Source organism: Rhamphochromis longiceps, linkage group LG18 (genome assembly GCF_057381845.1).
Source record: "Rhamphochromis longiceps isolate RC_006_pf linkage group LG18, R_longiceps_female_GT1.1, whole genome shotgun sequence".
In the NCBI taxonomy this organism is placed as follows: domain Eukaryota; kingdom Metazoa; phylum Chordata; class Actinopteri; order Cichliformes; family Cichlidae; genus Rhamphochromis; species Rhamphochromis longiceps.
In genome coordinates, this window is record NC_140574.1 from 3231165 (window position 1) to 3514948 (window position 283784).

Genomic DNA, 283784 nt, shown 5'->3' on the forward strand with positions numbered 1-283784 from the left:
CACAGAGCCCAGCAGCCAGCGTAACAAATTCTGGATCCTTTGCTTTTAGTTAGCAGTTAGCATTAGCAGCACATCCTGCGTCCGATGTGAAAGGACTTTTATGCTGCGCACTGTGACTCACAGCAATGGTCCCGGGTCAGCCCTGACTTTGTGTTAAACTAATCCTAAAGTAATAATGGTATTTCTAACCACTGATATACCACAACTTTTTCCTTTCAACAGCTACTGAAAGTTAGGGGACCTAGCTGCTATCGGATATTTATATAGCGATCCTCCAGCTTCAAACTGTATCACCCTTCAAGGACCTGCAGTTCAAAAAAGCGCCCCTCCGACAGCTAAACCCATCTGTTCTCTGATTGGATTGTTACATTTGTGATTGACATGACATTGACCAATCAGATGAAAGGAAGAAAAATAGGGTCAAAATCCGTACTTGTAACTTGGGGTTTTTTTTTTCTAAGTCCACACACAAATCTTTTTTACGCACACACAAATTCTTTTTACACATACAAATCTTTTTTACACATACAAATCTTTTTTACAAGTACAAAATATTTATGACCACATTTTGAGCCCATACACTTCTCCGGCTCTTCCTTGTTTGTATTCATGTGAAAGCTTGAGATATTTTTCTTTAATTAAAAACTTAAACTCAATTCAGAACTCCATTAACTCATCAGGTTAATGCAGGACAGCTCAGATCGATAAAATCACTGCTGAGCTCCATCGGTCCCTGTGGGCAGATTACAATTCATATTGCTGTAATTAGATTTCTGACTTTCATCAGGTTTCACTCTTTGACGCTCATATTTTTACAGATGTATGATTTTGTCAGTAACATCTGTTTAACAGAAGCTCTGATCATCCCTCCTCTCTGATCGCAACTGTCTGTGGCTCAAATTAAATTACTGCCGGGACGTCAGCACCGGTAAAACAAGATTGCTCAACCGAGTCAGCAGAGTCCCGCCGAGTCACCCCTCGGCTGCCGCCGCCGGCCTCCAAATGAAACGCCAATCACCACGCTTCGCTCCAGAGGGGATTTACAGTACGACTCGTCTCTGCATGGCCAGAGACCGCTGCAGTTTGTCAAGTATGAATTTATTACATTTATTACAAACCCCGGGGCTCTTATTTCCTAAAAGAGTCCAATCAAACTGACCGGCTGCAACACAAACCCTGTAAAGATGAAGGACGATCAAAGAGGCCCTGGATAATACAATTATCTGTAGAGTGCATCCCGGTCAGAGCTTTATTTTGAACGGAAAACATTGTTATTTCATCTGTCACACGCCGACTGAAATATGTTTTGTTCAGCTGAGGAACTTCGAGGCTCTTGGAACAAACCAATTTGTGAACAAAGACAAAATTAGAGGCCGAGGCAAACGGTGAGCCTGCAGGCAGCAGCTGATACCTGAAAACTCCAGGATCAGGGAGAACGTTTGCAAAGCCGGTCAGTCCCCACAGTCCGACAGCACGAAGAAAAACGTTTACAACCTGATACAAAAAAGTTTTGCTGATTTAAATCTTCATAACAAAAAAGTCTGATATAAGTGGTGAAGTTTTAGAAGTTACACAGAGACCCTCGCCGGCAGTCACAAATGCAAACAGACGAAAGGAGTCTTCTCCTCAGCTCCGCCTCAGAGAGAGCGATGAGCTCGGACATCCGGAGGGAGCACGGAGGCAAATCCCCGAGTCAGCTGAGGCAGTTCGGGCACATTATTGGGATTTCTCCTGTGCGCCTCCTACCTACGTCCAACTACCTGCTGGAGAGATTATCCGGTCGTTAAGTGATGACGTGAGTGAATCCTACTTCCGGGCCTAAAGTAGTCTGCGTTTAATATGGCTTTTGTGTTGTTAACATGTTTAATGTTTTGTATTTTCTTCTATTTAATCTCAAAAAGCTCCTAAAACAGTCAGTGATCCCTGTTGACCTCCCTCGGCTTTTATTACCGCTAATCATTTATTTAAGCTCAGTTTTTAAAACCTTAGGATGTAACTACAGCCCAGCCCATGCAGCAGTATATGAATGACTAACCTCGTATTGTGGATGGATTATCTCAGTTGTTCTCCTGGCTGAAGTTTGGTCCGTTTACAGCATCCTGCCATGCGATTACATTTGTTCCTGACCACCGAGAACACTCACGTTAACTTTTATCGAGTGGAAAAAAAGTTAGCTTGTTTATATTATGCTAACATAGCTGTGTCGCTAGCACATCATTATATACCAGGTAGTCCAACTTCAGTAGCCCTACAAACGTCACTGCTGTTTAGTTTTCTGTCTTCATTTATGCTGGAAGTGATAACAGAGCTGTACGTTTGAATTTGTTTCCAAAACCCCGCAGTCAGGACATGCTATATTGTATTTAGATAGAAGCTAGCGAGCTAACTCCCTGCTAACTTCTAACTCCGTTAAATGTCATAAATTCCGTTTTCATGGATGCCTGGATGTTAAACTCAATTGTTACACCTGGTAGAGCAGAACGCTGATCATTTTATTAAAGATGAAAGACTTTAGACAGTTTTTCAACTCTCAGTAATGCCATAGTGATCGTTTGATATATGGACCTGCAGCGGAGTTTAGGCCCAGACACGGCTAGTGACGTCAGACTTAACGACCGGATACTGAGGTTTCTCACGTGACGTCATGCACACATGCTCGCAAGTTGAAACAACCGCTGGTTGCTATGGAAACACATGTATTCTCCCGCTGGTTGGCAGTAGTTCCTGGAGGCTTCTCTCATTGGGTGAAATCCGATTTTAAGATTAACTGCTTTGGTTGTCACGGTTACTTTTGGTTTCTCATGTTTGTCTGCTAATACTTGCTAACTATTAGCCGACCAGTCTGCAGGCCTAAGTTCAGCAGTGACTCACAGCTGGTTGGGGAATCCTGGTTTCCATCATCACCAGTGGCTGCTGAGTGGTCTGTGTGGGGCCTTTTTCACCATATCCTGCACCAGTATTGTCACACGTCCAAGTTAATGTAACACAGTTAGTGGTTACGTTTCTGCAAAGCCTCAGCCTCTCGTCTGAACTTGGAGCTCCTATAAATGCCCGAGGAAGAACTGGAAGAATGCATCTGGGAAGAAGGACATCAGGAACACCCCGTATATCCTGCATCCATCAAAAAGCTGGCTCGATGAAATTTCACTCATCATAAATGCTCTGTTACTGTCATTAACCACAATTAAGTCCCATTGTTTATCATCACTTTGTTAGCCAAGTCACCCTTTCACAACCTTTCCGTTTATATTTGTTGCGTTTGTTCCTTTTCTATGATCACATCTGTCGTCAAGGAAACGACACAGAGGTCACCAAAACACTGTAAATCTAACCTGTGATGGTTTGGAGTTGTAACAGCTGGTGGAGCTTTGATTAGCTGCCAGTGCTGCGTTACAGTGTTGAGTGGGTGAGTCTCAGTGTAAATGAGCTGCAGCGGCTCTGTCTAATTTCAGCGCTGCTGCTTTTCATAACCTTGGCAAACTTGGCAAGCGATGACTCCTCCACGTAGAAATCAGCCCACACCTGCGGAAACCCGCGCTTCGGCCACGCTTCACCTGCTACCAGGTTGTCACAGCAACCGTACCCATCAAAGTTTTGAGAGAAGTGGAGCAAAAACGGCGGTAATTAAAACGCTCGTCATCCGAGTGATGTGTGACTGTGTGTTTCTCTGCACCGTCTCTCCTCCCGCGCAGCTTCACTGATGCCAAAAACCATAATTTTGATTTATTTCAGCGCTTCGGAGAGAAAGAGACGGAGACGCCACTCTGGAGCGATTGCGCTCGGCTCCATCTGTTTGTTATGCATTAGCTGAGCACAATTGAGCTCTTCAAGCAATCTGTTGAAGAGAAACGGCCTCGGGTGGAGTGCGGGGAAGGAAAAGAGGAGTTCCATTAACACGTTTTCATTTTCTCCTTCAGAGTGCGAACACTTCTTCTTCCTCCTCTGAGCCAGAAACTCTTGAATAGGCTGCACTGGTTTTTCCTGAGGACTCTCTGAGATTGACTTGTCAAATGTGTTCTTTTGGCGCCGTAACATGCGTTCACAGGTAGGATTTACATTTTGTACGACGGGGGTGAAGTTGAAGAGCTGCGCCGGATTTAAGGCTCCCTTCTCTCTTTTATTTCGCTTCATGTTTCAGGTGAAAAGCTCTCAGGCTACGATGTAAAGTCTTACTTGAAATGTTCAGTCGCTAACGTTTCCCCTTTGTTCGCCGTGACAGCTACAAGGCCACAGACGAAGAGCAACCGACTGACGAAGGCAGTGAAGAAAGGAAACTTTCTGCACCTTCAGCAAACACCAGCGCCAGAAAAAAACAGTTGTCTTTAATAAATTACGAGTATACACTGAAAGTCTGCAACAGAAAGCTCGTATAGAGACAGAACAGGAGGAAGAGAGAAGTATTTAAGCCTCAGAGTGATGATAAAACCACATTAACTGCTCTGTTTTCACAGCATCGATTTGGCCTCGTCGCAGAAGCAGCAGGTGTTTAATCTGTCTGGATCCATATCTGAGAAATTATAAAGTGTCGCATTATGACTGCAGAGTGCTTATGTCCACACCGGCGGCTTTTCCACACTGTTTAAATACATTTACGGTGTGAAGGTGAGCATCCGAAATGTCACTGACGATCCCTCAGTGCACAAGAAAATCTAAAACAACTTCAGTAAATTAAAGTAAATGTCAGAGCTGACGTTTACTTTTTCACTTTGACTGTTTGGAGTTAACGGAGCTCCGAGTTCCCTCAGAGAACCGGTGTTATTAATGAAGCCTGTGGTTGTTTAAGCCGCAGTCACATCGGCCTGAGAGCGCTCGATGTCACGCTGCACCCCAGTTATTACAGTTTTGTATTTTCTAATTAGGTTTGATTTTTTTTTTGTTTGACTTTTTGTTTTTGATTCGGTTTAGTTTCAGTTTGTCTCCAGAGCGTCTCACTTTAGTTTTTACCTCTCGGCTGTGAAAGGCTGACAGGATGGCAACCGCCAAGTTTGTGAACGCGCTAACTCGTGAACTAGGTGACGTACGATTTTAAAATTCGTACCACAGCTGCATCTAGTAAAGTTTGAATCAGGTCAGTCTTTGAAAAGTCCCCTTGCATTATTAGATTTATACTAGGAGCCTGAGGGTGGTTAGTTTGACTTTTTCTTAGTTCCAATATTAGTTTTAGTCTTTTTAACTAGTTTTAAATGGAGAGCAAACATCAAAGGCAAGATTTGGGAAACAAGTAACTTTTTGGAAACAGCTGAGTCACAGTTTTGTCAACATCAGAGTGATTCTTATTAAGCTAACAGATAATAAAACTACATTCATTTCCTTTATATTTTTAATGTTATTTTAGTTTGTTTTCCAGATTATTTCAGGCAGTTTTCATTGTTTTTAAAAGTCTATTTTTTATTTTCATTTTATTTAACTAAAAGGTTTTTTTTCACATTTAGGTTTTAGGTTTTAGTTTTGTATTATTTATAGTTATAGTTCTATTATTATATTCTTTACCTTACAATATAAAGCACTTTGAGACAACTGTAGTATTGATTTGAGACATTACAAATAAAGTTGCTATAATAAAGGTGGCTATAATAACCTTGCTAGCGACTGACACGATCCTCCTGAACCCATTTCCCAGATTTCAGTGAAGGTGTCTGTGCCTCTGTGCCTGAGTGTTCGAGTTAGCGTTGGCCAAGACAGTGATGAGACATGAAGTTTGAACTTATTTTGGATTTTCTCTAATCCACACGAGGTCACATACAGGATCAAATATGCATAAACACACTAATATTTAGTTAAATGCTCCTAAGCATTCTTAAAAAAGCAAACAGTAAGATAACCTCCTGGGTGTCATTTTTCAAGTTAAGTTATAAAAGCATTAAAAAGTGTTTAATACATAAAACAAAATCAAATATTACTTTTTTAAAACCAGTTTAAATATCAGTAAAAATAATCAATTGGAAAAACCTTACATTTAATAAAATATTAAAAATAGAAAACGTAAAAAAACAGGGGGGACATGCTTTTTGTTGACATACTTAAAATAATATATATACATACAGATTTTTTTTATCATTATTATAACCAGACTATTTCTGTTGTTCAGTTTTATATTTATGTTACATTCAGTAATGTATCAGATTTGTAGCTTTCTCAGGTTAATATTGGCATCACTTGGCTTCCATACAGGGAGTGCAGAATTATTAGGCAAGTTGTATTTTTGAGGAATAATTTTATTATTGAACAACAACCATGTTCTCAATGAACCCAAAAAACTCATTAATATCAAAGCTGAATGTTTTTGGAAGTAGTTTTTAGTTTGTTTTTAGTTTTAGCTATTTTAGGGGGATATCTGTGTGTGCAGGTGACTATTACTGTGCATAATTATTAGGCAACTTAACAAAAAACAAATATATACCCATTTCAATTATTTATTTTTACCAGTGAAACCAATATAACATCTCCACATTCACAAATATACATTTCTGACATTCAAAAACAAAACAAAAACAAATCAGCGACCAATATAGCCACCTTTCTTTGCAAGGACACTCAAAAGCCTGCCATCCATGGATTCTGTCAGTGTTTTGATCTGTGTGTGTGTGTGTGTGTGTGTGTGTGTGTGTGTGTGTGTGTGTGTGTGTGTGTGTGTGTGTGTGTGCTAACAGCTCTACCTGTCAGTCAACATGATGGCTCATCAGCTGTGAGAAAGACGGCGTTTTCTTTATGAATCTGTCGTTTTTCAGATGTGACACCTTCCGTTAGGCAAATGAGCGGCGCCTCGATGGCGGATAGCTGTGAGTCAGCCTCACATCTGCTCACACAGCAGAGGCAATTACCAGCATCACACCGCCTCCTGCTGCTTCCCCGTTATCGCTGACCTTTGCTGACCTCTGTCAGCCAGCAGTCTGAACTACAGCTCATAACCACCAATCAGTTTTACAGCATGCAGCAGCTCCTCCAGCTGTTTCATGTTAATAAAAACTATACATCTGTGCTTATTCTTTATCTTATAAATCACTCATATTTAGCAGGTCATATACACTTATTATAAATGTATTAGTTTACCTTCACTTTATTCTTTAAACTGCATTTATAGATGATTTTTATTTAATTTTAAGTGTTAAACACACTGTATTTGATCCTGTTCTATTTTATTTTAAGTCTACATTTTTTTAAACTATGTGAACTTATTCATTTTTAATATTCTTAATATTTTGACATTCTTTACATTTATTTTGTTTGCATTTTATTGTGTGTTTTTTTTTACTTTTGAAAGGTCCGATAAAAGCTTTACTATTATTTATTATTACTTATCTGTTGAATTCTGACACGTTCTGCTTGACGAGATAGTTGAGATGGCACTTTTAGGTGAAAGTTAAAATATTAAAATGTTGGTACAATGGCACAATCATTCACTTGTTTACCTTCACATTTAATCAAGATTCATTTTCAGTTCTTTTAGGATTATTTCCGCTTTTTGGACAAAAATCATGTGACCTTTATGTCTTTTAGTCACAAGAACTAGTAACACATAAAGTCATGTTTTTATTGATCAAAATCAGTCATGTTATCCTCAGCTGAACTCTGTAGTGTTAAAGATAGTTAATTGATTGCCTCCTTTAAAATAACTTTACCACCACCAGGGGGCAGATGTTTTCAGACTTTTGTTTCTGCTCCTTTTTTTTTTTTTTTGCATTCTTCTTCTTGGCCCAACCACATTTATATCCTCATAAGACCTTTTATTTTTATATTTGTTTGGGTTTTTCCTTTTGCAGCCTTTCATTGTCAGTCAGAGCGTGTTCTTAACGAATCTCCTAAATGTTACATTTGCTCACTGCGCCATCTTGTGGTATAAATTGGTATCACATGAACGTGCAGCCTGGTGCTTGTTTGATTTAAGTCAGTACCTAAGCTTGTAAAACGCTAAAGTACTGACTTCCAGTTCAAGTATATAACAATGTTTTTGTCTTTTTAATGTGCTACAGTGACACAAAAACTATTCAGCCTCTCCGGCTTTTTATCAGCACTGTTAACGTGTATCATGTCTTTAGGTTTTAAACACTGACAGTGTGAATACAGCCCACCGTCTCCCAGACACCAAATATCCAAACACTTCCACAGGACATCTAAGCCCTCAGATCAGGATTTTACATAGTGAGTGATCCTAAGCCACCCAGCAGCATACTGCAACATGCTCTGATGAGTCTCGATTTCTGCTGCTGCATTCAGATGGTGGAGTCAGAATTTGGTGCGAACAGCATGAAAGCATGGATCCATCCTGCCTTGTATCGATGGTTCCAGCTGCTGGTGGTATGAAGGTGAGGAGCACACGGTTAAACACCACAGGCTGGTTCCAGCTGCTCAAACTGATGAGTGTCTCATCATAGGTGTGCAGCAGCTGTGTGACGCTGTCATGTCAACATGGTTATAGAGTGGTGGATTCTCTATTTTTAGTTACTTCCTGTTTTATTTTGGTAGTTCTTTGTCCCCATGATTCCATTATTCCTACCAAACAGCAGTTTGGTCCAGCAGGAGCGCAGCGTGGAAGTCAACCAGACAACTCGGAGGCTAGTCGGGTAGGTAGGACAGCAGGCCTTTATTTGGCATCACCAGTAACAAGACCACACAATCCAGGTCTCCACGGCTCTACACAATCTGCCCACATATGTGTCGGGGGCAGGTAGATGCCCACGCCAGCCTGTTACAAGGGTAAGGTCTCTCTGATAAGCAGGTGAGAAGAGAGCAGCATGCTCATCTGTAATGGCTATGCGCATGCTCACTCCCACAATAGTGGAACGACACTCCCCTACTGTGCCATGATAACAGTTGTTACAGCACGCAGGTGGCTCCACTCCCTCTGATTAGTCTCACTGTGTATAAATGTCTAGTTTTCCCTTTGTTGTGTGTGTCGTTACCGTTTGTCTCTGTGTGTTCGTTATTTCTGTTGCTGTTTTGAACGTTCAGATTTCTTGCACTTTATATTTTTGGACAAAGCTTCCTCCAGCGTCCTGCACTTTGGGTGCTCTCGCCCTCCACACGAGCTGCTGTTTGTGACACTTCTTCTTCAGACAGCAGAGATTTGTGTTGTTCACAAAGGCATCGGTCACACTGCGTGCTGTGTTGTTGGTGTTGACTTTCCCTGGGTGCATGCAGCCCCAAGAACATCGTTAGATTCAAAGTCCTTCTACAAGCAGCACATTTCTTCCTTCAGTTGTTCAGCAGCAACCCTGAAACACACTGGCTGTTATTTTTAATCCTTATCTAAATTAACTTTCATTTCATTGGTCAACGGGCATAAAAACGACACGTCCAGACGATCCAGTCAGCTCTGATAAAAATCTCTTGACTCTTTGCCCACAAATAAACTTTTAAAAGCTTTTTTCTCTGGAGGTTTGACTCCCACCACCTTTGCTGCTGTAAAATCCTCCGTTTAGATTTATTTCAGTATCTCTGTCTGTAATAATGTCTCTGCTGCCCTGCACAGGTCCATCACTGTGAGCTGCTCAGTTTAACCCGCTCTAACTGTCCACTGTTACCTTGAATGACACGAAGGTATTTTATTTTAATTTGGTATCAAAGACATTTCTTAATAGGAAATGAGCATTAGGACATTACATGTAATCTTCAAGCTTCCAGTTTATCATAGGCCGCTCGCAGATCAGTGCTTATCTCTGAAAGAAATCTCCCGTCGTCCTCGCCTGTCCTCTCATTTCTTTATCTCTTGCTGTGAGCTTATCACACACAAACTTTTCTCTCTCTGTTAAACAGCAGCTGTAGCTCCAGTTAGCAGACTGATTGTGTGCAAAGTTACTTCATTTATGCTCTCAGCAGAGTTAGCTAGACGCTGAAGTACCACAACCAAAACTTTATTGTTGTCCTCCCACGTGAACGCACGTCAGGGATGAGGAGGGGAAGGATGTGCAGGTGTGCTCTGAGCTGGAAGGACAGGCGAACTTTCACATTTAATTTCTCTTTAAGTGAAAGAGCCAAAACATCATTCAGAGCCACTTTAACCCTTTACTCATTTATCACCTGACCGTTTTCAGAGGAATGTTTCATTTGAGCATTAAAACGGCTCCAAACTCAAAGATGAACTGGTGTTGTTTCGCTTATAACAGACAAACTGGCAAAGAACCAATTTTAAGTTGTATCTTTAGACACTTTGTTACTAGCAGCCTGTCATAAAAACACATTTGTTCCCATTTCTTTAGTTGAATCAATGACAAATTTTATGGAATACACCGTTTGACAGACATAAAATAGTATTTCCTACCGACAAAGCGATACTCAAAGAGCTTTTAGCTGAAAACCTGCATATCTCAGCGAGGTGTGCAGTGTGTCTTCAACTGACGGGCCTACAAAGCACCTACAGCAGGTGACAACTATTTGAAAGTCATGTTGTGAAGAAACCGGTGATAAATCCAGCAAAGACCCTTCAGCTGATCCATCTACTGTTCACTGAAGCCTCATCAGAAACACTCTCAGGGTCCATTCTTCAGGAAGGGAAACAGGAAAAACAGTCTGAGTGATGCCAAATTACACAAGAATCGGACTGAAAATCTGCAGCAATAGAATAATAAAAACAAATTTGACATTTTTGGTTGAAATCACTGTGAGTACAGTAGGAGAGCCACAACAGTCATGATGTGGGGCTGCATTTGAGTCAGTGGTGTTGGAGATCGTGTCAGAAATGATGGAATTATCCATCGTTGCATCAATGATCCAGGTTTGGGTTGTGGGGGCACCAGTCTCAGCGGAGAAGTCTGGGGGGCCACCAAGATGTGGAGGAGATGCGAGCTCTTCGCCCTCTCTTCGAAGGAAACTCATTTCTGCCCCTTGTAGCTAAGATCTCTTTCTTTTGGTCAATTATGAACACAGAAAAGTACCATCAGCGTTTGACCACCATCTAGATCCATCCGGAAAATGTTTGACTGGCAGTGGCTTCATTTTCCAGCAGGTCAGTGACCGCAAACACACGGCCAATGCAGTAAAAGCATAGCTGCAGACAAAACCACATCAGTTATTGTTCTCTCCAGAACCTCAACGTTACCGAAGCAGTGTGGGATCATCCTGACAGAGAACGGAACAAATCACAGAAGCATCCACCTCCGTTTGAACATGTTTCCATGAATCTCTGAACCTGTTTCACATCTTCATAGAAAAATATAAAGAAATGAGAGACTTTTGTGTGGGACTGTTCGCAGGATCTGAGGATGTTTTCAGGTTGGAGCGTCATTCTTCGGATTCTCGCTGGCTTTGAGTTCAGTTTTAGGATCAGAAGCTTTTACTAAACCTTCCTTTTTTTCTTGTTTGTGTTGTTTCATAACATTAAGCAGATTGCTGATACTGAGGTACGTGTTTCAGTGTCCATCGATGTTGTGATAAAGAAGTCACGTCCGTCCTCCAGCAGGCACGGGAAGCTTACGAAGCGAGCAGCGTTTGCACAGCACTCGTGAGGTGACCTCTGAGCAGGATGGCTGCAGCCGCTCAGCTCTGCTTCCCCCTGCTCTTCGCTCTGATCTGCGACATTTGTGCAGGAGAAATCATCGCCATACGAGAGGAAGGAGAATCTTTCGAATTTTGGCTGCCAAGGCAGAAGAGCTCCTGCGTGACCTCCAGACGTGCCGGTGAAGAAATTCTGGTCCTGTGGAACATCTCTCACTTTGAGAACATAAACATCACAGAGTGTGAGGATCTGATGGGACGACTCTCGGTCTCAGAAACATCCGAGGCTTTTTCATTTACTCTCCACAACCTGACCCACTCGGACTCTGGCCTGTACCAACATGTGTGCCGTAGCGAGGGCGAAGTCATGTATGAGGAAACCGTCAGCCTGACTGTTTGTGCTGCAGTTAGTATGAAAGTAGTAAAAGGTCGACAAACATCAGACATCCATTGTGAAGGAGCAGGCGGCAGTGTGGCGGTTGAGTGGATCAGATATGAGTTCAGGTTTGGAAAAGACAAACAGTCGAGGGTTTTAAGCAACAGAACGACTCTGGAGGTGGACAGTATAAGAGACAGCTTCATGGACGTGAAGAACACATCAGTTCTTCACGTGTCCGACGTCACATTTTACACGTTATACATCTGCCTGGTGATGAACCAACAGCAGTGTGTGAGCAGCCACTCTGCACATCTGTTCAAGCTACCAACGCTAATCTACCGCCCAGTGGGAGAGCCGGCTGTGCTGCATTGCGCCTTCGCTGGTTCAGTCCCGGTTTGGTGGAAGCTGGAAAATTATTCCAACACTGACCTCGAAGTCGGGCGAAACCACTCGCTGGTGTTTCCATTGCTGACGTTAAACGATTCAGGCTGGTACGGCTGTGGCGGGCCCAACATAAACGAGCGGTACTTGCTTGTAGTGTGCCCAAAGTTTGGCCCGCCTGCCCTGGAGGTCTTCTCGGAGGGTGATAACGTCACTCTCGGATGTGCTCAGTGGACGTCACAGGCGTGGTTTGAGTGGTTCAGGAAGTCGATCCAAACAGGAGAGAAAGTCGTTCACATCAATGAAACACAGGAGGGCACAACAAACCAACCCAATAACAGCCTGGTGCTCATCAACACCTCAGCGCAGGACGCAGGAGAGTATATGTGTGCAGTGTTGGACTCACATCAGCGCTGCCTGTCATCATCGACGACTCTGCTGGTCTACAGAGAGCCCTTTGGAGTTTACTCCACCTTCTACAGAGTCAGGTGGATGCTGCTCAGCGGCCTGCAGCTGATGCTTTGTGCTGTTGTCGTCTGCGTGATGCAGAAAACCAGGAGAGGAGAGCAGCTTCACGCTGCAGCACACACTTAATGTGGTTATCACTGCCCATCATTATTATTGCTATTATTGTCATCTTTTTTTTTACTTTTTTTTTGTTTCTTGATACTCAGACGTGTTTTTCTTCACATATATGTGATGTGAATTTGATTTCATCCATATATTATTTTTTTCTCTGTCGGAGTTGTTAAAGTCTAATTTTAAATAATCTTCTGTTTGTGCCAGTTTTCAAATCTGAATCCTTCTGAGGTGTTGGAGGAAACATCGTGGCCTCATTCAGCAGACGCTTCATATTACGGATGTGGTTTTTGTTTGGGATCAGTATATCAGGCTTGACGACTGTAATAGTGTATATGTTGGTGTGAGCCAGGCTCTGCTCTCTCATATTCAGCTTGTTCAGCGTGCTGCAGCCGACTCTTCACAGTCACTCATAAACACCACCACATTTCCCCAGTTTTGGCTCGTTTACGCTTCCTGTACGTTATAGAACTGATTTTAAGATTTTATTGCTTGTTTAAATGGATTAGCTCTGCCTCTCTGATCTTCTAACTAAAAATACTCCAACTAGAACTATGAGGTCAGCCGATAAGTTGCTTCTGACTGAAGCAGACTAAACGTTGGAGGAGGCCAGGCCTTTGGGATTGCTGCGCCCAAACTTTGGAATAGTCTGCCTCTCCAACACTTGATTTCTTTAAAACCCGTCTGAAAACTCATATTTACTCACCTGCTTTTAATTGTGACTGAGTTTTTCTTTTGTTCTCTATGTGTGTTAGTTCTACGTTTTACTTTGTACAGCACTTTGGTCAACCTGTGTTGTTTTTAAATGTGCTTATCAATAAATTCATTGATTAAAAAAATTGGTTTATTTCATAACAGGATTCTGGACAGAGGGTATCACTAAACTAGGTTTGTACTAAGCTTTCATTTCTATAATAATGTTTATTTTGACCTTCAAATGCAGGAAAAAATACGTCTGTCATGCAGAACATGTAACAAAGCTGTCACATAGTTTAATAATATGGTTTATGATTCATTTCACCTTAACTTACGATAGATAGATGACCTGATAGAAACTATTTTAAGGCCCGGTGTTCAGCTTCTATTTACTGCGCACGGGTGTGTAAATCATGCAGGTAAATATCCGAGCAGTTTCCTGAACATGTAAAGTGACGGGGATGAAAGACGGAGCGAGGACACAGAGCTGAACTACACTGCAGCACATTTCAACACCAAGTGTTCTCAACATAGAGCTCCTGGTCTGTACTCACATGACAGCATCACTTCACGTCCATGATGGAAATCTCTGTTCCACCACATCCTGAAGGAGCTAACGGAGGCCTGGTGCCTGTGGAGGCTGAACTCCCTGGAAACCGGTCTGAGATGATTTGAACAGGCATCGTGTCATCCTGCACGGTAAAATTATTACAGATGAAATCATTAGAAACCATCTCCAGCTGCAACATTAACGTGATATACTCATGAATAATTATGTAACAGTAAAATATGACAAAGTTTTGGATACTTTAAGTTCATTTTATGCTGCTTATTGAGCAGAATTTCGAGCGTACAGGCTGCACATTTCTCCTCTGCAGTTATTTCAGAACAAATTTGTGTCTGACTGGCTGAAACCCAAACGAGCTGCTAAGAAATCTCTGTTTACTAAAATAAGTCTTCATTAGAGCAGCTGTTTAATGTCAGGGAGGTGCAGCTCAAGGTAAACAGACAGCATTCGCATGAGAGGGAAGAAAAACTTGCAGCCCAACGTGATGTGACAGGTAGAGATGCCTTACAAGGTCAGACAAATCACCCTCAGGACCCTGACAACCGCATCAGCCCCCACACAGTCATTTACTGCAGTCACCTATCACCCTTTTACATAATATGCAGTGAAGTAATGACGCTCGGATAGCGGTTATTTCTGACCAGAAAGGCATAAATAGGCTTTCTGAATGACGTCTAGTAGGCTGATAAGCTTCATGCTGGCCCTCAGGCGAGGCCTCCCGGCAGCCGCTGCTCATTACCGCCTCGCTCGGGTTAAGCCACGGATCCACCTCTGCCTCTCCTCCCAATTACTCCTCCATCCAGTGCTGGCAAACCCAGAGGAGGAGGCCAGGCTGACATGCCGCCTGGCTGCAGAGGGCCTCTAATCACACCAGAGCAGAGGTGAAGCCTGTGCAAACACTCCTGTTCTGGAGGAGATTCATTATAACTGCAGCTCAGAGGCTCCGGACAATTAAGTGCTGAGGTTAATTTTCCATATGATTCTGAATTTAGCAGCAGTTAATTAATCAGAAATTGCTGAATTAATCATTTGATCATTTACAGGCGTGATTCTTATACAGAAACTCTTTAAAGTGACTAAAACCTGCAGCCATTCAAATAAGACTGTATAAAAAAGATGAACCACTGTGGGTTGTATTCCTGGAGCCAGAGCCGACCATATTTACACTGTACGGCACACAGAACTGCTCATTAGTGTTAATTAACAGACTAATGAAACTCAAGGCAGTGGTAGTGAAGCCTTGCACATAGAGCCACCTGTCAATCAAAGTGACCATGAGGCCTATTACAAAGGTTAGCACTTGACAAAATCCCCACTGTGCTGTTGTTAGGCAGGAAGTTATCCACAGAGACACAACCTGTTCTTGTATCAGCTGTGAACATCGGTGTTTATGGGGACCGACTCACTGCTGGAGCCTCAAGTGGATGTTAGAGGAACTGCAGCTTTTTCCTTAGAGTCATTTAATTATGTTAAACTTTTTACATGCTTTTAACTATAATTTGTTTAGATTGTTTTTTACTAAAAATGTATTTTATTTTTGATTTTTGGGAGGATTTAAATTTTCATTTCTTTGTATTTCATGTACATTTTTGCCTTTTCAGACTTTGTATTACCAGCTGATTTTTTATTTACATTACTTTTATTTTTTTATTCATGTTACTTTTTTATTCTTTTATTGCATTTTTATTTATTTACCATCAGCTCAGTCATATATTGCTTTTTTATTATTTGTTTTGTCATATTGAATAAATTTTATTGTTAAAGGTTGTGTTTAATGTTTAATGGCCTGGTGCTCATCAATGAGAGCATGAGGGTGGGAATGGATGTTTGTGTCTGTGTGTGCCTGTATGTCTGTGTCTATATGTCAGGCTGGGTATCAGACGCCACCTCTCTGGGGACATCTCAGGCCCTCCAAGGTTTGGAGGTCTATCTCCCCCCACCACCACTTCCCCTGCCAGTGGCGGACCCCCTCAGACATCGGTGCGTTGGTGGTTCTTTGTGTCTGGGGATGGGCGTCCAGGTACACACCGGCTCACTCCTTGGTGGCCGCTTATCGGGGCCTGGAGCCTGGGGCTCGCTCGGGCCACTTCGGAGGTGGGGTGCCCCCGGCCTCTCGGCCTGGGGCTCGGTCACTCAGGCGCGGCTGGCTGCCGGCGGAGCTCACGGGCGCGTCACTGCAACTCCCCCTGGCTTCTGCTCCGCGGCTGCTGAGTGAGCCCTCATCTGGGTCTCTCCTCAGCTCTTTCCGGGACAGTGGCGCGGCTGCCCCTCTGTTGGTCTTCCTTGGTCTCTTGTGTTCTGGGGGCCTCTGGATGTCTGGAGTTTTGATCTCCTCCATACCTGCTTCATGCCCTGGAGGACGGGGCTGTGGCCCCCCCACACCCTCTAGCAGATCATTACATGAAGGAACCTTTTAAAAAAACAAAAAACAAGCGCGTCCATGCTCACAGGTGTACACACAGGTGATCACACCCACAAACTACACCCTTTTTGGCTCCTACCTCAAAGCACACTGTGTTCTGTTGATCTTATGTGCTGCACAATAATGTTTAACATTTAGTATTTACTGTCATATTCCCATATATCATTGTGATGTTGTTTATTCTATTACTCTTGTTCTCTTCTGCTTGTTTTCTTTTTTCTTTCTCAGCAGGTGATCCAGGTGATTGATATATGCATTTTTTTCTTCTTTTTTTTCCTGCCCATTCTGTTGGTTTTTGTCTTTTGCCCTTCTCCCCCGTCCCTCTTCTCAGCTGTTTCTCTTTCCCTCTTTCTTTCTCCCCTTCTTTCCCCCAGTCAAGTCTGTCCCGTATTCAGCAAGTGAAAATAAAATAAACAATAAAAGGTGAATCAAATGGACCATTATGGCAAGGCTGGGATGGTCAATTTGGTAAAGTAAATCCGTTGGGCATCTTTCTTTGCCTTTAGACAACAATTCTGATGGCAAAAGAGCCAAACGGGACAGGCAAAAAAAAAAATGTTTAATGGCTTTTTTTCTGATCTCATTCTTTAAACCCAAACAGAAATAAGCTGCAGATGTTTGCGTGGATAAGTCAGGATGCAGGAATGTTTTTACCCGAAATTTGTTGTAGGAGAAATTTTGAGAGTTTATTCAATCATGCTTTTAAAATGTAAAATGCTGGATTTTAATGAAAGGATAAAGGAGCTACATAAATCTGCCTGATTTTACTTTCCTCTGATTTCCACAGAAATGTAAGAACCTCACACTTTGTCTTCAGCACTGAACACATCTGTGGGACGTGGGTATTGTTTGTACACTCGTATTGTATCCCATCAGAATAAACACCGGCCCCTCTGTGTTGCAGGGTTTTATTCCTCAGGTCGATGGCGTGAAGCTGCGGCTCGCTGAGCGTCATCAGCGATGCAGCAGGCAGTCAGCACGCCTGTCCATCAAACCCGGTCACCGGGGAGCTCCACCTGTGTGCTGCTGACAGACAGGGAGCAGCATGCAGATGAAACAAACACCCCCTCTCTCTCCACGCTCTGCCTGCTGCCTCACAGGGAGCAAGGCGGTATGAATTATTCACACACAAACACACACATAAGGTGCTCCACTGCAGAAGGTCACAAGGTTTTTAGAGTTTAATATTTATAACGTAGGAAAGAAATTTTAAAACAGACTGAGAATGATATAAGAACAGCAGCTTCTGACCCTTTTTTCAACAGATTTTATAAACTAATAATAAAGTAATAATAAAATATTTTAACATTCATATTCACTATATAATAATAAAGAACAGAAAATTTATTACAGCATATTATTACATCATAGATAAACTGTAAAATAACAGAAACTTTTTTTTTTTTTTAACTATGCATTGATTTTCCTGCGCTCCCAGCCCTCACTGAGCAAGAGGTGAGGTTCATCCTGGACAGGTGACAGAGACAGACAGACATTCATGCATGGCTAACTTACACTCACCAGTTAACCCATGCACAGCTTACAAGTGTGGGAGGAAGCCAGAGTACCCAGAGAGAACATATTAGAACCAGGAACCTGGTCCCAACCACCAGTCACAACCAGAATAAAGAGGGTGTTCTCAGCAACAACAGGCCATACTTCCTTAAGACGGCACAATGATACAGCTCATCTAATGAGACTTGCTGTCCACCTGTGATTGTTTTACAGCTGTTCAGTTTGCCACAGTAAGGCTGAGACGTTGAAAACAAGGATCTTTTTAATCAAGATGACTTAAACTCTCTCCAAAACTCCAAAGCCTCCTAACATCCTAGTAAGAAATGATCTCTGACTGGAGAAACACTATGACCTGTTAATGAAAGTTTGTTTTCGCCTGGAACTAAAACCGGCCGGTAGGGGGCGATAACGAACGTTTATGTCAGTTTTTCTGACAGCAGGGAGCAACCCCTCCACCCCCCCACCCCCAAAAAATAAAATAAATAAAAATCCAAATCCAGAAGAAGAAGAACCTCCATTGAGTAGTTTTACTGGTAGAGCCAGCGCAGTGTCTTACTGTAGGTGGAAATTTCACCTGTTGAAGCAGCAATGGCTTCAATTCAACATCTGAGAGAGTTTATCAGGGACAGACTGACGGCTGCTGCTGAAGATATCTTCTCAGAGTTTGAAAAAACCATCGTCCAGTACGAGCGTCAGCGCGAACTGCAGGACATCACCTGGAACCCCGTGTTAAAGCTCCAGCGGACAGGTGAGTCAGACTGTGCGACTGGAGTGTGTTTGAACCCAGAGAGAGAGAGAGAGAGGGGTGGAGAGCTAACAGCCAGCAGCGGACGGGCAGAGAGGCTAACGGACGAAGACCTGAGAGCGCGAAGAACAAACTAGAAGCTCGTGTCAGGCACATATGTACAGCAGCATCACCAGAACACGTTACTGTACGAAAAAAGGCTCGTTATTGATTTTTATTCTTTCAAAATTTTCCCGCCGTTTGTTGAAAAATCCGTTAAAGTGAACGGGAAGGCCAGAGTAACCAGACACACAAGTTTAATGAAAAACATCAGCTTCCACCTGCCCACGCGCGCACACTTTTCACTCTACAGCCACCATTTAACAATCAAATCGTAGGAAAATGTGTTTTCTTTCAAACAACGTCTCCATCAAAGCCAACAGGTGTATGCTTTCTTAGACTGGAGGCGTTTGAACAAGAGGAGTGCTTTCCCAATGCCCAGTTAACGACTAATAATTTCATGAAGGTTTTTAGAGAAAACGCAGAACACCCTGTTTTTCTCTCGCTCCCCCGGCCACACTTTTAACACCAGGCCTACTAGAATGTACATCAGTGTAGAAGAGCTTCTTGGGATTCTCACACTTTTTAAATCAGCCTGACATGATTTATTGTTTGGATTTTATGAGTCGTTTTGTGATAGCAGTACCAATCCCATTTCACAGGCAGTTGGCCTATGCCATCACCATGGCAACACAACTGCTCTCCTCTGACACAGGTGCATGTCATTATCTGATTGGCTGATTTGGATCTGCTGCCTATCTTTCGGTGATTGGCTGAAATATTTATCCTGTTTCACCTCAAATCACTGGGCAGCTGATGAAGCACATCATGTGTGCCACTTTTATAGGTACACCTGCTTCCTCGGTCACTTTATTAAGTACACCAGTGCACAGGGTCACTCCTGGCAACTTTACTAGGAACATCCATTGCCACTTTATTAGGTATAGTACTGTGATAGCCAACCACTTTTTAGGGCCCATCTTCTTTCGACTTTTGTACCCAACCTGCTTATCTCCAATCTTTCAGCAGCAAGCCACAGACCATGTCCAGCACCAGCAACAATCCTACTGCAGATTCTGCAGAAATCTCCAGAAATTCTTGTATTTACATTTAGAGCTCTAAATGAACAAGCTTCCGACTGTTTATCTCACTTTCTTATGAAACACGATGCTGCTCACAGTCTTTGTTCCTCCTTTGAGTCGGAGCCTTTCTCCAGCCTCTGGGACCACTGCTCTGGAAGAATCTCCCACTGTATGGACTCAGTTAAAAGTCTTTTTGCTTCGCGAGGTTTTCTGTTGTGCTTCTCATTGATATAATGGTTATCTGTTTTCTTGGTTTTGCATTCCTGTTAACTGTATTTCTCGTTGTTTTTAATTATTGTGTTGTGCAGCATTAGTGACTCCGTGTCTGTGAAAACACTTTATTAATAACCGTTACTTACTGTTTCATAACTAAATATTGGTAATTAGTGTATCTGCAGTTAATACTGTGGATCCGTTGGGGTGAGCCATATGTCTAAATGTCCAAGTCATGATCCAAACATGCTCATCATAAACCGAAGAACAGTTTTTACATCTATTCTGGAAAAATAATGTGTGTGCTGGCTTTGACTGCTTGGTAACACAACTATCTAGACAGTGCACTTAGGCATGGAAGAAATGACCTGCTGAAGTTCAAACAGAGATACTATTAGCATGAGGAAGAGACCTGGATGGTCTGACTGTTTCACAACTCCAGATCTGCATCTCTAAATACACAAAAGCTTGACCTTAATTGAGATGAACTACAGCAGCAGAAAAGCACACCAGGTGGTGTTGTGATGATATAGGAGATATTTTCTTGGCACACTTTAGGCCTTTTAAGACCAAGAGGGCATTTTTAGGCACCATCACTTATGTAATGTACAGTAGATGTTTTTCTGCCCTTACATGAGTAACCTGTGTTTCTGTTCTTTGTCCCAGCAGATCTTGCACAGGAGCACGTCGGCGTTCAGACGGAGATTTTCACAGACCAGCATGTCTGTGACCAGGAGAGGAATTCCAGTCGGGGCCAGGAGGACCTGAAGGCTCCACAGATTAAAGTGGAAGAAAAGGAAGTCTGCATCAATCAGGAAGGAGGGCAGTTTGCACTGAAGCAGGAGAATGATGCTATTATGATGACACCAACTTGTGAAGAAAGTGAACCACAACCAGAAAGTGACCAGCCCCTCTCTAACAGTTCTGATATTTTCATGTTTGTTAATTCCACATCCAAAGAAACATTAGAAGTTATTAATAAGAGCGCTGACAATGAGGTAGAACTCAACCATCAGCACAGACGTCTGGACAGCACCTGGAACCCTGTGGTGAAGCTCTACAGGATAGGTGCGTCTTTTTAACACCACAAAAAAACATACACATAGATGTAAATCAGATAGGCTAACGGGGCTAACACAGCTAACTCTGAGTGCTAATAGCATCAGACTGTTTCAATCAATCTGTCAGTCAATCAAGGCTTTATTCGCCACGTGCAGGTTGCCCTGCAGTGAAATAGGACCCCCCCCCCCGACCTTACACACACAACACAGACATCATATGGGGATGCAGGTCGCAGATCGGTAGCGTTACAGAAAAAAACACTGAAATGTACACTACAATGGGAAAGTACAAGAGGAAAAAAAGAGACCTCTACTGATGCTGGGCTCCTGGGAGGACAGCATGAGAACAGGAAACAAAAAAACTCCTCTGCACAAAAAAGCACATAAATGTCCACAACACAACATTATGGAACACGTGACCAGCCACAGGGTCGAGTGGGGGGTGAGGAGTCATCCGAAGCAAACACAGCAGCCATCCTGCCCAGCGCTACCATCCAGCGCGGGCTCAGACCCACCGTGTTCCCAGGAGGGAACAAGCATCGAAGGCGTTTGGAAAGAGAGGGGGGGATGCATGGAATGGGAAGGAACAGACTAAACACAGTCGTTATCAGGGTGTTTTTGTCGCCTCCAGCCTTGCGACCGCAGCTGGTGCCGAAGGGGTATCCGTTTTAGAGAACAGACTGTGAGAGAGTGTTCCAGGGAAAAGTAATACAAAAAAACACGAGACTAGACAAGGACATAAGAGGCTAAGCAGGGAAGCTGAGGGGGAGGAGGAGAGGAGAAAAGTGCGACCGCCTTCGTCAAGAGCAAGAGCAGGAAAAAAAAAGTTTGAAGGGGTTAAGTTTGAAATAAAATCTATCTGATTATTAGGACACCAACCGACCTCTTTACCATCAGGAAAGCCAACAACGAGCTAGACTCTGTAATTTGTACTTCTGCATCCACACAAATACTTGTTTGTTTCTACTAATTCTAAAAAAAAAAAAACCTGTTATTTTTAGTCATAATAGTGAGAGTTAAACACCATGTCTTATTCTGAGTCAGAGTTTGGCGTAATCAACATGAAAGCATGGATCCATCCTGCCTTTTATCGGTGGGTCAGGCTGTTGGTGGTGTGAAAGTGTGGGGGATAGTTTCTTGGCACACTTTGGGCTTCTCAGTACCAGCTGAGCATCGGTTAAACACCGCAGCCTACCTGAGGACTGACGCTGACCCAGTCTGTCCCTTTATCAGCTCAGTGTGCTGATGTGATGTAAAAATGGACCAAAATCTAATAAAGAATTAAAGTAGTTCTGAAGGCAAAATGGGGTTAGCAGGGTGTAACTAATGAAGTGGCAGGTAAGTATATTTGCAGACGTGCTCCTAAATAGTCGCATGCGTCCAGTTTTAATCTCAGATATGAGTGAAACACTTGCGCTGTTGAGTTCTGCATGACTGACTTTTTCCTCTTCAGCCTGTTTGCTTCATGTGTTGAATCATAAACATGATTGGTGGAAACACGTTAACAGCCCAGCAGCTACCTAACAAGTTACCTGACATATTTACTTAGTGGCCTCGGGGCCATCATCGTGTCATACCTGTAACAGTTTACCTGCTCGTGAGAAGTTTTCCGTCATCTCATTAGTAACCTGTGGTTTGTTCCTGCAGATTTGCCACAGCAGCATGTCTGTGATGACAAGGAGATTCTCACAGACCAGCAGGTCTTTAACCAGGAATGGAACTTCAGCCCAGACCAGAAGGACCCGGAGCCTCCACAGATTACAGAGGAGCAGGCAGCAGTCGCTCTCAGTCACCAGGGAGAGCAGCTCGTACAGAATGAGGAGACTGACGCTGTTACGGTTCAGCCATGTTTGGGTCCTCCTGCCCATGAGCAGCCAAACACGGCCCCTGTTAAAGTCATTGATCTCAGCACAGATTCTGATTTGGCTCTGAAAACCAAAACCTTCACAGGTGAGAAGCTGTATCGCTGCAACACCTGTGGAAAAACACTGAAAACCGTGTCCTCATTTAAAAGGCATAACGCCAGACACACAGGGGAGAGACCGTACACTCGCAACAGCTGTGGGAGAAAATCTAAAGGCCTGAGAGCTTTAAAAGGGCACGTGAAAACACAGCTGATCAGAAGCTCGTGTGTAACACCTGTGGGAAAAGGTACAAAAAGGAAATAACATTAAAACTTCACATGCAATGTCACACAGGTAAGAAGACAAAGGCCTGAAACATCTGCTGGAAAAACTGTGCCCGTGAAATGAGGCTTGATGGGAAAAAGTACGAATTTGTACAGGTTCACATGTGAGATGGTTCAATAAAATCTTGTTTTTGTTCTGTGTGAGGCTGCATGGTCATTTCTAGGCTGTGAAATTTCACATCCATGTCATGAATAATGCATATTATTAATTTAACGAGGTAAATTAATGATATGCCCAAGAACCGCACAGGTGCCCAGTACCTGGGTGGAGCCCTGGGACCCTGTTCTCGGCTCATGGCCGGACTGTAGTGGGGGCTCTCTCGCCCTTTGGCACCCCATTAGGGGCCTTCCTCCCTCCGCCTCCTGCTGGGATGGGCGGATGTCGCTGAGATGTGTGGCCTTTGGTACGCTTGGGGGCTCGGATCGATCTCTGTCTGCCTCTGGCTCCTGGGATGTTATTGCAGTTTCCCACCCTCATTATCAAGTACATTTGTGACAAAGACACACACACTCTCACTCACACTCTGTCTCTCAAAAACCACGAGAAGATTGATAGTTTATGTAGCTGCGTATTTTCTCCTTTTTGTGTTCCAGGTGCAGCAGTTGGCGATATATTGTGCATTTCTATCCTTTTATTACATATCCTATCCTTCCCCCACCCTGCCTTAGATGCTGTCATACTGTACACCAGTACAGTACCGGGTGACCGTGGCTCAGGGGGTTGGGAATCGCATCTGTAACCGGAAGGTCGCCGGTTCGATCCCTGGGCTCTCTGTCCTGGTCGTTGTGTCCTTGGGCAAGACACTTTACCCTACTTTCCTACTGGTGTTGGCCAGAGGGGCCGATGGCGCGATATGGCAGCCTGGCTTCTGTCAGTCTGCCCCAGGGCAGCTGTGGCTACAACTGTAGCTGCCTCCACCAGTGTGTGAATGTGAGAGTGAATGAATAGTGGTATTGTAAAGCGCTTTGGGTGCCTATAAAGCGCTATATAAATCCAATCCATTATAAACAATATAATAACTGAAATAACACAAATAGAAATTAACAAAGAAACAGATGAAAGATATATATGAACAAGAGGAGCCTATAGAGAATTTATAGAGGTGGTTTTGAAAAAGCAAAATGTGTTTGACACCAGGTTGTGTGTGTATTCAGTTTAGGGGGAGCTTTTAATCTTTGGATATTGGAAATTCCGTTTTTAAGCTCACACTCCAGCCTGCGGAGGTCGCTGTTGCGATGTTTTCTAGCCGACACAAAGAAGGGAGCTAATCTAACGGCAGCATCTAACGCGGCACTGAGAGGATTCAGACTCATTTTGTACACCTTTTCTCCAAACTGTGGATATTGATACAGCTTATAAAAGAAATGTGACCAATGACTGAGTTTAAACCAGTGTTTAAAATGTTATGACGAAGTCGCTATCTGCTAACGTCAGCTAGCCGCTTAGCTGGTTAGCTTTCGGTTGCCTAACAACAGAAGCCAAACAAACACCGCTAGCAGGTTAGCAGTGCCAATCTGTTAAAGGTGCTAGGTTTTTACATTTTCCACGCAAACGTGAAACTTGCAGGATGGCTGAGGACGGCAGACGCGGCGACGAGGAGGACCGAGGGCCCGGAGCGGCTTACCGGGGGGTCGCAGTGATGGAGAGCCTGCTGGAGAAGCTGAATGCACTCAACTATGAGGAGGAGGTTCTGGGCAAACACAACATGAAGAACCTGTCAAGGTAAGAAGCGCATAGTTCGGATGTAAGTACGGTGTCCTTTTTAGGATTTAGAAGCAGAAAAAAACAATCGAAGTGTGTAACTAGTAGTAACTAGTCATACGTTTACAAAAATATAATGAGATAAAAACAGACACGTCCTAAAGATACGTGATTGTGTTGTTCATTCATCCCTCTGGTTGGAGGAGAGTGATGGAGTTCAAGTATGATGTTGAGGGTTTGTGTGGCCTTGGCATTGTACTGGACCGTTGTGGTGGAGAGAGAGCCGCCTACAACCCTCACTTCTGAGCGACTGAAGCAAGAAGATGGAGGATACGAGTGCTCTTCTGCTATTAATTCATTTGTTGGGACAATGCAGCGTTTCAGTTCTTGATCTTTATTCTGTTATTTTCTGTTGATTGATCGATCAACCCAGACAAAGTATTGCATAAAAATAAAATGAAATCCAGGCTTGTTTCCAGTGTTTGTGCTGATTTGATGTTTTTGAGTGTGCACAGTGAAGGAAAACCCTTCAGTCCCCTCTGCTTTCTCCGTGCAGGCATTACTTCGTCTCCAGTCCATACCTGGCGTCTAACCCTGGCGAGCAGTTCTACATGTTCACCATCATCGCAGCGTGGCTCATCAATGTGGCGGGGAGGCCGTTTACCGAGCCGCAGGAGTACGACGAACCCAACGCCACCGTGTCCAACATCCTGGCAGAACTGCGGGCCTTTGTGAGTCACACAGAAAGAGTTTAGAAGCTGGAAATGAGCTTTGGTATGTCTGGAGTTCGTTTGTTTGTGCTTTGATAAATCTGACCGATTGTGCGAAGGCGGGAGCTTCCGTTAAACAAGAAGAGTTTGACGCTTTTTTAATTCCTCCTCTGTTTTTCAGGGTGTTAAGGTGGACTTCCCGCCCTCCAAACTGAAGTCTGGCTCAGGCGAGTACGTCTGCTTCGTGCTGGACCGACTGGCTGAGGAGGCGCTCAGGAAGAGAGGCTTCACCTTCAGGAAGTATGCCGTCTGTTTTCTTCTTTTCGTCAGGCTGCTTTTGTTGCTTCTGTGTTTATAGAAGTTTTTTTAACTTCTTTCTGTCTCTGTTTCAGGACAAACTACCCATCAGAAAACACAGAAGAAGAGTCTGTGGTGGAGGACGACGCCGAGCTCACGCTCAGGAAAGTGGAGGAGGAGCTGATCGTAGGTGTTCTGCATTCGTCTAACTTCCTCTTCTTTTCCGTTCGGCACACTTACAGGATGAATCTGTTTTTACTGCGGTGGTTTCCTGCACCTCTGTCAGAGATCACCAAACACTGAGAGGAAATCAGGGAACAGATTTCAAAATAAAACATCCTCACACTTTTATTTTAAAAACATAATTTCATGTATTTTATTACAAAATATTTCCCTCGTTTTATAAAGTCCATCACACTTTAGAGCAGAAATCATAATCGAATATATTGTCATGACCGTATTTTGGGTGTTTTTAATGCTCAGCGCTGCGCGGGTCGAGCCATGAATCGTCTTCACATCTCATGATTGTTTTGTGTGTGACCAGGACGAAGGGGACGAGGAGGAGGAGAACGTGATGGACCTGGAGGCTCTGAAGTTACGAAGCACTCACACTGTGAGATCACCTCAGAATAAGATTACATCATAATTTCCACTTTCACGTTCGCTCCGAGCTTTGAACTCGCCGCGGCGTCTGTTTTCTGGCAGGAAGCTGAGACGTCCTCCAAACCCGACGAGATCCTGGAGTCGACGGTCGACGCGACAGAGTGGAACCTGGAGGTGGAGCGAGTCCTGCCGCAACTCAAAGTCACCATCAGGACCGACAACAAGGTAGGCGCTCACCTGAGGTGTCGGAGCTTCCGCCAGATGTGAGATGAAGTGAAAGACGCTTCACTCTGCCGGAGCTTCACACTCGTCCAGTGTGATCGTAACAAGCTTTTGTTTCTGTATGAGTGACTGAAGGCTTTGAAGGTTACCTGCAGTTTCCCAGCATGCTCTCTGGTTGGCTGTCAGTGTTAGTGGCTCTCACTCTCTGGTCTGTGTTGGTCCTGCAGGACTGGAGGGTCCACGTGGACCAGATGCACCAGCACAGAGACGGGATCCAGTCCTCACTCAAGGAGGCCAAGGTGCGTTCACTGACCCGCTTCATCATCATGTTATGTCCTCCCTGCAGCCTCTCACTGTCATCGGATGGGACAAACAAGAAGTATTATTTTATTTCAGTCACATGTAAAGAATATTATCAATCAGCCAGCTTTAATTAAATAAACTAAATCACACAAGAAGAAGGAACAGATGTTTCCATGTTCAGCGAATCTCCCATTAACCACAGAGACAAACGTCCTGAGGACTGTTTCAGTTCTGGAGAAAGATGAAAACAAAATAAGTTCATGGAGTGAAACTAAACGTGACATCATTCTTCGTCGTCTCTGCAGAGTCACCTGGACAAGCTGCAGGAGGACATCGGGAAGACGCTGGAGAAGGTGAGCAGCAGAGAGAAGTACATCAACAACCAGCTGGAGCATCTGATCCAGGAGTACCGCAGCGCCCAGGCCAAACTCAGCAAGGTAAACCCGGAGCTGAACGTTCCTGATTCGTTCACGTCATCGCGACACGTTTGAGTTCACGTTAATTCCAGTTTGAAACTGTCTCAATGTCAGAATGTGTGGAAACAGTCAGTTCAGTAACTCTTGTCATCCTTCAGGCCAGAGAGCGCTACCAGCAGGCCAGCGGAGGAGTGACGGAGAGAACCAGAGTGCTGGCCGAGGTCAGTGAACGCACCACGTTTAATTCATCAATAAAATCATTTTAACAGCAGCAGGTGAAAAAAGCAAGCTGATAATAATAAAACATTAGATTTCACTGTCCTCAGTTTATTTAATAATAATAACTATTGCTTATTATTAGAGATTATTTGAACCTTTATATGTGAGAATTGTTCTTGTGTTTTAATTTGAAATTCTTCTGTTTGTTTCAGATCAGCGAGGAGCTGGAGAAGGTGAAACAGGAGATGGAGGAGAAAGGCAGCAGCATGTCTGACGGAGGTGAGGTGAATCTGGTCACAGTGCTCGGTTTTGACTCCGGCCCTGCCGCAGTGCTGACCTCTCCGCTTCTTCTTCTGCTTTTGCTTTTGCAGCTCCGGTGGTGAAAATCAAGCAGAGCCTGACGAAGCTGAAGCAGGAGATCATTCAGATGGACGTGCGGATCGGCGTGGTGGAGCACACGCTGCTTCAGGCCAAACTCAAGGAGAAGTCCAACATGACGCGAGACATGCACGCCACCAACATCCCCGAGCCCGCCGCTGGGCTGTTCGCCTAGCGCAGCAGCCTAGACCCGAAAAACCCGGCGAGGTCCGACTCCTCTAAAAGGACCTGAGAGGCTCAGGAAACCGAAAAATGTCGTCACATCTATTTATAACCAACATATTTTTCCATTTCCTGTAATGGATGTTTTTATGTCTTTGAGGGATTTTTATAAACTTAAAGAATTTCTCTGTTAAGCTCAATGATTCAAATCCATTAATCAGATTGACCACCAGATGGCGCCAGAGTTGCAGATAAAGACTTGTTATTGAACTTTTAAAAGTATAATAATCGAAGCATAATTGAATCTTTGGTTATTATAGTTTTTATTTTTCTACTAAATGTTGTAAACACAAAATAAAACCTTAAAAAACAGAAAATCAACCATTTTGACTCCAGGGAATTTTATTTCATCAGCAGCGGCTGATTAAGGATAAACAGGAAGTTGTGTTTTGGACCTTCAACATAAAACACCTTCACGTTAGAATACTTTAAATGTTTCCTGATGAAAGCTGGAACATTTACTGAATAATAAATGTAAGTTCAGGAAACCTTTTATTTATATTGAACTAAACTCTGCGATTATCTCTTCACATGTGTTTGTCTCTAAATGAGGCTGAAGATTAGAAACCAACTGCACACTGTCCCGGATCTCCTGTTTGTGGATGTTTTATCAAACATGACCGATGTGTCAAATAATGAGCCCAAAGCTCAGACTGCAAACTCAAACACACAAACCTTTTTTTAACTTGTAGACCTGCGTAATTTCAGGGAGAGGGAAGAATCCTCGTATGGTCATGTCAGGCACACAGAAGCCCCACCGACTGTTTTTGTGAGGGTAGCCAATCAGAAGAAAGTTGTCTGAAAGGTTAGACGCTAAAGCAGCTGGCTTCTACACAGAGATCTGCGTGGACATAAAGAAAAAAACCTGCACGAATATATGTTTTATTCAGTAATTATCAGTTTTGCGTAGTTTAAATATTTTTGTCTCGCTTGGTGCTTTTACTTTGAAAACCATACGTGTTTTAATTTGACAGCAGCGGCTGCTTCCTGCATGTGGGCGAGGCAGAGTGACAGCTGCGAGCTGGAGACTTGTTTTTATCCTCCTGGAGACGAAATGTGAAGATTTCAAAGCGAAAGTCTAGAAGAAAAAATACGAAAAGGAAAAACGAAAAAGGTTCAGCGTCCGGAAGAAGATTTTTCTGCACTTCCGGACAAAAAAAAGAGGAAAAGTGATCGGTGAGTTGAGCTGCAGTCTCGTTAGTTTCTCTTTGTCTGTTTTTCTGCTGCTGATCCAACTTAAAACACACAAACAAACTCAAACAGCCGTTTTTTAACGGGCTGGATATTTATGCAAACTTTAACTTCATCCTAAAAGAAAAATAAATAAAAATAAACTTGTTTATGTTTATAAAGCTTCTTTTATTATTTCTGTTTATTTACACGATAATAAAAACTGTAATTCCGGGTTGTTTCAGTATTATGTGTATCAGAGTAAAATTACACCACAGATATTTTATAGTGGGGATATTTCAGGAACGATCAGAGGTGCATCACGTGGGAAAAACGCGGAGATCAAAGTGTTTACAGGATATTCTGAAGAATTCGGATCATTTTAAACCAGCAAAGCGTGAAAAAATAATAACCGAACAGCTCAAAGTTAGTGTGTTACAGGAAAATGACACAGAAATACTCAACAATGAAGCTCGAGCTCATTATTGTTCCTCATTATTAACGAAACTAAACAAAAATCCTCAGATTTACATGAAAAGTGATTTTAGAGCTGAAACAGCAAATTGAAGAAGTCTGAGTGTCTGAAGGTGGAAAATGGTTTCCTCCGTTTTTGACGCGTTTTCCTCCAACATCAGCAGCTCCAGCACAGACCAGCCTGCTGCTGCAAGGCATGCTGGGAAACACGGGATGGGAAGAATCCATAAAGGGGGCACAGAGGGGGGATTCAGTTATTATTAAATAATTTAGATTATCTTTAGTCTCAATACAGAAACAGGAAGCTATACGAACATCCACATAACAGCCGAAGCCTTTTTTTGTATACTTTGTTGATCCCCGTGGGGAAATTCCTCTCTGCATTTAACCCACTCACTTAGTGAAGCAGTGGGCACTTGCTCAGGGGTACCTCAGGGGAATCGAAACCCCGCCCTCCGATCATGGGGACACCACTCTACTTACTGAGTTATTCCTGCCTCTAATGTTAATATTTACTTTTATTAGATCACCATGAAGTAAATATTATATATTATTATTTTAAATGATGCATCAGAAGCACTTTTACAGGAGAGACCAACCTGCTGCTGCAGCGACAGGAAAATATCAGAAACACAAAATACGACGTCAAATCAAACAAAAGAAGGAAAAACGTTCACAGAAGTCAGATGTAGAGATTCAAATCATCTTTTTTAGTGAATGTACTCATAACTGTCCTGGTTGAAAACAGTTGAAACTCCAAAGTGAAAAAGAAGAAAAGAAACAAACAGTCACATCTGAAAAGCTGCGACCATCAAATGTTCTTTCATTAAAAATCTCTCTGGTTCTTAAAAAACGATGAAAGCAGTTCAATAAACATCTGCGTTTTCAGCGAAAAGTTGCCAGCAGGCAGTTTTCTGATCACACAGAAATCCCAGAAAGAGTTCAGAGGTGCATGAGTTCAGACTGTAGTCCAAACCTCTCCTCCTCTGCTGTTTTCAGTCAACATAAACTGAAATAAACATAATTATTTCTTTTCGACTTGTTCTGTTTAAACAAACTTGCATCCATGTTTGTTTTCTCCGTCTAAACTCAGCAGAGCAGGAAGGACGACGTGAAAATCAAAGATGCTCCTTTACTCACGCGGCTCGCCACAGCAGCATGTTTGATCTGGCAGCGTTTTGTCCTTCCTGACACAAACCCAGAGGGATCGATCGTAACACAAATCATTATTCCCAGATATTTCCAGATCGGATCGTGTAGTTTGACATAAACAGTCTGTCTTTATCTCGGTTTGTACTGAAGCCTCATGGGGAAAAAGTCCTTTTTACTTTTTCCCAGAACAGGAAAAATCTTTTATTTGACTGTTTTTGTTCCTCTCAGGCGGAAGTCGTAAACAGCAGAAATAATAAAATGTAAACGCTGCTGTCCAGAGGATAAACATAGAGTCCAAGGCCCACGGCAGGCCCACTAGAGCCTGCAGCCCGGCCCACTCGCAGCTTTGCAGCTGTGCAAGAGCTGCGCAGGAGGAACGTTTAAAATCCTTCAGAGGCTGAACCAGCATCAGGTTATTGTTTTACTCAATGTGCACTGCTTAAAGCGCCACGAAGGCGCCACAGATGAAAAATCTCTTTGTGACATCACACTGACCGAACCCAGAAAAAAAAAAGAGTAAAATTTTTAAAAAACATATTTTTCCTCCTCAGTTTCAGGGATGGACGGACGCATTTTAAATCCGTTTAAACAGTTCAGAGGGGCCTGTTTTTATTGGCTTACAGGTGCTCAGCTGTGCTGTATGTGGTTGCTAGCATCATGGACTGAGAAGAGTTTGACACCCCTGTGATAAACTCTTCAGATTATAATCTGCAGGTTTACAGAAAAAAGATTAAAAACTTCAGAAATCTTTCGGATGTTTGCGCTGACGTGTAGCAGATGAGGAGTGTTTCTTCGTCCCTCCGAGCTCACGCCGCTTCCTTCTCTTGTTTTGTTTTTGGAGGGCTGAACCTTCATCATTGAGTCTCGCTGCTGAGTGGACGTTAACCGGACGCCAGACTGGTTTTCTTTTGAATCTTGAGGAGGAGCAGAGAAAGGCGAGCCCCAGGCTCCTCCTCCTCCTCCTCATCTATTCGCTGTGACACAGGCGCCTCTGTTCACTGCCCTCTAACAGTCTGTGTGTTCAAATCACTCAGCCTGCTGATGACTCCTCTTCATCAGATCCCCCGGGCCTTCGTCCTCGGCCTCTTGTTGTGTTCTTTTCTCATCCTGCCACGAAGGCTCGTTATCCATGAAACACGATGTGGGATCCAAATGTGATGATGTGCTTCAGTTTGTGCAGAAGCCTTCGTCCCTCAGAGCTTCCTGTTAACAAACCATCACACTCACCGGCTCTTTGTCTAACGTCTGTGTCTCTCGTACAGAGACGATAGTTTATACAAAGTCGTTTCCTGTTTGTGTGTGTGCACGTGTGCGTGTGTGTCGGTCAGCTGATGAAGGGTTAACAGGAAGCGTGAGCTCAGAGTCACAGCATCTGTTTTTCTTTCTACAGTCTGCTCTCAGGCTGCGTCTCTGCAGGATGTGAGAGAAGCGCAGCAGAGAACAAAGAGCAACTTTAAAGGTAAGACCCAAAAACAGAGCCTGTTATAAATATCCTGATCAGTCTGGATTAGATGAGCTCAGATTAGCTCCAGTTAATCCCTCGAGTGCTCAGACTGCAGAGATTCAGCTGAACTGAGTGAAGCTTTGCTGAGGAGCAGATCAGACAGGAAGGAGGATTTTTAAAGAGCTGAAGTCACAGAAAGAAAAACAAGATTTCTTTTGGATTTTCTAGATTTTTCTTCTCGTTGGGAGTCAAACCAGCAAAAAATGAGTCGACTAATAAAAGCTGGGTGTAAAAGTCTGAGAAATGTCTGTGAGCTCCAGCTCAGATACACAACAACAACTTCCTTTATGAACACACACTCTGTGGTTTACTCAGACTCTCACACACGCACAAAATCCTGCTGCTAGAAATACTCACTACACCACCGAGTGCAGATTAATCCACCGCTGAAAATAGACCCCAACAACAGGAACTTTAAATAGAGACAGAGGAAAGATCAAATGTGCTTTTTTATCCCAAAAGTTTGGAAATTCCTGTAAAAACAATAGACACAAGCTAGAGTAGCTCAGACAAATACAGTAAAATAGAAGTTCAATAAAGATTACACGAAGAAAGGTGCAATAATTCAATTCAGTTTTATTTATAAAGCCCTGAATCACAACAGTTTCCTGTTAAATCTAATAAAGTGAATGAGCTCATTATGTTCAAATTTTAATACAAGTAAAATCCCTATATTTTTTTAAATCAATAAAAGTAAAAAAAAGTAAATAGTGAATAATATTGTAACATATATCATAAATAAGTATATATAAGTAAGTATATATATGTTTTGCATAAATACAAAAAAGGGAAAGTTAATGTAATAATATGAAGTTTAAAAAGAAAGTAAAAAATCTGATAAATGTTAAAATAAGTATAGTTTTTAATAAGATCCAATAAAACGTGACGTAAAAAGCTTAAATAACACAAAGTGTCTCCTTAGAGTAAAAACCAGAATAAATTCACTAAATCACAATAAAAATAATAAGAGTGTCTCGCTGAAAGAGCAGCTGTCAGCTGACGGCGTTCAGTGTGAGACCGGTCGTGTCTGAGGTCAGGAGGGTTGGAGAGGCGCTCTCTCTGCTGGTTTTGGCCTTTCATTGAAAAGATTTGTTAGAACAACATCTGCCTGTTTCTCACCGACAGCTGTTTGGTTTCTCATGCGCTTCACAGATCCTCGGACGCCGCTCTGCAGACAAACATGGCTCTGTTCTTCTCCGGCGCCGTCACAAGTACGTCACCGACATCACCGACCACGTTCACCAACACTTTACTTTTATTCTGGGACTTTATTACGACATTGTAGCAAATTTTGTTTTTGCCTATTCGAACTGTTCAAACTGTTATGGATGTGAAAAACGATCGGAAACCAAACTAAAGCTTTTAGCGGCTCCACAGATCTGATGTTAGCTCCTCAGACGAGCTCTGTGGAGCACTTTGCTGCCCGTCTGTCACATTCCTGCCCAGCTTTTATCTTCATCAAGTCCTCTGAGCAGATTTACCCAAGAATGCCCTGTGCCTCTTCATGCTGATAAAAGTCGTCTGTATTTAGAAACCACTGTGTGTGTGTGTGTGTGTGTGTGTGTGTGTGTGTGTGTGTGTGTGTGTGTGTGTGTGTGTGTGTGTGTGTGTGTGTGTGTGTGTGTGTGTGTGTGTGTGTGTGTATCTCTGATGGTCTTTTCTGCCGCTCAGGCTCTCCAGTCAAGCGAAGGTTGAGGAACAGTCACTGTCAGAGGTAAAAGCATCGTTTATTTCCTGTTTCTGATGAACGTGTGAAGTCTCAGCAGGAGGAGTTTGAAAAGCCTTTGCTGGTCTCTCTCCTGCAGCCTCGACGTGTCTCTGCTCTCTCCCGACTCCTCCTACATCTGCTACACCTCAGCGCACGGCAGCGAGCCCTGCTGCTGCCGCCGCTCGCCACGCCTCCTCACCAATGGATACTATGACGTGACCGAGGACAGCTTCTCCTGGGACGACGAGGGCAACGTGTCACTGACGCCCTGCAAAACCAGCGTCTCCTACAAGGAGAACCTGCACAGGTGAGAGCGGCAGGTAGACCCGGAGGCTCCCATTTATTTAGACTGTTTTTACCTGAGATCTGGATGCAGAAAAAACTTCGTTTCAGTGAGCTCGCTCGTTCCACGTTTATGGACAAGTAAAAGTTGTGACTTTTATTTTGAAAGCGAACTATCTCAATTTCCTGTTTGTGTCACACTTCTTGAAGTTTTGCCAACGCTCAGCTCGTAGTTGGAGAGCATTTACAGACAATGCAACACTACAGTCGGTCACTTTCATTCAAACTACAACCGCAGCAAGATGCTAGCAACCGAAGCCAGTAGGGGAATACACGTTTTCCCTAACAACAGTTGGTTGCCAGGTGGTCACTGACCAGTCTGTGTTACTGGGGCTTTAACAGTCATTTTCCCAGCCACTGTCATTAACCTTCAGCAACCACTCACAACCGGTTGGGGATTTTTTCTTTATGAATCGTGGTTGCCAAACGGTTGCAGACCAGTCTCTCTCTGCCTGTGTGACCAGGTTTTATTCACTGATCCGACTCTGCTACCACAACTGGCACACGGCCAAAATGGTGGATCAATTCGTCTAACTTTACGGACGCTACAAACATCGCTGTTGTTTGGTTTTCTGTTTTTATTTACCTCCAAAGTGAAATCAGAGCTGTGGCTTTACATGCAAACTAGCAAGCTCATTTCCTGCTATCTCGAACTTGGCTGAACTCGTAAATCTTCTTTTTCGTGAACACCTGGATGTTAAACTTCATTGAAACACATGGATGAACAGTCACAACAGTTTTTTGGGATTGTAAAAGTCTGGACTGTGTTTACCTCAAACTCTGCCTCAGAGTTAGTTTGATTTTATTAACCAAAGGAGAGTTTATACCAAGAAATGCAGCCAACAGCCTGCGTTTACTGCATTTTACAGCATCACAAGAAGTTTAATATTGCTTTTTTTTTAACCAAAGACTGAGAAAAAGTCTTTTTACATGTTTTTTTTGGAGAAAATGATCGATGACATCAGCTGCAATTACAGAGCTGAGAGAACCGAACGCCAAACGCTTTGTGACATTCACCAAACGCTTAACAAAGTTTGGAAAAACCTTCGTTCCATAACATTTTCCTCCCTTCAGTCCACACTCGGGATTATTTTACATCAGCAACAGGAACATAACGTCTCGTGGTCGTACAAATGTATGACAGCTGTTAAACACACACGCACCTCTTTAAAGCGGTGAGGTCACCTCCAACAGCCAATCAGAGTGAGCCGTTCGGCACATGTCGGGTAGGTTTGAAAGCTGTAAATACTTCAGACCTGACATCAGCTGCTCTCGGGGACCAGGGTGTGTGATGTCATTGATCACTGTTGCTAGGAGACCCCATGTTATTGAACACTTTGCCATCAACATGAGAAAAGCGTCTTTGTTCTGTTACATGAACTCTGTGTTCACAGGTGAAGCCTTGATGTGTTTGCAGAGTTCATCTTTTAATAACAACTAAAAGTCTTACTTTACTTTAAAATTCGATTAAACGTTGTTCCTGACGTTTATTTCTTGGTGTGCAGTCAGACAGAGCGGGCCGCTGCGCTCAGATTTGGTCACTTCCTGTTGTTTCAAATCACATTGTGGTTATTTTTGTCAGGCTGTGGTCATTCTCTGAGGAAGTGTTTTCACACTCGAGTTGCTTTTGGTCACTTTCTGCACTTTAACCCACTTTGTTGGGTTTGAGGTTTTTTGTTGGGGCTCTCGTTCTTTAGCTCTTTCTGGATTTCTTTGTTTCACTTTGATGTTGTTTTATGTCATTTTGTTCATCTTTTCTGTGCAAAGAGACACAAATTCCTCAAAATGACAAAAAACAAAGTTCAAAAAACCTCTGAACATGCCAAAGGACCTCAAACCCACACACGTGTCTGAACACTCATTTTTCCTTCAGGGTTTTCCGGCGCAGGCGGCGACCTCGCAGCTCGCTGGTTCGCCTGCTGAGCGATGTCACGGAGAGCTGCCAGTCGTGGCTCGATGAGAAAGTCTTCAGAGGTGTTTTCGGGACTGTGAACAACTGGAACCAGAAGCAGGAAGTTGACCAGGACCATGACCTGGACTGGTCCAGGAGCAGCCCTGATGGTCCGGCCTGTCTGGACGAGTCCTGGTCGCCGCTCAACAGCACTGAGCTGGAGGAGAGCCGCGCCTTCACGTACGGTGGGTAACCGACTGCTTAAAGGGCGAGTACGCTCAAATTAACATGGACAACAATGAACAATGATTTTGTTTTTTCTTTCAGACTTCACTGAGGTCCCGACTCCTCCCGACAAAGAAGCCCCGCCTCCAAATCTCCTGATCCACGAGGAGATTTGCTCTGAGATCTGTCAGTCAAAGGAGAGTTTCACCCAGTCGCTGGGCAGCCTCTCCGAAGTCCCGCCTCCTTCACCTTTCTACACCAACACCTGCTGCTGTCAGGCGTCACCTGAGCCCACAGGTGAGCCGCAGGGTCTCTGACGTCAGAGGCCTGCAGAGACTCGTAGCAGCCTGCTCAGATCCAGTCTGAATCTCTACGTTTTCATTCATCTCACTCGACTTTAATGCTGAATGAAAAACATTTGATGATTTTTATCTGCAGAAACCACCAAAGACACAAAACTGACACCCACGATCTCCACCACAAAGATCGACCTCTGTTCGCCTAACCCGAGTTATTCTTCTTTCTGTTTCAGGGTTCACGATGAAGGCCCTCCTCCTTCTCGTCTTCACCGTCTTCATCTTCACAGCTCTGTACTCGGGGTGAGACCTCAGTTCCTAATTTAGTTTTTTCAGAGCACTTTGATTGTTTGATCAGCATGAACCAAGAAAATCTCTTTAAGTCTCCCAGAAAATCTTCCTGAAGCCGATCGAGGATCTGAAAATGCCTCATCTGTCCGCTCAGTTTAGTTTAGAAAGCTGCAGCAGCTAAATGCATCATAGAGGCAGAAACACAATTTATTTATTAAGGGCTCTAAAAAGTGTATGAAAGTTAAAAACGTGTTTGTTTCTCTTATTTCTGAGTGAGGGGCGGGTCTCACTGAGAAACTGCACACTCATCAACCAATGAGAACATCCCATTTTACGTCCTTACTCACTCTGAAAATAAAAGTGTCAAAATAAGATGCATCTTTTTAAACTAGTGACTGAGCCTATAACATCGTCACAGAGATGCTTTCCCAGTTTTCTAAGTAAGTGTCGCCCCCTGGTGGCCTTTAGAAAGAATACGCTCTAAGACGCCTCAACACGGGCTTCATGTTTCAGACCTGAAGCTGCCTCCATGTTTTGTCCCGTCTACAGAAACGGCGTGATCTTTCTGTGTGGAAGTGCCGATGTGTTCAAAGACCGTTGTTTTGCAGGTGTCTGTGGTGGAGCGCGACTGTCACGTCGACCGTCTTCATGATGATCACAACATGTATGCGTGAGTATCAAAGACATTTCTGTTCAGTGATTAAAGATCTTTTGTCTTCGGGTAACAGAAACTCAGTCAGAGGTCCAGCTGTGACCCGTGAATTATTCAGTTTGCAGAAGTTTATTTGGCCCTCAGTGCAAATCCCTGTTTTACAATCACACTGGTGTGAATGGAGCCGCTCTTCATCACTACAGGCTGCCTTTAAACAGAAATAAGACGTTTGTCTCCCCCTGCTGGCAGGGAGAGTCATTACTTTACTTGGATGTTTCCACTGTACTTCCAGCTCCCTGCTTGGGCTGTTTTTTGTAATTAATGAGAAAGTTGTTTTTTAAATGCTGCTTTAAAACTGCAGTCACCTGCAGCTCACTATTTGTTTCAACCACTGCTGTTGGAGCACGAGTGATACCAGTTTGGCCCAGTTTGGCCTTTTAACTTAAACTGGTTATAAAGACTCTTAAAGTCTTCAAATATTCACATTTAACTTGTTTATGACAAGCTGGTAATTTCAGCTTCAGACCTTCGTTCGTTTCCCAAATACCAGCTTTAAGTGTTTAAAATCAAAACCACAGACTGAAGCAAAGGACAGATGACTACATTTCTCTACAACTGTATTTTTTTTTTATTACATAAAATGATCAGTTTGTCTTCCAAAAAAAGCCGAAACGACTGCAACTTGTTTAAAATCCAGAGAGATGAATGCAGTTTGTTAGCAATATTAATACTAGCGGTTATAAACACCAGCTTATGGTAAATCATTACAGTTTGGTTTACATTTATTACTTTTGGGGTCTTGAAAACACCATTGTCCTGTAATAAACCCAATGAATCCTGTTGATTATAATATGAACTAATAAAAGTAAATCTGGTGCAGTTTTGCTCTGCAGCTCCTGACTGCTTTTAATCTGCCAGCAGAGCACGAATCTGATTTTGTTTTGGTGATTTTAACACGTCACTGCTCTCGTTTCTTTCAGTCCTGACAAAGTCGGGCCCGCTGGGCGAGTGGAGGAGGGCGAAGACGGAGGTGAGTCTGAAATCAGAAACTTGGTTTCTCACATTTGAGCTGCAGAGGAGACAAACGAGTTTTAACAGCTGCCACTGATTCGGTTTCAGGACATCACGTCGAGAAACGAGTGAGGAAACGCGTCTGGAGAACCTGAAGGAGGAGAAGGCGAAAAGGTCGGACGGGACTCATCAGAAACGTTAGATTCTGACTTTTATTTCACTTTATGTTTGCATGTGAGGTGCACAAAATAATCTGAGCTCCAGAAAACATTTTAGAGCAAACATTTCTCCTTTTAAAACAAAAATCACTCCTTAAAAGAGGTTTTTGTATTCACATTTTTAAAAATGTGTCATCTTTACGTTGAAATGTACACGCAGAGCAGGAGGCTGCTTCGTGCTTTTAGTCAGATTTAAGCCATGAAATGTCTTCTAGCTGAAAAAAGTTGTTATTAAAGTGTTGGAGCTCAGTGGCACATGTTAGTAGTTTAGCAGCTTAGAAAGCTAAAAACATTCATATCAACTCAAAATGTAGCCGATGTATTTTAGGAGTGTCTTCTTTCTTTGGTTTGTAGTTGATCTTGGCTTTTTTGAGCGTTCCAAAGTGACCAAACGTCAGATGTTTAATGTCTGCAAAACATTTTCAGGGTTAAAGGGCAAAAAATAAATAAAAATAAGAGCTGTGACTTTTTATAAAAACCAAATGCACAAAAATCCCCTGGAGGCTATAAAAGTGCCATTTTTCCCTCCAGAATAAACAGAACGAAGAGTTTTACTACAAAATAAAATACCCACAAACACAGTATTTTCACATTAAAGTTCAGCTCAGATTTTATTGTGAAAGCTGGATTCCTGAATTCCTGGTAATTTTACTGGTACAAAATACTTTCTTACATCTATAAAATCAGGTTTAATTTGCTGACATCGATTGATGACAGGTCAGTGGGCGGGGCCATAGTGTTCAGTAAATCATCCTGATTGATCACAGTCAGTTAAATGGGAGTTTATGAAACCAGCAGAGGCCGTTAAAGCAAACAGACCTCCAGAAGGTCCTCTCAATTCTCCACCGGACTTTCAAACAGCTAACAATCATCTACTTTAAGAATCTTCTCAGGACTGTTTTGAGCAGGGGTGTCCAACTCCAGGCCTCAAGGGCCGGTGTCCTGCAGGTTTCAGATCTCACCCTGGGTCAACAAACCTGAATCAAATGATTAGTTCATTAGCAGGCCTCTGGAGAACTTCAAGACATGTTGAGGAGGTCATTTAGCCAATTACATCAGCTGTGTTGGATCAAGGACACATCTAAATCCTGCAGGATTCCGGCCCGTGATGCCTGGAGATCCCCACCCCGGGTTTAGAACTTCTTTAGCTGGATGAAGAATGTCGAGAACAATATTGAGGCTTCTGGGCTTTTTATAAACCAATAAGGTGCTTGGATGCCTGCTCAGACCTCCACAAGAACTCCTGAATCCTCCTGAAGCACTTTGAATCTGCTGCCTTCCAAACCTTCCTTGGACAAGAACCACCTCATAGCATAGAGGCTCATTTCCAGGATCTGGCTTACATCATTAAAATGCATCCATACCGGTATTCGGCCATTGTGCTAAAAGACACCAGCTCAGGTCCGTTGCACGGATCCGGTCCAGAACTTAAGATGGATCTAGCCTGAATCCGGGCCAAATATATTTTATCTGGGTTATTTCCCAGTTTTAAAGAAAATAGGTAACAGTAGTGTCCATTATGCATTTGCTCATCTCTTGGCCACTAGAAACCATGTGAGGTTGTTACAGAAGGAAAATTCTCACATTTAATTTGCAGTAAACGCTTGAAAATTGTGTATATTTAATGTTAAAGAGCTATTTTCAGATAGTTATTCTCTGCAGCATTTTGTGGTAAAACTCTTCAGCTGTTAGGTGCCTTCAATCAGCCAGCAGTGCTCACATGGTGATAATAATAAAGGGAACCCTGAGATGCTGTTGAAACGCACTGACAGATATGTTGAATAGAGACAAAAAGGTAAGAAAAGCAGATCAAGTTCAAACATTCTGCCTTTGAGTGGTTTCTTTCACTCCGTTTGTTTTTGTCTGATTCTTGGGAGACTTTAATGTGGTACAAACGTAATCCGTACAGGTCGAAGGTTCAAATATGTTATTTATGACCTGGTTACACAAACACATATAAAGCTCTTATTTTTAAAAGCAAATTTGCCTTTATAAGGAGCAATAATTCCAGAAAATGGAAGAAACTCAATAAGCTGGGAGAACGTTTGTGGATTTGGGAGAGATCTCTTAAAGTCAAAATACTCGCTGTAGAAGCTTTGTAAGAAAACCAAGTACTGTAGCGCTTTACGAGATGTTTTGTCTTATAAAGTTTTTAAAAATTGAATCATGTTTGGGCCTCAAACTACGCCAAGAGTGAAGAAGGAGGAGATGATCTCTGCTTTGGGTCCTCCGGCAGCACAGATCAGCTCCTCTGGTGTGAAGCTGAAATGTTTGAGTGATAAAGTTTGTGGAAACTGACTAGCGGAGCAGAGAAATGTTTAACTCTTCATGTTCAGATCATTTGAAGCCTTTAGGATAAAAAAAGAAAACAAAAAACCTCATCATGCTGGGTTAGGTCACATGGGAGCTGCATTAATTAACAGAAATGTGATTCTAACGTGTACGTGAACATCTGGGTTTTAGTTATAACTGGAAAACTGAGACCTAATCCTGAAAACTATCGAGATCAGACTATTATCTAGTCTGTTGGTTAAAGTAGTTAAACACCAATTTAAGGTGTAGATCTACACCTAGAATGCTATAATAAGACTCCGGCTGTGAATTTTTCACTAATGCTAGCAAGCCATAAAGACTGGAATCTTTTCCACTGACAACGTTCCTCTCATGTGACGTGAACGCGGCATCGCATCTGTAGCATGAAGGGTTAAAACGGTCACACCAGATGAGGCACAGAAACCCCAACAAAAACAGCCCCCAAAATGCCCACGTTGTTTTACTTTTGTCTAAAATCTGGATAAAGAGTAAAAGCAAAGTTGGCATCAAATTTTTAGTTAGTATCTTTTCATGTTTCACTTTTCAACAAAATCTCAAGGTTTTTTAGATGCCTGAAATAACGTTTACAACAGTTATTTTCGACTTGGTGGGACGTTAACATCATAACTGCGGTGAATCCTAAAAGACGTTTAGCTAACAGCTAGTATTCCTATCAGCCAGGAAATGCTAAAGCTAACAGCACTCTTTTACAATTTACATTATATAATTGATAAAGGTAAATAAAACTATAACTAGATACAGACAAACTAGCTAGTTTCGAGAAAAGACAGTTGTAATGTTTATAAAGTTAATAAGCTATTCTACCATAGCTTATTAACTTTAGCTAATTAGCCATTTTAGCTAATCACGCACTTAACGTTCATCGCTAATTACTACCAGCACAACTAAGGGAGCCAAAGTTTCAAGGTGTTCAGCTCTGGTGTGACTGAATCTTTGTGGTTAACTCTCTCCCTGTCTTCATAAATCAGGAATTATTGTTAATTAATCCAAGTGCCAAATTTGTTTAAAGATAACATTACAGGTGATGTATTACCACATGTAATCAATGAACAGCAATCAATGTGTTGTACTGATGTTTTTAATACTGCTCTGCTCAACTTTGAATTTAAAGCTGTGCTTAATACTTTTTGTATAAGAACAGATCATGAATCAAATGATCAATGAAATCTTTGTAATGTTAAAGGTTTTGCTTTTAATGTTGTAACTTCCAGCTGTGTGAAGTTTTTTTTTTAGCTTCTTCTAAATCCTAGTTTTGGCTTTGTGGTCAAAAATCTATATTTTCCAGGTGGTGGAGGAGACCAAAACAGAGCTAAAAATGCAACTCCAGAGATGGTTTCTCTGGGTCTGCCCCCTGTTGGCCAAATATCAGTCAGTGCAGCTTTAAATAAACAAAGTTCAAAGTGGATCAAGTTTTTAATGGTGTTCTTCTAAATATAAAATTTAGAGTAAAAGACAGAAAAATCCTGAGGAGGAAAATAATTTTAATAGATTTAAAGACAAATTTTACATTCTGTGTGGAGGAACTACTAAATATGGAGTTACTGTTAATGTAAATAGTTTTGTAATTTCTATAGACTGCACTTATTTTCACATGTGGAATTCTTGCTTGTAACAGCACTTATTGTATCTTTTTTTTATTGTATTTTATCGTACTTTGAGTCTCTGGAAGTTAAACTGTAAAATTTCACCTTAAACAAGACGCAAATTTAATTTGAACTTCAAGCAAAGGAACAAATTCTGAATGTATACATGTGAATCAGTGTGAAATCAGCCTCTGAAATGACTGTTTAAAGGATGAAGTAATCCTTATTTCTTACAGTGTGGATCGCTGTGTTTCAGTCTGCAAATCAGCCTTTGGCCTGTTGATGGCGCTGTGCTTTGAGAATGAACTTTTACAGTATTTGGGATTTTGTCAGCTATATTTAGTCTCGGCTAAGGTGAATGTTTATGATCCATTAAACTATATTACAAAGACAAACTGTATCTGTATTTTGTTTTAAATGGATTTAAATTGATGGTCATGGATTTCAGTTTCATAAAATGTCAGCTGTCAGGTGTGAGTAGTCAGTTAACACCTGTTCAACAGCTGAAACTAGTCACTCGGGTGATTCCTTTTGCACATAAAGAGTTGCAAGTGTTGAGTCTTGACCGTTGTGTGCTTTAATGTGTTTAGACTGAACCTGAAGCTGCAAGCAAAGCCTGAATACCTGAGAACTGTCAGAGAAACAGCCCAGGAAATAAAACCCACAAGCAGGAATCCATCATCTTCCACAGATTTCAGAAGTTCCAACTTTACAGATCTCATCAAATCTACTCGTGCCCATCCATGCTGTCCGTTTAGATTTGGCTGATGTGTGAGTTTAAATCAATTTGAGAACTTTCGTGGGTTCTCAAGTTAACTTAAATCAGTCTAACCTTTTCTTTTCTTTTTAACGGCTCCAACAGGAAGTGGCCATAAGCTGCAGCTTCTCAGCAAAACATGCAAAACTTGGGGATCATGTGATGGTCCCATTGGCAGCTTCTGAAAGTGATTCAGGCTTTTTAGTTTTTGTTAATGATTTTTGTTTTTGTTAATAAAAAAAAAAAAAAAAAAAAAAAAAGATTACATCGATGGTGAATGAACTCAAATTTCTTCAGTATCACTGGCTGGACCTTCACCATGCAGCGAGCCTGAAATCCTAATCAAACAAGCTGCTACCTTAAGGTGAAGGTAGTGTTAATATAGTCAAAACTTTGTGCTTTATCTTTTTTGGCTCTCAATGGGACCAAAATGTATTAAAAAAACTAATAATATTGTGCTGAATTCAGTACAAGTTTAAACTAGTTAAGAAAACCAAAACCTGGTCAGGAAAGCGTTTGAGGGCACAGAACGTGGAAGCAACCAGCCACACGAATCGCACCCAGTCGGCCATTAGAAGGAACACCAGACTGAAGCGCTCCTTCTACGGCTTCACTTTTCAGACCTACATCTTATCACCTGGAAGTAGAGGAAGGAAAAAGAAAATAAACCTGACTCAGTCTCTCCACTTTTGTCATGTTAAAACTGAGACGCCTAAAGGATCAAATTTCAAGTGATCAGAATAGTTTAAAACAAAAACAAAGCACTCTGATTTTAGCAGCTGCTTTTATTAAAAATGATAAAAAAGAAAAAGGAAGTTCGTTCACGTTTCTTCAGTTACACGTCAGTCACAATGAAACTCGATGTACAGTCATAAACATTTGTTACCTTCACACAACCACAGGCTAGTTTCACACATGAACGTTGTATAAAACACCTGCTACTGAAAAACCACAAGACTTGTGAAGGATTATTTTCGGTCCCTGCCCGGTGACACCATGACCAGTGAAATTTGAAACAGGAAGTAGAGGTTCTCTTCCACTTATTCTTATCAGAGGGTGGAGCCTATCCCACCTGCCACAGAAAGCTCACCAACCTGACACGTAGCTAACACAGAGAACCATTGACATTCACAGCTATGGGCTCTTTAGATTCCCCCAATAACTGAACGTCTTTGGATTGTTGGGGGAAGCCACACAGAAAGCTCAGGTGTTGGAGCTGATCTCAGGATCTGTAGTCTCTTTAATCGCTCACATACAAGTTCAGGGAAAGACTATTGTTTACTTGGCCTGTTGTATCTAAACTTCACACAACAGTCGGCGACCTCTGGTCGTCACATCGGCCCACATGGGCGGCAGTTTAGAGATGGAGGTGAGGAGCTCCACCTAGATCTACTGTTCCTACATCTGAGGAGGTTCAGGACACAATCGGCATGCCTCCTCGGCACCTCCCCTTGGAGGATTTCCAATCCCATATTGGTGACGATAGATCCAGAGGAAATCAGAAATGCACTTGATATTTATCCTGGGAGCGTCTCAGGAAGAGCTGGAAACCATTGCTGGAGAAACAGAAGTCTAGAAAAGTCTCAGGTGCCCTCCTGAGCTTGCTACCACTTCAACTTCAAATGAGACAGTGGGATGGATGTTTTCTTCAATGTAAATGTTTAATGGAAATTTTAAGATTTAGTTTAAACGAGTTCCCAGCCCAGACAGGAGGCTGTGGCGCCCACTTTGAATTCACTTGTTAAAACAGTTTTGAGTTTAAATCAAACACCACCATCCACTAAAAACGTTTCCCCTACACTTCAAAAGTCTTTTTCCCCTCATGGAAGTTTCATTGGCTGTTACCTTTTTCCATAGAGTTCAGTTCAGGATCTTTTGAGGAGTTCTTTCTCTGCAGATGTGACCACACTTCAGTATCCATCCTCTTTATCCAAACAGAGCTGTTAGCTTTGGATTTTGTGGATTTGCTTTGTTTTTACTGGCAAAGTGCAACAGCTCCTCGGGCTTTATTTGGGTTCAGCAACTTTACAAAGACTGAAACTACTGAAAGTACGATTACATTTTGGTTTTAGGTTAGTAAGCATGGACACAGTTAACTGAAGCCGAGTTTTAATTGAACATGACAACCTTGACGCCCAAGACAAATACCTGATGGACACAAAGCCCTTTCTTGCCTTCCTTCTGTTACCTGGGTCAAAGGTCAAAGTTTAGACAGAGAACCAGATGCCTCCAGCTCTTCTGGGGGGACACTGAGGATGTCCCCAGCCAACCTGCTGCTGCAAGGCTCTTAACAAAAAGACAGCACATTACACCAGTTTAATTCTCAGTATACTGGCTTCCAGTTCAAACTCGTAGTGCTGACTTCTAACGTCGTGACGCTGCTGCCGACATCTCCGGTCTTTTAGAACACCACGCTCCCTCTCGCAGCCTGAGATCATCTAATCAAAGGATGTTGGTAGTCCCACCAACACATTTAAAGACCACGGGAGTCAGATCTCAGAGCGGTGGCCCCCAGGATGTGGAGCGCTTTGCCTCCATCTTTACGTTGCCTTGATTGTATTTATTCTTTTAAACAGCAGCTAAAGACTCATTTATTTAGACTGGCTTTTAACTAGATTTGTGCTGTATGATCGATTGTGTTGTTTTATGTACATAGTTCTTACCTGGTGAAGAGTGCTATATAAAGTTATTATTAATATTAAGACCTAATCTGTCCAGGTGTCTCCTCACCTGGGAAGAAGACCAGACTAAGAGCGACTCCGAAGTCTGATTAAAACTGGAAGCAGTGGCTTGAAATCGAGCCGATCCCCGGCGGCCACACTGTCTGCTGCCATATGTTCCAATGAAACACGTGAAAACGTTTGCAGGTGATCCAAGAACATCTGTTTTGTGTTCAAACATACACGATACACATTTTTACAGTAGGTCACGTGTTTGTGAGACTACCTCACTGCAGATATCTGCAATGCCGCTTCTCCCAGTGGTCACTGCACGGCGCCAAACCGTTTCTCTCCTGCATGGAGAGTGATGTGGCGCCGCAGGTGGCTGCCTGATATGAATGTCTTGTTGCAGTACGAACACCTGAACTGTTTGCAGTCTGTGTGGACGGTCATGTGGACCTTCAGCGATCCCGACTGGGCAAAACGTTTGCCGCAGTGGACGCAGCCGTAGCGTTTCTCGCCCGTGTGGACGCTCTGGTGGCGTTTGAGGTTGCTGGAGTCTGAGAAGCGTTTACCGCAGAGCGCACAGACGAACGGTTTCTCGCCGGTGTGGACCCTCATGTGGGTTTTGAGGTTCTTGAGGCAGGCGAGCTTTTTCCCGCAGCAGTTACAGACGAACGACTTTCCCCCGCCATCCTCGCCTCTGTGGCTTGCCGCTCTGCTGATGGCATCCTGTCTCCACCCGCCCCTCCGGATGAAGGAGCGATGTTCTCCTGGCGTCTCCTTCCTAACAGGAAGCTCGTCTGCAGGCACCGCCCTCTGCTGGCTGCTCTGGAAACCTGCAGGTCGCTCTGCTGCAGACAGACTCACCTTGCTGTGCGGGAATGTGAAGCTGCCACCTGAATTGGACGCCGATGAGCAGCCGGCCTCCGCTCCCAGAGGATTTTGGGTGGTGTGGGAGCCATGCTGAAGCTGTGGCTCAAATATCAAACAGTCGTAACTGCTGGTTTCTGACCTCTGGGTGTTCTGGACAGAGGTGGAGGTAGAGCTGACTTCCCCGCTCGTCCACGAGATGCCACCATCGTTTGCTACTTCCTGTTTGATTGCAGCTTCTGCCTCTACCTGTCCCTCTTCATTATGACAGAAGCCTTCTGGAGATAAAAGGAAAGCAGAAAGAGTTTTAGCCTCTTACACAGCTTAAACTGGACACCATCGGGTTTAGATCTGTCCTGTATGAGCCAGCTACAAACTAAAAAGACTACACTGAGTCAAACAGGAAGAAAAAGGCTCTCTTCAGGTTCTTATACTTACTGTCCGGCTCAGACTGGGACCAGGATACGCAGTCATCGTCCTCCACTTTGATCACAGCAGCTGTGGTAGCATCTGCAGGCTGCTGGAATTGGAGGAGAGAGGTTAAAAAATGAAGAGTGAGGGAGGAAATCCTGCTAATGCTCCTCCCACCTTTTCTACTCACCGTACTCTGTGTGGTTTCCTGTCTCGGCTCTGCAGGTGAGTTGTGGTCTCTGCACTGAGGCATCGCCTGATTGGACACTCTGGACAAGACTACCTCACCTGCAGGAGGGGAGTGAGGACGGCGTTTAAAGTTCTGAATCATGTACAGCTGTAAATGTTATTTTTTTTCTGTGCATTGCTGCGATTTTATTGTCCTTTATGTCCTTTTTCTTCTGCAAATTGATCTACATCAGTTCTTTAAAAACCCTGGACAGTCTGAGGTGTTGGATGGATTAAAACAATGCGCCAGATGTGTTCGACTGGGTTTTGGGTCCAGCGAGCGTGGGGACCAGTCGATGGTATCAATTCCTTCATCTTCCAGGAAGCGCCTGCATACTCATCACATGAGGCCGGGGATTGTCGTGCACCAGGAGGAACCCAGGACCCGCTACTTCAGTACAGGTTGTGACAGCGGGTCCAAGGACTGCATCCCGTTACCTAGCAGCAGTCAGGGTGCCGTTGGCTAGCCAGTAGACATCTGTGCATCCCTCAATGCCTCCCATCACTGACCTACCACCAAATTTTGGCACGATGTCTCCACACCTTTTCACGTCTATCACGTGTGCTCAGGGTGAGCCTGCCCTCGTTTGTGGAAAGCACAGGGCGCCAGCGGGGGATCTGCCAAATCAGGTATTCTATGGCTGATGCCAATCAAGCTTCACAGTGCTGGGGAATAAACACAGAAGAGGAACTCAGGCCCTCAGGCTACCCACGTAAGGTCTGCTTCGGATTGCTTGGTAAGAGACATTCACACTAGTGGCCTGCTGGCAGTTCTCATTCTGTTCCTCCTTACACAAAGGAGAAGATACTGGTTCTGCTGATGGTTTAAGGTTCCTACTGCCCTGTCCAGCTCTCCTAGAGTCTCCTTCATGCTCTTGAGACAGGGCTGGGAGACACACCAAAACTGCTGGCAATGGCACGTATTAATGTGCCAGTCTGGAGGTGTTTTACTTCCTGTGCAAACTCTGCAGGTAGGGCACGGGAATCGCCTCATACTATCAGAAGTGCTACTGACCTCTAAAACTAATGGAAAGAGTCAGAAAAATTAATAAACATAAAACATTTCTTTTTGTACTCTGTTGTTTATTTCATTGACACCAAAGCAGCTGGAAATGATTAACAACTGTTACCAAACTGACCGCATCAATTAATCGAGTTCATGCTGCACTCTGGTCAAAAAGTTTTCCTTTCGTTTTTACAGTGTAGTTGCTGTGAATTTAGAAGTTAACGGTCGGTTACCTGTCGCGGTCGCGTTCCTCTTCAGTTCGGCTCGTGCGCGGCCGCTCGCGTGGAGCACCGCGCTGCCGCTGGCGGTAACCGCGGCTCGCAGTGCGGTCGCTCGGGCGGCCCGCAGCTCCATGAGGCGCAGTTTCCTCCGCAGCACCTCATTTTCTTTGCGACTCCGCGAGATCTCCAGCTGCAACACCGAGTAGCCGCTGTCCACGAGCTCGCAGATCTCCGCCACGGCCGTGTTGGCCAGCACCTCCATGATGGAGGCGAGCTGCGCGTGGAAGGTGGCCGCGGGGGACATTGTCCAATCCAGCGCGTGCGTGTATCTGAAGCAGAACAATCCACACCGCGGGCTCGAGGCAGGACCTTAGACTCCACCGTTAGCTTACCTGAATGTAGCCGCTCACCTGATGTGCGCTCTCCGATACAGACCAGGAAGTGATGGCGGGGGCTGGAATTAATCCACAGTGCGCATGTGCAAAGTATCCTTTTACTGTTTCAAGCAAATTTCAGGTATGAAAACGTCCCAATAACTCCTCGTTTGATTGTCCTTCTTAGGGAGATGAAACCTGTATCAACTCACGTTTATATTTCATTTTAACATTTATTTTATTTGTTGTTTTTGTGAGTCTCTTGTTCGTTATAAAAAGAAGAAAAAAAAAAGAAATATATGATGTTTTTCTACCAGAGCCTTTTTGCTCCGGTACCCCCGTCCCCATTTTAATAAGCGTGTCTAACCATCAAATGCAAATGAATATAGTAATTATTTAAGAGTAAAAGCTATATTAAACAAATACATGTGTGAAAATGTGATTTTAAAAACAAGCTTTTCCGTATAAAATCACAAAATCAAACCAAATCAACCAGTAGTCTAATTTCCTGCTCACTGATAAAGCCATAAATATTGCCAATATTTAGTCCTACAAATTGTTTTTCCAAAGAAGAAGGAAAAAACAAAACAAGCGATAACGAGGTTCTCAAGCCAGAAATGGTTAGTACTGAGAAGTTCTCTGGATTTAAAAACCTAAATATACTTTGTTTAAAAATTAGTTTTAATGTGAGAAAATTAAGTCAGACTTTGAAGAAATGACACGTTGTGTATTGTGTTGCAGAGATATCGACTCAAACTGAACTGTACTTTCATGTGGCATCACTTTGTACCTCAACATTGTGCCTGAAGCCAGTGAACTTTTATTTAACCAGGTAATGAAACCATATTCTTATTTACAATGACAGTCTGGAAAAACCACACAAACATTGCACCTGGTTGTGAAGGCTTTTGATAGTTTCTGCAAATCCTGATCTACATTGAACAAACGAATTATTATTTACACATGAAATAAGATGCAAAACACTTTTTAACCATTTTATTACCCAAACATTAGACAAACTGTCATTCAACATAAACCGTATCAACAATACTTTCTGTGAAACAACTTCCAATATGTGCAGTAGACTTTGTAACAGCACAGCTTTTAACTGATGAACATGATGCTCTTATTTTAGCTAAAAAGCCTAAAAATGTGTGTAACAGCTTCCTGGAACCTTTTTCTTTTGTCCAACAAACGCAGAAATGTTAACAAGAAAACAGAAAATTATGAACTTAGAAACCCTAAACATCATAAGTGTTTAAATTATTCAGAATGAGACGTTTTTTATCTGTTTGGGTGTTGCTGCACGTGCAGATGTAGCTACATGTCAACAGATTTGCTTGGTAATACTATTGATTCATGTAAACACATTAATCAATACAAACCTGGCTTATGGATGAGCACATGTAACGTGTCTTATGATTCTTGTTAGAAAGGTTTCTTTCTGTGTCGCTCACGTGTCCTGTTCATGTCTGTTAAAATAACTCAAATTGTCAGTATTTAAGGTAAAAGGAGCTGAACATAGTGATGTGGTAACAATTTAAGCAGCTTTTAGGGTTAACAAAAAAAAAAAAAAGTATTTCGGAGTAAATTTCAGAGTACAAGGAAAAATTGCAGTTCCTCTGATGTCCACCGGAGGCTACTTCAGGTGGACATCAGGCTGCAGTTACCGTAGCAGCTGTAAACATGTTTTGATGTTTACAGGCTGCTATGGTAACTGCTACAAATATGGTTCTAGTCTCTTTTGACAGTTTGAAGACTAAGAGCAGCATGGGGGGGTGAAATATTTCAAATCTGTTAAGGCTTTAAGTTAAGGACGAGGACAGTGTTACAAGATGGATGTAGCTGACGTGACTTCACCTGTTCATAGAGTCGTCTAGCAGACTCATGTCCTGGATAATTTTTAGAATGATCCAAATTTAGAAAACTAACTAGGGTTCATTGAAAATGAGCGACTGGGCCTATAAGTCATTAGGGATGTCTTTACAGAGGTCAGGTCACAGGGCAGTTTCCACACAGACTTCTACAGGACCAGGCAGCTACCGCCCCCTGGTGGCATCTTAAAAATGCAGGTTAAGGCACTTCTGCATTAGCTGATAACTTTGCACGCTACCCTATAATCTAAATATGGTCACTTCTAGTTTCAAAAAGCGGAGCCTGTAGTGATGGCACAGTGTCCATGGTCCATCTTTTATATACAGTCCCAGTACCATCACGGCCAATTCATGTCTGTAGCGACTGCCAGGCTTTTTCTTATGCACAAGAGACGTCACCCGAAATAAAGACAACAGGGCTGATATAAATAAAATATCTTAACTGGTTTTTACAGGCAGTTTTTAGAGATAAGATGCATCAGATTCAGTAGCTGAACGACATGTGGGCCAATCACAGAGTGACACAGACACGTGAAGCACGTTAGATAAACTATGGACAGATTTGATCTCTTATGTTTTGAGATGTTAGAGTGAAAGAATAAAAGATGATAAATTTAAGTAATAATTTAAGTTATAAAAATAGTCATATTAGCTGATGGATGCAGCTCGAGCACAAAATAAATGTTTTTTAAATGTTCGTAAAAACCAGCATTTAGGGGTCGCTCGGGACGTTTGGGTGACACTTCTTCATGTGCAACTTGAGGCTATATTTGACGATGAAGCTCCGGGAGCAGAGCCTGCACGCGTACGGCCGCTCGCCCGTGTGAACGCTCAGGTGCGACTTCAGGTGAGCCGACTGGGTGAACTTCTTGCCGCACTGCTCACAGCTGAACGGCCTCTCGCCCGTGTGGATGCGCATGTGGACCTCCAGGTTCTGTGACGTGGCGTACGTCTTGTTGCAGAGGGAGCACGCGAAACGCTTCCCTCTGCCTCCTGCGCTCGGCTGCCCGTTGCAGAGCTGCGGCCGCCCTGCCTGGTCCCTGTATAGGGCAAAGTTCATGACATCACCGCCGTCTTCGTACTCGAAGGCAGAGCTGCTGGCTTCGGACAGCTGGCAGTCTGTGGGGGTCGAGCCGGAGACGCTGAGCACCTTCAGTCCAAAGGCGTCGCCATCCGTGTTTCCGTCTTGGTGAAACGCAGTAAAAGTAATTTGACCCTTTGACTGTTTGGGCCACCCTGGGTCGACGGTCAGATCGAGGTCTGCTTGGTTTGACGGAGACTCGATCAGAGCGCCGCTGCTAAAATAAACCGGCCTGTTGGCGTTCGAAGGAACCAGCGAGCACTCCTGAACCAGATGAATGTCGGGGTCCATCTGTGACGAGTACGACCCAGCAGATTCGCCAGGTTCCATCTCGACCTCGTCGTCAAGCTGCTCGGAACCCCCCGGCTCACGATCGGGAGAGTCCAGAGTGTAGACGGACACGGTCTTCTGCGTCCCTGCTGTCAGGTCGGATGTTTTCTGTGCCAGCTGCTCAGACGATGACCTATTCTCGGACTCCAAGCTTTCACGCCAGCGCCGCTTTGTGCGCCGGCTGATGGGAGTCGACGTGATGCCCTCTCTGGCTGCAGGCGCCACCCCATCAGCTGTTAACTTAGTACCTAAGAAATTACATAAAAGAAAGAAAGAATCATTAAAGTTTTCATGATAAGATTCAATGCTGTGAAATGTTGAGCATCAGAACAACACGTTCTCATCCCAAAACCTAACATACAACAATATGTTACGCTTTCGGAAACATGAGAACTGTTTGGAATGAATCTACACATGTACACTTTTTTTTACTTTCTCATCATGAATCACTTTAGAAAACACCATCTAACAAGATTAAGGTTGTGGTTAGGTTTAGGGCTGGAATACACGGCTGGAACGTGTGTTACCACCGGGAGCTTCATTCTGTTGGATTGGATCCACAATCCGACACGTATCACAGGAACGCTCCTATGGGACACCTCGGGACAAATTGTCGGTATGCTACACGTTGGGAATGAGAACGATCTCATCAGGACAAATTAGATGAATATCAGCTGTGGATGATGAGCCCGGAGTATTCTTGATGTTGTTGATGATGTGCCGTTTTTCTTTTTTTTGTAAGTATTATTTATTTTTCTAATTTAATGATTTTTCTCCCTGAGAATGACATTTTTATTTTTAGAAAGTTAAGAAATCACTCATGCCTTAACTTACAAAGAAAGACTCCCATCCTCGTTCTCACAGTGCCAAATCCAGCTCATTAATCTAACACTGATATCAGAGCAGTGCATGGTGTAAACTGATACATGTCATACATTTTAAAGGAGACACAGGAAAATGAAAGGAGAGAAAGAAGTGAAGTGACCACATGTCACTCCTTAATTCTTTTTTTCCTAATAGAGCATTATAGAAACCCGTAGCCATGACGACTACACTCAGCTTTTATTTAGAATAGAGATGGTTGGTAATTTATTGATGTGTTTCTTTACTAATGATTGTTTGTTCCCTGTGGTGCGTTCAGAGTCGAGTGCAGCAGATTTTTTATTACTTTGGAATTCAATTTTGAAGTTTGGGTGTAAATAGCCGTAATGCTACAGCTCTGCAGAAAGTTATTTTACAGAGACGTTTCTGTTTTTTTCTCTCTGTTTTAAATCGTTCTGGAGCATGAACACAACCTTAATCATTGTTAATAAACACACAAAAGATTTGCTGCAGGTCGTTTACTCACCTTCCTCAAAGACGTCGTTACTGTCCGAGTCCTCATCTTTAATCAGCACCACTTCTGGAAGCTGCAGACGCCACAGAACACAAAAAACAACGTTAAAAGGAGACGATTAAAATACTGTTTTTATAGAAACACAAACTAAAGAAGAATAAATGTTTCTGGACTCCTGATTGGCTGACTTATCATTGAAATTAATTTAAACTTCAGTATCTCATATCTTCAGTTAACGATCATGCTCTCTCTCAAACTGCCCTCAGGTTTCTAAAACAAAACCAGCTTCAGGCCTGATGACAAAACAAACACATCAGGCTGCACTGAGCATGTGCAGAGATAAGACCATTTTCTCCTTTTGTTTGGAAAAGAAAATTTGATGGCATAAACCTGTTTGTAAAAGTGAAATTAAATCTGAGGAAAACGATTCTTTTTAAGTACTGAGTAACTGTAAGGATGAACTCGAGGTTTATACATTTTGGTTTTAATTCAAGTGAAATAAATGAAAACTTTTAAACTAGTTTTAACTTTAAATTATTTCCAAAACTATTCTGATTATTACTGCAGTAATTAATAACTATCAGATTTGATAAATTAGCCTCATTTCAGAGAATTTTCAGATCTTGGGCGATTTAAAAAGGCCACACGTTGTAAATATCTTCCATTTATTGTCAGATTAGATAAAACATTGAGTTAAATATTTAAGCATTGGCACACAATATCAATAAATTAAACGATCATCTGAATTGTTTTGAATACTGATTGCAGATTGATTCAGTTCATTTTATTAGTCATTATTGTTTATAACAAATACATATATTTGTGATTACATACACGTGTTTCTATTAGAAAGTTTCCGGGACATTTCTTAGGTAATTATGTCATTCAGACAAAATGTTATTTATTCCGTTTTGTGAGCTGACTGTATTACACTTCCGGCTCCAACCTGCGGTTGTTATCATTGTTATTGTTGCTCTCTGATGTCGGCCTGTTCCCGGGCTTCAGGTTGATTCAGACCGGCGGAGTGCTCACCTCCTCCCGCACCGCTCCAGCCGCGGCTCCTCGTCCGTCACCTTCCCGCTGCTGCTGCGTAGCCTCCGCCGCCGGTGAGACCTCCGGTCCCTCCGCATCCGCAGCCTCCCCTCCTCCTCCTCCCCGGACCACGATTGACTCGATGAGGTGTAGCTTCTTCTTCAGGTCCTCGTTCTCCTTGTGGCTCCGGGTGATCTCCAGTTGCAGCACCGCATAGCCTTCATCCACCACCTCGCAGATCTCCGCCACCGCCGCTTTGGTCAGCGCGGCCATGATGACGGAGAGCTGCTCGTGGAGAGCTTTGCTGCTTAAACCGGACATCCCGACGAACCAACGGAATCCGAACCCGAACCGGACCACACGGAGCCGCAAGGTGGGCGCAATGGAGCCGCGAGCGGAACCTGTTTGGACTTTCAACCGTCGGCAAGAGAAAAAAGAGAAAACGGTTCCTGCAACACTTCACTTCCGGAACAACACCGCTGCCTTCAGAATAAGAGCCTGTTGTTATCCACAGAACTACATTAAGAACACCGTCAGTGAGCGACTGCTAACGGCAAGAAAACAGAACAGAGCATGCGTAATTAAACAGCGCTAAGAGTTTAATGTAAAAATAGGAAAAAAGTGCGTTTTCAGGCGGTTAAAATAGTACAAGTGAAAAGGTTTAAATAAATAAGAAAAAACTGTCTATAATGGTAACTATGAAAAGTGCAGATTAAATAAAATAATAAAACCATTATTTGTAATAATAATAATAATGTAATTGTAATAATGTAAAGCTAAGTCGGTAGGAAAAGGAAAATATATAATAGACTTTTAAAAAAAATCAGATAGTAAATTGGACAAAATCATCATCAAAACATTAAAAAAATAGATAAAATTCTTTTGAAATAACAAAAATGTAAAATGACACTGACACAAACTCATAAAAATAGAATAACTAACTATAAATATAAAGATTCAAAGTAAAACTGGAAAATGTATGAACTCAAACTATAAGATCTAATAGAAGAGGCTGGATTTTAATAATCTTTCATTTATTGTACCATTCCTTTCTTTCTTATACTTTATTCAATTACCTTAGTTTGTTGTGCTTTTGTATTAATATTTTAGTCTTTAGACATGTTCATGAAGACTCTGCTTTTCATCCAAGAGGCCTCTTCAGTTCTAAGATAACTGGCTGTGTTTCCCGGGTGTTTAACCCCTCGTCGGTTCCCTGCCCTTCAAGGTTTCCCTGAGGGTGACCTGTTGAGCGTCCACCCTACCATCATGCTGAGGTCACATGAGGCAAGATGTGAGCGCGGGTTGATGATTCAGCTGTACAGCTGCATTTAAAGGAGGAAGCCAGCGTTCACATTTTGCAGTTTGAGAGAGGAGTGAAGGAGGTCAAGTGTCCACTGTGATCCACCATCACTGAACGGGATTGGTCGCTTAGGACATCGGCTCTCAGGACACGACAAGCATTTCCTCAGGTGACCTCAACAGCTCAGGACTCCGAGTGTATTTGGGCTGACCCTATCCTCAGTGGCTGAGAACCTACAGACGTATTTATATTGTTTATCATTTTGTTATTTTTCACTTGTGTAAATATGAGAAAGAATAGAAGCCAATTAAGATTCAAGTAAATGCAATATAAATAGAACAGGACTGTAAACATAAACAAACTGATATTCTGTTTGCTGTTCAGATCCTTGAAGCATTTTGAAAACTAATGATAATTATTAGTTTTATTATTATTCACTGTGTGAATAATTTAAAGACAGATTCTGGTTGTTTTTATTAGAAACTGCAGGCTGAGCTGTGGAGCTGTCAGTTTGAACGGAGAGCACGGTTCAGACTCCAAACACACAACAAAGACAAGACGCTGCCTGAGGAAACGCTGTCCTCTGATTGGCTGCCAGGTGTCGCATCAAAAAGCAGAACTCCAGGTGTGTTAACCTGCAGGTAAATCAAGGATCGTTTAGTTTTCCTAAAGTAATGAAGACAAAATTAAATCACAATGAAATGATTTATTTGACCTTTTACTTACATTTATCTCAATTTTGACTTTTTAATGTTTTTATTAAATGTTTGTAATATTCTTAACATTATTTACTGTTTCACTTCTCAGCTTCATTTTGGTTTTATCGTTTTTAATGGTGAAATTCTTCACTTTTAACATCTCATCATTTTCATCTAATGTAAATGTGTCATTATATTTTTTAAACTATCTTTTGATTTACTTTTTAATCTCATCATGCTTTTACGTAATACTCACATCTTATTTTGAAAAACAGAATTTTTATGTTTTCACTTTTAAAAAAAAGAATTTTCTCATTATTTTATCATCTTTAATTTATTCTCAATTTCAAAACAATCTTTTACAAAGTTTCATAATTTAGACATTTTAAGACAAATAATGATAACTTTGTAGTTTTTTATGTTAAACTGAACTTTTTTCTTGTCATAATTTTGACATTTTTCTCTAATATTTAATGTTCTCAGAATCTAGAATTGAAAGTTTTTCTCACATTTCAGATGCTTTTTGCATAATTTTGACATCTTATAATTGAACTTCTTTTCTGTGCTCACATTGACTTTTAATATTCTTATAATTTATACTTTATACATATTTTTATAACTGGAAATAATAAGTTTTTCTAGTCTCACTGACCCCTCAAAGCACTTGAAAATTGAATTATTTTCTAATTTTAACACATTATTATACATTATAAACTTATATTAAGTTATGAGATCAGACTGAGAATTCCTAATCGATCGACTGAACTAAACAGCAACTGTATTTTTGTGGTTCTTTCTCTGATGGATCTTTTTTATGTCCACCTTAAAACACAGTCGTTAACAGATGACCATCACGTCCAAAATATGAATTTTCTTGCTTCCCTCAGATTTTGCACCTGAAACACGAGCAAAGCAAAGAAAATGATCAATGTGAGAGCGCACACTTTTATTTCCAGATATACGCCAAACAAAAAATATTCACATGCTCCATCCAAACGCCGGTTTCTTCAGTTTTTGAGCTTGAAAACAATCAAAGGGAACCTGGAAACAGGGCCGTGTTTGTTTGTAAGAAATGAAGGATCGGGTCAGGTCAGAGGGCCTCATTTAATAGAGGCAGATGGTTACAAACAGGTAAGGCCTGAAAGACAACAGCAGTCAGAGCTACTGATCAGGTCTGTTCACCGAGCAGCCACGACATTAGAACCAGCTCGTGCTGCCACAGGTGCAGCGGGTGGAGGTCCTCAGTGTTTTGTTGGTTTTGTGGAACTTTAAGAAGAGTTTGCAGACAGAAGTGGACGACGACAGAGTGAAGAAGCAGGTATGAAGTGGATAAGTTAGATTTTGACGGTGACTGATCCACAGTGAACAGTTCCAGGGTTTCTCCAGTGTTTCCTTTGTTTTTACTCTTTTGCTTGGCTCCTCCCATGTTGTTCCTCCACCTTCAGGCTGGTCAGATGGCAACAATTATTCTCGTTTCTAGAAATGTGCTGCGAGCTGAACATCCACTGTAATCCGACCGCACACGATGTTATTTATTCAGGGAAGCCTGTTAGGAGTGTTTAATGTTTTGGCTGATCAGTGGATATAAAATCAGTTTCCAATCAAATGTCTTAGAACTGAGTAACAGCAGCGAGTTCTCTGGTAACCAGGTTAAAAGGCCGCGACCGCCTGCTCGCCTTGATGGTGCTTCTGCTGGTGGATCCTCAGGTTCTGCTTCCCGGCGAATCTCTTCCCGCAGTGCTCGCAGGCGAACGGCCGCTCCCCGGTGTGGACGCTCTGGTGCGTCTTTAGGTGACCCGACTGTGTGAAGCGCTTCCCGCACTGAGCGCAGCTGTACGGCCGCTCACCGGTGTGGACGCGCACGTGCGTCTCCAGACTCCGGGAGGACGTGAAGCACTTGCCGCAGTAGCTGCAGACGAAGCGGCGGTCCCTGCTGTAGCGGTTGAGCTCTAGAGCGTCCAGCCTGGAGCCACCAAGCGCCAGCGCCAAAGGGAAACCGCCGGCATTTAAGTCAGACTGTTTGTCCATGAGCGTGGGACGCTGGTCCGGTTTCAGGTACGGCCGGTGAGGGACGGGCACCATGCTCGGCAGGCCCTGATTGGTCCATGATGAGCACAGATCCAGCTCTGAGTCAAAGGGCAGTGAACTAATCAGGGAGACGCCACGCTTCAGCTCCGAGGTCCCGGGCAGCGAGGCCGGACTTCCTCCTGACTCAAGCAGGAACGACTTCCTGCTGTGAGCCACAGACACAACGCGGTCTTCCGACTCGGACGCCAAGTCAAACACGATGTCCGAGGAGCAGCTTTCGACGCCCCCTGCGGGCCGCGGGGAACCGGGCGTGCTGCGGGACTCGTGATGCGCGAGTTGCTCTGAGACCGCGTTATTATTCTGGTCCCACGGCCGAAGGTCGGCGCAGGTTGTGTTTGAGATCCTCAACCGAGACGCGCCCTGCTCACTGTCCTCCGTCTCTGACGTCGGCACCTCGGTCCCTGCAGACACACAGAGGAAAACTGAAGTTCAAACGGAGCAGGTCAGGAATCTCTTCTTCCTCTTTTATTGTGATTTTGTTTTTTAATGTGACAGAAACAAAAACAGCTGTTTTTCCTGCACGTGCTCTACCACATGCTTTTATTTTGAAATTATACTTTCTCATGTATTGTTACCACAGATAGTTTAAAGCCTGAGGGCTTCAGCTTGACTGCAAAAAAACAAGAGGTGATGAGGAGGGGCGGGTCTGACGGTGGAATCATGCTCATTGGCTAATAACTTGTGACTGACAGGTTACAGATCATTTTGAAACATGACCAAGATTTTTAAAACTTTTTTTTTTTTTTTATTCAGAATGAGCCAAAATGAGAGAGCACATAAACTCAGCTGCAAGATGCTTACAGAGGTCAGGGTTGTTTTCTTCAACAGCACCAGAAATCTTGTTGCAACCACATCTATCGCCACCTGGTGGCCTTCAGACAGAACGCAAGTTTAAGGCACTTCCATACTGACCTTATTTTTTATGTTCTATACCAGGGCTCGGCAACCTGCGGCTCTTTAGTCCTTACAGTGCGGCTGCGCGTGGTTTGGGAAAATAAATTAGAAGTATTTAGCTGAAGTGTGTTTTATTTATGTTAGTTCTTTGTTAACTTGTAGTTCTAAATTGGAAGATTATTGTGATATTGAAATATAAAAATAAAATTATATTCTATTATTTTTTTCATCACTCAAAATAAGCATCACACTCGCAGAAGCCGATATACCCACCGAAACGCCGTGCATTTATCGAGACTTTCAACCCCAGGCAGGCCAATTATGGATCTTGGATCCACATTATGTCAGCAGCTGTTCTCCACCGTGAACTATGTTAAAAACAAACACCGCTTACGCCTCACAGACGACAGCTTACAGTCCTGCGTAAAGATGAAAGTGACTTCGTACAGCCCCGATTTGCAGACGCTGTGCGCAGAGGTTCAGGAGCAGAAGTCCCGTTGTAAACATATCACGGCAGACCCGACGATGTTTGCATGAACACGCTTTTCAGCATTTCTTTATTGACCACTTTACACACACAGTTGCTGTACGCACACAGACGGCTGCAGCTTTGCAGCTCACAGCCCGACACACACCAACACAACAGCAGAGACGTTAAGGCGGCGAGGCGTGATTGCGGGTGCCGCTCAGGTGCGTCCGCCTCCCCTGCAGCGGCGCTGCAGACCACGCCCCGCCGCACACATTAACCAGGTAAAATACATATTTAGGCAGAATTTTGCAAATATCTATTTTTCCTTTTTTAGCAGCATAGTGCTTTTTTTTCCAATTATTTTTTAAAAGTCAGGCCAAGGTATGAGGATAGCGGCTCACAACAGTTTTTGTTTGCTGGATCATTTTAGTTCAGCTTTCCTTTTGTTATATTTCTTTAAGAGTTCAAAATGTGTTAATTACATAAATAACATGTAATTTTCTCTGTAGCACTTCATGGATTTCATAAGCAGCACACCTTAGTTGTTCACACAAAGCATAAAGGTAAAAAACAGTATATACAGTGTTATCTTCATTTTAGATGTCACAAAGTATTTGCGGCTCCCAGAGTTTCCGTTTGGGTGGAAATCGGGTCCACGTGGCTCTTTGGGTGTTAAAGGTTGCTGACCCCTGTTCTATACAGTCTGTGGCTGTTACTTAATACGCATATTTAAATTTCTAATTATTTAATTTATTTCATTTTCTGATCATTTTTAAATTTAGAATTTATTTAATCTACTTGTGTTTAATTTTTTTCAGCTGTAAAACAGGAATTCCCCAACTTTAGGATAAATAAAGTATATTTTATCCTTGAGGTAAAATAAATACATAAATGAAGTCTTGAAAAACAAATGAAAAAATAATTACAATTTTATTTTTCATTCATCAGAGGAAAAAAATCCCATCCATTTACTGCTGGCCTGTCCCCTCGCTCTTATTTTGAAAGTTTAAATTGACTGGACTGCAGTTGGTTTGATCTGATTTTGTTTCTGCTGCTTTTATTTGGTGGAACTTTGCTGCTAGTTTAAAATATTCACTTATTTTTTATTTTTTTTTTACTGTAAGGATTTAACACGTGAGTTTTAGCATTTTTAAAGAAGGAACTCTGTGATTGTTGCTCTTAAATAATAATGCAATTAAACTAAATCAATAGACACACTTAACATCCACACAGTGTTTCTGTGCCTCCACCTGGAATTAAATACATTTTGCTGGCTTGCTCACCGTCCTCACTGATAAGCAGCTCATCTGTTGTAGCGAGGTCAGATTCAGCTTCCTCTTTTGGTGTTTCCTCTTTTATCAGAACAACATCCTGTTCGTTTGTCTCCTCTGCAGCTGCTGTCGAACCGTCCTGACAGTTAGAAAAAGCAGAGCTGTAGTAAATGTTTGTGACAGTGACACATCTTCTGCTGTTTAGAGGAAAAAAGTCAGCGCTGTGCAGAAAACCGGCCTTCTGTCCGGAGATGTTCTTCCTGCTGTTTTGTCTTTGATGTCTCAGGGAGACGTTGTTTCCTCGTCCTCGGTCTGCTTCCTCTGATTCAGGGAGACCTGCTAAGTGTGGCCTGATTATGATGAAAGCTTTTTAGCGACTTTTCACATTCATGAAAAAAAGTTTTTTCTCTAAATATCCAAACTCATTCCATTTTCATCTTTTTATCAAAATCTGTGCAAACTCTATTACACTTTAGACCTTTTCATTATTTTTTGGATTATTTATTTTAGAGGAAAACTTTAGTGCAGCTGATCAAACGTGGAGCTGACGTCATTTAGTTCAGCCGTTTGTTTTCAAATCATTCAGAGGGAAACAGAAAGCTTCACTGAGCTTGCTGCTAAGATTTTAATTCTAATTTGATTAAAAAACGACACTACGAGGCAAAAACGTTTCTGAAAATTAAAAAGGAAGCCCCTCCTCGTGTTGCACATTAACATCACATCGTTATTTGACTGTGATCGGGTCTGCTCAGAGCTGATGTGGTGGGAAATCTCACCTCTGCGTTTGCAGGACTCGCCTCCGCTGTCACCTCCAGCACCGCGACACGTCCACATCGTCTGAGGTTTGACGCCTTCGGCTGTTTGGCGCTGACTCCAGCGGGCGAGGCATGATCTGAGAGAATTTTAAAAAACGCCACAAACACAAAAAAAGGTCTTTAAGTGAGTCAGGAGACCGAGAAACACAAAACACAGGATCCACTCCTGTCTCCGTTTTGTGCTGATTTTAAAACTGTGAGGAATTTAAAACTTTAAAGGTTTTAAAGTCACATGACTGTGATTGAATGCTGCATCTTTCAGACCAAATATTGCACATGCACAGAACTTAAACTTAATGAATCTTTTTAAGGGATTTGAATGAGACAGCGGCTCTGTAGTTATTTATTTAATATGATGAAATATTCTTTATTTATCCCAGGAGCTGGGAACTTCTTCTAACAAAGCAGCTAAAATGTTAAACAACAGTGGAAAAGATCAATAAATCACAAATATGACAAAACAATAACAAAAAGAAGCTCAATTAAATAAAAGATGAAATAAAAGAGGTCAATAACTGAAAAAAATACAGTAAAAAAGTGAACAAACATATTTCACACTGTTTTTATAACATCTTTTATACTGGTTTATAACTGGTTCTATACTGGTCTAATTGGTTTTATAAGGCTTTATAACTGTTTATACAGGTTTCATACTAGGTTTAACTGGTTTTATTCTGGGTTTATAATGGGTTTATAACTGGTCAGCTGCTGGTTGAATCGTCAAACAGCAGCTGCCAACTCCCACCTTAGCCCCCCAAATATCAAAGTCAGTAATTTTGGTAGCGTTAAAAATAAAGTCGTTTAATGAAATCCACCTTTAAATCTCAAGATCTTTTCTGTTTTTCTAGTTATGACTCGTATTTTCTGCGTCTTTATACCATCTCTTTATTTCGGCTGATTGAAGCAGCTGGAAAGTTTGGTTCATTCAAAGTGGGACTGGTAAACGCAATACCAGTGCTTGGTTTACAGTGAAAACACCCGAATAAAGTGTACACTGAGTGCAGTCCTGACTTTGATTCATAAGCCGAATTCATACATGACTATTGGAAAATATCATGCGGAGACAAAAGTGTCTGAATCTTTGACAGGGCAGTGAAAAAACGCCTTTTAAACTGTTTTTCAATGGAGCTTGGTTCACGTCGCTCTGAAACACACTGTGAGCCTAGACACAGGAAGTCTCGCGCTCGAAACATCACTGACCTGCAGATGACCGAAAGCCTGAAAACTCACCCGGGGTGAAATCCAGCAGCCTCTCGCAGCCCTCCTCCTCCTCCAGCACGGCGGCGCTGCCCCGGTGACCCCGGGCGATGATGGACTCAATGAGCTCCAGTTTCCTCCGCAGCGCCTCGTTCTCCTTGTGACTGCGGGTGATCTCCAGCCGCAGCACCGCGTAGCTGTCGTCCACCAGCTCGCAGATCTCCGCCACCGCTGCTTTGGTCAGCGCCTCCATGATGGACGTCAGCTGAGAGTGAAACCCCGTATAGCTCGTCATGTTCAGCCACCGAGAAACGACACCAGCCGCCGAACCGCGAATTAAATCGACATTAACAAACACTGTGGACTCAGCAGAGGAGCGACGGCCCGCCCGTTTTCACGCTAAGAAAGGGTTTGTTTGTTTTTTCAAACCCGGTGAAAAATAGAATGGATGCTGCGGAGCACCGACCGTTTTTGTTTGGAGTGGATCCGTAGTCTCTTTAGCAACTTCCGCCAGAACTTTCAAAATAAAAGATCAAGATCTAGCCTCGCTAGGTTCAAGTATACATTATAAATACCAATTTCCGCTTAAATATATTACCTTTGATACAATTGTTGGATTCCTTTTCGTATTTTTAGATAATCTTTTTATTTAAATATACTTAATGTATATTTGTGTCTTTAAATATTTTAAATGTTCCAGTTTTAACAATATACATATGTCTTTGTACTACGGTTAGATATCAACTGAAGTTGAACATAGTGCTGTAAATCATCACAGCCTTACTTTACCCAAGTAAGTAATTAACAACACGGTTTTTTTTTAGTTACAGTCGAAGAGCCTAGCAAAATGCCTCTTCAGATAATTAAAGTAACCACACTTCAAAGTTAAACAGCAGCACACATCTGAAAAGATCTCAGCATTCCTATTCGTGAATATCCGCGCCTCTGTCGTGACAGTCTTAAAGTCAGCATAGGGCAATTTCAAAAAGCACCGTCAACAATGTAACTTCATTTAGTCCGTGTGGAGTGGTGCATTTTACCACAGCACTCGAACGCAGCAGCTGCTGTTTGGTTTCCATGGCAACGGTTGGCCACAGATAGGACGATGGTTTACAGTAAGTGAAAGAAATAGAGGCAAAAAATACACCATTTGTTGTTTCAATGTTCATAACTGACAGTATAACCGATTTTGTGGCCTGTCCGTGAACTTTTGTTGTTTTAAAACCCGCTTTGAACCGGTTTGTGCCCGGTATGAACTCACGGGACGGTCATGGCGGTGAAATTCAAGTTAGCATGTTGTTAGAAAACGTATTTAGTATTTCCAGTGTTAGTCTGTGTTAGTAAAAACAGTTCAGTTCTCTGAATGATTCAAAATATATATTCATATGTCTGTCAGCAGTTCGAGTATTTGTATACCGTGATAGTTTGAAGACACTTAAAGGATACTAGAAATATATTTCAGAATGAAAGTGAGTTTTTTAATTATGTTCTGGGTTTCTCAAACATCACAGGTGTATGTTTACAGGGAACTAGAGCGGGTATCAAGATTGTAATACTGGGTTTAAAGTTGATTTGGTTGCAGCTTAAATGTGTTTTTTTAACCCTGAAAGTTTCTGATGAATCTAAAAAAAATTTAGATTTTTTTTTAAATGAAAAAGTCCCAAATTTCAGCCCACTCTTACGTACTCTAAGGGCCTGTCAATCGTTAAATATCCATAACTCGAAGTTAAATCTTTGAATAAATTTATTATACAAAAATCAGTGGATTTTTCTTTCCAGATTTTATATGAAAAGCCCCAAACTCCTCTTTACTTTGCCTACATTGCTAAATTAAATATAGTGTTATTTTATGGTGCTAAAAATAAGAAGTTTATTTATGTGGGACAGGATTGCTCTGAGTTTTCGTGTTTTAAAAAGTACTTTAAGTCACGTGACTTAACAGGCACGCTTTAACTCAACTTGAATTTATGAAAACAGAATTCTGTTTTTGTACATTTAAGCTTTGAACACTTTTTTGGCCATGAAAGTAAAGACATCCTAATTATTAAAAAAACGGACTATTTCAGGTCATCAGGATCCTGTTTTTAACTGACTTAAAACCATGTTTAACAACACACATGACTATTTAGTTTTATTTTTCTAATTAGCATCTACTATAAATTAGTATTGATTGAATAATTTGTGATTAGAGATTGAGTGAAGCAGGTTAAACCAGGCTGCAGCATTGATTCTCCCCAACTCCTGCTGACCTGCTGAGAAGACATTTTTATTAGAAACGGATTCAGATGAAGTTCAAAGGAAAATCTGTTTCAGTCACAGAGGATTTGATCCGCCGGCGCGCCGAGCACAATGAGTGTGAGATCTTCTCACTGGAGGAAGTTTCTCTGCATCAGCAGGACATCGAGAGGATCGAACACCTCGACAGGTGGTGCAAGGAGCTGAGGATCCTCTACCTGCAGAACAACCTCATCCCCAGGATCGGTGAGATGGGCCTCAGTGTGGGTAGAACCCTTTGAAGGAAGAAATGACTGCATTTTAGTGTTGGCTTGGTCTATTTACTGAAATATCACCAGTTATTATGAAAGTGAGGTCATGAGAACAGTTGTGGTATTTATGTTTGGGCCACTACTACTTGGGCTGAGTTTAGCTCTTACAGGTCCAGAGTGTGTCCTCACAACAGAGGACACACTCTGGACCTGGTCGTCACCCATGGGCTGTCCACCAGCGTGTCCTCTGTTGTTGACTTGGCTGTCTCTGACCACTACTGTGTGTTTTTTAACATCACCGGTTTTATTCAGCGGGAGACCTCGGTGCGAACTGTGAGGAGGCGCTATCTAACCTCTGAAGTGGCTGCAAATTTTACCAGGGTTTTAGACGAATGCCCCCTGTGATTTTACCTGCACCCTGCGATCTGATTTTTAATCATTTCAACAGCAAACTGAAGAAAAGCCTTGACTCCGTTGCTCCACTCACCACCAAAAAGATTAACGTAAAACATGCATCACCCTGGAGAAACGAAGAAGTCAAAAAACTCAAAAGAAATTGCAGGGCAGCAGAAAGGAGATGGAGGAAAAATAAAAATAATATCAACCATCAAATATTTTGCGAGCAACTTAAAATGTACAATAATACATTAAGGAACTCAAGAAATTCATACTTCGCCAAAATAATCAGTAATAACAAAAATAATCCCAAGGTCCTCTTTTCCACCATAGATCATTTATTTAACCCTGATTTTTAACAGCTCCCAAAGAAGCCCCACAGACTCGCTCTGTGAGCAGTTTGCAGACCACTTCAGGGGAAAGATCAGCGCCATCAGATCTGATATTTTATCTAATCGCCATATGATTGTAAACACATCTGAGGGCTCGATTGTACCTGAGGAGACACTGGACAGCTTTGTCCTGGTTAATGCTGAGAACCTTCAGAAGGTTTTCTCCACAGTGAGACCCACCACATGTCTTTTAGATCCAATCCCCTCTTTACTTTTTAAAACACTTTATGGATTTTTTGAGGCTGAGCTTTTATACATGATGAACTGCTCTCTTCAGTTGGGTGTCTTCCCTGCTGCCTTTAAAACGGCGGTGGTGAGGCCCCTTCTGAAGAAGAGCAATTTGGATTGTAATGATTTTAATAACTACAGACCTGTATCCAACTCACCATTTTTAAGTAAAATCTTAGAAAAACTTGTTTTTACTCAGATTACTGATTTTCTCAATGATAGACAGATCCTGGAGATATTCCAGTCTGGATTTAGGGTGAACCACAGCACAGAGACGGCTCTCCTAAAGGTTTTAAATGATCTTAGATGTAACTGGGACTCCCAAAAGCTCTCAGTCCTGGTGCTACTGGATCTAAGCGCAGCCTTTGATACAGTAGACCACGCTATTCTTTTAAACAGACTAAAACACATGGTGGGCCTCTCTGGTGCTGTACACAACTGGTTCACTTCCTATCTCTCTGACAGAACTTTTATGGTGAGTATGGATACATGCTCCTCTAAGATCCATAGAATGACATGTGGTGTGCCTCAAGGGTCGGTTTTAGGCCCTGTACTTTTTAATTTGTATATGCTCCCTCTCGGCAGTGTCATCAGGAGGCATGGAGTGAACTTCCACAGTTACGCTGATGACACGCAGCTGTACATCTCCGTGTCTCCTGATGACACCAGACCAATGGATGCCCTTTTTAACTGTATTCTAGATATAAAATCTTGGATGGCAGAAAACTTTTTACAGCTTAACCAGGACAAAACTGAAGTTTTAATTGTCGGTCCTGAGGCTCAGAGAGAGAAACTCTTGTCTAAATTAGAGGCATTTTCACTATGTCCTTCGCTACAAGTGAAAAACCTGGGTGTTATTTTTGACTCTGAGCTTGGTTTTATCCCACATATTAAACATGTAACCAAAATTGGATTTTATCATCTAAAAAATATAGCCAGAGTCCGCCCTATTCTCTCTCGGGCCAACACGGAGATGCTGATGCATGCTTTTATTACCAGTCGCATTGATTACTGTAATGCCCTGCTCTCTGGTCTTCCTAAGAAGAATATTTCAACTTTACAACTTTTGCAAAACTCGGCAGCTCGTGTGCTGACGAAGACCAGAGGGCGGGCCCACATTACACCGGTTTTAGAATCGCTGCACTGGCTCCCCGTGTGTTTCAGGATCGATTTTAAAGTTCTTTTATTGGTTTTTAAATGTCTTAATGGTCTTGGGCCTTCTTATCTCTCAGATCTGCTTTTACCATACGAACCCTCGCGGACCCTGAGGTCCTCTGGTACTGGCCTTTTGATTGTCCCTAAAGTCAGGACACATACTCACGGAGAGGCAGCTTTTCAGTGGTATGGTCCTCGTCTGTGGAACAGCCTGCCGGAGGAGCTCAGGGCCGCAGAGAACATACATGTTTTTAAGAACAGGCTCAAGACCACCTTTTTAATTTAGCTTTCACCTAACGTTTATTTATTTTATGCTTATTTATTCTATCCTGTTATTCTATTATTAATTTAGACTTTACCTAATATTTATTGATTTTATTCTTATTCATTTTTTAATCTTCTTACTCTATTTATATTTATATTTATATTGTATCCCGTTCTTATTTATTTTATCATTTTACCCTGTATATATCCTATTGTGTCATATCTCCAGTGTTTCCTCAGAGGGCGCTCTCTGCACCGGGGCTGTGATCGACTGTGGCTGCTGGGGCTCTGGGGGTCCTCTCAGCCTGGCTGGGGGGCTCCTTGGCCTCCCTCCTGCTGTGTGCCCAGCCTGGAGGCTGCGGTCTGTGACCGGCTCCCGGTGCAGACGGCTCCCTGTTATAGTGTTTCATCACTTGGCTCATGCGAGCCCAGCCCAATTTTTACTCTTTAAGTGTGTGTGTGTGTGTGGGGGGGGGGGGGGGATATGTGTGTATTCACATCATTTATGTTAATGAGAGTGTGGGGAGTGAGTTGGAGGGTGGGGTGGGCTGCTTTTAACTATGTAAAGCACTTTGTGCTACATTGTTTTTTGTATGAAAAGTGCTTTATAAATAAAGATTGATTGATTGATTGATAGCTGACATCAGTCAGATGTTAGATGTGTTGTCACATCATCTTACCAAGGAAAACATTCACACAGATGCTTTTGTTCTCAAAAGTCATCAGCTGCCTCTACAGGAACTTTGTGATTTTGTGTTTTTGTTCGTTTAGAAAATGTTGGCCGACTGAAGAAGCTGGAGTACTTGAATCTGGCCTTGAACAACATTGAAGTCATTGAAAACCTTGAAGGTCAGTGCATAGCGTATGTACGGGCTTTAATTCAGCGCTTGTTTTTCTGCCTGTAAACATGTAAACATGTCGCCTTTCTGTTTCCACTTCCCGCTCATCAGGCTGTGAGAGCCTGCAGAAACTGGACCTGACGGTGAACTTCGTGGGCCGCCTGAGCAGCGTGGAGTCCCTGAGACACAACATCCACCTCCGAGAGCTGTTTCTGGTGGGGAATCCCTGCACGCAGTTCGAGGGCTACAGGCAGTTTGTGGTGGCTGCACTGCCTCAGCTCAAGGTAACGTCTGAGGTGGATCCTCGTCTACATCCAGAGAGGTGGAGGCTGCTGTTATTTGTTTGGGTTTACTTATTTTTTACTTATGATTGAGGCAGCTGAGCTCCGTCTGGAAGATTCTGATGACAAAGTATTTGATGAAAAAGTGTCTGCAGGGATTCAGTTAGTCGGATGTTAAAAGGTCAGAGCTGAGAACACTTCAGTGAAAGCAACAGCCAGTGAAGCTCCAGGAGAAAAATGTGTGACAGTCGTTTAAAGACCACTGAAAGCAGTTTGGTCATCAGGCTGTGAGCTTAAACCCTGATGGAGGTTCAGAGTTTGAGTTCCAGCTCTCGCTCTGTGTCCTCAGAGTCTGGACGGGACAGAAATCAGCCGGTCAGAACGGATCCGAGCCTCGCAGGGTCTGGAGGAGGCGAGGAGGTGCGTCGCTGAGCAGGAGCAGGAATACCTGAGGAGGAGAGCTGAGGAGAAAGAGGAGGCGAGGAGGAAGGAAGCAGGAGTTGAGGAGGAAAAGAAGGAGAGGAAACCAGGCTTTGACGGCCGCTGGTACACCGACATCAACAACACAGCGTGAGTGAGAAGATAAATCGTTACTCTTGTACAGAAAGTTTCTGAGATGCTGCAATTCCAAACTGCAGTGAGACAAGATTTCACTTTTTATTAACGTCCTTGTTAATACGCATGATTATGTTGAACAAATCTGGTCTCAAACAGCAGAATATTCAAGTCAAGTAAGTGAAACTGCTAAAATCAGGAGGAAGAGGGAAAAAAGGGACAAATATGTTTGCTGTGTGGACTAGATTTGGCTTATGATGAGTCACTCTCATATCTGCTTTACACTTAGAGATTTGTTTTGGAAGTAAAATATGTGAAAGTGAAATCCAGAAAACGTGATTTCAAGGAAGCTGTTGCAGATTTTTGAGGCTCAGACTGCAAACACTGTGTCTCCTTTAGTTTCCTGGTCCCTGAGGCGGACTAAAGACCTCTGACGAGGATGTCATGTATGTAGAGGCGCTCTAGGCGGTCAGAGGTGTTGCTAACTGCGATAGAGGGCGTGAAAAGTAACAATAAGTGATGATAACATCTTAAATTTTTTCTAAAACTATAGGGAGTCAAGATCCAGGACCTTTACTGTCAGTGTGCAGCCACAGCAAAATTACTCTTATGGAATCTTCACGTGATTCATAGCAACACTTACAGGTCACCCTGATGAGTTCAGGTGATCGAAGAGTCTTTAAACTGTCTTTACAAACTCAGTGATGACCTAAGACCTTCTGGTTTCAGCAGTCCAGAGTCAGAGAAGAATAAGGAGAACCAGGAGTTGAACGAGAACCCAAAGAACCCGGAGGAGGATGAGGAGCAAAGGGAGCACGAGTTCTGGCACACACCGTGCAGCTTCACCCCCGAATCTCGTCTGGAGGCTCACCGGCACCTGGAGGAGAAGAGGCGGGCCAAGGAGAAGTAAGTGCCGTGAGATCTGAGCACCACACCGACTTATTTACTCAACTGTTGTAATGAACTCACTGGTTAATCAGGCTGTATGAAATAATGAGGTCAGTAAGGCCCAGACAACAAATATGTGCCTTGTACAGGAGACATAAAAGAAAGTCAACAGGCTGTTTCAAAGTGTCCGCTACAAACTTCTGGGGGGGGGGGTGCATGGAAGAAAAAAACACTCTAAATTTATCTTCATTAATTACTTGTGTGACGTAAAACACATGCTCATTTTCATATGGTGTTTTTTGGATGCAATTCACTAGTTCAGCCACCAGATGTCTCTATAATCACACCTGAAAACTCCACAGCAGCCGATCCCGAATGGTGGGATTTCTGTGCCGGTCAGAGATTACTATTTGTCTGACTGGCATAAATTAGAGGCGTGGCTTATATTTAGAGGTGTGGCCCCTGTGTTTGACAGGTATGCTGAGTGTAGCTGCTGGGTGTCTGGTAGGCCTCAGGTCTGCTTGTGTGCACTTTTTATAATTACCCTCATGCGCACATTTTAACTGAAACTTTCACCATTAGGGGGCAGCACTTTGCTTTGTGGTGTGTGCCACTGTTTTTAAACTCTTCTTTTTTAGCCGTTCCCATTTTCCTCAAGACATTTTCTTTTTCATGTTGCTCTGTTAGAAAAGAGTGTGCTATTAATGAGTTTCCTCTTTAAATAAAGGTTATACTGACTCGCTGCACCACCTTGTGGTACAAAGTAATACTATAAAACAAGTACAGCCTGGCCTTAGTTCAGCTTCAGGCAATCTCTCTTCAGCACAATACAGAAATGCTTTGAACAAAAGTCATAGCAGTTGTTTCTTCATATTCTTTTGAAGCTTTTAAATATTAAATTAATCACAGAAGTTTCACAATAAAGATATTTAATGTGATTATCGAGTTTCCTGTGCAGTTAATGGTGCTAACAGACCATCATCCATGTCGTGAATGAAATTCTAGTATTCTGTCAGGAGTGTGTGATGCACCTGTGCAGGCTGTAGACGCAGCTGGTTGTTCAAGCTGATAATTTAGCTGTTCCAACCTCGTGTCCAAATATCATCACTTCCAGCTAAAAAACGCTAATGTAGACGCTTCAAGATGGGTGATGCCACGATGGCTCCGCCCATCATTTATAAAGACTTACTAAAACCTTAAAACAGGTGGACGAGTACAGCTGTCTGAAATGCAGCTGCTGTCCACAAACTTTTGGCTGTATTGTCTTTTTTTCTGTGACGTTGACTTTGTTAGCCGATTCACCAGGACAACACTTAATGTATTTTGAGTCGAGGATGCGTGAAGCAGCATGAATCAGACATAAATACGTTGGCTGACGGGCAGGATGAGTCTGCGGTCTAGCTCAGACTGTCGGGTTAATGAGGAGCTCTCAGACGAACAAAGTGTTCTGTACCCGAGGTGAGGCGGTGGCGTCAGAGAGACGAGCGGGTTCAGGCGGTCAGGGAGGATTTTGTTCTGTTGTGTTTGTGACGAATGACTCGGCCAGTGAGCTCGAAGGTGCCAATAATCCTGAGTGATTTACATCCAGGTGTCAGAGTGGGACTGACTGATGAGACTCAGTGGCGACTGTTTACTGAAATATGTCTAAAAATACTGACCCTGAAGCCCCGAAGCCTAAATATACAACAAACAGGCGTTAGAGGAACAATATTCTAACTAAAGAAGAGTTTGTACAGTCTGCAGTGTCACAGCTTCTGATCTGTGCTGCTGCACATTTAAAACTGCAGCTGGAGGAAGAATGAACAAAGAAGAAAACATGAAGACGCTTTAACATCTTTAAAACACATAACAGCAAAGTGTGCAGTGGAGTTAATAAAGAGAAACAGGAGACGATGGAAGCTGCACTTTCACTGAACTGTTAGCATGTTAGCGAAATTAGCAGGTTTATATTACAGGTTATGTGTAATGTTGCTGACTTTAATGAACACTGATGGATTATATACTTTTTTTTAATTCAAGCTTTTGGGCCTCTGAACGTCTAGTTTAAATAAACTCTTTGAGTTAAAGCTGAAAGTCTGCACTTCAGTCTTATCCTGAAGAGGAAACAACATAAAAAACGCCTGTCCAGATATTTATGGACCTAACTGCATAAATGTAAATGTTTGATGTCATTTACAAACGATAAGGAGCATTTAGACTCTAAAATGTCCAGATTTTCCAGTAAATTATTAAGTTTTAGGGATTCATATGTTCTGTATGTAAAGCATGGACTGTGTGTTTACACTGTATACTCGGTCTGTGAAGGTCAAACTGCCCAGCTGCCGCACACTCTGCAGACTAATGACTCACACTAAAGACATAACTGGGGCATTTTGAGGTGTTTCAGGGCAGATTTGCTGACGTGTTCGTGGTTTTGATGTTGTGGATGTTGTTGATGTCAGACGGCTGTAGAGCGTGAGCCGGTGGTTCGTCACATCAGTCGTGTGGGTGAAATGACGGCGGTTTGAGTCCCGTCAGTTTCAGAGCTGACAGCACAGAAAAATTAACTGTGTGAATACTGAGCTTCCTTTTGGTCTGCTTTAAATTCCTGTTTATAGATTTTATTCTTTATATGATATAATATATTATATATATATATGTGTGAACATGGACCAGAGGTACGGTGGCCCCGAGAGGTCAAATGTACTGGAACTTAAGAAAACACCAGCAAACAGAAAAATACTTCAAAAGCAGACAAAACACAAACGAAATAGAAAAAAACAACGGAGATTAAAAACAAACAAACAAACAAACAAAATCCCAGCTGTGGAAGTGACGATGAAAAACATGAAGGATGGAGACACTGATGATTCATCAGTGTAAAGTAAGAAGAAGCTGCAAGGTTGTGTGTGTTTCAATCACATGATTCATATAATACTGTGTTTACTATTAGCTGTTTACTGTTAGCCTGTCGCTCCTGCAGCCGGTCCGACACGTTTTTGTTCTGCTGTGTTTTGTGTGATTTTGCAGCATTTTAGTATTTGATGGTGTTTTTTTAAGTTGCAATGGATTTGACCTCTCAGGGCCACCGTACAGAAGCCACACTTTTTAAACACACTCCGGACAAATTAAAGTTACAGCTCTCTCTCTTTGCTGTTAGGTGAAGGCTTCAGACTAACTGCTGATAAAATGGCAGAGGCGTGCTTGTAAAAGGACTTTGATTTCAGGCACCTGTGTTAATCTGATGAGCTGTGATTAGCTGATTATACACGAACTCTCTTTAAAATATAGCTGCTGACTGTTTCCTTTGCAGTGGCCCTACTCGTCCAAGCCACCCGTGTCTTCTGCTTGTACACCAATCAGATTACAGCGCTGGTCTGTCATGAGTCTAATTATTTTGCTGTAATTAGTGCTCACCTGTAAGGTGACCCTCTTACCAGGGTGTTAATTGAGTATGTGTAGTGTGTTAAACATCTGCTTCTCAAAGTGTTTCTGTCTTTCTCACACACACACACACACACACACACACACACACACACACACACACACAGTTTCCCTGTCAGTATGCTGATATCAGCCTGCAGCTGTGAGGTTTCCCTCACTGAGAGCAGCCCAGTCAGAGTGCAGAGGCTCAGAAATGCTGATTATTTCAGTTTACAGTGAACGCTCCTCTGTGGGAGAAAAATGGTGCAGATTAGCTGGAAAATCACAGATTTTTGTAACCATGTGTGTGGTTTGTGTTGCACTTTTTACGACTTCATTACAGCTTTGTGAGTTTTTTGCAGCCAGGTTGATGTCTTCCATGTGAGAGACCGGTGGCAGTGACAGTCTGCTAGCACCAAAGCAGTAGGACGGAGGTTTTCAGTGTAGCATCGCGTTCCACTTTGTGACTAATTTTACTCTCCGGACTGCCAGCAACCTTCAGCAACCACTCTCAGGTAGTCAGCAAATACACATCAGTTTGTAGACTGGAGGTTGCCAGCTGGTCTCCACGCCTGTCTCCCTGTGAAGACCCTGGACGGGACTAATATGTGCTGGAGAGCTTGTGTCTCAACTGGATTGGGAACAGGATTTTTGTCATCCTGGAAGAATCAGAGGAGGTGGCTGAGGAGAGTAAAATCTGTCCATGTCTGAATAGAGATAAGCAGAATAAAATGGATGAATTGATGGTAATAAACACTTGGATCTGTGTGATGTCACTGAGAGCGGATATCCCTAATATGGTAATCAGAGGCACACAGCTCCGCCTACTTTTAGTTTGTGTCTTCTTTTAAGGATATAGACACTTTAATGAGGTTTTCATTCAGTGCCTCTGTGTTTAAAAAGATTGTCCTGACTGTTGTTCTGATCCTGACTGTCTGTCCTCTGTGGAGCTTTTACCTTCCTCAGGTCCTTGCAGTGTCCTTGGGTGAAGGTTGAATTCCTCCCTTTTCCTTCCTGTTTGCAGTCATTTGAAGATCCTCGTGGTTTGAGGAATATCATTTTCATTCTCGCTCTTCTTTGTTTCCATGATTCGGTCTTGTGGAGGCAGAACTGTAGCTGTGATTAGAGACCATCCAGAGAAACTTGACATGTAATAGACGTGCAGAATAATAAACACACAAAGCCTGCTCCTCTGGGGTCGCTCCGAGCTTCCAGTTCACAGGGCGATGAACCCCGCTGCAGGCTCTGAATATTAAATCAGCACCTCTGGTCACCAGGAAAACATTCAGCGTCTCTTAGAGGACAGAAGGCCAAAAAGCTCCAGTGATTCTATTTGTCCACCTGTTCATTACAGTTAAAATGCATGTAAGCATGTTTGTCACATGGTCATTCCTCCAACTTTGTTCTCTTCGTTTACTTTAAAGTGACGATGTGAAAAAATGCAGATGTTACAATGACAGTGTGTCTTTTTTATTCTTTGGAGTGTTTCAGAGATATAAGTCAGGATTACTGCCAATAAAATAACTCTTCCAGCCAGCATCATCAGCAGGATTTAAATTCATAGTATGCTCGTTACCCCCGAGATCTTCAGCCTCGTAAAGAGATGAAGGAGCTCAGCGCTGGCCTTAGGTCTGTGCAGATGTCGCTATGACAGCCTCCATGGTTCAAGCTCCACATCACGATGTTAGCAGAGCCTTTAATCCTTACATCACTGTGCTTGTTTTTATAAAGCCTTAAAGATGAAAAGTACTTTTTGTTTTCTAATTTCTGAGCTATTTAATCACTAAATAAGATGCAAAATAAGCACTGATGCAGCACCTCATGTAATCTGAGAAACAGACAGGCTCTGTGGATTCTTGTCAACATAAATAAAAGCTTTTCTATCCAGTGAGAGAAACTGTGAGGTCTTACTGGATAACTAAGTTCCAGTTTTTTTTGAAAATCTTGTCAATAATTTCCTCTGTGATCTTAAACAAAGAGCTGGGTGTCGTTTCCAGGCAGCACAGAAACATCAGACTTTGTGTTTCAGTAAAACTTGTTGAGTTCTGCCGTCGTGGCTCCTGTGACGTAAACAGAGAATATATCTCAGGATAAAACGAGGTTTCACAGCACTGAGGCTGGTCCAGGATCAGTGGATGCTGTAATAAATTGGCTGTTTGCACAGCGAGGCCTGACACATCTGCTTTACTTAGTCATTTTTCCGCTTTAGGCAAAGGTTTAAAAAAACCCTTTCTATCCACCGTCCGCTCGTCTCGCTGACCTGTGGACGCTGACTCACAGCGTTTAGCTTTCATAACACCTCGAGCCACAGAGTCACAAACAGCTGAGCTGTGTATGACGAACACTGTGGAAGTGTCCCGCTGCTTAATCTCTGCCCACAGGAAACGCCTCACATCAGCCCAGAGGTGTTTCAGCGTGTCGGGCTTCTGTCACATCCTCTCCTCTTCATTTGTTATGTGAGATGTTAAATCTGCACAGTCTTGAAATGTATGCCGATAAATGTAATCCAGCCTCAGTCATTTGCTGAGGACGGTTGGATTTAGAAGATGTGAGGTTACACCTGTGGATAATCCTGGTGTGATACAGGTGATAGTCCACCTACTTATCCACATCACAGCAGCATCCCTGGCCAGCGCGCTGTCCAAGCAGAAAATCAGGTTGACACGGCGTTGCCGTTTTTACCGCCTCCTCACGCACGGCTGTCAGAGCGCGCTGACTTGATGCGTGCAGTTGGGCCGTCACCGGATTGTCAGGAAAGATGAATTTCCTGGTCCTGAGGTGGATTCTGCGATAAGGTCAGCCGGGAGACGGGCCCATGTTAAATGGCTGCTCTGTTCGTCTGAGAGGAGGGAAAACACCACACAGAGATGTTGCCTGGCTGGTGTTTATTCATGACAGTATAGACAGCCCTAAGTTTGTTATTGACCCTCTTTTAGCCTCTTTCATCTCCTCCAACTCTACAGGGAACTAACGAGACCACTAAATGCACCAGTGCGCCTGTTTTCTGCTACAAGCAGTTCACTGTCAGAGTCTTTTCTACCTGATGCAGGTAAAATGACGACTTCGGAGCAGTTAAAGTGAACCAAAACAGTGATGCTGAAACCAGATATCTAAGATCACTGTTGTCTTTTGTTTACAGAGTAAAGCAGTAGAGTAACGACACTGTGTCTGCGTTTAGTTTGCTCCAGATAAGAAAACACAAACACCTAAACGTCCATTTCACAGTTCAAACCTCAAACTGGAAAAGCTGCACAGAGCACATCCAAACATCCGTCCATCTTTTTCCACTTCCAATGAATTTGAATTCAATTCAGTTTTATTCATATGTTGATAAATGACAACAGTCACCTCAGGTGCTTTATATTCTAAGGAGCGACCCAACAATTTAAAGTTACCTTAAAATATTGATCTGTTTTAGTGCTGGTGTCTTCTTGGTGTCGAGCTGTATTTGAGCTGTTGTGTAATCGTGGTCTGTGGCTCTCACAGCTCCTCTATGATGGATGACTTTGCCCGTGTGCTGTGTGTCACTGTAACAGCAGCAAACAGATGTTGGGTTCAGAGGTGCTGCAGCACCTTACTGTCCTCCGCGTGGGGAATGCAGCTGTGAATCCGGCATGGATTTGGACTTCTCTGCGGGCCGCACGGCTAACTGAGCGCTGTCTGAACAGATCGCCCTCAGCTCTAGAACTGTCACCTCTGACGTCCCCATTACTCTGCTCTTTGACAGATGCACCCTTAAAAAGATAGAAGTTATGGGTTTACAGCTCAGGCAGCCACACTGGGACCTTGACGAGTCGACAGTATGTGGCATCGAGGGAAAAGCTGCTGTTTGAACGGAAAGTGATGGAGATGCTCATTCTGTTTGGATAATTTCTGTCAGCCTCACCTCAGACTAACACCACCACATCCAGGAAGTGACTGAAATAAGAAGGAAGCAGTCATAATTTTGGACTCCAGTGGAAGTCAGAGTCCCGCGTCATTAAACCCCGACTGATGCTGAAGGAAAGCCCAACATGAAGCTCTTAGAGTCTAAAATCATCACTTTCACGCTCACTTTGAACCATTTAGGGAGCCCTCGGATCCTGAGTGGAAGCAGTTTGTGCACCTGAAACAATCAGATGGGCCAAATCAGTAAAACTGTCTAATCAGCTATAAAAACAAACCGAGAAGATAAAGCGTCCATTTATAAACCTAACAGTTAGAGCACTGTCACAGAGGCAGCATTCACCCTCTCTCTGTATATTCACACATTTCAGAGACCTGCTAAGCACTTCCAGGAACTCTCTGAAGTCTGCGTGACCCATGTGACGACCTCGCCTTCTGAACCCCGCTGATTCGACTCTTACAATTCGAGGGCCGTCACACAGATGACCACGAGGCTTCTCCACAGTTTCACTTAGACTCATTATCGCTCGCTCCAGCCAACCACTCCAATAAAAACCACGACCTGACATCCTCCGGTTCAGCACATCGAAGCCTCCTCAAGCACGCCGTCGCCCCCTCTCCTGCCTCCCTCCCTCTCCTTGGCTGATGTACGGCTGCGGAGGTCGCGGCGGCCGACCCTCTGCAGAGCGCTAAACACTCACCCACCTGGACTGCTGACAGGTTCATCTGCTGCTCGGTGGGCCTAATAGACAGGCTGATATGAGGTGTGTGTTTCCCCGTCAGCGCTCGTGTCGCCGTCTGCTTCTCGCAGCTAATTGAGCGACCGGTTGTGCGGCAGATGGTGATGAGAGCACACCGAAGGGATGACTCTGGGACTTTTCTCAGTCTTTAGTTTTTCCACATCCATAATAATAATAATAATAATAATAATAATAATAATAATAATAATAAGCTAATAATTTTAGCTTGCAGCTACTGTTAAGCTACACTTAGCAAACGGTTTTACTGCTAGCAAAACATTTAGCTGATAATTTCCAGTTTTTTATGTTTCATTTGGTAATGGTTTTAGCTAGCTGTTTAAGTGTTTAGCTATTTCATTTCTTTATCCGTATTTTTAACTGGCAAATTCAACTTATGCGCTTTTTCACAATCTTATGTAGTTATTTAAAATTTTTATACTTCATGTTTAGCCGCTAATTTAATTTCTTTTTTCATATTTTTAACTTCCATAATAATTTCCACTTTTATTTATAATTTTGATGAGCTATTTCCAATGTTAATCTGATATTTCTGTATGAAGCTAAAAGTTTTGTTTCAGTTTTCAGGACAAGTGAAGAGAATAATTTGTTAGCAAGCACCTTTTTTTAAAATCACACTTTTAGAGCTTTTATATCATACCTGTTTGAACCGTTCATTCTTTTGCCCTTTTATATTGCAGCTACCACTTTTTGGCTCACGCCTCTTCAGGCTCACTCAGATTAATCGGTAGTTTCTTTTTTTGTTGTTGTTGTTTTTCAGATTATTCCACATAATCTTGCTTGGTGTTGAACCTGCAGGGGTTCTTCACCCTGTGTTAGGCAGGTTAAACTACGTTCATACTGACTTCATGACTTTCAGCCTTCGAGGTGCCTGCACTGCTGTGTTTCCAGGCTTCAGCCTACACAAACATACTCCATTACACATTATATTTCTTTTTCTAAGGATGCTCCTGGAGGGGAGGGCAATCTTTGATCTCCAAGGTACTATGACTCCAGGTGCTGTCACCTGTAAGTCCACTGTTTAAACACCCTGACTTCATTTGTGATCTGCTCACACTGCGCTGTTTCTCTGCAGGGGGAAAGAGAAGAAGCCGAAGGCCCCGAGGACGCTGATCACTGCTGACGGACGAGTCTTGAATATCAATGAGCCCAAGTACGAAACGAGAAACAGAAGCAGGTTTTCCATCCTCACTGTGATGGCATGTTTGTTGCAGCAATACATGACAACTTGCTGCATAGATGATTGGGATCAGATCTTTAAGTATAACATTTTAAAGCCCTGACTGATCAACAGGTTCAATTTGTATTTTGGAAACAATTATAAAGGAAAGCGCTGCAGGTCCACAGTTTCTATCACAGTTCTTCTTCATATCTGTCATGTTTTTACTTTGGCTCAGTGAGGCAGGTGAAAACTTATCAGGTGCTTTTTCTGGTCCACTTGCTGTCGTCCTGTTGGGGAAAAACATGAACGCTTGCAGGCAACCCCGCTCCTCCTCCATTATCCAAATGGTTTATATCATGAGCAAGGCCACAGGGGTCGAGGCCTTAAAGCGCGCCTGATTTCATTGGTAATCTGAGCTGAGGACACGCTCGGGTCAGGAATATATGCTTTATGTGATATATCACCTTACTGCAGCGGGGCGACAGCACGCCGTGCTTCACGGCAGCCTGTCTCGTAGCAGCCAGCTCAGTAAAGATGCAAACGAGTGGCCGGGAACGTCACATGCTGCAGAAACAAGTTTAAGCCATAAAATAATGTGGGTTTGACCAACCTCACCGTCAGGGTCGTCTCACAACATCCAACTTTAGAGCAAAAAGAAACACATTTACAGCCTCCTGCAAAAAAAAAACAACAGTTTGGGTCTCCACAGCTAATTTTCTCCTTTTTAAGCCTGCATGGTTTTAACTAAATACCCTGTTTGGATTTTAAGTTGATGTCTGTATCGCAGCTAGAATCACAGGACTGGAAGGCACCAACAGGAAGTCTACTGATCGGACTTTATCTTCAGTCATCTGTCACTTATGGCTCCAAAAATGAACATCGTGGTGACAAAAACTCTGTCTTTGAGCTTTCATAATAATTTGTCCATCTATTATATACAGTCTGTGGAGGCACGGTGTAGATAGCAGTGTTTACATTAAGAATCAGTGTCATGTGTCCTGGTTTGAACATCTGGGTTGTTGCTCTCTGTGTTGTTAACAGGCTGGATTTCTGTCTAACAGAAGATGAAGAAAACAACACGATTATCTTGGACCTGGAAGTTTACAGGTAGGAGCACAAACTCTCTGCAGCTTCATTTATCAAAGTTAAAAACTAATCATGTCTTAAATAGGGGTTCAAATGGACTGAGCGAACAGACCTGTTTTATCAATCCATATTTAATGGTGAGACACAGAGTTACTCTCAGTTTTGTCAAATAATATTGAACCTTAGATATCGATAAAGGAAAAAGCTGTACCTCGTTTTATTTTAAAATGTAACTTCTTGCTGTAAATGAGATCTGTGTCTAGTCATGGTTTGTCTTCGTGTGTGTTGTGTAGCTGGTTTCTGTCTAATGTGGTGGCTGTTTGCACCAAATCCGATTTACCGCAGCCACATCGAGTCAAATTGATTTAAACTGTGGTCGGAGCTCAGGTTGGAAAACCCATCACGGTGCTTCTTTCACAGAGACGGGCTTTTAGATGTCCGACCAAAACTCTCCACCCGATCAGCTGATCAGCGTCTGTACCTGTCTGTGTTTATAATGACTGACCTTCCTCTTTGCACAGACACATGGACACCTCTTTGATCGATGTGGACGTGCAGCCGTCGTACGCCAGAGTCAGCGTCAAGGGAAAGGTGCGCTGTAAAGCTTTTATTTTTATACTCAGATTAACTGGTGACCTTTCAGATTAGGTGATGCCTAATTTGAAGTTTAGCCTGTGCGTAGTTTTGGCTGCACACTCTGAACTTTACAACAAATCCATTAATTTGGGGCTTTTTCCATCATAAAGGGCAGCAGCAGCCACTTAGAGTCAGTCATTAAGTCTTTGTCAGCTTGTTAAGTTTGTTGTTCAGACCCTCACTCACCACCGTTTCCATCATGCAGATATTCACAGTCACAGTTACGCTCACCTTACTCGTACCTGATTGGACACTTTTTCCCGTCAGAGCTGTCTGAATACTTCGTGGCGTAGATTCGTCAAAGAGCTGGAAACATTCCTCAAACATTTTGGTTCATATTTTTATGACAGCAGCACAAAGTTTCTCCAGATTTGTCAGCTGCACATCCTTAAAGTGAATGTCTCGTTCCACCACAGCCCTACACTGCTCTGCTGGGCTGAGACGTGGTGACTGTGGAGGCCATGTGACTACTGTGAGACAGTCAAAGAGAGATGCTTTCAGCTTGAGCATAAAAATAGCCCCCACCTCATGACACCAGCAGCAGCCTGAGCCTTTCATACGAGGCAGGTTGGAGCTTTGCTTTCATGCTGTTGGCACCAAAAATCGAGATTCATCACATTCAGAAACGAATAAGAAAATGATTCAGTGCAGTGAAAACATGTCACAGCCAACTCAGTACAATGTGAAATTTTTACCTGGACGAGTGTAAGAGAATTTTAGCTGTCCAAACTCTGCTGTGCATCTTAAAACCAAAGAAAAGTGAATAATAATAGTAAATATTCAGAAGCAGCTCTTTGTGCACAGTTCTTGGTCGGTGCCTCTTAGATTGGTCGTTTTTCCCCATGTTTGTCATCATATTTAATGTTCATGTGTTTTTGTGTCTTAGTCACTTCCTGTTTGAAGGTTAGATTCTGACGTGACTTCCTGTCTTTGTCTTTGCTCCTACACCTGCTGCTGTTTTCACCTCGATCTTCAGTCAGACCTCTGAGTCTTTGTCTTTGCTTTCCTCTGGTTGTTCACTTTGTTTGTTACCGGTTCGTGTCCTCAGAGCTCCAGACTCCACTTTCATTCTCCTCTCATTCACACTGGAAGCAGGCCAGTTTAACCACAGACTGCTGCTGTCAGCCAGTGAAGGTCCTTGTGCTCAAGGGCACTGCGACAGTAGTTCTTGATGAAGATTTTCCTAAACGTATTTCCATGTTGCTCTGGGATTCAAACCTGTGAATTTTGAAGGCTCTAGGAGCACAAACACGAACAAATCAGCAAATCTTTTCCCGTGTTGCTGAGTTGAGGTAACTGTGCACATGTTACTTGCAGTTTGAGGTATTTGTACTTACTGCAGATATCTGTTGGCCTCTAAAGTTTACAGGAAGCACTTACCAAGCAGTATGTCCTGCATAGTGCAGCTCTGATTTCTCACAGTGAGGAGTTCAGAGACTGCAGGCAGCAGCAGACTCGCTGCAGGCCGACACCAAACTGGAGCAGCTCCCCTTTCAGCAGCACCACAAAGCCAGAGAAGGTCTGAGATGAATGCACATATTTCTGTCTGCAAACAGAAACTGAGAACTAAAGTTTTCAAATTCAATCGCTGATGAAAAATATGATTAATTTTGAGAAGTTGGTGCTTCTAAAATCTGTGTGTATGTTTACAGTAGCTTCATATTTTGACATTGAGGTGACTGGCAGAGGTAGCATAAGTGTAAGTGTGCAACATGTTTTTACTAAATCAGAGTAACACAGCTATTTACATTAAAAATCTGCAATGTTTTTAAGGTTAAGTGTTTTTAAGTGTCTTTGCAGAACGTGTGGGCCCAAGCACATAGTTTACATACAGAGCTTTAAGGTTGGTAATAAATCTCAGTGCTTCACGACAGACCCAGCATATGAAAGCATTGAAGATGCACATGTATAAATAACATGTTCATAATCCATCACTGCCATGAAAGTGCAAGAAAGAAGTTTCGTTTTCATCTCAAAGGACAGCCCGACTTTCATTTACCAGTTGAATGTGACCTGAAGAAGAGGGTCATCAGTATTAATTCCTAAATACAAAGAGAGTTCTGAAAAAGTTGGAATGTAAATAAAAACAAACTTCAATAATATCCAGGATTGTTTATATATGTAAAAATATATAACATACATCAAATATAGCAGTGGTCCTGGAACCGAACCCTGTGGCACACCTTTAGTTATATTAAGCATGCTAATGTAAAACAAACAAAGGAAGAAGAATAAAACCAGGAAGACAAATGTTAAATAAACAGGTAGCATGTAAGAACTGTAAAGGTGTGTGGCCCATATCATCATGTAACGCATGGAGCAGTGAGGAGCTCACCCAGCTGCTATAAAGTAGTAAAAGTGAGACTTCTGACCAAACCTCCTCGAGCTCTTCTCTTTTTCTCCTACAATCTCAGTTTTCCGCTGTGTTTTGAAACACTGCCTGTTAATGCAGAGATCTGTCTGCAGTGTGGAGGATGTACGGACGACTGACTGCTGTGATGTTGCTTGTTGGGAGCAGCGGGAACGTGTGATAGATGGAGGAGCAGATTTACAGAACATAACAGGCCTCCAGAATCTGCTGAATCATCAAACCTATGTGACGTCGGTATTTTTGGAAAGAGTTTTAATATGCCTACTATGAATTAATTTCCCAGATGGAAACTGTTTTTTTTCTCTGTAAAAATGGCAGCTGTCCAGAACAAATGCACCACAAATGTGCTCTGTTCAAGCACACACCTTCACGATCAGTAATCAGTCGAGTCTCCTGCAGCAGAAGTGGAGCCGCTGCAGCCCTGCTGGAGGTTTCCTGCAGTCTGACAGGTTTATTGTGACAGGAGCCTCCGTCCTGCGCATCCACTGCATTTTCTCCCACGTCTTTCAAAGCTGCTAATTTATTTATGTTTTTAGGAATTGATTTCTGAGGAAAACAGTTACTGCATATGTATTCAGTCATATGAACAACAGCACCTGACATATTTAGGTGTGTCATTTATTTAACAACTAAAAAATGCAGAAGCCATGTGTGAAAAACCGATTCCATCCCGTGAAACTTGTCGAACCACTTTCAGTGCAATAACCTGCAGTAATCATCACTTCATCAGTCTCTCACATCGTTGTGGAGAAATCTTAGCCCACCTTTTTTACAGCAGTTGTTCAGTTCATTGAGATTTGAGTGAATTCATTTATGCACAGCTCAGGTTGAGGTCTGGACTTTGACTGGGTCATTGCAACACTGATTCTTTTCTTTGTAGACTTGCTGCTGTGCTTGTGTTCATGGCGTGATGCATGACTCACTTTGAGCCAAGCTTCATATTTGACTCTTTAATACTTTGGCATACAGAGGAGTTCATGGTTAACGCTGTGACTGCGAGGTGCTCGAGTCATCAGCCTCCTCCACCATGCCGACAGTCTGTCCTGATAACTGTTTGGTTTCCAAACATCTCCACTTTGTCTCGTCTCTAATCTGTGCTGCCATGTTGTTTGTAAAGAGAAGAGGCTTTCTCCCTGTAACCCTCCAAACAAGCTAAACTTGTTCAGTCTTTTTCTAATTGTACTGCCATGAACTCTTAAGATGCTAACATGCAGAGTTCTCGGGTTTCTGCTTTTTCTCCGAGCACTGCACGCTCTAACCTTGATAGTAGTTTATTCCAGTTCTGTTTATTCCAGCAATCCTTTCCTGTGAAAGTAGTAAAGATGTACGTTAGTGAGCTGACCATGAACACCTCAATGACCTGAACCAACATTGTAAAAAAGGGCCAAGACTCCTCCACAGTGACGTGAGCACTGATCACATCACTGTCAGTACTGAAAAAGAGAAGTTAGTCATTCCTGCTGCAGATGCGGTGGACTCAGTTTTTCTCACGGCTGCAGAGAGTCCTGTGAAGACTTTTCTCACGTCTTCAGAGAAGACTGTATAAAACTGCAGCCGTCGTTTTCAGCCCCAGATGTTGCTGCTTTGCATTGACTTCTGCTGCTTTAAGCCTGGTTAAACAGCTGTTTCACCACACGATGAACTTTTTTCCCTCATGAATTCGGAGCCCTGCAGCTTCTGAGTTCTTCTTCTCGCTGCCAGACTCCTGAATGTCATGGCTGCACTTCAAGCTGTTACAGTGTTTATGGATGGCTGTTGTGTGCCAGAGGTCGTCCTGATTGGACGGGCGGGGTGATTTACGCAGTGATACATCAGTCCGGGCTTTCAAAATTCGTTTTTAATACGAACTCGTTGAGAAGAGCGGGGAGAATTGACTGGAGGAGCCATCTGTGAGGAGTGTATATCACATCAGACACGTCTCACACTCTGCAGCTGAAGAGTTTTCCTCCTTAGTGTGGCTTTCCTCACATTCCCCCTCATAATCAAATTGAATTAAATGAAAAAATGAAAAAGTCCAATTTTATGCCCGATTTGTCGTCCCACATGCTTGATTCTGGTTTCCATAGGCTTCCTCTCCTGTGATTGATCGCCACCGTTCTGTTTTGGAGCTATTCTGGTCACTCTCTCTCGAGTCCTTTCTGGAAAGCGTACCTATAAAAAGACCCGCTAATGATTAAAGTCATTTGACACACTGGGATGGCGTCGGTGCCAGATCAGCGCATTAATCTTACTAATTAAAGTTGTGAATAATTTACTCTGCAGATATTTCAGGTGGTTCTGCCGGCCGAAGTGAAGCCCGACAGCTCGACGGCTCAGAGGTCCCAAACCACCGGACACCTCCTCCTGACAATGCCCAGGGTACGTACAGGTACATGTCACACCTGAGCCAGGTACGGGACGCTGCAGCAGGAAGAGGTTAAAAGGCTGCTGCAAAACTTCACAGAGAACTTTTGCTTCTTTGGGATGTTTTCTGAAAGGTTGGGACGCTTTGTAAAAAGTCAGATTACAGTGATTTATCCTGTTACAGTTTGAGCGCTGATGATTGACTGTGTGTGGACCTACGACTGTTCCCTGTTCTTTTTTCACTTGTTCCTCTGAAGATCAGTCGTATTAAACTCAGAGTTTTAATAAAGAAACTCTTTACTGCATCTATAACAAGAAAAACAGGTGCTGATGCTGCAGCATCGCAGCAGCTGCTGCTATTAATCCTCCATATGGCTGTTAAATCCTGCAGCAGAGCGCCGGTAAAGAGTTCAGAAACCAAAGACTGAAAGCTGTTTGTGTCGTCTTTTTCTTCTTTTTCAGGCTGAAGGTGAAATCAAAGTGACGAAGACCGTCCCACGTCCACCCAGAGTGCGTCAGAACAGACGCAGCGGCGGCTTATCGGAGGATGATCAAAGGTAGCTTCAGTGCACAGAGCTCATGATCACACATCCACACACTGTTGGACAGGAAGGAAACAAATATTAACCTCCAGTTTCTTTTTAATAATCTTTATGATGATCTAAGAAAGCAAATGCAAGGATGGAATAAGACATTAGAGATAAAGAGACGTAACTTTAAGCACCGCGACAGATGAAAACAGAAATTCAACCTTTAATCTTTGGTGTAAAGTGCAGCGCACATCAGCGTTTCACAAACTGAGGCCACGCTGGGGTGAAGTACTTCTGTGAAGGTAAGTTAGTATTTTTAGAGCACGTTTGAAAAACACCTTTAAGAACCAAAGTACGTCAAACGGCTCAACATGAAGGGCAACAAGAGACGAATACAAGTACTGAACATCTGCACGGTGGTGTCTGCAGGCTCATGTTTACACGTGACTTTATTAAACATCAAGTAAAAGAAGAGATTTACCAAACAGCTCCTCCAAAATAAAACATGTTTATCATCGGTGAAAGGTCTGGACTGTGCTGTTATAATAACTGCAGGATGCCTTTTAGCTTCCTAATGGAAATAAAAACATTATTGCCTTAGTTTTGCTGTGTGACTGTCCAAAGATTTAGATCACCATTAAACCAGATGCTAAAGATTCTCAGCAGCCGACTCAGTTTGCGAGTGTCAGAGGGTCTAATAGGCAGGTTTATCTGTCTGTCATCAGCATAGAAATGAATCACAGCTGACAGAAAGGCAGAGGTCAGTCTGCACATACATCACATGTAACGTATGTGCAGACTGACCTCCTTTTGTCCTGTCTTTCTTCCTTCACCCCAAACGGTGGTCAGCCCTTCCAGAGCCTGGTTCTGCAGGTTGTTTCTTCCTGTTGAAAGGGAGTTTTTCCTTCCCACTGTCGCCAAGTGCTTGCTGATACACTGTATTGAGGTTTTCTCTTTAATATTGTAAGATCTTTACTTTGAGCACCTTGAAAAAACTGTTTGATTTGTGATTTGATGATTAAGTGAAATTTAACTGGGCATTAGTTTCTTAAACTGCAGGAATAATGTTATGTGATACATACAACTTTCTATTTGTGATGGTAATAGATGATAAACAGTCAGAAATACTAGGTTTATAATACTATTAGGGCATAAAGAGGTGCAGCCTGCAGGCTGGTCTGTGTTTGTGTGAAAGAAGTCGAGCATTGTTGGCTGTGGTGTTAGTCTGAGTTTGGCCTCGAGTTTAATACGCACATATTTAAACACCTCTGGCTCATCAGGCCCCCGTTGCCCTGATTACAGATGCCTGTTGTATTTTAAACACTGAGCGTGACTCATTTTATCAGCCGTGTTCATGATGGCGCTCTCCCTGCTCGATGACCGTGTGCTGGGCGGAGATAACCTTGACCCACGCGGCATCATTACACTTGGGAGGAAGTGAGGAAGAGGATTCTCCACAGTGAAACGTGTCTGTGCTGCTGGGCTCATATTTAGCTGCAGGCTGCTGAAAACAGCTGCTGCATACCACCAAACTGTGAATGTGACCCAAATCCCACTCTGAGAGAAAAGAACAATTACAATTATTTTTGGTTGAATTTAAACCATTTTTGTCCTTTGAAGCACTTGGAGCTGGTTTGGCTCACCATTCTGGTAACATACCGCTGTTACACTTTTTAATCATTTTATATAAAGTTAAAGGAACAAACCTGAGTCAGCAAACACCTTTTTCATATCTTGTCTCTATTTAAAAGCCTCCAGCTGCCCTCAGACAGCATCTGCATCCCCCTCCTGTGTTTCTGTCAGATAGTTGGAGACCCTGAACTGCAGGACTGTTTGTGCTGTTTTCATGCAGTTATCTATTAAATAATATGACTGTTGCAGACTATTTGAGAAGCTTGTGCTTCAGTAAAAATCACAATCATATACATCAGGAGGAGAGCAGGTGTATTTTTACTTTCAGTATATGAGAGAGGTGTGGTCACGGCTGAAATATACACACATGTATGTTTCAGTTCTTTAAGGTGATTAAAAATTCTGCCCTTCAGTGTTTGTGTGAGATTTAAAAATGAGGAGAGGGATCGGAGATGTGGCTCCAACAGAGCAAGATGGCCATAAAGGTCCAAAATGTGTGTAGATCATCTTTTATATACAGTCTATGTTCTGGTCAAAGTTGTGAATTTGTAAACGTGCAACTTTAAGAGTCAGGAGAGAAGATTTGGAGTCTTTGTGTTTGTCTCATCTTCACTGACTGAAACATGAACGATCAGCAGCTCCTCTTCCTCTGTGAGGTGATGAAGCTCTCACTGAGGTTGAGCTCAGCTTCACCTCTTAATGACCACATTAGTCTGCAGAGCCGTGTAACTGATCCCCCGCTCCCTCTGCATGCCTGGAGGTGTGCTCTTCACCACGCCACCATCATCATCATCATTACTGCTTTATGACAGAGTCGCTTCCTGTCCTTCATCTGTCCCCATCAAACTCCATAAAGAGTCCCAGTGCAGTCCTGGACTCTCGATATAAATGCTAAGGTGACAGGTGAGCTCCGCTGCTTCCTGCTGACTTATTGCATAGTTTCGATATGATAAGGCGTGACCTTTGACCCCTGGGCCTTTAGATTCTGTATTCTGCCTCGGGTGTGCGCGGAAATTGATCTGAAGGCCCTGATCGGGTTTGAAATGGATTTTCTTGATGGCACGAGGCAGCACTAAGTGTAAAATAGACTCAGACATAATCTCAGACCCTCGGCTCACAGCGCCATTGATAAGTGGATCTGAAAGGTTAAAGGTCAAGGTCACCTGGAAAGCCCAGTCTGGGTTGTTATAGTAAACTCCCTGAGGTTACATTAATTGCAGATAAACAGAATTAAAAAATTTTTTTATCTCCCCTCAAAAATGAAGTAATCAGTCTAACAGCTGCTAAATTACTGTTTATTTCCCAAAATCCAAAGTTCTGATTTCCGATCACGTAAAGCAGAAAAATTTAAACTCTTGATAATTCTCCACCTAATTTGGCAAATAAAATTCAAACATTTTAGGCACCCCAGTCAAGTTGGTGACCTTTGACCCTTCCACCTCACCACCTCTGACCTCGTGACCAAACTTGGCAGGAAACTTGTTAGATGATGTGTGTGGTGTTAGAACCCTGTTAGATGTTCCCAGGCGGGTAATATGGCGTGCTCTCTGCCTCAGTACCCACGAGGACCTCCACTATGAGTGACCAATGACAGGAAGCCATGTTGGACTTTCTAACCAGGCTGGGCAGAGGAGGCCCGGGACTAGCAGCTCCATTTTTATTTCTTATTGTTCTCTTTCTTTCATTACAGTTTTAAATGTATTTACTGTGTTCGCAGTTCAAGGAAAGAGAAGAATTTCCTTTCTATCCATCATTGAACCCATAAATGGTGAATCTGGACTGTTACCAACTGAACTGGGTCCCACAAAGCCCCCAAAATCAAAGTCTGGAAATTTCTAGATCAGTATTTGGGAGGGTTTTTTATTTTTTTTTTATTTTTTTTTTTTTTTTAAATACTTAGGGTTGTTTATTCTCTTTCACATCCAGGCTGAGCTAGTACCTGCACTGATGCAGAGGCTGACAGCTCTCTGATTTAATCTCATTTCTAATTTTCTATTCTTCTAAAAATTGCTTCTAATTGAAATCTGTCTGTTTTCCATATTTGAAAAGAGGACCGTCAGCTGTTCATAATTCACGTTAATCTTTTTATTAAAAAAACAAAATTAAAATAAAGGCTGTTTGTGCACAGCGGACTCCAGACTCTTCTAAATGTGACACTTACAGTTTTCATTTCAGTGAGGCAGATCTCTGTCGGAAAAAAGAGTTCTGGAGTAAAGGTTGTTCCTCTAAATCAACCTAATCTTTTAATGAAACCTCTCGGGGCACTATGCGCCCATATCTACATGACATGGACTTCCACAGCCGATAGGTGGGCATATTAAAGTAGATCGACCTTCACGTTCAGCTCTCTTTTCACCACAACAGACCGTCTGTCGCTCTCATCCTTCATTATTCCAGGACTCTAAGATATTTGAACCTCTCCACACGGAGCCGCTCAGAACATCATGGACACTTCTGCAGTACCACCTCCAGCCGAAACGTTTCTGTCCCACATTGAGTTTACCTTTGTAGTTCAGCACAAGGCTTTTAAAAACTGGCTGTAATGTGTGTTTGCAAGCGATCCATTAAAGCCTTTGAATCTGCACTCAGGTTTAAATCATATTTTTGTCTTATCAAAAAAGTCCACATCAGGAAGAAGCTCGGTATCTGCGCATTAACCTCGTCTCTCTGCGTCCACGTGACTCGTTTAGCCTGGTTCTTATCTTAACGTGAGCCGATGGGGTTCAGATCAGACCCGTGACATCACCTCACATCCACTCCAAAACCTAATCCTCTGTGGATCGGTGGCCGCAGACACTGAACAGAACCCGCTGATGTTGTTACTGTGGCTGAGTACAACTCAATTACATCCCCATTACCGAACTGAGAGTGATAACCCTGCAGGAACTCCGTCCGATAAAAGCTTAGTCATAGTTATTTTCCTGCAGACTTCATCAGCACTCAGGTTACTCTGAGAGCTCATGAACTTCCAAAGTTTCCTGCATTTCTACTCGGTTCTGCAGTATTCACATCTATAAACACTGTGCTGAGGCGTAACGAGGTCTAAGAAAGTTTATGAAAGAAAAGTTGATGGGAGAACACGAGCACACCTGTGCACAAGTCTGACCCATATGTACAAACATATTTGAGACACACGGTGAGGCGCTGACTGGAAGCCAAACTTGAAAAATACGAAACCTTGTTTACAGAATCAGACTGGAGATGAATTGGTTTGAGTCCCTCTGTGATCAGTTAAGATATCACAGTATCAGACGGTCCCCTATCGACGTGGCATTGGTGGGGAGGAAGAGCTCCCTTCTAACAGGAAGAATAATGTGGCAGAACCAAAGTGAGGTGCAGGAGGACTGGTTGGGGGCGGGGTGGGTCAAAAAAAGCAGAGTTAAAAAATGAGGGAATAAAGCCAAACTAAATGAAAACCAAAAATATTCCAACACGACACAAAACAGCCGACAGCTCTAAGTCCAAATGCAGATTCACTGGGCGTCTATAAGGGAGCTGTTATTTCCCAGCAGCTGCTGTGACTGGTACGTCACTGCTGCAGGATATTGTGCATGTGGAGCTAAGCAAAGGGGAACTGTGACAGAGTGGCATTAAGTTCTTCCACATTATGATCATATTTTTCCAGGTTTGGTTGTTGATGGACTCTGGAAACATCCTGTCTTACAAACCTGTTTGACCACAATATCAAATGTACTAAACGTTCATTTCTGAAATTCGACACGCTTGCTTTCTCTGTCCGAGGTTTTCCTGACGCGGTGTGTTTTCTCTACAGTCCTCTGGCAGCTTTATTCCCCTCTTAATAAACAGGCGGGAGAATGCAGAGAGTAATGAAGGGGCTCCTCGTCCTCCTCCTGCGTCCTTCTGATGTTTATTGTCAGCTGCTGTGCAGAAGATTAAATTATAGTAGCAACGCTCTTCCTGGAAAATTTTACTAAAAGGAAGCCTAATTATTGGAAGAGCATACGCTCCACACTGTGGACTGGATCAAGAGGAGACCAGAATTTGGGTCAGTTTGTGGTATTTTTCTTTAAGACATTGAGATTGTGTCTTTTAATCTTTCTCCTTTCAGTTTAACATTTATTTGTAGGTATTATAGCACGGTGGTTAGCACTGCTGCCTCACAGCCAGAAAGCCCTGAGTTCAATTCCACCATCAGGCCGGGCTCTTTCTGTGTGGAGTTTGAACGTTCTCCCCGTGTATACGTGGGTTCTCCAGCTTCCTCCCACAGTCCAAAGACATGCAGTTAGTGTGGATCGGTTAACTGGAAACTCTGACTTGCCCATAGGCGTGAATGTGAGAGCGAATGGTTGTCTGTGTGCTACAAAATACAGAACAGAACTAGTTATGAAAAACAGAATTCTTCAGACAGCAACATAAAGAAGGACTTTTGCTTTGCAACAGTCTCACAAATAATGCAATTCAATTTTATTTCATCCATATAGCACCAAATAACAGCAACAGTTGACTGGAGGCACTTTCTGTTGTAAGGTAAGGACCGAACAGTAATACAGCAAAACCCCCAAAATCAGACAATCCCCTACGAGCAAGCACCTGGCAACAGTGGGAAGGAAGAACCCCCTTTTTAACAGGAAGAAACCAGTGGCAGGTTGGGGAGGGGTGGCCATCTGCTGTGACTGATCGAGGAGGATGGGAGGAGAAAAGGCACAATGTCTTCTACTTCACATTTAAGCAGGGTGATTCCTCTGTGCACTCCAGCAGCACAGCAGCCATGGCTAGGACTTTTATTGTGAAAGGGAGAAAAAAATCAATTTGTGCACACACGAGTGGAACAATTTAGCATCAACTGGTATGTCAGATTAACCCAGTTGTTGAGTGTCATTGTGTGTCTGTGTCCCCACAGTGACGTGTTACATTGCGGTTAATTCGACAAACACAATCAGAGAAACCCCCGGAGACGGTTTGCTGCTCACAGCACATCTGACCGTGAAGCCGGCGTCCTATAAACTGATCTGATGGGTTAATGGACTTGATTGTTGTAAGATGGAGGAGATGAGTTCAGAGGAGGAGCTGGATCATTTCGGTTTGATGGTAACAGATAATGTGGAAAATTGACCCCCGGAGATGAATTTATGGATGCTTGAGTAACAACACTGAACACAACAGTAAATAATGAACACATGAAGTCAGTTTGTTTCCACAGAATATTTCTGATACACAATGAACATAATTCCAAATATTACAGTAAACTGGTGACTGATTGTAACCAACTCCAGTAAAGTTGAACCAATAAAATAGGTGAAAAAAGGTTTATTAACTGAGCGTCACGTGCACTTTGCACCATCGATCACATCCGTGCGAGCGCTCATATTGATGTTTTACATTAAATCTGGGAACCTGAGTGTTTCTGCGCAGCATCAGCACCAACGATGGCTGATTTATTCTCCTGTTCTCATAAAGCTTCTCAGAACTGGGAGCTGCTGCTGCTGATTCTGAGAACTCAGATATTTTCTGTGAATTTCTCCTCACAGTGAGGAAAACTATCCTGAGAAAGAGAGAAGTTATTCACAGAGAACCCAGAGGTCAGAACCGGAGGAGGTAGGAGGACTTTTACAGTTTCTTTAGCAGACACGTGAAGGTGATGAACTGCTACGTGCTCGATCGTCAGGGATGATGGTGGTCTGTCCCAACTGCACATACGCATCACCCTCACTTTAATCCTGATAGCGGCTGGTGCTTCGTTTCTTGGTACAGTCAGGAGTTTTTTCTGTTATCGTTCTTATTTTCTTGCTTTTTGGTGGGTTTACCTGCCGGTCAGCTGCCACGCAGATTAAAACTACCAGCGTGGGAACAGCAGTGACTGCTCAGGTGAACCAGGCCGATGCTTTCAAACAGCTTGAAGGTTGAACTGATTCTTTGAGGAAATCATTTTCTTTTTGTACGTTTCATAAACTCTACATTTTGCTCTCCTTCCTGCGTCCATTTTCACTAAGATTTAAATCTAAATCCAAACGTTGAGCATCTTAAAACCATGTTCAGGATTTTCCGATATTCACTATAATGACTCCAGACTTACACTGACTTCCTGTAAGACTCCCGTGGATATTGCTGGAGAATCCTAATGTTTGAGTAAATCCTTTTCATCCACCAGCAGCTCTGTTATTACAGTCTGAGCTTCGCCCTTTTTATTAATTACTTCGTTTTTTTAATTAAAGCGTCACCACCTTATCTCTGTACGAGAGGAAAACGTGTTTCCTGACACAGAGAAACAGGGCACGTCAGTTTGTGTAACTGTGCGTGAACATTTCTACTCACACACTGCATGGATCAAATGTCTGAGTCACCTCCACATTACACCTTCAGGAGCTGCTGGGCCTCAGAAACATCCCGTGAAGCTCCTGGTGTGCCGTCTTTGTGCTGATGTTAATGCCGGAGGAGGTTTGGAGCTCTGCAGGGATTCATTATAATAACAGTTCTCACAGCTGATCCAGCAGTGAAGAGAGCATTTCAACAGCTGAGCAACACAGTTAAATTCATTGACCATCCTTTGATAAATGTTTGTAGAGGCAGGCTGTTGTTTATTTAATGTATTAATGAAGGAGGAGTGGAGGAGGCCAAGGCGCTCTCTTTCTCTACACCTGTGTCTTTCACGAAGCTCTTTTACTTATTTAAGACCTTCATAATTCTCCTTTATCTCGACAGGAAAAATAACGTTCCCGAGAGGCTCGAAGTCGACCCGAGCAAGCGCACAGCCGTCGACCTCGCCAACATCGTGCCACGCCAGATCGCCAAAGAAGGGCCGATGGAAACATCCAGACCGGATCCACCAGCCGCCAAGGATCACTTCTCTGAAGGGTTCGTGGACGACCCTGATGTCCCCCCACTCATATAAGAGTACAAGGATGAGCTTATATAACACTCAGACTGTATGATTGGAACAAAGAGACGGGATATTTCCTTTAAACGGACCTTTAGATTTCCTCTGACCTGCAGATGTGTGCAAATGAACCACTGCAGATTTCCTGATGTGTATGGTTCAGTCTGCAAACCTGATGTCTCAGCATTTAATAAATGTCCTTACCACCAGCCTTAAACACATATTAATGAGACACCTGGACATGAATTCAACTGGACAGTTTTATTGTTGGTACACAAAAAGTAAATGTAATTAAAGCTGTGAAGAGGCAGCTTCCACTCAAACACATTTTCTGCCCTTTTTAAAGCAGCTGTAAAGACGACATGGCCGATCGGGGGAAGACTCTCTGCTCGTTACTGCAGCAGGGCGAGGCCGAGAGCTGAAACGCTGGCACAGCTTTACTGAAGCAACGCAACATCACACTTCCTCACTATAAACATCGTTGTCTAATTCTGTGTCTCCTTTGAAATGATGCATTTGTTAAAAGCCAGCCCTGTTAGGAGGGATGAACAGAGAGACGCTGCTGCTGGTCTCCCTCAAACCCTCGTGTAGATTTCAGCCTGAAAATCAATCGTCTGAGTTCTGCCTGTGGCCTGGTTGCCATCTTGGCTGCCGTTGTGCGTTGCCCTGCTGTGTTTTCTCTTTTTTTGTGATGCTCCTCCTCAAAGCTCAGAAGCTCGCTCACTCTCTGCGCCCGGCTTTGATCAGAGAGCCTCTGCTTTGTGCCCGGAGGACGCCGGTCCAAGCATATTCTGAAGCTTGTTCATCTCTCCTTGAAGTCTCCTGGGTCTCTGCTTTCCTCTGAGTTGTCACCCCAAAAAGCTCGGAGGTAACGACGACTCCTCCTCCTGGCTCTGAGCGCCGTTACAGCCGCAGCGCCTTGAGAACTCATTTTGGCGTTGGACCATTTTTCCTCCCGACAGCCTCGCTCGTCTTTTATCATCCAGCCTTCTATATTTGGACCCCGTGGCTCGAGCCATCTGGGAGATTTGGATGTTTGTGGTGCGGCTGCAGGAGGAAAAGCCTCTGTGATGCCATCTTCGATTTGAGTTTTTAATATAAGGACTTATTGTTGTTCAAACACATGTAAACTGCAGCGAGCAGGCGCCTTTAATGAGCCTCCTGGACCACAGTCACCACACTTAATCATAGGTTTTGCTTTTATTTCAGTTCAAACTGAAAGGTTTTTATGTTTAGGTAACGATATAATGGATTTCTTATTAAAACAAGTAACTAAACAGCCAGTTCACAGAACACTTTAACATTTTTATATCATCGTTTCTTCCTGAAGTGAAAACATGAATATGTTTACTGGGTTTCCCTCCAGCCAATCATCATCCTGCAATGAAATGTTTCACGCCGCTGTTTAAACATTGAAACACGACAGCTTGGAAAGTTTCCACATTATTTTCCTTCGACCCAGATCTGCGGTCTGTGCTGCACTCGCGTCTGCTTCGCTTCATTAATTATTGATAAATGAGCTTCCCTCTCTGTCGTGTGGCTGTGCAGATAAGACGTTTTCTGTTTGTGCTCACTGTTTTTTTCCTGTGTGATGAAACAAACCAACACCACCGCCGGCCTCTGAAATACGCCCTCGAGGTTCAGGTTGCTGCGAGAGTTTCGTGCGTCAGTGGCAAATGCTCCATTAGTCCCATTTAACAGCTCGTTTAGCTCCTCGTCGTTATCACGGCTGAAGCGTTTCAGTGTTTCTGCCTCTCCTGACTCAGGTGTGTTGTGGTTAACTGGTGTTCGATTGGTGGATGCTTCCTCCATGATGGAGGTCTGAGGCAGCGGTCAGCTTCTTTCCTTACTCTGTTCCTCTGTCTGTATCATTGCTGCTGCTGCCTGAGCCTAAACCAGGTGAGCGTGTTCAGGCTGTTATCCGTCATCACTGCAGGTAAAGGTGTTCCTGTCCGCTTTGACTTCCCTGCAGTGAGAGAGGACACTGCACACTCGTTCACTAACAGCTTGTCAATAACACTCTAGACACGCCAGAAATCACAGTCTTTTTGTCTATTTTACTCTCATTTGGAGCAGAATTTGTAAATGAACCTGGAAATGATTTAAATGAAATCTGAAACTAACGAATGGCATCATAAACTCATGTGGAGAGAGTTCACAGAGGTCATAAATCACGGGAGAAATCAGGTCATTTTATTTTTAATGCTTGCCCTTCATTTTCCAGCCAGAAGAGTCGCCCCCTGCTGGCCATTAGAAAGAGTGCAGGTTAAGGATTTTCATGAGGTTGTTGTCATCAAAGTGAGAAATAGATGGAGATAGATCAATAGCCTGATAGACTACTGTAAAAATGCTGAAAAGAAAAAATGCCAAATAATCAGGCCCCATCTTATCCTAAAGACCTCGTAGCACCATATGACCCCATCAGAGCTCTTCGCTCTCACACTGCAGGTTTACTTGTTGTATTTAAAAGTAGAATGGGAGGCAGAGCCTTCAGTTTTCACCCCTCTTCTGTGGAACCAGCTTCCAGTTTGGATTCAGGAGACAGACACTATCTCTACTTTTAAGATTAGGCTTCAAACTTTCCTTTTTGCTAGTTCGGGCTGGATCAGGTGACCCTGAAGCATCTCTGTGGTTATGCTGCTACAGGCTCAGGCTGCTGGAGGACTTCCCATGATGCACTGAGCTCTTCTTCTTAATAATTCTTCCTCTTAATAACCTCAATAATTAAAGTACATTAAAGCTGTACTGTTATAATAAAGTAAATGTACTAAGTTACACCACTGAGTCGGTCACATTGGTTCACGTTGTTCGGCGCATGAAGCGGGGCGGGCTGTGGGGCAGGCTGTGGGCCTGTTTGTTGTTTTTTAGTCGTACAATCTGAATTATGAGCTCGTGCAGCGCTGGATTGTTTGTGACAGAAGTAATTGTTTTTTTACTGAGCAGATGGCTTTTAGCACTGCAGATGTCAGAGCTGCAGATTATAGTCAGTCTACCTTTAGTATTGACCTGTGGAGTGAATCTGTTTAAGAAGAGAGTTGTTTTTAGCTTTCACCTCCTTTGCCTGCGTGAACCTCCCTCCTGTTTAAACACTCAATCAGATCAGAACCAGAATGAACCAGATTTTCTTGCCGTCTGATTAAATTCAGAGACACAAGAACCCGTTTCTTATCTGTCCGAGCTCCATCGATTTTTGTCTGTTGCCATGACAGCGGACGGTCCCACTCATTTTGTGAAAGCAGCACCGCCTCATCGCTTTGACCCGGGTCAGACGGTACTGACTCGTAACGCTCGCCGTTTCCTTTCAGTCCGAGCCATCAGACTTCCGATCACACTCGTCTCTGAGCGGGAAGAAAAGCCTCCAGTTATTTTTATTCGTCTCCTCAGGTTTTCTTCTTTTTGCTGTATTTTATAAGTGCTACATGTCAGGTTTAAGCATTTCAGCCTCTCTGAACTCTCTGCTGCCGAGTCCACTCAGTGCTTCGTTGGTGATGTTATCATGTTTCTCCTTTCACAGGCCGTAAATAACAAATACAATACAGTGAGAAGAGTTTACAGCCAGAAAACTCAGATATTCTGGCACAAATGTGGCTCACACCTGCAGCTTGACTCAGCGTGCCACAGATCCACCTTATATGGCAGATGTCAGGTGTGTTTATACCACATATACACTCTCCACTTTTTTGGTATATGTGTCCAACTGCTCGCTAACACAAATATATACTCAGCCGGTCACATGGCTGTGCGTTTGGGTATAAGGGCATGGTCAAGACGACCTGCTGAAGCTCTCACTGGGAGGTTCCCACAACCATCTCTAAGGTTTAAACAGAACAGCCCCCCGAAAGAAGGGGGATACACCCAGTGAGCAGCAATCACCCCAAGCCTGTTGGTATCCTTTATTTATCCAGGTAAAGTCTCACTGAGATGAAACTCTAACTCAAATATTTAGATGTTACATCCATGCTGAAGAGCATCTCTGAACATGCAACACATCAAACCTTGAAGCGTGAGAGGACCACAGTGGAGGAACACCCTGGAGGTGGTTGCATCTCAGCTTAATTACTCCATCCAGTCACTCTGCGGGGTTACGTCCTCGCTGTGCGGCTGCACGCAGAGCCCAGGGACCCAGTGAGGAGACTGGATCCCTGCTGGGCAGGAAAATGTTTGGTTTTATGTGGCACTGGTCTGAGAAGACATTGGCCTTTCCTTCTTTGGGTTCCCTCCCTCTTCGCCTTCTTTCCTCTCTGGGATGAATAATTTACTGGTTTCCTCCCTCTCGCCATCTCTGCGCTGCAGCGAAGGGCTGATGCAGAGCGGTGATGCTCGCTCTGCAGCCTGTGGGAAGCTCTTTATTATCCCGTGAACGTCAAAGAAGGAATCTTATGAAACTCTCCTCACGGGAAATGTTCTCCACTTTTCTTTATTTCCAGTCATACGTGTGCTGTTCCAGTGGTGGATGCTCACATCAAACATGGTCCAAATTTCAATTATTGAGGTTACATTTTGTATTGAGACAAACTCTCTAAGCTCTGTGCTGTTCTTACCTTCTGTTTGTGGGGGGCAGCCAATCAGAAGACAGCTTCCTTGAAGGAGGAGGAGCTAACTGAGCTTCTTTAAGGCAGAGAGTGAGCTGCTTTGATGGATCCAAAATAATCTCAGGAGCAGCTCCAGGTGGAGCCTTCGTCTGATGGACTCCTCTGGGTGGAGGAGCTGCGTTATACCTCTATATGTGTCCTCCACACTCAGAAGCCACGTGGTGATTTGTTGTATTTATCATTTATGCTGAGTCGTGAATCTCCTGGACCGTGACTGAAGCTCGGAGCTGACAGACAAAGTCGTTTTTCACGGCGGTTTGATTCACGACGACCTCAACTGAGCGAGCACTGAATCACACGGCGGCCTCACGTGTTCGCATCACGGAGGTTAACACACACCAGAGCACCATCACCTCTCGTGGAAGGAGGCGCGTCAGTCGGTTTTATTACTTAGTGACATTTAATTTATGTGCTAATGAAAAGTCTACAGCATATCCCTCACGGATACAGCAGCGCTTAAAAGGATGATTGTCTGCTGGTGGGAGCCCGCTCATCCCATCCCCGAACCAAACTGGGTCACAGAGTTCGTGGAAACTTTATCAGCAGCAAAATGAAGTGAGACATCAAAGTAGAAACAGAAAATTTATTCTGTGAGACACGTTTAAAGTGTCTGTCCATTTCTCAGTCTTATTTTTATCTCTTAGAAAGCCAAACGGCAGCTTTTAGTTACAGCTGATTGGTTTATTAAAGGTGGGCGTGGCACTCTGAAGCCGGTGTTCACAGACATCAGTGAACGCTCAACATCAGTGCCGCCGACTGAAGCTGTTGGCCGAGAACACCCAACCCCACCCTGTCGGTGAAGCACAGGCCTGGATCAGGAGCATGTCCACAATGAGATGAGCGCATTGTGGTCATAAAGAGATGGAGATGGTCAGCTTTTAAACGATGCTCAGCTGCTTCTAAGAAGGCCAAGAAAATATCTCCACAACTTTACAGCACCAGCCTGAGCCGCTGGTCCTACACCGCAGAGATGATGAAGTTACTAACAATCCCAGTTCTTCTGAAAATAACCTAAATAAATTTATACCAAAGATAAATCTGCTGGCAGCTGACAGTCATTTTTATCTAGCACAGATTTTCCCAATATGTGTATTAACCTCCAAACTGCAGTTCCTGTGATCTCCACTTGAGGCAGTGAGTCAGACCCTCAGAGTTAAATTGTCCAACTTTACAGCAGAAATAAACGTTTTTTGGTCTTTGTATCTCATCTCAGCGCCGTAATTTAAAACAACAACAGTCATCATTGTCCACATAAAGCTAAATAAAGTGACTCTGCTCAGTTTCCCGACCGCCCCCTCCTCTCTTTGTCTGTGCAGCTGAAGAGTCTGCCACATCATGCAGATATGACACAGCAGCCTGTAACACCTTTAATTATTCAGCGGCTGGATTTCTGACAAACGCCTTGCTCAGAGTCGCTGTGGGTGGCCCGAGGTCTGCGAAGGCCCAAGCATATGATCCACATCATCTTCATCACACCAGTCAGTGAGCCCTCGCGTCCTGTGGAGGGGGACCGCTCCATCAGGGTGGAAATACTTCATCAGTGAGGACAGAGGCCATCACTCAGGACGCCCTGCCAGCAAAAAACCCTCTCACTGCACAGGTCACCCATTCAAGGTTTTTCCTTTAATTTGTCACCGCTCCACAGACACAGACTGTGAACGTACATACAGTTTTCCTTATTTATGACAGAAGTCTCAAGAAGAGTGGGATTGACCTGACTTCCTCTGTTGATAAAAAGCCTTCAGGTCTGGCATGAACCAACGAGCAGTTTGAAACGGTGACGTGGCTTTTCAGTTTTCATCCATCGCTGCTCCATCGCTGTAAGAGGTGTTTTCATGGAGGACGGGGGAGGAAAGAACAGGTCCATTCTGGAGGTCTCTGTGGGCCCGAACACTGGTCGGCTCCACCTCAGTGCCTGCAGCTCTCAGACATGAAAGCTGAGGGGAGGGTGCAGAATAAAACAGAAAAATCGTCTGCTGCACCTGACAGGTGATGAGTCCAAGACCCCGGAGGACGGCGGAGACGTGGAGCCGCACGAGGACGTTTCATATCAGGTTTATCGTGAAATGCAAGCTGCTCATCTGGAAACAGCAACAGCCTCAGCGTGTTTCTGGCTTCAGCTCAACGTTACGGAGGATAATTTTGACTGTAAACAGGCAGATATTCACCCGGCTGTGACTCATTACAGTGTTACTGTTCAGAAACCCTGATTAAACACGGCTGCCAAAGTCTGAGCTTCAGTTTCCACAGTTAAACTTTTATTTTAGTCTGTTCGCGATTCATTAGCAGGTGTCTGTCTGTGCCAACTGTACTCTTTATGCCCAAGCTAGTGTTAGCTGATAACTCCGCCCACCCGTCCAGATATGGTCAGTGTGTCACCACTGACTGCCGACTTCCTGTCATGCATTAAAATTGTGCGGCCTCATCTTGTGTGTTCAGATTCAGGTTTGTGGACACAAACTGAGATTTTCTGCTTCTAAAGCACAACAAAAGTCCACATTTGGAGGCTGGAGAAGACAGTTTTCCTGGTTTCTATGGTGACGTGTCTCTACTGGATATCAAAGGATCTGAAAATATGACATTTGTCTGCTGTTAAGATACTTTTCTTAGAAACTTCGCTGACTGACGTGAAACGGTGACAGTAAAATTACTGCTGCCTGAGATCCGTGCATTATGTTCACCTCAGCATCGCATATGTGTCACACACATGATACATGTTTGCTTTCAGCTTGAAGTTTATTTCTTGCGGAGCAGTAACTCTTGATTCCGTCTCTGAGTGTGTTTAAATGTTGAAATGTACAGTACTGATGGTTGGTACAGGTTTGGACATGCTTTATCTTTCACTATTTCCTGTATTTGATAAGAAGAGTGAAAACTCACAGCAAGAAAACATCAATGACAAGAAGAGGCAGAGCTGAAGGTGCTCAGTCGCATCAGAGGGACAGCTCAGGTGGAGAGGTGAGGCTGATATGTTTGGACATGTGCAGAAGAGGGAGAGCAGAGGCTGCTGGACAAAGGATGATGAAGATGGAGTTTCAGTGCAGGAGGAGAAGAGGAAGATGTCAGAGTTTTTATTAAACTTGTCTCAGATAATCAGAGGCATTCATCTCAGACTTTCAACCAATGCAGTACACGCTGATAGAAATATCTAAAGTGACTTTTACAGTAACAGTTTTTATTATTACATCTATTAAACATTATGAAGTCCTCCTCTACATAATGTGTAACACTACAGAAAATATTTTTATTTTAAACCCTGAAATCTGCAGGATCTGCAAATTGTTTCTTTAACTGCAGCAGGTGTGGAGTTTATTTGTTGGGGACTTTTATTGTGAAATGCGGGAACAGGAAGAAGGCTTTTTCACATGAGTGCAGAAAAATCTGAATTTCTAATCTAATTCCAACAATCTGATGTAGCAACAGCCACAACGCTCACATCTGGACCACAGAAATTAAACTGTGACATCACTGCAGCTATGTCCATCTTCTACATACAGTCTGTGTGTGGCCATGTTTAAAGCGACATATCTGCGTTTTATTTTACTTTAAACGATGTGTCCAAACATTCATGCTGCAGGGCACTTCAGGTTCCCACCATGCTGCTGCATCATCACATAACTCCAGCTGTCAGCTGCCTGCAGGACGGATGGTCTCTGCTCGGGGACGGCGTGCTATTCTGAGCCTGTAAAATTACATGGATGACAAATCTTCTTCCATTCACGGACACAAGTATTGATCGGAGCCTTCGTCCATCACCAGACACCTCACACCCACAAACTGACACTTGCAGGGAGCTTTGAAATGTTCAGCCAAGCGTCGTCAATCTGCTCCTGCCTAAATACCTGGCTGTGACCAGGAGGTCACAGGTTTGAATCCCGCAGGCAGGAGAGGCTTCTGAAAAGGCCTCGCAGTTTCCTGAAGAAGATTAGGGCAAAGAGGCTGTAACTCACTTCACTGGAGGATTTAATGGAGTTGAAAGCTAAAAAAAGGAAAGACCATCAGGAAAATCCATTTTCTTCTAAGCTTTATGGTCTGATTCCCATCTGTCCACCCGGAGCTGGGAAGCAGCGGACCGTCCTGTGCAGCAGCAGACAGCTGGAGTCAAATTATTGCTTTTTCAATTAGAGACTCGTTCGGCCGTTTTTCATACAGATAATTAGTCAAATCCGACGACCGTTACCAATTAAGCAGAAATACTAAAGGCCACCAAGACGTGCAATCAATCTATTTTAAGATTGCTCTGTTCTTCTGGGTAAATCCTGTTAGCCTTTGTGTGGTCAAACACAGGACTCCTTCCTGGAAAGAGCGGCTCTGACTTTGTCTCATTGTTCTTCCCTGCACATCCACATTTCCACTGCAGATATTTCCAGGATCCAGGCCTCGGTCGTGTGTCTGCGTTAGTGTACTGCTGCAGTAAATGAGAGAAATCTCTCAGCACGACTCTCTGGGCCTCAAATTTAAGAAATGACAGAAAAGTTTTGTTCATTCAGAGAAGATGTCCTTTATACTGTCAAAACAGCAGGTAGAAAAACAAATCGTTTAATCGCGTAGTTGTTATTTAAAATAGTATGAGGACGAGGTCTGTGTCTGTAGGAAAAGTTGTAAAAATGTAGGAAATTGCAGTTAAAAGTCCAAAATTTCTGCCCTCCTTCAAATTTCCTAACACTGTCCATCCTGATTGGATGCTTTGCCGGGCTGATTCTGGCTCCCGGGCCTCATGTTTGACACCCCTGGTTTTCCCAGGCCACAAAGATGTTTTTTTGTTTCTTGTTAGTTTTCTTGTGTCAGTGTTGTATTTTAGTTTCTCCTGTTTTTACTTTGAAGGTTAGGAGTAGCTCTTTATCCCAGATGCAGTCCTTTCATTGCTGGATTGTCTGTTTTGCGTTTCCACCACTGACAATAAATAAATGAATAAAATAATATTTGCCAGGCGTAGCCAAGTTTTAATCTCAGAGAACTTGACATTTCTAATGACTTTTTCAACTTCAAGTTATTTTCTCAGAATTTTCAGCTGGACGTCAAAATTCTGGGATAACCTGAAATGTATGGCTGAAAGTTGTTTTCAGCCATCTGTAAATTCACTCGTCCTTGTCTTCATCACTTCATCCAGTCTTCCTGCTTCCACCTTATGCAGTTTTGTGTTTCTTTCCATCCTTTCTTGTGCAGTCCAGGCCGTGCTCATCAGCGTTTAAATAAACCTCAGTCCTCGTTTTGTAGTTTTGCATGTAGTTAATGGTAACAGTGTTAGTGTGAGTCTGTGAAAGTAAACGTGGCTCCTGGATTAGTGGTGCCTTCACACATGTACATGTTGACCTGAACAACAAAGTGACGTCTGAGGTATCAAAGTGTCCTCTTGTTATCACCTCTTCTCACTTATTATGTCCTCAGGCCAAACCTGCAACTTTATATATTTTAGAAGTGGATCCATGTGGGACCAGAATCATTAATATTCAACACTGACGCCTGCTTCTGCTTTCAGAGGAACTTCTCAGCTTTTCTGCAAAGAAATGTAAAAATCTGAGAGGAGTCAGCAGATTCACGGTGTCGGTAATGTGCAGAGAATCTCAGAGTAGACAGCGGGAGACGGCGGAGGCTGAGCTGCAGAGCCGATGACACATATGGACGTTCACGCGTTCCTTCAAACACCTGAAGCCTCCTGAACACCTGAAAATCTTTCTAAATCGACCTTTGTGATAAAATGAGCTCACAGTGTTACGATGTGCTGCCCCGCACTGTGGAGAGTATTTTCTGTCTTCACTCAATTAAAGTTCACTGAATTAAATGTAAAGTGAAAGTAGCACTCGGCTGGTAAATGAAAAAGACAAATAAACAAACGATACGCGTTCTCACACAGGAAGGTGACTAAGCTCATAAAACAAGAGCACTCTGCATGCGTTCTGGTTAGTTAAGGATTTAGGACAGGAAGCCTTGTGAAGATTAAAAATGTTCACTTGTCTGCTCACTGTGAGAAACTAGTCCCTACCTTTGTTTCATCCACTTTTGCTTATTGCTAAAGCTTTTATTTTGGAATCAGGCTCTGCTGTAGCTTCACTTAAACTCTGGAACTGTCTGCTCCTTCAAATTAGTACGTCACCAACATCTTTAAACCTCGCGTAAAGACACAGCTGCTCTGTTTTATTCCATTCAGCTGTGCCGCACTTGTGCTGTTTTTATATGTGCTTATGAATAACCTGACCTGACACGACTTCCCTGGATGGCGCCTGGTTTAAAAACAGAAGAGAAACTTCTATGTGTGCAGAAGAAGCAGCTGGTTGTGGGGGCTGAAGGCGATGCTCTCAGGAAGCTGCTGCTACAAACTCTCTGCAGCTGCTGACTTCATGCTTCAAATTACAATGGCAGATGCTGTAAAGCAGCAAATGGTGCCGTAACATATCGCAGACTCACAGAAAGGTGTTTTATTATGATAGAATCTGCCGCCGTGCGGCCTTGTGAACACTCTGTGGTCAATAGCGTCTCCTCCCACACATTGCTGGTTCTCTGTTTAAGATCCAGCACACATTTCAAAAGGTTTGAGAATCAATCATCAGGAAGCTTTACTAACAGGAGGTTAGGGCATTTAAGGTGAGAAGTGTAACGGTCAAGGAGAGGGATCCAAATCAGGAGAGATGGAAGCAGAGGAAAATCCAGAAGGCAGGAATCATCCACACCTGGGCAGCCAGCGAAGGCAGAAACGTAGTCAAACCAAGAAAGTCCAACACAAGCCGAGAACACAGAAGAAGAACAGGAGCGGCGGCTCCAACGCTAAACAACTACACTGAGAGCGAGTGTGTGAACTGAGACAGGTGGAACAGGAACAAATCAGAAGGTAAAACAGATTTCAAAATAAAACAGGAAGTGTTCCTGGTGACTTATTACGTTCTTCGGTAACGAATCACGCTGCGTAGCTGCACGGCATCGTGCATTGTGAACGATGAGCGTTAAACTCCAAACAGATAGTGGAGAAGAAAAACACTTAAATAAAAATGATGTTAAATATGAAAATATCAACACTACAATAGATGTTCACATATTTTTAAAATACGGCAAATTAACATTGAAAAATCTTTGTGTAGCGCATTGTTGTACATTACAAATAATACACACTGTTCTACAGTTCATAACAACTATTTTAATAAAATGATAAAACAACAACTCCAAGCATTTCACTTGCCTGGGACACCTCATCCAGCAGGCCACCACCTCCACTGCCTCCTTTCAATGTGGAGCAGTAGTGGCTGCAGTCTGAGCCCTTCCGAGGAGCTGGACTCCTCACTCTGAGGAGCCCATCCACCCTTCACAGGAAGCTAATTTCTGCCACTTACATTTAATCTTGCTCTTTTGCCTTTTAAAATACAGAGCAGTGACAGGTTTAACAAAAAGATGCTCCCTACATGTTTCTACAGCAATGTCGGAGCTGCAGCTCCATCTGGTGGCAGATGGTTACATAGCATTTAGGACACAACAACTTTGGCATTTGGGCATCAGTTTAAATATTAATTTGATTGCATGACTAATACATCAGGTACTGACCAGGGACAAAAGGATGATTAGTTTCTAGTCGAGTAGTTGTGCACATCACTAGAAACTCAACATCACAACAGGAGAAAAGAAGGAAGACGGAGATGAGAGATAATGAGGGAAGAGGAAGTGGGCGGGACCTAAACACAGCTGAACGTTATTAAGATAAACACAACGCAGGCTGCCAAAATAACACAGGAAATAAGACAGCCTACCTAACACAGAGGAACAGAATGGAAACACAACAATGTCTAAGAACAGCAAACTAACAAATCAAAGATCACCTGAAATGTAAGAGCTGGATAATAAAACACCGGCTGTCTCACTTTTTTATGTTCTGTTCTTCCATTGTTGACATTTTTGTTGTACGCATAATGTTTCCCAGTGGTTCTTGTTTACATTTGTCTTAAAACCACTGAGTGTTTTCTCAGTGGGATCGCTTTGATGGAAAAGGGGCGAATTTGATCGGTCTTACCTCCCTCTGTGCTCTTTCTGCATTAGTTCATCAGCTTGTGGCTTTTAGCGTCTCTGTGAGATTGTTTTAGGTCTTTGTGGTTATTTGGCATCAGCAGGTTGTTTTTGCTTCACTTTGAAGACTTTTTAGTTTTCAAGGTTTAAACTGATTTGCTGTGTTTTTTGCTTCGGTGGTTAATTTGAATCTTTTTTTGTAGTTATTTTTGTCTCCTTGCGGATTTTTGTTTTCTATGGACTCGGTTTTGTGGGGTTTGTTGCTTCTCTCTGCTTGTTTTCTGCGTCCTTTCTTTCTTTTATCTGAGCTTTTTGACTTTCAAACAACAAATATTGGCAGGCAGAGCCTCTGACCCCTCCTGGCCTCTGCACTGAAACGCAGAAAACAACAGCTGACATGCTATCGCAGCCATACAGGAAAATTTAAAGACACTTCATTCTGATTTTATTGAAATTTTACAAAAAGTCCAACTTTTAGAAAACGTAAACCCATCAAGCAAAGGTCAGTGGTGAGATTTGCGCTTTAAATGATGTTTCTAAAGAATCTGAAGTCCGCTCCGTGTGTCCGTTGTTTTTTAACCCTTTAAGGAGCGGAAGCTTCGTCTTTATGTAACTCTGTTTTTCTGTTTTGCCTCTGAAATAAAGAGCCCGTTTCCCTGCACATGCATGTGCACACAGGCGCGTGCACTTCTACATGACTGAGCGGATTGTCGTGCGCGCGTCTGCCTGCATCTACCTGTCTTTACAAGCAGAGCGCGTTTTCCTCCTGAATACGCGAAGGTGGACGCTTTCTTGAGCGCGTGCACGTATGCATGCCTGGATGTGAGTGCGCGCGCTCGGGGCGTTTGCGTTGCTGCTGCTGAAAGCCTCCCTCTCTCTCCCTCTCTCTCATCTTCCTCCCTGCTGCTTCTCCTCCGCTTCAGTTTCAGTATCGACCTCCTTCGCGCAGCATCTCTGCTCTTCATCCTCCGTCTCCATCCTCCTCCTCCTCCCCCTCTTCTTCCTCCTCCGCCTCAGCACCGCTTCCTCTGCAGGTGGATGGAGGCTGGGAGCCCCGGAGACAGAAGCCATGGCCGGGATGCGCTGCCGGTAGGGCTCGGTGGTGTTAGCGCTCTCTGATTCCGTGTGTGTGTGTGTGTGTGTGTGTGTGTGTGTGTGTGTGTGTGTGTGTGTGTGTGTGTGTGTGTGTGTGTGTCGCCAGGTCTTTGTCTATCCCGTGTGTGTGTGTTTATGGGGGAGTGCTGGCTCTTTGGGAAGTGGGCAATTGTTGCTCTATTTTACAGATTATTGATTGATGGGATCGCCCGGTGTGATCAGGTGTGTTTTCGCCTCGTGTCGCGTTACACGGAGACTGTGTTCCCGGGAAAAGGAGCTGTTTTTGCGCATTAGTGGGTTTATATCCCACTCCGCGTCGGCCTCACCTCTCCGTGTGTTCTCGTGGTGATCAGCGCGTGCATGTTATGCGCGGTTTTTACGCACATTGTCCTCGCGCTGCTGTACCAGATGCCGATGCTCTCCTGTAGTAACGCTCCGTTTCTGTCTCCTCTCCCTCCATCACTCCTCCTTTCCTCCCGTTCTCCAGTCACACTGCTGAGCACCTCCCTTCGCGCCGGGGACCACATCCTTACATGACCCGCGGCTGAGGAGAGGGGGGTGTCTCCGGATCCAGCGCCCGGATCATGGCATGCTGCCCACACCGGGCATCCAGCACTGACCATGGGGCTCCGGTCCAGGACCGTCGTTAGCGGCTCGGACGAGCAGAAGAAGCCCTCCGGCGCTCCGCCCGGGGACTTACTGGACCAAAGCACCACAGGAGCGGACAAGGATGGCGCCCTGCTGTTGGTGGCTCCGGGCCGGGATGACTACAAGCGGAGCTCCCAGGGCATCGGCATTGGGCTGCTGGCCAAGACCCCCCTGAACTACGCCCGGCCGGCCAAGAGGAATAACATCCGCAAGAGGAAGATCCAGAACCTGATCTACGACGCGCTGGAGAGGCCGAGAGGATGGGCGCTGCTCTACCACGCGTTCGTGTGAGTATCTGAATGATGAGAGAGGAGAGAGATCCTCTCCTCGGCTCTCCGTTCGCACTTTGTTTCAGCAGTTTTCAGGCCTTAATGAAGCTGGTGAGGCTGTAACTTAATATTGCTGCTGGAAATGAAAACCTTCCTCTTGTATGTCGCTGTAGCTGCTGGTTATGTAAGCGCTCAGCAGGCTTCAGCTGCTGGATCGTTTCTCTGGTGTGTGTGTGTGTGTGTGTGTGTGTGTGTGTGTGTGTGTGTGTGTGTGTGTGTGTGTGTGTGAGAGAGAGAGAGGGCGAGAGAGGTTTCACCTGTGCAGGTATTCTGTGTGGTGGATGGGTTTAAATGTGGATTCCAAACCTCTGAAACCACTTAAACCCACAAGAGTTACATAAGTGGAGCTCCAGCAGGTGGCTGATGGTGCTGAAGTGTGTTACCAAACTCTGAGCTCGCTGTGAGCGGGGGACTCGTTCAGTGATGGTCCGAGTGACCGTCAGCATCTTTGTTTCCCGTGCAGTGTTGGACTTTTCTGCTCAACTTACAATCACATAATCACGATTATTCAATTCAGTTTTAAAATTCAAATCACAATAAAACAGAAAAAAACTGCATAAATGAATAAATGAGACCAGAGTGAATGTGGACAAAAGTAAAGGAGCTCTTCTTTACTTTTCTTGAGCCCTGCTAATTTTAAAATTTTGATTTGTGATGGAAATATTTTTATTTATGTAAAAACACAAAAACCAGGCAGCAGGTGAGTCATAGTGAGTGCTGCTGAGCAGGTGTCTGTGCTGAAAAGACGGCCGACAGTCGGGCACGTCCGTGACCGATTCATGTCCAGAGAAAAGATCCCAGCGTGCACAGAGGCCTCAGCATTAGGGATGGGTACCGGTATCGGTTCTGACATAAACGGTAGTAACCAGACCGAAAAGCAGCGCACATTTCGGTGCTTTTTTTTAAAGTATGGTTATTTATGTAAGGTGAACTAGCAAACATCGTAGTTACATGCGGCTGTCCTCTTGTTTGATGGCAGATACTCCCTTCACCCTGGCTTAAAAGGCTAAAATGACCAAAGAAAAAGTGGAAAACAGCTAAACATGAGAAGTTTTTGGACAAAGTTTGTGTTTTTCCCTTGTTTAAGCACTGCTTCCAGCCAAGAGTGATGCCATAAACCCCCTATAGCTGCAGAGAAGACTAACATTGTTATCTTTTTACAGAAAACAGTTAAACATGAGAAGTTTTAGGACAGTTTGTGTTTTCCATTGTTTAAGCACCGATTCGAGCACCGTTTAAGCACCGGCACCGTTTCAAAAGTACCGGTTTGGCACCGGTATCGGATAAAACCTAAACGATACCCATCCCTACTCAGCATCCTGCGGCTGACGGCTGCTTCTGAGGCGGCGGCTCGTTTGTTTAACCGTGATCTGAAGAACGACCAGAACACAAAAAAAATCACCTGTTTGTTTGAAGACATGGACACAGATTTTTTTCATAACAGTCAGATTTGAAGTTAATATCTTTCAGGAGGTACGCTTCACATCTGCAGCCAGATGTGCAGACTCTTCAGAGGGGATGTGTCACCGTGGCAACTAAGAAAACGTGAAAACCACTGTAAATCAACTGTCTCTGGGATCTTTCTCTAAACCTGAGCAACTAGTTTAATTTTCTAACCATAACCAACTGGTTTTATTGCCCAAACATAACCAAACCATTACTGTTAATGATGATTAATAGCGGATCAATCAATAACCTAAATCTGTCCCAGGGGGGAGTTGAATTGAGGTCTCTGGTGTGAGTGGCGAGATGATTCCCTCCACTGCTGAAGCCCTGAAGTGCAGATTCCCAGTTTTATATCCAGCGTGTCTTCAAAGACGTTGCTGTGGAGAGGCAGCAGGCAGCACCTGCATGAACTCTGTCCTGTTCTCGTCCTCCTGGTTTAAGAGGCGTCTTTGGTTTTAAAGCACTTCCTGTAGTTTTGAAATCACTCCGATGTGACGAATCTGATTGTTTGACTCAAAGTCGTGCTGGGACACGACTTTGAGTCAAGAATCTACTACATTAAAAAACATCCACATAGACCCTTTCATGTTATTCCTGCTGAGTCAATGTGACAAAGGCGTAACTTACCTGCTGCAGGTGTGGGGGTCAGAGGTCAGAGTTCTGTGTGACATCACGCTGATCAGGGAATAACCCGATTAAATGTGGACGCGCTGACTTGATCGCGTCCTGGATCGGACAGGTGTAAATGTGTTTCTGCATCTTGGGTCTGTCGCAAACATATTTTTGTGTTTTGAGGTCAAAAAGGTATTTTACCGTCATTTAGCTGCGATTGAAACCTGAAACGTCGCCTCAAATCTTGTTTGGTCTGCAAAATTTCCAGAAAAACTGTTGGATCTCCTTCTTTTTGTCCTCCTGCACACGGTGTGAGGAATGCTGCTGACTGAGATCACAATAGTGCGTGATGGTCATTTAAACTCCAAACTCAAAGGCAACTCAGAAGACGAATTCCTGAATTTAATTTATGCCTAAAACTACATTAACAAGCTTGTGAAACGCGATGTTTGGGACGATGTTTATCACCAGCCTTGCAGTACTGCCTCTGTTTCACTTCACTGCAGGTTGTCTGCGTGGTCACGTCTTCAGGCTTTTATGTTGCCAGTTTTATATGATTACAGGTGTTTACTTTTCAAATTTGGATTACTTTGGGCGAAAAACGACCACCCTGCTTCCTAACCAGTAACAAAGTGATCTTTGTTGTGTTTCGATCACATGGCTGTGCTCATCCGGGTTAATCTCACCACTGTAATGGGAAAGCTGAAAGAAGGCTGGTGTAAGAGTCTTGCTTGCTCTTCATTCGTAAGTGCAGCTCTGTTTGAATCTCATTGTACTGCAGTCGGTACCTTCATAAGAAGGAATTTGTATTTTCAAAGCTGAGGTCTTAAACTCGTCTTTATGAGCCTGTGAAACATCAGAAAATGTGTTTTATTCATTGAACCGGATTAATAATCTGTTTACAGTCAAGAAGCAAACCGATGGTTTAGTTTGTTGTTAAATCCAATCAGCAGCAGACGACTGAGGCGGTTACTTTAGCTTTTCAGGTAAATGTTGCCACACTTGGACCTGCAGATGCTTCCTGGGAAATCTCCAGATTCCAGAACAGCAGGAAGCTTCTACATGAATAACCTAATGCTGAGTTGTGGCTGTTTTCAGGTTGCGTAACAGCGTCCACGAGCTGTAAAAAGGGCCTGTTGTTAGTTTGGGTGAAGGTTTCACCTCTGCAGTAAAAATCTGCCGGGCAGAAATGAATCCAGGCGAAGCTGACTGTAATAAATATTCTTTTTATTTTTGCTCCTTGTTTGGACACACTTCAGCTCTCGGGTCTCACGGATGCTGACAGAGCTGCCAGAACGACAGCGGATCGCAGCTCCAGGAAAACACCTTTTGTTTGTTCTCACAATTCACCGTTGTTCCAAACGAGAGCTTTTATTTAGCAGCCAGAGGTACAAACTCAACATCTGCAGCCACAAACAACAAGATAGCACCGGCTGGTTTCTTCTTCCTATTGTTTATTGGGCCAAGATTACCTGATGGATCAGTGAAGAAATGACTTTCTCTTATTTATTCTCGTAGCTGATGCGAATAAAAAAAAAAAAAAAAAAAATTCTTCCAAATGTTAATATTTGGGGCTAAAATATTCACTAGAAGTCCAGGTTGCCCTAATTTAATAATATGAAACATTATTTTATTCCTGCTGACTTTCTATTACATATAATCCTTCGTTAAAAGATCTTAACCCTCTGGTGTGCTCAGACAGATGGTCCTGCCTGAGAGTCTGAACTCAGGGGGGAAACCCGTCCTCCTGACTCCAGTTTATTTTTGCTACTATGTGATAAAACAAGCCCAAGAGACTGACTCGTGGCGAATCTCGTGCTCCACTGGCAGGACGCGTGCTTTCTCAGCAACACGACATATGCATCTCCCAATATGGCCGCTCCATATGGGCGGCTGGTGTCAGAGCAGGAAGTGACGTGTGAAAAAGGAAAGAAGGGGAGCTCTGGTGTTGGGGGTGGTGTGACAGGAAGTGGCGAATACAGAAACGGTGGACTGAAACATGCGCGTCCAAACTGACACGTGACTTTACATAAATGTGAAGACTCATCAAAGGGGCAGTTTACTCCATTTAAATACACATAAAACTCTGTTTGACCATTTGAAATTTCAGGAGTTATAATAATCCAGGTGTTTTGGATTATTGTACAAAGTAAACAACAATCAGATGTCTCTCCAGTGACTCGGTCATCTTGCAGAGAGGCTCCGCCTCCTCCCTCCTGGTCCGTAGCCTCGGCGAGTTCAGCCTGCGGGCAGGTGAACCGTGTCCTCACCTGCTGCAGACGGTTGGATCAAAACACTCACTGCAAGCCTGAGATTTCCATGTGAAGTTACGTGTGTTGGAAACCAACACGTTGTCCTGCTGTCACAAACATGGACTACATCACCATGACGATAAAGCCACCAGTGAAAATGGCTCCCAGCAGCCTTTTCTTCCTTTAACCAGCTGCTTGAGGACATTCAGGAACCTTGAACGTTTGTAACTGTGGGACTGGCTCTGCATGTTGGAGTTGTTGATGTCTATAAGTTCAAATGAAGCTCATAAATTAGAAAGCGAGGAAACTTTGCCTGCAGCGAGTCGCAGATGAAGGAAAAATTGGTTTCAGTTCAGGTCGCCAGATCGATTTCGTTCGATTTCACGTGCTCTGTTTACCGTGTCGAACTTTGATGAAACAAAACTTGTTTTCATGTTTTTAATCAGCCGACTGATCCTTGACTCTGGTGGCCTTCAGCCCTGCTGACAGGCCGATGTCATGGAGGGTATCCAGAGTAACTGTGGTGAAACTAAACCAAAACTCTCTGTGTAACGAGATACCAATAGAACTACATTAGAATAGGATTCTGTTAGATATTCTGCTGTATTTGGGGGAAACTGTCTTCTTTCATCCAATCAACAGAAAAGGAAAAAAGGAATTTACCTGGCATGACATTAAAACCTAAATTTTATTCAGTGCTGGAAAAATGTCTCACTCACGTCATTTAAAAAACACGTAAACATGTTCTCTGTAACAGTCGGCCATTTTTGATGTTCACTGGTCTCTGTTGTTAGTTGATGTTGGGAATGTGGCAGCGTAATAGATGGCGTGTAAGACGGATTCAGCTTCTGAAAAAGGATCTGAAAAGTGAAGCTGATGAGTTAAATGCATTAAACCTGAGTGATGTTTAAAGGCCACCAGGGGGCGACAGCTCTGATTGCAGAAAGACTTGTGTTCCTGCAGAAGGTAAAACAGCCGTGAGCCCCTCTGTAAACACCTTCCTGAGGAGTTTATGGTCTTAATCCCTCATTTCGGGTCATATTTAGTCATTCTGGCTGGTTAGCCAATCAGCATGTGGCTTCATAATCAGCTTCTCCCCTCACTCATCATACCCGGACTTCCAAACGCTAAGATGGCGATTTTGAAACGCTCGTTTTTACAGACCGATAGGTGATGTCACTGCGGGTGCATCTGTGGGGCGGATACGAATGGCGACGAGGCGACCAGCACAATCATTTAATGTGAATGTGTCACAGATGTCGACCAGCTGCTGGTTTAAAGCTCTGCTGCAGCTCACTGGGTGTTAAGTGTCTTGCTCAAGGGCACTTCAGCTGTTCGGGCTGACAGCAGGGGAAGCATTACTCACACACTTCACCCACAGATTCTGATGCATAGGCAACACTTCAACGTGACACATGTATGGGGAAGTGGGACGAGGATTAAAGAGCAGAAGCAGATGGATGGACTGCGATAAAGAAAGAGGGGAAAAACGCAGACACGAAGAGGAGGATCCGCTGTCGGAAAACCACAAAAACACTCAGAATTCTACCTGCTTGGGACGTTGCGTTTAGTCGTGTCCTGGAAAAACTTGTTGTGGCAGGTCTGTTAACAGAAAAACAAACATTTATTCATTCAGATTATTCATTTTTATGTGATACTGCAACACATTCAGGTTTAACACTTTATGCACGACTGTAGCCGTTGGTGTCTAATGTTGTTGTCTAAGCTTCGCTCATGTAAACACTGCAGTCTGACGTCACCACTCGATTACCTGCAGAACTTTCCAAGCTTGATGGAAAATGGTGCCTTTGTCCTTCCATGTAAAGAGTTTCCTGTCTCCTACAAACAGTCTGAGTAATGTTAACATGCAGAACCGTGCAAAGGTTTTAGACTCAGACCAACCCGAGAAGCATCAGGTTCTCCAAAATAACCAAGTCTGAAAACAAGTCAAAATAAAGATGGAAAATAATCTCAACCAAGTCTGGTACCTATTCCAAAACAAGTCCTTTAACCAAGACTGAGAATAAGACTAAAAAAGAAACTCTAAACAAGACCCAGCTAAGGTGGAGTCCAAGTATAAACAAGGTCTGAACTTAAGTTCAATTCAATTTTATTTATATAGCGCCAAATCACAACAAAAGTCGCCTCAAGGCGCTTCATAGATACAGAGAAAAACCCAACAATCTATGAGCAAGCACTTTGGCGACAGTGGGAAGGAAAAACTCTCTTTTAACAGGAAGAAACCTCCAGCAGAACCAGGCTCAGGGATGGGCGGGGCCATCTGCTGTGATTGGTTGGGGTGAGAGAAGGAAGACAGGATAAAGACATGCTGTGGAAGAGAGACAGAGGTTAATAACAGATATGATTCAATGCAGAGAGGTCTGTTAACACATAGTGAGTGAGAAAGGTGACTGGAAAGGAAAAACTCAATGCATCATGGGAATCCCCCGGCAGCCTACGTCTATTGCAGCATAACTAAGGGAGGATTCAGGGTCACCTGGTCCAGCCCTAACTATATGCTTTAGCAAAAAAGTTCAAAACAGGTCTAAGACAAGTTTGAAACCAATCTAAAATAATCTGGAAACAAAGTTTATCCTAAGTTTAATCCAAGGATGAAAGTAGTCTGAACCAAGGTTCAACTCAAGTTTAATCTAGTTTGAAAGTTTGAAAGCAGATTTGAAACATTTAAATCCAAAACATCTGAAACCAGTGTGAAATAAGTCTAAACTGAGCTTGAAACCAGACTTGAACCAGAACAAAGCCGGACGTGTGGCATGTTTGGGAGGAAGCTTCAAACCAGCTCAGCACTCTAACCTGTTTGTAGAGCACTGAGGAGAACTGGGGCAGTTGTCCGGACAAATATTGATCCGATTTCAGTTATTGATGAGTGAAGCTAATCGTGGCTCATCTCTTCTCTGGACTCAACTAAAGTTTAAATGCTGAACGTGACTCAGGTCCTTGTTTCTGCCTCTGGAGGCGACACTGTGAGCAAAGGTTGCAGTATCGGACCACAGCTACCATCACAGAGCTGAAGTGATGTAATACCCAAATTTTGGTTTCCATAACAACGCAGTGGAGAGAGTCAAATCAGATCCAGAGTGGAGGCTGCGAGCCCGGGCGAGCGAGCATGTGTGAAAGCAGAGAAAGAGAGCGAGGGAAACGCGAGATGTTTGACATCAGCAGTTTTGGTGGCAGGTCGGTGGTGATCTTTGGCCTCGGCCTGGCATCCAGACAAGCCTGACAAGAGGGCTCCGTCCCACAATGCACTGCTGTATGCATCTTTCTGTTTGATGCCATGCTCTCTCTCTCTCACTCTCTCTTCGCTTCTCCTGGATTTTGATGTTGTTTTCTTTTACTAGAAAAGCAACGACAGCAGCCGTGTCTGTGGGTGGAAATCATCTCCTTCAGATGAAAACCTTGTGCTGTCAGTGTTTGTGATTTTCATGCTTTCATATCGCTCGAAGGATCACACGCTGCTCTGCAGGTGGAGGCCATCTTGCAGCCCTCCTCCTCTAAACTCTGTCAAAACCGTGTAAATGAAACATCCTGAAACGAGCAGCTGATCCGACTGCTGCAGTTTAGACCAGGATGATGGACGCAAAGGATTTTTCACATGTTAGGAGAACTTGTGGGCTGCTTTTCTGCTCCAGCTCATCCAAAACCATCTCGTCTGTGTTTCCGTCACCTGATGCTGAGCCGTTTCCCTGCTTTTCGGTCGAACAGCTCTCACAAAGCTGAAAACCACTCAGTGTCACATTAAACCCAGATGAGATGTTGTGTACTTGTGTTTCATCATTTTCTCATACGGATGTTTTCAAACTGACTCAAACCTGAAACTAGGCTCCGAATCAAGTCTGAACAAAGTTTAGAAAGAAGTTTGAACCCCGGGGAGCTTGAAAAACCTTTAATTTGAATAAAATACTATGTGACCTGAAAGGAATACACAGAGCTTAAAACGTAGATGGTTAAATGGGCGATACATTCTCCAGCTCGGCTTTCTGATTTGTGTCAGACTGAAACAAAAGGAAGATGACGAGTTTCCAATTCCATCTTAATCTTCCCTGATTTTTGCTGAACGTGCAAAAAGCTATTTTTACCCTGGCAGGAAACTGCTGTGCATAATTATCTGAAACCTCAGCAAATTACTGTCTGAATCCAGGCTGAACGAGATTAATGTCACACTTTATTGGCACATTTGTCTCTCCCGGTGCAGCCGCCGTCCTCGGTCCTTCGTCAGAGTGAAACCTCATGTTTGAGTAAAGACATCCACAGGCAGAGATGTTTGAGTAGTTTTGTCACTGCACAATGAGTGAAACGTCCTTGTAGAGGGAATAAATGCATCACTTCTCATCATTTATCTTCTTAAAATGCTGTTGGTTGGGACCAGATCAGGTTTAATTAGTAGTGCTGTAGTTTTAGTGCTTTTATTTTGGTCGCAGATCAATTTCCTGTGCAGGAAAGCTGTGACCCGGGTAAGACTCGAAGGCCGATTAGAAAAATCTTCAGCAGAGCAAAATCAGCAAATTTCCGTCAATCTGCTCAACCAACAGGAGGTCGTAATGAAGTCCACAGTGTGTATTTACAGTAAACAGCAAGCGTGATTGGCTGTAAAGACGTCACATGACACGAGCTGCGTAAACACAGATGGAAGATTCATACCATCCGGCATACTTTTATTAATATTTATATAGATAAATTCAACCTGCTGGAAACACAGGAAGTTGCAAACTGCGAGAACAGACCAACACGCCTCGAACAAAAGACACGCCCTCGCTGTTAGCTTCCTCCATCCTGTGATACGGTGCACTGCTGCTGACGGGTGGTGTCGTTATCATAGCTTGGCCTGTTGTCACTGACCACATTTATTTGTGTATTTTCATGTTAATTCATTTGTCTTCAGAGAAGTATAACAGGACTGAATACTTGGCTGCCGGGTCCGTGGTGTCCGCGTCCACAACACGGTCAAATCCAGGCTTCAGGGAGCAGCTGAAAGTAGCCTGATGCATCAGTTTTTACAGTCGTGCTGGTTTCCTCCTCTCAGTGTGAGTGCACCTCCCTTTACTGCTCCTCACATGAGTCTGGGTGGAGCTATCAAGAAGTAGATGAAGGTGGTGGAGTAAATGCTGCAGTTCCTGCAGTAAAAGCTTCCATTAGAGGGCGACAGAGAGCAACAGTTTGCAGACACTCAGAGAAAAGCTGTTGTTGTGGCTAACATGCATGGTGACGTAAACCAGCGGTCCCCAACCCCCGGGCCTCGGACCGGTACCGGTCCGTGAGTCGTTTGGTACCGGGCCGCCAGAGTTGAGGCTCAGGTGTGAAATGTCTGGTTTTCAGGGTTTTTATCGGTTTTCAGCGTTATTTTGTTATCGTTTTTATCGTTTACTCTGTTTTCCTGGGTCTTTTCACGTGTGTTATGAATAAATCTTCTTTTTTTCGGTACCAGTACTAGTTTTATTTTGTTGTATTTATCCGCGACACCTTAAAGGCCGGTCCGTGAAAATATTGTCGGGCATAAACCGGTCCGTGGCGCAAAAAAGGTTGGGGACCGCTGACGTAAACGACACATCCTACATCTGATCAGCCGATACGACCGAAATCTGATCCTGCTTGTTGAGTCAGGATAGACCGATGTTGTGGGATCGCTGCGTATCAATTCCCGGTCTGTTCCTCACAGTCAGGACGCTGGGAAAACGTTGGATTAATGCATTCCTACGTCAGTCACCAGAAACTACCTGAACAGGTTTAAGAAAAGATGGCGGCTTGAGTTTAAATACGCATCTTTTACACGACGTCACTGATCCATGATGTCAAACAGCATCTGTTCTCTTTAATTCTCTTACTTTCTTCGAATCAGTGACGGGTGTTTTCGTCGAGTACGTGCGACCTTTTAAAGGTTGGTGTGGACCCGTGGGTTAAACCGCCCGATCAGACGCTTGCAGGCTGAAGCAAGTGGAGTCAGAGACTGTGCAGATAATTAGTCGTGACGAGCGCTCATTAGCAATCAGTAACTCCAAACAGCAGTCACAGCAGACTCCACGGGGTGAGAGTGATTCAGTCATGGCAGACACATCAGGCGAGCTTCTTTTTAAAGCTCGTCTGCAGTTTTGGTGCTTGTTTGGAGTGAGAGGCTCGGCGCTGTGATCTGAGTGGATTTATGGTCTTTTCAGCATCAGGATTCGATAAAGTGTCAGCTGGCAGTTTGAGCCCACAGATGCACAAAAGCTGGTTCCTTTATGGAGGCCGCGGCGCCTCTCGTCCTGTGACCCGTTTAAACCAACCTCGCTTCCTGCGTGCAGTCAGTCGCAGCTGTGACGCTTCAGCGAGAACACGTCAGTGGCTGAAAGAGTGCAGCCGCTCTTCAGGTGTATCAGGTTGATTCTTCGTGCTCTTACACATGTTGATGACTTTTACCTCGAGCACCGAACACTCGCCGTTTTTACTGATGTTTTCATGCAGGTGGACGAAGCTGACGTGAGAAACGGTGCAGCGATGTATAAATAGGCCCTGCCAGTGACGTATGTAACAGATTGCAGTTTACACACTTACACATGCGGTCCATTTCCAGATTTATTTATTAAACTGCGCTCCTCAGAAAGGTCTGAATTTCCAGAGTTTCTGTGGGAGCAGCCACATCAGTCCAGATGTTCCTGAGAAAACATCTGGACTTTGGAGATTCCTTTTAAGAAGTATTTAAAAATCAGACTTTGAACTATTTTCCCAGCCACCTGCGGGAAGCATATCTGCTGTGTGAGTCTTTGTTTGACCAGGAAGTGAAACTTTTGAGGTGAAGAATCTCTTTCATGAGACACCTGCACGCAGGAGTTCTCCTGAGTTTGGGGAAATCATGCAAACTGCACACAGAGGGACCCTGCGTGGGTTCAAACCCTCTGACTGTGAGACCACAGTGCCAACACTTTGGCCTGAATCACTCAATCCGCTCAGTCGCTGCTTCCTTCTGGAAGCCCCAGATCCTGCTGCCGTCCTCGCTGAGGTCCAAACAGTAGTTTTGGGGGTTAGTGTCAGGACGTCTTTAACTCACAATTTCTGTAGATTAAAATCATTTTATTTTTATATTTTGTTTTGTTTCCGTATTGAATTCAAACCTTCATATCCATTAAAATAAGGTTGTTTTGGGTGTAATGATGGAAGCAGGGAGGTGGGGGGAGAATCATTTCCAAAAATCATCTCCAGCAGTCTTACAGGGACATAATGACCCGACCAGGCTCGACGTCTTTGAAGACAAGTCGATGGGTTTTGATTGGGAGATGGTGGCGTGCACTTGCTGCTGACAGAGACGACGACTCGGATTGTTTCTGCTCCTCTTCGTTCATTTCCACTGAAGAGTCTGATCTTCACCGGTTTGACAGACGTCTTCCATCAAACCAGCTGTGCGTGTCTAATGCATCACTTCCTGCGAATCAAGAAGAGGTTTTAGCGGCGAACAGGAAATGACTTCCACAGAAGTCCATTTATTTGCCTCCAGATTTTAAGATTGACTGCTATTGATCTGGATCTAAGAGGCTAAAAGCATCTTCACATCTCACGACTCAAATTATTTATGTTTCACTTGTGTTTTAATGGCAGACTGAACATGTTGTTGCTTTCAGAGCAGCGTCATTTCATGGGAAATCGCACATTTCCTCCAGATCGGAAATTTTACTTTTCTCTCTTTACTTTTTTTCCCAGCGTTTCTGAGGCTGCTCAGAACAAGTTAGAGCTTGTGGCCGGGCTCATCGTCCGGCCCTGATGCCTTCTGGGTCATTTAAACACCTGTAAATGTAGCTCATGAAATGGAGAAACAGCACTGATGTTCCTCACAGTTTGGACATATGACGCGGATCAAACAACTCTAAGTTCTCCAGATGTTTCTCCAGGACGGGTTGATCTGTTTGCAGTTTCGTTGACAGCTCGTGGAATAATATGAAGGATTGTTTTAACACTCAGGTTTGGTGACACATGTTCAGGTTCAGTCAAGCTGCAGTTTGAAGAACGTCTTCAGGGCCTGGAAGAGTTTGATCAGTGTGCCGTGGACTCAAAGCGTGGGTGAAAAGGAGACTTTAGCTTGTTTGGAGCAGCCGCCCATCCCGCGTGCTGATACGACCCAAAGTGCACAGTGACATTGTGTGCTTTTGCTAAGAAAACTATGAAACACTATTGGCTGCTACTGTGACTTGAAATTATGACTGACCCCGGGCTTCTTTGAGAGGCTGGAACATGAAAAGGTCACATTTTGCATGGCGCCATTAAACACACTGAAGTTATTGTATAAAAACATGAGCTGATTGTGAGGGTTTGGCCGATTTGGCAGGATGAACGGCCGCGTTTGTTCTGCTCGTTTAGGTCACTGTTCAGGCCTAATGAGCGATTCATGTTTCACACTCTCATAGTAAAGTGTTAACATGTAAAGTTTGAAGTTTGCGTGGGGACTGCGAGATGTTCACTGACAGTTAATAAAGTAGGATTTTCACGATTTACATCCAAACATAAACAAGACCTCAGTGTCGTAATTCATGTATTGGATTCCCTCTGTGGAGGCTGTTTGTGTTCAGGGTTTCCTAATGGACTCTGTGGTTGTGGTCATCTAGTGGAATGATATTCATGTCAGACAGATGTTGAAGCAGAGCGCCGTGCAGCCGGGAGATGAAATGTAAGATCGAGGCTCTCTAAACTCCAAATGTAATCAAACGTCGAGGCTGAAAAGTGCAAAAAATGTTATTTTTAGATGATTTCATTTTTGTTGCTACCATGTGGCCAAAAATAATCATTATATTAATATTTATGTCTCTTTTCTTTTACAAGAGCTCAGGACAGATACAGAATTTTTAATATGTGGAGAAGGAAACGACATTACATAACAAACTCACAGCCCAACACCTCTGAAACGGGACGTGAGTGGGAACATGAAAGGTCTGCTCCTACCTGCGCTCGTGTCCTGTCATTATGATGTCACGAAGAAGAATCGTCCTTCACTGTTTCTCTGAGATCATTTGTTTCATCGTCAGTTTGTTTCTCTGCAAAACAAAGAATATCAGCGAGCCGAGCTGGAGGGTTTTGAGCCTTTGTGCCAGAAACGCGACTGAACTATTGATTAAGCGATCGATCGCTTCAGTTCTGGGTGGATGTTACCTGGATGTAGCTCGTTTGTCTGAAAACATCAAAGAGGAAGGAGAAGGATCACTGATCAGCTGGTGTAGATCACATGACTGCTTTAAACTGAGGATTCGCCACCAGTTTCATGTAAATCTGAATCTTTATTATCTAACATGTCCTGATGAGTGGACAGTTAATGGGCAGCTGTGGGGAAAAAAACACTTCCACCTACAGGAAACATGTTTCCCGGTGGAGAATCAGGAGGTGGTCACGAACATAATGAAGCCTTCAGGTGTTGTTTAACCCCTCTTTGGCCCTGGGACCATTTTTGGTCCCTTTAGTTTTTCAGTTACAAGCCATTTGCACTGTGTTGAATGGAATATAGCCAAATTCTCTAAAAAAAAAGTTTGGCATAATTTCATTTCAAAATTCAAGTCTGACTTCCTTAAGGTGCTAACACAGCAGGAAGGCTCTGGAGTGAATGTCAGGGTTCACTTTGTGCCACATAGCTCACTACATGCTGCTTTTTACTCTTTAAGAACACAACAAAGGAAAAAACAGTAACTTTTGAAGGAGGAACGCATCAGAGCATGCTCAGATGCATCAGAGCATGCTCAGATGCATCAGAGCTGCGTTCCTCTGAGTCTATAAGACGGTATGTTTGAGCGGTATTTGTTCAGATGGCGCCTCTGAGAAAATGAATAAGAAAATAAAGAAATCTGTAAATCTTACAGTGTCAGCGAGTGCACGACTGCAGAGCTTTAATCTCTGTTTCAAGATCATTTAGATACAAAGGCCAACAGGACGGCTTTGAAATGATTCTGATTAAACAGGATTTAACATGGATTATATTTTGATTTAATCTGTTAATAAACCCAAAGAGAATGAAAACGCTCTGTTATGGTCCCTAAACGACGCCAAGCAAACTAACACGGCTGCAGTTCAACAAACTTAATAATAATAATTATGATTACTCACAAAGAACAATCACGAATAGATGCAGCAGAAGAAGAAGACGAAGAAGACAAAGACGACCAGGAAGCAGGCACACAAAGGGCCGACGGAGCCCCGAGACGTTTGCTGCTGTGGCCCATAAATCATGGAAGGAGTGCGCCTCAATATTTCATCACTTTAAAGATTAGTGCCAGAGGCAGCTTTGATTATTCTTTTTTTTAAATCTCCTTTATTTTTCTTTGGTTTTAAAATTTTATTTCAGTTTGTTTCTGTTGTTTCTTTTTGTTGCATGTGTGTTTTTCTGTTTCATTGCCGTCTTTTACATGGAAGCACTTGGTTGCTGTTTTTATGATGTTCATGACCTAAACCCCCAACTCGACTCATGGTTCATGCACAGAAAGTCGGTGCTGATGAAGACTAGGGCTTTGCAGAGGGCTCGGCTCCATCAGCACGGTGACTGCACCTTCCTCATGAAGCTGCCGCCGTGCGAGCAGGTTAACCTGATCCTGAGATCTCTGACTGCACGTGCACACGGCTTTGTGTTTGGACAGAACTCTGTGGGGATGTATGCTTTCACCGTTTCAGGTGATGGTACCATCTGCCAAGAGGGCAAAGGTGAACGGGCAGCAGGTGTCCATCTTTAGGGAGCCCCGAACAGCCGAGAACTTATGACATCACCCACCTTGCTCTGTTCACAGCAAGGCCATCGGCATCAGCCGCTGATGCTCAACGAGGGCGAAGGGTTTGTCTGTGAAGCTTTAAGGTGTCTATGAATGTCTAAGGCATGGGAGGCACACAGCGCAGGTTTCTGTGCACCATCAGAGGTCCGGTGGAGGCCTCCGATGGACCTCCATCGGGCCGCTGCAGATGAAACCCCTCGTCGTGCTCCGACAGGTGAAGCTGGTCTGACCCGAGCGGGGCTCAGATTCTGCCTCTGATGTCATGTTTGCGTCACGTCACAACAATGGCTCCTCTCATCGGTGACTCAGCGTCCGGACCATTTCCGATCCACATTAGTTCGACCGATTCCACGTTTCCGTGACGATACTGTGGAGATTCAGCTTGTTGTCTTCCTCTTGAGCACAATTACACCAAACACTGGAGCAAATTGAGTTTTCCTGCTGTTATCAGTGCTTGGACATTTCTCTGCAGCCCCTCGTTGGAGGCTCTCGCTCTGCCACGCTTTATTATTTCCCCTTGCTCTCTCTTCATCCCTCGGACCCAGACGGCGGTAATGTTTGTGGTGCCCGGCGGCTCCAGCGTCCCCCGAGGCTGTTTGCTTTGGGCTGCAGCCGCTTAAGAACGATACCTTCAGGTTTCATTTACGTCAGGCTGTGCAGCAGAACACTTTAATCTTCAGGTTTGAGCTGGAATCAAGTTTTTCAGATCAAGGTGTATGAAGTCAGCATGTCTGTGCTCTCTGACTATCTGCAGCAGTGTTTCTGTAGATCTGCTTAAAGGCTTTCAGGATCCTGCACAATCACATGTTTTTGCTGTGATGTTCCAAAGTGATTTATTTTCATGTTGTTCACATCTTCTGATGATTTCTTGTCCAAAGCTTAACAAATATCCAAACAAACCACTGCTGTGTTTGATGAGGAGACATGTGACACTCCACCCCACAGTCTGTCCTGAAGCCTTTTACTGGATTTAAACTCAATTTGTTTCTCACCATTTTGCGTCCCTTTGTAGTCATTTTCTCTCTCTTTGTGGTCCCTTTGGATCTTGCATATCTTTTCAGTAACGTTACATAATTTGAGAGTCGGTTCTCATCTGTTTGTGATCATTTTGCATCCCTTTTGTCTTCTTGTGGTCACCTTGTGCCTCTATGGGGCTCTTGTGCCAAATGATGGATGCCAAATGAATCTTGCATGTCTTTTCAGACATTATTTGACATTCATTTTTCATCCATTTGGTTTTTTTTTTTTTGATGAATAGAAATCATGTAGGAGTCCAACAGCCTCTTATTGGAGCCCTGTTGTCATTGTGAGCCTTTCCGTGCTCATTTTGAATCAGTTCTTTTGCATTTATTAGTTTGTCTGCCCTTTTTAATCATTTGACAGTTGTATATTCATGTCCCTGTGTTGCATCTTAATGCTGTTTTGTTTACATTTTTCAGCCCTGTGGCTTTCTCATGTCTCTCTCAAGTCATTTTGCATCCCACTGCACTCATTGTGTATCCCTTTGCATGCAAAATGCATCCAGCATCTCTGTCTTTCACAGCCTCTGAAACGAGACTCATTAAGCATGTTTTCTTTCCCGCTGTGCTCATTTTGTCTCACTTTGTGGTAATTTGATGCCTTTTTGAGTTATTTTTCATCTCTGTTGACATTTTTGCTTCTCCTTTCAGTCCCCTTAAATCTGATGACATGATCTCACAGCTTCTTATGATCATTTTCAGTCATCTCTTTGAGCTTTCTGTGCCTCTTCAGTTATTTTGAGGTAATTTCCTGTCGTGTAACGATGATTTTGGTTTACATTTGTGGCAGTGAAACAGTCCGTTTGCTGTTGGAGGAGTCTCCTGCTCTCTGAGGCCACGTCGGTGCCAAAGGTGACCAGATACATGCGGAGGCGTTTCACGTTTACGATCCCTCGGAGTGATTCAGTGCAGCAGCTCAGCTGCAGTTTAGCAGGTGGCTAACGAGGGTTTCTCTCCTCATTTGTCTCCGTGGTGACGGGTGTAGTTTACAGCTTCAGCAGTGGATGCTGGGTAATGGTAATAATGATTTCACCGGGTGTAATTTAGATGAAGCATCACTCGTGGTTTTATTGTTCACTGGTTTGACTCGTGCGGAGAATTTTTAGGTGATGTGTGATTAAAACACGGCGATGTCGGGGAAACGCGCAGCTCCATGAATCTTCTTAATGTGATCATCGAGTGAACGCATGACTGTGGTTGTGCGTGTGTTTATTAACAGATGGTGACCTCACAGTGAGCAGCATCAGAGACCAATGGGAGCGTTAAACTCCACAAGTTTGCTCAGTTTATCTTTTTGGGGGTGAAAATGATCAAACTGTGGCAGCAGTGAACGAGCACGGTGGATATTTAGCTGCTGTCTGGTGTGTCGGGTACATGCGGAGCTCACAGTCAGACGGGTCAGACTGCAGCTGAGGTTCAGTGGGAATCTTTCATGGCTGCGTTGGATTTTATTCATCTTTAATGCATCAGAAGGAGAAGGAGCGCTGCGAACTCTCTCGTGCTCATTCTGCCAAAACCAGACGCTCCTCCCTGGTTGGTTTCCAGAAAAATTCATTTTGTCACAACACATAAATAAAAAGCTGCTTCAGACATTCGTGCCCGTTTCTGTTCATCTCATGTAAAAGTCCAGCGTGTCTGAACGGTGCCTCTGGGAACCACCGCCCCCTCACAGCAGCCCCGAGACTAAAGCACTTCTGCCCCCTTTTTTACTTGTTTCGTGTCTCTTCAGCTGTTTTGGATTGTTTGACCAAGATTGTGTTTATTTTGGACATTTTGCATCCCTGCGTAGTAATTCTGTCAATTTTTGGTCATTTTGCATGTCTGTGAACTGTTGCTGTCTCATTTCAGTCACTCTGGTTAATTTGTGTTTCTTTGTAGTCGTATTTCGTTTTTCTGTGGTCATTTTCTGCCTTTTATGATCTCTGTGGATACTTATCATCTCTTAGGTCCATTTAACATAAATTTGGGTGATTTTTGCATCTGTTTCTGTTTTTTTTTTTAAGATAATTTTTTCCTCTCAATGTTTTTAATGATGTCTCTCTTTGTCTATCTCTGCTGTGATTGGATGAGAGCTGGGTACCCGTCAGACAAGTCACCCATCTTTCTCAGGAAAGTTTTTCATTTCGTTTTTCTTCGCAGCTCTTTTCAATAACCACGTCTCATTTTGTGGTTATTACACGTCGTTTTCATCTCTGTGGGCTTTGCTTTGCATCCCTTTGAGCTCACGTTGAGTTTTTCTTTGTCACTTTGGGGTAATTCCTTATCTGTGGTGGTTTTGTTGGGTTATCTTGAGTTTTGGGCTGTTCTGGAGAGTCTTTCAGTGTGTTTGTCGTTGTTACTCTTGAGTCTTAGTTCTGATGAATATCTTTGACTGGGTTTTGTCATCTTTTCGGTTTTATCATTATTCTGCTGTTCATGTTTTGGGATTTATTCGTGTCTCTTTGCTGTTGCTAAGTCGTTGTCATTATATTAGGTGCCGTTGTGTTACTTCCTGTTTTATTTGATTCGTCCTTTGTGTCTCGTGCGATGTCCTTGGTTTTACTTCCTTTGTCTCATGATGAATGATCAGTTTCACCTGTACCCTGGTTTCTGCAGCGGTCTCTCCTGTGTGTCCGTTCCAGTTTAAGTTTAAGAAGCTAAAACATCAGAGTGTTAGTTTCTGAATTAAACCTCTGATGCGTCTCTGAGTCCTGCGTCTCACTTAAACTGTGACATCTTTAGACTGATCTGAGTTTTCACGTCTTTTTGGTAATTTTGTCATCCTCTTGATTTTTTTTTTTGTTGTGTGGCTCACATTGAGAAGTGTTTTGTTCATTAATTACAGGATTTGTGAAGACATTGAACTCCACGTTGTTCCCAAGCAAAAACTGCAACGAGCTGAAAACAGAGGCTGTGTACGTGCGGTCCATTCATCTTTTGTTGGTGTTTTGCACCTTCAGATGTTTGTTTGACCTCTGAGGATCAGAAGATGCTCAGGAGGTCCTCTCAGAAACACATTAAAGGTCCGAATGATGCCACTTTAACTCAGCTGATATTCAGACGTTTAATTGTTTCAAATGCAGAAGAAGAAACAACGGTTTCAGTTTATCACTGCAGCTGCTGGCGGGTTAATCTGATATCTGACACACACACACACACACACACACACACACACACACACACACACACACACACACACACAGGGATCGATGGCTGCAGGCAGAGCGGTCGGACCCTGAGGAGGATGATCTTACCGGGAGGAGAAAGCATAGTCGGACTCTGTAAAGGGAAACCCCCCTCTCCAATCCCACAATCCCTTTCTGCAGTGCTGCTGCTGAATACCAGACCTCCATGAACCCCTGCGCGCACGTGTGTGTGTGTGAGACGGTGCTCTCACACACACACACGTTAACACCCTGCAGTAAAGCCGGGGGGTCGTGGTGAGGGAGTCATTAGTGTCTGTAATTTCAGTCCTGCCTGAATCTGCCATGTCAGTGATTTTCACAGACTACCTGAGTCCGCCGGCCTCGTCGGCGTCCTGTAACATGACGGGAACAGTAACCTGCCCCACCCACACGCTGACATTTCTGTGTGTTTGATGGCTGCTGTAGCAGTTTGTCCCGTGGATCCTTTTTACAAACGGCACTTGAAGCAGTTTTAACTTCAAAGTGAGAACATCAGAATCGCTTCAGAGGTTTTTTCTTTGTTAGTCTAAAAACAAAGATGATGACAGGGCAAACCGCTGTAGGATCGAAGAGTTCAGGGGACGTTCGCCATGCTCGTTAATTTGCTCCATGATTTACAGCCGAGTAAAACGAACAGTCGCCAACACGTGAGTCTGAAACTGACCCGGATTTTTTTTTTCTCACCACATGAGACAAGCTGGTCATTTAAATCCATATTAAACCGGAAAAAACCCGTGTTAGTTGCCATCTACTGCAGGTCAGAGGTCAACGAGGCTTCTAAAGGGTCCAGAACTGAGGCTGTAATCACAGAGTCGGAGTCAGGAAGTGAGAGAGGTTTGGACCTCGAATGTTTGATAAATTCAGAGTTTCTTCATTTCTGACTGTCCAGAAGTCTAAGAAACGTCGGTGGCATCCAAACGCAGCCACACAGCTGTTTGTGACCTTTAATCTATTGATTTGTGCGTCTGGATACAAATTCTGTTTTGTTGTTCTTGTCCCTGAACATGAATTTTCATCAGCCTAGTCTCTCTGATCTGTACTAATTCACGTCCACGTCCACAAAATCAATATATTTCACTTTTAAAGGGCAAAAAATAAAAAGTCAAATTTGGGTCTTGGAGCCAGTCGTTTCGCCATGTCAGAGTCTGAGTGACATCTTTGCCTGTTGCTTTTTAAAGTTGCTGGTTTGAACAGTTTTATTACATCAAACTTCAAGGAGCTTGTCTATAAATGCAAACAAACCTCCATGAAGCCTCACGCTGCAGAAGCTGCCTGAGAATCTGCATGTTTTTAGGGTTTCTGGAGAATCGCAGTAATTAACTGTACATCCACAGGATCTGCTAACAGGTAATTCAGCTGCATTTAATGTCACAGTATGTAAAATGTAAATGGAAAAAAAAAACAGGCTTCAAAACACTGGTTTTGCTGGTCGCGTTTCCTTCGTCCTGCATTTTCACCACCGCACAAATCTGTCCCCAAGAACTTCATTTGATTTAGATTGCCATTAAAACAGCAGGTAATTCCAGCTGTAATTGTTACTGGAGGGGTGAGAAAGAGTCTGATAAAGGGTGATGTATGCTGTGGACTGGATTACAATCACTCCACCTGCCCTGGAGAAATAAACAGCCAATAAAACGGAGCAATAATGCTCTCTGCAGTGTCCTGATACTGCAAATAAACGGTTCTGCTTGCCGTCATGGCTTTTTTAGCTCAGTTATTTTTACACCTTTATATGTCTTCAAGTCAAAACACCTAAGGTATGGCACCATCGCAGGCTTCCTCCTGTCCTCCCCAGTAATCCAGATTAAATGTCAATCTTCAATTTCCTGCAGCTGGTTGCAAACGTGTGTTTGGTAAACTGCACACCTGCCTCAGCGCGAGATAAACTGCACAAGCTGGAGACAATTACCGATCCTCTCCTCCAGCCCGGCTCCCTTTAAAGCTGAGGGATGAGTCAGAGCCTCTGCAGATCTGAACCAGCGAGAGCCGAGCTCTCTGCTGCTCCCTGTGTGGTTGTTGGACAGATTTAGCCTGCAGAGTGGAGTCATCAACTGTGTGTGTGTGTGTGTGTGTGCTTGTGTGCGCGGCACGTGAACGCTCGGACAAATCATCTCAAACATCAGCACCACGGTGAAGGCTCAGATTCACACTCGGAGAAATCTGCTGCGTCGCTTTACAGCAGGGTGCAGGCAGGGGGCGCTGTCATTGACACGCAGAGGTGCGTGTTAGGCTCTTTAGAGAAAGGCAGGAAAAGTTCATAAGAACACTTTTTCCATGTTTTGTTTTCTTCTGTTGGGAAGTGTTAAGCTGGGCGTAGCTACAAGCGTTAGCTGGAAACTGACACACAAACACGTCAATGATTAAAAGCTGACGAGATAAACTAGAATCTAGACTTAGATTAAGTCTATTAGCAACAACAACTACTCATAATCAGCTGAATAATCACTGTCCCTCGAGGTCCTCTGAAAACACTGAATCATTTTAAAAACCTGCAATGACAAAAAGTGACACAGAATAGATTTAACAGCTCTAAACTGGGTGGAAATCCACCAGATTTTCTTGGATAAATGAAGGTTGACATAAATAAAAATGTTGGGTGTATGTGAGCAGGATGAAGGAGGCACAGCCTCAAACCCGCCACCGCCGCTCTGGTGTGTTTATGGAGAAAGTGGGTCAGGACGACCTCGGGCGCCGCTGACTTCGGGGTACATGATGCAAATGCTGTTTGAGGTGGAGAAGCACCTGAAACACAAAGGCAGCAGCCCACCAAGAAGGATCGGTGTGAGAGGAAAGTGACAGACAGTTGGTTGTTTTTTCCTTTTGAACACCTGATTATTCAGCAGGAAGCGTCAGAAAGACAGAAATAGCAGTTCAGTCAGTGGGTTTGTTGCCATGCGAAGAAAAACCGACAGGATGCTGCAAATCGGAACAAATGCATGAATAAATAAAGTTGGCACATGGTTTTCATAATATCTGGCGTTATAGTAACTCCTTCTTTATTTCTAAACTAAAGCAGATTTTCCTGCAGCAGTAATCACATGACCTGTGGTCAAAGGTCGCGTAAACCAAGAGAGGCTCTCAGAAATACACATTTGACTGCAGTGTTCAGAGGTCGGGGGGGTTTGATGTAGTCAGACTGCTCGTGATTTTAATGCATTTATAGGTTTATTGGAAGTCTCAGTTAAATCTGCTGCTGACTGCCTGCGTGTCCCAAACCCGTCTGTTAGGTTTCAACTCTGAGTGTTACTGCTGCAGGTACATGGCTGCCATCAGGATTTCCCTTCACTGGAATAAAGACCCAGTTAATATTTTCTGCCTCCTTGGCCACCTCCAATGTTGCTGAAATGTTGGGGTCAGTGTTGAGATGTGAAAATCAGTTCTATATAAATAAAGTTAATGTTTCCTGGCTTCACGCTGCAGCACAGGGAGATGATCCGAGACTCTAAAGCCTCTAAAAGTGCCACAGAGCGGGCCGCTGGATGTGTTATGGCAGTAAAACTCTAACTTATTAGCTCATTAAACTCAGTGCACCGTAACTCTGGATTAGATCATCGCACTGAGCGCACTCCTGAGTCTTTTCTGTTTCTGACTCACGATTTGGTGTCATTACTCTGCAGGTTGGTTTAAGAGCCAATCAGAGAGCCACGACGGGCTCCATGCTAACCCCGCTTTCACCACCCTCTGTCCTGATGACTGACGGCACCTCAGTTCACCTGTGTGTGTGTGTGTGTGTGTGTGTGTGTGTGTGTGTGTGTGTGTGTGTGTGTGTGTGTGTGTGTGTGTGTGTGTGTGTGTGTGGTGGTTTGTAGTGGTTACAGGTCTAATTCTGGGCTGACAGATGGGAGGGATGCGATGCAGCCACCGATTTTAGCATTTTTATGCACTCACTGGTGCAAAAATCCTTCACTCTTATTTTGAAAGTTTAGCTGCTACTAACCTCGTCCTGGGGGGGAGCAGGTCTCTATTGTTGGGGGGGACTCTTTGAAATCCGGCTCTCTCCGGCAAACGTGGTTGAAGCTGTGTTGTTATCTCTCGGCTGCAAAATGGTTGCAGTTCAGGAAACTGGAAGCACAGATTGTTTCCACAGCTGAGCCTCGATCAGAGCACCTGCTACAAATTAAGATGGCAAATCCCTGTCTCTGATTGACAACTGATTTGGTTACTAAGTTGTTGGGAACAGATGGACACACAAAGTACACTTTATAGAAACCCCGCCCATCCATCCATCCAGCGGTCTAAGCAGAGAAACTCAAACCTCCCTCTCCGGGCCCCCTGCTCCATCTCATCCGGGAAGACGGTGTTCCCAAAGCCAGCCAAGAGATACAACTGCTCCAGCATGTTCAGGTTCATGTCCTGCTCCTGGTAGGATTTGCCCAGGAGCCATCCCAGCTAGATGCCTGTACCACCTCAGCTTGCTCCACAGCCCTAGTTTAGAAATACAAACAACACTTTAAGCCATTTATCTTTATCTACATGTAAGCATGGCCTCATTTTTACAGGACGGGTAATGAGCTGCTCTTCTTTAACTTTATACATTTATCTATAAAGTGTCAGCCAGCAGAGCCGCGCGGATGGAGACGTCGCTGGTGATTAAATGTGTAATCAAACGTCTCCAAAGTGAAAGGAGGAGGTAAAGGTTGGAGAATGCGCGACCCAAATCTTCACCCAGTCATTGTTTTTGTCTCTGACTGTAAGCTACGTCTCCTCAGTGTGGCTGATTCGTGTCTCCATGACATGAGTAATCCCGTTCGAGCTTCCTGTCAGTGTTGGAGCTGTTGTGCCGTTTACCGCCCTCCCCCTCCGTCTGATCCATTTTGGAAAGTGACAGCGTGCGGTTTGATCCAGACGGTGTTTAGCCAGGCTGCCGCTCCCAGACTTGCTTTGAAAGCTTCCTCTGCAGACCTCCAGGCGAAAATGATTGCCTCTTCTTTCCCCAGAGTTTGTGGTGCATGAGGCTGATTGGAGCCATTTCTTAACTTTAATGCCGCATTAAGACGTTTTTATGTAGAAGCGCACCTGCCTCCTCCGCCTGAATCACCCAGTGTGTCTCGTTTCAATGCTGCACACATTTCATTTTCGTTCCTGTTTTTAAGCCCCAAACGAAAGGAAACAAATCAACACTTTGGAGTTTCATGTTGGAGTAATCAGCAGAGCTCGGTGTCTAATGCAGCAGCCACCAACATGTTTAAGAGCTTTGCCGTGGCCAGTTTGGAGGTGTTTTTATTAAACGCCCCCTTCACAAACCTGTTTAAGTGTCTACACGATAAATCTGCCTGCTACGGTTAGCTTCAGTTGCGTTTTTCTAAATGTTGCACACTTGAATTAAAATTAAACCAGTGTGGCTTTGTGAGTTCGCCTTTACTGCATCTGCAAATATATACATGGACATAGCACAGCGTTACACACTTTTGCAGTCTCACATAACGCTTATAGGCGCACTGCCTTATGGGTAGTGGCTGGCTTCTTTACTCCCGCTAGAGCTGCTCATTTTAGGGGATACTCCCTCTTGTGGTGTAACAGAGGAATAACTACGCTTCCTGCACTATGTCATTTTTGGAGACTGGGGCACACATTATTTTACCACAATCAAAGAAAATACAGATTTGAACAATCAGACCATTTAACTAACTACAATATTGTCACTAAAGATTATGGGGGGTGTCTTGTTTTGTCCACAATGTCTTTCTTGTCCTTACATAAACTTGAGCCTGAAACGTTGACCGCTCCTCCTTTATCAGCAAAGAGAAACCTCACAAGTGGCTGTCATGAGAAAAAAATCCTGTCTTTGTGTGTGTGCAGAAAGACGGCTGTCAGTTTTATTCAGGGGTTAAAGTGGGTGAAACAATCGCTAGTTAGCCGGTTAGCTTCAGGGGATTTTTCTCTGAGGGCCATATCTGCTAAAAACATAAACGGATGTTACATCAGCTCCCAGCGCTGCTTTCCAACCACCGTCGTTATAAGCAGAACGTTTCAAATGAAACTAAAAGTCATCATCAGTTTGTCTTCAGTTCTGCTTTCATATCCAGTAATGTTTCACATCTTGGTTAGTAAATCTTTAAAAGCAGCGACTACAGAGCTGCACGTTCAGAAGCCAGCGTCAGCCTCACTGTCAATGTCAGCAACAAATGCCTCTTTAGTTATATTAGAGATATGACATTTATTTTACGCTACAAATGCACACAGACTTCCCAGATAGCACCCATCCTTGGTCCACGTCTGGGTTGGACTGACGGTGCTGATGAGGTCAGTCTGTCTGAGGTTAGACAAACTCACAGTGAGCTGCAGGTATAACTGAGCTAATCCTCACAGCATGGTTTAACCTGACAGAGGACGTTACACAGCTGCTTCTCCCGACAGGACCGACCCCGGAGGGTGAAGCCTAAGGCTAACAGAGGATTCAGGCTTGTTAAGGAGATTCATAATCAATTCATTAATATCATATATTTGATAATAGTTCACACAGTCTGAACTGGTGTAAATCTCATTAACTCACATTTTTAAGACCCCAGGTTTGTGATTATACACTGGAATATTTTCACAGGAAGTCCGGACATTTATTGTGAAGGACCTGGTGATGTGTTTGTGTTTTTGGAATTTGATTCCTCGGTTTGTGGGGTTTTAGGACAGGAGTGGATAAAGCATCAGCTCTCAGACCTCCTGTGCAGCTGACCGAGCACTCGGCTCCAGCCTGAGCTACGCTCTCATCATTTATTGATGCTTTATTTTGCACCATCAGCCACTGCTTCCACCCTTTGTAACTCCATCCACCCCTCCTCACTCCGGGTCATAATGGAGCATTGTTTCCAGATGCTCTGAGGTTCTTTCCTGAGACATCACTCTCTCTAAAACGCTCCTCGTTTCCTGTTGGTGGTTAAACCTCGTGTGATTGGCTGAGCTGGAGGGTTTCTAAACGCCAAACGCTGATGTTTCGTCAAAGCTGGCGTCTCTGCCATGATGTCCCAGGTGACGTCCCAGCTCTGTTGGACACAGGTAGATTAAGCTCCAGTGACACTGCCCCCTCCATCACCTGAAGTGATGTCACAGCCGCTGCCCCCGACACCCAAACCTGGATAAGGAGAAGACGGATGGATTTTCCTGCAGGTTCTTGTGATTTGTGGGGTTTGTGAATAGCGCTGCAGTCTGTGCACCAGGACGCTGGCGTTAAAGGACATCTCGCGCATGTCTTTGAAACTGATATCAGAGCTTATCCTCTGCAAGCTTCACAGTAACTACAAACACACAGATCCTGCACATCCAAACAGCAGAGTTCTCCAAAAGTGTCTCCAGTCTGCCTGAAAGCTGTGATTTGTTTAAAAAGGGAGATGAAGCTTCTCCTCAGGTGCTCTCGCCGCTAATACCCCATTTCACTTCCTTTAAAAGCGCGTCTTGGTAGCAATTTTCAAAACAGTCTTTTCATTAAGAAGATATTAAAGCTTAAATCGAGCCAAAAGTGCTGACCACGTCTTTTTTTCCCCCCCAAATAGTTGATGCACTGAGCTAATTAGCATTCAAGACTCATCAGAGTTTGCAGCAGAGATTATTCAAGTTCACACTCTCATTCCTGCTTTTGCATGTGTGCCGGTATTATCACTGTAAATATATCATCTCTTACGAATCTTGTGTGACGCCTGTCATTTGACCTGTTCTTGGAATCTCTTACTTCTGCTGCTCCTGATGATGAGCAGCGAGTTTAAGAAGCTCTGGTGTCTCTGAGAAGGTGATCGGTGAGACTCTGGGTGGCCTGAGATGCAGGAGGTGTCATCTTTGCATTAAAATGAGGATCATAAGAGGATCAGCGGACGCGGGGAGGACACGTCCGGTAATATTTAACATGCACTGAAGCAAAATCTCTGGAAAAGGGCGAGAAAGGACACAGCGGGATGGCAGAGGGATCAGAGGGACTGCTGACTTCACGAGATGGATTTAAAAACAATGTAATGCTGAGTTATTACTCGCCCACTGAGCTCTACATGTCTGAATTAAGACCAGAGCCCAACTAACTGGATGTGGGGGACACTCCTGATGCTGAGCTGCATTTGAAGGGCAAATTTTATTAGACTCTGACCTTCTGAACTCCCTCGCTAAGTAAATATAATCAGCACAATAGGAATGTAATGTAGTGATGGTCTCCTTAGTCTCATGTGTTCTGCTTTTAACTTCTTATTTCACTTGTTGGGTGTCTTTAAAAAAACCTGAGGATAACTGTGAGCAGTTTTTCAGTCTTCGTGCGTGGGGGTGATTTATTTCCAGTTTTTAAGCTCTTCTCCTTTAAAAAGTGGCTCCATCAGTGACTCTTTTATTATCCTTTCAGCTCTGGTTGGGTTAAAGTTTATCTTAGTAATCAGAACACCTTTGCTTCGCCTCAAGAAGTTAGAAGGTCAGAACAAAGAAAAATGATTTTACGACATGAAATTTTATTTCCAGCATGTGAGAATCCATCAGTGTCGAAACCTTTCTCACCTCTTGAAATAAACAGACCTGACACAACACAACCTTCCCTCTAAATTAATAGCATTCCTCCTCCTCATGATGTGCGCTGGTGTTCGCCGCCGTCTTGGAGATGATGGATGAGGAGCTCGGGACGACACGAGCTGATGCCTCCTCCTGCTCCGTAGCCTTTAAGGAATAACACGAGGGATAATTAGATCTGGAAAACATTGGGGCTCTGTGGCGTGCAGATGCCTTCTTCTTACTCGCATAATGGAATCTGCACGGAGCAGATGGCACAGAGCATTTCATCAGAACCACGCCCCAGATCAGCAGTGATGCAGTTTCAGCCTCAGCCTCCGTTAAACAAACGTCTTTATTCTGGTTAAAAAGTGAGAAACATCAATGATTTGCAGTAAAGGTGGAGCTGCGAACAGCTGGCTTCTACATAACGACCTCTGATTGGTTAATTGACAAGCTTGAAGCTCACACAGTCAGAAGTGCAGCAGTAATCTGATAATCCTGATTTTTACATAAATACACATCTGAGTTTAAGGACTCAGACAGATGTGGTTCACACAGCTGGACTAACATCTGATCAGCTGTGCTGTGTCATCTGAGCCCAAGCAGTGCAAAGAGCATTAAGTATGTCTCGCATTAGTAATGTATGAACTTCATATGCATGCCTGATGCAGTTCTGACACCACTTTTAGAAGAAAGAAGTTGAAGTAATTCAGTCTCTGTCATCGTTGTGGAGGAATGTTGGCCCACTCTTCCTAAAGTTCACTGAAGTTTTTATTTGATCACTTTGCTCTTCTCTGTCCAAAGTTCATTCTTCCAGAAGGAGACGGTTTGTTTAGCCCTGCTTTTCTACAGCTGTGCGGCTGCATGTTGTTTGTGGAGAGGAGAGAACTTCTCCTGGAAACAAACGTCTCGTTCTCCTTCAGTCTTTGTCTTTAACTGAGATGTAGCTCCTTGATGCTTGCAGTTTTTATCATTGCACCATTTGACGCTGGAAATTTGCACCACTGTGATTTATACTGTGCTGTCTTGAACTTTACATGGTCTGACTTGGGGGGGATTCTGGGACATCCACTCCTGGGAATATTGTGACATTGTGTTAACACACCTGGAAGCTCCTGATAAAACCTCTGCTTTCATAGAAGTGCTCCAACCTGCTGAGCATCAGTTAATCAGATGCATTTGATTAGCAGCAGCCAGCTGCTGTTACCCTCCTATGAAAACAGAAAGGCCTGTTTAGTCCTGCACAAGGTTTATCTCACTGATGTTCCACTTCTTTCTAACAGTTTAAAGTTATAAAAAGAGGGCTAACAACAAGCAGCTGCACCATAGTCCAGTTTACACAGAATCAGAGCAAAGAGGTGCAGTTGCCCACTCATAGTAAATCAGGTGCCTTAACTAATCACATGTGAAACTATGATTTTAGGGATTGATCTTTGGGGAAGCTGATATTTGTGTTTGGTTCAGATTAAAATGTGGATGCTGTTTGTGATTAAATGCTCAGTTGAACGGCTTAAGGTGAAAGAAGAATCAAGCATCAGGTGACTGCTACACTCTCGGATGTTTTCCTTTCTGTGAATGCTGTGAAATATTAGAGAGCTGTAATGTTCACGTGTGTTGCTTTAATATTGATTAGTATAGTGATTCCTGCTGGAAAAGTGCTGTCATTCAGGCTGATAGCCCTACTGTGTGTGTGCGTGTGCGTGTGCGTGCGCGTGCGTGTGAGATCTGAGCATGTGCGGAGCCTGCTGACATTTTCCAGCCGGCACAGACTTTTGAATAATTGATCACAGGAGCTCACCTCTTTCAGTCAGATGCTCAGTGTCCATCACACGCAGCCGTTGGTCTGTCCATCAGCCTGAAATCCTCTTTAAACTCAGTATAAATGGATTTTTTTAATTAAAGAGACTTACCCTGACTGCCTCCAGGCACTCTGATTTCCTGTGAAGCTTCTGTAGCCAAACACACGTCCTGCACGTTTTATACCATTTTTCAAGTTTCACAAGGTGTCCGGAGAAAGGTCAGGGTCATGTGACCGACAGCGATAGCTGAGCTCTGCCTGGTTATAGGTAGAAGTTCGAAAATATCAAAATAATGTTTTTGTATTTTATTAAACTGTCACTATGATTTTATTAAACGGTGACAGATTTATTTTCTTAAATCATAAATTTCATGTGTAGTAAAACATATTAATATATTATTAATATTTAGATTAAGCTGAATTAAACTCCACTGTGTAACTAGTGTGTCCCTCTGGCATTAAGTTACTTAATAATAACAATAACTGCAGTTTTGTTTGTTTTCTACAAATGTCCTCAAGCACGACCAAAGTCTTCAGCACAGCGAGTGAAAATATGCCGACTGTGTTTATTGTGTTATTCATGTTAAACTGCCTTTGACTAATGCACCGATCTGCAATAGTTTAACAATCATAAAATAGAAATGCACTTAAAAATCTTATAAAAGTAAAAACAGAAAAACTCTTTCGAAACACTGTTTCAGATGGTGTTTTTTTTCTTCTTCTTCTTCTCATGGCTCTGTGTGATGTCACGGAGCTCCACCCACCTGAGGGTCACATGTAGCACTGGACCTGGTTTTTGTTTAGTCTTTAGTTTAGCACATTTCTGCCGTTGGTGATTATGTTCTCATTCTGGACGTCGCCTTCGCTCTGTGGCATGGCCGTCTCCTGTTGCTAAGGGAACTGATTAAAAACAAGGGCATGTATATTTTAATATGAGAAATAGTTTGATAAACTGTTTTTATTTAAAGAGAAAAGAGACTTGATAGTAAACGGTCGTCTCCAGCAGCGTGCGGATGAGCAGGATGGGCTTCCATTAAATGTGACATATTTGTGGGGGAAGGGGCGGAGCTACACTGAGCTTAACAACAAATGTGTAAGAAAAATGAGAAACACTTAAAAGTGAAGTAATCACGTGGCTGCCTCTCATTGGTTAGTGGAGTTAAACTGGGCGTGTTAAGTGTATGAGAGTGAAACCCAGGGTCGTAGGTCATGAGGTGGAGGAAGGCGGGTGTTGGTATGCTGTCGGTCTTTTATCAGCCTCCGCCGCCGCTCGCTCACTTCCTGCCATCAGCTGTCAGTTTGTCTGCCTCTCTGTTCCTTTTCTGTCTCCTCAGCCTTTCATTTCTGCCTCTCACCCCCCTCTGTTTGTTTTCCACCATCATCCCCAAACCCCCACCTCAGCACCAGCACCTCAGCACCAGCAGCAGCACCAGCAGCAGCAGCAGCAGCAGCGGTCCTATCTGCTGTCGCCTTTTGTCTTCTTATCATTTTCCTCCAGTCCTCTGCAGTTTACTCTTTCTCTGTTCCTGTGATTGAAGCTGTTTTCGAGAGCAAACGCTGCTGCTCTGTTTTACACTGCAGACCAGCTCTGCCAGCTTTAGCAGAGAGTTTACGTCTCCTCTCACAGATTCACATGAGAAGATGATTTTCAGACAGGTTCAAGATGTGCGTCGTTTAGTTTTAGTGCCCTCAAAAAGGAAACAGGCACATTTACAGTGTGAGTGCCTGTAAGTGCTCATAACGGCGTGAAAGTTTATTCTGTTTGAACTATTCTGGTCTTTTATCTCACTGGATGATGTTTGCATGTGTATACACGTATACATGTATTTTATGTTCACGTATGTGTGCTTGTGTGTGAATGTGTACATTTTTATATATGTAGTTGCATGTTTGCATGTACACATACTTTTTACAAACCTATATGGATGTCTTACAATGTTTCTATAATGTTTTCATGTTCAGCACTTTGGCCGACAATTGATGTCTTTATAATGTGCTATATAAATAAAGATGACTTGACTTGAAAGTTGCGTTTAGAGCGCTGGACACTTCGCAGCGATCACCATCTTGGTGATGTCACAGATAAATGTTAGAGTCCCACTGGTTCTCCAGACTCCTCCCACAGTCCACAGACATGCCTGTGAGGACCTGGTCACGGGTGTGAGGTGGATGAAGTGTGTTAGTGCTGTATGAATGCGTAGCTGGGACGTGACTTGTGGTCCATGACACCCCCACACCATAGCCACTTTACAGCAGCTTCCATTTCTTTTTGAGGCGTGAAGCCGCTGAGAATTTGTAGCAGCAGCCTCCTGGTAGCATCACGTTCAACCATCACAGCCAGCCACTTCTTCTGCACACGTGGAAGTTCGGCAGAAGGCCCCGCCCCTCCCTGAGCCTGGTTCTGTTGGAGGTTTCTTCCTGTTAAAAGGGAGTTTTTCCTTCCCACTGTCGCCAAAGTGCTTGCTCACAGGAGGTCATGTGATTGTTGGGTTTTTCTCTGTATGTATTATTGTAGGGTCTACCTTACACTATAAAGCTTGAGGTGACTGTATAAATAAAGCTGAATTAGATTGAAGTTTGTGTTCGTCTTTAGCTATGTGCTAATATCTAATGATCAGTTTCAGGATATCAATTTTTACAAGTGTGTCGTTGTATTAATCCTCTGATTTATTACTGATGGTGAAAACTAACATTAATGTGTGAGGGGGGGGGGTCGCTGTACAGTTCCTGCAGAATAGCAGCCAGTTAGTGTACTGTGGGACTGATGTACTGTGGGACAGCTCTCCTACAAATCGAGTCCGACCGCTCATCTCTGCCTTTGTTACCTGTTGAAACTCGAGCTTAATCTGCGTGGAGATCAGCAGACGCTCATCGTGCTGCGAGTTTTCTTAAAAAAGGACGTTGCTTTTCTAGGTGATTATAAAGCATTACTTTGGTCATAATTCATCAATTTCAAGACCAAACAATAAATGGACTCTTTTACAAGATAACAGTGGGATTGGGAAGCATCTAATCCTTTGACAGCAGCTGGTTTCTGTCCACGTGTGCACTCACTGAAGGAGGCGTCTTATCTTCTACCTGAGAACCTCAGATAATGCCTCCTCCTGCTTACCCTCGCTCTGCTGCTCCCTCCCTCCACTTTAAACCCCCCACTGGCATCTGGACCAGTTGCACCGGTTACCAGGCATAACCACGTGACTCGTTGCCAAGGTAACCCCAGCGGATGGGCAGGCGGGGGGTCCTCCATCCTTGGTGGTGCGATCAGTGATGCTTCGTTTCTGAGCTGGAAGGTTTTTTGCAGTTTTCTGCAGCGGCGGTGATTAAAGCCGTCGCAGGATGCACATACATGCTGCTGATGGAGGAGCGGCGAGGTGTTCGCACATAAAACACGGAGCTGTAACCCTCCGCCTCTCCCGAGACAGCACGAGTATGCTGACTCCTTCAATGGCGGTCTATATTTAGATTGTTGGTGGGTGTGCTTGTTCAGATTAGGGAGTGTGTGTGTCTGTGTGCATGTATCTACAGCATGATGACACAGCTGTGTACAACAAGGAGTCTCAGTTGCTAGGCAACCCCATCCAAAAACACTAAAAATGTGGAGTGTGTGTGCAGCAGCAGATTCTCAGCTGGAGGATTGTAGAGCATCGATTTGATCCCTGAGAGCAGTTTAGTAACCGTCACCTCTGAAAACAACGGCAGGTGAGCTTCAGTCAAAGATTGTTCTCACATTTATTTTTATTCACACACGAGGCACAAACAGGCTGCAGAGGAGACACCGCCCTCTGACCTGAGAGGAAAACCCACCCAAACCTCTCCCTCAGTGGAAAACGTTGCTGCAGGTGACCGCACTTCAGACTTGCAAAATAAAGCTCAGGGTTTCAAAGTAAAGCTTTACAGCAGAAATAAATGTGTTCAGAGTCTGAAATAGACTCTTCTGTCTCTGTGGTGGGGTTCATAAGAGCTGGACATGTTTTTTTTGTTGTTGTTGTTTGAGTCTAGCAGTATCCATTAAAAACAAAGTTAGCATCATGGCTGCAATGATTGACAGGTATCCCAAAATAGGCGACTTTAGCCATTCGCTGAGTCACAGATCAGGACCTCTTGTTGTGTTTTACGTTATTTTTATCCTCTGTCCAGTATGTTCTATGTTAAGATCATTACCATATACATCCACTTTCATTGTAAGTTACACTCATGGTCTTTCACAAATGAAGAGAGATCACAGAGAGATTTGAAGAGAATCATTAACATTAACTGATAACTTCTTCAATAATTCCAACATGGCAGCGACCAAAACGCCAAAGTTGAAGCTTTTAAATCACCGTGCTGTCACTTTAATTCAGTTCAGTTCCATTTATGTAGCACTAATTCACAACAGCAGCCACCTCAAGGCACTTTATATTGTCATATAAAGACACTACAGTATTAGATGCTCCAACAATCACATGACCTCCTACGAGCAAGCACCTGACGACAGTGGGAAGGAAAAACTCCCTTTTAACAGGAGGAAACCTCCGGCAGAGCCAGGCTCCGGGAGGCGGGGCCATCTGTTTTCACTGGCTGGGGGTGAAGGGAAGGAGAGGCAGAACAAAAGGAGTCAGAGATTAATAACTACTCATTCTAAAATAACGAGTGGTGTATGAACACATGAGTGAAAAAGAGTAAGTTAAGAAACGCTGAGTGCATGCAGCGTAACTAAGAAAGATTCAGGGTCACCTGATCCAGCCCCAACTATATGCTTTATCAAAAAGGAAAGTTTTGAGCCAAACCTTAAAAATAGTGATAGTGTCTGTCTCCTGAATCCAAACTGGGGACTGAAAGCTGAAGGCTCTGCCTCCCATTCTACTTTTAAATACTCCAGGAACCACAAGTAACCAGGATAATAAGGTACTATAAGGTCTTTAAGATGAGATGGGGCCTGATTAAGTCACGCATCTGTGTTCATGTTTTATCTTTTCTGCAGTTTCTGATGTTTACATGTCAATAAAAATGAAATAATAACACCCACAGCACGTAAGGGCCGGCCCAGTTTGGGACAAGTTTGTGTGGATCAGGGAATAATAATAATAACTAATCGGGAGTAGTCGACCACACAAACCACTCTTCAGATATAAGGATGAGCTGAGTACAGAACTGAGAAATATAGGAAATGTACTGTGCACAGGAGATAAAATGAGATATATTGTAGATTTACATGAAACACAAGGTACGGAGGACATCAAGCCCAGCCCTGAGCCACACTACCTTACCTCCATCATGAAGACGTGGTACTGCGGGAACCTTCAGGGACCAGGAATCTGTTTTACTCTCCAAGAGGTCTCTGCTCTAGGAGAGTACTCTTTATAATTACAGGAATTATAGGGGTGTTGCTTCCAGCACTAAACAGCTGCAATTAGTCAAATACTTATCTTCTCTGTTATCTCCACCTTCCTTGTAGTAGAGCAGTTTGTTGTACGGTTGCGAAAAAGTAAAAAGTAGTAATTTGCTTAATCTTCTTCTTCAAACCATGGAGAGAGAAAAAATGTACTTCCTGAATTCCCGTAGCTTCTGTGGGTAAAACACAGGTATGAGTACCCAGCTGTAAATCTCCTCTTTACTGATCGGGCTTGTGTTGCCTCTCTGTGAACTCTTGAACTCTCGATGTCACCGTGAACTTTGAAACTTTCCCTCGATGACCTCCGCAGGCCGGTGGCAGGAGTTAAAGTCGTTCTTTTCCCGAGAAAACCTTCCAGTGAATCCCTGCACTGCGACAGAAGCCAAGTTGAGTAATTAGTGGGTGGCGAGCGACCTTGGTTAATTACATCAGTGAGAGCAGAGAAAGTGTCTGTCCAGAGCTCCATAATGCCGATGTAGCTTCACAAATGTGCTCTTTTAGTTAAACATGGCTCCAGGTTGGATTCTGATGAGCTTTTAATGACGGCCGTGAGGTCAGATCATCATCTCAATACTGATGAGTCAGGCTTTTATTTTTAAGAGTTCCTTGTTTTGCAGGGGATGACTTTAAACCCTGCAGAAATGCAGCAGAATTCATTTTGGTGTATGTCCAAAGAAGGCTAAAAATGAAGCGGATGAACAACAGTGTAATAAAGTGATTTCATGGAGGCCAGAGAAACAAAGCATCCAGGCAGGTGGGTTTGGACTCTGCGGGGGAAGGAAAGGTCAAAGGTTTCAGGAAGGCCAGAATTGTTGGTGAGGAGGTTTGGAGCATGAGCCAAGAGGAGCAGCGCTGAGTCTGAGGGTACTTCAACAAAGATGCAAGAGCTGTGGAATAAAGGCCAGAGGGCACCGAGAGGCGGAGGAGGAGATGTGAGCGAAAGATGAAAATAATGAGTCTGTGAAAGAAGTAAGCATCTCTCGATCTCTCGATCTGGCCCATCAAGACATCCTTGACCTTCAAGGATAAATTATCCTGTGACCTTTTGCATGACCTTTCCGGACGAGTGGATACAATTGTGTTGCTGTGTCACTTGAAGGTCACAGCAGAGGGTGTACTTGCCCTCAGCTGAGCTTCATAGATGCCATTTCCTTTCAGGTTGCATCTTTTTTTATGAGACTGACGAAACTTATCAGAGTCCTAATCAATAAGAAGCTATTCTCTATATTGTTCTTTGTTGGGTGTGAATTTACTGATATTGATTAATATTTATCACAAGCTATTCCCTGGAGAGTGCACTTCTAGACATCCACCAGTTAACATCTTCATTAAAACAAAAAAACTTGGTGGATGTTAGTGATGAACTGTAGGGTGGGCTTTAAGAAGGCGTCCACAACCTTTTTTCGCCACAGACCAGTTTATGTCCGACAATATTTTCACAGACCGGCCTTTCAGGTGTCGTGGATAAATACAACAAATAAAACCAGTACCGGTACAAAAAAAAAAAGATTTACTCATGACACCTGGGAAACGATTAAAAACCCTGAAAACCATAAATTTCAAACCCGAGCGTCAACTCTCGCAGCCCGGTACCAAACGACCGGTCCGTGGCCCGGGATTTTGGGACCGCTAGCGTATCCTCGGATTCTCAGTCCACTCATACTCGGGACATCTGAATTCAAAGAGCTCAGAAGACCAGGATGCTCAACTCAAGGCTTCAAAACTTACATTTTTCTGATCATGATCATTTTAAGAAACCTTTTTTAACCTGTCCATAAGAGACAGTCAGCTGATGGTTATCCATCGTGTTGGCTCGATATCTCGCCGCGTGTTTGTCTGACAGAGGTCAATATCGTTTGCGCCTCAGATGAGAGGAAGCCTGTTTGTTCTCACATGCTTGGTAGATTTTTATGGGACTGTTTGTTTGCTATTAATACTTTCAGACACTTTTAGTATCTCATCATGTCCGTCTGAGAGTGATCAATAATCCTGACTTACGTCTCAGATGAAGAGGGCTTTGATGGAAGTCAGGGGAAATTAGAACATGCTTCACAGAGGTGAGGTAGATTGAGTTCATAACGTTTTCCTTGGATTGAGTGAAGTGAAGCTGGTTGGAGCTGATGGGAAATGGAAAATGCCAGAGGCACAGACAGAAGCATGCAGTGATGCTGGGAAATAGGATGTGACCCTGCGATGCTGTGCGATAATTTACCTTTCTGTACAAAGTGAGCAATAGTCAAATTTAGCTCATCTGTAGGCCTGAAATGTCATTTTTAATTTATAGTTTGAGTTGGTTTAATACGTGTTAGCTTATGTTTCAGCGGTCACGCAGAAAATAAATGTCAGTGAAAACAGGAAAAATCTATTTTCTTGGATGGCTGCCTCTGATTGGTTGTTACTGTGCACAGTTTAATCTTTGCCTGTGTCTGAGGAGCTGCTGTGGTGCATTCACAGTGTTTAAAGTCGAGTTAGATTAGAAAGCTGAGATGAGGATGCAGACAGGCTGCTGCTGCTGCTGCCGGGGGATTTGTCTGTTTTCCAAACCAACCAGATGGAGTTTGATTCCAGAATAACAGTTTACACAGTTTCATCAAAGTTTAAAGTTATGTCAGGTCAGGCGTGCTGTAACAGATCCTCCATCCGCCCTGAATGCTTTTAAATGCTCTACACTCGCTCGAGAAACTCCCCACAATCCTTTGCAGCTGTTATTTCTGTGCGTCTCAGACTGGACCGCACCACCATTTCTCCCGAGGTGCAAACCCACGCAGGTGTCCAGCTGCCTGAGACGCCGTGTCAGCGTCTGTAGTGACAAACTGTGTGCCGGCAGCCTGTGAGGCATTCCTCTGCATTACTCAGTCTGTTTCCTTTATTTTCATCAGAAATGCGAACCTCTCTATAAATACTTTAAAACAAGATTAGCTGTAAATGCGAGTACTGCTGGGAATAAATCAGTGTGTTCCCGGTTTCTGATCATAACTTTATGGACAGGCTGTCACGGTGGAGGGTGTCCGGTTTGGTGTCTTTGGTGTTCTCGTGGCTTCATCGAGCAATGACCTGCAACTTGAACTTGGGCGGTTCGCTGGAATCCTAGTGATCTGAGACTTTCTAATCAGAAAGAGGGTGGAGTGCTCACTCTGGGTTAGGAATGAGTTGATGCACCATGTGATGGAGTTTAGGGTGGGCAATTAGGGCCAGGATAATGAGAGAGCTGAGAGAGAAGGCGGAGCTCTTGGCTGGTCGCTGCATCTTCCTGTCCTACATCTGACTGGGAGCTGTGGGTAGTGACTGAAATGAGTGGCAGAGATGAAGATGAAGGAGTAGGAGGAGGTGTTCTGGTGATCTGGGAGCCTTGTGTGTGCAGCCTCTGACAGATTGTTTCAATATCTAATTAACAGAAGCCACTTAAACTTAAACTGAAGTAAACATCGTGCCCCGTCACATGGTCAGACATCCACAATAAAGTTAAAGGTACAGTGTGTAAAACTTCAGAGTGCAGTCAGTTTAATTCTGTTTCTCTCCCCTCCTAATTCAAGTGCATAAACCAAACCATGTTGACCATGTAAGACAAACACTCGATGTGTAAAGATGTCAGGCTGAATTACCCGTCGAGCTCAATGCCGGAGACTTCTCTGCATCTCCTTCCATCAGGGAAACTCGACTCAAGATTTACTTTGGCTTTATCGCACCGTCGCCCTCCTAGCGTTTTCGCCTCTTTGGTGAAGGGGAGACCTTCTCATGTGATAAAACGGGAGTGATTCCTTATATCTCGAGTCTGGAGGTGCAGGCATTAATTAGATTTTGCCTGAACAGCAAACGAACGCCGTCGAGTACTGCCTTTGTCGTACTGCATGACACGAGTTTATGTTGTGTAGTTCAAGGGACATTGGAGAAAAAAAAAATAAAGCTGAAGTTTTGTGAGATCTCGCAAAACTAACTCAGGATCTCGCAAAAGTTTTGGCCGCATTCTTTGGAGGTCGCCAGCTCGAAGCCGACCGGGAGGTCAAGGCATGATGTGCCAGGAGAGCGGTGCTTCCCCCGGCTGTAGTACGTCTCGACCTCCCGTTAGCTTCAAAAACGTCGGAGCACTTTTGCAAATATGTGATGTCCTGTAAACCAAGCAGATATTTGATGTTTACACAGCTACATTCATGCCTCAAAATATCTTAAAAGTTTATTTTGTGACCCAGAAAGAGTAATATTACAACTAAGTAGCTGTCGCCATTGTTGGAATTCCTATTTTCCGAGATCTCGCAAAAGTTCTTCTTAATTTTTTTTCTCCCATGTCCCTTGCGGGGCTCTGTGAGTTTGCGATTCACAAAGTTACACAACACTGTGGCTTTGCTCGTCTCATCTTTGGCCCCTCCCACCAGGATGTCCAGCTTTTACACGCACTCTGTGGCAGCACATGATAATCTCGCTCGGACGCGAGAGAGGCGACTGGTATTTTAATGGAGTCTAGCACACTGGCAGTTGTTGTATTTGACCAGCCGGACAGATGTGTAGCTGAGCCGTATCGCACTACCAGAAGGTCAGCAGCTGTTTTTCACATCTTTATAACTGCTTCAGTATTTGGCAATCATCAGTGTCCCTGTATGTTCCTGTCTTGCTGGTTTTTCGAACATCAGCTGTAAAGTGAATAATTAGTGTTCTCCTATTGGCTGCATATCTAATTCCTCCTCATGCTTCAGAGCAGCAACTGCTCTGAGCAACCTGTTTCATGTTTCATGTTACATGACCTTTGCCCTTTATCGGCTTGTTTCATCTTTGCGTAATGCACGTGCAGGAATGCAGCATTGTTTGCAGGAAGTAACAATCTGCTATCATGTTCTGCGCCGGCCAGAGGGAAACGCTGCTCGTCCAATTAATAGATGGAGACCACTCCACTTCCCTCCACCTGAGCTCTGTTTCCCCGCTGCCAGCCTCATTACACTCACACTTTCTCAGCCTGGTCTCCTTTTTCCCGTCGAGTCAGACGGTGGAGCGGATTAGCGCGCTGTATCGACAGCTGTGGAAGCGCCAAGCCGATCGACTCGACGGGGGAAAGAGAACAAATGTTAAGCTGCCGATGGCGTCACGTCGACTCTTCCCCCGAGGCTTCACGCAGCATAAAAATGTCCCAGATACTGAATAATTTTATCTGATGGCGCCCTGAAATGTTTTCTTTAAATAGATGATGAAACCAGCTGTGCTGAAGATGAGCTAATTTCTTTTTTTTTTTTCTAGAAAAATGATGAAACTATGCGAAGGATTGATGAAACAGCTTTACTTTTCCAGCTCGCAGAGGCCTCCAGAACACAGATTTTTAAACCTAGGCCACTAAAATGTAATGAAAGCAAATTTTTATGAAGAAAACATTAATCAGTAGAATGAAAATGAAGCAAACAGACATTAATAATGGCTTTTCTTTAACTGCTGATGGTGATATGTAACGAGTCATGAGAAATGCTGGAGATTGGAGCCTTCAAACAGATGTGTGTGAGGAGGGTGAGCACAGCTGCATCTTTTCAAGATAACGAGCCAGTTTTCAGGACTAATAACAGTAAAAATAATAATTATCATTCTCAGTACACCTGGTACGAGGGTAATTTCCCAGGCAGCAGCTGAGACAGACACAGTGCATTGTGGGAATATCGTGAGGAGCTGAGCTTCTGGTTCACTGCAACAATTTGAGGATTGGGACTCTGCAGACCGTGACCTGATGGCCGAGTGTTCATTATTCTGGGCTTTTTACCCATTTTCTGTTTTCCTCCACTTCTTCTGACAAATACAGGCTGAAGGTCCCAAAAATAAAATCCCAAGTGCTTCAGTCCAGCTTCACACAAACTCAGGGCAGGTGTAGATCCAGTTACCGCAGGCTGTCAGTCAAAGTTGGACATTTTAACACAGAGTCTGGTGGGACTGACTTGCTCTCGGAGCCAGCCTCATGTGGCCGTTAAGTGCCACGAGCTAACACGATGTGTCAGTAGGCTTTAGTGCATTTAACCGAGGCTGCTCACAACACAGACACGGTCACGTTCCCAGGTTGGTGAACTTGGTTGGGAAGTTACACTGTAACACCGTGAACCACTTTGCTGTCATCTGTTAAAAGGAGTCTTCAGCCTGTGGGAATATTGGCTGAAAACCTGCATTTGTGTACAAATCAGCCATTAGCAGCCTCCTCTGCTCGTGTTACTGGATTACGTTAACAAAAACCCAAAACTTAGAAGCACGTTCTGCTGAGTGAGACTCTCTGAGCTGACGTTTGTGACGTCCTCAGAGAGTGTAAGTCAAGCCGAATCTAAAATATGTGTTTCATGTCAGTGTGTTTGGATCTGACGGGGTTTTGACTCTGAGAAGCAGCAGCTTCATTACCATAATTGCTTCAGAGAGCTGAGTGTTGCAGCTGTAAGCAGCCACACTACAATAACACACACACTGTTGTTTGAACACAATAGGAAGTGTTGTTGAGACAACGTTGGTTTGGGGAAATTCTGAGACCTTGAATGCATCATTAGCAGCTCGGGACCAATCCTCAGTAGATGGTTTGTTCCTCAGTGGTGTGAAGGACTCCAAACTGCTGCAGTGAATGAGCCGTGACTGTAGGTTTTAGCTGCTCTTTGTATGTTGGCTCAGAGGTGGGTGTTCATTCCCGAACGAGTCAGACACATCAGGCACACAAGTGTCAAAAACAACAAAGCTTCACCTTTACCACTATTCAAATACTGAAATTACTGAATAAGAAATGACGTGTAGATCTTTTTACTTTTTTTTTCAGCACCTAAATTTTCCCTTGCTTTTATTTTGATAGATTAGTAATCTATAAAAATCCATATCTTGAAAAGTTTTTTGTCTTTTACTATAAAAATATGAATTTTGAATGAGCTTTATGATTATTTCCACAAGTCATCAGCTAACATGGACAATCTCGGATATCACCCAAGACACTGATACCTGCTAACTACCGATAAGTAACGACTAATAAAACTGGGAAACACCAAAACTGAAGCAGAAACGTTTTTTTACCTTCCATTTGTACAACAACTTTTTTTTTTTTTTTGTACACAAAAAAACATTTTTGTCAGATAAATCCAATATCCAACCACACAAGCACGACAAGAACGCTCAGGACGCGCAGCTCGGAGACGCCATCCAGCTGAGGTGAAGCCAAACAGACACCCAGCTGTGTCGCCATCCAGCAGAGAGGGTGGCTCCAAAAACAAAGAGACGAAGAGGCCACGACTCCTAATGATGCAGACTTTAAACCTTTTTAGAGTTTAAATATAAAATATTTGAATGTTGAAATTATCCATAAAGGCCAACACAGGCTATAAAAACAAGTTTATTTCTGCTGTAATAAACATGTTTGTAGACACAGGTGTCTGTCATTGTTGGGGCCTCTAGTGGACTTTAGAGGAATTGCAGCCTTTGGCAGTATTTTTCAGTGATGTTTAGATTGTAGTTTGTTCTCTGTTTTAAAAAGAAAAAACAATTCAATTTAATTCTTTAAAAAATAATTGTTTCATTTGTTTAGATCATAAATCTCCCCTAACAGCTTTTTATCTGCTCAGTGGAGCAGCCTGAAACCTGAAATCAGTCCCCCTGAGGAGGCCCTGCCGTCTTTAAATCTCTGATTTAACTGGTTGTTTGAAGTCGTCTCCTCTCGCAGCTGTTTCTCTCAGCATGAACCAGACTTCCACTTACTCTAAACTAGGTGACCCATCAACACTCCCGCCGCTGATTCACTTTTTCTGCCGTTCCTCGACTTTAATCTGTGCCTTTATTCTTCATCCTGTGCATGTGATTGATTGATTGATTGATTGGTAATTTATTTCAACATGTGAACAATATACAAGTACATTTAGAAAAGAAATAAGAGAGAAAAAAATACTATACAAATTACATACAAAAAAACATTCTGATTAATTTACATGTTGAAAGGGAGTGGGAAGAAGTATACACTTATTTAATCCCACCCCTGTCCCATAAATTATCAGTTAATATTTAGTTGCTTCCTTACTGATATAATTTGTAATAAAAATAGTGAACAGATTTCTGATATACTATATACTATAATATCACATCATGAATTTTTTGTTTGTTTGTTTTTAAATAGAGACATTCACTTAATTTAAATATTTTCCTTTTCTTTATAGATCGAGAAGATCATATTTTTATAACTCTTTTTGAACAGTTTTATGTTTGGACATTGCTTTAATTCCATATTCAGTTTGTTCCATAGTGTTCTGTTTGTTTGTGACTATCAGCACAATGCAAGCTGCGGGGACTTCTGCAGTAGCCGTCCTCCGTCTCCGGCTTCGTTCCTGTCCGTCGTCTGTGTCCCTCCTTTGCTTCCCGCCCACCGCTGAGCCCATAACACGGCGTCATTAAAACGCAGAGCACGCAAAGTTCCCGGCTCACCCCTGTGGAAACGCTGCTTTCTGTTTCTCAGCACACACCGCCTATTCGATCCATATATCTGCCTCTCTTTACTTTTGCTTCCCAGAGTGACTCAGGATGAGCAGCGTTTCATCATCTCGCTCCAGGACATTTTGTCAGCAGGCTGTTTTTGCCGAATCGAACCTTTTGATCCTTCGCTTAACCTTCCTGCCTTCTTGGGACCTTTTTGTGCCACTGCTATGTGTTAAATGGCTGCCATTTCCACTGTGTTCAGTGGAATATAACCAAACTTGCCACAGGATAGTTTTTACCTGTCAATGTTAATATTCCAGTGTGAATTCCTTAAATCAGCCTAAAATGGCTGAGCAGCAGAAATCCCCACACCCATCACCCTGGGGACCATTTTCTGCCCATTGACTTCCATTATAAACGCTATTTTTCAACCCCAAATTATCATCATATGATTTTATTTTTTCTTCTTTTCTTGGATGTCAATGAAGACTCAGGGCCTTGAAGTTTTAATTTTTAAATTGCAAAAAAAATGCAAAAAAAATAATGGCAGGTCAAAATGTATGTTGGTGCCAATCTTTGGTCCATCTAAAGGCCTACTTATAATGACAATCACATATTACTTCAACTGGTTTTTTGTGGAAATATTTAGTTTCGTTTTTTGGTTTTTGGGGCTTATAACACAGGGCGCTCATGTAATAACACTGGGATTTGAAGGGTTAAAACAACGAAAATATAATTAAAACTTTACATGAATATTTCAGGGAGAAGTAGTTTTACAAGGTTGGCTAATTTAAAGTGGAATAAGATATGGATATATGGTCTTTTTATGGCGTGGCTGAGAATGGTCCCTAGGGTGATGGGTGTGAGTTTTTTAAAGGATGGCAGGAGGGTTAAAGAACGACGTGTCGAACCTTCCTGTTCTGACTCGCCCACCTCCCACATTGCTGTGAACTCATTTACTCTGAGAATCACAATGCAGGAAGCGTCAGGAGCTGCATATAATTAGAAGAAAGCACTCGCAGGTTTTATTCCTGCAGCTTCTTCTGAGTTTGTTGAACTTTGTTTCTCGCTTGCGGCGCGCTGATAGGCTTCAGAGTTTAATAAGAGAGGAAAAAGCAGGCTTCTGTGTGCTGTACCTGTACCTGGAAGGACAGAGCCAGCACACAGACTTACACCCGAGTCATTCCATATAAAATCCACCAAATCTTTTAATTTTAATTAATTTTTTCTGCGTTTTTGGATGGATTTAAAATTTTGATTCTGTGGTAAAATTCACCTCCAGTTTGTAACCATCAAAGGCGTCCTAAACTGAGCAGCCATCGTGCAGTAGAAAACTGTTAGTACCTCAAAGCGTCACTTTACTTCAGTTTGACTTTATCTGTGTAAACTAAAGTTAAATGTGTTTTTTTAACCTTTAGTTGTTTGGCTCATATTCATTGAGGACTATCTCTTCGGTTCAGTGGGTATGACACGAGGTGGACTGACTCTCTCAGCTGCGTGCCCAACCACCGACCCCAACCTCCTCCATCAGCGAGGACAACAAAAACATCACCTGTTTGTAAACGTTTCAGCACAGGTGTAGCTGATCTAGAATCTAAATTATATCATGATGTTTCAGTGAATTATCTGATAACAATGAACAAATTATACAGGAAAATAAAAGACTGAATAATGTTTTTGCTACGATTGCACTCGCATGCAGCAGCATTTGTGTTAGTGCCATTCATTCTTTTACAGCGAGCTGATGTCACTGATGACACACTGCCTAATTCAAGCTGTGCCTCTGTTGCTACAAGGTGCCAGCAGCAGCGTTATAGTGCAATAATAATGGCTTAGAAGTCATTTCGACTGCGTTAGTGCTCCGTGGAGCTGTTTACTTGTGGGTTGCACATCACCAGCTGCTCGTATCTCGTCCTGCGTAGCGTGGTTGTTCTCTGCAGTTTGTTTAAAGTTTTGAAACGGGTTTGTTGTTCCAACTTTTAGCAGGAACCGTTTTCTTGCATATTTTGTAAAGTCCGTTCTTTGTTGGAGGGCTAATGATCGGAGGCTGACACGCTGCTCTCGCTCTCAGGCATGCCTGGGCCTGCGTCGTGAGTTTTGCATCACTATGTCATTAATAACACAAGATGATATCTTCACTTTTTTAAAAGTTAAACTGGTGTTATCATGGCCAGTATGATGCAGCAGAGGTCTGTTTGAACCAAATGCTTTCTCTTGTTTTTGTCTCCCTGCAAGAAAAACACAAAAAATCGATGTGAAATGTTTCCCTGCAGGTATAACAGCCGTGTAAAAATACTTCTAATAAAGTTTATTGAATGCTCTTACATATGATTTCACCGTGTCAGTGAAAAATACCAGAAGCCATTATTATTAAAATCTGATCCGATCGGAGGGCAGTTTGGTTTATTTCAGTTGTTTTGATGATGCAACAAGTGAATCCCTGAAATCCAGCCTGCAGCTAATAATGTGTACAATAACAACGCTCTAAATAAAAAAAAAGTGAGTCAGCCTCTGACAGGTTTAAAAGCCTCCCGCTGTCACGACGAGTCCCACAGTCCCTCTGCAATGAGTGAGCAGTCTGAGCTGGGAGGCGAGGCGCTGCGGTGCTCAGAGCTTTCTGCTCCTCTAGGTTTATTTAGACTCACTCGGTGACCTTGAGAGGAGCAGCAGCTCCTTTCCTGCCTCTCGTGAAGCAGGTGAAGTATTGAAGTTACGATCATCCTGAGACGGCACGTTGCAAAGTCACGGAGTCACACGGGAAGACTCTGAGTTTGTCTCTACTTGTAGGAAGTTTTTTATTAGTGACACTGTTTCTGGAAAAAGCAGCAATTCACAAGATTTACTGCTGCAGAAGCTGATATAGCGACTAACTTTACCGAATAGGGTCGTTGCTATGCTGCTCACAAAGTTAAGTGAACGCTTGATTGCGACAGTCTGACCCAGAGTCAGTGAAACTTAGGAAGAATAAACCACACAAATCAAAGTGACATCAGGTGCACTGGAGCGGCAACAACAACACCACGCCCAAAAAAGCCACAGAGGGCTCTGGCTGTGCGCCTCCTGCTTCAGATACCAGTTCTGCTGCTGGGCTGAAGCCTTCTGCATCCCTCGTGTAACTCCCATCTCCTGCCGTCTCCTCCACATTCCTGACACTGGGCTGGATGAGAGAGCGGTCTGTGGCCTTTCTTTTGTTTTTTGGTTTTTTTAAGGCTTGTCCTGTTGTTGCCTCTTCAGTGCAGCTGTTGTCACTTTGATTTGCACCAAAACAGCTGGAATATATTCACAATGATTTATTCTTCCTAACTGCAGCAATGATTTCCCGAATTTTAACGAACTTTTGTGAGACTGTGATGATCGAGTGTAGAAATGGGCTGATAAATGACTCATTCAGTCATTTTGGCTACTCTGAGTCTGTTAGCTGTGGCTCACTGCTAAGGGTGTGGCTCAGTAGGTAGAGCAGGTCGGTTAGTGGTTTGATCCCTTTCTCAAGCCATGGCTCTACATGCAGTGGAAGAGTGTGCACGATAGACTGTATTTAAGTTGATAGCTTCAAATATTTTTTGTGCCAGTATATTCAGATTTAAGGGTTAAATAATTAGATTTAAATCTAGAAATGTGTGCTGAAAGAATGACTGTGAATCTGATGCTTTCGTGTGACAGTTTTTGATGATTCAGCCTCAGTTTGACGAGCAGAAATGGTCACTTCCCTCCTGACCTGTTGAAGCAGCGCTGCAGCTCATCACATTCTGCTCTGCAGACTCTCGACAGCAGATTTTCCCTGAGAGGAGGAAAGCTGTCGTCTGTGCTCATTAGATGGGGCGTCAGCCTGCAGCATTTGTTGGGGTGTGTTAATCTGGAAGAAGATGCTCATTCATATTGACAAATGGTGGCGAATGAATAAACCGAGACTTCTGCACACGAAAAGACCGAGATGGCAAACAACCGGAGCGCGAATCGGTCGCACTCTCACAGGAGACTCCATTACAGTCCACGAATAAACAGCCTAAAGAGGGGCTGACAGTTCAGTTCTCTCTGGTCTGTGGTTTCCTTTAACTCACGTCTGTCTGCTTCCACTCCACTAATTACCATATTTACTCCCCGTGTAGCGAGCGGCTCCGTGCTCCAGAAATCACTGCATGGAGGAGAGAGAGGGCCTGCTGCGTTTCAGTCACCATGGAAACTAAAATGCCAAAAGCAAGAGTGCTTCGTTCGGAGCGAAAGAAGTACATCAGAGGTGAAGAGACCAAACAACAAAAGGAAAAAAACACCTACCCTATTTAATGTTCTGTGAGCTCAGAGGGAGCTATCAGAGAAAATCTGCTGCTTTTTGTGTTCAGTGTCTGAATCTGTGCTGCTGAGAAGCTTCAGTCATGAAGCTTCAGTCTCACTTACAGAATCAGGTTTTTGTTCTGCATGATTCACAGCTTAAATAATCTTATACTGCCCTGTATGCACCGCCTCAGTTCCTCCTTTATCTGAAACAAGCTGATAAAGCTCCTGTCTCTTTAAGGCCTCACCCCTCCTTAAAAGCCCACTTCCTTCTAATTGGATGCTCCTCGCCTGACTTCCATAAACCGATTCTCTTCCATAGATTCTCTTGTGTTTCTGGAGGCTCCAAAAACAAACTGTAAACCTGCTAAACAGATATTTTATTTGTTTTCAAACAAATATACTCTTTGATCTTTGACCCTTTAAAACAAAAACAAATAAACGGTACAAGTGAAACAAATGGTTAGACACAAACCAATTAATCATATAAAAACCTTTTCGATAGTTAGCAGGTTTGGTTGAAATATAAAACTGGTATCTTTTTCCAAACTGGAGGCTAAACGTAACCCTCAGTAAAAGCACTCTGAGAATGTTTTTGAATTTTAAATTTTGAAACGAGATTTTACTAACAAGATGTAGCCGACCAACAAATACAAGGCTCTCCTACAACAGTGATTTGTCAGTTACATGATCAGGAGCCATAATTAACAAACTTCATGCTTCATTTATTAAGATTCTAAAATATCTACTGAGGCAAAAAAAAAAAAATTACTAGTTAAGTTTATATGAATGAAGAAGAAAGCTGTTTTCACATAGACTTCTACAGAGTGGGCTGCCCCCTGCTGATCATGTTCATCTTTTAGATACAGTCTGTGGTCTTGCCACTATGCAGCCCTCTCAGGAGCACCTCCGGGCACTAACAGGAGGAAATGAACAGCTCGATCCAGAGTGACGACACAATAAGCATTTCCTCTCATCAGAGTAATAAATAAACACCATGTACAAGAATGGCACGGCTGTGGTAACCATGCACGTAACAACAATAAGTAAACGTCTGCCACCACACAGCTGGAACTGCTGCAAACATCTACTGTGGTGCATGCATCACTGCAATCACACGACATGTTTCCAGATTTGACTGCTGACTAGCTCTTTTGTAGGAGGGACCGCCACAGTATACCGAGCACGGTATTTTGCAGTTATCAGTGCTTTTCAGTGGATGTTCTTTACAAATGATTTATTAAATAAAATAAGAGATGGTGTGTTCACGCCAACAGGACCATCTCGTTTCAACTTGTTTCCTTATTGGCAAATATTTGTGGGTTTCCAAAAATTTATACAGTATATTACATAAATGATAGATACACCACAGGCAAGACTCAAACTCGTGCCCTTTGGATGAAAATAGCGTGGCGCATGCCCGTGTCCGTTAGTGCAGGAGTATACTGTGCTGTAAGATGTGACTAACAGGCTTACTGACCATCTGAGATTGTGCTGGCTGGTTAAACCACCTCAGGAACGTGCTACAAATAAAACATGACACACCTGAAACAGCTGCTTGGGTTTTTTAATGCAGCCTTGAGGATTTTCCAGTAATTGATCATTTCCTGCTGTCACCACTGTGACTCTGTGTTTGGCATTGAATCTGGGGGAGCTGATGACTGAGCAGGGAGGAAGGCAGCCTCTGCTGTTTGACTGATGGTTTCGTTTCCCTCGACGGAGAACAAATCCTGATGATTCAGTGCTTTTTGTTATGACAGGCCACTTTACAGTGCACCAAAATGCTGCTCTGCTGCTCATGTGTTTGGTGGCTTTGGTGTTTTTGCTGTAGTGATAAACATTCAGATGTTCAGGTGAAGCTGAACTTCTGCTGAACTCTGAAGAAAAGGTCTGATAAACGCTTGTCAGAGCCGATCGAGCTGATCCAGTTCATTATATGAAGTTTCTGTGACGGTTTTCCTTGTTGTTACTCGCAGAATTGTCTTTTATTTTTAGTAATGCTGCTGGGCTCTTTGCATATGAGTCTACTGAGGTCAGACATTTTGGAAAAGCTCTTGATGTGAAACTCTCAGAGGACTCAGGTTTACATCAGTGACTCATGACTGCAGGTGATGTATTAATGATCTCCATCTAATGTGTGCTCAGCTAAACGTTTTGCTTGATTCTCATTTACTTTATTTACAATCATATGGCACTCACAGCAATTTATGGATTTCAAGGTAACTTTGATGAACTATCAGAAAAATGTTAAAGATTATTTTTTAAGTCTTCTTCTGTGTATCTGTGATTTACTGGTTTGCTCACATGCTAGCTTTTCAGCCAAGGTCTCAGATTTAGAGGTCACCCTTGTTTAAAGGCTCTTGACTTGTTCTGGATCTTCAGACTAAATAACGACCCTCCGTGTTGTTAAAGCAACTGAGCTGCATGTGGTGGATTCGGGAGGACAGACGGCAATAAGATGAAGGTCACTGAGAATGTGTCTGTATACTCTACCCTCTGTATTAGTACATGATACATACATTAATATCCACAGCCGAGTGTTCAGCCTGGCTTGATGCTGTCAAGGTCAAAGGGCCGAATGAGCAGTTTAGCACATTAAAGTTTAGTTTTAGAATCCAACACAGATCACTGGGCTTTAACATTTTATCTGACCAGAAATCAGAAACTGAAAGAAATGAAACTAGTAGTTTGTGAATTGTAATGTGAGTTAATTAGTACTCCTGCATGTTCTTCTGTTTGTATTAACTTTCAAAAAATCCAAAAATTATGAAGAAAAAGCTAATTAAACAGGTATGAATATGTTACATATTCATTTTATAACTAAAGTGAAAAGTTGTCAACTAGACTTGAAAGGTAGCAATTTAGCTAGCAGGTTACTACTAGCTAGTATGTTAGCATTACTGTTATAGTTAACTGTTACAGTCAAAATCATTCTTCGTTTTGATTCTCATGACAACATTGTCTTTAGGATGAAACAAATAATAAACTGAAAAGTTCTCAACTAGCTATATATTCAATGAGTTAAAAATGGTTAGCTAATTAGCAGCTAGTTAGCTCAACAGCATTAAAGTCAACTAGTGGAATTAAGACAGTTTTTGGATCTAACAAGTTATATTACACAATATATCCACAGTCTCCTGTCACAGAGGTCTTGTTGCACTCTATGGCATTTATAGTAAAAGCCTACCTCAAAAAGAAATGGCGAACACACACCTGTCAACCCTCAACACCTAAACCATAATCCATTTATCCGTTATTCGTGATCATCCTTCTTTTACACTCCACCTTTTCCACTATAGTTTTACAAAGTCTTTACTTTTAAATAACTCCAAACAACAAACTTGGCTGAATTATCCCCATTGAGAACTTTTTAATTAATTTAAGTAATTAACCTGTCAGCAGAGACTGAAACTGAATGAGCGCTGGGATGAAAAGGGATACTGTCATGGAAATCGTCATGTATCTACACCTGGTTCAAGGGACTGGTATAAGGAGGTTTGACTGGCTATAGTGGCATCTGCAAACTTTATTTGGAGTTGCTAAAATGCAAAAATCACAAATAGTAGAAATAACATCCTCCACTCTGTCTCTGCAGCATAGTAACTTGAACTAACGTCAGTGGAGCTTTTTCCACTTTGAATGACCTTTTGCTACCCTGGAGTCACTGTAGGTGTGTGAAGACCTGGAAAGGGCATGCTCGGGACTCAAAAGCACTTTGAATGGATTCTATTCAAGCTAAAAAAGATTTTCCAGCATCTCTTTAAATGTCCTGTTTTTCTACTTCTGAGTTTGAGTGGATTCTTGTGATGACATCTTGAAGGACCCAGCCTGAATTCCCATCAGAGATAACTTCCACCCAGATCAGTTATCGGCTCCATGTTTCCCTCCACATGTGTTGAGATAATGTCACGGTGGAGCTGTTGTGTTTTATGTCTCTATAATTCACCTTGATCCCCCAAACATCCAGATAGTGTCTTCACTCTGGGAATACACCCAATAACAGACTCTATCTGCTCCCTCTGAGGCAGTCAGTGGTGATGAATCGGTTCAGCTGCTGAGCCAAAGCCACCCGACTCTGCAGCGCTGAGCCTCCAGGGACGCCACGGGGTCGCAGAGTGATTCCAGCTAATTAATGAGCTGCATAAAAGGTGGAGTTCAACACATCAGTTACAGCAGGATAATAAAGTGATCTCCAATACATGTTAATAACTCCTAAAATAAACGGTGAACAAGCCTTATAAAGACTTAGTTTGGTGCATTTCTTAGTCTTAAAGCTATTCTTTGTGTCTTGTTGTTGTCATGGTTAATGTACAAAAGCTGCTTAAACACACATTGAAAGATAAATGATTAATAATTTTTAAAAAGTTTTAAATATATTTAAGTGACTGGCTGTTGATTTAAAAGCAGTCCGATCATGCATTCCAGCTCAACAGTGGTTAGACATGGTGCTGATTGGGTTCAAGCTTGAAGTCGCCATATAAAAAAGAAACCGTGCATAAAGTGATCATACGGTGTGCTTTGTCAAAGATGCTAGCATCTCTGAGACGCACCGGGGGTTCCTTGGTTTTACGGCGATACTGAACTTGGCACAAACGTCCTTTTAAGGACAGAAGCTTTAGTTTTATGTTCAAAAAAGTGGCACCAATAAGCTTTGCACGTCTGATTCTTCTTCAGAACAACTAAATATTTTCCAAAGGTGTCTTTTGAATTGTAAATCCTGACATTTGTGACAAAGTTTATAGTTTTAAGGATCATGAGAGGCAGTTTCGGTGGTCTCTGCCAGCCACTCTCTGAGGAGGTGGGAATGAAAACACCGTGGGAAATCATGAAATGTCACCGCAGTCAAACATATTTTATCACTGTATTGGCTGTGACCTACTTGGGGTATTGTGGGATGCTCTTTAATTGCGAGCATGCAAATTTTTAAGCCCCCCGATGTACTGCACATGTGCCAAGACACGCCAGTCAAAATAGGACGCCCACGAACTCTAATTAGTCATCGTGACGTCACAGATTACAGTCTTCCTCCAAATCCACAGCCGATTTCTGTTTTTCTCTTCAGATTTGGGCTTTTTGACGGCTGTTTTCCCCTTGAAGTCTTGAAACTTTAATTTGACTCATCTGTGACGACAGTTTCCCGTCATCGTGATGCGTTACTGTGCTCCATCCTCATTGGTCCGCCTTTACTGTACTGTGACTTCATCATCATGGAGCCTCAGCAGTGCATTTCCATCAGGATTCATCACCAGCAACGCTCTCTGTGGACAACAAGACTTGTGCATTAAGAGAGGATGTTCACTCAGACATGTCTAATGTGAAGCAACAGCTTGGGGAGCTGTGTACTTAATGGATCACACATCTGATCTTTGAAGAGATGCTCTGTGGCTCTGCCCCGGATTTAACCACCATCATTTAAAAAAAACTTAATGCTCTCAAAATTATGAGACAAACATTTTGTCGCTATGCAAGTCAGAGCACTGATAGGATCAGGTTCAAGTCTGTTTTCATTCAGATGACCTGAAATGATGATCTTACCCCAAACTGAGCAAAGAGTAGTAAATGAATAATGCAGCAAACAGCTGATTCTAGCCTTGTTAATATTTTATTGCTGTTGTTGGCGTGCTGAGAAACAATGTAGGGCTTATAGTGATGCTTCATAAAGTTCACAAAGGGGTCACAATCAGCCTGTTTACGAGGATGTGCATCATCATCATCATCGCTAACCTGCCTGCTGCATCTTTTCCATCAACCGTCCATCCAACCTGATCTGTTTTCACACATGCACTCAGTCCTGAACCTTTGAGATGATCCTTTTAAGGTACATGTGAGAAGATAAACCTTCATAAATAAATGGTCTTTAACCTCCATAATAAGCCACCTACCACTCGGGTCCAATTACGCCCACCTGAGAGTGGTGCAGGTAACTGTGAATCTACAGGCATCATGTTGTAACTACATGGATGGCACACGTTGGTTTGGGACTGAAAGACTGCATCTATAAACTTTACAGGTGCACAGTTAGCTTCACACGCAGCTTTATACAGTTTTATGCTGGATTCACTTCCTGATATAATCCCAGAGGGATTTGCATCTCCTTCTGGAATCAAACTTTAGTGTGTAAACCACAGAGCTACGTAATTAAATTAGCTGAGCGCTAGCAGCTACAGCCACCCTTAATAGGAGGCCTGTCAGTCCAACCTAAATAAAATTCATGTGGATTTAGGGAAAATTCACCCCCCAGTCCCCATATAGTTGTTATGAAGGATTAAACCATCCTACAGTCTGTAAATGTGTTTGTTTCTGCTTTTTTTCTGCTGTTTTTGGCTCAGCAGGTATATAGTTGTGAGGTTTTGGCACAAAAAGGTGTTCGGTTAGGTTTAGGAAAGGTGCTGGTTTGGGCTAAATTAGTTTAAAGCCCCTCGTTCGCATCGTTTGTTGACCTGATATCTGAGGTGACGTTTTGAGCGTAAAGAGTTGCTATAGAGATGTGACCGGCAGCTCGTCGCTCCTGCAGCGATGTGAGGGTGACGTGACGTGAAGCTCCGCTGCTGCCGTCATCGCTGTTAAGGATTCTCTTTGAGGAAGTTTGAAAGACGCACTCGCTGTAATGTGATTTGGTTTCTTTGCCAATAAAGGCACCTGTAGCATCACGGGGCCGTCTGTCTCCTCGAGGCCGTTCTGCTGCCTCATACTGAATCTCCTCCACAGGCCTGATGTTTTAACTTATTCGGATCTGGCAGGATTTAAACCTGCATCTCATTAGCCCAGTTTTTGGGCAGTTTTTTTTTTTTTTTTTTTTTAGCTCTCGATGCCGTGGCTCATCCAGTATGTGAGAGGAATGCCAGTACATGAGCTGATCTTTCCATCTGTGCATGTTAGCTGCGGCTTTATGAGGAGAAATCTCGAAATTCTTCACCAGAATCGGTCGGATCCTCAGTTTGTCCAACTGACATGTTCACATGAGACACACTTCATCAGGATTAACATCCAGGTGATAAACTGGTGTTCAAAGGAAGTGTATTGGAAGTATGAAGCCACAGAGATAAAAAGGTGATGGCCTCACCTCATCACTTTCATCCATAGCGGTGATTATGCAGAGCTGAATGTTTCACTTTTTTAGAAAACCTTAAAAGAAACAGTAGCTGATGAGCTAGCTAATTATTTTACTTACTTCTAATTTGGCTAAACGTTATAAGTCCTTGCTTGTACTACAGTTTAACAGTGTTTGTGTTTGGAGCTGGGAATCACTAACTTACACTAGCAAACAGATACTCTGGTGGAAACATGAAGAAGGCCTCGCTAGCCAGGCTGGTTTGCCAGCTAACGACTGAAGAGTATTAATTACTCTTCAGGGCCATACAGCTTCTGATAGCTGGAAATCCTGAAGAGTCTTTGTCAAACTTTGGACAACATTTAGGCTATGTCCACACGTACACGGGTATTTTTGAAAATGCAGATTTTTCTATGCGTTTAGGCCTTTCATCCACACAAACGGCGTTTTGTGTCACTGAAAACTGAGATTTAAAAAATAAAAAATCCTGCCAGGGTGGAGATTTTCCAAAACTCTGCTTTTGCATTTAGGTGTGGACGAGGAAAACTGAGATTTACTCACGAACGTCAAAGGTGTGCGCCGTTTTTAACCTCACGCTGTGTCCCGTGTTATTGCTCACATGAGATGAATTTCTATAATGGCGGATAGAGACAAAATACTGTTGCTGTTAATCTGACTATCAGCAGTTTTTACACGCTTACATACACACACGCAGTTACTGTCCCTCCATTTAGAAAGGCAGAGGCGTCAGAGTGGACTTTGGACGTGGCGTCTACATTTACAACCCAAATCCCGACATCGGTTTAAAATAAATGTACATTTGTGTGCATTTTGTTCATTCCTTATTTGTGAGTCTACACAACAGCCAAAGTACTGTCTTTGGTTAGTAACATGTGAAATGATGAAGGCCAGTGTTGCCAACTTGTTATTGAGCGAGTTTTCAGACCCCCTTAGCGACTTCTTTTCTAAAATGCGACTAGCGACAAATCTGGCGACTTTTTCTGGTGTTATTGGAGACTTATTTATGACGACTTTTTGACGTGAAAGCGTATCGCTCTTTCTCTCAACAAGCAGCGGTGCTGCCGTGGAGGATGGTCCTCCCCCCGCTGCTATCAGGGCAGGAGACGTCACACCTGTGCGTCCAAACTGCAAATGAGTCGCGCATGAGCGAAGCCGCCGCTCCCGCACTGACTGTAACACAGTCAGTTCTTCTTTTACTGTTATGCTGTTTTGTGGATCACAAGGTTTAAAACTACTTAGAAACACACACACACACACACACACACACACACACACACACACACACACACACACATACACAAAGTAACTCCACCAGAGCGCCAATTTCGGGTCACGTTTGCCGGTCCAAGCCTGGATAAAGGAGCAGGGTTGGAATTGTGACATTAAAAAACAATAATTGCTAAATTTAATTTAATTTGTAGTTCCAAATACATTCTAACTGCATTTAGGACGTTTTTTACTCACTTTTTGTCTCTTCCACGATGTTATTTCTCTCCCCAACAACGTAGGTTACAATTACATTAGCATGACCAATTATGCAGCCAATAGCGATTTTCCTTACTGAGGAGTTGGCAACACTGATGAAGGCACTGCCTTTCCAGAAAAACACAAAAACTTTGGACAAAGCCTTAGGAAAACCTTTTAAATACTCTTTGATGATTTTCCTGAACTAAACCATTTTATCCTTTCATGTGTTTCCTTAGACATTTTTTAATACTATTAAAAATGTCTATAACATCGTTGCCTGAGTGAGCTGGTGTTTACTGCCTGTCAGTTCACGGTCGTTTCATGATGGCTTCCTGCTTTCACACAGAGGCCATTGATCTACTTGAAGAACCTTTTACAGGAGACGAACACACCCTCAGGACGAACACGATGTCTAATTGAAGCGGGGAGATAAAAATAAACTCACACACACACAGGAACAATGCAGATGACACGACTGCTTTCAGTTAGCAGAGCGTGTTTCGGTCTCCGTCAGCCCTGCTGCTGCTGCTGCTGCTGCTGCTGCTGTGTTTTGTTAGAGATTAAATTAATAAAAACTGTCTCAAAGCGGCTCAATTAAAACCAACTGAAACATGCATGCCAGCTTCACTCCCAGCGAGTGTCTGCACAGCCTGCACAGTTTAGATGGCAGCGCTTTTCAGATGTTTTACTTGTCATGTGACATCTCTATGAACCTGGTGGTTTCTGCTAATTAGCTTCTCGGGAAGCAATGAAGACCCAGACAGTGGAAGCAGTGATGGGTTGTAAAAGGTTTGGTTTGACATTTTAACCCTCAGGTGACCACGCTGCGTTAGCGACTAAAAAGCATGAGTCTGCTTGGAGTTAAGTCCCAATAAAACCAGTAATTGCTGCAGAACCAATATGGTCACAGCTAATGTGGAAATGGGAAAGAACGCAAAAAATGCTGCATGTCTTTAAAGCTCGATGACAAACACTACGCCTACTAACAGATCGCATTAACCCTCAAGTCCAAGAACATTTCAGTGACTACAATGACCAAAAGAGTATCATCATTAATGACCTCATTATATTTTATACAGGATATGGCTGTATTTGTGTTTTTATACCCATATTATTTGGCAGATATAAATAATTTGTATGAAATCAAACATATCAAACAACCACGTGATTCATTTTCTGTTAATTAGAAACCATTAAGTGCATTACAGTAGAAATGTTTCCTTTCTTTTCATCCAGTCTCTGTACTGGAAACAGTCCTTGGTGATAACTGGTACATGAATGAGAGCCGTGCTGGGATTTAGAGTGGGAAAACAAAAAGCCTTTCAGCGTGGCTGCTTGAATTACACGTCCTGACACAGACTCTGTTTTAAAAACGTAAACATTGTGTTCCCGTCTCCTCCGGGGAAGGAATTAGTGAAATGAGGAACAGGATGTTCTCCACAGGTTAGGAGAAGAAAAAGAGGAAGAGAGGTAAAAAAAAAAAGTGATTAACTGAGGACAAAGATGAAAGCCGGCTCTTATCTGATTTAAAGTGATGGCACTTATGCATAATGTGTGAAGTGGCCCATCCTCCTGAAAGCACTGCGTTGCATGCGTGTGCTCAGTTCTGTCAGGTGTGTAGACCTCTCAGATAATCCAGTGTGTTTTTACTGTGATCTGCTCTTTGAAGAAGCAGCATGCTCACAGTCACCGGTGATTTCATCCTCTGCAGGTTGGTCCTTTAAGCAGATTTACGTGATATCATCTGTTAAAGAGGCTTAAGGCTGCTCTGATTATCTTTTTTTTATTTAAATCTCTCTGTTTGTGAATTTTCTTTGGTGGCTCAAGTGTTCGTTATCACATTTCATCGTCTTCTTCTTACCACGAACCGCTGAGGTAGACTCAGCCAACAGCGCAGCACCAGCAGTGATTAAAACAATGTAAAAGTGGACAAGTTACACTGAGTCACATGAACCTGATCCACTGCAATGATAAAGACTTTGACTTAATCTTAAGTTAAATGCACTTCATGCTCAGGTAGCTCTCATATACAGAGCCATGAAAAGTAATTAACTGCTTCTTGGGGGGGTTGCATTTTTTTCAAGATACAGTTTTTAGACCTAATAGCTGATTGGGCCACTCTTGGGAGGATGAACTGCAATCAAGTGTTTGTCTGATGAGTCTTTTACACGTTTTCTTTTTTTACCTATTCAGAGGTGGGCTTGCTGCTGTCTTCGGATCGTAACTCGAGTGTCATTGAGCGTGAGAACATGAGCTGATGATGTCATTCTCCTTCAGGATTTTCAGTTAGTTTTTCAGTTAGATTTCAGTTTCATGGTTCCATCACTTACAGCAGTGGTTCCCAAACTTTTTTTGCTGGGCCCCCCTTGTTTTACAAGAAAAATGTTCGCCGGGGGAACAAATCGTGGCAGGATCAGCCTGATATTATTTGTATCCCACTGTAACTTTACTGTATAAAGAGCAAACATCTCCATGTCAGGAGTAGTTAGTCATTACAACAAGTGTTTGTGAACTACAAATCAAGAATGTGGGATCCTGTTTGTCCGTGATTTAAACAGCCCAGCGCTGCTCCCGACGCAGGGAAAACCAATTCTGCAGGGAGACCTACCTCAGCACCTGTGCAGGTGAAGCCAAAGGGCAGATTTGCTTCACCATATTTTCTAGTCTTTGGCTTAGAATGAAGTTGGTTTGGAAACATATTCAGCGATGCTTCATCTCCTGCTTTGCGTTTCTGCATTTTGTTTTTTCCCCCCCTTTTCATCCCGCGCCCCCCCTGCAATGGCTCTGCGCCCCCCCCCCCCCCCCCCCCCCCCCTAGGGGGAGGGCCACACACTTTGGGAAGGTCTGACTTACAGCAAGTCGTCCTGAAGCAGCCACAGACCATCACGCTACCACCGCCATGTTTGAGTGTTGGTGTGATTTTCATTTTATGCCATAACTCTTTGGGATCATCCAGATGTTTTTATCAAGTCAAACGTCTCTATTGTCTTTTTAACCGTGTGCTGTGGTACACAGTGAAGCAAGACAGCGTTCCTCCAAAACCACATAGTGACATATAACAGACAACACAGGACTACATAAAGATCAAGTGTGCAGAAACTGCAAAGACAACAAAACAAAGACAGCAACAGCAGACAGAACAGAACGATACAGACACATCAAATGTGAGACGAGCCTTCTTTTTGCTCAGCATTGTTTTCTCCCCGATCCGTGCCACGCATGTGCACATCTTACGTCACTTCCTCTCTTTGCCAACATTGCGACACTTATATATATATATGTAATATATTTGAATGACACGGTTAGCGCCTGGTTAGCTCCTAGCATTTCTCGACAGCTCGCGACATTTGAACAATGGATACCTGCGTATACAAACAAATTCATGCTTTTCTCCTCAGCAGAGAGCTTCCCCCGATTGAACCACAGCGCCGTAAAATAAGAAGAATGGCGCCTAATTAGAGACTTAAAACAAGACTTGTGCAAGAATATATCATATTTTATATTAGAAAAACATTCTTAGGATATGTAGTGCAAATTGAGAATATGTGCTGTATTATGATAACACATTTTCAGCTTTTAAATCAAAATATAGCCTATTATGTATAAAAAATACAAACTTGTAAAATGTCACGTGTAGATTCATCAGCCAGATGAAGTGTTTACTGACAGTTGGCAGTGGTAGCGGACATCATCACTATTCCAATCAATCCTCTCCACACAGACGAGCGTAAACACACTCGACTATCACTAAATCAAATTTAACGCAAACACAAACACGATTTGTAATGACGCAAGTTCAGTTTACAATAGGGCTCATTCGCTCAGTCAGCAAGTGGCGGTATCCTCGTACACTGGGGAGTAAAGCGCCATTGAACGAAACAGAAGAAGAAGAGCATCTGCACATGGTACGGATCTGTAACGATCTTTTTTTTTGTCTACATTATATTGAAATGTTTCACTATTGCAAACATTTTAAGAGATGCGTATTATTCTTAACATCTTAACAGATACTCTGACCCGTAACTATCGTAAAACGCTTCAAGCGGAAGTAGACGCCTTTCGCACATGCGTGGTACGGGTCAGGTTTCCGGGATGGATTGGGTAGCTACACTCCTTGCAAATGCCCAGTCTCATGAACTCTGAACTAAGCTGAGGCAAGCTGAGGCCTGCAGATGTTGTTTTGGGTCCTTCTGTGACCTCCTGGTTGAGTTCTTGATGAAGGATTGTTGGTAGGACAGCCAAGGATCACCACTGATCCAGGTTTTCTTCATACGCCACATACTAAATACTGACAACTTGGTGCCTTAACCTCCTAAGACCCGAACTCTTCCACAACATGCATTTTTAATTTCTCTTTGATATTTGGTCACATTGGGGCCCGATGAATGTAAAAACAAAGAGAAAACAGATCTTTTTTTTACCTTATTTTTGTTTTTGAGAAAAATAAGAGCCACATTATGAGGATATTCGTTTAAAAATTTGATAGAACAGTAGCAGCATAATGTCCTCGTAAGTGAATATCAGGCCCATGTAGGGAAAAATTTAGTATTTTGGTCTAAATAACCCAAAATGTGATGTCCACATATGTGGACGGCAGGTCCTAGGAGGTTAAACGTCAAGTCTTGCTGAATTACTAATATAAATGACTTATATAATAAAGACCTCAGCTTATTTGACTCTATACTATATTTATAGAAAATTTATTTATTTTAAATAAATGTGTAAAAGATCATAATTAACCTAGACCATTGCTATTTCTTAGAAAGTCTTTTTTCTGGAGGAAGTATTTGCATTACATGTTTACAAGTTCAATGGACTAAATAATAAAGAAATTAAGATTAAAATGAATAACATTAAGAATATTCTTTGTATTTGTCGTGCATTAAATGGTCAGATGGTTAAAGGATTTTCAGAGTAAAGTCAACTTTAGTTATTTTTGTGAACTAACCCTTTAAAAGTCCCACATCTAAAAGCTGAATGCTGAAAAGAGGCTTTATTGAGCACTTCGCCTGCTGCATGGCGTCACACGGGGGCCATATTGGCGTTTTACTGTCAGGTTTTAAATAGTTTGATGAGTCAGTCGATCTTTAAAGCTGAATGTTTACTGTTGTCCTCCAGAAGTGTTCGTTTTGTCGTCGTCTTTAAAAGCCGACATCTCCCAGAGTTGCAGGTGAATTTTTCATTCGCAGGTAACATTTCAAAGTCATCTGAGGCACGAGATCGAAGAGGAAGCTGAACTTTTACCACAAAGGTCATTTTAGCTTGTAACCGTGGGGCTGTGATGTATAGGCTGCTGTTTGTAGAGCTGCACGTCCTCTCACAGTGTGTGAAGGCGTGGTGTCCTTTATATGAAGTATTGACTGTGTTTCCGCTGCAGAGGATCTGTGGGGGATTTCTGAATAATGCAAAATACTTCATGACCTTGTTTCAACATAAACACACTTAGAGGAAATATTCTAATACGCAAATATCAAAATATTCAAAAACACTTCATCAGAATAATTTGCAAATGTTCTAAAGATGGAGTGACGGCCGAGTCAGGACGGACCTTTTGTTGCTTTTTGATGTTTCGTATGTACTTTCCCCAGAATTGATTCATTAAGTAATAATTAATTATAAATTATCTGTTAATTGATCATATTCTGGACTTTATTCATGAGTAGTTTACTGAGTGGCACAAGTCGTACTTCTTCTAAAGCAGGAACCTCAAAGAGCTAAAAACTGCACTTCCTCTACTGCACAGGCGTCGAACTCCAGGCCTCGAGGGCCGGTGTCCTGCAGGTTTTAGATGTGTTGCTGATCCAACACAGCTGATTTAAATGGCTAAATGACCTCCTCAACATGTCTTGAAGTTCTCCAGAGGCCTGCTAATGAACTAATCATTTGATTCAGGTGTGGTGACCCAGGGTGAGATCTAAAACCTGCAGGACACCGGCCCTCGAGGCCTCACATCACTCTTCATAAAAGACATTCGGCCATTTAGAATCTTTGAACGTTTGCGCTATTGGGGACGTGGCTGCTTTAACTGATGCTGACACAGGCTGCGTTAGCTGCTAGCTACCAGCTAGGCTGCACCTCAGCTGGTTGGACTCACTGTGAGAGCCTCAAGTGGACATTAGAGGAACTGCAGATTGTAACTTGATTCGGCTGCTTGATGTCAGCTGCAACTCCAGTAAGATTCACACATGTGTGAGGAGTGTGGAGCTGTAACATTGTCCTGCATTTAAGCTGCCATTTATCCCAGCATGCACTGCAAAACATGCCGTATTCCCAGTTCTGTATAACCATTAACGCTCTTCGCCATACCCCTCCTCCTCTTCCTTCTTCTGTGCTGAAATAATTGAACTGTCCTCCTCTTCCTTCCTGCTCTAAAATACATTTCCTTCCAAAATATTTCTCCTACCAAAGGAGAGGAGACCCCACCATCCATGCACGCACACTCTGACGCACACCCCCTCGCAGCGGACAGAGTGTGATATATGCCCACTGTTATCATGGGAAATAAACTGTTGGAGGAGCTTTTTCACTGGCTGGTCGTGGAGTCATAAAGCTGAGCGAGACGGTGGCGAAGGCGTCTCTCTCTCTCTCTCTTTCTGTCTGTCAGCTGAGCTCTCAGCACGGCGGGAACAGTTGGGTTCATTTATGTGTGATTACACCCAGAATCCATCGGGCCAGAGTCGGCCTGACCAACTGTCACTGAGGAGATCAGGGTGCGGTTATCCATTTTCACAAGACAAAGGAGTGTAGCATGTGTCATTTTAGCTCTTTTTGTAACATTTAAACTTGTATTAGATGCATATTCTTGACTTTGTGGTTTCATTAAAAAAAAACACTGTGAGAATTTTCTTACTGCATGTTATTTGTAAAAAACAGCCTGACAGGTGTTAACGAGGAAGAACATGTGAGCACTCGTGCAGTGAAGTCAGGCCGACTGTACGACCATAGAGAGCTTAATGTAGCTTCCCGGCCTACGTCTTCATGGCCACCAGGGGGCGATACCTATAGCTGGAACAAGACTTCTGGGCCCTGACCTCTGCAAACCCCGTCCTGATGAGTTTCTCACTCATTTCAGGTCATCAATGAGTAAAACAAGGCTGATCGTGAAAAATGGCCAGCTAGAAATTTCCAATAAAAATAAATGCGTAGTGATTGGCTGTGTACTCGCGGTGACTAACGTACAACCGAACAGGCTCGACTTGCTCCACAATCACAGCTTCAGGATGCAAATGTTACGGCGTTAATGTCTCCAGTCGCAGGCTGGAAGTAAAACTGGGCCTCTGAGTTGTGATAAACTGGTATTTTGAACTGAAGACAAACAGCTTTCGTGGCATTTTCCCACTTCACGGGCGAGGGAACCGGCTGTCTCCTAGGATGACCTCGGGGCTTCTCAGCAGAGAGCTCTCCATCGATGCAGGAAAACAGATTCTGCTCGCCTTCAGGATGCAAACCGTGGATGAAATCTAAAAGAAGGATGCATCCTGGTGTGTCTGCAGCTGTTTGCTCTCACACCACAGCGCCTACAGTGTCCTCACAGAAGCATTTGCATTGTGAGAAACTAAGTATAGCCTTCTGGCTTTTCGCTGATCCAGACCTCATCATCCTGCCTGACAGCTGAAGGAAGCGCCAGGGGGGACAGACTTGGCACCTCTCGCCTCATTTTCCCAAAGTTTAACTCAATAACCCAGCAGACTGAGACGGAGAAAAACTGAGATGGACCTCGAATGTCTGTGTCAGGACTCGACACTGTCGCGTGTGAATCTTTAGTTAAATCTGAAGCACTCAGAAGACTTGATGGGGTGGCAGTCGACAGAGAAGCACTGAAAGAGATTAAAGTTGAGGCTGAAAGGAGTTGGAGTGGCAGCTGAAACATACACTGTGGTTTGGTTCATAAAAGGACTTTGAAATGCCAGAATTATGTGTCTAAGTGCAGCTGAGATGCATTGACGTCAGGTTGTCACTGGAGGTAAAGCACCAATGACGTTAACTGTCTGTTAGATTTATTAAAGAAAGAGTTTTATGTAGTTAAAGTCAGTGATATTAATAACGGCCTTACTTTTTTCAGTAATGAGTAACCGAACTAATTACTATTTCTATCGTTACAACGCCGTTACCGTTACTAACACGAAAATGCAGTCGCGTTACTATTTTTCAACAAACAGACGGTTGAAGCTGTGTTCAGCTTACCGCATCAGGTCGACGCGTCTTACGTTTCACGCACGCGCAATACAGGAACGTAAGTGTTTCAGTCATTTCAGTGTGGATGAACAACTGTTCTGAAATGATTTCAAATGATAGTGTGGACACCTCCTACCCCTACGATGGAAATATTTATACTACATTATTGCTTTATAATATTAAAATATAGCTTAAAATACATTTTAATCTAATTAAACATGTATGGTTATAATAGCTTAATGAAAATGCAATTGTTATTATTAAGGTACATTATATAAAATATATATAATTCATCCATAAATACATCTTACCCACTTAAAACTATGATTAAAAAGTATTTTTTATTTTTATTGTTTAGAGTAATTATTAATTGTTACATCAATTACAATTAAATCAAAATTCGACTAATGGATTAACTAGATCAATATTTAGAATATAAACATTTTATAATAATCACGCTCTCTCTCTATATGTGTGTGTGTGTGTGTGTGTGTGTACTACGATATGATCTTTAGTGGTATAATTCATTTACTTGTTAGATAGAAATCATTAATATGATATTGTTTTTATTTGTAAGCATATATTGTGGGAAATGCTTCTAATGTTTTGACAATAACAGAAATCCTCAGTGCTCACCTGGTTGGGCCGACGACATGTGTGTCGAAGGTGCAGCTGTGTAATATCACAGTATATAATATAACTAATATTGTGTATTTTATTGTATTCTGTTGTTATTCATGCCTACATATGTTAGCAGTTATTTCAGGGCTACAAACCAGAAGAATGAATAAGAAACTACAATTGAAATATATATGAGACTGAAACATTAAAAATAATTAGGACTGTGTTTTATAAGCACAGTTGTGTATCTTGGTGATCACAGATGATTGGTTAGTCCACCTAATCAATACTTAGTGACAGACGGCGTGTATCGACGACAGACTGCTGCGTTACAGACGGCAGACTGTCTGTGAGGACTCTGTTTACTCCACTCGCCGTCTGCTGCCAGCCTGCGAGGAAAACGCGTCCGCAGCCTGCCACGCCGAACCCTCTCTTCCTCAAACTGACCAATCATGTCGCACCTCGCGCCGCATCCCGAACCCGCTCACCCCGCAGCACGAGCATCTCCATGGAAACACACACAGACGAGGTATGAGTGGTGATCCCTGACAGGACCGATAGGAGGGAGGAAGGGAGCCGAGCAGGTGTCGCCATGGTGATCTGGAGACAGAGGGATACTCCAGCGAGCAGCTGTTGCCATAGAGACACAGAATGCATGTCATCCAATGCTCAGCAGGATAGAAATGGAGGAGGATTCAGCGAGAGAGCTCAAATCTGCAAACGCCGATCACTGGCTGGTTAGTCAATGAGTTTACTGACTAAAAATCAATCTTCACTAATGATCAGATCATGTCAAAGTCAGCAAACATAAGACTGTAGCGACCCACTTCTGAAAACCTGCTCCCCAAACCTATAATCACAGCTGTGACCATCACACCAGCTGAAGATGACGTGCTTCCCTCTTTGTGTTTGCACTGATTCATTCTGATGTTCGGGCTTTCTGCTGCGTGAGGACGAATCTTTACTAACAGCTGTAACTCCGTTCACTCGACACCAAAACATCCTCGAGGAGATCTAACACGAGTTCAGGAGAAAAAATCGGTCCAAAGGTGAAGAACAAGAAGGATGTGTCAGCTGTAAATACAGGGGCTTTGACTCTTTAGATCGGTTTCTTTTTTTTTATGTTTCATTTTAAAGCCCTACAGTAGTTTTTTCTTTGCTTCGCCCATGTCTGCAAACACGCACATGTATGTTAATTTATCATGTTTTTCTTTCTGTCTTCAATATTTCACTCTATACAGTCAGATAGCATAAACACCAAACAACTGAATAATTACTACATATTTTAATTTGATCTTATTTACAAGTTACATATTCATTGTATAAGACGCGATAATCAATGGCACTATTAATATCACTCAAAACGAATGGCGGCATCACGTGTATGTGCCATTCTCATCTGTTATTTTCCTTATAAACATGTATGATAAATAAATAATGCACAACTGTAGAAATCAATGAAAAACAGGAATTCCTACCAACTCAAGAAAATAAAAATCTTTAGCTGTGAATGCACATAAACGTACATTAAACAAACCACAGACGCGTGTACACGAAATGTTGCCATTCGTTTTGAGATCAGCTTCTACACATAACATCTCAAATTTGTAAGGATTTGACTTTTATAAAAAATATCAGAAGCAATAACAAAAACCAGCAGCTGTGTAGATGGTAATCATCCTGGTACTCGAGGCAGTTTGAAGAGTTGGGGAGCAGACAAGCATACATGAGATTTTTTTATTTTAAATGACCTCACACCCCACCTGCAGTACATCCACAGGCCACCAGGGGCCTTGGCCCACACTCTGGGAATCACTGGTTTTAATTGTTCTTCATTGAAAGTCACCAGCAGAACTTTTTAACATCGTTGAACTGGACGTCTCTGCTGTGTTTGTGCAGTTGGTGCCTTTTGGAGAATTTTAATGCTAAAGATCAGCTGACATCACAGATGCGGTGGCCATCTTTTTATTACAGTCTATGTGTCTGTGCACACCGAACTGGAAACCTTTCTGTGAAGCGTTTTTGTACATACAACTGTTTTTAAGCTGATGCTTCTGGCTTCAGTGTTTATGTGCAGAGTGACCTCTGCAGTAGAGGTCACGTACAGCATGTGCTATGGCTGTAGAGATGTCACAGTCCGTCATGTGAAGTAAATGATGATGTCATGTAGTATTTGTCATTGTTAGAGTTGCTGAGGGTGCACGTTCTCCTGCTTCCTCCTACATCATTTTATGGTAAAAATATGGTACCCAGCTGAAGTTTTAAGATGTCTACTTGCCTACATCTGCAGACATTTCCTTTTATTCCTGCTGCTTCCTGCACACCTGCATCTCCAGTGTACTGTAACAGTTCTTCATATCCACCAGGTTCAGGATTAATGAGCGTGCCTCAGAGCGTCACCAGACTGGGCAGCCAAGGTCAGATGATTTCCAGTGCTGTCAGGTGGACTGGAGGCTTCTTTGTTGTGTAATGATGGTGCAGTTTGGACTGGGAGTTTGGGAGAGGATGAGACTGAAGTGTCTGTTAATGAACCTGAACTGTGGCTGCTGAATGACCCTCGAGCTCTTCAGAGGAACATGGCCTTTTGATTTTTCTGTTATTTACCGGAAGGCTTAGGAAGGCTTTGTACCAGCTCAGTGGACTCAAAACCGACATGTTTAACTTTTAAGGTGGTTTGGCAGAAGATCACATCAGGTCCTCGTGCTGTGAGCTGAGAATAGAAATGTATGGCTAGAAGTTTGACTGGAAAACCAGGAAAACCACGGCCTGGTCTGATGAGGCAGTGTTTATGGCGAGGCTGCAGATTGTTGCTGTAGATTTGGCGTCGGCTCCATTGACCTGAGTTTTTCAGAATCACAGTTTTTGTATTTTGTAATGGCTGTTTTCAGCAGGATAATGCAACGTGTCACAGTTCAAACCGTTTTAATGGCAGCGTGAATGGAAAGCTAAGAAACTGCAGAGAAAATGTTTCTTTTTACTCGCAGCAGAACCTCAAAGGGAGAATTTTAATGTCTTCAAGAAGTGAGACTGTTTGCTTTTATGTTAAACTACATGTTGTGCTTTGGCATCTGTGCTGGTGTCATGGTGTCAAGCCGGCTCCAACTCAACCTTCTTTCAAGGATGACTTTTTTCTTTTTCATTCAAACCACAACCTTTTTATAAAATTACCCAAGGGGTTTCAGGCTCTGTGGGGAATTTACTCACTTTTGGAGGGAGACTCAAGTGGCCACTAGAGGAACTGCACTTTGTTCTGAACCTTTTTCCTCATAGGCATCATTTTTCCAGAGGCTGCAGTTTGACCTGAAGCTAAACAGCAGAAGAAAACGTGAAATTACTCTGATGCAGAAAATGGACGGTTATGTAGCGTAATCTGAGTGATACGTCACCACATTCAGCAGTAGTGTGGAAAGCTGTTTCCACTGCTAGCATTGCTAACGTTAGCCACAATCAGAGAGCTAATCTGGTAGTTTGTGTGTGCACAGCCTTCTATACAATCCAATGTCGCACATTTCACACTTCAAACTCAGCTCTGAATGGATACATGAACTGGATTTGTATGGGCAGCGGTCACTGACTCTTACATTCAGATATATATATCAGATACATACACAGTGGAGACTTACTTTCAGAAGTCTGAATGTAGCCAACTAACAGAGGCTCTCCGCTTTGGTGGCTTTGGATTGACAGAATGACGTCGCTGTTCTCCACAGATGTTGTGGTTCTATTGAAGAGAGGAGATAGACAGATGATTGGCAGTTATGATGATGCTGTACCAGCCTGTTGTTGTGAAGGAGGACCTGAGCCTAAAAGCAAAGTTGTAGATTTACCGGCCGATTATTTCAAGTGGCGGGAATAAGCTTTGTCCATAGAGTGGCTGAGTGAGGAGCTGGATCAGTCAATGCTCAGAGTAGAGCCACTAGTCCTCCTCATCAAAAGCAGCTAGTTGAGGTGGGTCAGCCAGCTGCTTACGATGCTTCCTGGATGCCTCAGAGTTGAGGTGTTTCGGTCATGTCCTATCAGGAGGAGGTCCTGGAGGAGAGATTAGGTCTCTCGGCTGTCCTGGGAACTCCTCAGCATTGCTCCGGATGATCTGGAGGTGGACCTGAAACAGGAAAGCTGCATGTTGGATGGATGTCTTGATGGTGTCCAGGAACATTCTGCTCTCTTACTCGTGCATTTGCTCTCTGTCTTGTTTTGATTGATTATTTCCTGTAAATTTCATTTGTGGATCTAATTTGGACAAACACAGTGAATCTGCAGAGCCTCATTGACACAGTGTCCTGATGCGGAGCCACAGATTTAAACTCAGGAGAGGTCACAGAAACATGATGTACTGAACCTTTAAATAAGTCAGGCCTGTAACAGCACTTCCTGCCAGCCTCTAAATTGACATTTCTTTTGCTTTAATGCATTCGCACAAGCTAAAATATTGTCCTCAAGCTTTGGCTCAGCTCTCTGCTGCTGCTGCTGCTAACGAGCAGTTTGTTTACACGAAAGTTAAATTCAAACAAGACGAGTCCCTGATTTATCTTTGTGGGTTAAAGCGATCGATGCGTAGTAGAAAGCAGACGATTGGCTGCTCTGCTGCAGCTGAAACCGGCCCGAGGCGGTCTCCAGCTGTCCACATCTGTCCTCCAGGGTGGAAGCCTTTTCCTCAGACTTTGATCCAATACGAAGAACATCTTTAATAATGAGTGGCATTTATTCTCAGCCCACAGAATCAAAGAAACACCCACTCGCTTTGTGTTCATTTGTTTCTGATCAAACTGAGAAATGTTTCTGTTTTTGCAGCATTTAATGTCTTTTTCTTTAATATAACGTCCCCTAAAAGACGGTGCTGGTCTGTAAGTAAACACATTTTTCACTACGACTTGCTCTAAGCATCCACCAAACCCACACCTGTTTCTTTTTTAAAGAACTCATCCTTTCCTTATTTCCTTCTCACCTTTTTCTTTCTCTGATAATTTCTCCTTTGGCCTTCTTCTTATCCTTGTCTCCTTCCCTGTCTGTATCCTCATTTCCTTCAGCTGTTCTGCTTTTCTTCCTTTACTCATTTCCTTTATTTCATGTTCTTTACTCAGTCTGTCTTTTTTGCCTTGTTTCCTTCGCTGCTTCTGTCCTTCCTGTCTTTGTATCCTTCAGTCTGACCTTCTTAATTCCTTAATTCTTTTATAACGTTTCTCCTTTGCTTCTTTCCTTCCCTTCCTATATCCTTCTTCCTTTCCTTGTTTTCTTTAGCCCATCTGACCTTTTTCATTACCTTTTTTCCTTCTCTGTGCTTGTCATATTTCCTTCAGCTCTTGTACCCTCTATGTCCTTATTTCCTTTACCTCACCCAACCTTCTTCCTCCTTTGTAATTTCTTCTTTCCTTGTTTCCTTTAGGCACTCTCACCTCTTTCATAACCTTATTCGCTTCAGTGCTTCTGTCTTTCTTCCTTTCCTTATTTCCTTTCCTTCCCATACATGTATCCTTCTTCTTTATTATTATACTTTTTTCCTTCTCTATGCCATTATTTTTTCTTTCTTTCCTTACTTCCTTCTCTTCTGTCCTTTGTTTTTGGTTACTTCAGCCCTTCGTTCCTTCCTTCCCTTGTTTCCTTGACTTCATATCCTTACACCTATCCTTGTAGTATAGGAAACCTCAGCCGACTCTCGGGGGTTCATGTCAGAGGAGCGATGCTCACACAGCATGTTCACGTTTCCCAGTCAGTCGTGCAGCTGAAGCGTTCCATACGTGCGTACGAGGATTCGTGAACATAGACGTGCTTTCGTGTGAGCGTGGGTGTCTAAACGCTGTGTTTACAGGCTCTTCCTCTCACGTCTGACCTCAGACGTTTAGCTGGCGGCCGACGGTGCCGTTCAGACGTCGGAGGCAGCGAGTCGAGCAGTGTTTCGTGTTAATGAGCGCCGCTGTTGGCCGACTCACTCTGATTGCCTACACCTCCGCCTGCCAAGCCTGTAATGGCTTCCCTGGCCTTGAGGGCACTCAGGTGACAAATTAGAGCGTTTGGCAGGCAAAACCCTCGCAGAACCGATGACACGCGCTCCATGAAAGGACTGCCGCTCATCGGAGGCCCTGCTGAATCGCACAGCTGTGGACTGTCGAGCATATGGACCGAATGAAGAGGCTCATCTAAACCTCTGACGGTCGGCTGAAAGGACGCAGAGACAAAGACGAAACAACTCCAGCTGAAGGGCCTGAAGCTGGAGTGGAAGAGAAACGAGGAATTTTCAGTGTCCTTGCTTTGACTCACACATGGCTCAACTAACCAATCACAAAACAGAAGGACTTAGGTGGGAGCCAACCAGAAAGATTGATGATAACATTTAAATCTGTTTTTAATTCAATGAGCAGAAATATTAAAGACAATTTATTTCAAATGTAAGGCCTATTTCGTTTGGGTCTTCTGTCCTCCTTTCCTAATTTCTTTATTTCCTTTCAGTCTCTGTCCTTCTTCTTTTTCCTATTTCCTTTGGCTTGTCTGTCCTTCTTCCTTACGTCCATTGGTTCATCCGTCCTCTTTTATCCTCGTTTCCTTCACTCTTTCTGTGCTTCTGCCTTTCACTGACTTTTCTGTTTCTTCACCAGTCTAAATATATTCCTCTTCTTCTTCTTAGATTTCTATTTAGAGGTTCATTTCTGCTGTTTCGGGCAGGTACTTGTTTGGCACACAGAAGGCAGCATAGACGAGCGCCTAGTCCGGTGATGTTCACAGATCGATTACTGGCGCTGTTCTTGTTCTTGTTGTCGAACATAAATAAAAGAATATTAGTTCAAACAGATACACCTGCAGGGAGAGAGCGTCTTTAATTTTCTCAGGAAATGTAAAGAAACCATCACCTTATTTCCACTTCCTGTCGGGGACAGTTGGTCGCAGTGACACCGACTCCCCGGCGATGACGTTATCTCTCAGGTTTGGATCTGGGTCAGTGCGTCTGCTTTCATAAATCCTGTAAACAAACACAAATGGCTGCTCGTTAAGAAGCCTCTCCACATCCCTCGGGACGTTTAATAGCACCATTTGTCATCATCGCGCCATTTTTCTGTTGATTACTTCAAAACAGGCCACGACTGTGACGCCGCATCTGATTGATGAATGAGCATCAGAGAATGATTGATGAGTGAGCGATGCCCTTTAAGAACGACCGATCAAACACAGGAAGTATCCGAGTACTTTTACTTCACTAATCTGTACTTTAGTGTGATGCTACAGCGCGCCCTTCTCTCTGCCTTTCAGTGTGTTCATCGTTCTTCCTTTCCTTTCTTCCTTCTCTGCTTCTGTCCTTCCTTTCCTTATTCACCTCATGTTCTTCACTTCATCCTTGTTTTACTTGTTTCCTACATTTCTTCCTTTCCTTTTTCCTTAAGTCTTTCTGACCTATTTTGTTGTTGTATTTCCTTCATTCCTACTTTCTTTTTCCACTTTCCAGTGGTTCTTCTTCTTCTGTTTTTCCCTCCCTTCTCATTTCCTTTCATGTGCCCTTATCATTTTTGTGTCTCTTCCTTCTCTCGTTCATGCTTCTTTCATTCCTGCTTTATTTGAATTTGACTTCTTCTTTCTTCCTTGTATTTTACATTTATTCTCACAGAGCTTCAGACTTAAAGTCTGATCTGTCGGTTTGATTCTTTGTGTGAGTTCGGAGACATTTACATTTTACTGAAGTATGACTGTGGCAGCCATATTTGTCTTTCACTCATCTTTCCAACCAAGAGGCAGGGAGGCGTTACTGAACCTCATTTCCTTTGGAATGACCCTAATTATGCGGCCAGGAAATCTAAGATAATTAGCTCTCGGTATTTGAGATTTGGTCCTTAACTTTTCAAAGATGAGGTCAGTGGACTGCATCAGTTTCCCCTCCAGAGGAAACTGTGGTGAGAAGTGTCAGTGATTTTAAACTGCTGCAGATCTGCATGACTTTATCTGTTGGCTACGTTCACCCGTCGGCTCCCTCAGCTCTGCTGTTTGAGGCGAATGCTTCGATCAGACCCAGCGAGTCGAGGTGATCTGCATGAGCTGCTCCCATTTCTCCAGCTTTGTATCAGCAGCAGAATAAAATGAGCTCTGACCCAGAGTGACGGGAGGCAGTTTGATTCTCTGCAGTGACTTTCAGAGATGTTTTATTTACAGCGACCTGGAGTCAAGTGGCAGCAGACGAAAACCGATGGTACATTATTTTGGCTGCAGTGTTTTCAGCGTGCATTTCTGCCTTCAAACAGGGACAAAATCTCCAAAGCAGAAAGAATAATAAACCTTCACCTTCCTTTGGTAGCCAAATACACTGGAGACTGGAATAACCAGTAAAGAAGCTGTGAAAGACGAGTGATAGGGGCTGAAGTCGATGGAGAGAGCTCGAAAGTGACAGTCAGCTGGTATTCGGCTAAATCTACCATGGTTTAAAAAATAAAACCCTCTGTGAGCCTGAGGAGTCGCAGAGATCGGGTGAAATGTTTCATTAACGTGTGATCAATCAGTATGGTCAATTAGCAAAAACACGAAATAGCCATGAAAAGAAATCATTTGTTCGTGTTCATTGACATCAACTGTCACGTTTTTTTTAATGAAGGCACAGATTCGTTCGTTGGATTTTAACAACAACCCACGATCTTTTAAAACTTGTTTCAAATTAATAAAAATGTTAAAGATACCAAATGAAGCAGAAATTTGTCGGGTGCAGGAGTCAAAATTGTTTAACTGGAAAATTATTAACTCCACCCAACCTTCACCCTCCAAATGTGGAGTTTTTCCACCCATTGAATGTGGACAATATTCATTTCGCAATATTGGAAACAGATCAGTGCATCTGAGACCAGACGGGTGAAAAATAAAGGTTCATGTACAGGAACATAAATCACTAGTTTGGAGGTTGTGACGACCAAACGAACTGCTGATCCATAAAGCTTCCAGTCGAGTTTTGTTTTTATTTTTCTCTGTTTTCCTTCAACCCGTGTTTTTTCACGGCGCTGCAGGCTTGTCTGGACTTTTCTAAGTTTTCTTTAAAAGAAAGGAGCTTTACCCTGCCTACGTTTGCTGCTCATCTGCAGCCACTTTGCAACCCACCTTTACCTCTGTTTCAGCCTGCAGACCTCAGAGCCGTATTACCAAATATAAATTCTTGCTTATGTTAATAATAGCTTTGTTTTGACTAAAGTAGCTTCGTGTTTTGTTAACACTAAACTGCATCTGCAGTTCGTTTTAGACTTTTTCAGGATGAAGTCTCAGACTTATTTGTTTACCTCTCATCCAGCCGGCTGTAACGATACCTCCAACATGAAGTTTGTTTTCTAAACAATCAAAAATAAAAACAAAACAACTGAATATGCCTGAAGTTATTATATGCTCGTGGTTTGAGTTTGCATTTAAAGTAATTTCATTTTTTCCGTTTTGTTATTCCCGGTCAGTTTTACCTCCTTTGTAATTGTTTGTCCTGCCTTCAGTGGGTTTACCTGTGTTGAAATAATCTCCCCAGTGTCTAATTAGCCCCCCTCAGATTAGCCCAGACTGTTTTTGTACTCGGAGTTTCCAGACGTCTCCTGGCGCTGCTTGTTTTTCATTACTACTGTTTTTTTTCTCTTTTTTTTCTTCTTTAAATGTGACCATAATTTTAAAAAATTACGCTATAATCAATGAGAGCTAAATCTAGTGATTGAGACCACTCAGAAAAATGTGTACTGATGTCATAGATCAATAGAAGGTCATTAGCTCATAGTTACTTTGAGTTACTTTGGGATCTGAATTTTATTTTTCCAATGACCAACAGAATTAAGGCGCTAACATATGTACTCCTCCACAAAACATAGACGAGTCCCCCCACCAGGACAAGACATCTGTACATCTGCATCTAAAGGTCAAAGGTCAAACAATCCAGTTTTGATGTAATCAATGCATTTAAAATATACACATTTTAACTCCACATTTCTTAACTCCAGCTGGCTTCTGTTGTCTCAAAGTTGAGATGAGTTTAACTTACTCTACCTTATCAAATTTAATTTGGCCCATTTCCGACTTTCAGGTGTTTCTCACCTTCCTGCTTCCCCCTCTTGTCTCCTCATCATCAGCAGCCTCAGTTAAAAAAAATGTAAAATAAGCACAGATCACAGGAGTTTTAAGTCACTGAAATGAGTGAACTACAGGGTGCAAAACACTCAAAGGTTTACCTTACTTATCATCTCTACCAGCTAATGTGACTTAGCTGGTAGAGATGATAAAGTGACAGTCTGACCTATCAGATCCCCCGAGATGAAAACCAAGCTCAACATAAGGAGTGTGATCTATTTTTAGGATGAACGACGTCCTTGTTCAAATCATTGAACACTCATAAATCTTTATCAAGCAGACACAGAAGGAGAGATTAAAACAGAGCTCCACTGATCTCGTCCAACCTCTGAATTCAGTCCCGTGAGGCCACTGAGGACTTCATGGTGGGACTGTACGAGTCGATTTGATTGGCGCTTCACAAGGACGGAGAGAAACTCAAAGTCAGCACTCGGCTTGAGTGTGATGCATCCAGCAGGTAGATGTTTTCCTGAGTAATCAGCATCATCTCTGCAGCTTATTGACTCCTCGGCTGCTTTAGGAGACTCTCTGATGTGGGTTTGCTGCTGTGGCTTTTTTAAAGCTAATTAAAAAATATTCTATAATTAGCTTAAATGAATCTGATTAGTTTGACTAATTATCTCATTTTGTTTGCTCAATCAGGGAGTGAGTAAACACTCAAAGTAAGTGAATCACAAAAGTCAAACCGGGCCTGTGATTGAGTCTTGTGACTGAAGACCTCTGTTTTTACAGTAACTAAATGCTAGCTAACATTAGCTTAGACACTACCTAATGGTCATTTATTAATGGTCATCAACAAATAACAGGCCTTTAACACAACACAAACTCTACATAAAGGCCTAAAAACAAGCACTCATGAGGCTTTAGATAAGGCTTATGTGTGCTTTTGTTAGCAATAAAAGGTACACATGCTAAGGTTAGCCTGCTAGCTAAAACGTTGAGTTTTAGTATTCAATTTGTTAGCAGGTAAGCTAATAATAGCACCAGCCAAAGGAAGGAAGTTTTATCCACAAATACTGTAAAAGTTGATCAGAACTCCCAGATCTGAAAAGTGAAGCTAACACAACAATGTTTAAACATGGTTTTTAAATTTGTTTTTTTACTAATGGTGATATCAATAGTGGCTAAAAGACTTTTAGTTATGTTAAGGTATTGCAGGTACGTGGCTACTAACAATGTTAATGTTAACTTGTGCATGATTTTGGATGTGTGACAGTCATGGTGACAATGTAGAGTAAAGCCCAGGCACACGGGCCTAGAGACTAAAGTCCTACTCGTGCAGTGGGACTTAGTCGTGCAGATCTACAGACTGGTCATTGACCCCACTGGCAGCCATTTGTCACTAGGGATAAATTTCACCAGGTGGTTGGCAGAAACTTCTTTGTGATTGCTTTGATTGCTAAAAATATTGCTGGGGTCCTAGTTTGAATGGAAGCGACAAACTTGTGTAGAAACACCGTCCAGCTACTGTCCAATCTGTAGTGAAACTGAAAATACTGAAGATAAGAAATCTGAACCCTGATTCATCCATCGAGTGATTGGGTAAATAAGACTAGAAGTACCAGTCCATCTACTAATCTGTCCATGGTTTATTCTCATGAAGCTGTCTGAAGCTGTCTGGCACACACACATGCACAGATACACAACTACAAACACACCATGCGCCAGTACATCCAGGGGTCAGGATATCCCCAGTGAAACACCATGTTCTGCCTGATCAGCAAATCCCAAATCACAGCCTGAATATCTTTTTCCTGTCTCCAGCTGCTGGGCCGTCCTCGGTGGGGGAGGATGGAGGGAAAGGGGGAGGTGCTGGAGGTGAAAGCCATCACTCCCAACATGGTTTTCTGTCAGGATCGCTGCAAATGCCTGTAAATCTCACCTTCTGTCAGCTTTGAGAAGCAGTGTTGAGGTCAGCAGGGAGTCTCCTGGGAGACGGAGCATTCAGGGAAAATGAATCCATATTTCAGAATGCTTCCCAGATAAATCAATAAGGGCAGAATGCATTTTCCAAAGTCATCAATAAAGGTGAAGCCCAGTACTCTAACCAATGGTGAAGGTAGGAGGAGAAGATGTCTTTGTAGATGATAAAGACAGGAAGTGACCCGATTGATCAGTTACTTCATCAGTAAATTGTCGGGTATTACTCCGAATACAGAGTGAGAAACCCAAATCACATTTTTCATAAACAGACTCCTTGTACAGAAAAAGCCTGACAGACATGTCACATGAAGTAGAGAAAAGCTAAAGTTAGCCAGCTAGCTAAGCTGTTAGCTTTATCTACTGAAGTGTATCTGATAAAATGGAAATTTTACCCTCAGTAAAAAGCTATGATTAGCATTAGCATGATCTTCAGTTCATCAAGAGATCGTTTTTTGGATGAAACCCTGAGCTGTATTTCTTCTGGCTAATGTTAGCTAACACTAGCTTGCCTGACAATACAGATAAATTAAAAGCTAGCTAACAAACCAGATACAAAGCACATGACTGGATGAGGTTGGCTAATCTCTATGAAAACCTGCTCTGGAAAACAAAATCCATTTGTAAGGTAAAGTTTCAGGTTATTAACTCAAAATTTTGACTTACCTGTGACTTCATCGCATGCTTTATTGACGTTATACAGATAATCTGGTTATCATGTATGCAGGTCTTCCATTTACTCGTACAGCGTACAATACATACAATATATGATCATGAAACGCATCACGGATAACAACAAAACAGGCCACAGCTTTAATGTAACAGTTGTCTTCATTAGTTTACTCTAATTAATTTACCTGGGTTCAAAACCAGGGCCCAACCAGCTGGAGGGTGTTGGGTTCAAACCCGTCAGCTCATGTCTGCTCACAGGATCACAGGTGGGATCGGCTCCAGCGTCTGTGACTGAACTGGTTCAGAAAATGGATGGTTGGATAATTTAACTGTTTGATAAATCAAATCTGATCACTCTGAACTGAAGTGAGTGTCTAATAATAAACTCACCCAGGTAAAGAGTAGCTCGTTTTTTCAGTTTTGTAAAATTTCATTTCCAAAGCAGAAGTTTCAGATATTGAAGTCCTAAAACTCCCTGTAACATTTAAGTGAGTCAAAGAACTGCAGCTGTCAGCCAGCAGTGAACACCAGGCTCGCTCCGCTTCATAGCAGCACGTCAATGATGTTCGACTGTTTGCAAACGTCTTCCCACAGATCCTCTCATCTCGTCCTTGTGACTGCAGTCATTACCGCCGGTCCTGCTGCTGTCCTTTCCCACCAGTGTTTGCATATTACTGAGCAAATTAACTGCCAGAATTGCGTCGTCGGCACTCTTTATTGAATCTCGTTGGCAAATTGGATGTTAGGAAACCTCAGGGGTGGTATCAGCACCGGGCATAGCTGAGGCCGACACAGGGAAGGTGGATTAACGGAGAGAGTGGAGTTTAGGTGGGATGACCTCATCATTCCTGCCACATAACCTCTAATAACAGTAAACCATTCGTCCACATAAACAGATAAACTAATTAAATCTGAACTTTAGGTTTTAGCTGTTTCAATTTTTAGTCACAAAACTGAAGAGAACTGAAGGCATTTTGTATGATTGGAGATCCTATCCTAGGTCCTATCCTAACTATCCATCCTTTTACTTTTGGACATATTTCAGTATCTGCAGTGGCTTTTTTGAGCTTTAAAACTAAAGGATTTTACCTTGTAGCTGTACTCTGTCTCCTTTAGTTGGGTCATTGTTTGATTCTGGCCTTGTGACGCTTTATTTATCGCATATGTCAAACGCTCTATAAGCTGTTCCAGGCACTAGACCATTTTCTCAAAAACCAGTGCCTCTTCTTAGTGCGAATCTCCATCATTTTACCGATTCCTGCAGAGCCACCAGGTCCAGTCCCCTCTCATCAGTCACTCGTGACCTTATCACAAAGAAAATGGATGGAAAGACCGTTTTCTCTATCAGGAAACTCTTGATTGCCAATCACAGCACAGATTGGACGGCATGCTTCACTGATTTGTCCAACAGGAAGCTAATGGAGCTTCCAGGAGCGTTTCACCACCTCACCTCATACACACAGACTAATAGTGAGGCTGGAGGTGTTGGTGGCATCTCAGGGTGTATTTATGTCACTTCCTCCTGTGGAAACACTGCTGGCTGTCCCAGAAACAGGACTTTATAGCTAGATGCTTACTTTTGCCACTACTCTCACTGGAACATCAAAAAGCAGGATAGAAATCTGGTATTTCATAGTCTGTTGTTATGGGTCAGACCTCCTGAGGAAGCCACCTGGTGTGGATATCGATGGACTAGACTGGACTCATTTCATTCACTTGAGTCGGACTTTCTGTCTGTGTGGAGCTGTGGATGATTGAAATGGTAAAGACTGTGTCTCTTCTATTGATTTATCTGTTTAACTCTGGCCCCACTCAAGAACTGGACTCTTCTTAAACCCGTCAAAGCCATGTGGTCACTCCCGAGCCTGCCACGTCTTCTTTGGCTGACTTTTTTCCTGCGGATTCAGTCGGACTGTTTGATTTCCGCCCGGCTCCACTCGACATGTCGCCTCTAATGGGCATCGACGGCGCTCTGTGTGCCTTATTGAACAAACTATTTGAAGACGAATAGGAAGCCGGTTGTGTTGCAGATCTGTATCTGTCGGATCATATCGAGTTAACATTGATCTGGTTGCGCTCGCTCCAGGATTATCTCTGTCCTCTGGATAACTTTGAGGAGAAACGCTCCAGTTTAATTCAGAGGACAGGAATGCAGGAAGGAAAAACTGTGACGAGTCAGAGAAACGTGTGACAGCCACATGTGCAAGCGCTCAACTATCACTGGTGGTGGTCAGAGGGCCCGGTGGCACCAGTGTCCGGCAGCCTCGCCTCTGTCAGTGCGCCCCAGGGTGGCTGTGGCTACAATGTAGCTGCCATCACCAGTGTGTGAATGTGTGTGTGAATGGGTGGATGACTGGATATGTAAAGCGCTTTGGGGTCCTTAGGGACTAGTAAAGCGCTATACAAATACAGGCCATTTACCATTTCTTTCAGGTCAATTCGATAAAGCTCTTCAGGCTGTTTGGCTGTGAAATATTGATGCTGTTATGATTGTGAAGCACTTCAGAAACTTCTCCGAGTTGTCGACACCGGCTAATGGCAATACAACAGGCCATGAATGATTCAAGACTCAGGAATGGAAGGGTGGAGGACTGGAAAAGAATCTAAACGGTGGAGCAATCGATGGCTTTTTGAGCTCCACGCCTACATTTATGTAAACATGTACAGTAAAGGATCCTTCCCCCAAATATCCAAATCCATATCTTCCTCGAGATACTAGTCTTACCAGTTAATTAACTCTGCAGTGGCCAAACAAATTCACTAACAATTTAACCCCACAGAAAAACGTATACAGTTTCCTTTAATCTCATTTTCAACCATTTTTGTGCAATATCGAGTTAACCCAACTTATCTGTCAGTTGAGCTGCTTCATCTTCGTCTGCCTTGAAGCTTCTTTTCTGCACTTATTTTTAGATTTGAACCATTTTACATCAATGACCCTGATGAAATACTGCAGTAAATACTTGATTGGATTAGGCTACAGTAAGTTAAAAACCAAGAAGCCTTTATTTGGACTCTAATTGCACGACTCGCGTCTTAACATCAACGCCTGTAGTGTTGCGAATTATGCAAATGATAACATGTTCCAGAGGTTCTTATTATCAGTGGCTGTCCCGTGGCTGCTGTGAAGCTCTTGGATGAGTTGCTTTGAAATGACCCCATCACACCCGAGCTGAGAAAGAACAAAATAATCTTTTGCAGAGCTGATGGTGGCGAGTAATGGGCGCTCTGGATAAATGTTAATTGGCTGCCTTCCTGCGGCTGAGTTTGCTCAGCGCAGTTCGGGGTCGTATATCATAGCTGGGCGGTTAACTCCAGTGTACCTGGAATCCAGCCACAGTGTGATCGACTCTACAGGAGCATTTAAATAGCCATTTGTACGTGTGCATCCAATTAATTTGAGCTCTGGAAGCTAAATATAAGTGTAAGAGTAGCAGTACGAGCTTTTTAAAATGCAGCATTAGACCGTGGAAAACTGAATATTTAGGTGGTAGGGCACAGAATGAGAATTAGGGGATTCATCAAGTGGAAATGACAATAAATAGTTTATGCTCTCATTTTATTATAGAGGACAACTAATATGTTTTTATTAAGGCTGAAACAGGAGCTACTGAACTGCACAGAGAGTTTTTCTTTCCTGTTTTAAAGCTCATCTTGATGTATTTAGCGTTCGTGTCATTAGTCACACAAATGAAGGAGGATTTAACTCTTATAATTACTACATTTTCTCCAGTTAGCTGAATGTGTTTGATGTTTTGTGCTGCACAGGGGGCTCTATTTCATCCACTGACCCACCTTCACCCCTGCCTGTCTTTGTGCCTCCCTCCCCCTCACCTCCAACCAGTCGCAGCAGATGGCCCCGCCCCTCCCTGAGCCTGGGTCTGTTGGAGGTTTCTTCCTGTTAAAAGGGAGTTTTTCCTTCCCATTGTTAAGTTTGTACTCATAGGAGGTCCTATGATTGCTGAGGTTTGTCTGTATTATCTTGGGGTCTTACAATATTAAGCGGCTTGAATTGATTTGTTGTTGTGATTTGGTGCTATATAAAAAAATGAATTGATTTTGGGCCTTTATTCTGTTGTTCAGAGGCTGGAATATGAAGCCTTAAATACTAAAATTCTTCTGTTACTCTAATGTCCTCCAAATGTGAGTCATTCCCCATAGACTCCAATGTTAAAATTTCCCAGCCTGCTGCAAAAACAGATTAGACTCTATGGACAGTTTAACACCTGTACAGGTGGTGATACACTTCTGTTAAGGGTGTGGCTCCTTTGATTGACAGCCCAGTGTGCTTCTGTTGCATCCAGTCCTACTCCACAGTAGAAGATGCTCTGTGGAGAGTATCTTCTACTGTTGCGACTTGATCAGATCGCTGGTATCTTGTTTTTCCCTGCCTTGGTTTTAGGCCTGACCTCTGCTAACTTAAACTACTGCACCGCTGAGTCACATTTGGTGTTTTTTAGAACAGTTACCTGTCAATAATATGTCAAAGAAGTTTTGGTGATCAACCTGCTGTGACTTGGCAGCTCTGTTTGTTTTTGTGTTTGTTGCTCACCATCTTAGTTTGTAGTGTAGCTTGCTAATTAGCTAGCTAGCATTAGCTGATAACCTAGCTCGTCACCTTCTTATCTCAGTTTGTTCAATTCTTGCTCCAGAAAACCAAACCAGCTGCTGTTTTATACACTCTATACTCTCTGTACTTTGTTCTCTGGCTTTCATGAAGCTTCCTGATATTTTAAGTCAGATTACTGCAGCTGGTAAGTTTCCCTCCTGGTACGAGCCGTGACCCACGTACCACAGCTGAGAAGGCTTTGCTCCATCCCAGATTTCCTGTTTTCTTACTTTAATGTTAGTGGTAACTAATCGAGGGCACTGGTGACTCCTATTGTGGATGTCTGTGGATAGTACGTTTTTGTTTTTAAAGTGTGATTTATATTGTTTGTTTGTTTGTTTGTTTGTTTTTTGGGGGGGGGGGGGGGTTGTTTCATTCAGTTTCAGGGGTAGCAATCATTAACCAAGACATACAAGTCTTTTATGTGATTTTTTTTTTTTTTACTTTTTCTATCTTTTTTTCTATTGTTTTGTTTTTATTGTTATTGCTTATTTGTTTATTGATTTATAGGGATTACATCAGGCTATGATTTTGCTGTTTCCACTGCAGTAATTGATTCATGCAGCTTGTTTAGAAAGTCAGACCTTTTAACACCATCATGTAAACATCACTTGGTGACCTCTGTGCAGCTGTTTACAGTCAACTGTTACTTATTTACTGTGCACGTTGAAGTGTTCAGCTCTGTAATGGTGACTCACATCCTGCTGGCTCACAGGTTAAACATGACAATCACATGAGTGAATAAAAATCTGCATTAGCGTTTGCATGCAGTACCAGGCTGTGGTTTTTATTTCACTGGTTATTTACTGATGATGATCAATGATGCTGCTGCATAGCTGGATTTTTAATAATCATGTGACCACCAACCAGCGTGTACTCGAGCACAAGGTGAACAAATGTGATAACAGCCTCGCTTTACTTATTACACTACAGGTCCAAGAGGTGATTTATCACCCTGGATGCTGCTGTGTTTGGACAAAGAGAGTGCTTTGCTTAAGGGCATTGAAAATTGATGCCACCTGTTAGCCTGCTAACTGGCGTCATGATAAATATGCTTGAATTTGTTTAATTAATTCTCGCTTCCACCTTAAAACCAAAACTGGCTGATCTGTCTGCGGCGCTGCCCCCAGGCTCTTAAATCCAGCATCATGTCGAGCTCTGCTGCTCGTGATTGTACATCAGCTCTTGTGTACAGACCCTCCTACGTTCTTCCTCCTACAAGCCTTCTACAGGGGAACAATTGTCTATACCTTTTTTTTTCTGTCATATTGTTTATCCTGTTCTTGGAGGCTGTTCATATTAAAAAGTTATTATCGTATCAGGTCAGGGTGTGTAAAGGAAATCCCTATGAGCCAACAGCTCAGACTGGAGCCGGCTCTAAAAACTCAGCTTCACTCAGTTTTTTCTACTTCTGGTGCTGTATGATGTCATAGAGATCCCACCAACCTGCTGTTCTAATGTGTTGTTTAGGGGCAGCCAATCAGAGGACATTTTTCTTAAAGGCAGAGGAGCTAAACTATCTTTCTGGAGCTGGACTGAGCATGATGTGAGGAGAGCTCTGAGGGCAACAAACTGCAGGAAGGCAGCGGGACCAGATAGCATACCGGGACGTGTGCTAAGAGTATGTGCAGATCAGCTGACCACAGTTTTCACTAGTATCTTCAATGCCTCTCTGGCTCAGCAGGTAGTCCCCACCTGCTTTAAAACATCAGTGATTGTTCCGATCCCGAAGAACACCCGCCCAGCCAGCCTAAATGATTATCGCCCAGTAGCCCTAACATCTGTAGTGATGAAGTGTTTTGAGAGGCTCATGAAACCCTTTATCAGTTCCTTTCTTCCTCCCGACTTCGATTCACTGCAGTTTGCATACCGGACAAACAGATCTACCGGAGATGCTGTAGCACAGGTCCTGCATACCACACTGAGCCATCTAGATGAGGGATGTGGGAACTATGTGAGAATGCTGTTTATAGATTACAGCTCAGCATTCAACACCATAGTGCCCCACACCCTCTCGGGTAAGCTCCAAGATTTGGGATTCAGTACATCTTTGTGCAGGTGGATTTATAGCTTCCTGACCGCGAGACCACAGTCAGTGAGAATAGGGGATGTGTACTCCCATACACTCTCATTGAACATAGGGGCCCCCCAGGGATGTGTACTGAGCCTCCCCCTCTACACCGCGGACTGCACGGCCAGACACCCCACTAATTCCATTGTGAAGTTTGCTGACGACACAGTGGTGGTGGGACTCATCTCTGGGAACGACGAGAGGGCCTACCAGAGTGAGGTGGATGGACTAGCAAAGTGGTGTGAGGCAAATCACCTCTCCATGAACATCAGTAAAACAAAGGAGATGGTGATTGACTTTAGAAAACAGAGAGGCGAGAAAACTCACACCCCAATTCAGATCAATGGAACCCCTGTGGAGAGAGTCTCCAACTTCAAATACCTCGGTGTCCACATCAACGAGGACCTTACTTGGAGTACACATACGGACTTCCTCATTAGTAAAGGCAGACAGCGCCTCTATCACCTGAGGCGTCTAAGGAGGTTTAAGATCTCCAAGAATATACAGAGGAGATTCTACACTGGTGTCATTGAGAGCATCCTGTGCAACAACATCATGGTGTGGTACGGGAACTGCACAGTACAGCAACAGAAAGCCCTGCAGAGGGTTGTGCACACAGCTGAACGCACTATGGGAACATCTTTACCAGCACTGCAGGACATCTATGCTGAAAGGTGCAGATCCAGGGCCATCAGGATCATTAGGGACTCCAGCCATCCCGCCCACAAACTGTTCAGGCTACTGAGGTCAGGAAAGCGCCTCTGTAGCCTGAAAACAAGAACAGAAAGGTTCAGGAGGAGTTTTTACCCACAAACAGTGAGACTCTTCAACCAAAACACAAACCGGACGACATGATGGACAATCTCACACACAGTACATAATTTGCATTTTACTTTTCTCTCTGAACCTTATCCGTACCTTATTATATATATCTGTACTATGTAAATAATGTATATTTTTATAGTTTTTTTCATTTAAATTATTACAGTACAATATCCTGCACGTCATGGATATATACTTATAAGCACAAACATATGGACTTTTACATTGTTTTTTATATTATTTTTACTTTTTAACTTTTGTTTCTTCCCCCCCCCCTTTTTTTTTAGTTTATGTAAAATCCTTTTTAGCATGTCTGCACAGTCGGGGGGAGTACTTTTTTAGCCAGGAAAAACATTTCACTGTATGTTGTACCAGCTATAACTACATGTGACAAATAAATAAATAAAAAAATAAATAAAAAAAGAATAGGTCTCCTTTAATTGTGCTGCTTCACTTATGCTTTTGTAGTTGTTATATTTCTAATGTAATGTCCTTTAGATCAGCTCCTATAGTTTTCAAATGTGCTGCATAAATACAGGTGACTTAAACTGACTTTGTTGGTTTGTCCATTGAAATTAATGGCAATATTTTTTCCAAACCAAACCCTTTTTTTAAAGCGCTGTGTGCAGATTTCACCGTAGCAGTGGGAGGTTGTCAGTGAGCCTGCTGGCTTCACAATTATCTCACAATTTGTTTAGTTTAAAGGAAAATTCTGCTGTTTTTCTGATGCTGTGTGGTTAGCGGGCCTGCTCGGTGGAGATTAGTCTGAATTCAGCCAGTTCTGAACGACTCATCTGCCAGGCACACATTCATTATGCAACAGAGAGCCTGCAGTACAATCGCTGAAGTTAAACCGATCAGCACGAGCAGCAGGATGAACGCTCCTACCCGGTTAAATTAAAAAGGCGGAACGGAAAGAAATGAATTTTGCTATATATGTGCTGTAATTTAGCCTCATTTAAATGAAACTCTGTGCATGCAGTCAAATTAAAACAGAAATTAACAAAAAATCTGACGTGTGCTAATAAAATGTTCGTTCTTAGTATCTACACTGTTTTCTGATCACTGCGGCGTGCTTTCTGTATGTTTATGTCACATTGTTAAATAAGACTGTATAATTTTTCATTTTTAGACCTCATGTTACAGTAAGCAGTTCCAGACCTCCAGTGTTCCTGCTTTTTAATCATAGTGGTCTCGGTTTAGATGTGTTAAAACATCAAATATTCTCCGTTTGACTTTGTATTTTCATTGTCTTGTGATTTCCATCTTTCATCCAGTTACAGCTTTAAGTTTTAGTTTGTGTTCAGATGTGTCTCGTTCCCCTCCGTGTCCACTTCCCCCTGAAGACTTGATGTGTCCTAAAGGTTCAGTCAGTGCTTCTCTCGTGGTCTGCAACCACAGATTCATGACAACAAGTTTGATGAGGATGTTTTTGTTGGGTTTTTTTAGTCTTTATCCTGGAGTTACTCCTGCAGGTTTGAGTAAATGTGATATAAACACATTATAATATAATTTATCCCCCCGTGCATAAATTAAAGGGAGACGTGGCCCCCTCTAGTGGTGACAGTAAGACTGTGCAGTTTCACTCTGAGTGATTTTTTTCCTGCACTCTGTAGTGTTTGTGTGTCCTGCACATGAGTGTCGTGCATTATTGTAACTGAATGTTTTTCCTCTTGTGTGTCTGCAGGTTTTTAATCGTTCTGGGCTGTTTGATTCTGGCCATACTGACCACATTCAAGGAACACGAGAACGTGTCGGCACACTGGCTGGTCATACTGGTGAGATTTCATTTCTTCATTTATGTTTGTATCTTTATATATATATATATATATATATATATATATATATATATATATATATATATATATATATATATATATATATATATATATCGTTCCACTAAACACAAGCTTTTTTTAATGTGCATCATCAGACGCATGTTTCACTCAAATCAGCAAATTTGACCTTTAAAAAAAATGTCAAATTCAGGGGTCGCAGGGTGCTGGAGCATAAAATCTGGTACTTGCATTTCACATTTAAATAAACTAAACTCAGCTGATATAAATACTTATAATATAAATACTTCACTGTTTTAAAAAATAAATAGTGTAAAATGCAGATACACAAACATTAAAAGGACTGAAATAGGACTGATAGTAATTAGCAGCTGTAAAACATGAGTAAGTAAATCAATAAATGGTTAGAGGACATTTTTTTAAAAAGTACAAAATAATAAATATATTAGATTAAAGCAGGAAAATGTTGATTTAATAAAAGGACTGCCAGAAAATTACAAGAAAATCTCCAAAAATGAAGCGTCCGAAGGAAAAATGTACAAAATAAAATTGAAATCCAATTTTTGGTTGAAATCATTCCCACCTGGACAGTTTCCCTTTGCCCTTCTGAACAAATCAGAGCTTATTTGGACAAAACAACACTTCAAATATTCAATTTTCTCTTTTTTTAATCTTGTTTGTTGCTTCACGACCGAGAGAGCAGATGTGGAGTGGGTCCAAAACAGGATGTAACAACAAACAAAGAGGCAGATTCAGTAACACTGAAAGATTTCACTGAATTTGAATCGTTATTGATGTAGCATGCAGCTCGTATCTGAGCGAGCTGTGAATGGGTTTTTGACGTGTCCTTGTGCAGGAGACGTTCGCCATCTTCATCTTTGGAGCCGAGTTTGCGCTGAGGATCTGGGCGGCCGGTTGCTGCTGTCGCTATAAAGGATGGAGGGGCAGGCTGAAGTTCGCTCGCAAACCCCTGTGCATTTTAGGTAAGGTCATTAAAGGTTTCTGAGCATTAAACATGGAAATCTGCTGCTGAACATCCTGTTTGGTGAACGATGTGTTACTGGGAGCTCGTCAGTAAGGAAGGCTTACCGACACGTCTACAGGGGGTTTTGGATATAAGTAAATCAGAGGCAGGAAACTCCAAGCCTAAGTGTGTCCTGCAGGTTTTAGATCTCACCCTTCATTACCAGGCCTCTGGAGAACTTCAGGACATGTTGTGGAAGTAATTTAGCCATTTAAATCAGCTGTGTTGGATCCAGGACACGTCTAAAACCTGCAGGACATCGGGCCTCGAGACCTGGAGTTCCCCACCCCTGAAATTAATAATGTAGAGTTTGTTTCCGTCATTTTCTGGCACCTGTAAATGTCAACTTCGACTTTCAGTGAGATCTGCAGGTGTTCACAAGAGTGAAAATCAGGATTGTTTCAGTTGTTAGACCATACAGAGTGTAAAGGTGGACGTAGCTACTGTGACGTAAATCTTTACATAGCAGCAAGATGTGCTCCGTCATAATGTGTTTTTGATGCGATGCTGCAGCACGTGGGTGTCAGTTTTCCTGTAAAACAGCTTTTTCTTTTACGTTTTCTGGTTTTAATGACAGCAGCTCTGCAGATGAAGATGAAGCGACTCTCACTATTTTGCAGACTTCTCTGCAGTTTTTGGGAAACGGTTTTGGATGATGATGATGAGTTTTCGATTTCCTGCAGATGCCTTGACCTATAAACACAGAAATAGTCTTCCAGGACAAGAATTACAGCTTGTGATGCCATGAAAGGCTTTTTTTTATTCATCACCAACCTTTAAAATCTGATCCAGGCTCTAAAAGCTTTAGACAGCTCCTCTGTTCAACCATCCAGCTTGGTGTAATAACCAGCGTGCACTGACGAGTGGTTAGTGAGTGAGTCTGTGTGTGCAGTAACACAGTGCACACAGGGAATATACTTTATGTTAATAATACCCTCCAAATATTTTACAGCTAATATAATGTGCTGTGCGGCACTTTGAAGGAAGAAGCATTCACATTAATTCTCCTTGTGTGTTAAAACCATTAAACGTATTAGGAGCATCTCGTCGGCGTCTTTATGTTCAGCTCCTGTTAGGAACTCGTCGTCCCACAAAGACGACTGAATCAGCGTGTCGGGTCAGTCTCATTAACCATGTGAAGAAAGCTTTTCCCTGACAGTCTTTTACGCGAGGTTTTGTCTGCTGTGTTTTCGGCTCAGACATCTTCGTGCTGATTGCCTCGGTGCCGGTGGTGGCGGTGCGTAACCAGGGAAATGTGCTGGCCACGTCCCTGCGCAGCCTGCGCTTCCTGCAGATCCTGCGGATGCTGCGCATGGACCGGAGAGGAGGGACGTGGAAGCTGCTGGGCTCCGCCATCTACGCGCACAGTAAGGTAGGCGTGGACCCGAGCACACTTCCTGCTTCCTGACGTGTGAGCATTTTAAAGGAAGTTGCTGGAAAATATAATTATGGAAATGTGCACTTCTCTGGAAGGAGTCGGCTGTCGCTCTGAGACGACTGAAAGTGCTTGAAGTATCGAGTAAAGTGTAGTGAAGCACTCACATGAGCTGAAGATGTAAAGAAACTAAACTGGAAGCAATTAGAAAGTTTATGGGAGTTTGCAGGAACTGACTCAGATTTGAAGGTAGCCTCAGGTGGACATTAGAGGAACTGCGGCTGTTGGCTTCATTTCTCAGACCCGGAATCTGCTGCTCAGCTGTGAATGTGTAAATAATGAATTAGAACAGTCTTTTATTGGATTTAAAATAAAAAAATATCAGCTTCTTTCAAATATTTCCCTGTTTTCTGCAGGAGCTGATCACAGCCTGGTACATCGGCTTCCTGTCTCTCATCCTGGCGTCCTTCCTTGTCTACCTGGTGGAAAAGGATGACGCCTCTGTGAGCATGTCTGACCAGGAGAACCCCACGGCCCAGCCCAAAGAGCAGGACTTTGACACCTACGCTGATGCGCTTTGGTGGGGGCTGGTATGTGCATAAAAAAAAAACAAGCTCCAAGTTTACGACTAACACTGCACTCAGTGAATTAACATGCATATTGTTGAAATTTTGTTGCTGGAAACAAAAAATCCTGTCTTGAATTCTGCAAATTATTTGTCTGGAAATGATTTTGGCAGCTTAGAGGTGAGAGTAGATTTGGCTGCAGCTCGGTGGACAGATGGTGCCTGGCCAAATCATCAACTGCTAATATTTTGGCTTTAAATCAAATCTGGGATTTCTGCCAAGAGGACAGGAAAAAATCAGGTTTTAGTTTCTAGTAATGTGCCGGTGGAAAGCCTGAGGGTTTCCGGTGAATCCCGTTTGAAAGCTCGCAGAGCTCTGAGCTTTAATGAGGGCCTCTGGCAAGGGAAGCACCAATGCCTCATTAAAGCGACCGTCCTTCAACCAGAGGGGCCAAAAGTTCAAGCTCCATGACAGCGAGCATCTGCGCCGCCAGAATGTCCTTCAACAAGATGTTCCACTGTCACCGCCTGCTTTTCAGGGCGATCCTCTGACTCCGGGAAACACTGAAGAGCCCTTTAACGGATCAATACGAAGGTCACAGAGAGAGATGAGTCTCCACGGAAACATTACTGCTGAAACAAGGATGCCGAGGCTGTTGCGTCGAATTTTAGTGATTTAATTTAAAAGATTTTCTGCCTGTGTTTTATCTTCCTTGTGTTTTTCAGATCACACTGACCACCATCGGCTACGGGGACAAAACCCCAAAGACCTGGGCTGGGAGGCTGCTAGCCGGCACCTTCGCTCTGATCGGAGTGTCCTTCTTCGCTTTGCCTGCAGTGAGTGCGCTCTCCTCTACACACCGCTGCTGATGGTGCAGGGTTTCATTTAAGTCCGAATAAATCAATCAATACATACTCATGTTAGGAAATCTGTCTTGTATGAACTGCACAAGTAATTCTGACCTTTTTATTTATGAAGAAAAAATGTGCAACACAAGTTGATTGTAACACTTTAATGCTAGATTATTAGTAAGTGTCGCCTCTTTCAGTATAAGAAAACAGTCAGTTCTCTCCCGGGGCATCAGTTAGTGCCATGATATCAACCACTGGTGTCACTCGTTTATACACCAGGCGTCCTCTGGTCCCGGGGTTATGATGTGTCACTCTCTACCTTCTTACTGTGCAGGGCTATTGTTAATAAAGAGCCTTACTTTACACCCACAGTTTACCGACACTCGACCAAGTGAAAGCAGGTCTCAGTGGGACTCGAACCAGAGCCTCCACATTCTGGAAGCATCAGTTACTCTGCGATGAGAACATGTGGGTAAAACATGTTCCCACTGAAGGTTATCAGCTGTAATCAGTCCCATGGATACAGCTAGCAGAGCACCGCCCTGCACCTCCTTAATGACCAGGAGGTCATGTGTTTGCATGTATGTGATACATGAGCAGCCGAGTGAATAAGTACGTGTAAAACATCTGCTTGCGTTGGTTGATGTGGACAAAGGAGGACTTTTGAGCCAAGCTGTGACCTTTTGCTAACCCTCACCAAGATAAAGGCGAGGTGTTAACATTTTGCTCGGCACTGGCGTCCCGCAGCACGGCAGGAGCACTGAGCGACGTGTTTTCTGTTTTTATGGCTGCAGGGTATTCTGGGCTCAGGCCTGGCTCTGAAGGTCCAGGAGCAGCACAGACAGAAGCACTTTGAGAAGCGCAGACATCCGGCTGCAGGCCTCATCCAGGTGAGACGCTACCTGACGGCATCGGCATCTTTCTGCGTGGTCCAGCTGAGACTTTCTATGTTTTCTGGACTCAGTTAAGCTGAGCGCTGTTATAACTTCTGGTTGATCTCCTGTCTTCCCATCTCAAGTCTGCCTGGAGATATTATTCCACCAATCCAATCAGGGAAGACCTTATTGCCACTTGGAGGTTTTACGAAACTGTCATCTCTCTTCCCTGTTTCAGGTAAGTACCACAAAACATAACAGTCACTTTTATAGTCCTCGTGCATTACCTTAAGTTAGCAAACAACATTAAATATGTTGTTTTTTGTTTGCATCTGCAGATTTAACACTAAGTTGATTGACCTGGAGAGTTTTACTTTTAGATTTCTTTGAGTAAGAAGCAAAAAAACTCAAATTAAAATTTTCATTAAAGATTAAACATAAAAGACGAATCAGCAGTTTGCACTATTTTGGAACATCAACCAAGAAAAATGCACTCGGTGGATTTCAAACTGAGGATTTTTGTCATGCTTTGGTCCTCTTCTGACTTTTAGTCTTTATCAAAGGATATTTAAATCCTACGTTGCATGCAGATACCTGATTTTGATCCTTTCCTCTCTCCCCGTCCACAGGAAGGACACCTTGGAGGTCATGGCGAGGTAGGTCACCGTTTGGTGTCCATGCAGAGACACAGTTAATCACACAGAGCTGTGCCTAAAGTAAATGCTTTCTGACGGGGCTTTAATTAGCCCCACATGCTGGAGAGACTAATGAACATTTCCTAGAATATCTCACCCTGCCCGCCTTTAAATAGCTTCCTGTATTAATTCACCAGTCGGATAAATCTCGGGGCTAATGGCCGTGGGACGTATGAATTTTGAACGCCCACGCGTCCCTCTGCCTTCCACATCAGCTGCTTTAATGACATTTAAGCTGAGAGGTTTCTGTGGAAACCTATTAGCGAGTCCATTAGTTGTGTTTCAATTATGAGTGACAGTTTAGATCTTGTAATTAGGGCCTCAGAAGAGGTCTATGGGTTTGACTTTTCATTTTTCTCCGTCCTGCTGAGCGACATTAATGAGTCTCCACATCAAAAAGTGTTGTGAAACTCCAACTGAGGCTTTCGGTTTGAGGAGCAGATTGAACTTGAGCTGCTGCAGATGTGTCACCGCGGTTATCGACATATAATGATATAATGAGATAATTTAATCAAAGTCCTGCAAAAGACACAGAAGCCGCACAGACTGACTGAGTGGCATTAGCACATGTGAAGTCAGTGACACCTGTCTGCTCACCTGTTAGTCATAGCAGCCACTTGTCTAACCTTGGTCTTGGTTGTTTGCATATGGACACAGTATAAAAACAAATTACCCAGTGCACAGGTGAAAAGGTCTCACCTGCTTTGCACTCTATCCTACCCAAGGCCTCAGTCACACAGGCATAGAGACCACTCTGCGACCACCATCAACCTCTGGTCACTGGGCAGCTGGTGAGAGGTTTCTGGAAGATGGTGAAATTGGCTGCAAAGGGTGCTGCACCACAAACTTCCTTGAGATTGTTTTGGTTTACATTATTGTATTTTGCACAACTCTGTTGCTTGTGAAGCTCGCACACAAGAATTTCGCTCACATGTGCTGTACCAATGTACCTGCACATGTGATGTGACAATAAAAGTGATTTGATTTGATTTTGATTTGATTTGGTTGCTGGAGCATTGCTGCATCTGCTTGTATTTTGCATGCAGTTCTGGTTTTTGGTGCACTTCCATGCAGAATACTAGCAGATGCAGCAATGTGACATTTCAAAGTAGCTGTAGCAGTACTCACAACTTTTACTTTGACGGCAAACATTGTCTGTCTGAGTTTAACCAATCAGCAAGCTGTTGGCAAGTGTTTGCAGACAAGTCTGCATCTTTCATGCAAACTATGGCTGAGCGCTAGCAACCGAAGCAATCACAGGGGCGTTTTCCAAGCAGCAACCTCCAGAAGCCTCTCACTGGGGTCAGGGGATACACCGGTCAGTGAGAGGCTGACCAGGGGATGCACCTTTCCCCAGTGACTGGTGGCTCCAAAGGGGGGGAACCAACTTCACTGTGATTGATGCCTAACACGTGTTTATACTTTTGTAATTGTGCTTAATATAGTCAACATGTAAGCTAGGACTTATACATTGGCATTAACCCTTTAAAGCCGGTCTGAGCGGACACGCTCCATTTTGCGTAACTATTTTTAAATCCCGGTAGCACTGCAACCACGTAAGCTAGCGCAATAATTTTTTTTGCATATGAAACCGGAGGAGTTGTACTTACATCTGATGCCATCAGCTTGTCCTCGGTCACAGTTTCCTTCCACATATAGCTTTGCAAAAACTGCATAAAAAGCACTTGCAGCAACAAAAACATAATATTCCAGAAACACGCTTTGCCGATCCGATCAGCTGTTTGTAACACTTCCTACGTCCATCAGCGTGAACTATCGCATGTCCGCATGACCTGCCCAAAACCGGAAGTGACGTCGTTTTGCGGAAATGTCGTTTTTTACCATCGTGGCCTTATGAGCCTATACTGGTGTTTTTAAAAGTTATGTTTGACTTTGTCTTTCTGTGTCGTTTCTGGGATGCTGAGGACTCATATTGCACTGCTGGAAATATTTTATTTTGATGCATATGCTGTTATTTTGCAAATTTGCACTATAATATATTTTTTCGTTTTTCCTGCAGTGTATGAAAATTGGTGTATCTCAAAAATAAAACTATGAAGACACTTAAAATAAATTTCCTTTGGAGGGAAACTAGTTTGTGTATTTACAGTTTTGAGGGATAAGCCTCTTAAATTTCTCTAACTAGAAATATATGTTAAAAAATCAAAAACGATTTTCAATTTTTTTGTAGTTTATTGCACTTTTTTGCAATTTATGTAATTACTATGCACTTAATGCAGACATATCATTAAAATTTGGGCTATAATGGTTGTATTGATGTATAGCAACTTGAAATGCTCCAAAAATGGCTCCACAGCATGTAAACATATACTATAAGCTCTGGCGAACTTGGTTCTATGGTAGGTCTTAAAGGATTAAAATGTTCAGAAGTGGAAATGAGAGCCAGTTTTAGTTGAATACACACACACACACACACACACACAAACACACAAACACACACACACACACACACACACATGCACACACAAATGTAGAGTACATAATCAGCTAAAAGTTTGATTTCTTAAACTTAGGAAAAACTTTGCTTTTTGATGTCATCATTCAGTGCTGACAAACACATGTCAGAGCCATTATATGAAATGTGCTGTAGTCTTGCTAAACCTGCCATTTCGCATCAGCTCAGGTCAGCAGAGGTGGCGTTACAGGCTCATTACAGCGCAGCGTTCTGCTCCGACGCCTCCCGGCCTCTGTGTTCAACACGCTGGATTAAGTTACTGCTGCTAAAAGCTGAAACGGCTCTGATACACGGGCTGGTAGAGCAGAGCAGAGAGGTCGGGTCACCTGTTCTTAATGGCGTCTGTTTTATAGGCTGAACCGGAGGGTTGCATTACAACGATTACAATCATTTTTCTTGTATTTGTAGTATTAAGCGGGGACATAATTCAGATGAGACGGAGATGTGGAGGGAGAACAAGAGTGGAAAGAAATGAGGGTGCAGACGCTGAGTGATGAAGTCAAACGGAGTGAAAAGCAGGCAGTCAGAGTTTTAAAAGCCTTTTAGGATCAGCGGCTGGGAAATTAGCACTCTGACATTATCTTGTTGCGCTGAGCGAAGAGGTGGACGGCGGCCAGAAACTACAACAGTGCGACGATGTCCGACAAGAGGCCGATAAGCTACTTATTGTGTGTGTGTGTGTGTGTGTGTGTGTGTGTGTGTGTGTGTGTGTGTGTGTGTGTGTGTGTGTGTGTGTGTGTGTGTGTGTGTGTGTGTGTGTGTGTGTGTGTGTGTGTGTATCAGTTTTACTAGATGCATGATTCTCCTCCACCACAGTTCAGGTGTAAACTACGTCTTTTATGTGACATCTATGTCGACAAAGTACCTTTTTAACAATTTTAGTTTAAGTCAAAGGACTAGTCAGTGTCAGATATTCACTATTAAAATGTTTACACAACAAATATAAAACTCTAGTATGCACATGTACTTTAAGTATTTGTGACTGTCCCACGATGCACTCTTTTTCTTGCCCTGTGACAGCTGAGATTAGCTGCACTGTGCCTGCAACCATGAACTGGATGATTGGTGGGTGCCCAGGTAGCTGCTATACTTTAACTTTAGCTTTACTGATTCCAGAGGCAGCAGAAATAAACACAAAGCAAATCTTTGAGTTCTACCATCAGCCTGAATAATCTCAAAGTCCACGAAAAGAAAAGGGTCAATAAATCCGTCAAACTCAGAAACAGACAGGGAATAAACGGGAACGACAACAACAACGAAAGGGAAAGGCAGAGCTTTAATGCTCACACAGGAAATGGATATGGGAGGGTGACGAGACACAGCTGAAACAAATGTAAACAACAAGGTAAGAGTTTTGTGTTCAGAGACATAACATTTAATTGACACAGTGCATTAACAAAAAACAAGTATCAGAGACTAAAAACCTGATCAAGAGAATGGTAACAGAAAAACCTTCAGTTCGACCAAACACATTTGCAAAAACGAACATGTGTCGGACACTCTCTGCTTTTTTTGAGCTGTTAAAATCAGTAGTTTCACTTTTACCTCCAAGTAAAATGAGTCCCACCCATGTAACCTGGTGTATTCCCTTTGTTATCCTAACAACCAGGAAATAAGATCCATATTTGCAATAACTGAAATTATCTTTTAATATTGTCCCGCAGCTTTGTGCAGGTATTATGAACCAACATGTGTGTCTTGGGAAGGCAGAGCTGTGGGAGATAAGGAGCATCATTTTTTTCGCCTGCTGCGCTGCCTCATTTACAGAGATCCACGGGATAATCACATCCCATTTTCTGCTCTTTATTCGGCCGAGGAGCAGTCAGAAAGAGCTTCTCTCTTCCTTTACAGCTTCCTATTCTGCGGCCTCTCAGCGCCGTAATCTGCCGTCCCTATTCTGCCTCGAGGCCACATAGAGGCTCATATTGTGTGTCTGCTGTGGGAGCAAAGTCGCTGAGAACGCTCCACGTTTCAGAGGCCTTGTTTGGGCTGTTGTCAGCTCCGGTTACCCCGCCTCTCTCCCTCTTCCAAGGCACAGGAGTCTTATTTTACCCAGGGAGCTCTCGTCTTTGTGCTGCCAAATATTGTCAGCCATTGGACAGTAAAGGAGACCAATCTCCTCTCAGTTCTTTGAGTCTTCCTTCTGCCAGGAAAGCTGCATTGTTACGTTGCAGCAGCAGACCAGGAGAACTTATATTACACAAAAATCACAACAAAACTGATTGTGCAAAAAATTTCATTAGCATGCACTTGGCGACAGTGGGAAGGAAAAACTCCCTTTTATATCTTCAAACCTCCAGACTTAGTCCGGTTCAGGGAGGAGCAGCCATCTCCCGAGTACAGTTTGGGGTGTGGGAGAAAATGAAGAGAACAGGAATTGAGTGATGATCAGAAAAATTATATCAGTATTTAAAGTTTAAAAGAATGTGGCTTTAATCTGAATATCTGCCTAAACTTTTGGCTGCTTTGCTTCTTGAACGTTCTTCGGTGTCTGATCACACCCAGCTGGGTGATGTGTAAGACTTTACTTGCTGGTGCTCACATGCTTTCTCTTGGTCCATACTGTATTGTTTTCTCGTTTGTCCCTCTTCAGCCAGAAACTAAGTTTACTCGAGCGTGTTCGCCTTCCTAATTCAAGACCGTCTGTGGTGGCAGTAAAGAAGCTGACAGGAAACGCAGACTCCATCGAGGAGAGTCCCTCCAAGGAGCCCAAACCTGGTGGCTTCACTAACCGGGAACGCTTCCGCACTGCCTTCCGAATGAAGGCCAACACACTCCGCCAGAGCTCTGAAGGTTTGAAACCAAAAAAGCACGGATAGCTCAGAGAGCTTTTGTCTTCCATATTGGTCTAATCCTTTTTTTTACTAACGCAAAATTCGTAATGTGTTTTTCTCTCAGATGCCGGAGGTGTGGCAGATCCAGCCTTAGAGGAACGGGGTTTCCCCCCTGACATCCTCCTGGAAGAGATGATCCCCACACTGAAACTGGTCATCAGGGCAGTCAGGTTAGGGTCAAGAACTGGGCTCTGTGGTCCTTTAAAGTCATCATTTAATTGATTTAGACCCAATCAATTAAAGAGTATAAATTGATACTGATAAGAAGAGAAAAATGTCCTATACTGTGATGCGCAGATGGGTGTTATGAACAAGGAAATGTTTTCTGGTTGCTCGATTGCTTTGTCTTCAGTCAGTGATGTAGACTGACTGAGTAAGGACATTATGACATCACTGTTGGATTGGAGAAAGGAAAATGTTATGAAGTCTCATAAAACCCTGGACAGGTCATCAGTGACCTGCTGGCTGTAAAACGCTTAAATGCAGTCACATGGATTAGCTAGAATCCAAACGTACAGACTGGTCAGTTCTTCTTCACCTGCTAAACAAACTGACAGGACAGAAAACAGAACTTTGTAGTAACGAATTCAAAATGTTTATTTACACCTTAAAATATCAATAACAACTTTTGGTCAGTTTTCTGCACAGTATGATAGTACGATTGGTCCTCGCTGTATGTGCTTTCAGAAAACTCTGCAGCAATCAAAATTCAACACAGTGAGCTATGCCAACCACAGAGTGTGGCAGAACTCACACATGCTGACAGTGCATTGGTAAATCTATAGGCCACACAGCTGACATAATGCAGGAATTCAATCTAGTGCAAGGGCCTGCGAGATGAGTGATTAACCCTGTGAAAGTGCTGCTTCCTTCCACTCCATTATATCAGTGTTGAATGGGTTTCTGAATAGGATGCTCAGATCTGGAGGGTTTTAGTTTCAGGACCCAAGACTTTCTGCCAAACACTGGAGCTCGTGCAGCAGCAGTAGCTGACTCTGAAAGTAGGAGATCTGTAGGACAAAAACCGGAGCTCAGTGGGTGGCAGTGATGCAGGACTGAAAGATGCTGGGCTTACTATAATGCACCGGACAGAAAATGTCACGCACGGTTTCTGTGAAGGGGGCATTAATTACACATAACTGACAGATGTTACCTCTGTAACCATCAGTTTGTGGAGTCCTGTTATGAAGCTGTTAAGTGTTAGCAGCTCCAAATCTGATGTCATAAAGTTCTTTGAGGTAAAGAGGTGTCACTTACATTTAGTTGCTGGAAGAAAGAAATGGTGTATTGTTTTGTTTATTCACCAACTTGTCAAGCATACTGCTCCGAACTGTTATTGTGACAAGGAAGAAGAACCTTAAGGTGAAGACCAAAAGAAATGGCTCTTTAATACACGAGGACTCATTTGGATCCAGTAGGAGGTTGTAGTGTTGTTTTTTGGCATTTGAAGGATCCACTTTAAAGGCTTTCTGGAAATATCCAGCTGGGAGGAGACCCTGGACTAGACGGGAGGAATCATATGGTAATACCTGCCTTCCTCACAGCTCCAGTTTGACACTGCAGTGATGCTTCACAGAGTTTTGCAGATGCCACTTGGAAATAGTATAACAATCGTGATGAGTAAGCAGATACGTAGGCTACTCGTGATTGTTTTTGCTATTATTGTTGTCTGTGAAGGTTCTCAGTCATCCAGGTCATCGTAGTCAAAAGAGCTTGCAAAGAAAAGCGTCTGGACTTTAAGTTACTTGAAGACGTTTCACCTCTCATCCGAGAAGCTTCTTCAGTTCTAAGGTCAAATGGTGGAGAGTCCCAGATATAAACCTAGTGGGAGTGACCCCCCACAGAGGGACAAAAGGACCCCCTGATGATCCTCTAATCGCCTGAGCCAAGGTGTGAAACTGGGCGTGGGTCCCAATCAGCCAGAGTTTCGGGTGTGTTCATTGTGAAACCTGGCCCCACCTTATCATGCGATTTCCTGAGGTCAGATGGCCCAGGATGTGAGTGGGCGTTAAGGCGTCTGGGAAGGGATCTCAAAACTGGATTATAGATGGCAGAGAGTTGGTGTCGTAAACCCCGCCTCTGTTCAAAGATGGTCGCTCACAGTGGGCATAGATGGCTTCTTTCACTCCTCTTTCAAACCATCTGTCCTCTCTGTCCAAAATGTGAACATTGGCAACCTCGAAAGAGTGACCTTTATCCTTAAGATGCAGATGGACTGCTGAGTCTTGTCCTGTGGAGGTGGCTCTTCTGTGTTGTACCATGCGCTTGTGAAGTGGCTGTTTGGTCTCTCCGATGTAGAGGTCTGAGCATTCCTCGCTGCAATGTACAGCATACACCACATTGTTAAGTTTGTGTTTTGGCGTTTTGTCTTTCGGGTGAACCAGTTTCTGTCTGAGCGTGTTGCTGGGTCTGAAATGCACCGGGATGTCATGCTTGGAGAAAACTCTCCTGAGTTTCTCTGATACGCCGGCTACATAGGGGATGACAATGTTGTTGCGTCTGTCCTTCTTATCCTCCCTCGCTGGTGTCTGGTCTTCTTTTCTGTGCCTCTTTGCTGACTTTAAGAACGCCCATTTAGGATAGCCGCACGTTTTGAGTGCTTCCTTTACATGTGTGTGTTCCTTCTTTTTCCCTTCAGGCTTAGAGGGAACATGTTCTGCCCGGTGGTGTAGGGTCCTGATTACTCCAAGTTTGTGTTCCAAAGGGTGATGGGAGTCAAAGAGGAGGTACTGGTCCGTGTGTGTGGGCTTCCGGTAAACTTCGATGTTGAGTTTGCCGTTCTCTTCAATGTGCACAGTGCAGTCCAGGAAAGGCAGACAGTTGTCCTTTGTGTCTTCCCTGGTGAACTTGATGTTCTTATCCACAGCGTTAATGTGCGCAGTGAAGGATTCCACTTCTTGTGTCTTCAAGCAACTTAAAGAAGTCCAGACGCTTTTCTTTGCAAGCGCCTTTGACTGCTATTATTGTTCATTTTGCACCTGTTACAGAAAAGACAAAAATGGATGAAGAAGTTATTTGTGTTTGAGTGAAGCTGTTAAAAGTAACAATTTAACCTTGGAGTGCTTTCAGACTACGAGACTGTTGCACTGTTTTTGTACTTTTTCCTTGGATAACAAATCGACTGTGGTGTGTTTCTATTCAAGCTTTCAGCTTACTATTTGACTTTGAGCAGAAGCGATGAGGCTTTGGCTTGTTGTTGTACTCCACAGCCTCTGCACTGGTTCAGTTCCCATAATTAGTGTCTCCCAGTAGATAAACCGATAGAAACACGGGATCATATATCAATTTTTAGTTTTCCGCCTTAAATCTATTTAATAGTAACATGGTGCCAGTACTTGTGCTTAGTAAGTGTGGGCAAAGAAATATGGAGTGAATCTACCAATAATTGAGGAATTTCTGGTGGTCGCTCTTCCCACGGCCACTGGTGGCTCCACCGTGTCAGTGGAAAAGGGGTAAAAGACCGCAGACAAACATTAATTCAAATTCAAATTTTATTTGTCACGTACACAGTCATACACAGTACGATATGTAGTGAAATGCTTGGACAACTGCTCGTGACCTAAAGAAAACAAAAAAGGAAAAGGCTATGAATAAGATAGGAAATAAATATGAAAAATTAAAAAGGGTAAATTTAACTAGGAAGGAATAAAATATAAATTAAGGTTAAAAATGAAATAACTGTACAACACAAATTAGAATGAAGGGTAAATTTAACTGGGAAAGAATAAGATAAAGATAAATATATAAATTAAAGTTGAAAATAAAATAACTGTACAACAAAATACACAATATAGAACTATATAAGAATGTATGAAGAAATATAAATATAAATAAATATATACACAATAACAGCAGCTGTACAAGTATTAACCGGAAATGAAGAATATAGTGACCAGTGTTGTGCAAAACCAAAGTCCAGAAAGTCCAGTGTGTGTGTAAGAACCATATGTGTGGGTCAGTACTGTGTGGTGGTGTGATTGAGAGACCGTATCGCCTGCGGGAAGAAGCTCCTCCTCAGTCTCTCTGTGTTGGTCTTCAGGGAGCGGAATCGCTTTCCTGACCTCAACAGAGAGAACAGTCTGTTGTTGGGATGGCTGAGGTCCTTCACGATCTTCCTGGCCTTGGTCCAGCACCGCCTGCTGTAGATTGAGTGCAGGTCAGGGAGCTCGGAGCGGATGGTGCGCTCAGCTGACCGCACAACCCTCTGTAGAGCTCGTCTGTCCTGCATGGTGCTGTTCCCGAACCAGGTTAAGATGTTTCCCGCCAGGATGCTCTCTATGGTGCACGAGTAAAAGTTCCTGAGCACCTTGGAGGGCAGTTGGAAGTCTCTCAAGCGTCTGAGGTGGTAGAGACGCTGTCGGGCCTTTTTCACCACGGTGTTGATGTGACAGGACCATGACAGGTCCTGCGTGATGTGAACTCCGAGGTATTTGAAGCTGTCCACTCTCTCCACTGGGCACTCGTTGATGACGGGGGTCTGGTAGTTCCTCTCCTGCTTAGTGCTGAAGTCCACTATCAGCTCCTTTGTCTTACTGACGTTTAGAAGGAGGTTGTTCCTCTGGCACCAGTTCTCCAGATTCCTAATCTCCTTCAGGTAGGCCGTCTCGTTGTTATCAGAGATCAGGCCCACCACGACGGTGTCGTCAGCAAACTTGATGATGGTGGTGGAGCTGGTAGTGGCCACACAGTCATATGTGTACAAAGAGTACAGCAGGGGGCTCAGAACACACCCCTGGGGGGCTCCAGTGCTGAGAGTGGTGGAGGCTGAGACATGTCCGCCCATCCTTACTGCCTGTGGTCTGCCAGTTAGGAAGTTGGAGATCCACAGACACATAGATGAGCTGAGTCCCAGATGCTCCAGCTTGGTGGTGAGTGTGGAGGGAATTATGGTGTTAAATGCAGAGCTGTAGTCTATGAAGAGCATTTTAACATAATTCCCCCTTCTAGTGTCCAAGTGAGTGAGTGATGTGTGGAGGAGATGAGAGATGGCATCGTCTGTGGAACGATTTGGACGGTAAGCGAACTGTAGTGGGTCCAGTGTGTCTGGTAGTGAAGAAATGATGAAGTCTCTGACCAGGCGTTCAAAGCACTTCATCACTACTGAGGTGAGGGCTACAGGGCGATAGTCATTGAGAGAAACAGGGTGGGGTTTCTTCGGGACAGGAACAATGATGGACTCTTTGAAGCATGTGGGGATCACCGACTGAGATAAAGAGATGTTGAATATCTCAGTGAACACAGGAGCTAGCTGGTATGCGCAGTCTCTTAGGATACGACCTGGGATGCCGTCTGGTCCTGCTGCTTTCCTGGTGTTCACTCTCTTGAAGGCTCTCCTTACTTCATGCTCGGAGATGACGAGCACGTTTCCGGTGCTGGCAGTATCTTCCTGTCTGCAGCCGTTAGCGCCGCTAACACTAGCATTGTTGGAGACCTTAGCTGCAGCCTCGAAGCGAGCATAGAAAGTGTTCAGCTCGTCTGCCAGAGTCACAGCCGCGTTCGTCATACCGGTTGTTGGTGCTTTATAGTCCATTATTGTCCTTAGTCCCCGCCACAAGCTCCTAGAGTCACTCTGTTGGAGTTGTGACTCTAGTTTCCTCCCGTAGCGCTGCTTCGCCTCTTTCACCGCCCTCCGCACGTTATATGATGCGGCTTTGTACGGGTCCATGTCCCCCGTCATGAGTCCCGTGTTGTAGGCAGCGGTGCGGGATCTCAGAGCGTCGCGGATGGTTTTATCCACCCACGGCTTCTGGTTGGGAAACGTTGTGATAGTCTTTGTCTCCACGGTATCATCCGCTAGTTATTAGGGCCAGTAAATGTAGTGTTGTTTAGATCAGATACGTTAATAATGTTAAGATCTAAACCAGTGAAATGCTTCTCATTTGTTTGATTCTTGCATTCCTGTTTCCTGACAAACACGTGTCTATACAATGAAGGTAAGTGTGGTAGCCCATACGGAAAAGAAATAGTAAAAACTTATATGTGATTACTCATGAAAGTGGCCACTTTCATGAGTAAATCATATAAGGCTTACATGATTTACTCATGAAAGTGGCCACTTTCGCATTACTTTCATACATTGTTTTAGTAAGTATCCAAAACATACAAGTTTCATTATATAATTTTTCAAGGGATCTTATATCTGTTTTCACTCTTGTATGCTTTTCATACAAGTTTCACACAAGACAGATACAAACTTTATAAGATTTATATATATCTTTTCCATATGGGAGCTGACGTTTGTTAACTGTGTCTGATGTTTGAGAAGTGTTTTCATTTGCAGTGTTTGTTGCCACACAGGATCATGCAATTCCTCTTGAACAAGAAGCGGTTTAAGGAAACTCTGAGGCCTTATGATGTCAAAGATGTTATTGAGCAGTACTCTGCTGGACACCTGGACATGCTCTGTAGAATTAAATACCTCCAGACGAGGTGAGTTAGTCTTTTACACACGAGGCTGATCAGTTTGAACGAAGCCAATTTTCTCTTTTCCTCATGCTCATTATTTTTTTTATTTTAAGGATTGACATGATTCTTGCCCCTGGACCTCCTCTCACCCCAAAACACAAGAAAACTCAGAAAACACCCTTTACTTACCCGCCCAACCAGTCACCCAGGTACTGCTACAGAGCTCTAAAATGGCTACAATGTTGTAAAACAATTACAAATTAGTATAAAGGTTAGTTATAACTATGTTATTTAGTTTTTGTAACAAATGTCTGTGCAGTCCACATCTACTCGATGTCCCTTTGTTCCAGGCATGAGTCCTACATAGCCAAAGCCACATCCATGCCAGATGCGGAAGACCAAAGCATGATGGGCAGATTTGTCAGGGTGGAGAGACAGGTAACAACTAAAACTACTAAAGGCAAATATTCTGCCAAGGTGTTCCTTCTCCAAACAAAGTAACTCTTTGTATTGTTTGAGATAAATTGTTTTATAGTTTAGTTTGTTACCCTTGGGCTTTGTATGTTGAGACATCTGGCGACAATTTAGAGTTTAATGTAATGCCGGTAAAATTTGCTAATTTAGAAAAAAACTGTCACGTTGATGAGACCAGAAACACTGGCAGACCTTTTGGAACAGGACACTTAAATTACTGTTTCCAATAAAACAAAGCGCTGCACTGCCAGGGTCAGAGAACCCTCTGAATATGGCAACAAGCTGCTTCAGCTGGAGATGACTTTGAACAGCAGATCTATTCAACCCATTTGGCCCAACTGTAGCAAATATTACTAATCATGTTATGCGATTACACTTGCAGTTCTTACTCGATTTCAGTTCTGCAGCATGCAGTGACTTCTACAGCAAGACAAAAAGAGTCTATAACCTTCACCACCACCGAACTATCATCCGCTGTTTAACACTTTACAAGATAAACTGGACCAGGCTTAAAAAAAGAGACTTTCATGATTCTGTTCTGCCCGTCTTTCCTGTGCTGAGTGTTTCTCTCCTGCATCTGGAGCATTGTCGTCATTATTAGTGGTGGTGCAGGGTTCATAATTAATGGTTTTCTTTAGGAAGATTACCAAGATTAAACTGTGAAAACACCAAGTTATCAGTAAAAGAATCAACATGATATTTGATATTTCTCATATCTGCAATGTCTGCAAAGGTTTTATCAAACCTTACTAAAAGCACTGAAGGGGTTACTAACATTTCTTTACATCATATTTTGGCCAAGGTGATTGGTAAATAAACACACCTGTTATGCGATCCACTGGTTCCATTGTGTATCTCTCTCTCAGGTGGAGGACATGGAAAAGAAGTTGGACTTCCTGGTGGACATGCACATCCAGCACACTGAGCACCTGCAGGTGGACTCTGCCGGCTCTGCCCGCATGACCCTGGAGACCTGCAATCCTACGGCAAACGGTGAGATCAGACGGGTTTTCCTCAACTACGCCGAGGCGTTCCCACACATGTACCAGGTGCCTGTCAGCAAGGCGAACCCCTATTATGGCCGTGGAAGAGGAGGCAGAGAAGGGGTGGGGTTGGCAGGAGGAGTCGGCATTGCCCCTTCGGTTCATCAACCCCAACCCCCACCTTCAGCAATCATCCCCACTTACACCGAGCGTCCCACAGTGTTGCCCATCAGCTCCCTGCAGGACTTGTCAGTGGGACTGGGTAGGACCACAGGGGGGCAAGGTGGTGACTCACCGCTCTCCATGCTATCGGTTAACCACGAGGAGCTGGAGCGCTCGCCCAGTGGATTCAGCATCTCTGGGGAGCGGGAAGGGGAGAACTTCTCAATGGGGGCCGGTTTGGCGCCCGGGGACCCTGGCTGGACGAGACCCAGGCCGAGCTACCTGGCGGAGGGGGAGACGGACACAGACACAGACCCTTTCACACCAAGTGGGGGCCCCCTGCCTCTCTCCTCCACTGGTGAGGGATTCGGCGACGCTGTGTGGACCATGCCACCCTGAGAGGAAACACATTCGGCGCAGATATCCACCACTCTGAGTTAAGATATTAAATTCAACCCAAGCCTCTAAACCCAAGCCCTGGGTCAAAGCCACCGCTGTGGACTGAACGTCTGGGGAGGTTAAGTTGGATCTTATCCGAGATAATCGACCTTCAGAGGCCACCGCAGATCTCATCATGCCATCCACGGTCCAGTCAGAGAGCCATGGCACTGAGACTGCCCAGAAAAAAGAAAGAAAAAGGGAAACCACACCGTTTGTAAAGTAAAACTCTGTACAGCGCACTCTTCGCAAAAGTTTAGCTGACATAAAAAAAGAACAATAATATACATACTATATACACCCAAAAGCTTTATTGCTGCAAAGCCAACCGCACTGCATGTAACGCATGCGATTTTTAGTGTAGTCACTGCAAAGTTCAGGATATCAGGAAAAGGAAAAAGAGAATGAATGGTTACGTATACTTGCTATGCCATTTTGTAACACTTATTTTTTTATATGAATACATTTTCATTGTTTTTGCATGGTTTGCATGATAATGCACCACTGTAGGAGTTGACGATTAGAAGGTGATCCTGGAACCAAAAGTCTCCTGTCTTTAGTTGTTTGGGGTGTGTGTGTGTGTGTGTGTGTGTGTGTGTGTGTGTTAGAGAAGAGAGAGAGACTTTGGTAATAAAACCATGGCTAGTTTGCTGGCAGTCATGTTTCACCGTTTCTACTTTTCTCATGTTGCTCTGTAAGGTCTCTGAGGATCAATTCTGTCCAGAAACCAGATTTGTTTTCTGGTCTCAGTGTTTTGTTTTCACGCCACTGTGCTCAAATTGTGTGTCACCACTTTGTGTGAACTGACTATCCACTTGAAAATTTGACTGCGTTTGAAACACTAAATCTGCTGCTTTGTTGGCACATGAATTCAGGGATATAAACCACCTGTGAAGTTCTGCTTCTGCTTGATCAGTATTCAGAGCGTAACTTCAATGCAAAAATAGTGGCTTAAATTTCCAGCACTAAAAAGATAAAAAAGATTCCTACATAAAGGGAGGCACAATATGTCTGTCCCAGTACTCACACTTGTGGTCTTGAAGTAACACAATCTGTTCTTGATGCACATTTCTCCAAAGTTAAGTTTGTAAGTATTTCTAATAACTTTCTGTGCTCAGCTTTTCCAGGAAAAAAACAGCCTTTTTGGAGTAATACTGCATAAATTCAGTTTTTAAGAACTTGGATCGCCTGTAGTTTAAAACTTATCAAATGAGAAGAACTACTCAAAATGAAGATGAATAGGCTCACTTGTGCATTTACATAATTGACTTTTGATTTTCTAATGTGTCGTTATTAATAACTTTTTCATTGTTATCAAAAAATTGATCAATGGTGGGCCCTTTGTTTGTTTCTGGGGATTAGCCTAATGTTGGCTAACACTAGGTTGCTAACACAGACAAATTGCTAGCTAAATATTATCTGGAGTGTATAAGGTAAGCTCGTTCAGGAGGTAAACCTGGTGCTAGGTTGGCTACTCATTTTAAATTGCTTTGTAGCTGATGCCAGATTCATGCAGTGTAGCTAAGTTATAGTTAACCAGCTATCCTTTAGCTTTCTTGCTAACATTACTGTCATATTCTTCTTTGTGTGGTGGTGTATAGCGTTTTGATAAGGTACCGTCTCAAATTGATCATTCCCAGTCAGACCATTGGCAGAAATTATCTTTGAATATGACTATGATCGCTGCATTGTATGAACACTCATAAGGATAAATTCTTGCACAGTTACGATGACAATTTAGCAGTAAACACCACTTAGCAAGCTAGCTAGTCCAGCTATCTCCTGCTCAGACTGTGAGTTTCAGAAGAGCATTGTTGGGTGGTCCATCTCTTTTTTTACAAAGCCAGTGTGGCTACCATTTATTGCGAGAAGTGTCACATGTTTCAAATTCTGTTTTTTTCATTGTTATGGGTGTGGGCCTGCTGACTTTCAGCTCTCACAATGCCAGGACATTACAGAAGACACTGCATGGGGAGAATGATCCCTTTTATGTTCAAATACTAAGCACTACTGTTTGAGTGAAAACTACTGTTAACTAAATCAGTGAAGAATAAAGGGGATTCAGAGCATCACATTTTACGGGGAATCACAAAAACCCCCCCAAAAAAACAAACACATTCCTACCGAGCATCTAACACAGGAATAATCAAAGGTGAGATCTGGTCTCAGTTTTATTTATATAACACCAATTTTGTTTGGTAAAAAAAAGGGTTTGAGACATAGGTGCTGAGTGTTAGTGCAAGTTCACTAAGTAACTAGTAAATGTGATATAATGGCTTATAAATTATATCAGTTGATTGAATTCAAGACAAAATTGAGTAGCACTTCAAATTAAGCTCGTATAGCTAATATTAACCTTCTACAGTACTAGAAAAGAGTGATTAACGGCAAGGGAAGTTAACTATAGCCACGCTGCATGTGTCTGGCATTTTAGCTTTGATATCATTCTGTTCTCACAGTAATACGATGGGCTTGTAGCTGCAGTAGATGACATACAGTTCATACAATAGTGCAACAGAACAGTGAAGGACAGGCTCGCTGCTGTTTTGACCGATGCCACAAACAGAAGCTATAGCATGCTAAATACACTTCATGGTTTTCTAGATTTTACTCACTAAAAAAACTTTCTTTTTGTTTTTGGATTGTCTTACTTCTATTAGCTCCTCAGATCATAATAGTAAGACCGGGTGGTTGGTTGGTGTACTTTCCCGTAAATCAGCTGAGCCATATATAGTATTTGCAGGAGCGATGGTGTACTTGTGTATCTAAGATCCAACAATACTGGAAATTCACCAAATAAATGTGCATTAGGATACTCGTGATGACGTGTGGTTACTGGGACAGTCTTCAGATTCCTTTTTAAAATGTTCACTCTTATTTTAAAGTTGCTTTAAAAAAAGAAAAGAAAAAAAAACAAGCAATAATGAAATATTAGCCATGTTGCATCAAAATAAACCACAACAAATTCGAGGCAGTCATGTTCCCAGGTGTTGGATAGCGCCGTTTTGTCAGATGCCGCATCTGTGTCTTTCATTTGGCAGAACTGGTCACCAAGAAATAAACCAACCCAGTTTAAAGACCTATAGAACCCAACAGAAGAGGTGCCAGATTACAGGTTTATTAACCAGCGATTGCAGTTCACTAAGGTAACCCCTATTAGGCCCCTGAGGTAAGTTTAGGCTCAAATAACAGCTGGACTCCAGCTACAAAAATCTCTGATATGGGTTCAGATGTGCTTCTTTACACTACAAATCTTCTCCTGTGAAAAACGGTGAGTTGGACATATCAGCGTTCCATCAAACATCACTAGTGAAAGACACGTACACGGTTTTGACGTTATTTAGTGTTCTGGGAATCAGAACAGCCAGGAAAATTCTGTAGCTGTGTTTTGTTTCTTAAATACGAATTAAGGAACGCAAACAATAATTTCCACTGAATTTTAGGTGCGATTTCTGCTGCAAAGCTCCAATAAATCCGGTATGGTAGCTAAAAACTGAAAGTTGTAACTCTGTATGCTGTAGCTCAGAGAACAATAAGGACACCGCCTAAAATTAGCATACTGAATTTAGCTTTTCTACACTCCAATTAATCATTTAAATTTTAGTTTGAATTATTGCAACTTTAAACCTGCTGTATAGTTCAGTGCTGTGTTGTGAGCAACTCGAATGTCTAGTTACAAACACAGAAAACCTCAAACTGAAAAGAGAAATAAAGGTACGTGAAGGCGGAGCTTCCTGATCAACAGGTATTTTTAAAATGAAAACACCACAAAGCCAGACCTGACCACCTACTGCAAATAAAAAGCTTTACAGACGACCACGTATAGGCCTAAACTGCATTTATTACCTTAGACTTAGGACGACACTGATATTGAATGTAATATCTCACAATATGTACGCACATGAATTATTATCAATACACAGTTATAGCATGTTCAGGCACCTTCACAGTTAATTGACAGAAGAGACTTCCACACCAGGCTTCAACTCTACAATTCGTTGCTTTGTTTACTTTTACTGTTTCTGACCTAAAAATCATGACTAATGAACTTATCTTGCATTAATTATTTTTAACATTAACTTTTAACTTCGTTAAATGGATAAAGTTTTGGTTTAGTATCCGTGATGACCAGCCAGATCATTTCTGTGTTGAACTGGAACAACACAGATAGATACAACACATTTAAGATGATGTTTGGAGGCTGCAGGCTCCTCTCACTGTTTACTGGTTTGTGTGAATCTCTACAGCGAAGAAGGAGAGGGCAAAGTTGGAGTAATTACAGTTTGTTTGTTCTAATATCTCAGTTTAATGAGATGAAACGTCACCCACTGGTTTTGAAGCTTTGCTTTTTGGCCTCTGCCATGTTGGTTTTTTGGAGGCAGAAGTAACCATATTTGAGGTGGATGTTATCAGCTAAGGCCAACAAACTTGGTTAGACCTCACTCACACAGGTCTAGAGACTTGTTGTCAACCGTCTGGCAACCACTACTTGCTGTTGCTTGGTGAAATCGGTCACACAGATGTACCTACTGCTACACCAAAAGGTTGGACGACCAAGAGTTTGGTGAGTGTTTGCAGACAAGTTGGCATTCACTGGTTTCTTTGTGTACACTGAGAGTAGCGGCACCAAAACCCAGTTGGTGCTGGTGTTAGTAAATCTGACTCTTAGACTGTAAAGGTGCATTGCACAGGCATGGATTTCTGCTAATGAGTGCTAGTAACTAGAATAATAAAACCTCAGTTTCACTCACCAAAACTGAAGCACAAACCTCTTGGATGTCTTCACTTCATAGTAAACTGTAATATTTTTTTGGATGATTCCCATAAAAATCCCTCTGAAGACTCCAACAGCACAAAGAGTCCTCAGATCCAGTTCAGTGACTCCAGTTAGCAGTGGTCACGAAAATTTTAAATCTTAGAAAAATCTTCTAAAGTATAAATTAAATCCATCTATTTGGAGCCGACCTCAGCCAGAGGACCAACTGCTGGTTTGGTTTTAGTAAAACGTCTCCGCAGGTATGTTAAAAGAAGCCTGGTGTGGATCCAGCTACCATCTGTGAAATTAGCCAGGTGAACCAAACCCTTATGATTATTATTATCTATTTAGTGTATTGTTAGAGTTGCTGTTATCCTCTAATCCTTAAATTAAAGTCATTAAACTATATATTATATGAACACCGGCATCAGACGTCACCACATATAGATGTAAAAATGATGACAATATCCCTGCAGACGTTCATTCATTGTGCCTCTGAAGCAAGAAGCAACATTCAGAATGACTCCACGCTGTCATTCTTTATTTAGTGTTTCAGCGTCACTTCATCTCCACCGAACAAAGCACACGGGATTTTTGAATGTCGGCTCTGTTTCCTTCTGTAGTGCTTCGTCTTTTCTTAAAACCAGCTCAGAGTGCGGTCCTGCTTTTGTAAAATGCCGTTTTGTAGTTTTTGTGGTGCTTTTTGGCTCATTTACAGATTCAGCATGGTTTCAGCTGCACAGAAATTTTGTAATGGTTCACTTCTGCTTTCTTCGTTATATCTAAAGTTCATTCGTCTTGTTCTGTTGAGGTTTGATCGGTCTCGCTCCAAGCCTGTGCTTTTGTTGCCTTGCACAGTTTAATTTACAGAAAGTATTCTGTGAGTTAGTGACACTGCTTCCGTTTGAAACTAAAAACTACAAATGGCTTCCTTTCTAAATTTACAGTCACGAATCAGTTTAAGAATGTCTCACAGGGAATACATAACGACAGCATTGGTACATTTATAGTTTCATGGCAAATTACTGTTAATATGAACTTTTGTTTTTTTTGTAAAAATTTGTCAAAACAGAAAAAAAATTGTCTTCCAGGACGCTGAAGTATGCTGTGAAAAAGTGATGCTAGCAAAAGCAGTTAACAGTAAAATGGAAATATGTCAGATTACACACGAAAAACCTGAAGTTCTTCTCAGGAATTCACAAAATTTCAAATACAGTGGAACCCCGACTTACGAATACCCCATTTAACGAAAAATTCAAGTTACGAAGGCGCTTAACGGCAATATTTCTACCCGTGTTACGAAGTCCGCTGGCTCTGATTGGCTGAGCCCAGAATGCCTACAATGCCCACAATGCCTTCCGAATCATGTGACAACCCCCTTGGCTTTCGGACTTGCGCTTCGCTGTTCCACTTGAACGACGCCTATCGTTCACTCACAAGGCGCGATGGGTGCTTCGACTTACGAAAATTTTTGACTTGCGAAAGACCCTCGGGAACGAATTAATTTCGTAAGTCGGGGTTCCGCTGTATTCAGCTTGCTAAAGCCGCTGTTTATATCAAGCATGGTGACAATATCACAGACGTTGCAGTTTAACAAGTCGTTTTGTCTACAGTTACATTTCTTTTGTTTCCTTAAAACCAATAAATCTCCCATACGTGAGATGATTTTAACGACTTCTGAAACAAGGTTAGCTAAATTTCTGGAGAACCAAATCAGAACCATTTTTATTTAAATAAAATATGTGACTGAATGACTTGTTAAGGACCAGTGTGAGCTGACCAAAGCCATCTTCAGTATCCCTAACCAACTTGCTAGCATTACTTTTCACAGTAATAATGATAATAATAATAATAATAACTTATAAAGCGCTTTCAAACGAAGTGCTGTACAGCTATTTGAAACTAAAAAGATGAAGTAAGTAAAATAAATCCACGTTACGTGAATTAAAGACATCTTGCGTGTTTGAAACGATGTCTGAACATGATACTGTGTTGCTGTTTTGTAGTGAAGGGTTTGTCCTGTAAGTGGCCATGTTATTACTCTGTATGAATTTCCTGCCAAACGTTCTCCAGTCACGTCTTTGGGAGAAACCTCTTCACCTCAAGCAGGAAGTGATTAAACTCCACTTTGTCCTGGGCAAACATGAAAAGGAGTGGAATTAGAACATCCATTGGTCACCGTTCATTGGAAATAAAAAAAAGTTAAATTCTTCTTATGTTTTGGGAATTGTTAGTCACCTCATCTGTAGATGTACCTGGTGGCTGATGAACACTCACTTTAACAGCTGTTCTGTTGAAACAGCTGCCTCTGATACAAAACTGTTCAATAATGTTTATTAAGGGGATTTGAGGTGTGAGGAACTCCAGTAAAACCTGCAGAGCCAAAACTAGGAGTCACTCCAGTGAAGTTGAATCAATTTGCACACTTGGCACCAGGCCTATTTTACTTTATGTCTCCGTTTACTTTATACTGTAAGCGGACACAAGAGTGACTTTGAATGGGTTTTGGTGACTCGTCCCATTACTTTGCCCTGTGAATGAGCCCTTTGCTTCTCTGGCTTGTAGACGAGGTTTTAATCAGCTGATGAGGTCACTGGAGGAGTTAAACATTTACTAACCCGATGTTCTCTCATGTACTCATGGCTTTGTCACCAATTTGTCTTTTTTATTTTTCTGAATCAGTGTGATGGGATGAAATGAAGTTGCTGACCTCGGGTGATCATGATTGGCTATTTAATTCTTAAAGCTTAAACAGTGTGCTCATTATTTGACAATAAGGGGGGATGCTGTGTGACAGCTCAGAGCTATTTTTTGACTTGCATTTGAAAAATCACCTTTTCAGGCATCAGTGCACAGTACAGACTTCAACCTTATTCTTTATTTTCGACATTGCATTTGTCTGCGTAACCTCCAAAACACAAACTCTGACCAACACACATACTGGTGAATTAATGTGATGGTTAAAGTGGATCCGTTCTGCCTTCTGCCAGTGTATGAACGGCGAATCCCTGTGAATTAATGCTGCTTTTTTCTCTCTGCTTGGGTTTGTATGATGTCACGGAGATTAGATATCCTCAATATGGCCATCTAAGGCACAGTAAGCCCCGCCCACCTGCTCTAATTTGTTTGGGAGGGGCAGCCCGTCAATGCAAAGTTTGCTCAAAGTGGGAGGAGCTAAAAGAGCTCACTGATAGAAGATAAAGGGGGATTATTTTGAACTCTGAATTGTGCAAAGCTACTCTAGAAGAGCCCAAGTATAAAATATGAGCAGAATAGATCCACTTTGTTTTAGCAATTTAATATCTGTTACTTTGAGGATGAAGGATTATTTCAGTTTGAGTGTGTTTTTTGCCATATAACACTGTAACCAATGTGTCTGCACTCTTTGCATTGCAGCTGTTATTCATTTGGTGATTCTGAGGAACAGTCCTGTATGAAGCACTCCTTTAACACTGTTTTAAACAGTACTCTATGAGTTAGATTTAACAGCCAAAGAGGCTTAAAATCCCCCCACAAACGTAGATTTTGACAAAGTTTTGTGTGTGGAAACACTCTTGGTATCAGTGTTGTGTGTCGGGATTAAGATATTGACTAATTTCATGTAAAAACTGGCTCAACTTGGTACTTGTTGTAGCAGCCAAGTCTTGGAGAAACTGGAAAAATAACTTTAAAATGCTCAGCACATCAGCAAATACTCGATCACGTGACTGTTTCTCGTTGGCTTGAATCTGACTCTTTCCCCAAAATTCAATGCCATTAATCGAAACACGTGTGCACCTAAAACGAGCATTTTCTCCACATTTCTGCCCTCTAAAACACATGTGTGCACTTACACTGTGCGTCATTTATTTTTTCAGCTCTCTGTGTGTGAACTCGTCTGCATGTGCATCGATTCTGAATGAAAAGGAGCACTTTATGGCATCCGTGTAGTTAAGAGGACAATAGTACTCGCTGTGATTATTCTGTTAGGGTTGTATTCACTGTAACTGCATACCAAGCAATGCACTGATCGGCACATTCTGCATAACCTGTAATTTTATGGACATTTTGATTGCTACAAATTATTTGTGCCTTGGCCTTTTACAGTACAGATGTTTCTTTCAATGCAATTCTTTTAATTTGGTCGTGCTTTTCTCGCTATGGCTGTCAAAACGCAGCACAAAGCTGTCGGTAATAACTGTGTGGAGGGCTGCATTTACATGCACTCATTGCTCAGCGGCCTCGATCTATGGAGCCAAGACTGATAGAAAATCAGCGCAGTAGCTGGGGGGTACTAAATTTTCTCTCTTCAAAAACCACCCCTCCAAACAGCGGCTGATATTGCTTTTACAGTTCCAGTTGGGGGAGCAGCTACAGGGCAGAAGCACCAACAATGGAAGAAGACACGCTGTCCACACACTGCAATATTTAACCTGCTAATTTTTTGCTGTTTGATGGAACCTCACAATTTGCAGGGTTTTGATGCGACTCTCAAACTGTCTTTCCAAAATCTTCTTAATCTCCTCCTAAGACACGAACTCTTTCATGGCATGCACCCTCTTTGCTATTTGGGCTGATTGGGACCTGATGAATTACCTGTTTTTTGTTTTTGACGAAAATGAGAAAATGTAGTATTTTGGTCTAGACAACTTAAAATGCGATGTCCGCATATGTGGACGCCAGGTCCTTGGAGGTTAAATGCAAAATTACATGAGTACCTATAAGGTGAACTGATAAGTGTCAAAGCAGGGTGCTTAGCGGCTATAAAAGAACTTTTGACCTCCAAAACAATTAGAGATAAGATTTTACACGTTGCTCTGACAAAGAAGAAAGCCTTGCATGCATGTTGCATATGGACATGGTGCAGTCTCACAGCAGTTTGTAAAAAAATAAACTGATTCAGTTTTATTTATATACTGCCAAATCACAACAATGATAAAGGTAAAGACACAACAATTACATCCCCCTTTGAGGCAACAGTGGGGAGGAAAAACTCCCTTTTAACAGGAAGAAAACTGCAGCAGACCTCCTAACCTGGTGTTCAGCATACTGACCAGGCCGAACCTGCTTAGCTTTTAAGATCAAGACTCAGATTTGTGTTTTTTACACAAACTGGACATTTTGTTTGTGGCTGTGATGAAGTTTGAAACACGTGACACAATTTTAGTCTTTAAACAAAAAGTTAACAGTCTTGTGAACAAGATGAATATCTTGTAAATGCTTTAACCCTTTACAGCCGATCGGAGCGGGCACGCTCTGTTTTGCGTAACTATTTTTAAATCCCGGTAGCTCTGCAACCAAGTAAGCTAGCGCAATAATTTTTTTTGCATATGAAACTGGAGGAGTTGTACTTACATCTTATGCCATCAGCTTGTCCTCGGTCACAGTTTCCTTCCACATATAGCTTTGCAAAAACTGCATAAAAATCACTTGCAGCAACAAAAACATGATATTCCAGAAACACGCTTCGCCGATCCATCAGCTGTTTGTAACACTTCCTACGTCCATCAGCGCGAACTATCACATGACCGCATGACCTGCCCGAAACCGGAAGTGACGTCATTTTGCGGAAATGTAGTTTTTTACGATCGGGGCCTTATGAGCTTGTGTTTTACTTGTTATGTGTTTTAAAAAGTTATGTTTGACTTTATGACTTTCTGTGTCGTTTCTGGGATGCTTAAGACTCATATTGCACTGCTGGAAATAGTTTATTTTGATGCATATGCTGTTATTTTGCAAATTTGCACTATAATATTTATTTTCGTTTTTCCTGCAGTATATAAAAATTGGTGTATTTCAAAAATAAAACTATGAAGACACTCAAAATAAATTTCCTGTGGTGGGAAACTAGTTTGTGTAACTTTTTTGTATTTACAGTTTTGAGGGATAAGCCTCTTAAATTTCTCTAACTAGAAATATATGTTAAAAAAAACAAACGATTTTCAATTTTTTTGTAGTTTATTGCACTTTTTTGCAATTTATGTAATTACTATGCACCTAATGCAGACATATTATTAAAGTTTGGGCTATAATGGTTGTATTGATGTATAGCAACTTGAAATGCTCCCAAAAATGGCTCCACAGCATGTAAAAATATAATATAAGCTCTGGCGAACTTGGTTCTATGGTAGGTCTTAAAGGGTTAAAAAGAAGTCATCTCATGGCTTTAAAGAAGGTTAGTAAGAGCCATCTCTCACAGTGTGACATTTAAACATGGACGATGATGATACTCGCTGGTTAGTTAAGCCAGGTGTGACGGACGAAGCCACGCACTCATTGGCTGACGACTTGTGATTGACTGAGTCCTCAGCCAATGAGCTTCTCACTGAACTTGATTTATAAAATAACCCCAAATATTTTATTCTGTATGACCTGAAACTAGAAACCAAAGCTCTAAACTCATCAGGCGTTTCTATAAGACCAGAAGTCTTTCTGCAAACACAGGAGTCGCCCCCTGGTGTCCATTACGCAGAATACAGGTTCGAAACAAAAGTTCCAAACAAGTGCCAAACACGTGCTCGATAAATAGCAAATGAATAAATAAATAAAATCACTTCTGCTTAGAGTCTTGGGCCGTACAGTTCCTGTATTTCTCCCACAGGAACGATGCAGGAAGCAAATCTGAGAGGAGCGACGTCTAAATGCAGCCGAAATGCAGTAAAAACAAAAGCCACTACGTCTGGGAGGTTACTGACAGCTCTGTGCTGGTTGATGACGGCAGCTTTTCTGGGTCAGAAACAGTTCTGTTGTTCTTAAGTTTCATTTAAGGGAAGTTTGGACAACTTTACACTAGTGGCCTTCAGAGCTGTGCATCATTTTTCTCATACCAGTTTGAAAAAAAGAATAAACCTACCATTTCTATTCTGTATTAGACCACTTTGGATATTTTGTTTTGATGATATAATATGCAAATGTATTCTTACTTGATTTTTTAATTTTTTTTGTCTTTTCAATTGCACCAGTTATTAATAAAGCATTGAACTGAAAGCAGACGGTGTGGTTATTATCTGCAAGCGTTAAACCAGAGATGGATTTATGCTGCTGAAATCACTCAGGCTGCATCGTTTCTGCACCCGTGGACTCGTTGTTGGCGTCCCTGCTATAAAATAGCTGTTCTTAAATGTCCTGCAGCCCTCTGCAGACAGGCTGTGTGTCTTTGGAGTAGATTTGTGTGCATTTGCTGTGTTTGTGTGTCCAATATTTGAGGTAATGTATCTGCTTTGCATGTCGTCTTAGTTAACATGTGCTTTTTTTATTGGCTGTTTTTGTCCTTGTGTGTGTCTGAGCTTAGTTGCGGATGTTCCCAGCCCTTTGTAGTTGTTTGATGTCTCTTTGTAGTGATTTTGTGTACTTTTCTGGTTGTTATGTGTCCCGTCTCTTAGTTGTATCGCAGTACTTTTTCTTCTTTCTTTGTAGTTGTTTTACATTCATGTCTCTTCGTTTTGGGACCAGTTTGCAGGCTTTTGTTGTTCGTGTGCATCATGTTGTGTGTTGTGAGTCTTTGTGTCCCCATTATTATCTGACATTTTTCTGTTTTGCAGTTATTTTCCATCTCTTGTTTAGCATCAGTTTGTGGCATTTTTTTGGCTTTTACTTCACGTGTGCGTTCTTTTGTAGTTGTTGTTGTTTTATGTATTTATACTGTGTTGGTTTGCATGTTTCTCTGTGATGTTTTTGTTTCATTCTGGAGTTGTTTTGTCTCTTTGCAGTATTGTTGTTCTCAGCCTTGACTCTCATGTGTGGCCTCTTGCTGAAAACCTTCAGATGAACGTTATTATTTCGCTCACAGCGGCTCCGGCTGTCGCTGCTGTTACTCTGTGAAGATGGTTTAACTCATTTTTAGGATTCTTATTTTATAACGTTTCCACCCCAGAACACAAACATCAGTGGACACGTGTGCAGCTTGTTTTTCACTCATTAGCTCATTTCATTTCGTTCTTGTTAGAATTATGCGCTAAAAGTCTGTTTCTGTTCCCCGGGGGCGGCCGTTCCCAGGCCCTGAGCAGCCTTGACTGCCAGTTACCGCTGCGTGCCTGAATGTGAACGCCAGGATGGCCAAAGTGCCCGCCGATCCCCCGGCATTAAAGACTCACATTCACTCCCCTCATTCACTGATCTTCCCCACGGCTCGTATGTCACTCCAGCGGCTTATTATGGCCACTTACCTACACTGTAAGAAATGTCCTTCTAAAAATAAACTTTCCACAGACTCAGGCTAAGTACCAATCCTGATGGATTTCATCTGGTGTAACTGAAGAAACACGTCAGGTATGATTTAGATTTTTACAGAAGTTCAAAGTTTTGTGTTTCACAAGGATCGTTTCAGTGAGGTGGCTGTATGTTGGTGTGAGTCAGACATTTGGAGTTCCAGCAGCTTATTTGCAGGATGCATGAAACTTGGACCAATAAATGAAAAGAGCTTGAATTAGCTCGTGCTAAATGAAAACAGGTGTGTGAGGAGAGGCCACACACAGCAGCCTGACCTCACCTGAAGTGTCTGACTGACTAAATTTACACTGACCTGTCACTTTACAGAAACAACTGTCCAACTGCTCCCTAACACAAATATATAACCAGCCAATCACGTGGCAGCAATTAGGAACGTAGACATGGTCAAAACGACTTGCTGAAGTACAGTTTTCTGTTCTCATCACCGTCAAACAGCATGAAGTCGATCTCCAGGCTTTCAGAGCCTCCTGCAGTTCCTGTCTCTGCCTTTGGGGGGCAGTGTAGTGCAGCACCTGCAGTTGGATATTTCTTGCAGTGCAGCTGCAGGAGTGAGTTTGGATCAGTACCCGGCCTGCAGCCAGAGCTCGCTGAGCTGTCAGCCCGCTGATGTTCAGAGGGGAGAAAACAGGCGTTGTTTAATCGTTATCTGACCGCCGGTGTGTGACCGCAGGGTGGAGGCTGGTGGAGGCTCCGCAGGGCTGCAGGTGAATTCAAGCAGCAGGTGAGACGTGTTCACTGGTTTTATTTTAGCTGGGAGCCAATAATAATAATAATATTATGGCAGGTCAAACTATCGAAGAATTGGAGTTAAAATTTTGAATGCTGTGAACTTTGAGTGCTGCTGCTGTAAAAACAATATATTTTCCTCTTTTTATGGAAACAAAGACGGTTCACTTTGAAAAGAAAAAGTTTGCTTTGACTTTGATTTGTGAAACCTGTGACTGTGCATGTGTGTGATTTTTATCTTGATCAGAATTGATGAGTCAAGAAATACAGAAATGCAGTGACTAGACTGAGGAAGACTTTCTTTGAATTAGGGCTGCCACAAACGATTATTTTGATAGTCGACTAGTCACCGATTATTTATGCGATTAGTCGACTAATCAGATCATCATCCACTGGACGTAAAACTACAGCTTATTGCACCAGCAGCATCTGCTCTTATATAACTATCATTAGCTTACAGCTTTAAGCTTTTAAGGTGCTAACTAAAAATAAAGACAAGATGATAGTTTATTAAATTTTAATGACATTTGCAGATTGTCTCGGTGGAGTTTAATAAACTCCTTGCTATCTAAAATATAACAGGACACCGGAGTAAATTCTCCAGCATCTCACACTTCTGATAATCAGCTGTCTGCTTGAGGTTTATTCAGCTGTGTAAAAACCATAACTTTAATCTCAGACAAACTGATTTACTCAGGAACAAATAAAATACTGAAAAAAAAAGCCAAACAACAACATTTTTAAGTTATCTAAGTGACTCATATATATTTAACCTGAGTAGCGAAAGACGGCGGTGGGTTTGAAAACAATTTGCCGGGAGTCCGGTGTTCTCACAGCGCTAGTGACCTAGCCCCCGGCTAGCTATCGAGCTAGTGGGTAACAGACGTCTCCGAAAACGTCGGAGCGCTTTTGAAAATATGCGGTGTCCTGATAAACTGAGCCGATATTTGAGGTTTACACAGCTACATTCTCGCCTGAAAATATGTTAAACGTTTATTTTGTGACCCAGAAAGAATAATAAGAGTAATATTAAAACTAACTAGCTACCGCCATTGTTGGAAACTAAGCTGGGCCGCGCTATGAATTCTGGGACAAAGCTGCTTCTTCTTCTTCTTCGGGGTTTAACGGCAGCTGGCATCCTTGTACATGCAGTGCTGCCATCTTCTGTTTCAGTCCGTTATTACACTCTTAAATCCTGCTACTTATTCCTGGGTCTTTTGGGATCTTACAAAGCTTCAAACGACGCGTCGACTATTAAATCAGTCGTCGACGATTTTGATAGTCGACGTAATCGTGACTAGTCGACAAATCGTGGCAGCCCTACTTTGAACGCACAAAACGCAAATTAGATGCCAAGAAAATTTAATGTAAAAGCTCCTAAAAATCTTTACCGACATTCTGGGGAGCACTGGGTCTACTGGTGGGATTATAGAGTCATCATGACGTCACTGTGAAGGGCTTCCTGGTCCTTCACAGTGACGTTTTTTACACAAACCCGACACTCTTTTGAAGGTGTTTGATGGAGGCACAGAGTTTACCTGCAGTGTGCAGAGAGAGGCTGATGTGTTTTAATTGGCCGACGCGTTCATCACCAGATGTTCAGATGTTTCTGGATCTTTAACTTTCTGTAGTTCTCTTTAGCCTCTTCTCTGTTTCCTGCACAGACTTTGCATTTTTACAGAAGAAATGTGTGTTTCATCATTTACCTGGATAAAGGTTATCTAGACTCACTGCACCACCTAATGGTTTAAATTAGTATTACATTAAAGTACGGCCAGTCCCCAACTCAGCTTCAGTTATTAGCTTTCAGAGCTATACACAGATGTTTATGGCCTCATTCTGTTGAGTTTATTTGTTTTGGTGGGCCACCACTAAGGGTGTGATTCCCCTGTAATCAAATGGAATTTCAGTGCATCTGATTTAAAATTCTGATGTAATTATATTTACTTACAAATACTTAAAGGTAGGTACACTACAATCAGAGTGTCAACAAGTCAGGCTTTTACAGGAAACAAAGAAATAATTATACTGTAAGTAATTTGAGGTAGTGCTCAGTTTCACGGTAAGTTTGCAGAAAAACAAACATTATTTCCACAGCTTGCATCATAAATATGCTCCACTCTGTGGGGTTGTATTATGGAGTGGACTCATGTACTTCTATTGGAAGTACGTACATTGTACTTACAGTAGAAGTACAGTGTTCTTACATTTACTTACAGTATAATTATTTCTTTGTTTCCTGTAAAAGCCTGACTTACACCCTGTTACATCCTTACTCTCACAGACCTAGCTTTAAGTATTCGATTACACTGTAATGTCAAATAAAATGCATTGAAATTCATTCCGTTACAGGGTAATTACACCCTCAGCTGCATTACAAAGTGTTACAATAATTACTTTTAACGTCGTCTCCAGCACTAATGTGACGATGATCTATTCAGCTTTTATGTTGTAACTCCTGGCTCTCTGCTCTGTTTGTGTGTGAGGCTGATTTCTACAGAGCAACGTGTCTCTCATATATGAGCTGATTGTTGCAGCTTACATGAGATGCAAATTCACGGGGTTTGGTGGCTTTGCCCTTGTGCTAACCATGTAGCCCACTAAAAGCTGTATTTTTATGTTGAGAGTGAACGTTTGCATGCTGTTTGTGTTTGCAGCAGTCATGGCAGGCTCCTGGAGGTTCACACAGCATCCACGCTTCTCTTTCATAATCTGTGTTTCTGCAGTTTTAATACTCCTGCTCGTGAGCCAAGGTAGGCCGAGGCTATAAAGGCTCTATTGTTTGGTTTAATTATTAATAATAGTAATAACTGCTGTTTTTGTTTCCTCCAGCATTGATCTGCAGACAGCAGGAGGACAGGCACAGGAGAGACTTTGCTGACTCCACGGGTATTTTTCCTCCTTGGTTCTCATTCTGCTTGTTCACATACTGTGGCTGCCAAATACGTCTCAACGTGTTGTTTTCCAGCTCGAACAAAGAAACTTTAAAGCCCCACAAAGTACTTCGACTGCAGCGCTGTCACCTAGCAAAAATAAAAACCCTACACACAGTTGATGTGGAGGCGCACACAACTGGCTTCAGTGTATTTTTTATATGAATATCTTTTTAAAGATCACGACTGTCCCCCACTACATTCAGGAAACTATGTTTATTGAGGTTTGCAGTTTCTGAATAATAAAAAACTTTCTGGGTTTGCATCACAGCACAGACTGAGTCACTGAACATGTCAGATTTCTTTTTTATATTGTTTCTTTAACCAGGTGATATTTGAATATATTAATTGAATAAGGTTAACACTGGCGCCTCACACCTAGAAGGTCCTGGGTTCGAATCCTCCACCTGGCCGCGGCCTTTCTGTCTGTATGTCTCTGTGTGTTAGCCCTGCAACAACACAGGGTATACTCCCCCGCTCGCCCTATGGTAGCTGGGATGGGCTCCAGCACCCCCCCCCCTCCCCCCCACAACCTTGATAAGGATATGTGGAAGAGGATGGATAGAAAGTCAATGAATACCAAGCTTCACAGCTGGGAAAGGGTGGAGCTCTGGGTTCACAAGTGAGGGGGGGGGACAGCAGGAGATGGACAGACTGATCCGTTGTGGTGAAGAGAGAGCGTGGAAGCAAAGTTAATGATTTACTGCTCGATCTACGCCCACGAACAACCGCGAGCTCTGGCTAGTGACCGATAGGATGCAGCTGAGACGAGCTTCCTCCAAACGGTGAAGCTCAGCTAGTTGATCTGGTTTGGGAATCTGACTCCTGCACACCTCCTAGGTGAGGAGTTCCTGGCAAATTGCTGAAGATTATCTTCCAGCTAGCTTGGGAACGCCTCAGTGTTTGCCTGGATTTGCTGGTGGAGGTCTGGGCCTCTGCTGAGGATGCTGCAGCGGTGATGGATGGAGGGTACAGTTGGTCAATGTTAAGAAATATGTGGAAAAAATCCTCCTTTTTGTAACTAAAACTCAGTTAATTTGCATAAAATGTGCCATTCATCAGGCTTCAGTCCAAAGCTTACCAACTCAAACCCCGAATGTTAAAGACGTCGTTAACGTCCCAGAGGAGCAGTTTGTCTAACGGTAAATACCGTCATCACCAACACACACTTCAGAGAAGTCATCAGCTAACATCTGTGAACCTGCTCTGGGTTGTATCACTGAAATGTTCAGTGAAATGCCGATTAGACCAACTGTTACACTGACCTTGTGTTGTTTAAATAACTGCCCCGCCCCCCGGGGACCCATTCCTCTGGGTAACTGTCACTTTTTTTCCCTTCCAGTACATCCAGTAATTACACTGGCTCATTCTGCTGATGCTGCTGTCTCCATAACGGAGATTACACCCAGAACGAGCTCCCGCTGACTTCACGCTCTGCTTTTATTTCCCAGAAATCCCAGCAGAGCACATCGACCCCGCTGCCATCGACCTCACGCCGCTCGTCAATACTTTAATAAATTCCAGCCACTCGGGTACGTTGTCCTGTCGCTGTCTCTCAGGTCTGAACCACAGAGTCACACTTCTGTTGGTTTTGAACTGCAGAGAGGACTCAACATTTAAAGGAGCAGTGCGCTCAAAGAGCAGCTTCCCTTCAGCCCAGTTTTAACATTTTAACTCTGATTTTGATTTTCAGGCTCATTGACGAGGTCGCAACATCGACCCCGTCCTCTTACTGATTATTGCACCTTTCTCCTTAATCATGAGATTGTCATTAGTGAACGCAGTGCTCTCCTGTATGTAATAATGCATCTAAGGCTGTGTGAGCTCACATGTTCGCCTGTTTTGTGTTGCAGGCTCCCGGCAGCTCTTCTCTCTGCTCAGCGTCACGTCCTACAGCTCCCTGGCTCTGCACAAACTCACCCTGTTGGTCTACAACAGTAAATGTTCTCTCCTTACAAACGTCTGCTTCCTCCGAAGCTGCAGACAGCAAAGAGTAACGCGAAGGCTGCATTTGTCTATGCTGCCATCTGGTGGTGTGAATGTGTAGTAATTACACCACCGCATGTTAACCATCTCTACTCTTAAGACGAGACTTTCTCTTTAATCGTGTCAGATTGTTACCTTTAGGGTCAGTCATGAAGTTTGATGCACTGGTGAAGGCTGAGAAAGGGAAGAACCCATTATTTTATTTAAAACTGCAAAATAAAGCACCGAGGACGTGTCCTAACATATTACAGAAATAATCTTATTTGCCAAACTTTGTTAAGGAGGACTTATTCTGTTACTTTGATTATTATCTGTCATATATCTCCTGTTCCAGTGGTGGCTGTGTTGTCATCCACTCAGTCGTGAGGTCAGTGTATGGACAGTTTCATACAGTTTTTTTCCTGCTGTGGGATCTGTATGATGTCATCAAGAGGAGACATGCCTAATATGTTCATCTGAGCTGGGCAAAGGCCCCGGGCGCCCAAGGAGAAGAGCTAAAACAGAGCATTGAAGGCGGAGCATGAACTGCATCAATGCTCAGAATAAGATAAATGAGGATTATTTTAAACTGTTAATCATGCAAAGCTCTGCTAGCAGAAGCTGAGACTAACAAGCTGGAAATACGCAGGTCAGCAGATGTTTGGAGGCCGTGTCGTCCTGACACGTCTTAAACTTTAAATCCATGAATGACTTTGTGCTCTCTGAACAGTTTCTGTGTGTTTTGCAGTTTCCAGTGTGGGAAGCATAGAAAGCAGCGTGTTCAGGAGGCGATTCTGCTACTGCGTCACAAACGAGACCAACGACCTAACAGGCAGGAGGATTCGAACGTTCGGCCTCATTTTACGCTTCGTGCAGTTTGCTGCATGTAAACTTGTTTTTGTTTCCCATCAGACTTTACAGCCATACTGCTGGATGTGATGGGAAACTCTACAAGCTACCTGCACGAGCTCTTTAAATCCTCCTCGATACTCTCAGGTGGTAGATGCTATTTAAATGAAACGCTATATGATGTGTTTGTGTCTCTGGCTAACGGCGTGTTGTCTGCTTGTGTCTCAGTGAGCCAGAGGAATAACTCAGACTGTATCTACATCTGCGTGATGGCCGGTAAGATGGGTATGTGTAGGCCTCCTCTGTCCTGAGTAAAGTTCTGAGGCCTGGGGGAATGACACTGCATGCTTATTTTATCCTCACAGAGGTCTAGAAGTAGAAACCTTTTCTTCCTGCTCCTGACCCACGTCTAAGACTGATACCCGGTCCATGCTCACAAGAAAGGAGTCAGATTTATTATAGCTGTGTGAAACTATAAACTGTTTTTAAAAGCTGAATCTTTATTGTTCTGAGAACAAGCAGTAAGAAATGTGTTGGGTATATTCCAGTAGTTCAGCCCACAGGGTGTTTCCTTTGTGTGTATCACATTTTTATTTTCTCCCTTGATTTATTTCATGGTGAAGCATTTTTAAAAGCCAAAAATCAGATAAGATGAGGTTGAAACTGAGGAACTTTTTATAAATGTTTGTGTTTTTAAACATTTAAAAATGAAAGCTCTCAGCAGAATGTGAAGAAACAGTTATGTGACCTTATCTCCATGTTTGGTTTTAAAGAGATATCACGTAAACATCAACAAAACATTTTTTCTGTTTACACTTTAACACAGCAAAGCATCCTGCAGAGGGGCTAAAAAGAGCTCTCAAAAGGTCAAAGAGCAGCAGATCCAAAAACAATCGCAGTTGGTAAAACAGCGCCTCCTGGTGGGGAAGCTTCTGTTATCTTCCACAGACCTCAGAGAGCGATTAAAGAGATAAAATATATGACTAAACCTTATAAATGCTCCTGTAGTATACCTGAAAAATCTTTCATATAGTGTATAAGGCAATGGTGTGAAACATAAGGCCCGGGGCCCGCTGGACCGCTTTGTAAAATAAGTAGGAGGGCGTATATTTATTATATTTTTAACTTTTCATGTTTTGCAGCTTCTCCTACAGACACACACACAGTTTACATCATGCTGACACATTTATTTCATCTTCATCACGTAGGAAGCTGAGACATACTGTAGAAATTGCCCCTTTTTTCTTTTTCTAAATGTGTAATTAAACTTTGTTGATTGGCGTTTCACTGTTTGGCCCACGTTGGATCGGTGGGCTGTGCGCAGTCCTCCCTGTAAAATGAGTTTAACATCTCTGGCATCAAAGATGAGGCTGATGATGATGCTGCTGATGAAGGTGTCTGTCTGAATGCGACGTTGTGTTTTGTCCAGGCAGAGAGGTGCCTGAGCTGTGGGACGTCGGCTCCATCACGCCGCTCTTCAACCAGACCATCGTGGAAGGACCGCACACAGGTCTGTTCACTGGTTTGTGACGGATTCATTGATGACCAGCAGGTGGCAGATTAAAACGAACAGCACCAGATCAGTGTAGAGCTCATTATGTCTTCTTTTTCCCCACTTTGTCTTTCTGAACCAGCTAACATCTCCTTCCGGCTCCCTGTCGGTGAGTACATCAGGACCTTTAACAGGCCCCTTCAAGCATCTGCTGTCATCAACCAGACGCTCGAAGAGCCGCTTAATTCTCCTCTTCAAATTGTCTATTTTAAATCTCAGAATGGCACCAACTGCCCACGAATCTGAGTCACATCTCTCCATCTGGGATGAGCTCCATGCTAACCAGCAGAGTCCATTCAACCGCACATGGTGAGTCTCTCCAGGAGGCCGGCGTTCAGCGTTTGGCTCGTCTTCACAGCTCGATCTGTCAGGAAGTTCGGGCCAGACTCGGTTTCCAAAGTTTAATCAGGATTAAGCTGGTTTATCTCTGATGTTCACAACCAAATGTGTAAAACAAAGAACTGGAAGCACATTTAAAAGGATATGCATGAATGAACACTAAATAAAAGAGATTGTTCAGGTTTTTAAAAGTATAATGAAGTCAGTCAGATGCTAGGTTTTAATTTTTAGGAGAAATTGTTTGTGTGAGAAATACCAGGAAGACCAAAAGACTGATCTTTGAGCACACGGAGCGACTGCAGCCAGGGTCTTTTTTACTTTTCATTGTCATGTTATTGAGCTGTGAATCTCAGCAGAGTGTGTAGCTCTCTCCGTGGTCGAGTGTCGTGTCACATGATTGAGAAACATTAGTTATTGGCTAAAGGAAGCGATGCGTCTGTGCGTCACACTGTTTTACAGCCAGTGTCGTATGATGTACGTTGTTACCTGTTCAAGCCTCCTGTGCGCTTTTTTTCTTGTTGTGGTTGTGATGCAGGTTGATCTTAGCTTCATATGTTCATTGTTGCTCTGCCTCCGTCCTTGAGACTCAGCACTGGTTTGCATCTCAGTGTGAAACCTCTGTCTTCCCTGTGCTTGGATACAGCTACCTTCTGAAGGGTGTTTCTTTCCTATAAAGGTGTGGGGGTTTTTTTTTACCATGGAAAAGATCCTGTGATCATCCCCCATCTGGTCTTCTGTGGTCATCAAGCCTTTTTAAATCCTGTAGTGTACTAAAATGTTGATCAGACCACTGATGCTCCCACTCTCTGTCTCTCGGTTTGTTTTGTTTGTTTTTGGTGAAGTTTAATGAAGTAGTTTTGTTGTTTATTGTTGTTGTTTGCTGTTTATATGACTGTGTACAGATTACAGTTATATGCATAGGTTCTGTTAAAAGTTTAAATTACATGGACACAGTGGAGAGGTCCAGTTTGCTGAGGTGGAGTCGAGGACACCTTTAAGCTTTACCTGTTTGCTGACTCAGGCTGTAAACGTGTTTATTTTTTAACACGTGGTTCTGTCTTCAGTCCCATGATGGCTGCGTCCTGCTTTCACTCTTGTGGAGACAGAAAATCGAGCCTATTTCTTTCTCTTGGTTTATCAGCTTCACCAACAGCTGTGGATGAAGCAGCTGCATCTACAGCGAAGGTCACCACAGCTCAGCCGCTCGCAACAGCTCCACAGCCTACGACCTTCAAGCCTCAGAGTTACACTACAGCCGAAACACCGGAGACAGCCCAGCAACCCATGGCGCCAAGCATGACCGCAAGAGCTGTAACGACACAAAGGGGGACCACGCCCACTGTGGCATCTTCTCAGAGTGGAACTATAGTGGAAAAAACAACTTTAGCACCAATTACAACCTTAAAACGGCAAACCACCACCACCGCCGCTCCGACTGCTGCAGCTCCCACCACAGCAGCACCACGATTACCCACGACGCCGGGCAGAGCTTCAACCTTCTCACCAGCAGTTAGTCTGATCAGCACGGCGGCGTCTACAAGCACAGCAGCCCCGCACACGACGTCCACAGTTCATTCCACGAGACTTCCACCTGTGCGAGCCTCAGCAGGACCCACGGTGCCCAGGAGGACTACAGGGCCTCTGGTTAGAGGAACTACAACTCCCAGCAAGCCAACGGAGAAACCAGGTAAACGATTTGTTCTTTCAGATATTTTAATATGAATTATTTTGTAGCTTCAGCAGTGAGGAAGATGCTCTTGTGTGTTTCTCAAAATAAAAAAGATGAAATGTGGCAAATAACCAGAATAAAAAATGAATAAAACCAAAAATGCACCAGAGGAATACATGAGAGAAAATCTGGACTTCTTTAAGTTTCATGAAGACGTTTCTCCTCTCATCCGAGAAGCTTCTTCAGTTCTGAAGAAGTTCTCACAGTTTTACCTGCTGGACAAAGATGGCGACGGGTTCACTGTGACCCATGATGACGGCTTGTTGGGAAACATAAGGACAGACGAGTGATTTTATGTCGTTATTGATGAATGGATACGGAGGAAATCAAACATGGAGACCTGTGTAACATCACTTAGCCACAGTCTGACTCCGCCCACTGACCTGCTCTCACAAAGCGACTCTAATCACATTGCAGCCTTCCTTTGTCATTTCTGGACACACCAGCGGCACTGATTCAATTTCAGCCTGGAGAAAGGTGTGTGTGTGTGTGTGTGTGTGTGTGTGTGTGGGTGGCACGGGAAGCCATGCTGCAGATAGTAACCATGGTAACGCAGGCTCGCAGCCTCCTGTGTGAAAGCTTTGATGGGTTTTAAGCTGCAGAGGTTAAAGTCAAATTAAGGCCAAGCGTTCAGCGTTTATCTGTCTGCTGCACTCAGCGTAAACCAGGAGCTCGTTATGAAATTCCATAATTACATCGTGAGGAAAATGAATACGGATTCAAATGTCAACAGTTTCCAGCCGTTAACGTACATTAAGACTATTTTATGTGACAATGGATTAAAATATGTGAAATGCACATTCACTAATTGAATATAGTGTAATTTGCATAAATAGTGTGACCCACGGTAGATAAAGTTGAGACTGTGTAGAAAAACAACAAGCATCCACTTTCTTACGCTTCTCCAGTTCAGGGCCACGCGGGGCTGGAGCCTTCCCAGCTATCATAGGTCAGGGAGGAAGACGGGACACACAGAGGCAACGTTCACACTCACTGCATGTGTTTGACTGTGGGAGGAGGCTGGAGAACACCCACACACTCCCACAGAAAGGCCCTGGGCTGGATTCAAACCCAGGACCCTCCTGCTGGGACACCCTTCGTATATTTTCTTGGATTTTTATCCCTCAGCTGTAAACGGCCGATTATCATGACGTGACGGGCGGGTGGCATGGACATGCAAGTGTGTGAATGTAATAACGAGAGTACGAGGTGACATAGGAGCATCTATACAATGGGTGTATCTACTAAAAATCTCTGACAAGTTTGAATCATAGTGACTTTGACCCCGAGGTTAAAATCAGTGGTCAAGGTTTCTGAAAATCTTGTGACTATAAATTGAGAACAATGTGATGCAGGAGTTTGATACCACACGTGTCTCCACAAGGAGGCTGACGCCGCCGGTGTTTTTATGTAAACGTTGGCAGCATGAATTCAGCATATCTCAGGTTTGGCTTGTGTCATCTGTTCATTCACAGCCATTCTGGGGTTTCAGGACTAAAACTGGGACAGGAATGGGGTAAATAATGTGACGGTGATGTAAACTGAAACAGGTGATCGTAATCATGATTGTTACAGTTTGTCCAACAAATGAGTGAGAAAAGTTAGAGAAATGTTCCGATCTGTTACCAGCAGCGAGTCCAAACCCAGCGCCTGCTGTTGATGTGCCCGGTGCCCTGCGCTGCATTAATGTCGAGCAGCACGTGATGGTTGTGGCTCCTAAGATATCACCTGTGAGGCGCTCAGTGTGTTTCTTCACCTTTCCCAGCACAGCCACTAGATGGCAGTAACACCACACTGCAGATAACAGCTGCGCCCCCAATGCTCCCGTCCCCTCCTCTGATTTTTGCCTAGCAACAATCAGAAGGCCGGAGCATCCTGTGCAATTTGTCAGCGAGTCATTAGCGTGCAGTGAAATGAGCGTTTGTCACCCAGCTGCACATGTCTGAGTGTCGGCCTGTGGAGGCTGATGTTTGACTGACACACACACACACACACACACACACACTCAGGAATGAACGCTGAAAATCAGGTCGTTGTTGTTTTTGTGTTTATTTCTGTTCAAATTAAAATGAAATGATGAGTAAATTTGGAGACAGGAGCTCAGATGAAAAGCTGCATGAGTTCACCTGCTGACTGATTTTCTCCTCTTCACAATGATGCTGAAGAAGGAAAACTGACACTTGTTGGCTGAACTCATGAGTTCACGTCAGGTTTTCAGCAGTTCGTCAGTCACATGACCCTCAAACCTCACGTGCTGCTGTGTCTCTGCAGGAAGCTGCTGTGGGTTCATTGTTGCCTGAAGCCCCCCCACACCATCACAGCTCCGTGTGTCACCATGGAAACATAGACTGTAAATAAAAGATGGGCGTGGCAGAATCAGAATAATCCCAGAGGAAGTTATGTGGGTACAGTTGCTCCACGACAGTAGGAACAGTAACTAAGTAAACTTAATATTACAATATGTTACAAAGTTATAAATGTAACTAAATCCATGTTTCAGAGCTGAGTTATCGTTGAATCATAGTGAGCTGCACACTCACAGTCATCTGCTAATTAATGTGAAGTGAAAGACGAACACAATACCAGAATTTTAATTCACCAAAAGTGAAGCACAGACTTTTTGGATGTTTGCATTAAAACTGCTCCAGAATCGATGGTTCGTGTTCAGTGACTGCAGTTTAATAAGGAGAGAGACTCTGAGAGAACTGAACATAATTTATTGAAGCACAGAGTTATAAAATATTAGAAGCTACATCGCAGGGCAGAGCCCCAGCAGCAGTAGGCGGTAGGACGGGACCCGCCGGAGTGTAGCGGCTAGTGGTGATGGAGAAGAAGCAGATGGAGGTTTGGATGAGCTGCAGGACAAACGTGAAGGACAGAAGAGCACTGAGGTTTAAAGGGAACTGAAGCTGATCGGTTTACAGAAGGCAGCCAAGAAAATTCAGTAAATATGGGAAAAATGAAGCAACACAAACACCAAAGACTGCAGATCTGACTTACTGATGTGGAGGCGGGGCCTAGGAGACACCTAACAGCATCTACCTGTCAATCAAAGCAGCCACACCCCCAACTTTAACTTTAAGCTTGATCTAATTGAAAAAGGTGAGTTATAAAAATTATCACAGTCGTGCAGTTGTGACAAAGGAGGAAACGTCACAGAGGCGGGCGGTGTTTTTGCTTCAGGACGTGCTTATTTCTGCTGTAAAGGTGAACATTTTAACACGACTCTGTGGGATTTTGAACATATCAGTCCAGCTCTCTGCAGGTCCACTCTGTATGTTTCTGTTCAGGTTTCTCTGCAGACTTTCATCATGAAGGTCTCCTCTCAGCCAACCCTTTCAGTGTTTGAACTCTGAACTTTGCCCCTGCTGCAGAGGAAACTCCTCAGCCTCAGGTTTTTTAGCTTTTCAAGAAACTTTCTTGAAATTTTCCCGACTGACTGCAGCTTCATTCAGCTGGAAACTATTCCAATGACACCATCAGAGCGACACTGACAATAGTGTGCACGCCTTCCCTCACGTCATCACACCGTCTGTAATATGTTCTCTAAAATGTCCCATGTATGAAAAGCAGATTCTGTGCGTGCTTTTTTTGGTTGGGTTGCCAAGCTGATGTTAATCACGCTCCAGGATGAAATCCTTTGTGCTGCATTTCCACACCAGCGACCAAACATCCCTCTTGTTGGTTTAAATTTGAATAGGAAAAGATTTTTCCCATCGTGATCCTGTTTGCAAGGCGAACAAAAACGTGCAGCATGTGGACGAGCACGCAATTAAAATTCATCTGAATGTTCTGTGAGCTTTTAAAGGTTAATTTATGATATGTTTATTATCTTTAATGTGACGATCACCTTTTGTCTGTGGACATCACCTCCTAATTAGATTTTCTCCTGCAGAACACACAGATTAATTAAGCCGGTTCACGACTGACGTTCTTCTCGCTGTGTGTTGAGAGGCTGTCCCTGGAGGAGGCCGGAGCTGAGCGCCGAGTCCGTCCCCGGCGCCGCCACGACCGTCGGCGCCCACAAGCTGCAGCCCTGCGTCCTCGAGCTGTGCAAGTTCTTCTCCCAGTGCCTGTGCAGACCCTTCAGCCACAAGACGCGCATGAAAAGGTCGGCAAATTCCCCCTGCTGCCTCCAGACAGCACCGCTGCAGACGGCGGTTTGAATTGTACTCCTGCTCAGAGTGTTGCATCACTTATTTCTCTCAGCTGCTGCACTTCTTTAGGTGGCCACAATAAACCCCGGCAGTGTAAGGCACAGACACACACAGGTAGACAGAAATTACAGGGTGAAGCTTTCTGAAGTATTCTTAACAAGAATGAGTGGCTGACGTCATTCAGTTCACAGTTCACAGCAGCAAATGTTAAAATGAAGCTGTTTGTGTTCTCGATCTAATGAGCACTGCTCAGAAAATGAGAAGAAATCATGCTGGGTATGTACACTGAGAAGGACCGGACAATGTGTTATTCATGCTGTTTGATGGAAACAAAGATTATCGACCTGCAGAGGGCTGGATTTAAAAAAAAAACAAACCTGAAAATCAAAGTGAAACAATGATGCGACAGGTCAGTCGATTTGGCTGAAATTTTAATAAATTGCAACAACTCAAAATGATGCTCAGTAGTTTCTTTTGGCCCCCATGTGGTTAAATACAAGCCTGACATCCCAGATCTGAGCCGGGGCATCACTGAGCTCCTGGTGTAATCCTTGTGGCGTCAGAGGTGCTCTGACTTTTCTTACCCTGCTTGTTTGAGGGTTAACGCCTGTGCCATTCTCCTGTTTGGGGCTTACAGCTCTTACTACGAATGATGAAGAAGAAAAAAAGAGCGAGTTACCTTCCCCAGGATCCGTGCTGGAGCCGGGTCAGAGGAAGAGGCCAGACAGCTGTGGCTCTTTGGCCTGATCGCTCAGCAGGTCGGGCTGTGGAGGTGAAGTGGTCTGTGGGCCGGGCAGCGTTCAGGGTGGAAGTCCTGGTGGTTTAATTCCCCTGCTGCCAAAACCTTTTTTTTTCCTTTCTTTTTGACACATCTGAAGTCACCTGAGAGGGACACCTCCTAGGTGAGGTGTTTCAGGCATGTCTTACCTGGTGGAGACCCCCTGGGCAAACTCAGGACGTCCTGGAGAGATTTATGTCTGCTCGCTGCTTTGGGAATGCTTTGGTGTGATCAGAGACCGTGACCACCTCCATGTAAAGACTGTATTTGCTTGCAGGTTAATCATCAATTAAAATGTATATTCTCGGACATGTGGCTCAAAACAAGCCTGATTTCTGTCTGTTGAAAGCTGAAGTTCCCACTCATGGCGAGCTGACTCTGAAGCAGAAGCTCAAGGTCAGCGCTTCATGCTGTCATCTTGTCTTGCAGGTACTGTGACGACAGCCACCTCTGGTATGAGAAGCACACCTCTGAAGTGTGTCGGCGGGTCAGGAGGGTCTCCTTCTCCAGAAGTAAGTGGACAGCATGAGTCATTGACCTGCCGGGCTCTGATGCTCGAGACTCCCTGTGCAGTAAAACCAACACCTGCAGCAGCAAATTATAAACTCAGCGCTTCAGCCTGATACAGCCGTATGAAAGAGTTTGGGCGCCCCGGGGCAAACTGCATATTTTATTGATGTTTGAAGAGAAAAGGAGTAAACTTTTCAAATCGGTAAAATATTTCTGTAAAATATGCAGTCGGCCACAACATTATCTATTGATTTTGTAGGAGTTTGTTAAGATTTTGACCAAGAAACTTGAAGAAAACATGCACCTGCAAAATGTTTGAGCTAACAGGAAAGAAAGTAATAAAAAAATAGACATTTTCACACTGAGAACATGAAGACGATTCATAGTGACGAACGATTCATGGACAGATGATTTTAACCCTTAGATGCACACGTGGGGTCAAAAATGACCCCAGGGGTTGTTTTTCTTCAAAATCTTTAAAATGCAAAGTTGTAATATATTCATATTCCAGGTATTCCTCATAAAATATGTTTGTAACATGAGGCCATTTGCATTTTTATTTATTTTTTCATTAATTTAAAAAAAATGCAGTTTTTGTATCTCTACCCCACTCAAAAATGACCCCAAGCAGTTCCTATGGAATCTTCTATGAAACTTTCATTCTTAGCAACTCTCACTGACCCACTTACACTTCTGATGGATCAAGAATTAATTTTTACACAGTAACATACGTGATTTATAGTCAGGGCTGCACATAAGTGGTCTGCAGGTGTGCATTCGCTGTCAAAATAAAAGTATTCCCGGAAATTCAGAGAATAGGCGCTTCTTTTGTTGTGGAGGAACACCAAAGTTATTGCCTACGGAGCTTGCTTCTTTGGCATCTTTAAGAGTTCTGAACAAATGTCTGTCCTCCTCCAGAACATCTTATGTTCGCAAACACGCATTCCAACTTCTTATCTGGTTCTGCAAATGCGCACCTGAGGACCATTTATGTGCAGCCCTGTTTATAGTTTCCTGTGCATTTCAAACATTGTCCTTTCTGATGTTTTTTTTTTTTAAATATTTAAAGTAGCATGGTTGCTATGAGGCCAGCAAGGATCCCTGTGGACTTACAAATGATCCAGGACGGATGGGATGAAGAGCCCATCAGAGGCATTGACTCAGAATCTGACATCTCAGATATAGAGAACCCAGACTATTGTCCCCCCCACTTAACAAGGCCAGTCAGATACAGAGGAGTCCTCCGATGAGTCCTCTGAAGAGGAAATGGATATTGAGTCTAACAGAATGAGCCCCTCTTACTGCTCTAGCCACAATATTCTGAATTAGTCAGCCAGGGCTTGCAGTTGGGTTTAGTACTGTCTCCCCAGTAAATGCATGGAAGATGTTCATGTCTGATAATATAATAGAAGAGGTGCTGTCATACACAAACATGGAGGCACGAAGAGTAGCCACAGACAGGGGAAAGAGTGGAAAAATATAATCAAACATAAGTTCCTGGCCTTCATTTGATTGACCATTTTTGCAGGAAGTGAGAAGAACTGGGATGTACCAGTCGGTGTGCTTTTTGGGAGTCCTCTGCATAACCTATTGTACAAGGCCACTATGTCAATTCAAAGATTTAAAGATATTCGCCGTTTCTTGCACTTTGATGACAAGAGGACCAGAGCCTACCGACTGAAAACAAACCATATGGCAGCTTTCAGCTACGTATGGGGCCTGTTCCTGGTCAACTGCAGGCAGAAATTCATCCTCAGTGATTGTGTTACAGTGGATGAACAACTTGTGCCTTTCAGAGGGAAGACCCAGCTTCTGCAGTATATGCGGAGCAAGCATACAAAAGTGATACAAAAACTGCGATTTCTTAAAATTAATGAAAAAATAAATAAAAATGCAAAGTGCCTCATGTCACAAACACGATTTATGAGGAATACCTCAAATATGAGAATGTTACAACTCTTCGTTTTAAAGATTTTGACAAATAACAACCGAGTTTATAGCAAAATGCATTGTTTCTATTTGGGGTCATTTTTGACCCCACTCGTGGAAGAGTGTAGGTACTGGTAGGTTGTGCATCCAAGGGTTAAAGCAGTCTGATCACGTATGTTGAAAGGAGTCAGATAAAACAACTGATGTTGATCCAAATCCTGAAGGTGCTGGTTTGAAACTGCAGAGCACTGAGAAGTTATTAGATGTATTACTGAGTCTCAATTAAACCTTCTGTATTTAATTCATCTCATATACATTGAGAATGTGATGGATCAGACAGTTTCTTTTCTCTTTGCTCTGTATGATGTCATCTTGTAGTATGAAAACCACACCCACTTTATGGGGCAGCCAATGAGGAGAAATTTGGCTCAAAGGAGGAGGAGCAAAAACTGCTGGTTTGAGTCAGAGGATGGACTCAGTAGCTGCACCGAGGCTCAGCAGGAGTTAAAAGTGATTAATTTAAACGCTTATTCATGCAAAGCTACTCAAGTATCAGCATGAGGCATAAAAGAAACATGTGGAGCTGTAAGTTTAACATAGAAAATAGTGGCTATGGCGTGAGGAGTTTGGAAGTACAGGAAAGATGTGATCTTATTAAGTATAAACGGTGAACTGTTTCTCATATCGGTGCATTTTAAGCTATGCTGTCACCCTATGATAGAAGATGAAAATGTTTTAGGATAGTATTCATGTTGTGCTCTTCTAAGCACTGCAGGAAAACCCAGGGATGTTTAATATTCCTAAATATATGGATAGGATGATCGGCGGGTTTCTGTTTGGGTTCGTGTGGAAGGATCTGCCAGAGATGAGGAGAAGAAGAAGCTAAAACCTTTACTAGGTTTTAATGTTGGAGTGAGAAATAACGAGGAGTGATTACCAGAGGATCTCTCAGGCTGCTTTTGTGTTTCATGGTGAGAAATTGCTCACAAAGAGGAGAAAACAGGGAGCGATAACAGCGATAACTTAATTCAGAAAGCATTTAATGACAACAGGCTGACAAAAACATTCAGTTTTCATGCTTACCCTACAAAGCTCTGCTGACCGAGAACAGAAAAATCAAATCTCACTTTAATTTTGCTCCGTTGTTACTCAGAGAATCGTTGTTGATCATCTGAAGCTGATCTGAAGTCTGGGTGCGCTCGTTTGTACTTGGTACTGATTAAAGAGGCGATCGGTGCCGACTAGAAATGAAAGGCTGCTGGAGACCAGGAAGATGAAAGATTAATCACCCAACTCTCAATTTCTCTTATTTATGCAGCAAAAATGTTCCCACCGTGGAGCCCAGCTGCTGTAAAGGAAAATAGTTTACACATAAACAGCAACGTTACCCAGCTGACCAACATACACTGAACAAAAATATAAATGCAACACTTTTGTTTTTGCTCCCATTCCCCATGGGATGGACGTAGAGACCTAAAATTCATTCCAGATACACAATATAACCATCCCTCCCAAACAGTGGTCACAAATCAGTCCAAATGTGTGGTAGTGGGCACATCTGCTATATTGAGATAATCCATCCCACCTCACAGGTGTGCCACATCAGGATGCTGATCTGACATCATGAGTAGTGCACAGGTGTACCTCAGACTGCCCACAACAAAAGGCCACCCTGGAATGTGCAGTTTTGTCTCACAGCAAAATGCCACAGATGCCACAAGCAATGAGGGAGCGTGCAATTGGCATGCTGACAGCAGGAATGTCAACCAGATCTGTCGCCCGTGCATTGAATGTTCATTTCTCAACCATAAGCCGTCTCCACAGGCGTTTCAGAGAATATGGCAGCACATCCAACCGGCCTCACAACCGCAGACCTCGTGTAACCACACCAGCCCAGGACCTCCACATCCAGCAGGTTCACCTCCAAGATCGTCTGAGACCAGCCACCCAGACAGCTGCTGGAACAATTGGTTTGCACAACCAAACAATTTCTGCACAAACTGTCAGAAACCGTCTCAGGGACGCTCAACTGCATGCCCGTCGTCCTCATCGGGGTCTTGACCTGACTCCAGCTCGTCGCCGTAACAGACTTGTGTGGGCAAATGCTCACATTTGATGGCGTCTGGCACGTTGGAGAGGTGTGCGCTTCACGGATGAATCATGGTTCACATTGTTCAGGGCAGATGGCAGCTGAGAATGTCCCAGTTCTTGCATGGCCAGCATACTCACCGGACATGTCACCCATTGAGCATGTTCGGGATGTGCTTGACCGGCGTATACGACAGCGTGTACCAGTTCCCACGAATATCCAACAACCTCGCACAGCCATTGAAGTGGAGTGGACCAACATTCCACAGGCCACAATTGACAATCTGATAGACTCCATGCGACGATGTGTTGCACTGCATGAGGCAAATGGTGGTCACACCAGATACTGACCGGTTCTGGGTCCCCAGACCCCCAATAGCGCAAAAAACTGCACATTCCAGGGTGGCCTTTTGTTGTGGGCAGTCTGAGGTACACCTGTGCACTACTCATGATGTCAGATCAGCATCCTGATGTGGCACACCTGTGAGGTGGGATGGATTATCTCAATATAGCAGACGTGCCCACTACCACACATTTGGACTGATTTGTGACCACTGTTTGGGAGGGATGGTTATATTGTGTATCTGGAATGAATTTTAGGTCTCTACGTCCATCCCATGGGGAATGGGAGCAGTAACAAAGGTGTTGCGTTTATATTTTTGTTCAGTGTAGATGAACTTATTGGTTGTGGTTTAAACCCGCGCTATTGATAATGGCCAGCAGGAGGCGACTCACCGGCTCAATCAAATCATAACCTCGGTAAATTCTGAGTTAGTTTATGTTCTCAGTTGCTTGTTCAAGTCTTCCTAAGTCTCACATGATGATCATTTTGAAAACTATGGTTTGCATTAGCTTCCAGTAGAATATAAATCAGGGCCCGCCTTACCGCCTGACCGACGTGTTGCAGAATCCCTCGGTTTCCCAATCGGATCCATTCGTGCGCTTTCTGGGAGATGTGGTTGGTTCCGAAGCATCTGAGCTGCCGTTTGTGGGTCTTGCAGCATTTAGAGAATTACTGGATGTGCGAAAGACGTAAAAGAAGCTTTCTGTGGCTGCTGCTGGAGATGTGTGACATCATGAAATATGGCCGTAGCTTCCAGTTCTGTCTGCATTCTTTCTTCCGGTAGGAAGCGAAACCCGGTGTACAGAAAAGCCCAGACTGTATAGAAGTCTATGAGAAAATGGTTGTCCTGCTCAAAGAGTGTAAAGCCGGGTCTGTCTCAGTAAGCATGCAGAGAATACAACATGATGTTGATTTGTTGGTTTCTGAGCTGGTTGTATATAAAATATGGAGGAAGCATCTGAAATGTCACCCACTGATGTTTCACTCTTAGTGTTCCATTAAATAAAATACATTTTATTCACATAGAGCCAAATCACAGCAACAGTCGCCTCACCGTGCTTAATATCGCGAGGTGAAGACCCGACAATGATAATCAAAATCAAATAAAAAACTATAAATTTTTTTTATATAGCACATTTAAAACAACAGTTTTGATCAAAGTGCTCCACAAGTTAGGAAATAAATAAAATAAGACAAATTTACTGTGGTGGGGCGTGGTCTCCGGTGCCGTGCAGGCAGGGCGGACGCACCTGCACGGCACCCTTAATCACGCCCGCCGAGTTAAAAACACGGGGACTCGGGGGTTGGGGTGTGTCGTGGTGTGACAAGTATTGAATAAAATGGCTGAAACCTATGATCCCTGGACCCGCCGAGTCTCATTCACACCATAGAAACAAACCAAATGATAATCAAAATATTTTACGTCAGAGCCAGAGTAAAAAGGTGGGTCTTTAAACGAGATTTAAAAGACTGAACAGTCTCAGAAGAGCGAATGAGAGCTGCAATAGCAAAGACACGATCACCTCTGGTTTTCAACCCAGACTTAGGTTGCATTAAGAGCATCAGGTCAGAAGATCTTAGTGCTTTTTTAGCACGGGGCAGTGTTATTTAAGATTTTATAAGCGAGTAAAAGAATTTTAAAATCAATGCGAAATTTCACAGGAAGCCAGCGTAAGTTAGCTAAAACTGGAGTCATATGATCATGCAGTCTGACACCTGATAAAAGGCTGCAGCAGCGTTCTGTACTAACTGCAGACGCTAAAGAGAGGAGTGAGGGAGGCCTCAGTAGAGGGAGTTACAATAGTCCAGTCTAGAGGTAATGAATGCATATGGTCAAATTTATTTATGTAGCAGATTTAAAGCAAAGTGCTAAAATAATCAGATGAGATGAAAACATGACAGGACACGATGACGGCAATTAAGAAAGGAAACATAAAACCTATTGAAGAAGAACACTACACTGAGTACAAAGCTGAGCCGTTTTTCCTCATTCAGAATTTGTGGCTAACTATCGTAAACATGGACGCTGAGCTGTTATCAGAAAAGGGTTAAAAGGTGAACGCTGACATCGACCCGGGAACCTGCACAGGGAGGTGAGTGAAGGACGGCAGGTCCTCTAAATGCCTCGCGTGCTTCAAAACACCAAGATGAAAATGCTTCACATGAGACGACTCCCAGATCCAGAGGGTGACGTCACGGTTGCTGCTTCCAACTTTAATATACAGTCTGTGTAGGCCTTTTAACAATAACAAGGAGAAAATCTGACGAGTAAGGACCGAGAAGTGAAAGCCTCAAAGATGAGGTCATTTTGTAGTTCTATAATGACTTGTTGTTTCCTGCTTCATCAGTAAAGCTGGTACGAGAGTCGATCCATGTTGGTGCATTTAAAGCACACCGGATAATTGGGAGCTCGCTTCCATCCTTCACCTGTGCTGATGGCGACGTGTCGGCCCATATCACAGCTCATTAGAGCAGCAGCTCTGCAGGAATCTAATGGGCTCAAGAGGTTGTGGAGAGAGTCGCCTCTTTCCCGGCGTCTGACACGCCGAACGATTCCAGCGGCAGGCCGTCGAGAGGCCTGTCAGCTCAGTCCTCCGGCTCTCATTAGACCTCCGGGTTTATTTTTAGACTCCGATAAACCTGATTAGAAAGTGACATGAAAAGCAGCGAAGGCAAAGATTAAAAACTCTCAGCTAACAGCACAACATCGCAGAAGCTCCGGCTCATTTATGGGGAGCAAACTCAGGGTTGTTGGAGTTTTATGGGTAAGCTTTCAAGCGAGATCGCATTCATTTCTCCACATAATGCTTATTTTATGATTAAGATAAAGAAAATAATGAAAGAAAATGTGGAAAAGATGACAGCTCTGCGTCGTCAGTATAATCTGTTTCATATAGTCATCATTTATTCAGTATGTGTGAGACCTTTGCTTTAAGCATGTTTGATCATTAATAATTAATCGTTGGTGGATCATCACAGAATGTTTCAGGTGTTCAGGAGGCAACGATATCGAACACGATGACGCAACTTTTTACAAGATAAGCGTGAAAAGTCATGTGATGTCGTTGCAATCCCGTCACTGGAGGATCTTGAACGATGGGTGCTGCAGAAGGTTTCCTGCAGACGGTCTATAAAAACCAGGCTACCAGCCAGGCGTTTTATAACCAGGCTATGAAAACGGAGGCAGGCACCTGCGAGCCTAATCTGAGGGCAAAGTCCTCCTGCAGCTCTCCCCTCGCTGCCTATAGCACCTCCCACAACAACAGCATGCCCACTATTTGAATTATTTTTGATTTCATTGAAATTAAAATCTTTTTTTAAGCTCAGTAAATACGCTGGGGATGACCTGCTTCCCTGTGTGGAGGAAGTGTTTCAGGCTCTTGTTCCCACCCTCGGCCACGAGCTGTGGGTGATGACTGAAAGAGTGAGATGGTGGATACATCCTGCAGAAATGAGCTTCCTCTGTCTGGCGTCTGGGGTTTTTCAGAGTAAAGCTGATGCTCCTTTGCTATGAAGAGAGCCAGTTGGGGGTTTGGGCATCTGACCAGGATGCCTCCTTGGTCAGGTGTTTCATGTCCTACTGGGAGGAGACGTCCAGACACACTGGAGAGATTGTTTCTCTGGAAAAGCTGGAGGAGGTGCTGCTGCACCTGCAGCCTGACCCTGACTAGAAAAGCAGCAGATGATGGAGCGATGCATGAAGCTACGATTATGGAACAAAATCATTCTGATCGTTTCTTCTTCTGTGATCGAGGAGCCCTGTGGGGATCCATGCACGGAGGCTGACTGCCTCCATCGGAGGTGGAGAACGAGTCACTCACGGCACTTCACAGTGACTTTAGTGACTTTATCTTTTTATTTTTAAATACTTAAGAAGATAAATCACATTTATACTAAAAGCTCCTTCAGATAAGTGATCTCAAGCTTCAGTTTAAATGTGCTGCTGTTTTTCCTGGACTGGAGACGACCAGTGTGGAGACGAGAGCTCGCTAAAGCTTTTTAAACCTTTCTACACTCGAGCTCATGACAAAACTTCATGACAGGTTCTCCTCAAAGTTCGGATTATGATCCCAGTGAAGATAAAATGGTGGAAAACTGTTATTAACAGGAAGAAGGATTTTTAAGAGGTTTAGGATTTTCTTCATTCTGTTCAATTCAGCTCAGTTTTATTTACATAGAAGCCACAACATTACCTCAACAATCACATGACCCCCTGTGAGCAAGCACTTGGTGACAGTGGGAAGGAAAAACTCAAGCAGGAAGAAACCTCCAGCAGAACCAGGATCAGGGCGGTGCAGCCATCTGGGGTGAGGGGAGGAAGACAGGTGAGCCACAGATTAATAATAAATAATGATTAAATGTAGAGAGGTGTATAAACACAGAGAATGACGATCAGTGAAGAAGAAACACTCAGTGCATCATGGGAAAGCCCAGTCACTGCTGACGTCACGATTAAGACAAACGAAAGGGTTTGAGTGGTCATATCAATATTTAAGGTGTGTTCAGAGACAATTTATGATGTGAGAAAACATTCCACCTTAAGAGCTGCCAGCAGCTGCCGGTTCCCTTTGACTGACTTTGATTCTACACCCTGAACAGTGGCTGATGGAGATGAGGGTGGAGAGACGCATCATTAGTGTGTAATCTCTCCAAAGGTATGAAAAGAGCTGCAGCTCGTGAACGTGTGTCATACTTAAAAGAAGAAGAAGCTGAATCTGTGCAGGGGTGATGCTCGTGGTAGATCTCATTACAGAGTCGCTCGACTCCTCTCGAGTGCAGCAACACTGACGTGATAACGAGTAAATATTTGGCAGCTGGTAATAATGCAACAGTGCAGCAGTGATTAGTTGGGTCTGTCTAATCTTTATCAGCCTGATTGATCCACGAGTAAAAAGTGCAGTCAGTCGCACGCTGAAGGAATGACAGAAAGTTTGAATGTCTTCCTGAGCCGGGAGGCCTGCTGACGTCCTTCAGGCTGAGATCAGAGCTCAGAGCTCGTCACACTCCTCCTATTGTGTCCGCTGACCAAAGGAACAGAGGGTGTTTTGAGGAGTGCGACCCCTTTTTAATGTGGTATGCTGTGGTTGCCTGCACTGTAATAAATCCTTCACGTGATTCTGCTCGTGCGTGTTTGTGGAAACAGCCAGCAGCTCGGTTCGTTTCTCTTAAACACACTAAAATACGGATCATTTGTGGATTGTAATCGGAGGAAACAGAGGGGAACGTTTGCCGTAGCTGGTATTGTTTTGTCGTAAAACTCTGTGACCTGGCTGTAACCTTTCCTCCACAGACCTGAAACAGAGGTGCCTGACAAAGATGTGCAATAAACTGTGACCGGAGAGGAACAAAGAGCCGCTCATCATCACGAACTACGGCACGCAGCACGATTACGGAGGCCAGATCTGAGTCAGATTTCTGCATCTGCACGGGTTTGGAAACTGTTTACACGCTCACGCAGCGGCGCGGCTTCACATTCATCCCCGTTATCTACTCTGATTTCATTTACTTTGTATCTCCAAGAAGATGAAAAATAATTTGATTAATACTGGACTCTGAAATCTGCAACCCTCAGACTAAGTGTGGACTGTTTATCCTCAGATCAAATGAAGACTGTGAGGCTGATACAGTCTGAAATCTGAAGAAGAAGCTGTAGAAACCCAGAAACAGATGTAGGGTTTGAGGTTTTATGTCTGTTAAATAAACGTCTGGTAATTGTTGTATTTTTTTCTCATTGCTCGTTTTTGGATCTACGTTCAGCCTTAATTTGTTCAGATTAATCAAAGAGGTTTGGATCGTCTGGACAGAGGAGGGAATTATTTCAGCCTGTCGGAGTCGATCCAGATCTGACTGTTCATGAGCATAAAAATGGTGAAGATGGGACATTTTCCTCTTACTATTAGTTATCAAAAATGTATCTGATCTAATCAAGATCCTTGTGGATCGGCAGGCTTGGAGCGCGAGGCGTGATCTCAAAGAAAAACCTGGAGTGTCAGATGACAGCCACGTATCCATGAAGCCTAAAACACCCAGAACAGAGTTATTATACTTCCTCATCATTCTAGTCAGCTTCCAGAGAGGATTCAGTTTAAGTCTGATTCTTTAATTTATTTATTGAGGGTATTTGTCAGACGTCAGGTTTCAGAAGTTCAGAGTCAACATCTGCTCCACAAAAACTCAAACTGGAGACGTTTTCTCTGCATTTTATTTGATTGTAGTTCGTTTTTCAAGCACATCTTATTGTTTCAGATTTTTAAATCTTTATTTGGTTTTCCAGTTGTCTTTTTCTATAAAGATGACGTAGGTTCAGATATAACCGATTATGTGGAAAAAGTTAAACAGAATGAAATCCATCTATAGGATATCTGTAGGACTACACGTGGAGCTCAGCGGCCGTTTTTTTAGCCTAGTTTTAGTTCACTGGAGCAGCCTCGATCCAGAACTCTGTTTAATTTTCAGAGATATTTATGAATATCGATGAAGAATCCACAGACTGTCAAACTGTTCACTCTCAGAGAATTTCACAGAGTTTTTTAGAAAACAGGAAACCAGCTGCTTTAGAGGAAAAAGAAACGATTCTCCCCCCTCTAAACAGAGCTGCTGCCGCCCCACTATCAGCCCCCTGTTATTAAACCCACGGCGGTCACGCCTCCTTCCTGCAGGTCATCATTGATCTGAACTCCAGGGGGATCAGATAAGTCCAGGTCGAACCCCAGGTCACAGAGCCAGCCCTCCTGCGGGGACAAAGACCACTCTGTGGGTCCCCCCTGTCAGGACCCCACCTGTGCTAAAGCCTGAAATACCTGCATGGAAAAAAACCCACGATAAGCTCCTGCTCAGGTATCACCTGATAGCCAATAAGAGCTGACCTGAACAGGATAAAGGTACCCCCCAGCCCCCAGCCCCAGAGAGATAAACAGGAGCTCAGAGTTTATTCTGTTAGACAACAAGCATTAAAAAGGGTTCCTGCCCACCGAGGTGCGTCTCACTCCTGAACGTGGCACCGAGTTTAATGCTCACTGAACAAACCAGAAATCCCACAAATAAGGTAAGAGTTTCTTTGCTGTTTAAATCTGTCTTTGGTTTGGTCAGAGTGTGTGCATGTGTGCATACACAGTATCAAACAGCACAGCTATAAAGTAAGGACGTATGAGTGTAACAGGCAAGGATAACGTTCATGTTAAGTCTTCAAAGCGCTCAACTTATCATTGCGTAACGTTGCCTCTGATCACTGGATATGTGAGACAGCTTAAAAATCCATGGCAAAGGCAGTGCTGCAGCCCCTCTGGCCTTCAGCCTCTGACAGCTATCACAGCTAACAGAGGCTGATATTATTGAGCATTTTCACTCTGTAGTCAGAGACTAACTGATGGGTTTTTAGCTTTACACTGCACAGAATGTAAAGAGGTAATATTAAGGAAATGTTAAAGAAACTGAGAAGTTTCGTATGCTCATCATGAGCATGAATGTCATGGTGGATTGACTGTACACGGACGCTGTCCATCTGATCTGACTGAGCTGGAGCTGTTTTGCAAAGAAGAATGGGCAAAGATTTCAGTCTGTAGATGTGCAAAGCTGGTAGAGACAGACCCTAAAAGACTGGCAGCTGGAACTGCAGCAAAAGCTGATTCTACAAAGTATTGACTCAGGGGGCTGAATAATTACACACACCCCACTTTGCAGTTATTTATTTGTAAAAAATGTTTGGAATCATGTCTGATTTTGGTTCCACTTCTCATGTGTGCACCACTTTGTGTTGGTCTTTCACGTGGAATTCCAATAAAATTGATTCATGTTTGTGGCTGTAATGTGGCAAAATGTGGAAAAGTTCAAGGGGACTGAATACTTTTGCAAGCCACTGTAACTCAGTGTTTGTCTCATTTGACCATAAAACATGCAGCTGAAAATTCACGGAGGCTTCTTTCTTGGTCAGCACGCTCTCGGTCCATGGCGATGTAAATCTCGCTTGAGCCTTGGTTAGTTCCTGAACATCCAGACTCTCATCTGAGGGTGACAGGGTTTTCTTCCAGATGTTGGCAAAGTGGTGAAACATCAAAATAAGAGAGAAACTGCCAGTCGTAGTTAATCAGGATCACACGAGAAGTTAATAGACCTTGGCATTGTAAAGTCTATTTCAATGTAAAGACACTGTAGAACCTTTAGAATCACTTATTAAAAGATTTAAGTGAGTGTACGGATTTTTCCTAATCCAAACAAAATACATTTAAACCCAGTCCTTGATTATTTTTTAATGCAGTAAAGTTATATGCTGTGCAACCTTTCCACCAAAGACATTCATGCTCATGAGTGTATATAAACCACAAACTATTTATTCCTGTTTCTTTAAAATTATAATCTTTGTAATGATGTGAAAATTTTCTGTGGATTTCTTTTATACAACCTGCATGAAAGAATTTAAAAAAAAAAAAAAAAAAGTCAGATTAGCCTTTTGTAGTCCATCTTCAGGACTTTGTAGTTTCATCATGGCAGACCCACCTCAGCAAACCACACAGTTCTTTTCCTGAGTCCTTAAACTCTTCTTCACATCCCTCCACGCTGCCCTGGAGGTCATGTGACCAGTGAGACAGCAAATTTGGCTTTAGTGCAGAAAACATCATATATATAAATCAAGTGAAATAAATCAAGTCAAGTCCAGTTTTAAAGCCAACAATGAAGTTATCCTGACATATTTACAGGAAGTGTGCTCACTAATCCCCTCAAAGACATAAACATCTGATTTTACTCAGTAAACTAAATGAGAGTACTGATAACAAAAACATGTTTGCTAGCTAAAACCTCAAACACAAATCTACATGTAAATATTTTGTCTCATTTTCAAATGAATACGTCCGACTTAATACTAGAGGAAACATTTAATTGCTTAAATAAAGATGAAATAAAGTTTTAAGGGAACAGGATCCGATGCAAAAGTAAACTACAGCAGCTTTTCCTATGAAATATTTCCTGGATTGCACGGTACCTATCAGCATGCAGCATTCGTTGTTTTTCTGCTGCAGAATCCTTCATCATTGTTGTTGCTCTATTGATATCACTCCATAGATCATAAAAAAAGACTCGTCAGTGTCATCTGGATCCATTAATGTGCAGAGCTTTGAGGTCCCATTAAAGATTAAATATAAGTGCAATAATGAGACAGCTGACCTCCTGAGAGGCACTGATCACTTCCCTGCTCTTGGTGAAAAATGCTTGAGGCTTTAATAACATTAATGAAACACTTCTTCACCTCATCGAGCAGACGGGAGCCACAGGTGAGCCGAACCGTTTGAAGCTGTTAGAAACATTGAAGTACTGAGCAGAGAAGGTGGAGAAGGGTCATCGTCCTTGTTTTTGTGTAGGAGTCAGCGCTGTAATGGCTGATGTCAGAGTATTTTCAGATGTTACATATTTGTTAAAACGCGTGACCTCTGTGGTGCTGTCTGATGACTTTGTTGCTGTGCTTTGGTCGATGATCCTCACCTTTGAGCGTTTGCAGGAATCACAGCGTCGTTGCTGCTGAGAGCAGCGGCTCAGTAAGCTTCAAACTGTGACCTCTTCTGGTTTTGCAGAGAATTACAGCAACATGCAAATCAGAATATGAAATTTACATTTACCATTTATTCAAGTCTGTTTCAGGAAGCAAGATCGGGGATAAGTGTAGTAATCTCAAATTCCCCAGAAACAAGCTGGGATGCTTACACTGACTCTGCACATGCTCAGTATGATACCCGTATATAAAAGATGCCCACTATGAAATATCAAATTTGTTTTGTATCTTCAGTGTTGTTAAAATGTTGGTATTTTGGAGGGAGAAGTGACCATATTTGCCTCAGAGTGGAGTGCTACTTTATCAGCTAATGCTAGCTAGCTTAGCTAGCAGTGTCTAGCTAGACCCATATCTGCTGGTTACCAAAGTAATAAAACAGTCTACTGGATGTATTATACAACATTACAAGTACACCGACAGTTGAAATATGGTGGCGAAATCTGGTCCAGTGATTCAAAGTAGTGTAAGTGAGGCCTAGCACACAGCTAGCAACTGCAAGTGCCCAGTGATACCTGTCAATCAACGTGGCCACACCCCTAAACTTAAACCTTACCAGCATCCAAATAAATAGGTTGGCATAAATGTCACCCTGTACAGGTACAGGTGTTACGAAGGGTTAAACTACCCACAGAAACCGAAACTGTTTTTGAACCAGGCCGTTTATTTCTGTTCTGAACACTGGAAACACTTTTGAAGCCAGCCTCTAGTGGACATAAGAGGGACTGCAGCTTTTGGTTTTTAAATGTTGAATTTATTTAATTTAATTGGATTAAGGGAGCAGGTAGTGATCCATAAACACATGGGGAGTGATAGTGGAGCCTATTGCAGAAAAACTATAGGGGATAAATCAGGGTCAATACTATGACCTCAAATGAAAATCACGATTAATTGAACATTTTACCTCGATTTTGATTATTGATTATGATCATCAAACACACACCTTGATAGTTTACCAGGTTTGCACTGTGAATGTGATCTAAAGCTGGCACATTTGCTGCGGTGATATGACTGTAACAGATTGGTGGGATTACCTTGGGTCACTGAAACCATTTTTCACGTGATTTTCTTCTTTATGTTTGATGTTGTCTTCAGTAAAGATTAAAATTATGTCCATACAACAGAAACAGCATTTTTAACTATAATCTTCATCAAAAAGGAAAGTTCGAAGTCTATTCTTAAAAGTAGAGAGAGGGTCTGTCGCCCAAACCCACACTGGGAGCTGGTTCCACAGGTGAGGAGCATGGTAGCTTTTAGAAACGCAGGAGCGACAGGTAAGCCTGATCAGACAGGTAAGCCTGATCGGATTTGGTCTGATATGATGAGCTTGTGCACCCGACAGGAAGTTGAATATGAAAAAAAGCTTTCTCCATCTGAACGCAGGTACGAGTCATGTTCCTGATGTATATGTTTCTGCTGTCTGCTCTTCCAAACGGTGAGTCCCTCTGTAAAACCACATTATATAGGATCCATTTACTAGTTCTACACTAATAATGGATTGCATTTATATAGCACTTTTCTAGACCCTCAGAGCGCTTTACAATGCCACTATTCATTCACTCTCACATTCACACACTGGTGGAGGCTACAGTTGTAGCCACAGCTGCCCTGGGGCAGACTGACAGAAGCGAGGCTGCCATATCGCGCCATCGGCCCCTCTGGCCAACACCAGTAGTTGGTGAAGTGTCTTGCCCAAGGACACAACGACCAAGACAGACAGAGCTGGGGATTGAACCGGCAACCTTCCGGTTACAAGATGAGCTTCCCAACCCCCTGAACCACGGTCGCCCCGATATACATACATATAGTTTTACCTGCTGACTCAAAGATTATAAGGATAATTTACCAATCATTTATTAACTACTAAAGAGTCAGAAATGCCTTCAAAGCATGAATAAATCTTTGTGTCAGATTAGTGGTTGAGCAGAAACGTTATGTCTCCTTTAGTTTATTCATCTGTGTGTGCTGATGTGGAAAGATTTAACTTTGGTGTTTTAAAGGTTACATTTATGACCTTAATTGTTTTATTTATCCTTATCCAGCGCTTCCCGCCGGCTCCATCTTCTGTCCAGACCCGGAGGCATATCACATGACTGGTGAGAACAGAAGCAAACATTATGTAATAAAATGAACGGATAGATGGATAAAAATAGACAAAAACAGGACTGGAGGCAGAATGTGTATGAGAGGGGGTCAGAGGGCATTACAAACTCTTATTGCTGTGGGGATGAAGGAGCTCCCGAAGCACTCAGATCTACAGTACAGTGAGAGGAGCCATCTGCTGCTCCTGTGCCCACCCAGGAGGCCACGGAGAGAGGGTCTACTTTAGTCCATCGCCCCCCTCTGCCACAGTTTTAAGTGAGTCCAGCCTCCTGCTGAGCACCAGGCTGGCGTTAGGCTGTTTGTGGTCATTTGTGTCATGCATTTCTTTATAAAATAGACATTGATGGTGACATGTCTGCTTTATGATCAGTCTCGTCCTCACATGTGGACCCCTGTGCTGCATCTTTAAATGAAGTATGGACTCAGGACTTTGTTTTTTCCAGCTGAGTTTTGCTGAGTCTTCGGTGTTACAACATGAGACTTAATTGTAGTGATAAAGGTACGGACTCGAAGCTGCGTTGTGTAAATTTCCTAAACCTTCATGGATCTACAGCAGCACCAGTGTTCTCAACTTGGATAGCTCAAACAACAGTCGTAGACTTTCTGTGGCGTTGTGGGCCGTTGTTGACATCGAGGTCGAGAGGCTTTGATGTTCATTGCCTCCTATGGTCTTAATCTTCACTGTACCTGCATGTGGAGACCTGCAGTCCAAATAATCTTCCACCCTGTGTGCTTCTCTGGACTCGAGTTACCTGCAAACAGGATTATCTATGATTAAATCGCTCTGCTCTCCACCTCAAAGTTTACAGAAGCTCTGCAGGTTCGATCTTCTCGCAGCCTCGGCGCGTTTGTTCATTCACCTTCTGTCGTCTCTTCCTGCAGATTGTCTCGGGTTGCGCTTCACCTGGATACACTCGGTCTTCGATAACTTCCCCTCCATGCTGAGCTTTGTGTCGAAGCTGCACTGTGCGACGGGGATTTGCCCACGTGACCTGGAAGATTATGGCTGCTCCTGCAGATATGTGGCAGCTGGAAACCCCGTGGATGCTCTGGACGTGTAAGTAAGCCTCAGATCGCAGCGGGACTGCGGTTACAGCAGCTGCTGAATTTAAAATACGGCAAAATTGAATTCAGAGGCTGGAGGCAGGCAGGTGTGAAGCGGGCTGGGAGAGTCTTCGCTGACCAGTCCTCCCATTCCCATGGAAAATATTATTCATTATGCTGGAATCCCTCACAGGAGTTACAGTACAGGAAATGTCAAAATCAAGAGACAATAGCTTTAGGGTGGACTGGAATAATAAATGAAACCATGTACTTACTGTAGTACATCTCTCAGGCTGAACACCTTAAAGGTCTGTCAAAGTCATCAAGAAGAGGAAAAAGCAACTCAGGGATGGTTGAAAATTTTTTGAGAGACTTTCCACCGTTTTCAACTGTTAAAGCTAACCTTTAGCTAAAGCTAACCTTTAGCAGTAGAAAGGTTAACTTTAGCTAAAGCTTTAGCTAAAGTTAACCTTTAGCAGTAGAAAGGTTAACTTTAGCTAAAACTAACCTAGAAATCTTCAGCAAGTCAAAAACTGCAGGCTAAACTAAACACTCAGTTTTAGACACTTTTTTTCTAACCTGGATCTGTATGATGCTATATGATGATACAGAAGCCACACCCACTTGCTGGGGCAGCCAATCAGAAGAAACGTCACTGAAAAGGAAGGGTTGGACTAAAGGAGGAGGGGCTTGTTTCTGACAGAGCATTAGTCGAGTCGCTGTAGTAAGGCCCAGGGTAAATAAATAAGGATGATTATAAACTGTGAATCATGCAAAGCTGCCCTCACATAGTAAAGGAATAAAAATATGGAGATAGAAATGCGTATATTGTGTCCCATTTAGGGATGACAAAGCACTTTATTATTGTAGCTCCGCCCCTGCAACAGGGAAGGGGAGGAGCTACCAGTCAGGGAAAGGTGGATATGTTATCTACATAATAAAGTTCTGTACAAAATACTAAATTTGGTCAAATAGCTGTGAGCTCAGAGCTGAATTAATAATTAATAAATATTATGACTTCTTTTTCTTTTTAATGTTACATTTACAGCTGAAGTCACTTTTTTTATTCATGGGTTACAAAATTAGCTCCTTCATCTCTGTGAAGCTAATCACTGTACTTGATAAAGAACATGTAGCCTCTGTTTCTGTGCCATATCGTAGAAAACATGTTTATATGAAAATAATTATGACTATTTCTCAGATAAAAAAAAAAAAGGCAAAGACTTTTGTTTTAATCCCAGACTCAATTGCTTTGATGTACTTTTATAATAAGCCACTATATTCCTCTACGTATCTGCAAACACCAGCTGTAAGTGTATATGTGAAGAGCTTTTACTGTGAAAGGCACGTGCAGGAAGCACCCCTGCACTGAGCAGGTGGTGTTTCGCGTATCGATCGGACTCTCGTCATGTTATTCATCATTTCTTCTTTTTCCCGGTTTCCGTCTACAGGTGCTGCGAGGCTCACCGGCTGTGTTACCAGAACGCTGCCCCCTGCAGGCAGGAGCTGCCGCTTGCCCCGTACAACTTCAGCTGTGCGGCAGCTGCAAACACCAGCTGTGGTGAGACTTAGTTTATTTTGGGAAATGTGCTTGTTTGCTTTCACACTGGGAACCATCACAAGACTTTCGCTGCCAACAAAAAACAAGTTTTACTCACAGTGGAACCAAAGTTGATCGTTTTCACACGAGGAGTTTGTACAAAGTGAAAAGAAGCGATACAAAAGTGACTCCGACAGAGTAACACAGCAGAGTAAATAAAGCCTGTGGCACTAGTACAGTGTACCAATGTGGCTCTTTCTGTCTTGAAGATGCTGCTGATTTGTGCCAGCAGAGGTTCTGTGAATGTGACCGGGCCGCCATCGACTGCATGACTCAGAGCCCGTACAACTCATCGCTGAGAGGCCTCGCCGACACGTCCTGCTCAGCTACAAATCAAACAGGTGAGACGAAGCGAAGTCGTCTCCAGAGCCAACATCTGGCTACGGTCTTTGGTTCCTTTGGATGTTTAGTCACTTCACTCATGTTTTATAAGGAACATATATATTCAGCTTCCTTCAGTGTTCCTGAAACCACTGCGTCTTTCTGTACATCTGCATTACAAGCAAGAAAATAAATCTGGCTCTCTTTAATGGCACCAGTTTGGCAAAATGGGACCAAATCCATGACTCGTGCTGTGGAGGAGGAGAGTGGATCAAAATCACTGATCAATACAGGTAATATAAAAATAACTCCAAAGACATAAATCGTGTGCAAACGGGTCTTCAGTGCAATAAAATACTGAACACACTGTGGGTGAAGCCTCAGTTTGAGTCTGTAAAAGGAGAGAAAAGAAGAATCGATGTCCTGCAAACTCACTGTGGAAACAGTTTGAGCCACTTAAAGTAAATCGAGGTACCGCAGACAGTTTTCAGTCACCAGGCGAGCAAAGAGAAACATGGATGCATCCAATTAAGTCTGGTGTTCTTTTAGGAGCAGCTCCTCTGCACACCCACACAGTTAGACCCAGACTCACAATCCGGCTGTTTGACTCGTTTCCAGCTGAGTTATTTTTACATTTAAAACCTGGTTTAGGTTTGTGTTTAACACTTTTCCTTGGACGTAACCTCAGACCTTTTTTATTATTATTATTTCAAATTTCAGACAGTTCTTTAACATGCATCAAACTTCCAGACTTGGTTTAAAATCGGCTCGATCTGAATCCTAAAACTGCAGTCGGAGATGGTCGTAACACGACAGCAGTGAAGCCGGGCTCTGTGCTTCAGTGCGCCTTCACATAAATCCTGATATGAAATGGTGAAGCCTGACTGTAAAAACAACAACTGTTGCAAGTAAAAAGAACAGTAAAATAAATATTTTAATTCTGAGTGTGCTGCTGTTTATTTGGTGCAGGTTTGCCCACAGCGGTCATGTCAGTGGGGGGATCTGTGAGTGTCACATTCCCGTGGCAGAGTGCTCGGTGTTGCTCAGATTTGAAGTTTATTTTTTCTCTGTAGAAAGAAGTTTTCTTCCCACACAGTGAACAGCGGATACTAATGTTTTTGTCACTTTTTACGGAATTAAACTCAAAGTAATGTGATTACTTCCACGCTTTAAAGGCTGCACGGTCGCACTCTCTCCTGCACTCCATGTTATCCATTGTTGATCTGCACACAGCTGTTACCGCGGTCGTCGCACGAGGTTCGCATCATCGTCATGAGACACTCTCACAAACAAAATCACAGCTTAGTAACATAGTAACACAGCGTGCTTACAGGAAAGTAACAGTAATCGAATTACTTTTTTTGCAATAGTAATCCCTTACAGTAACGTGTTACTATCTCTGTGACATTCACGTAGGCCTTCTTGCTTTTTCTGTTTCTGATCTTTGATAAAATTAAAGGTAAGATTGTTGTTTTTTTTAATCTTGTTTACAAACTTGTTTCATTCTGGTTTCACTGGTTTTATTTGCTAAGACATGGTTATGTGCTGGGTTTCAGCTGGTTACTTTGTTTTCAGAAACATCCAGGCTTAGTGTGGCACAGGTTCCTTTAGACTGATTTCTTCGTTTCCGACAGATTTTTAATTTGGTCTCAGAACATTTTGGAGAACTTTTCCACTCCGTCTGTGGATCTTTGGTCTCAGTGTTTCTGTCTCTTGACGTAAAGCCGGATGAATCGTTGATGCTGTGAGGAGAAAAACTTCTGCTCTCTTTGAAGATCTTTCTTCATGACTCTTGCTGTACGTTCGGCCTCGCTGTCCTTCTGAGCGAGGCTGATTTAATAAATTTTAGCAGTGAGCTCATTAGTCCTGCCTTTCTCCGGTGTGTCTGACAGAGCTCGCAGCTAACAGCAGTCTGAGTTTCTCATTAGTTTGACCGTGTGTTTCAGAGCTGCTCGGCGGCATCGAGGACACAGGTGAAGTCTTCAGAGCAGCAGGTAAGTCTGTGTGAAACTCCGGGGGCGCCACGATCAGCGTTCCTGAGACGGCGCGTCACTTTCTGAGCGGGTCGGCGATGTCGCATCACAGGAAACGATTGATTGGGCAGAAACGCAGACGGCTGAGTCACACCTCAGCCAATTAAAACAAGGACCTCTGGATGTTTAAGCTGCAGCTTCCTGCCCACATCCAGCTAAAAGAGAAAGAAACCAGTGATTGTTCAGACCTCCTTTCATCCATGTGTCCAGACAGAGATGTCACGTCGAGCCGAGCTGCTCGCCGCCTCAGAATCAGGAGAATCTGAAGTGAAGGATGTTATTAAAGGGAGGGAGGTTTTTTTAAACCTGAGGACGGCCTGTCACGCACGTCAACCTGAGATCTGTCTGAAACTGAACCCACTCTGTTTAAACTCGAGATCAGCTCGAATTCACTTTATCTGTTACTTTGATGTCAGGAGCAGATTGAACTGAACAGGATCAGGAGCACGTCGAGGTCCATACGTTACACATATCTGTAAAGCAGTGCTTACATCCTTGGACTAAGTTTCTGATCACAAAGGACATAAAAGAGAGAATATTGGGCTCACGTTGATCCTGCCGACACAAATCCAAACTGAGATATGAAGCATCACGTTAGCGCATTAATGTGTTTCCTTCTCTCTGCTTTGTTCGAGTGTATATTTGTGTGGAGAGGCTGAACTTCTCCTGTGTCTCTGCAGATGTTCTCCCAGCAGAAAACACCTCAGAAAGCTTTAATTTCTCCAGCTCGTCCTTCCTGCCAGCAGGTAAAACTCCTGTTTTTATGCTTCGCTTTACTTTCTACAACTCTGCACGTCTCCAGAGCAGAACAAAGTGAAATTTCAGGTTTTGGAGAGTTTTAAGATGCTTCCAGCCTTGAACTCGGAGTGCTCATAAAATGGACCTCCCTCCACTTCCTTTAAGAATTAATGGAGTGGAAACAGATTTCCTTTTCTGATAAAAACAGATTTAACAATGTAGGTAGCTTTTACTCACTGCCATTTAAAGGTCAGACGTCTACAATCAGAAGCTCCTAATGAAGCTTGTTTTGGTCTTTAACCAAGAGGAAAACAACAATTTTGATCATGAAATCAGATCATGATCTGATGTGTGAGAACTAATTGCCTAAAAATAGCACGAACACGGTTACGAGGTTCAGTTTAGTCGCTCCGGTTAGTAAAGCGTGAAGCTTAGCAGGCAGCTACATGCACCCATCAGTCTGTCGTTCTAAGACAGACACAGAAAACATTAAGCCTTGATATTCTATTTCAGTGATGGCGCCAGCCTTCGTTGCCTTTTGGTGTCCACACTTTTAAAGCCTCAGTGTGAACATTTCATTCAGTAAATAAAGAAAAATGAGACTCACACATTAAATAAAGCCAGAAAACATCTACCTGCATCCCAGACAGATGAATGAACTGTGACTGTCTCCTCAGCAGGGATGGACCCACCAACAACAGGCAGGGTGGATAACCAGAGTGACACCGAGGCCATGGAGTACAACCTCAGCACTCCAGCGCCGCTGATGCCTGCTGGTATGACCTCTAATTGGCCCTCGGGCCACAGGTTTAACTCGGCACCATCTGCGTGTTATCCTAATATTTCTCATTTTTCCAGAGGAGCTTGAGGAAGGCGCAGGAGGTGCAGCAGAGGTGGAAGAGGCAGAGATGACACACCTGAGTTATATCTCTAAAGGTAACGGTTACCTCGGTTACCTCACCGTCTCCCCTCCATCCTCTCTCTAGTACTTTTCTAGCAGATTACATTTGCTAGATGCTGACCGGCGGACAGCTTCCAAAACAGCAGAAATAATTTCCCCGCTGTTCGACTCCTGCTGCTCGATGACTCACTTGGCTCAGACGTTTCCTGCTTTTACAGATCTGAATGAGAGCGCCGCAGAGGAAGCACTCGAGCAGGAAGAGATAAATGGGGATCAGATGACCCACAATCCTCCAGCAATCAGCCGGGGTGAGCCAGAAACACTCGGCGTCTCGATCACGACTGATAAATACAAACGTCCGCCTCGGGCTTAATATAAAGCAGCTCTTTTTATTTCAATGACGCGGTGTGCTTTATATGATCCCATAACTGAGCAGTGATTCATCCGGCGTCTAATTCATAAAAGATTTTCTAAATGAGGAACATGTCCTCGTCTGTGGACAGAAGAAAAAAGAAAGGAAACTTTCTCGGGTGCAAGTTGGAGCCAGAAAAACCTTCGTTAAACTGGCTTTTTATGTGCAGAAATATTATTAATCATAATCTCTCTTTTGTGGTACTCCAAAGTGAAACTTGCAACTTCATCCAGTCAAACTTTAAATGGATATTAGTGTCTCTGACTTTGTTTGTGTGCAACAAAACTAAAGTATTTATGCAAGGTGCAGTTACAATACAGATCACTAATAATCATAAAAGCATAACTGATTAAAAGTGGCTGATTTCCCCCCTCAAGGTCACCTCCTTCCACACCTGTGGGCAGCTTCCAGCCCCACAGCCCACAGGGAGCTCTGAAACCTGATTAAACACCAGAGTCTTATTTTTCACAAGTGTGTTTGTTCCAACTGGGTCTGTGATGAAGTTACCCCACAAGCAAGTTTAAAAAGAAGTTTTTAGCTGCTTTTAAAAGAGACCACTGATTTCAAGAAAAGCCTGTGGACTGATGCAAACCCTCCTCCTGTTTTAGTTCCCAGCCTCATACGCTGTACAGCCAGTAGGCCCTGATCACATGACCTCAGGGACCTGCTGGCGTACTGTACGCTGGTGATAAATGTCGAAATCAGAATCTTAAAGTGGACTCTAAAGTTACTTTTTGTTTGAAAGGTGAGTCAAAAATTAAGATTAAATGTTCCTTTTTCAGGAAATTAAGATTCCTAAAAGAAGATTCAGCAAATGTAGCAAGAAGACACTGTTTCTGTTTTCTCTTCACAAGTGGGGGAAAATGACTGAACCCTCTATTTTAATAGCGTCTCAGCAAGATCTGCAGGTTAGAAACCTCTTGGGGTTTAAAAGAAACAGAGCTGAACCTCATCTGCAGAGCAGTGACAAGAAATGTTCTTAAAAGTGTCAAAATGTGCAGAAGAGGGAGCAGAAACAACAGGATAGAAACTGCAAAGGCACCAAAACGGAACCTTGTGGCACACCGAAGGCAAGAGAAGTGAGACAGGACTTCAAAAATACAGACAGAGTATCTGTGATGTGATGACGTTATAATTTTATCTTTTGCAGATTCAGGTTTGCGCTTTCATGGCGAAGAGACGCCAACTGAAGCAGAATCCGAGCTGACTTCTTCACTGAGCTCCGCCACTGAAAACGCACAGGTGAATCAAACGGGAGCATCAGCGCCGCTCGGTCACATTTTACCATCGACTCCTCCCACTCCTCCTACAACTCCCAGAGAGCTGACATCAGCAGCCGTGGAAGAATCAGCCGAGACAGGTGATGAAGAAATACTTATCCTTTTATGATGTGTTGATTTTTTTTTTAATCTCAAATTATAGATGATGCAAAAAGAATTAAAAGGACAGGGGTGTGGTCAAAGCAGGGGCTTAAGGTGGCACCGCCCTCACCCCCAGAGAGTTGAAGATTAGATTGTCCATATGAGAAAGTTACAATGAAGCCAAACCAAAGATTGTTCCAAACATTTGTATCTTTAATTATTTCAAGAGCTTTAGTTGTTTGTCCATGACACTGCCCTCTGGTGGCGGTACACATGTACAACAGTCTGCAGAGCTCTCGTAGGCCCGGTGCACAGCCATGATGACCCCTCAAAACATGTTTATGGAGACAGGAGATTCATTCACAATGGAAAAAATCAGCACAGCATGATGAATTTTTAACCAGCTGTCAAGTAGTTTGGTTTATTTATGTAGTTTTATTTTTCTGAATTCCTGTGACTCTGGATTGTTTGGGTATTTTTCTTTGTAGTTACTGGCTGGATTGAGATTGTTGTATTTTGCCCTTGTCTGAGCTTGTGTGAGACTCTGTCTTAGCACCAGAAGTCAAATAAAGCACTGAAATGAAGCTCTTTTGCCTCCTTATTAACAGGTTTAATCTTAGCCTCAACAACAACCACCACGAGTCCCTCTGAGTCATCTGAGGAGGAAGGAAATGGGAAAGAGGAGGAGGACAATGAAGAGGAGCAAGAGTCTGGTGAGCACTGTGAGTTCATACTGTATGACGGGAACTAAAGAATAAATCAGGCCTTTGTGAGTCCCAAAAGACTTCAGTTGGACTCATTGGGAAGTTTGAATATTCATGTTTCTTTTCTTCATCCTCAGTCTTTGATGTGCTCAAAACTACAACAATGACAACAGCAGCAACACCGTCAGCCCCAAGGAAAACTCCTCACACAGGTCAGTTTGTCACAGGGGGACAGAAATATCAGCTTTATAAAGTGCCACTGCCAACAATTATCAGACTACGAGACAGACAGTCATCTAGGAGCAGCATTTGGCTGCAGTGGGGAGAAAGAGCTTCCTTTTAACAGGAAGTGGTACCTGTACAGCCCTCTGTGCAGTTAGGAGGAATTCAACTGTTTAAACCAAAACTGTTTACTGTATCAAGCTGTGAACATCTTTATTTCTTATTGTGAACATGCAGACTGATTCACTGTTGGAGCCTCAAGTGGCCACTAGAGGAACTGCAGTTTTTGACATTTGCTTCATTTTTAGCTGCTTCGTTCTAAACTGCATATTTTTCCTTTGAGCTATTCTGCAGCTTCCCTTATGAAGTTATATCAACTGTTATATCAACATGCACGGTCTATAAAAATGGTACGTACAATTTTGTCATAATATTAAACTTTGGCCCTCTCGCTATAAGGATGGCCAGGAAGGATATTCTGTCCTGCGTACTGCGACGTATAACAGGATGGAGTAGTACCCCCTGGTATTTGACAAACTATGACATATTTATGCTGAAAAATGAAGCCTAAGCAAAAAAAACAAAAGCTGCAGTTCCTCTAATGTCCACTTGAGGCAGGCTCCAAAATTGTGTCAGTCGCTGTAGACTGACATATACAGCAGAAATAAACATATTAACATGCTGCTGCAGAAATGGTTTTGGTCTCTATGAATGGTTTAAACCATTGCACATGTACAGGGAAGGTGAAAGTTTACAGTTTATGCTTATCAATCGAGCTAGTTAGCTTTAGCTGTTGACATTAGCAACCACCATCATATTCAATTATGGTGACTTGTTATGAAAATCTGCAGTTTTTCAGAATGCTAACAGTGAGGCCAGAGTCCAGAAATCAGTAAGCCATGTCACAGTGGCTGCTTCCATCTTTTAAATACAGTTTGTCTTTTCATGTAATAAAATGAGTCTGTGCGACTCCTTTGTGGGTTTTTAAGTTGTACAACACAGAGGAGTAAGGTGTGACTCTAATCGACGCAGGCACTTCACCGGGAGTCTTTGTCCTTCAAATAAAAGAGACGTGATTCGGATTTAGACTCTTTCCTCGCCGCTGCTTCACAAACACACCGAGAGCTGCCAAATGGTTTGATCGAGTGTCACAACCCCGCTGCCGGGTAAAAAACATGTAACTATTGAAGTGGTTATTTTCCTCTCCTCGCGTCTGCAATTACGCAGCGAGGCTTTGACAGGTGTCTGAGGGGCCTCGCTCGCTCAGAAATCACCGGGTATATTTTTAATTTCAAGAAGAAAAAGAAAAAAAGACCAATTCCAGCTCTTTTCTTTAATGCCGGCGTTAATCAAGTGGATTGCATTAACGTCTCACTTCTGACAGCCTTTGTGTTGTGCGCTCTTCAGAAGGTGGAGGAGGTGTCAGCTTCACATTAACACCAGCACCACCTCCAGCTTCACAGGAGAGAAGGGAGGGAGGTGTCAGAGAGGAGACGAGCTCTCCGAGGCCCGCTGAAGGTCAGCTTGTTTTTCTTTAGCAACAAGCAGGCATTTCATTACAGAAACTTTCGGAGGAGGAAAAATCTGACCTTAATGTACAGCGAAACATTCAAGGATGTTTGCTCTTTGGCTTTCTAGCAGAGGGCTGGATGAGATGACCGATATCAGGCAGCTGCAGATAGGAAAGGGCTACGTGCTCTACAGAGCTACCGATTTTCTCAGTTTGGCTGTTTCCACGTTTCTAGTCTTCATTCCTGGTGAAACTTCCCCAGTTTCCAGCAATTTTTCTCAAACATCAGCCTCCTACTAACAAACATGTACGTTCTTTACAATTTCAGGAGAACTAGTGAGATGGGAAACAGCCAGTGTGGTTTAGTCGAGGTGCAATTTGTGGGGAAAAGAATCAGCGTGGAGGGTTTTCATGTTGAAGCCTGGTGTCTTATTACTGCTGCCACTGTAACATTTACAGAATAATTCAACTTCAACCTGACAAAGTAAATGTAAAGGCACTTTTTGGGTATTTTAAAAACTACAAGCGAACAGAATATAAAAAAAACCCCAAACAGCAGGACTTTATGTCCAAAACGTTTGTGTCCTTCGTTAAAGAGATGTCAGCTGAAGCTGAACTAAAGCTGGGCTGTACATTAGTGTAATACCAGTGTGAACCACAAGATGGTGCAAAGTGTCTGGTGAAGACAGAGGCAGGGATCAAAACATTAGTGCACGCACAAAAACACATCTAATCATCTTTAAAACGCTGCCCTCTGGTGGTGAAAGGTTTACCTTCAACAGAAGATCATTAAAATAAGCGACACTGATGATTGCATTTGCAAAAATATTTAAGTTTTGGCACAAAAGTTTGTCCTTTGCTCGTGCAGACAAACATAAACGATGTTATTTTAACATGCCAGAAGTGCTCGGTCCAACCGCAGGTGCAGTTGAACTTTAATATCAGAGACAAATATTCACAATGTAACAACACAGCAAGCTGTCAGCATACACATCAGTGTATATCACAGCGAGCAGTGCGAGCTCCGTGCAGCTTCCCAAAAAATCCTCCTTTTATTAGACTGAAAGTGAACACAGCAATTATTGAGACGGCAGCAGAGGCCAGCTGACCCCGTCACCAGCATATTCACCCACAGCCTTTAAAGCGACTCATTGAAGGAAAAAAAGCTCCTGCTCCCCCCACAGTGTACTCTTTGTTGTGCAGCTATTTTCTCCCCTGAATCTTTTTCCACAGAGTCAGAAAGTGCAAAGCTGCATCACCTACTGAGCGACAGACTTTCTGGCTCTTAATGTGTATAAAACTGTCATCTAGTTTAATATTGTAAGGTACAGACCTGAAAATATCATGGAAATAAACCTGATAACTCAACAATGAGCAGCACTTGGTGACAAAAATAAAAAAAGTCTGTGGCAGAACGAGGCACAGATCAGATCACTGAGTACAGAGAACATAAAAGCTGTAATTACTAAAATTATTCACCGTTTTGTCAACTTTGCCCCAAAACAAAGTTCAAAATCAGTGTTTCCTGCATGTTTCACAACATTACGGCTTCATTAATCACGCTGCTTCATGTTACAGGCTGAATAACCAAAAACAAAGTCAAAGCTACATTTTTACTACGATAACAAACAGACCTTCGTGCACACGTGTCAGCGCCACAGCGTGGTTGGTTTCTTCTTTCAGCTGCTGTCCAGGTGATCTCTCTCCTCAGTAAGAGAACAAAGCATTACAGTAAGCCGGTGGGTGATGATGGGAAATAAAAAAAACATTCTGAGCATCCTCGTGGTCGCTCTGCTCACCTGACCGGCTCAGTCGCAGAATTTCATGTGAAGGCTCAGACATCAGCCTCTGCTGGAGTTTGAAGCAGGAGTCGATGTTCCCTCTCTCAGTTTATTGTAAGTGGTCAGGAGGGCTGATTAGGGAGGGACTCCTCACTCTGACCTGCTTCCCAGGCCCACAGATCACAACCAGAGTCACAACACAGGCCTCAACCAGCAGCTCGCTCCCACAAACCAAACCAGCGAGAACCACCACCCCTCCTGATGACTCATCAGAGGAAGATGCCACACCTCCTCTTCCTCCTGCTGCTGCTTTCAGTCTTCAGAGTCAAGGTGAGAAAGGCCCAGCTCGCCCCGCCCCGATGGGGATGAATTAGCATTTAAGCCGACCTGTGGGTGTGAGAATTTAATGACATGTTTGCACCGTCTTTGAAATTTGCATCCGTGTCATGAAATGTCAGGATCACTTCAATCTGCAGGAGTCTGCTTGAGCCGGCTCATCAGAGATGGGTGAGGAATATTTAAATGAAGCGAGGGGAGCCACAAAGCCTCCGGGGTGATCTTCACAGCACGTTTTCTCACATTTCTTTTTGTTCTGTTGCATTTCAACACAAAAATAGTTTTTGTTTGTTTTTAGATTTACAGTTTTGAAAGTTGTGCTTTCATCCCAGAACAGCGGGCGGTCCACTGAAGGAGACTTCCAAGTTTTCCATTAAAGACGGATTCTGTGGTGGATTCAGACTGACAGCTTCCAGTTTAGCTAGAAGTGTTTAACTTTATCCATCAGGGTAACTGCCAGTCAAAGTTTAGACTTATTTATTCTAAAGTAAGCCCTCGCCTTTAACCTCTTAGGCTCATTTACTGGACTCTACATTTTCTGTTTCTTTAAAAAAAAAAACAACCCTTTGCGTTACATTACAAACTGTGACACCATGGGTGCAGTGGGTAGCTGGATTGCTGACTTTACAGGAGGGATCTAAGGCTTGTTTGAGTAATTCAGATTCCTACCGCCACCCACTAAAGGAGATGGACTTCAGTTTGTGTGGCTTTAAACATTTATAGTTTTATTTATACAATCTGATATACGAGATCAGAAAGTGAAAAACCTCAGCTGTCTGTGTTCTGTTTACCATCTTCTCAGTGAGACCAGGCCAATGCAAGTTTCACTGTACGCCATTAAATCATTTTCCAGGGTAAAACTGATGACCTGAACTGGTGACTGGTGCCAACTTTGTCCTCCTCCCCCAAATAAAAAAACAATAGAAGGATTTTCGATTCAATTCAATGTTATTTATATAGTGCCAAATCACAACAACAGTCACCCCAAGGCAAGCACTTTGGCGACAGTGGGAAGGAAAAACTCCCTTTTAACAGGAAGAAACCTCGGACAGAACCAGGGTCAGGGAGGGGCGGGGCCATCTGCTGCAGGTGAGAGAAGGATGAGCTTTTTGACAGACTGGAGTAGTTTCAGCATTTTCAAAGAGGTACGAGTAAAAAGAATCTAACGGGACGTCTGTGGGGAGATCTAAAGACAGCCACCACAGACCAGAGATGCACGAGGAGATGACCCTGAATGTGAGATCGACCAAATCAGGCCTGGTAGCAGAGTGGAATTATGGGAATGTGAGAGTAGTTTCCTGTACAGCAGCAGCAGCATTACATGTGCATGCAGAGGCACTGTGTGGAGCTGAAACCTGTGACTGTCCGAATGCGAGGGCAGACTTTTAATCACGTTCTCACAGTGAGGGGCCGTGCTCCTCAAAGTCTCAGTGAGTCAACCTGCACGATGGGATTCCTGCAGAAAGCTGACAGCTACCGTTCTGTCGTTTCAGGTGAAACGCTCCCAACATCTGCATCAACCACATCTTCATCAGCGGCTACAGTGAGAACCATCGCAGAGACGACACAGAGGAGACCGGCCACCTCCGTCACACCGCGGTGGGAGGTCCACACCCGAAGCACAACAGCAGCGGTTTTAAAACCTCCGCCACACTCCACCGCCGAGGCTGGATCCGAGGAAAAGACCGGAACAATGACGGTCAAACCTCCGAGTGTGGAAGGAGGAGAGGAGGACGACTCGCGGGAGAAAGACTCGGACGGTAACGTCTGACCAGATGCTGGTTAAACTTCATAAAATGCAACATTTTCCCCATCAGGAGGCCTTCTGCCTTTCTCCTGTCTGACCTCTTCGTTCTTCTCTGACTCGACAGGTTAAATGAAAATTCAGATGAAATGAATAAATTAAGCATTTTTCTCTCAGGGGTTCAATAAAGTTAATTATGTTTCAAAGGGTTATGGAAGTTAAATTAAGTAATCTGTGACCTGTAATGACAGCCAGGCTCATAACTGACAGGAACAATAAACGTTATTTTAATAATATCGAGGTCTAAGCTGCGAAATAGGAAGAGAAAGATCCCCAAAGGAGCAAACACACGAACACACAGCAAACGTCTAAGTGCTGATGGGGTTGAGAATGAGGCTTTTTTAGATTACACTTGCTGAAACACTGGTTTCTTAAGCTCAGAGGTATAAAACAGGAAAAACATTGTTTTTAACTCTGTGGAAAAGACATGTTAACAGACTGCTGTGCAGAAGCTGTTCAATAAATGTAGAAGAATAGTCACAATAAAACGGAAAATTAAAACTGAAACTCCCAACTTTGAATCTAATATTTGAAATTTTAAGTACAAAAACGCAGAAATGGGCAGCGTTTTACAAGCAGGTGTGTCGTTACTCTGCTGATATTTCTTATTAGCGCTATATGCTCATTTCCTTTTACCAGGACGCCATCAAAGAAGAGTGTTTGTAAATGACTGCAGGGTTAAACAGTATAAAATATGGACGTAGCTCCAGGTCAGACAAATTAAGCCGAGGCAAAAGTACCTTAAACCTGCATCTATGTGGAGGCCACCAGATGGCGACGGTGTAGCTGCACGTCACTCATTCTGGGTCATGTTTTTGCAAATAAATTTAGTAAATCTCGGTTGCATTAAAAAAAAAAAAAAAAAAGGAGGATTAGCTGTAGTGTCAAACTGCATTTTCATTGGCACAAGTCATTAGCCAATGAGCATTCGGTTCAACTGGCAGACCCGCTGCTCCTCAACAAGATGGTGCGAACGCTTATCTTGAGTCTCCGAAACAATCGGGTGATGTTACCATAGCTACGTCCCTGTTTTATAGTGTCAGTGGGACGCGTGGACTCACTGCGCCATCTTATGGTAAAAACTGGTATTGCACAAATGTACAGCTCCGTTCTAGCTCAGCTTGAGTTGCTCACTCTTCAAACAGCAGATATTTTCATCAGATGACAGTTTGGTGGAGCCGTCTCAAGCCAATTTCCTCCAGAACCTTTAGTGCCAGGTCCTGCAGCCCTGTAAATGTGGCTTTTTAAAAAAAATCACATCAGTGGATCCATGCCAGGCGATGGGAACACCTTTTTATACTGTGAAGTCTTTAAGGCCCTCCAAACAAGATGATTAGGAGTGTAGTAGCACCTAGAGACGATTGAGTATCAATAAAGTTTAGTGATTGGTAAACTGGCAAAATTACAACAAAGTAGATGAACGATTGAGGATCCTGCTGGCTGACATGTGAGGGGATGGTAACGCATTGGGTGGAGCTTCATCCATTATGGACCAACCATTAGCTACAACGCTTTAAATGTGGAACAGTGCTCCTCACCTGATCATCAAACCGGGAGTTGCGGTTGAAATTTATTTCTGTATTTTTTCACTGCACTTAAGTTCCACAGATCCATGTAAATGTCAACCATCTTTGACTCTGTATTCGTGCAGTGCTTCTTCATCCTCTTCTGAAGCTCGCGGCCGCTGCTTGGAGGTCACGCTTCTTTAAATGTACCGTTTCTCTGTTGGCAGACTGGTTCGCTCCTCAGAGGAGGGCGGTGCCGTTCTTCGCCTGGTCCCTGCTGGAGTCTGTTGGGCTGACTGACATCGACCTGCAGCCAGACACCAAAGGTAACCACGGATAGCTGCACTTCCAAAGTCTGAGTGGAGCTCTTCACTGATGGCTGAGCTGAGATCTTTGCATCCTCCCAGCAGAATGCAGTCGCTCCTTCAGCGTGTACGCCAGCGACGGTCAGTCCAGGCGGGAGATGCCGGCGCTGGGGGAGATGCTCCACTGCCTGACGGGACGCTGCCCACACGAGTACGAGATGTACGGCTGCTACTGTGGACAGGAGGGCGGCGGTCAGCCTCTGGATCAGCTGGACAGGTGAGCTGTGTCGAGGAATAAGGATCGGGACTGTCCATGAAGACGCCCACAGCTGCGTCAGGGTTACCCGATTCTCCAAAACAGCGCGATAGTTATCAGCGCACAAATACATCTGCTGCTTTTCACATCCTTCATACTTTCATGGTGTTATGGTCCAAAGTTTAAGTGTGCGAGTGCTGCAGAGACCCTGATGACTGACTCCTGCTGGTCTCCATCAGGTGCTGCTTCTTCCATCATTGCTGCCTGAAGCAGATCAGCTCGATGGGCTGCAGGCCGGAGAGGAAGCTCAACGCTCAGATCTCCTGTGAGAACGCAAAACCACGATGTGAGTACGGCAAATCCCTCGAAACCCAAGTCTGCTGCACTGCTGACATCAGATCAGTTTCACACCTGATTCTCATATTAATGTAAACATTTAACCTGCAGCTGCCACAGAGGAAGAAAAAACACGGTTCACCTAAATCTCGTGAGAAATGATTTCCACTGTAGGGAGGTTCTCTGGTCTTCCTGCAGATGCATGTTTTCTGAAAAGCTCGTGTTTTTTGTTTATGAAACGTTATACTGAGCTTCTGCTTCTGTTGGTGTATCCAACATTTAGCTATAATTAATTTCTTTGCTAGCAGATCAGACGGGTATTACCAAATCCCTGGAGAGCCATGAGTTATTTTCCCCTCCAGTATAAATTAGAGCTGATGGGACCTGATGATGTGTGTAGTCAGCTCGGCTTGTCTGGCATCTTGAGCGTTGTTACCAGACGTGAAGGGAGGAGCGAGGTGGTAGCTCTCCTTGCTTCCAGGGTAATGGTCAGCTGTCATAAGGCTGCTGTGCCTCCAGGTACAGCAGCCTTACGACAGCCTGGATTTGCAGTATGATGTTGTTTTTTAAAAAAGCTCATCATCATATTTGACTTCCTAGACCTCTAAAGCGCTTGTTGGCCTCTCCATCTGATCCCTCCTCACTCTGCTCAGGTCAGGGGGTCACTGTGTGCGACAAACTACAGTGTGTATGCGACAAAACCACAGCAGAGTGCATGGCGGCCGCACACTTTAACCACAGCCTGCCGGCGCCGCAGTGCCACGGGTCGACGCCCCCCTGCCGCCGAGCCAGCAGACCCCCCAAACCTCTGAGGGTCTCCCCCCAGTCCAGCGAGGAGTCGGACATGGAGGTCGGGGACGCCAGCAGTGAGGAGGACACGGCTGCGAACACACCTCCACCTCTGCAACCTCCTCACAGGTGAGCTTTTTATTTACAGCAGGAAAAGCAGGTAAACGTGTGCGAAAGTGATGATTCAAACAACTACGAAGATGACAAATTAACAACATTTGGAATAAAGCGTTATTGAATATTTCCATGTAATCGAATGGAGCTTCAACAAACACCGACACAAAGTTCGTCCCGTCAGTGCCGTGCTGATTATCAGATCCTTTGATCTTTCAGCTGCTACTTTGTTTCCACTTTTACATCATTTAAAAACAGATTTGCAGACGCTAACGTCAGAGAGCCACAAAATGAAGATCTCACTGTTTTTGTTAATAAAGAAAATTATATAGATAATTTTAATTTTTTTTTCATGCAGTAAGGTCCTAATTTTATATTCTAATATCACAACACAAACAACATGAAATTAAAAACAAATCTCTCTCTGCAGCCATGACAGCTCCCACCTGAAGGACGCCGAGAAGTCGACTCCTTCTGCTGGATCACCCGGAGACCTGACACATCCTCCTCCTCCTCTCTCTCCCCCTCCTTCTCCTGCTGCCTCCAGTGAGGAGAGCGGGGAGCGACCGACACTCAGCGGGGTTCAAACCCAGAACACGAGGCCGAGTGCAGGGCAGGGCCAGGGGCAGCAACCGGGAGACAGAGAGGAGGAAGAACAAGAGGGTGGAGAAGAAGAGGAGGAGGAGGAAGAGGAGGAGAAAGATGGAAAAGAAGAAGAGGAAACGGAGAAAGAGGAGGAGGAAAAATAGAAGCTAAAGAGTTCCTTCTCTGTGACAGTCGTGATGTGAAGTCATTTTGGGGCCAAGCTGGACTCAATGTTTTCTGACATCTTTGATTCAAAAAAGAAGAAAATCAGTTTATTTACTTTGATTTTTTTTAAACACATGAAATGAATCTGTTGAATAAATGACGGCAAACACGCCTCTCTGGGATCTTCCTCTGATTGGTTCAGAGAGCCGACAGTAATAAAGACACAACAACTCAACAGCTTTGATAGAAACACTTTAATCTCAATGCACATTTTTCTATTTCAATAGAGGCTTTGTAATGAAGCGCTGAGGCTCTGCTGCTGCCGAGCTTCACAGAAATAATGTGCACTGAACGCTTTATGCTTTTGCTCAGTCGAATCAAAATGGAAAATAAAACATGAAACTACTTCCAGCTTCTTACGTTTCCTGCTTTTCTCTGTTCCACATGATTGGGAACTGAGATGTTTCAGGAAGTCCCTTTGAATTTCTAAGACCAAATTAATCAAACGTGACAAGATAATCTAAACTCAGATACTTCCTGACTCACTGGAGCTTTGTGCAAACAGCAAATCCAGGTTTGGGAAAAGTGCAGTTCCTCTTATGTCCACTTGAGGCTCCAGAAGCAGCTGAGGTCACGTAGCTGTAGTTTTGTCATTGAGATGAAAAGTTGAAAGAAATGCACCAAAACAACAATGAAGGTGAACGCGTGAAGCAGCAGCGGGAGCCTCAGCGCCATCTAGTGGTTAAAACCATCAGTGTGATTGAAACAAAGCCGAGCTATAGCAAGTTTGTCACTGTGAACACGGACGCGACGCCTTTAATCTCTAAAACTGGCACAAAAATGCATCAGAAACATAAAAAAGAACATCGGAAGCTTTTTTTTTTTTGTTCTTGAAAATCCATCTTGAAAGGTGAAGAGTTCATGTGAATATTCTGCTCTCTTCTTTTGTCTTAGTTTTAGGACTCAGATCACCAATCAGGAGGGAAACTTTTCACAGCTCCACAGAGATCATTTCATCAAAAATACTTCTAAGATCTGTTTGTACCAAACACACATCGGTGCCGATTTATTTCTGCTATAGTACCAGGTACACAGTGATCAAAGTGCAAACACAACATCATATTTTACCGTAACGGTTATTAACTGTTCAGCATTTTTACTTTAAAGTTCATTAATACATCAGCTGGTACTATTTGAATGATTGCTTGAGCTGAATCGGTTGAACATTTATCAAAAGTAGCAGAGCGGCTCGTTCGCAGACCGACTGCTCCGACATCATTTACAGACTTCACATCAGCCGGTCTTAAACGTTTCGGCTCAGAAACACAGACTCAGATCCAGATTCACAAAACCCGTCTGAAGGTGAGCTCCTCCCACAAACACGATCGTTTAGTTATGTCCTGTAACGTCTTCATGGAGGTTTAGACGGCTTTACTGATATCGCTACCGATGAACGTGTATACGAAAAAACAAACTTCCAATCAGATCCGTGAGCGTTTAATTCCAGTGAACATCGGATTTGACTGAGATACGAGTTTTAAAGTAATCTGTGGAAATGCTGGTTCCGTTGAATCAAAATTAAAAGTCGGAATTAATGTCAAGCGCTTGGCTACGATCCCTTGTAGCCGTTATTTCCTGTCAATAAGTTTAGCATTAATTCAGACACGACGCCGAGCTCCTGAACTGGTCCACTGAACCAGCCTACAGGCTGAAGCAGCATCTGCAAGCCGCTTTGCAACCCCCACCCATCTTTTCGTGCTTCTTCTGACTAAATCTGGGAAAAGCAGAGGACTTTTTTCCCAGTATAATTCTTGTAGGACATTCATCCGACCTCTGGCAAATTGAAGGTGGAATTGGGACAACCGGAAATCTTGATTAACAGAAAAACCAACGTTTGAGGCTTATGCAGATTACAGGAGTTTTCCAGGAGAAGAACACCAAGAGATGGTCTTCAAACGTAGGAGGAACTTGTAAGCATAGTCAGGAACGAGGTCACATATGGGAATACAGTTTTCCGACTATTGTGGACCCAATTTTAAATGATTTTAGTGAATCTGGAGCCGATTCTTCAACCGAGACCATCTGAGAGTTTCAGGTCTGAAGGTGGAGCCTGAGCCGCCACTTAGAGAAAAATAAATCTGGATCTTAACATTAGCAGATTGCACTGATTTACTCCTTTATCCAAAAATAACCAACATCTGGCTCTACATATAATATTCATTCATTTTTCATTATTTTTGAAATGGTATAATAGAATCTACAGTTGAAAAAATAAAAACGAGACCATCTCCCCCACACTGCAACATCCCGCTGAAACCTGAACCATCGAGGTAAACAACAAAAAAGTACACGAGTATAAAGAATTCAGCATTTTGTCCTCGTCTTAGAAGAAATCTCCCAACCTCTAAAATCTCTGCTAGGCAACAATGTAATGATACGTGATGCATAAAATGTACAAAAATATATGATATATATGTATATATATGCTGCTGCGACGACACATTCATGAGAGGAAGATATCATGTATTCCAGCCACATCTAAACCCGACTTTTCTCTAAAGCCCAACTTCAGGATCCGGCTGTTAAAGAGCTCGTTTAGATTTAGTTTCAGCCTTTGATCCCAGTCCCGTCCCTCGGAGGGTCAACGACGATGACTGAAGTTAAAGAGCCATGCAGTTAGTTCATATAATGCATGTTTTTTAAAAGCTATGATTCTACGATGTTAAAGCACGAGAGTTTAAAGCTAAGACATTATGTTGCGTAGATTTGCACAGAAAAAAAAACCAGCAAGAGACTTTTCGCTTGTTCAGGCTGCTCTGCTCATCGTTTCCAGTAAAAAGTCCTCTGTAACCTACGTTTCACACAGTACAATGATTAGACATGTAATACTTATAGAACAGAAGATTTCACCTCCAAACAGCCACTGGATTATATCCGGTTAGGGTTTGGTTAAAGACCTTAAGACCTTTCAATTTCTCAAAAATGTGCCTTTTTGGCGTTTGGCTACAACAAAACCCTGACCGGGTCGCTGGTGCCCGATGGATGTTAAGAGGTCAAACCCACCCTGTTGCTGGTTATCGATACATAAGCGGCAATCGGAGAAGATGAACGGTCAGCAACCGTGAAGGTAAAGGAAAGTAAAGTGGGACTGCTTTGATGTGCAAGGTAAGGGTCACGTTTATCACCTTGATGCTGGTCGTGAACTTTTAAAAGCCTGTAGTAAGTTTGTACCCAGACACACAATCCAACCATCAGTGCATCGCTTTGTTGCCCATGGTGACAGCTGGTTACTTGTGGCTATCAGGTTCCCTAGGCAACCACCTAGGTAACATTGTTTGACATCATGTGCCAATCAGCTTCTTTTCTCCACCTCCACTGGCAGTCGAAATTCTATAATAAGTTGCTCTAACTTTTAAAGTTAGTCTGTTTGGCACACCCGAATGTTAAAGTGGACACTACCCCAGACCTGGGTCACTGACCATGTTTAAAAAAACAAGAAGGTACCCGAGCACACCTGAGAAGCTTTAAAATTCCATCTGCAGAAGAAGAACTGATGGGAAATCAATTGAAATCTTAAATTTTTGTTTTTGTTGTAGCTTTGCTGGCTCCACAG

At 43.1% G+C, this 283784-nt stretch overlaps 10 protein-coding genes across 30 annotated transcripts; 7 read left to right on the top strand and 3 right to left on the bottom strand.

Moving 5' to 3' along the window:
* The first annotated feature begins 18458 nt into the window (after positions 1 to 18458).
* Positions 18459 to 23409, top strand: LOC146647431 (uncharacterized). The gene is made up of 3 exons (XM_085388956.1): positions 18459 to 18718; positions 20719 to 21117; positions 22758 to 23409. The coding sequence occupies exons 1-3, from the start codon at positions 18559 to 18561 to the stop codon at positions 23276 to 23278; spliced, it is 1080 nt and encodes a 359-aa protein (XP_085245082.1). The 5' UTR covers positions 18459 to 18558; the 3' UTR covers positions 23279 to 23409.
* Positions 23410 to 24542: 1133 nt separating this feature from the next.
* Positions 24543 to 28699, top strand: ift57 (intraflagellar transport 57 homolog (Chlamydomonas)). Its single transcript, XM_085388925.1, has 11 exons — positions 24543 to 25021; positions 25557 to 25731; positions 25892 to 26010; positions 26103 to 26193; positions 26552 to 26620; positions 26713 to 26835; positions 27060 to 27131; positions 27441 to 27572; positions 27710 to 27772; positions 27983 to 28049; positions 28142 to 28699. Exons 1-11 carry the CDS (start codon positions 24867 to 24869, stop codon positions 28321 to 28323), a joined length of 1248 nt encoding a protein of 415 aa, XP_085245051.1. The 5' UTR covers positions 24543 to 24866; the 3' UTR covers positions 28324 to 28699.
* A 648-nt stretch (positions 28700 to 29347) lies between these two features.
* On the top strand, positions 29348 to 43609 carry tmem71 (transmembrane protein 71). Its single transcript, XM_085388964.1, has 11 exons — positions 29348 to 29546; positions 32557 to 32625; positions 33823 to 33881; positions 34342 to 34384; positions 34476 to 34685; positions 36594 to 36856; positions 36939 to 37133; positions 37369 to 37435; positions 38032 to 38093; positions 39056 to 39105; positions 39195 to 43609. Exons 3-11 carry the CDS (start codon positions 33851 to 33853, stop codon positions 39216 to 39218), a joined length of 945 nt encoding a protein of 314 aa, XP_085245090.1. The 5' UTR covers positions 29348 to 29546; positions 32557 to 32625; positions 33823 to 33850; the 3' UTR covers positions 39219 to 43609.
* A 3003-nt stretch (positions 43610 to 46612) lies between these two features.
* LOC146647434 (uncharacterized) lies at positions 46613 to 49875 on the bottom strand. 2 transcript variants are annotated; one of them, XM_085388917.1, is made up of 4 exons: positions 49390 to 49875; positions 48113 to 48210; positions 47950 to 48031; positions 46613 to 47789 (listed from the first exon to the last, which is right to left on the bottom strand). In XM_085388917.1, the coding sequence occupies exons 1-4, from the start codon at positions 49679 to 49681 to the stop codon at positions 46963 to 46965; spliced, it is 1299 nt and encodes a 432-aa protein (XP_085245043.1). In that variant the 5' UTR covers positions 49682 to 49875; the 3' UTR covers positions 46613 to 46962. The 2 variants fall into 2 exon arrangements, with proteins under 2 accessions (XP_085245043.1, XP_085245044.1); XM_085388918.1 differs by having other exon boundaries at positions 47950 to 48028; positions 49390 to 49874.
* A 1772-nt stretch (positions 49876 to 51647) lies between these two features.
* LOC146647435 (uncharacterized) lies at positions 51648 to 56756 on the bottom strand. The gene is made up of 3 exons (XM_085388915.1): positions 55405 to 56756; positions 54385 to 54445; positions 51648 to 53284 (listed from the first exon to the last, which is right to left on the bottom strand). The coding sequence occupies exons 1-3, from the start codon at positions 55723 to 55725 to the stop codon at positions 52338 to 52340; spliced, it is 1329 nt and encodes a 442-aa protein (XP_085245041.1). The 5' UTR covers positions 55726 to 56756; the 3' UTR covers positions 51648 to 52337.
* Positions 56757 to 57352: 596 nt separating this feature from the next.
* LOC146647436 (uncharacterized) lies at positions 57353 to 64636 on the bottom strand. 3 transcript variants are annotated; one of them, XR_014908444.1, is made up of 5 exons: positions 64170 to 64636; positions 62901 to 63016; positions 62137 to 62263; positions 58385 to 59891; positions 57353 to 58298 (listed from the first exon to the last, which is right to left on the bottom strand). XR_014908444.1 is itself a non-coding variant. In XM_085388912.1 (4 exons), exons 1-4 carry the CDS (start codon positions 64429 to 64431, stop codon positions 59053 to 59055), a joined length of 1344 nt encoding a protein of 447 aa, XP_085245038.1. In that variant the 5' UTR covers positions 64432 to 64636; the 3' UTR covers positions 57353 to 59052. The 3 variants fall into 3 exon arrangements, 2 of the variants coding, with proteins under 2 accessions (XP_085245038.1, XP_085245039.1); XM_085388912.1 differs by having other exon boundaries at positions 57353 to 59891; XM_085388913.1 differs by having other exon boundaries at positions 57353 to 59891; positions 62137 to 62460; positions 64170 to 64309.
* A 217-nt stretch (positions 64637 to 64853) lies between these two features.
* dnaaf11 (dynein axonemal assembly factor 11) lies at positions 64854 to 99603 on the top strand. 4 transcript variants are annotated; one of them, XM_085388906.1, is made up of 13 exons: positions 64854 to 65251; positions 66450 to 66617; positions 69829 to 69906; positions 70008 to 70180; positions 70527 to 70747; positions 71462 to 71638; positions 80741 to 80818; positions 81869 to 81934; positions 82435 to 82504; positions 87183 to 87278; positions 87726 to 87820; positions 96086 to 96238; positions 96610 to 99603. In XM_085388906.1, exons 1-13 carry the CDS (start codon positions 65242 to 65244, stop codon positions 96680 to 96682), a joined length of 1458 nt encoding a protein of 485 aa, XP_085245032.1. In that variant the 5' UTR covers positions 64854 to 65241; the 3' UTR covers positions 96683 to 99603. The 4 variants fall into 4 exon arrangements, with proteins under 4 accessions (XP_085245032.1, XP_085245029.1, XP_085245030.1 ...); XM_085388903.1 differs by having other exon boundaries at positions 64868 to 65251; positions 96086 to 99602; XM_085388904.1 differs by having other exon boundaries at positions 64868 to 65251; positions 71465 to 71638; positions 96086 to 99599.
* A 10043-nt stretch (positions 99604 to 109646) lies between these two features.
* kcnq3 (potassium voltage-gated channel, KQT-like subfamily, member 3) lies at positions 109647 to 217725 on the top strand. Its single transcript, XM_085389251.1, has 16 exons — positions 109647 to 109927; positions 110421 to 110868; positions 197580 to 197670; positions 198545 to 198671; positions 199912 to 200084; positions 200504 to 200677; positions 201379 to 201489; positions 202299 to 202394; positions 202523 to 202617; positions 203009 to 203035; positions 208144 to 208343; positions 208449 to 208554; positions 214682 to 214813; positions 214903 to 214998; positions 215140 to 215227; positions 216130 to 217725. Exons 2-16 carry the CDS (start codon positions 110555 to 110557, stop codon positions 216805 to 216807), a joined length of 2508 nt encoding a protein of 835 aa, XP_085245377.1. The 5' UTR covers positions 109647 to 109927; positions 110421 to 110554; the 3' UTR covers positions 216808 to 217725.
* Positions 217726 to 230368: 12643 nt separating this feature from the next.
* hhla1 (HHLA1 neighbor of OC90) lies at positions 230369 to 255406 on the top strand. Of its 3 annotated transcripts, none has more exons than XM_085389961.1 (15): positions 230369 to 230531; positions 233194 to 233289; positions 233369 to 233425; positions 234921 to 235001; positions 235323 to 235406; positions 236183 to 236266; positions 236347 to 236430; positions 236512 to 236568; positions 237713 to 237793; positions 237918 to 237944; positions 238055 to 238144; positions 239316 to 239861; positions 243858 to 244014; positions 245268 to 245350; positions 254999 to 255406. In XM_085389961.1, the coding sequence occupies exons 2-15, from the start codon at positions 233199 to 233201 to the stop codon at positions 255040 to 255042; spliced, it is 1566 nt and encodes a 521-aa protein (XP_085246087.1). In that variant the 5' UTR covers positions 230369 to 230531; positions 233194 to 233198; the 3' UTR covers positions 255043 to 255406. The 3 variants fall into 3 exon arrangements, with proteins under 3 accessions (XP_085246087.1, XP_085246089.1, XP_085246088.1); XM_085389963.1 differs by having other exon boundaries at positions 236512 to 236559; XM_085389962.1 differs by having other exon boundaries at positions 233197 to 233289.
* A 1191-nt stretch (positions 255407 to 256597) lies between these two features.
* On the top strand, positions 256598 to 280577 carry oc90 (otoconin 90). Of its 13 annotated transcripts, none has more exons than XM_085390255.1 (22): positions 256598 to 256753; positions 260630 to 260681; positions 261289 to 261342; positions 262232 to 262406; positions 263845 to 263954; positions 264203 to 264334; positions 264533 to 264607; positions 266261 to 266308; positions 267028 to 267093; positions 267763 to 267861; positions 267944 to 268021; positions 268205 to 268294; positions 269549 to 269758; positions 270368 to 270481; positions 270601 to 270675; positions 274148 to 274306; positions 275806 to 276072; positions 277849 to 277947; positions 278029 to 278203; positions 278422 to 278528; positions 279172 to 279436; positions 279852 to 280577. In XM_085390255.1, the coding sequence occupies exons 1-22, from the start codon at positions 256718 to 256720 to the stop codon at positions 280168 to 280170; spliced, it is 2805 nt and encodes a 934-aa protein (XP_085246381.1). In that variant the 5' UTR covers positions 256598 to 256717; the 3' UTR covers positions 280171 to 280577. The 13 variants fall into 13 exon arrangements, with proteins under 13 accessions (XP_085246381.1, XP_085246382.1, XP_085246385.1 ...); XM_085390256.1 differs by having other exon boundaries at positions 278032 to 278203; XM_085390259.1 differs by having other exon boundaries at positions 270368 to 270472.
* The last annotated feature ends 3207 nt before the right edge of the window (positions 280578 to 283784 follow it).

Coding starts and splice junctions, on each gene's coding strand:
- LOC146647431 (XM_085388956.1), top strand. CDS start 18,559: ATGGCTTCAATTCAACATCTGAGAGAGTTTATCAGGGACAGACTGACG. Junction 18,719..20,718: donor GTTAAAGCTCCAGCGGACAG/GTGAGTCAGACT, acceptor TTGTCCCAGCAG/ATCTTGCACAGGAGCACGTC. Junction 21,118..22,757: donor GGTGAAGCTCTACAGGATAG/GTGCGTCTTTTT, acceptor TTGTTCCTGCAG/ATTTGCCACAGCAGCATGTC.
- ift57 (XM_085388925.1), top strand. CDS start 24,867: ATGGCTGAGGACGGCAGACGCGGCGACGAGGAGGACCGAGGGCCCGGA. Junction 26,194..26,551: donor AAGTGGAGGAGGAGCTGATC/GTAGGTGTTCTG, acceptor GTGTGTGACCAG/GACGAAGGGGACGAGGAGGA. Junction 26,621..26,712: donor AGTTACGAAGCACTCACACT/GTGAGATCACCT, acceptor GTTTTCTGGCAG/GAAGCTGAGACGTCCTCCAA.
- tmem71 (XM_085388964.1), top strand. CDS start 33,851: ATGGCTCTGTTCTTCTCCGGCGCCGTCACAA. Junction 34,686..36,593: donor TACAAGGAGAACCTGCACAG/GTGAGAGCGGCA, acceptor TTTTTCCTTCAG/GGTTTTCCGGCGCAGGCGGC. Junction 37,436..38,031: donor TTCACAGCTCTGTACTCGGG/GTGAGACCTCAG, acceptor GTTGTTTTGCAG/GTGTCTGTGGTGGAGCGCGA.
- LOC146647434 (XM_085388917.1), bottom strand. CDS start 49,681: ATGTCCCCCGCGGCCACCTTCCACGCGCAGCTCGCCTCCATCATGGAG. Junction 48,211..49,389: donor GAGGAACGCGACCGCGACAG/GTAACCGACCGT, acceptor CCCCTCCTGCAG/GTGAGGTAGTCTTGTCCAGA. Junction 48,032..48,112: donor AGGAAACCACACAGAGTACG/GTGAGTAGAAAA, acceptor CTCCAATTCCAG/CAGCCTGCAGATGCTACCAC.
- LOC146647435 (XM_085388915.1), bottom strand. CDS start 55,725: ATGTCCGGTTTAAGCAGCAAAGCTCTCCACGAGCAGCTCTCCGTCATC. Junction 54,446..55,404: donor CTGGAGCGGTGCGGGAGGAG/GTGAGCACTCCG, acceptor TGGCGTCTGCAG/CTTCCAGAAGTGGTGCTGAT. Junction 53,285..54,384: donor TAACGACGTCTTTGAGGAAG/GTGAGTAAACGA, acceptor GTAATTTCTTAG/GTACTAAGTTAACAGCTGAT.
- LOC146647436 (XM_085388912.1), bottom strand. CDS start 64,431: ATGACGAGCTATACGGGGTTTCACTCTCAGCTGACGTCCATCATGGAG. Junction 63,017..64,169: donor GCTGCTGGATTTCACCCCGG/GTGAGTTTTCAG, acceptor AAATTCTCTCAG/ATCATGCCTCGCCCGCTGGA. Junction 59,892..62,136: donor GCTGCTTATCAGTGAGGACG/GTGAGCAAGCCA, acceptor GTGTGTCTGCAG/GGACCGAGGTGCCGACGTCA.
- dnaaf11 (XM_085388906.1), top strand. Junction 87,821..96,085: donor TTATCGGAGGATGATCAAAG/GTAGCTTCAGTG, acceptor TTATCTCGACAG/GAAAAATAACGTTCCCGAGA. Junction 96,239..96,609: donor AAGGATCACTTCTCTGAAGG/GTTCGTGGACGA, acceptor TTTTTAAAGCAG/CTGTAAAGACGACATGGCCG.
- kcnq3 (XM_085389251.1), top strand. CDS start 110,555: ATGGGGCTCCGGTCCAGGACCGTCGTTAGCGGCTCGGACGAGCAGAAG. Junction 208,344..208,448: donor ACTCCGCCAGAGCTCTGAAG/GTTTGAAACCAA, acceptor TTTTTCTCTCAG/ATGCCGGAGGTGTGGCAGAT. Junction 215,228..216,129: donor TTGTCAGGGTGGAGAGACAG/GTAACAACTAAA, acceptor TCTCTCTCTCAG/GTGGAGGACATGGAAAAGAA.
- hhla1 (XM_085389961.1), top strand. CDS start 233,199: ATGGCAGGCTCCTGGAGGTTCACACAGCATCCACGCTTCTCTTTCATA. Junction 237,945..238,054: donor CTCCTTCCGGCTCCCTGTCG/GTGAGTACATCA, acceptor TTTAAATCTCAG/AATGGCACCAACTGCCCACG. Junction 245,351..254,998: donor GAGGGTCTCCTTCTCCAGAA/GTAAGTGGACAG, acceptor TTTCCTCCACAG/ACCTGAAACAGAGGTGCCTG.
- oc90 (XM_085390255.1), top strand. CDS start 256,718: ATGCTCACTGAACAAACCAGAAATCCCACAAATAAG. Junction 270,482..270,600: donor GCAAGAGTCTGGTGAGCACT/GTGAGTTCATAC, acceptor CTTCATCCTCAG/TCTTTGATGTGCTCAAAACT. Junction 270,676..274,147: donor AAGGAAAACTCCTCACACAG/GTCAGTTTGTCA, acceptor CCTGCTTCCCAG/GCCCACAGATCACAACCAGA.